At 41.1% G+C, this 288358-nt stretch overlaps 11 protein-coding genes and 2 pseudogenes across 18 annotated transcripts; 5 read left to right on the plus strand and 8 right to left on the minus strand.

Moving 5' to 3' along the window:
* Nucleotides 1-1804: 1804 nt before the first annotated feature.
* LOC119728626 (E3 ubiquitin-protein ligase MIB1-like) lies at nt 1805-44200 on the minus strand. Its single transcript, XM_038200937.1, has 12 exons — nt 43781-44200; nt 40631-40802; nt 39820-40054; nt 36686-36752; nt 34693-34826; nt 33764-33840; nt 33318-33504; nt 30297-30438; nt 28382-28515; nt 23244-23351; nt 21143-21340; nt 1805-1978 (listed from the first exon to the last, which is right to left on the minus strand). The coding sequence occupies exons 1-12, from the start codon at nt 44031-44033 to the stop codon at nt 1823-1825; spliced, it is 1863 nt and encodes a 620-aa protein (XP_038056865.1). The 5' UTR covers nt 44034-44200; the 3' UTR covers nt 1805-1822.
* A 1125-nt stretch (nt 44201-45325) lies between these two features.
* LOC119728627 (poly(U)-specific endoribonuclease-B-like) lies at nt 45326-67592 on the minus strand. 2 transcript variants are annotated; one of them, XM_038200939.1, is made up of 8 exons: nt 67507-67592; nt 57168-57208; nt 55169-55374; nt 53365-53477; nt 52187-52320; nt 50973-51120; nt 50050-50166; nt 45326-49002 (listed from the first exon to the last, which is right to left on the minus strand). In XM_038200939.1, the coding sequence occupies exons 2-8, from the start codon at nt 57179-57181 to the stop codon at nt 48850-48852; spliced, it is 885 nt and encodes a 294-aa protein (XP_038056867.1). In that variant the 5' UTR covers nt 57182-57208; nt 67507-67592; the 3' UTR covers nt 45326-48849. The 2 variants fall into 2 exon arrangements, with proteins under 2 accessions (XP_038056867.1, XP_038056866.1); XM_038200938.1 differs by having other exon boundaries at nt 57168-57215.
* A 4955-nt stretch (nt 67593-72547) lies between these two features.
* Nucleotides 72548-94788, minus strand: LOC119728629 (CDK5 and ABL1 enzyme substrate 1-like). 4 transcript variants are annotated; one of them, XM_038200942.1, is made up of 11 exons: nt 94319-94788; nt 92189-92479; nt 86413-86499; nt 82580-82694; nt 81704-81848; nt 79905-80029; nt 77969-78075; nt 77009-77145; nt 74648-74715; nt 72928-72990; nt 72548-72821 (listed from the first exon to the last, which is right to left on the minus strand). In XM_038200942.1, exons 1-11 carry the CDS (start codon nt 94759-94761, stop codon nt 72744-72746), a joined length of 1659 nt encoding a protein of 552 aa, XP_038056870.1. In that variant the 5' UTR covers nt 94762-94788; the 3' UTR covers nt 72548-72743. The 4 variants fall into 4 exon arrangements, with proteins under 4 accessions (XP_038056870.1, XP_038056872.1, XP_038056868.1 ...); XM_038200941.1 differs by having other exon boundaries at nt 72553-72632; nt 72845-72990; XM_038200940.1 differs by having other exon boundaries at nt 72550-72990.
* A 14257-nt stretch (nt 94789-109045) lies between these two features.
* On the plus strand, nt 109046-111915 carry LOC119728630 (glutathione gamma-glutamylcysteinyltransferase-like). 2 transcript variants are annotated; one of them, XR_005271091.1, is made up of 3 exons: nt 109046-109342; nt 110213-111207; nt 111240-111915. XR_005271091.1 is itself a non-coding variant. In XM_038200945.1 (2 exons), exons 1-2 carry the CDS (start codon nt 109336-109338, stop codon nt 110929-110931), a joined length of 726 nt encoding a protein of 241 aa, XP_038056873.1. In that variant the 5' UTR covers nt 109046-109335; the 3' UTR covers nt 110932-111915. The 2 variants fall into 2 exon arrangements, 1 of the variants encoding a protein (XP_038056873.1); XM_038200945.1 differs by having other exon boundaries at nt 110213-111915.
* A 10205-nt stretch (nt 111916-122120) lies between these two features.
* LOC119728631 (glutathione gamma-glutamylcysteinyltransferase-like) lies at nt 122121-122968 on the minus strand. The gene has a single exon (XM_038200946.1). It carries the CDS (start codon nt 122942-122944, stop codon nt 122255-122257), a length of 690 nt encoding a protein of 229 aa, XP_038056874.1. The 5' UTR covers nt 122945-122968; the 3' UTR covers nt 122121-122254.
* Nucleotides 122969-125028: 2060 nt separating this feature from the next.
* LOC119728632 (glutathione gamma-glutamylcysteinyltransferase-like) lies at nt 125029-129503 on the minus strand. 2 transcript variants are annotated; one of them, XM_038200947.1, is made up of 2 exons: nt 129432-129503; nt 125029-126786 (listed from the first exon to the last, which is right to left on the minus strand). In XM_038200947.1, exon 2 carries the CDS (start codon nt 126770-126772, stop codon nt 126083-126085), a length of 690 nt encoding a protein of 229 aa, XP_038056875.1. In that variant the 5' UTR covers nt 126773-126786; nt 129432-129503; the 3' UTR covers nt 125029-126082. The 2 variants fall into 2 exon arrangements, with proteins under 2 accessions (XP_038056875.1, XP_038056876.1); XM_038200948.1 differs by lacking the exon at nt 129432-129503 and adding an exon at nt 128888-129221.
* A 9279-nt stretch (nt 129504-138782) lies between these two features.
* LOC119728633 (transient receptor potential cation channel subfamily A member 1-like) lies at nt 138783-200607 on the plus strand. 2 transcript variants are annotated; one of them, XM_038200949.1, is made up of 26 exons: nt 138783-139278; nt 141829-141985; nt 150118-150293; nt 153511-153618; nt 154212-154320; nt 168334-168479; nt 169596-169729; nt 170323-170371; nt 170831-171031; nt 171981-172147; nt 173144-173308; nt 174153-174267; nt 175579-175745; nt 176594-176681; nt 177596-177751; nt 180656-180726; nt 181765-181975; nt 183585-183665; nt 184856-185046; nt 186468-186597; nt 188467-188664; nt 189111-189293; nt 190192-190212; nt 190752-190900; nt 193030-193164; nt 198277-200607. In XM_038200949.1, exons 1-26 carry the CDS (start codon nt 139063-139065, stop codon nt 198401-198403), a joined length of 3651 nt encoding a protein of 1216 aa, XP_038056877.1. In that variant the 5' UTR covers nt 138783-139062; the 3' UTR covers nt 198404-200607. The 2 variants fall into 2 exon arrangements, with proteins under 2 accessions (XP_038056877.1, XP_038056878.1); XM_038200950.1 differs by lacking the exon at nt 190192-190212.
* Nucleotides 195923-196782, minus strand: LOC119728634 (perlucin-like protein). The gene has a single exon (XM_038200951.1). The coding sequence runs from the start codon at nt 196703-196705 to the stop codon at nt 195923-195925; it is 783 nt and encodes a 260-aa protein (XP_038056879.1). The 5' UTR covers nt 196706-196782.
* Nucleotides 200608-204142: 3535 nt separating the features above from the next.
* Nucleotides 204143-207243, minus strand: LOC119728034 (monocarboxylate transporter 11-like). Its single transcript, XM_038200114.1, has 4 exons — nt 206783-207243; nt 205958-206101; nt 205112-205847; nt 204143-204194 (listed from the first exon to the last, which is right to left on the minus strand). The coding sequence occupies exons 1-4, from the start codon at nt 207039-207041 to the stop codon at nt 204143-204145; spliced, it is 1191 nt and encodes a 396-aa protein (XP_038056042.1). The 5' UTR covers nt 207042-207243.
* A 5069-nt stretch (nt 207244-212312) lies between these two features.
* On the plus strand, nt 212313-218402 carry LOC119728035 (annotated as a pseudogene).
* Nucleotides 218403-219934: 1532 nt separating this feature from the next.
* On the plus strand, nt 219935-220819 carry LOC119728036. The gene has a single exon (XM_038200116.1). The coding sequence runs from the start codon at nt 219935-219937 to the stop codon at nt 220817-220819; it is 885 nt and encodes a 294-aa protein (XP_038056044.1).
* Nucleotides 220820-232091: 11272 nt separating this feature from the next.
* LOC119729389 (monocarboxylate transporter 12-like) lies at nt 232092-236013 on the minus strand. Its single transcript, XM_038202012.1, has 4 exons — nt 235553-236013; nt 234729-234872; nt 233797-234606; nt 232092-233397 (listed from the first exon to the last, which is right to left on the minus strand). Exons 1-4 carry the CDS (start codon nt 235809-235811, stop codon nt 233282-233284), a joined length of 1329 nt encoding a protein of 442 aa, XP_038057940.1. The 5' UTR covers nt 235812-236013; the 3' UTR covers nt 232092-233281.
* Nucleotides 236014-259138: 23125 nt separating this feature from the next.
* LOC119728037 lies at nt 259139-260238 on the plus strand (annotated as a pseudogene).
* Nucleotides 260239-288358: the final 28120 nt, after the last annotated feature.

Consider the following 288358-nt stretch of genomic DNA (forward strand, 5'->3'; position numbering starts at 1 on the left):
ATAAAAAACATGCTGTGTTCACTCATCCTGTGACATGAATTTCATGAAGCACCCTCTGTGTTTTTAAAAGAGTGCCAAGAATTTACAATTATGGCTTTTGCCTGCTTGTGCCGCCCTACCGGAGATCACTGGAATATATATTGAGATTCTGAGAGTGTCCGACCAATAAAACGTGATATAAAGACCTAGTTTTAGTTTATTTTCAACAATTTATCTTGTAAGCCCAAGATCTGGTAGCTTTATGGGAGTCATTGCCTGAGTCAAATTTCACCTTCAGCCCATGATCCGCAACAGAAATCTCAAGTCCATTCAACAGAATCCCAGGTTTTTTTTCTATTTTCTATGCCACATTGTTCATTTGAAGCTCTTCACTTACATTAATTTTCATCTTATAGACAAATCCGGTGGCAGCCATTTTCTGTGGTGGTGAAAGGCTCGCGCGAGTTGCGCTCAGGTAGTACGCACGCACTCCTGGCTCCTTCGACCAATAGGAATACCAAAATGCGCGTGCGCCTCATCTTTAAGAATGCGTGCAACATGCGCGCGAGCGTGACACCACCGCAGTAAAAGCTTCTAATTCTGGTCCTCAGATTCCACTATACCAAAAGACAAATTCCCATTCCAAAAAGAACTTCTAAGCTAATCAAAGAAGAGAGACTTCTGCTACAGGTGGAACAATCAATTATGACATAACAGGTATACAAATATTGCAGAGACAGGATAAATGGAGCTGAGTTAGAATGAAGCAAGGAGTCGATTGATTCAGGAGTCAGGAATCTCATTCGACACATGACACCTCAAAGTATTCTCCTGCTGGGGTCAACAAAACTGGCAAAATTTTCTTTCGTTTGCACTACCCATGATTCTGTGGTAAAGTTCAAGCTGACCTCTACTCACTCAATCTCCCAATGCAGACCTGGCGTGCGCTCATCCTAAAGAGTAGACTCTAGCAGCTAATGTCACAAAACTTTACTTAATGGTCTAACTTAACTCACATCACGTTTTATTGTGCAACTTGTGCAACATTCCAAATTGCAAAACATGCAACAAGGTGGCATCTCCTAAAATGGCGTGTGACGTCATGTACGTGAAACGTGAGTTTTCAATGTCAAAAGGTCGTTTCTCGCTTAAAATAACCCCGATGTACACACAAAGTCAACGGACGCACCATACCCGAGATACCACATTGTTGCACGGAAGCGTATTTGCTTGAGATACAACTTCGTTGCTGAATCGAGTTCTGGCTGACGCAACGATTTTAGTTAAGACACATTTCATGACAGTTTCACGGTGCGTAAGTCCACAACTTGCACACACAATATGGCGTGACTTATGCAGTCATTAAAGGTGGCATACATATGGCACAATTTGGAAATGGATAACTTTACTAACTAATCGTGATTATCATTTGGTCTGTTATTGCCCAACATATTTATACAAAAAAACCCAGCTTTGTTTGTAAGATAAGTGAAACGCCATGTCATTTACCATGACAGACCTGGAAGAGTTGCCACCTGATTCCGAAGTAAGTCAGAAAAAACAATTTTTGAATGATAAGCGGAGGTGATTTGACGACTGTTTCGACTTATATGAAAACAAACCAACAAATAAACACACACAAAAAGTCGACATAAAAGCTATGGTTATGCTTGTCCAAAAAGTTTGAACTACTCGGACAAGTTTTGTGAAATCTATCATAGGTTTACTGCCAAACTGTGCAACAAATTTGTTGCTTAAATGTTCCCCATGGCATAAGTTACGCGCCGTTTTGAGAAATCAACTGCTGCTTGGACACTCCTTGTGAAAACTACTAAAACATCACTTACCTCGGGTTGCCACGGAGAGCCGCGTGGTGCAAGGCGTTGAAACCATTGTTGTTAGTCACACAGATGTCAGCGTTGTTCTCCAGCAGTAGCGACAGGATGTCATCACGCTTCTTGCTGATCGCGTCGTGCAATGCAGTGTCTCCTTCCGAATCCTGCACAGAAGACAAAAATTATCCTTACTGAAGATGAACACACACAAAAGGTCACGCAGTCATACTTTACATAACTCTCGAGGACAAGGCATTGTAGTGCACGTATACACATTCATACACATTGTTTCGTAGTTGTGGGGACTACACACGAGTTGTCCCATGGTACTATGGAGACCAAAGACGCTGTGTGGACAGCAGAAAGTCCCCATAACTCAGTCCTAATTTGCCTAACAATAACAAACTTCCCCATAACATGGTGATGGCCTGCCCACACATACTTGTTTCGTAGTTGTGGGGACTACACACGAGTTGTCCCATGGTACTATGGGGACTGAAGACTATCCATTTCTTATTAAAATCAAATTGCGGAAAAAAAGTGCGAGGAGAAGCAGGTTTATTCACTTATAAGTGGACATTGTAACTAACATTAAGTGGACGCCGTAACTAACGTAAAACTTGATTGAATTTTCTCCAAAACTGCAGGCAGCTTGATAAAATCAATAACATTACTTGACAAGAACAGTTAATTTAGATGTTTCTATTGCCAAATGCTTGTGCTATATTTTACTCTTTTAAACACTACAGCACACCAGTTCAACGTTACTTGCGGCATCCACTTAACGTGAGTTACGGTTCAAAAATACCATTATAATCTGCCGCATAGTGAAAAATATTTGGTCTATTATCTTTTCAATGTTGATTTCCACTTCAAGGGGTGTTTTTCACAACAATTTAAGAGAAAACTAACAGCACGTAGCTTTCATCTTGCTTCAGATCTCTTATGTCCCACATTTGGTTGCCAGTATTGTGTCCTTACACAAAAGAGGCAAAACATCTCAAGAAACAGGGCGGACAAGCAGCAAGCCACGGTGTAAGGTCCACAATGTTCAACCATGGAATAGCCACCAGAAGCTTGTAACTTTAGGAAGGTTTACAAATGTATAGGCCTACATGTATGTCCACTGCGCAAACTTGATGATTCTTAGGACTCCAAACAGAAACAGTAGAGTGCTCTTTGGACTACTGACTAGAGCTCCAATGTGCGGAACAAACCCCATACAGGCACTGGTTTGCAACTGAATGGCCCAGAATACACATTTAACAATTGTTAACCGCTGGGATGAAGGATGGCATTTTTTCAACTTGAGGGGCACCTGAGGCGAAGCTGAGGTGCTATGCGCACAAAGGGGGTTACATGTCCCACATCACAGAGTCAACAACTGTTTTGTTATATCGTACCAACTAGTCAAAAATATAAAGGTTTTAAACTCAATATTAAAGAACAACTGATCTGCCGATCGCATGGGTCGCCTTTTTCCGCGGTCGATATTAAAAAAATTCTGTGCATTTTTAACAATGACTTCAAATGACCCCCAGATGACCTTTGACCTGACATTTCGGAAGACTTGTGATGAACCCGACCCAAGGATCACTCCATCCAAGTTTCATTAAAATCCATCAAATTCTGTAGACAAAGATACATTTGAAGCATATTTGAACAATGACCGCTGATGACCCCTAGATGACCTTTGACCTCAGTAATCCGATGAAGAATTGTGTCTTCCAACCCAAGGGTCACTGCATCCAAGTTTCATCAAAATCCATGAAAACATGTAGAAGTTATACATTTTTTTTTCAAAATGTTAACATACATATGGGTGTATGGGAGTACGGACATGCCAGCGGATGGGAGTTCTGGGGTAGGAGCATTGTTGTCCTTTTATCCCTTTTGTAAAGATTTCACTTTGTGGGGTACCGTTACCTTTGTTAGAGTACCCCACAAGTAGCTCTAGTGTGTACGGTCATGCGGGTCTAAGGTCATATGGTCATACAGAATTTAGGACTGTAAGCGTCTCCCAAAACTTTGTTTAGGCGACACAAAAATGCATAGCACAAATCGACGGCGCTACACACCACTGACAGGATACTTATGCACGAAGTTTGTAGCATGATCACAGTGGCAGGGCCCTCAACTTTTTAAATTTGATTTCAACCGACCTGGCATTACAATTAATATTTGCTCAAGATGAATGGCACATGTGAAGTTGAAGGTAACACAATCTTTGAGCAGATTCAATCACGGACCATCGGCCGACTAGTTGTTGATTGGTGACATGCATGTAACTTAAACCTGCACGGTAATAGCTTCAAGTTCAAACATCACTAGTTGAAGAGTGGCAGAACAGCTTTAGGAACTTCACGATCCTGGCGCCCTGTCAAAACTACGACATGCAAAGCTATTGGTGACCAGCTATGGCACCAGCTATGGTGACCAGCTCGGCAGACTGGTCCCGAACAGTTGACTAGACTTGTCCAACTACATGAATGGCTGACTAGCTGGCAGACTGGTATGACTCTTGACTCGGACTCGAGTCCCATTTTCCGTGACTCGGACTCCAGTCACGATGACAGATGACTCAGACTCGGACTCAGACTCGACCCTGCGGACTCAGACTTGGACTCGACCTGCCAGACTCGGGACTCGACCAAAATTACCACAAATCACTATTTTTTTTCAACAATATGATTACAAATTATTTTGAAGATGAACCTCTCCTGAGCAAGCGATACAGTCAGTGCGGTGCAGAAGAAACGCAGCTAAGTACTGTACATACACAGTGCACAAATTACCACAAATCACTCAGACTCGACCTTTCTGACTGGTGACTCGGACTCAACCTGCATGACTCGGGACTCGGGAGAGGTGACTTGGACTCGGACCAGGACTCAATGTTTGGTGACTCGAATACAAGTCTGCAGCTGGGGTTCAAGCGAAGCTAGTCAAACCATGGTAACCTATACTTCTCGCTCGACGATTTTTCCTTTTTAGGAAACCCTGGTTTTGTCCCCGGTAAGGCTTCACTGTGTTTGCAGAATCATTTGGAAACTTTTAAGTGGCAATACTCCAAATGTTGACCTCATTTCATGTACATGTATAATCCTGTATCAAACCATGCAATATCGAGAAAGAGTCCACAACGTCATTGAGCATAAAAACGTCCTAAAGAGGCAGAGACGAAATTGGTCCCATAACATTACAAAAAAAAGCAGCAATATAAGAACAAATGATCTTATTTCCTCAGTCAACAGAGGGCGCTTTGATCCAAATGCCTTGATGACACTAAGGCCCGCTTCACACGTCAAACTTCTGTTGTGTCTAATTCAAAAATGGCCTAACATTTGAATTAGACACGGCAGAAAGCAACAGCCGGCTTCCTGCCAAAACTTCGACAGGTCTTGCCGCTCTGAGCGTCAGAAGAGCGACATGGCTTCAAACGGCGAATTTATGCCGCGTCTAATTCAATTGGCACGTCCCAAATCAGAATCGCAGTGGTACCGTTTTAAAATGTGCATGCGCCTGCCAGCTGTGTATGTTTCAGCGTTAAACAAAATGGCGGCGCCCAAGGGCATGACTCAAAGGTTGTCCTGGAAACCCAAAACGTCTTTTTGAATCTCTTCTCCGAAATTGTATTAGGAATCATATCAAGCCAACCGGTTTTCTTCACTGAACACCGACAGGGACGGGAAGTTGTGACACTTTCTCGAGAAAGGAGCAGCAGGAATAATTAACAATGAAAACTCTCCTTTTTAAAGTCACCTCCAATAAAATTTACTGTTGAAGAGCCGCTCTTTCTCGCAAAAAGAATTTGTCGCATTATGTCTCCTGTCTTGGTCCGCCATCTTGAACGACCGAATTATGTTCAACAGAAAATCGACGTTTAAAGCAACTGCTGAGCTTCTACTGCATTTTTGCCTACTACAATGAATAAATAAGATGTTTGAAGCAGGTTGGAGAAGTCAGCAATTTCCTCAAACTCAAAATGCATTATTAGGAAATACATTTTGGGAAAAGAGTTATCCCAATGAAAGTGCATGCCAAATGACAGATGGTCCCATACAGAGACCGACTGCTGGACAAAAACTCTGACGAAGACTTTCGTTCCAAAGTTGAACATGGAAGTGATTCCCAACGAAAGTACAAATGAAAATCTAAGTCTTGAAACATCCTCTCAAGAAAGTAAACATCCGGAGAGGATCTGGCTTCATCTGAAGAAAGAAAAATCAAAGAACAGCTGTCAGCACAATAACACAAGGTTTTCAGCTTATTTCTTTGGATGGACAAACCAGAAAAAGCCTGTCGATTAAGATCCGAGCGTAATCACAAATTCCTGTTGATGATGCAAGACGATGTGATATTCATGGACTAATAAGAGTGATATGAAAATAAGCACAAGCCAAAAGAAATTATCCAATGATGATGTTACCAAACACAGAGCTAATTGGTCTTCAATTTGAAGTTTAAGAATCAAATTACAAACGACAGCTGGCGACGAGGAACGCAGGTTAAGATCATACCTTTCCGCCTACCAAGTCAATCAAACTCCGCCCCTACCCATCTCCCCCTCCCCCCCCCCCCATGACTCCTTGGCCCCAGACCAACCTGGCTACGTGCCTGACGTCAACATCACACCGCCTGCGCCGGTATCCTGACCTTTTCCCAATCCACCTGAGAACTATTCCTGTCTAGGCAAGTCTAGAGGCCCACGGCGAGAAATATCGGCAGGAGACGAGACCGAATTAAAACCCCCGAGGAACACATGACGGGGGCGCTGCAAGGTGAAGCGCGATGTGTTCCGGGCTAAGCAGGAATCCAGGCTCAGCCGTATTAGGTGCAACTTTAACCTGTGAAGCAAGGGCCACTTTTTACAGTTCGGTAAACACAAACAAATTGTGCTTAGACAAAAATAGGCCCGCAGACAAAAATTAAGATGTGTTCATTACTTTTCTGCGGATCTCTTCTAAATCTTACGATAACTGTTTTTTTTTTGTACTGCTGGTCGATGCAGTAACATCACATTCTGGGTAAACTTCATAGGTGGAGGCAGACGTTTACCTGGCAACAACAAACAAACAAACAAACAAACAAGAAACAAAAGAGCCAACTTTCAACTGAGTTCCTTGTCCGATTTTGGATGTTTAAAAGTATGTTACTTCTTAAACCTGAAAAAGAAGTATTTTTGAAAACCTGACGACTGACCAGCTGCCAGGCAAGTTTAATATACTGATTGTCACTTTAAAAAACAGAGGTACTCAAAAATTTGGCACGTTGTGAAGTAATCAGTTTTATTTAGTGAGCGTGCTTGGAATTTAAGCAACATATTTCTTCTTTTGACAGGGTTAGGAAAACAGGACGTTTAGGCTGACCAGAGTTCTTAAGTTGAGCAGAAATGATTAACAGTCGGACTTCATTATGAGTGATTACAACTTGCACTGGTGTCAAACCGACAAGAAAATTGGCGAAGCTACTAAGCAAGTATGTCTGAGCTTATCATCGGCTTTTCAAAAAAGGAACAAAATGAAATTGGCCCAGGCTTGGTGAGTACATCCACAGCTCTAGCCAGGAATATCTGTTATGCTTGGAATTCTCCGATGCCTGTTCGATATCATCATATAGGTTCTGCCATACCAAAGTGTCAGCAGCCCTCCGGGCTAACGAGACATGATGTGCCACGACAAGAGAAGGCAGAGAACAAAATATTTAAAAAACATCTATCGTATTTTTGGCGTACAGTTGCGATGATACCAGCTGATAGTATAACGCGGGGGACTGGGCCCGGTAGGACGGGCCATGACCCAGACGAGTAAAGGTCACACGGGGGCCTCAACGCTCAGGAGAAAACATTGGCTATAAATCTTAAACATCCTGGCTCACCGGGACAGACTGACTGTACATTCCTTGATGGAATAATGTTTAATTTACAGGTCGACTATTTGGTTTGCCAAACAAATTAAGCTAACAATTTTTCAGTTTGTAAAACCTAGATCCGTGGAAGCTTGAGCTCAATGTTAGTGTTACCCTTTTAAAATGTTTTGTTGTGAAGGTGATGAAAAGAACTATTTTGGTAATTTTTTGCTTAAGAACTTAATGTCTTCATTAGTATCTGTGCTGACAAATGAGTCAAATATTTATAGCAACAAAAATATTGCTCTCGATAAACTAACAACAAAATATCTTGAAGAAAGTGAAACGGCACAATTTTATGATGGTTAAAGCTTTCAACTTTGCTTGATAACTGCATTTAACTCATCATATTTTTATTGACACAAGTAGGCCAACGTTGGCCCATCCGTAACCTATTATGCCACCAAGAGTTGAAAAACTCAGACAACCAACACTTGATGGGCAACAACAACAAATACATGTAGGTCAAGCTAAGAATAGAACAGAAACGATGTTTAATGTCCCTCATAAAGTATGTTTCCCTGAACGACAGGCCCGGCTGTGTTCTGGGGGCTGATTTGCCGCATACCGCACCGGGACTCAGCTGAGTTCTACTGCGTTGCGGCTGCCCCGGTTAAAATGTCACGACTTTTATGAAACCAGCTCATATTTCGGCTCAGGCATCCCGTGCAAATCATCCTCTACTTTTCGTTTTCAAGAAATACATGATTTTTATACCTCATTTGGTTGTTTTGATGAGTTGAGTTTGCCATTTGGAAATGCAGTCTCGGCGCACAGTCACTGAGCATAAAGTTCAGAAGCAGAGGAGAACTGAGAAGTCGTTACGCATCGACTGACAAGACATTCTTTGCTTATTGTATTATGTGGAGGAATACCAGCCAAATACAATTGGACCAATGAATTACCTAGATCTTATATTTTCATATTCACCGTACTTTTACTTCGCCTGTGACTGTACTTTTGAAAGTGTTAAAAAAATTTTTTTAGACTATTTCCAACTGTACCCGTAGGCCATGATTAATTTCACGCGGAGCTTTCCCTTCTATCATAATGCACTAGACACAGATTGAACGGCAGGCTTTTTTTCTTCTTTTTTTCAAGTGTTCATTTTGCATGTGAGATACCTCGGGTATCTTAGCTAACATGTCTGGAAGTTTGCGTTTGTTGTATAGAGGAATATGTGAGAGTCCACAACATACAGGGTGAGTAAAAAACAAACAAAACCCAAATGTTGGGACTATTGTTTTAGTGAAGTTCTGCATGTAGCACTTTCAAAATCTAGGATATAAAAGCCCAATTCATAAGCTTTCTTTTAGTACAAGAATCATTCAAATCACTCATGTACTTTTCAAGTTACAGAATTTTGAACACAACCGCTATTTTAAAGTTCTGTCAACGAATCACAAAACGGTAAGTGTTCTTTCAGCAAACGAAAACAAATCACACAGGGATGGGTGTGATTTGTTTTCGTTTTGCTGAAAGAATGCACACTTTTTGTGATCCGCGGACAGAACTTTAAAACGGTGGTTTGTGTTTAAAATTCCGTAACTTGAAAAGTACACAAGTGATTTGAATGATTCTTGTACTAAAAGAAAGCTTATAAATTGGGCTTTCATATCCTAGATTTTCAAAGTGCTACCTGAAGAACTTCACTTAAACAATAGTCCTGACATTTGGGGTTTCTTTTTACTTACCCTGTATAGGCTGTCAAGTCAAAAGTTTAACTTTTCGGAGTTGATTCACATTTAGAAAGAGTACATCATCAGTTTGAAATGATACCAAACACGATAAATTTCTTACTTAGATACATTCCTTGGGTGTCAGGTTGGCGTAGCGGTACTTTCCTTGCCTACCACCGCTGTGACCCGGGTTTGAATCCCGCCTGGGCCAATATGTGCCTGATTCCGTGGGTTTTCCCCAGAATATTCTACAGGGGTTTTCCTCCCACCTCTAAAACTGTAAATTCTTCTCATTGTCTCCTCTCTATATGTTTCTTCAGGCTTGCGGGCTACAGTGCCTAGGGCACTTTTGAGGAATCCTTGGTTTCATTGCCAGAAATAAATAAATATTAATAATACTAAAAATAATAAAAATTATGGTGTGTTTTCTTTCAAGTCAATCAACTTTTTACACAATTTCCATGTAAACAGGCCTTAAAGTTGATCAACTGAAATTAATTTTTTGGTATTGTTAATCATTCCTAATTTTTCAGTGTTCAGAACTGAATAATATGACATTTCCGACTGATTTTAGACCGATTGTTTGAGCTTTTCATGCCAAAATGCAAAGTGAGGACAGTCACCAACAAAAGTTTTGTTTATTTAAAAGATAAGTTAAAAAGTGTGAGTGCACAATAAGCTCTGGCCGTGTTGCAAGAAGTCTTGCATGAAAGTCTTGCATGAAATTGATCAAAATGACCCTGCCAGAGCTGAAAAGTGCGACGCTGATGGCAAATATGGAACACATACTTTGAATTTATACCTAGATTTATCCGTTCGTTAGTGTGACGTCATCTCAACTTAACCATGCGTACTTAACGGAAGATAACGCAACTTGAGTGTTCAGCCAATGGGCGCTTGTAATCAGTGGTGCGTGTGCGTGTATAACAAAGTCACTAACGAACCGGATAGCCATTTGTGATAAATACCACGTGACTATCACATTACTGTACATATTTTACCTCCATTTACAATCTTTTCATAAACATATTTCCGAATTGTTTTATTTTTTTTGAGTATTTAATTTATTTTGTTTGCTTTCTTTGAAAATTTAAATTTGGTAGTTATATTTTATGGGAAACTTCTGGGGCTTATTTTGGTCAATTTTCGGGGACAGACATACGCAAAATAAACGTGCTTGCGCATCGATTGAAACAAAATCGGTGTTCAAAAAACCGTCAGCAAGAGTGTATTTTATGACAACGGCATGGCATTTGGACAATTAGTCAATTATATTTGGTCATTTGTTTTTGGTCAATTTTCAGGGACCGACAGACAAACAAACAGACAGACGGTCCACCGAGTGACATGAAGAAGCTCCTGCTAGTGCTTATAAAACAAAAAGTTAGATGACTTTGAGTTAGATCCAGAGCATATGACAACTAACCAGTAACCAGTTGCCAAGATAGAAGGGGGTGAGGCAGTTTCGATAGCAGTGTTCGATTTAGACACTGATAAAATGCCAGTTATGCAAAAGAAGTGACTTTTTGATCCTTTCCAAATGTGATTCAAACAGTGAAACATGTAAAGCCCACTGTGTAATTGTCTTTCATTTGTGCAATTTCTTTAATATTTTGACATATTTATGAAGCTGAAAGGCTTTAAAATAGAACTAAAAATGATACCTGTTCAGGTGGAAAACAAAAGGTTTTTCCATCAAATTCATTTGTACACTTGTCATATTATGTGCCGTGTTGTTTGTAAGGATTAGGACACAATGCGCTACATTCATTTCAAGCACAAATAGGTACAGTATAAATGTTGTTCTGTAAGTAATGCCATTGGAATGGACCAAAAAGGAGTTGTGTTACAAAGTTGGCATTTTCCCAGCAACCCAATGTGCTGTTTTCATGATTTTTTTCAGTATTTGAAAGAAAAAGCTCTCAGCTTTAATCTGATATCCAAAACATAAAATTCACAGATCAAGTTTTAAAAAAAAGGCAAAATGTTTAAGAGTTGCATTTTTTGGGGGTCACCCTGCATACTAAAATGAACATTTGGAAGTTTCTTAAACCTTTTGGACATTTTCAAGCAGAATTATTTTTTTCAAATGCAGTCCATGCCTCAGCAAGCATTACATCTGGAACAAAGCTACGGAAACCATAAAACCACAGCATTTAAAGTTACATTACAGCCTGGAATATGCCAAATTCAGCTACAAAACGTGTTTAAAACATAATGATTTGAAATGGAAAGAACCTTTAAAAGTAGAATATGAATGTTGGGTTATTCATACGAGAACGAATTACGGAGGTCAAAATTTTGTCCCAAAAAATCGAGCTGTCCAGTGCTAGTTGTGAACCCTGCCGCACAGTGAATGCCTGCTGCGGACGTGTAAGAAACAACATTTGTGCATTGGTGCTGTGTGTAATTTATGTGACACACACAATGTGTATCATACATGTACATTGAATAAAAATGACAGGAATGCGTATCCGTCGTGTCCGATGTATACAACCCTTTTTTTCTTTTCTCAGGAACGGTAAGACAATAGTTTAGTTTCCTTTCAACTAAATCTATAGAGTAGCATTTAAATAAACATCCAAAACATGACATTTTGTGGGATTTCTGGCAGTAAAGCCTCTTTAAAATGAGATTTTGGGACTGATGTGTCCCTCTGGGCAGAAGAAGGCAATTGTTGACATCAGTTGCAGACTGACAGTAACCCATCTCCACCAGCTCTGCCATCATCATTCATAGAGAAGTATCCTCATAGTCAAAGCTCAGACGAGACCATCACGATGGACTGAAGCAAAACTCAAACATGTTGAACTCTTCCCAACAAACTTCAATCACAGCAGACAACTGCAGCTGACGCTCCGGACAAGTCCGTACACGTTTATTTCTGTGTTTCTTTTCTCCAACACTGCTTGGGTCTTGTTCCTGAGCCAAGATTTACCACGCACCTGGCTAGACATACAACCCGGCAAAGTAATGAAAGCTGGAGATCGCGTAAGGTAGGCATTAAAGTAATTAAATAAGCACAACACTCAGCAAGACCTTAGTCCCTGACATCAGCGAAGGGCGAAATCTAACTTGTTACTGCCATCGCGTTGGAATTGCAGGAAATCAATGGGGTTTAACAAGCTGCAAAATAAATTCAAGTGACTTGTTAAAACGTTGCCACACTATACATGTATGTGAATGCTTCATGTATACGCTAAAGGCATATTCACCCTTTAGCACTTGTATTACATGGCAAGTCAAAAAAAGCGGAACCCAAAAACAAAGACATACATTTCATATAAAAAAAACTATGTAGCACCAAAATAAATTATGACTTGGATGCCCATTTATTAAAGTACATTTAAATGAGAAAATTATTTCAATTGCGCTTCACGTTAAAATGTAATCACTATTTATATTAAGCAGCCCTAAAATCAGTTTTGTCCAAAAAAGCAATTTATTGTGTGTTCTGACTGTTTGGAACAACAAAGAAAATGACACAGAATACTTGCTTCGACAACTGTAGTACACAATATCTTTATTAACAACCCTGCTTTGGGTAACAATATGTGTTAGGTAATCCACTTTTTGTTTTAAAACGGGCCTTCAAAAGGACTTTGTTGAATATTTGTAACCTTTAATCTGAGGTTTTATCACTGGTGATGTTTGAAGAAAATTGCAACGACAATTTTTGAAATTGCACTTTTGGACGAAACAGATTTTAGGGTCATTTCGTTTAAATGGCGATATAATTTGAACGAATTGAGAAATTGAATTTTTTTTTTTTTTTTTAACTAAAAGTACTTTATTTAATTGGCTTACCAGTCATAATTATTTTTGGTGCGACATATTTGTTTTACTTGATACAGCTATGTTTTGACTCCGGGTGATTGATAAAACAGCTGTGACCACAACTTGCCTGCTTTGTCTGTTGACCCAGTTTGACTAGTCACAGTGCTTGCTTGACAAATGATCTGACTGCCGGTGACTAGCCTTTGTTAAAAGTATAGCAGGGGAAGTGGAAGTGAATTTTGACTGTCTGTGATCGTTTAAATAGCAGGAAGGTTAAAATAAACTATTCGATCCGATTTTGTATCAAAATTCAGGAGAAACTTTCCTTTAAAAGAAACAGTAAACACTAATTTTCATGTGACAGGCCTTACCTGTCTAGACATGCAAATCATACAGACATTCACCTCCTGAGGCTATTACATTAATTAATGCTGATAAGATTAAGTTCTAGGCAACAAATTAAATTCTCTGTTTCTTTGTTTAATCTTGCCTTGTAAGAATTTGCAAAAGTGACACGCACACCCGCCCACCCACTAGGTCAAGTGATGGAGTTTTAATCAGCAATTGTCTTTAATTGGAAATTAAAATCCGTTAACGAACATTTAGGACAAAGGAAAGTTGGAGAGCGCACATTATGTTTGCCCGTACACCTCCAGGTGAAAATGTCACATGTGACGGACGCAGACCAACTGGCAATGTTTCTGTTTATATCGTAAATGAGTTACAGATAACATGACCTATTTACGACATACACGCTCGCTGCCAATGTGTATGCATGTACTTTCTTTGAACTTGGCAAGAATTGTTTACGGTATTTGACCTGTTTGAAGCAACAAAAGTGCTCAAAATCTAAGAAGGGTGCCGAACTAACCTAATAAAATTTTAAGCTCAGTGCATGCTGTATATTCTGAGAAAACAATATTCTAGAATCTCGACCATGTCGACTTCAAAGCAAAAGTTGCTGAGTCATGTTTGAGTTGGGCCTGAATTCAACGTCCGAGACACATTCTCACTGAGCCGATTGCAACTACGCGATGTCATGCACTGAACCGACGAATTATAGCTTTAAACAAATATCGACCCTCATCCCAAGTGGTGCATATTACTCTGACGTCGTGATGACGTAAGCGGGTGTCAAATTACACGCGATTTTAGCTGAAAAAGAGACAAACTTCTTACACCTATAACTCGTGAATGAAATAATCAATGAAGTTTGTTTTTTGTAATCAGAACATTTATTGATAAACAGTTTTGGTTTTGTACGTGAATTTGCTTGACCTTTACTTCCGGGTCTACCGGAAGGTCAAAGATGGGTGAATTTAAATAGAAGACATAAGCCTGAAATCAAAACGCAGCAAAATTTCTTCCGAACGGTTTACAGAATGATAATGAAAACTAGCACGAACTTGGAACCCAGTACGGAGATGTTAAAAAATTTATGATGTCATCATGTCGTCATCGAGTATAAAACAACAAGTGATTGAAGGGCAAATTATGACAAAATAGTTTGAGCTACATCTTTTGAACTCAAAAGAGTATCGTATTCGGGGTTTTTTTCGTGAGGTTGAATGCCTTCAGAAACATTTTTTGTTCCTCGACACAAAACAGCTTGACCTTTACTTCCGGTGTTACCGAAAGTGCAATAAAAACTGAATATTACTGGAAAGCGGCAGCATTTTACTTCAGACATATAAATTTTGAAAGTGTTTAGTGAGGAATACCGGACACAAAGGGTGCCCCATAGCGGCACATAAAATAGAGTTTGCTTTCTTCAATTTTAAAACCATTTGTTCAAATTTTACCAAATCGCTCCTTGATATTCTTTGATTAACCACAGATAACTTGGCAAGGTTTCAAAATCATGACGTCGTCAGACTGGAAGTAATACTTTAAGGAGAATTGGAATACAATCATATTTTAAATTCAATTTTATCGTTTGATGCCCGTCTTATTTTCATAGCCCAAATAATTATATCCATGTTCAAATTTGGATCTCTAAAGCTGTGATGTCATTAAACCGGAAGTTAGGTGTTATTTATACATACCCTTCTATTTTTCTATTTTCATACTATATTTTAACTTCACAATGAACATTTAGCCTCTCTGAACTAAATCAGTATTCGCTTCCCGTTTTTGACTGATGACGTCATCAAACCAGAAATAACTTGTACATGAATACATAAAATGTTTACTGAAATTTATCACACCATTAAGGTTGCATTTTTTTAAACAGAATGATTGATTGTACAGGAAAGGATTTAATTTCGTGATCCTTTGTTCTAACATAAACATATCCATAACTTAACTGGGCAGTGTTGAATGAAATAGTTGTTTGCCCGACCACTCTGCGTTTGTTACTCAACAAACGCGAACCTCTAGTTAATGGGAATATACATCATTTGTTTTTGCTGTAATTTTCAGAAATGGATGGAGTTGGGGGTTGGTAATATATAGCAAATATTGTTACATTAACTTTTTTGACATTTTGGGTTCATAGATGCTATAAAACCAAGAAAAACAATCATTTTCCTGTAGTCTGGTTCCATGACTCCATTTAAGATGAAACGGAGCAATTCATAGATGTTGGGGAATTATAAGGTCAGGGAACCAGTCAAACTGGCTTGTACCTGTTCATAGGTGTGAAATCGATTGCAAACAAATGTGGACTAACTAAATATGGTCAATTGGGGCCAGTATTTGAAAAAAGCCAGTTTATTCCCAACGCTGGTCGGCCGACCAGCGTTGGAAATTGATACGAAAATACCACTTTTCTTGAAAATGATAGTATACCAAGTGCCATGATTTTACAGGATGATTTAGACTGTTATTCACTAACAGTCCAGCAAGGTATTTCAAAATAATTTGCCACTTTTATTTTGTGATGTTTGCAAATGTTGTATTTTCCCTTTAAATAATTTTCAGTCATTTGTTTAAAAAAAATATATAAGGTTAATGACAAATGGCTACTGATAGAAGAATCTTACACAACTTCGACACTACATGTAAGCTGCAACTTGTCAAATCTTTCCAGACGGTCTCCTACTGGGGAACTATTTCAATCGCGCTAAGATGGTTTTCTTTAATAGCCAATTAGAAGCTTAACCATCTTGGGTGAATCAAAGTCACCATCTTCACACATACGGAGACGTACAGGCGCACACAATGTACTAACCATGCAGTATGGTCATATTTTGGAGACAGGGTTCACTTCAGTCTTCACAAATTAAAGAAATATTGTGTGTGAACTTTAAAGGGAATATACAACATTTGCAAACATCAAAAAACAAAACTACCGAATTATTATGAAATACCTTACTGGACTGTTAGTGAATGGCAGTCTAAAGCATCCTGTACAATCATGGCACCTGGTGTGCTCTCATTTTCAAGAAAAATGTTATTTTTGGATAGGTAGGGTAACCAGAAGCAGAATTATTATTTTTGTTGGCCTTAGCAATGCTGCTAGCCTTAAGACTGTAGAGATAGTCTCTAGCCAATCTGCACGCACAACGCTTGGGATTTATGGCTTCCGACCAATATCCCAAACATAGATGCTGACATTTGGGAGACTGCGAACAATAGAGTCATCCTGAGAACAGAATTAGAAGCCGTTCCGGAGGCGATAGCACGTTTGTGCTCTTGTTGCGTGCATTCTTAAAGTTAAGAGAGCACGGCCTGCTTTTAGCAACCCTACTCTTCACAGGCGCACTGGTGCACATGTACTACTGAGGATACAGCCACCTCACTGAGGCAAAAAAAAAAGTATCCGGTTTTGGTCTGCGCGTGCATCGCCATAGCCATGGGCATCAGCAAAAATAAAAAAAAATAAAAAAACTCACTGGTTTGACTGTTATCCTGCTGCTGCACAATTTTAAAGGGTTTTTAGATGGGTTACGATCGAGTATAAGCTCTATGTGGCCTCTCTTGGCTTCTATGTATTTTGCACTAAATTAAGTCGGGTACCATTTGACGATGTTGTAATTTTGTAATTGTGCGTCTGAAAGCCAGACTGAGGGAGCGATGGTCGTGTATCTGGAACCTGTAAACACTTTTTAATTAGCGCAATATATACGGGAGCAGACTAATGACCAGCCTGGCAGCACATGCACGATGTCGATGTCGCTGTATGGTCCGACGTTAATACCGTTTTCTCTGATTTCTGTCTTGACTATCCAAATTTTCTGAAGAACGTTCGTGTCGGTGGAGATCGTAAGTGGGTGCAGAATTCTCAAGCCTTATGGCCTTACTGAGTTCACCTCAAGCTCCACCCTGAAGGATATTTTTGAGAGTTTTAAGGGTATCGAAGTGTCATCTGCAACATCAGCTGACATTTGAAGAAAAAAAGTAGGGAAAATAAAAACCTGCGTCGCCGCACCACTTTTGGGGCAAGCTCCATACCAGAAACCGGAGACTTTTTTTGTTGGCCTAATAGCTTCTAATGGACCAATTAATTAAGCCCCACCTCCATGACGCTCTGACTAATCACAGCGGTGATCGATGTCCCACATGCATAGAAAAAAGTCCAACATGAGGTCATGTCCCACCCATGTTGGACTTAAGACAAATTCACACATCATTAGAAAATAAGCAAAGCAAATTTCATGACGTCAACAACTGCGGTTTCATTGTGGCATTTGCCATTAACCCTGACAGAACTCAACCCATCAAACCCCAACGGCATGTTTTGTTGGAATCTGTCAGGATGGGTACAGTACCCCTAAACTGACAGTCTTTTACATTGGGTTGGCACACCTCCAGAATCAAAGTCAGAAATATGTGTGTGCAGTTTCCCATATGGTGTTTGAATTTGCCAGGATGGGTATGGTTCCTAGTAAATCCTGCTAGGGAGTTAGGGTTTTAAGGTAACAAATTTGCTTCGCATTGAAATTTGTGTGTACATGTATATAAATATATACCAGCTTTTAATAAATCGACCCACTGAGTCCACCAAGTTTGTCTATGGTCTCCGTGCGCCAACAAAAGAGGGTGCCCTTTTACCGCTTTTTAGAGCCCTGTAGACGAGACACATAGTCGTACATATTGTGTCAATGGGGTACCATTATTGCCCACCTTTAATTGTTCTCCTTTGTTTCTATTGAAATCTCTATTGAAATTCCTAAAGACCAACTAACGGGGTACTATTGACACTATTGTTGCTCTTTGTTCTCAGTACCCGCAGTTCAGTGTTCTTTCAGCAAAACGACAACAAATCACATAGGGATGTGTGTGAACTGTTTTCGTTTTGCTGAAAGAACGCACACCTTTTTTGTGATCCGCGGACTGAACTTTAAAACGGTGGTTGTGTTTAAAACTCCGTAACTTGAAAAGTACATGAGTGATTTGAATGATTCTTGTACTAAAAGAAAGCTTTTGAATTGGGCTTTCATATCCTAGATTTTGAAAGTGCTACATGCAGAACTTCACTAAAACAATGGTCCCCACATTTGGGTTTCGGTATTTTTTACTCACCCTGTATATACCAAAACCTACACAGCACCTCTCCATATTAACAAATTGATAATTAAAATCACACAAAAACATTGACGATATGTTCGGCAAGTGAATTAGTGATAGATCCACTTAGGTGGATTCCTGGGGCCCATAAATAAATTTCAAAAAGTTCAATGACCCTAGATTTCTCAGACCTGGTTGAATGTACATGTACACATGTACATTCCATCAGCTGACTGCAACAGCTAAGCTTGCGGAGCTTAGATCTTACTTGATGAATGATACGTATAAGTACATGTTACTGGATGTTAATTAACATGTAGTCCACTGCATGTCACAGTGTTTGCGACGGCAGGTATTTCACAAGTGCCGACGAGCTGAGATTAAAGATGACAGTCCCACTCAAGGCCTTGGTTTCAACCTTCGCCCGGAGCCCAGTCTCCCACAGGCTAATTAATACAGCCCAGCGACACACTGGGCGAGCACCTGTCTTAGTGTCCCCAGATGAGTTCAGAGTGAAATGCCAAGGTGTTGGGGTTGCTGATGATGACGCAGAGCGATAGGCCACTGATAGCGATCTCAATGTATGGATTGATGATAGTGTTGACAGTGCGCCATAACGGGGGACCGCCCGCAACGTTAGACCATCGCATCGGGCCTTATTAGCCTGGGTGTAAGGCTTGCCCATACCAGCAAAGGTTCACCCTCATGCAACAGCCTCAAGTTTGAAGGGGGGTACTGGGGGATAAGTCCAGCAACAGCCATCTTGGGAATTCTCAGCTGGAATTTGCCATAATTAACCACAACTATCTGTGAGCGTGATGAGCTTGGGACAGAAGACTGAAGCACTCACCCTCTTGCTTAGGCATGCTGAGCCAAGGACAAGCGTTACACAGAGAGAAAAACTATTACAGAACAGCCCAACCATGACCAAGAGAAATACATTATCACATTTTTTTTGGTTTCAAAATGAAAATGAAAAGTTAACTCAGTGAAAAGTTAACCTAAGTCATTTAATCAAGAATAAAAGTTCGTTTCCAGTCCCTTAATCATATCAAGGAAATCAAAGATACCTTTTTAGGACTTGATTTACAGAGCTCGTATCAGGAGCTTGCGACACTATCACGGTGTCATTATCAACTGGTGTTGTTGAGGCCCTCACGTGACCAGTTATGAGTTGGACAGCGGGGCCGCTGTCATATGCCGTTGGATTGGTTAAAGTTCTGCCTTGTTTGGAAAACTCTACGGACTGACATAAAAGGACATTCGACTTAAAGCACACTGCAAACTGTGCAAAAAAGGATGTTTTATAATGTGGTTTAACCCAACCTCCAAAACTCCATCAAAAACTCCCCATTTTGGTGGATTTTGGGGGACTTGGTCCTGCAGGCCTGGCTTGACTAAATATTGATGGAGTATGATGGACTTGGGCCTGGAGGCCTAAAGCAAAGCATGCATTGGAAGCAGTGTGATTGTTGAATTATGGCAGACTTGGTCCAGAACTTAGTAAAAGCGTTATTAGGTTTTTAGCACATGATTTGGCACTAACCCTCCAAGTGGGAAGTCAATATTCAGAGCAATATGTAAAACCCTTTAAAATCCTGCAGGTCAGTTTCCGGTGAAGGGATATGAAGTGTTAAAGTAACTGTGACACTGTCACTGCACACAAAAACCAGCATTGTGATGAGCAGTAAACTGAGGCTGATTCTGTGTACTTGCGCTGAGCTTAACCACACCTTGATTTGGAAACCCCGAATTTGTTTTGAAAAATATTCAATGAGATTTCATTTTTCAGAGTTGTGGAACAAAAAAGTAGGGAAAAGTAAGAACAGTAGGAATTTCATGGGAAAAAGTAGGAAAAGAAGGAATTTCAAGGAAAAAAGTAGGAAAAGTCGGAATTTCAAGGAAAAAAGTAGGAAAAGTAGGAGCAATGTTAAAAAAAAATAGGAAAAAGTAGGAAAAGTAGGAATACTTGAAAGCCTGAGAATCTGACTACCTTACTCCACAGAGTGGACCATGCTTCAGACAGGATTGAACCCTCCAAGAAGTGTAGCCATATATGGGCCAGAAATACCTCATTGCAAGTTTCCTATTTCGCGTCGGATGACATGTTAACACAATCTGGCTGTTTTTATACACAGGCATGGCTTAAAACGTGGTTAAAACGTCAAGATTGCCTATCCTCAAGATGACGTCTAAACACGCTAATCCCCCATTTGTTTTGTACACACACACAAAGTCTGAGAAAGTCTGTGGAGGCAGACCGTGTGTTGTACTTGAACTTGGCCGCTGTGCGCGGCCTGTTGCGATACAATTTACACTCCGTGGGTACACCCCGGAGTGTTGACAAATATGAGGTTGCGGTAAAAAATATATATTACAAATACTGTTGAAATGACTCTTGCGAATCAGTATTTGTGGCGTTTGGCTGTGTATCAAAAGTTGGCTGCTATATCTTGCCTTTTTCGAAAATCAAAAACTTGTCAAAATGATTTGTCGTGCACACGCGTACAGTACCTGCAAACTTGGATGACAGCCAAGTTCCAGTAGCGTCTTGACCACCCCGTAGTGACCTTTGTTGACCCCGATGTGTATGGCGGTCTGGCGTCGTTTGTTGCGGGCATTCAGGTCTGCGTTGTCACGGTGAAGCAGCTCAATCACAGCTGGCTCGTCACCGAATGCGGCGTGGTGAATTGCACGGTCGCCATCTTTGTCCTGTGGAGATTACATTTCCAAAAAAAATTTAAAAATGTGTAGGCAGAATTTCAATGTAATGTCAAGCATAGAAAAAAACCACTAAAAAGTCAAATAAGTTCTGCGCTAAGACTCACAGGAGTCAATTACATTTGCTTTCATTGCTAAATTAAAGGTTTTGATACTTGTTTATATACTTTTCTGAGGTTGGAAGCCTGATTCATTGCTCTATTTCATCCATTGACATTTCATAGTGCACATTAATGGGATTGACTAGGTTCTCTAGTTTCTGGCATGTTTAAACAGTTTTGTTCACATGATGCTTAAACAAACAGCAAGACAATGCTGTTCTTTAAGTCTGGTTCCCTGACCCTAGTTCAGATGAAGCAGAGCAACTTATAGACGTCGGGGCAACCTCGTCCCCAGTGCTTACTTTATTTCCAACCGCGTTTCCAATAGTAAATCCTGGATAGGAAACTTTCTTCCTGTATCCTGATTGGATACCGCAATTGGCTAGTAATGGATTTTTATCGTGTACTTGGTGCTATTATTCACAACGTGCAGTACGTGTTTTCGCGATCATTCGTCCATGCCTTCTCGAACATACTAATTTCCTTTCCAATTTGCTCATATTAATATGAAATATGATACTGCATGTTGTCTCGATAAGATCGTAACAGTTTGATTTCAAAAATCGTGTTTTCGTAACTCACGCCGTGCTCGTGCTGCTACGACTTGACTCTGTTTTTACCCCAGACACCGCATACAAAAACAAACGCTAATGTGTAACGCATATCCAGGCACTAGACTGTTCCTCATTTGCATACGTGTTCAAAAATCTTGCACATGCAAATGATCCAATACCAGGGTGAGAGAGCAGGTAGTGGTGGGCGCGTACTGCTCGACACCCTGGGGATGAGGTTGACGTCGGGGAATCGTCATGTCATGGAACCAGACTAACTGGCTTGCACCCTTCACAGATGTGTAACCGATTGCAAACAAAATGTGGATTTGGTAAATTGGGGGCAGTATTTGTAAAAATTCAGTTTTTTCCCCAACATTTTTGTTCACAATGTGAAAGATTTTACACAGCTTACTCAACGCAGTACCGAAATTGATTAAGGTAAGGAACTTGGTCACAGTGTCCAAAAATGTTGTGATCAAATGACAATTGTGTAGTGATGCGTGACTGAAATTAAATGAAACTCATAGGGGTTGAGGCCAAGGCTTAGGAGTATCTGCACAACCAAGCATTTTCAAAATTGACTTTATGGTTTTGAAGATATTTCAAAATAGTCAGACGGAAACTTTTTTGGGGATATACTGTAGTAAGTACAACTTTTTTGCTAACTGTTAAAGGGAATATACATCATTTGCTTTTGCTGTAATTTTCAGAAATGGATGGAATTGGGGGGTTGGAAATATATAGCAAATATAGTTACACTGACGTTTTTGAGGTTTTGGGTTCAAAAATGCTATAAAAACCAAGAAAAACAATCATTTTCCTGTAGTCTGGTTCCCTGACTCCATTTAAGAAGAAACAGAGCAGTTTACATACATTGGGGAATTGTAAGGTCAGGGAACCAGTCTAGCTGGCTTGTACCCGTTCATAGGTGTGTAATCGATTGCAAACAAGTGTGATGGTCACTTGGGGCCAGTATTTGAAAAAAAAAGCCAGTTTTTTCCAACGCTGATCGGCCGATCGGCGTTGGAAATTGATACAAAAATACCACTTCTCTTGAAAATGACAGTATACCAGGCGCCATGATTTTACAGGATGCTTTACACTGTCATTCACTAACAGTCCAGCAAGGTATTTCAAAATGATTTGGTAGTTTTATTTTTTGATGTTTGCAAATGTTGTATTTTCCCTTTAAGAAGTGCTTTGAAAGTGGGCCCTGCTTGTTTTTTGTTTTCTACTGACCTCCATCTCCACGTCCACGTTGTGTCTGATGAGGACTTTGATGACGTCAACGTGGCCGTTCTGGCTGGCTGCTTGTAGGGCAGTATGACCAGCAAACTGTACATTGACCTGTCGATGGAACCAGACACAGTGCAATGACAGCATTAGGGTTGTTCCTTGGATGGGCGAGGGGTTTTAATTAGGAGGTTATTCTTGGCTGGGACTGCTGACAGCAAACTAACACTCTTCAAATCTGTTGACTTTCTTCTGAAATATGCTGTTCTTGGTTCACAAACACACAAAAGAGTCCCTTGCAATAAAAACTGACAAATGTAAATAATGTGCTATTTTTTTGGCTAATTGGTAGAGACTAAGAAGGAATGAAATTGTGTACAAAAGAACAACACTTATATTCAGCCAAATGGAAAATGTTTTAGAAAGCTAAGAACTTGCTTAATGATTCCCCCCCCCCCAAAAAAAATAAGTGTAGTTCAGAAAGTTGGCACCAGTTAAGTCCAAGAAAAGGTCCCCTTTTTTGCCCCATTCGTAACACCATATTTTGTTAAATTACATAACCATCGCTAAGACTAATACCAAAAATACAGCAACTAAACTTGCTTTATCCCCCTGGCATGGCGAATTTGACCTCTAGACGACCTTTGACCTGAAATGCCACTGGCCATCTCAGGTCCCCCTACCCAAAGATGATTGTCACCAAGTTTGGTTGATACTGAAGTCTGACTTTTCATGTGACAGCACTTCATAGTTTACCTAGCCGAAATTGACAATGACCTCATTTGTCCCCTAGATGACCTTTGACCTCAAATGTCTCAAGCAGTGCGTTCGATTACTTCCCCCGCGCTTACTCGTGCAAACGTGACAGTGTTCGATTTACCTCTCATGTGACTTCTCGCGCTTACTCCAGCCTGGCCCAAATAACCGACTCGCCGAGCCGGTTATTTAGCTCCACTGCGCATGTCTGTTATTACGCGAGGAGCCAGGCGAGAGTAAGCTGGGGGAAATAATCGAACGCACTCAAGGCATCTTAAGTCCCCTAACCAAAGATTACTGTCACCAAGTTTGGTTGAGATTGAAGTCTGACTTTTCATATGACAGCACTAAACAGTTAACCTAACCAAAATGGAACACACGGACGGACGGACAGAAGGAATACGCTATCGCAATATGCCCCTTTCTGGCTCAGAAGCCAGGGGGATAAAAATGCTTGTGGGTATTCTCCTTTATCAGATTCCCAACAGTAGAATTAAACACTCTGAATCTATGGATATCTCGGAGAGTTAAACTTTTGTTACGTATGGGCCATAGCGTGCGCGATTTCTTGCACTTGCCCACTATTCATGTTTTCTTAACACTTAAAAATGACCTCGGCGAACTTCGTGGGCAGAGTATCAAAATAAGTCTGGGTGATAAGGGACTTCATGTGACATGCCTGAATCAAAATGTAGACTAAAGTCAGTTGTTGAAATTTCTTAATTGAAATGTTGCCCCTTATCGTTGCTGATTGGGACAACAATGACTGTTATTTCCCTGATTCAAAACCCCCAAAGCCTCTTGTTTTTGGCAGGGCATGCCACACTTTAGATCATATGTATCAGTGTTTGTTTTAGCCATAAAAAGATATTTAATTGCAGCGGTAAGTTGAATAGTTCAATGGATCAAAGTCAACCAGGATCCAGTTTTGACACCGAACCTAACCCAAACGTTTACTCTGTCTAAATAAACATTCAATAAATTAGGTCAAATCAAATATTGCATATAAGGTTAACAAGACCGCAGCCATTAAAAATAATCACAGCACAGATGCGTCAATTATCACCCACTTGAGATACTTGGAGTCATAATCTGGATCGCTTCACAGATACCACACTGTCAGGCCAACGGAATGCATCCGGTGACCAGTTTGGTCTAATTGGGTTCCCTATTAACAAGCCAACCGGAACCAGACCGGAAATCACAGACAACTTCACCCTTTCCATAAGTGATGTATAGCACCTTGGGGGTCCGTGATGAGACTTGATAACGGATAAGAAATAAATATGGCCGTGTGGCCGAATTACTTGGCCAAAGCTGGCAATAACACACACACCTATGGAAGCCCCTTCCCATAGGCCTGTGTGTTATCTTCAGCCGTAGCCAAATAATTCTGATGCGGCCTAAGATTTCAATAGTCCAATGGCTAGCTCAGTCAAGCCCTATGGAATGCTGGGAAGAGACAAGGGGTCACAAGGGCAAACAGTCATGTGCTGAGTATTAAACTATGATTGATGAGTATTGTACTGGAACATATTTTCAAGTAAATACACATGATGTTCTGTCCTTCTTATTTTTGAGTTTAGCCAGACTTGCATTGCTGAAAGGGAACCCTCGGGTTTGATTCAGGTTCGGTTTGGGTCCAGTTCAGCAATTTTTATCTGAACATTGGTTCGATTTGGGTTCGGCAGAAAATTAGGACGTTGCTGCGGGAGTATACCTACAAATCATTTTCGTGCATAATAAACCTGTTTAGATTCCCTTTATATGATCCAGTTTTGTGCCAGAATAAACGCAGCCATGTTACACTGCTGCTGCTTTACAGCATGAATAAAAAAATCATAAATTTTTAAGTGCTCGAAGTGCAAAATTTGAAATGATAGTTGAGTTTCGTACGTGAAACACACGTCCATATTGTCCATTTTGTCTTACCAAAAAGGCATGTCAACAAAATTTTGACTTCAAAAACTATCAAGTCTGAGTCCGAGACACATGTTGCATTCACACACCACTACACGATTTGAAAGCAGTGCCTGACAAGGTACCAGTGTCTGGAAAGAATTTAACTTTGTAACGACACCATTTTTACTTGAATTTTGAATTATTTGCAGGTTGCCAACCATTCAGATTGGATTGTGTACAAAGGTAACCAATTATGAGAGTCTTTCTAGAAACAAACTTTGCTTTTTTGAATGAAACAATTAACATACAAGTTGAAAATTTATCAATCCTGATAAAAACAATTTAATTTGTTGATGAGCAAGAATGGTTCAGGATTCAAAGGAACTGCTTTTTATAGCCAAATGTGCGGCGTAGTGTTGGTCATTATAGCTGTATTCTACTGTTCTATCAGAAAACTAGGAGCTAGACAATAATTCTCCCTCAAAAAAAAGAAGAAAAAGAAAATAGAAAAAAAGAAATCCAATCATTTCCCATGAAATCAGAAGCTGTTCGGAGTACAAAATGTTTGGATACTTTTAATCAAATTACAGTGTCCGAAATTACATTCAGCACATTCCATTACGCCCCCTGCCCTTACTCGTGCAAGCGCGACTGTGTTCGATTTAACTCTCACATGACTTCTTGCGCTTACCCAAGCCTGGCCCAAGTAACCAACATGCTGAGCCGGTTGGTTGGGTAAGTATCCCACGATACAATGCGATAACATGGCGGCTAAGTCTAACGCTTCGGAGGCGGGGGGATTCAAAAGTGTAGTACTAGACGACGGGAGGAAAGTTAAGTTTTGATTTTAAACATAGGTCTACCCGGCATTTCTTGTTCATTTTGGAAGAGCATGTACACGTACAGTGGCCACCGTGGCGCGCTTTCAATGGCTCAAATCCATTTTGCAAAGGAGATTTAATCGCCACATGACCTCTTGACCCAGTCCGGTTGCTGCGGCTTGAGCTCGAGTAACCCGAGATCGTTCGTTTATTGCTACAGATTGTGCATTGTGTATCTATACCCAAGACGAAGGTACGGGTAAGCAGGAGGGAAGTAAATGAATGCGTTGATTACGGAAGCTGCAGGCCAACAAATTTGTGTCCATGCATGAGTCACGTGATTGTGCCATTCAACCTATTTTGACCGCTGACCCTATAAATGTAGGTCAGACAAAGAGTTCACCATGGACATTTTGTAATGTTTGAACAAGGCCAACATGTTGACAGGGCTACTTTTGTCATTTGATTTTCTTTGAAATTTGACCTTTTTTTACCTTTGACCCCAGTACTGTAGGTCAGATGAAGAGGTCACATGGACATTTTTTAATGTTTGACCAAGGCCAACGTATTGACAGTGCTACGTTTGTCATTTGAGCTTATTTGAAATTTGACGTTATTTTGACCTTGACCCCATGATGACCTTTGACCCCAGTTTGGTCATGTGACATGTTGGGGCTGGGCTACTGATACTTTTGACAAAGTTTGGTTGAAATCGGTCAAAATATGTAGGAGCAATAGACAATGTCACCGTTTGTTACTAACTACTGGGTGAGTAAAAAAAAAGCGGAACCCAAAACTCCAAAAATTATATTTCATATTTAAAAAAATATGTAGCACCAAAAATAATAATGACTGGAAAGCCAATTTCATAAGCTACTTTTAGATGAAAAATTACAGAAATTGCTCAATCCGTTCAAAGAATATCACCATTTAAACACAATGACCCTAAAACCTCTTTTGTCCAAAAATGCAATTTCAAGAATCGTCGTCACAATATTGTCTTCAAACATCACCGGCGATAAAACCTCAGTTTAAAAGTTAAAAACATTCAACAAAGTCCTTTTGAAGGCCCGTCTTTAAAAAAAGTAGATTTTATAAATCATATTGTTTGCCTTACCAGGGATGTTAATAAAGATATTGTGTACTACTGTTGTTGACAGTTGTTGAAACAAGTATTCTGTGTCATTTTCTTTGTTGTTTCAAACAGTCAGAATACACAATACATTTTTTTTGGACGAAACAGGTTTTAGGGTCATTGCGTTTAAATGGTGATATTCTTTGAAAGGATTGAGCAATTTCAGTTATTTTTCATCTAAAATTAGCTTATGAAATTGGCTTTCCATTCATTATTATGTTTGGTGCTACATATTTTTTTAAATATGAAATATAGTTTTGGGGGTTTGGGTTCCGCTTTTTTTGACTCACCCTGTAACTAACAGAGAGACATGGCAATTTGTTGAGCTGCTATCCCGCTTGGATAACCAAACTTCATGTACCAGGCTTTATGTAGGCATAAAATATGTAGGTACAAAACATAGAGGGCAGTAATCACAAAATGCAAACCTCCTCATGAGATTAACGATAGCCGACATTTGATTTCTACACAGGGTTGAGTTGAAAGAGTTAAACAACCAATGGATAATGAAAACCAGACGATATTCTCACGTTAGCATCTGGCCGCACTAGGATCTCTTCGCTCTTGTTGGCATCACCGTTGGCCGCTGCTTTTACCAGTTCCTCATTGACATCTCCAGTGATGTGCGTCTCAAACAGCTTCTTGAGTAGTGCTGATAACCTCTCTGAGAAAAGATGAGATCATGTCTGATTTACAATTAGAGGTATCAAATGTTGACAAGTCAACTGACGATGGTAAGCACATTTCAAATCAACCTTTGACCTCCGGATTGCCATTCCAGTGCTCTACCAACTCAGCTATCCAGTAGTAGTTTAGGAAACTGATGGTGCTATCCCATTTAGTGACACTTCTTTTTTTGGTGACAATTTCGAACTTGTATATTATCAATTAAAGGCTTGATAGCTCAGTTGGTAGTTTCATAAAAACATGGGCCCACTTTCATGGCTCTGTTAACCACAGATTTGGCGTTTAGGGTCCGCCATTCTGCAATAACAGTGCTAGCAAAAATACGGGGCGAGTTAAAAAAAAAATGAAGAAAACCCAAATGGCACCCCCTATTTTTAAAAGAAGTTTAAAATGTAAGGCGTTCAAGATCTAGGATGTAAAAGCCCTATCAACCCTAACCGCCCTAAATCCTTCAAATCCTCTTTGTCAAAGTGGACAAATTTGGAGGATTGAGGCTACATGGCATAAGTGCGTTACTGATTTCTTAGGATGCACTTTGTCAAGGTCTTGGGCCAGACCTTGTGTTGTTTTTGCTCAGTCATGCATAAATATAGGCCTGGATTATTCTTGAAATCCTCCGTACTGCTCCAGGATGTCACTGGCCAAGCCTCAACATATTGACAGTCACTGCCGCAGGATTTTGCAGGATTCAGGCAGTGGTCACCCCTCCACGGACCATATTCAAGAAATAATCAAGGAATTTGCTGGATTGAGGCCACATGTTATTTTTTCATGATGCCAATTGGAGGATTTTGCAGGACTGCGGCTACATTCTAGAAAAAAAGGCCTAGGGAGTTAGGGATTATTAAGCTTTATTTCAGTACAAGAATCATTCATATCGCTCATGTACTTTTCAATTATGGACTTTTAAACACAAACACAGTTTTCTGATTTTGTCCAAGGATCACAATAAAGGTAAGTGACATTTCAGCAAAACGAAAACTATTTACATATCAAAACACACGTCAGAACACTCTCATAACCATGATAACTGGCACTTATCATAACATTTATTTAAAAACCTGCTGCTTCCAATGTTAAAACAACATGCTTTATAATGTCAACTTGTCAAGAGTTTACAGTCTTGCCCTGCCTTCTACTTGGCTACCTCGGAGACTTATATTAGGGGATTATTCTGACATCGTTTCATGATACAACATTTTCATTTTACTGAAATATCACGTATCTTAAATGTGATCCGTGGACAAAATTTTAAAACTGTGTCAACTCAAAAAGTACATGAGTGATTTTAACGATTGTAGGGCACGTGTGGTCTAGCGATAGAGCACAAGCCCCATGATCGTGAGATTGTGGGTTCGAGCCCCGCCATGGCCATGCGTGTTGTGCCCTTGAGTAAGGCGCTTTACCTCAATTACTCCTCTCAACCCAGGTGTTAAATGGGTACCGGCATTATTCAATGCTGGGAAGGTAACAGACTCGCTGTGGAGGAGGTGTGGCGATCCCCCCACAGCAGCATATGAGTCTGGCCCAATCGCTAACGAAAGAGAGATGGGCATTCAGTTCCTGTGAACACAGGTTCGTTCGTCCCCTTTTGAATGATTCTTGTACTAAAAGAAAGCTTATTAATTGGGCTTTCACATCCTAGATCTGGAAAGCGCTACATGCAGAATTTCTTTACAAAATAGGGGGCGCCATTTCGCTGTGACAGCTCAGCCCAATATGAGCCAAGTTGCCCTGACTGATGCCAAAGTCCTGTACCTGATGAGTTGCTTAATCCTCCACTATCTGATGCCACTTTGGTGACAGCCACAGGATTATAGGTCCAGGATGTACCGCAGACCTCCACCTTGAGATCATTGTCATGGTAGATCTGCTGCACACGACCAATCTTACCCAATGTCTACCAGACGACATTTAGAAAAGAAAGAGAGACATTATTAGTGCCCCAGAACAAAAACACTGACTTGCATGTATTGGGAGACTGCCAACAGAGGGCTGGACAATAAGCCAGTGCGGTATTCCGAACGGTTGGAAAATAGACCTTGGCAAGACTTTCATGATCGATTTTGATCGATTTCATTGCAAGACTTTCATGCAAGACTTCTTGCAACACGGCCAGAGCTTATTGTGCACTCGCACTCGTTTATTGGTGCCAAGCCTTCATGTGTTTGTAAACTGATATTTTTCAAAATGTTTTGACAGCAATTAGATAAAAATCAGACACTGCGTTTATGCAATTGTCAAAAATTCAACTCAGGATACTGCAATATCTTTTGTTTTCCATTGACAACGTATAGGAAAAAACACCAACTACACTAGTTTATGGAAGAAGGCTTTAATAAAGTATTACTGACCATAATTACAAAACACTTGCTAGAGCAAAAACTTTGCATAATTACTTAGTATGAATGTCTTTAAAAGTGTATTACACTTTTAAAGATCAGTCTGGCTTTTTAGGGTTAAGAGACAATTTTATTTCTCCTTGGTAAAGGACACTTCCATTCAAAGACTCAAAGAGCAAAATTACCAGTCCAGCATCCGATTTCACGAAGTGCTGCAACGTGTCACAACTCATGTTACGACGCGTAACACGTCGCAACTCGCAATGTGTCGTATGATCCATTTCACAAAATTTACGACGTGTCGAACGCGTCGTAAGTTCCTTGACAACGGCTTAAAACACGCCGCAAGTTACGTGTCTAGTGGTCGTCGCAAAATAAGAAGAGTCCTTTTCTAAGCCAGTTTTATGCCATAAAAATTTTAACTAGCCTTTAATACCAAGACTGTGTGTGCAGTCTAAATAGAAATGCATCGCATTAAATATGAATTAGCCTGGAAAATTGCAGTTGAAATTTCAAAGTAGCTATATAACAGTCCACTGCGAACTTGTTTTCATTTTAAACTGCATCATACGCTCGCCATTTTTTTTTACATTTTAAAAACTTTTCGAGAGGAGATTTGACAACTCTTTGCTGAATATCGAACGACTATTTACTGTGCGTTGAGTGAAAACGTATAACAGTCACCGAGTTGTGCTCTAAATACCCCTACGATGCGTCCACTTACGACGTGTTTTGTGAAATGAATCGCAGGACACATCGCAGCTGCGACGCATCGTAGGGATACGACACGTCACAGCGCTGCGATGCATTGTTAGTTATGACAAGTGTCATGAAATCATGAGATGGACAAGACAGAAATGAGCTTCTTGGTCCCAATGCTTGAGGTCCTATTTGACCAGGGGCTGATATCACGAAACGCTAAGACGCGTTTTAAGAAATGTTACTCGTCTTAACTCGCGACTTGTCCTAGGATCGATTTTACCAAACTTGAGAAGCGTTCAGGATGTTCTTACTTTCTTAGCAACACGGCTTAACTCGTCTTAACTTAAGATTGGCCTGAGGGTCATCTTATCTCATTAAAATCTATATATCGTCTGGAAATCATTGCAACGTCTTCTCGTTAAAAACGAGTGTTGGCATAGAGTTATATTTTCAAGGAACAAATCTGCTGTAGAAACAGATTTGAACAGATTTCTGATATATGGGTAGTCATAATAAAATAGCTTTACAAAATTGTATTATACGCCAACACTTAGTCGACTTCTTTTTTTTAAACAGAGTGATGAAACGGGGAGCAAGAATGACTCTATCGCATCTTGTGTTGACCAACCTTCCGTGTAAAATGTATTGAGTAAACTGGCGAAAGTTTGTGTTCTCTGCACAAAGGAAGTTAGTTTTGCGCATTTCCTTTCAATGACTGTTTTGTCAAGCGGTAAAAACAAACATGAAACAGCCATCAAATTGGTAGTTTTGATGTGGCTTGCTTGAGATGGGTTTGGTGAAATCGGTCTTAGAATGCGTCTTAGCTAAGATCAATCTTAAGCCCCAGTCTCACGTTTATGGTTTGGAGCTATGAATATCCACGGTTTACCAAGAATCAAACGATCACGATGAATAGTCGAGATTCGCGGAGAAATCAACTTTCTAAGAATGCTCTACGGTTTCAGGATGGATAGCCACGACTGTCCTACGGTTTCTCTACGAATACACCACAGTTTGTCAACGGTATTACTAAAAATTATGACGTTAACGCCACGGTTGTCTGCGACTGGGTCACGGATGACCAAGGTTCTCCTACGAATAAAGCATGAATATTTGTAGCACAACCTTTGCAGAACCCTAGCACATCCGGGCATTTCCGTAGGACATTCGTAGCGAATTTGTAGAGATTTCTACCACGAATGAGCTACAAATCTCCAAGAATATGAACAAATAGCCACAAATAACACTACGAATCAGTACAGTTGTCCTACGGATGTCCCACGGTTGCACTATGGATTGATTTTCATGATGATTCACCACAGAAATTTGAACAATTTAAAACTTCCGTAGCCCCTCCATGAATACCCAAGGAAGATGACGGATAACCACGGATGTACTAAGGATGAGCACGCTACTCCCACGGTTTATCACAAGTTTCAAACTGTGGAGATCCGTAGCTCCAAACTGTAAATGTGTGACTGGGGCTTTTAAGCAGAGACTCATCTTAAGTCCGAAGATGAGACGTAAGATAAGAAGAGTTTTGTGAATTTCATGCAGCTTCTAAGCAGAAAATATTAACAAATTTTTGTTCCAAAGCAAAACTCAACTGGGAACCGGGAACCAGCCACCAGCAATACAAATTGCATGACGTTTTGGCTGGTAACCGGTTTGTGCTGAGCAAGCATCTGCTGCGCTTAGCCCATGTGTTTAGTATCTCCGCCTGGTGTTTACCCACCGGTAGCATGGCCTCAGCCCATTCCCCATGCCCTCTCTGCAGGGCTTTGATGCGTTCCAGGTCACTACAAATCTGCACCAGATCTCCTACTTGGAACTGGGAGGCGGTGGGCGTGTCTCCGCTAGCTGACCCTTGCACCGAGGTCGTGGTGTTGACCTTTGTCAAGACAGCTGGATTAAAAGTCCACCTGCGGGCAAAGAAGATTGATGAATGAGTAATCACACAGTGTACAGTTAGTTTCATGGGAACGTATTATGGGACACTGAGCCAATGAATGGGATGATCTATTTAGCCTCGCCCACTGCAGACATGGGTACAGTTTGGGGTTAGTATTTTATAGCTAATATTGTAAAACTCTGACCTGTTTAAAGTTTTATGTTCATAGATGATGGAAAAACCAAGGAAAAAGAATCTGTTCTTGTAGTCTTAGAAGAGTTATCAAATACCTGTTCCCACTTGGGTAGGAGACGACCACGTCATGGTCTTCATCAATCCCTACCACTGTGCCTGTTGCACCAAGAGTCTAGATAAAACAAGAACAAAATAACAAATCATTTCAGAATGAGATAAAGGTGAAAGAACACAATTCTGCACTATAAACCTATGGGCTCCGTGCACAAGTACGCCCTCAATGGTAAGGAAGGGAGAGTTGGGGGAGACCACTTGAATGACATTCGTATGCATTGCTGACGACGCCTAATGCGACTTTGTGCACATTCAGCACACAATTACTCATGCGTACTTCGCACTACGGTAGAATCCAGGGACCAAAATTAGAAGCTTTTACTGTGGTGATGTCATGCTCACGTGCATGCTGCACGCGTTTTTTCTTAAAGATGAGGCGCCTGAGCATTTTGGTACTCCTATTGGTCGAATGAGCCCAGAGTGCGTGCATTAGTTCGGTGAGTGACATCGCATAGCTGCAATCAGCTGAATGAGAACATGTCCCTGATGCCGAGTTTGGGCGCAATTCAAAACATGACTGGGCAACTTTTGAATTGAAATCAAGTCCTAGAATATTGTTTTCTCGGAATATACAGTATTCACTGAGTGACATAAAACTTTGATCCGTGGAATAAACTTTGAAACGGTGTTTGTGTTCAAAATACCGTAACTTGAAAAGTACACGAGTGATCGGAATGATTCTTGTACTAAAAGAAAGCTTTATAATGACTGGGCTTTCATATCCAGATTTTTTAAGTGCAACAGGCAAAACTTCATTCAAAAATTGGTCCTGCCATTTGGGATGCGTTGTTTTTTACTCACCCTATAGAGCCAGTAAGGACCGATTCAGTCTAATTAACTGTTGAGCAGTCACCTACCAATGAAATTTCACAATCTAATACCATGACATAACCAAGTGGAGTTGTATTACCTCAAACATGCCGTCTGTCCAGCCACCGTGCCCATGTTGCAGACTCTGTACTATCTCCAGGTCTAAATCCACATTGACTTGATCGCCCAAGGCATACAGACCATGCACCCCTCGGCTGCCTGGCCCTTGCTCACCTGAAATATACAGACAGAAAATCTATCAAATTTAGGTCATTTTAAGCCTGACCTGGAGGGTTTTTCAGGATTGAGAATGCTAATGTCCATAAGTTACGGTGCTTGACTCATGTACGATGGTGTGTGCGTTTGACCCTGCCAGGAACATGGTGTTGCCTCTCTCCACCCAGGGGTATGAATGGGTACCTGTGAGGTTAGAGGACCAAACGTGCGCTGATATCGACAACACATACCCTTGAAGATGATTATGGCATGGTGAACTGTCCGGGTATTAGTGTGTATTAAACTTTTGTGTCACTGCAGAGCAGTTACAGTGCACCTTTCTCAGGCTACGCCATCTTGAAAATCAAAGCAAGGCATATAACACAAACAAACACGGTGACGTAAATAGTGTGTGTGGTGAACGAGTGACTCTCGCAAAGTTACAGCAGATGGAAAGATTTCCATATACGAAGTTCACTCAACACTCTGTGTACAAACCCTATGAGAGTGGACTGAAAAATTCTAAGTGTTTTCTAAGAAAATGCTTGTATTTTCTCACTGCTCAAATTGACTTTGATGACATGAAATTGCTATCTGGGGGCTTGTTAGTCAATACAGAGGAAAATTAGTGAACTTCGCATATGGTAATCTTGCCCAGCAGATTGACAATCTTATAAATTGACTAATAGCTCAAATTCATTGAAACATCAATCAACATTCTAGGTCACGTCTTATTGTATTTTGAAGGACTTTATAAATATATAGCCCAAAACCAGTGGCCGAACAGAAGTTTCCGTATTAGTTTTCGTGTAGTACAACCGCCATGGGAGTAACATCAATATAAGATTTTCTATTTTCAACTGTTCCATCCGCGACATTTCCGCACAAATTGCACCTGTTTAGGAGGGCACTTACGTGACCTACCTAGAATGTTGATTGATGTTTCGGGGAATTAGAGCTTTCCATTCATGTATTCTTCAATATTGTCAATCTGCTGTCACTTTGCGAGAGTCACTCGTTCACCGCACACACTATGCGTTATAGGACTCGCTTTGTTTTTCAAGATGGCGTACCCTGAGAAAGGTTTATTTTTTGAAAATTGCATGCATAGCCATTCTGCCACATGCTTTAATTGTGAAGAGTCTTGCTCCACTCACGCAAAAATGCAATTGTTATTTAGTGTCATGAATACCGTAATTTCATTGACAAACATCAACTTTTAAAAGCCGTATTCTCTCCGAGTGATCCCCGTTTGCTATTTCCCAGGTCTGTATCGTGACTTTGGGCGTGATCCCTGGTTGCATGGCATACTGGTTTATGGATTCTGACTAGCACCCCTTGAACAAAGATATTGACAAATTGGGGAACTGCCAACATAGGGCTGGATAGCTCATTTGGTAGAGCAACGGTACAGCAATCCGAAGGTCGCAGGTTCAAGCCCCACTCCAGTCTATTTCTTTGTTCAATTTTCGCGCGCGTGAAGGATGCATGTAAAGGGCCCGTGCACCTCGCAACAGAGAACTGCAACCTCTCGATCTCACGTCTAGCAGGAAAGCTCACGTCATCAAAAGCTTATTTCTTGAAGGATGAGTTAAAAACCTTTATCTTTTTGACTTATTGGCAAGATATAACACAACAATTGAGGGCAGTGATATCGTTTTTAACCCCTCAAGGCACTTCGCCTCCAGTGCTATGCACCCCTCTGGTGTTAAAAACGCTATATCACACGTCACAGCAGTCGACAATTGTTAAATATCTATTAAACTGTCTTTCAAGATGCAAGACAGTGTTCTCATTATTTCACAACTCTATGGTGATCCATGGATATTTGTACATGACAGTAGAGTAACACGAAATCCAGAGGCACTATGACTTACCTAAGCACGGCAAGTGATCACGATAGAATGTGCCTCCCTTCGCATCACTGACCACCTTCAGATCGGACTGCAAAGTTAAACAACACAAAAATAAAATCAAACTTGACAAGTGTATTCAATTAATATTCACTCGTTTGGATTTCCTCCTTATGTATGCAAATTATATGCAAGACAAGGAAGATTACCCATAATGCAACTAGGTCTGATCCCGGCCCTGAATACAAAATCACAAAGATAATGGAAGTGCGGAACCAGCCTATTGCAAAATGGCAACAAGGCTACCAATAATGGGCAGTTTGTGGGTTGATGAGTTTCAATTTTCGCTGAATTCGAAAGTGTCTCTGGCAACTATCAATAAAGAGAGGGGCACTGCGTTTCAGTATTTGAAACCTATGCAGTTGAAAACCTTGAAAATTACCTTCGTGGAAACACTAGCGATGTTGCCTACTTGTTATGGTAAGAGTCAGTTTTTTGATAGCCACGTGTTCAACTGTCATCCATTTGCAAAGCTGTAAACATCATTTTCAAAAATTAAAAAATCTTACTGCGCTCGCGCTCAGGCGATCCAATCAATGGCCTTAAATGGGAACTAGCTACCGGTCCCCATATTATGAAAGCGGGAACCAGTCTATCAAAAGTGGTTACCTAGAGTTGAAATTACTTTTGATAAATATCTGATGCTGAGATTATTTTTGATAAATATCTGATGTATAGAGGCCTAGCGGTAAAGAGCACCAAGACTCATGCTCTGGTGTTTCAGAGGCAACAGTGGCGTGGGTTCGAGCCAGTGTTGTAGGTCTCGAGACCGGTCTCGGTCTCGGTCTCGGTCTCGCGACCACTTTTTGCCGGTCTCGGTCTCGGTCTCGGTCTCGGGAGCTGTGGTCTCGGTCTTGGTCTCGGTCTCGGTCCCCTTTGGTCTCGATATTTTGGCCGGTCTCGAGTCGAGACCAGCCAAAAAGTGAGGGGGTGGATTCCGCCTCGGCCCCAGTTTAGGATGAAATAAAGAATAAGTTGAGGGCAAATGTGACTGCAGTGTGATGCTAATGGACATGTCTCTCTTCACTTTCTAGTGAGTGAGGCATAGTCCAACAACCATTGCTCCTCTTCTTATTTCTCGTTTTTATTGTGGGATGATCTGTTGAAACAAGCACTTTATAGCCATCCTCATTGATTCCAAATACAACTGGGATTAAAATCTTATGAATCAAGATTGAAACATTATTCTTACCGTCAGATTTTTTGTTCTTAATATGGGAAACAATTCAACTCTTATTCCCCAGAAATATTGGTGATTTTTTTCTATTTTCCTTTTCAATTTTTCCTTTATTCGTGGAGGTGGGAAACATTTTTTTTTCATTATATTTATTAATGGATATTCATCAATTCGTAGACCGTTAAATTGCTATTAGTGGTGGACAGCTGAATTTTGTGATCTCTTTATTAAAATAGACACGACTTGGGAATAGAGAATGCAAATTACGTGAAATTTTCAGAGTTACTACTCAATAACATGTTCTTTATCCCAATCATATTTTTTTATGAAATGGAGGGTGCCATTTCTTTCTTTTTTTTATCATACTGTCACTTTCTTTTTGACTCGCCATGTATTCATCTTTTCATCTGTGATAAACACAAATTGAGCTACTGCCATAGTCACACAAAAATAGAGTCTATTTGCCTGCCTTGTCTCCTTTCTAAATGTCAATTGCGTTTGCAAGACTTTTGTTCCATTAATCGCTAAATGCTGTTTACGGCCATCACAATAAACGAATGAAATATTGGCAATATGTTGTACATGTACTTGTAAATTACTAAAATATTTCAGTAAATCGCCCGGCATAGTAGCCGATGCGGGCGATACGCTGGTACAAAACACAAAATAGGCGTGCGCACGCAGCCATGAATCCTAAAAGTACATGTACATCTCGCCCACCACATTCAGTTTGTGACAGCGCCCTTCTATTGTGTCGGCCATATTCTCCAATAGGCGATGATGACGGCGGGCAGATTAACAGAAGATAGATCAGGCAAATATGGTTCATCAAACTTCTATAGTGTATGTAATGGTATTGACATTATACACAAATAAAGTGGCATTACATTTCAGCCTAAGCCAGGCCTCTCTGGCTACCACCTCTCAATTTTTGGGTCTACATGTACAAGTCTATATTCCATGACTGAAATTTAAAAAAATAAATCAATATTTTCTTGCTCCAAATTGTTTTCGAATCAGGTTTACAAGGAGGTCCAATGTAAAATTAAAGTTGCATTTAAATATCCGTTAGTGGTCATTGCTGAAACCAAGGGCTGGCTCTGGAGTTTAGGGTCCGAGTTCCCACAACAGATGAAACATCCACCTTTAACTTTTTACTTTTGTCAAGTTTCAACATGTTCAAGTTTTGCAAAAACTAGTACAAATTGTCGTACTCCTAAGTTAGAGTTTCTTCATCAGATTTACACTTTATAGTAGTTAAACAATATTTTTTTAATTGATTGTGACAATAACAAATTCTGTTGCCATGTTGTAATTTATGGCACGAAGCAAACACGAAGAGCACTCGCATGACACAATTAAGCAGGTACAAGTGATTCCTAACTTTCAATCACTTCCTTCACATCCCCATGAACATCAACATCTCAAGGACAGACTGTTCAGCTGTAATTAGTGTCTTGTTTTTTTTATTTAGATTATTGTTATTTATTATCCGCGGTCTCGGTCTCGGTCTCGGACCATTTCGGTCTCGGTCTCGGTCCGCCTTGAAGGGGCTGGTCTCGGTCTCGGTCTCGCAGCTTCAGGTCTCGGTCTTGGTCTCGGTCTCGGACTATCCGGTCTCGACTACAACACTGGTTCGAGCCCGCCGGCGGACACTTGTGCCCTTGAGCAAGGCACTTAACCACTATTGCTTCGTCCTTCAGATGGGACATAAAGCCGTAGGTCCCCTGTGTTGTGTAATGCAATGCACGTAAAAGAACCCAGTAACACTTATCGCTAAGAGAAGGGGTTTGCCCCAGTGTTTCTGGCCTCCTCTTAAACTCCCACGCGGAGTATTTAAGAGAAGAGCTAACCAAGAAACAAAAATTAATAGAATAAGTTGTGCTTGTCTGTCCTCAGGCAGACAATTGACTAAACTCACCATGCCCTCATATCCAACACGGTACAAGTTCTTGGCTCCATTGTCCCACAGGACATAAGCAGCGCTGCGGGGACTAGTAGAGCTCCAGTCTTGTATCTCGGTGACCTTCCCCCGACGACTGCTGCCTCCGTCTTGATCCTCCCACTCCCAGTCTACCCCTCGAACCACACGGGCTCCTGGGAAGATCCCTCGAGCCATGATCTTCTTGCTCTTGCGCCGTGGCTCCAAACCAACTCTTTAAGAGAAAAACAAAATTTGAAAATTATTTATTACAGAATTTGCAGATAACATGTATCATGAAACATTTTGCCAGAGATGAAATAAGATCAATTTCTAGATATTTTCAGAGGGAATACTTGCTGTAATGTCATGAATACATATTTGTGTTCACTTTTACACTGAGCATGAACAAACCTTCATTTGATTGTACTTAGGTCCTTTAAAATGATTATTGTGATGAACGCCTGCTCCAGGATGTCACTGGCCAAGCCTCAACAGATTGACAGTCACTGCCGCAGGATTTTGCAGGATTCAGGCAGTGGTCACCCCTCCATGGACCATGTTCGAGAAAGAATGGAGGAATTTGCAGGATTGAGGCTACATTTTTCCATGAGGCCAATTGGATGATTTTGCAGGATTGAGGCTACATCCTAGCAAAAAGGCCGAGGGAGTTTAAACAGTATTTCAAAGCTTTTAAACCTTTCATATTTCAAAAGATATATGCAGTGCAAAAAAGTTCCATTTGCTGAAGTTGGTGTCATGTGACAACAGCATCCATTTTGTAAACAAAAGTCACATGGTCTATACTGACCTCTCACTGGTCGCCACATTGAAGCGGTAGAAGCGATGTCGGAGATGATGCTTATCACCATGGTAACAGGCAGTGCAGAGATCGTAGTTGGGACATTCAGCACATTTCCAGCGGATGCCGTAGATAGGTTGCATGCGGCAGGTATCACACATGGTGCCATCATGCTTGACTCCTGTAACAAGTTCAGACCAATGTCTAGGTGATAGTGTGAAGACTTGAAGTTTGAGGTATTATGTAGGGACACACTTTTAAAGCCAATTTGTGCAAACCATCGGCGAATCAATATTGAAAGACTGTAATAATGTATCAAAAATGTATAGTGACACAAGTCGTTGCTTTCTTAATAGTTACAGTAAGTTAAAAGCAGTTCATACACAATGGAGTACCGAAGTGAATACATCACACACACAAAATGTGTGTAAAAGACATTAGCGCGTGATTCAGCCCGAGAACCAACATGCGCTCATACTCCATTCGTTCTGGTTCTAAATGACGTCACACTTCAGTACTCCATTGCAGATGTAGTTTTGTCATAGAGCTAGGACCCAAGGAGTCAGAACTCTTGGGCGATTTACATTTTGACCATTAACATTCCAATCCCTCGGGAATGTCCATAGCTAAAGCACTGTGACCGCAAGCCTGGACCATTCATTGCGTGACTGCAAGCAGCCTTTGAACACGATGATCGTCGCCGCCTTTTTAGTTGGTAACCAACAACCTCCCTATATATGCTGCATAATAAGTCATGTCACGTCATTGCTCTTTTTAGAAAAATATATTTTAAAACAAGATAGGTTTTAACAACTGCGCAGTTGTTAGATGTGAGTTATTAATTCAATTTATCGATGTGCAGTTGTTGGTCCTTGAAAGCGCTATCTGTCCTTGTAATTTGAAGATAAATTGGATAAATTGGAAATGTGATTTTTTGGGAAATTTCACAAGTTTTCATACTAAAGGTGTAGAGCATTTTGTTTGTCATGAAATGATTGTTTCAGTGATGTTGACCACATTGATATACAATATTATCCAACTGCGAACAAACAGTTCAAAATCATTCATTTTTGGCGATGTATGACAACTGCGCATGCGTATCTACCATGGTACTGTCTACAAAGCAATGCAAACTCTTTCTTCTAGCATTAGTGAACACAGATCTCTATTGTGTAGAAATTAGTGTAGTGAGCAACTGAGCAAGCTGGCCGCCAGGTGCTTTCTATTGTAGCTTTCGAGCGTGGTGACCATCCTAATACTTTTCAAGTCTTGGGGTTCGAACTCCTTAATAATAATTGTGCTTATATAGCGCTTTCAATCGTATCGTATCAACGATCTCAAAGCACTTTACAATTATTACCCCGTTCATCAGGCAATGGGACCACGCGGCAGCCAATATCGGCACTCAATCGGTCCTCGACCCTCGCAGGTACCCATTCATACTCCTGGGTGGAGAGAGGCAATTGTAGTTAAGTGTCTTGCCCAAGGGCACAAACACCATGTTCCTGGCAGGGTTCGAACCCACGCACCTTCGTACATGAGTCAAACACCGTAACCACTGGACCATGGCGTTCTAGCTCTATGGTTTTGTGAACCTCTGTTTCTTGACATTACAATACAGCTACCGGTAATAACTAACTTGTATTAAAGCTACAGTCCATCATTTGTAATTTGTGCATTTTGTTCGTTTGAAGCAACAAAAGTGTTCAAAATCTAATGAAGGATACTGAGCAACTAACCTGATGAAGTTTCAGCTAAGCTTCAGCTGTACATTCCGAGAAAAACAGCATTCTAAGATCTCAATTTCAAATCCAAAGTTACTGAATCATGTTTTGAATTGTTTTGAATTGCAGCTATACGCGACGTCGCGCAATGATCCGACGAATTATAACAACCGCGCGCGCGTGTGCGTCGTTCCAATACTTGTGCGCGCTGCGCTGAATAACAAAACAAACTACTAATTTAAATTTTCCTACGGTGCTTCTTAAGAATCACCGTTGGAAATGCCTTCTTTCGTTGATTCCTTCAAAATGACAGCTTGCCAGAAAGAATAATTTCACAGGGAGTTTAGTCCCCTTACTATCTTTCAACCAAGTTTGTTTTTCAACTATAATTACGCCAGTTACTTTTCGGATGGCTGCAAATGATGGACTATACCTTTAAAGTGTGATGCAAAACGTCAGTGGGCCATGGCCTATCTTTTTTCGGGCATTTTTTGTTTTATTTTGTCCCTGGATTTATAGCAAGTTCATTTGGTCAACGGACTCCAAACTTGTTGGAGAAATTTGCCACATTATCCAACTCTCTGTCCATGTAAAATATGAGCCTCCACAACCAAGTACTGAATAATAATCTCATCTTTATTCGCATACAGGTTTTGTCACTGAAAATCCAGTGGGTCATGGTCATGATTTATGCATTTTGTTTGACCTGGCTGTAAAAGTGGCACATGCGCACAGCCGTTCTTCGCTTTTCACAACGGCCGAAACAGCGGTGACTAGTGTGACTAGTGGGTGGAGCAATTTCGAAAATCTATTGTGATCACGCGACACTTCATGGGTATTCATGATACATACAGAAGACATGTACGACAGGCGTGTGAGTGGAGGTTTTGTGAAAAATCGCCGTCAAAATCATCCAAAAATGTCATATTTTAGTCTTTCTTGTACTGTTTGAAGTCGATTATTAGCTTCATGAATGTCTGCTGCATGGTATGAGGTACATATTATGGAATCTGGGTTGGGATAACAGAGGGAAAAGGGACCATTTTTGTAATGCACTCAGGATATACGGTCGCGTCATTCGTGATTATTACGATCTAGTTTTTATAACATAGTTGTCGTTCCAGCTCTATAGGCCTATGTCAAATTCCTGATGAGCATTGGAGCTGGAGTTACTCAAGCTAGTTTTTGCAATGCCTTAACGATAAAAGTTGAAAATAGAATCGCCTTATGCCGTCGTAACAATAGCCACTACTACACTACAGCTACCAAAAGTGATCTGGTTAAAACTTAAGTGCAGTTACCGGTTAAATGTGATACAGATTCGCAATGGTGAACGGTCATGATGGTTTTTTGCAATCAGGCAATGTCGTATAACATGTATAACTTAAACCTTGAATTGCCACTACAAAACAAGGCATATATTTTTTTCCCAAACCTGTGGGGGCACTGTCGATAATCCTCAGATCATACGACCCAGCACAGCGGTAGTTAGCTGCCGTCCCGTTGTCCCACACAACCACAACCTCCTCCGGGGATTCGAAGCTTCTGACCGTGCCTACGTGCCCTTCGCCCCCGTCTTGTTTGCCCCATTTCCAGTCGGGTCCACGGACAACTCTCGCTCCGACACCCTCCATCATGTTCACCCTCACATTGGTGTTGCGGCCCGGCCTGATGTCCATTGTTGCCATATGATGTCTAAACTACTGTCAGAGACTCTTAAGATGACTAGCGAAATGTCGAAGTGTCACAAAAATTCCCCCTTTCTGTCCATTTTAAGGGATTTCCGCTAAGAGAAAATGAAACTTTCACTCCGTACAGAAGTGGCCGGTGACATTAACAATTGGTGGTGTAGAAGGTATTGCACGCAGCACTCTATAACTGAACGTTTTTAATGTACTTAACTTGTAGTTCGTGCTATAATTATCTTGGCAACCATTTCGAGAAACTGGGCATTGTTTTAACCGTTTAATTAATTAAAAAAGAAGACTTATTAGACTAGACTTTCATATACTTTCCATCGAATTTACAAAGTAAATAAAAGTGCGCTAATTTCATCGAAACGTATTGTCATCAACTGCGCGTTTGTTAGCTAAAATAAATGGTGATGCATACATTTCACATCCGTGTTCGCCACACTGAAACGTCCGGCCGGAAGTAGGCCCATATGCTTAATACAACTAGCATTACAAAACAAGTTAGCAAACAATTAACAAGCAAACAAACTAGTAAACAAACAAACAAACAAACATCCAAACACCTGCTCTTTAGATATGGTGTCCTTTAAATTGATGCACCCAATGATCAAAAGAGAATACTCTCTCCAGCTGGTTGGTGCCCTTGGATAGAACATTGGTAGCCCTGGCCCTGTACAGACCGCCAAATACTGCTCAAACATTATTGCATACCTAAACCCTCGTATGTAAACATACATTCTAGGTGAAGTTGTCCTTTCAGTCGAAATCAATCAAGTGACTGTTTTTAACAGTTAAGAGCTCCCAGATCGACTAGCTTACAGAAAGCAGGATTGACTGGCTGTGACTGTTTATGTAACTTGATACAGCTATGCTTTGACTGCCGCCGATTGATAAGCCAGCTGTGCCTACCAGTTGCCTGCTTTTGTCTGTTGACTGAATTTGACTTGTCTGATTGCTTACCAGAAATGTGATCTGACTAATGGTGACTATAGCCTGTGTAAAAGCATGAGGAGTGATTTTTTGACTGTCTGTGACTGTTCAGACGGCATGCAGGTTTTTAATTGCCATGCTGTACATGGTTAAGCTTGGATCTAAGGGTCGTGACATATCCTCAATATTTTGGCAAGGCATCCTTCCAACAAGCAGAGAAAACCAAAACAGAAGGTACAACAAGTACATCTAACAACAAACACAACCGAATCACAAAATAGTGAGTTGAAGAAATACCCCATCAGAATGATTCCTAATTATGAAAGAGGCTGAATAAAACAATCAAATGGCAAGAATGATGATAATAACTGCAATTTTATTACCAAAATATTCCCAAACCCACAAGTAAAAGTATTCATATAAAAATTCAAACATTAATGTTTTCCATCACCAGTTAGTACATAGAGTTAAAGGCCATGACCAAACAGGGGGGAGTTGCAAAGTGACTGGAACAGCTTAAAGCAACAATGAATTTGGGTCTATTGTACTGCAAACAACTTTGTTCATAATTTGAACATTATAAAAAAAAAATCACCTTTCTTTAGAGCCAGTGGAATGTCAAGTATTCACAACAGGCTGTCTCGAAGATATTGTTGAAATTGAATTTCTTGTTAACATAATCTTATTTTGTCTTCAGTGACCGCACACCATACAGACGAATTTCTCTAAGTGCTTGATAGAATATTCGCTGGCTAATTGAAATAATTAACGGTTAGATTGTTTCTGAATAGTTTCCAATGTCACTCATAATGTGGTTGCAATTTTTTTTTGTTCAACAAGTGGCATCACATAGATGAATTGTAAATCGAACATGAATACAGGATGTAATGATTATTCAGCTAGTTTTCTTTGACATACATCAGTTTTTGACTGTTTATTTATAACATACCCAATATAATAGGAGATTCAATCTGTATGACCCCATGGCAGAAATGCACACCGTCAGTCACAGGTTTTACGACATTTTGATAATCATTGTTGGGAGAGAAGCCCCCAGGCAGTTAAATATGAAATTTATGTAGAAAAATAAAGTGCACAAAATTCCCCCCCCCCCCCCCCACGGTAACCGGCGATCTGGATCCGCCCGTATAATCATAATACAATGCGCAGCATTCGTGAGAATGACATTTACATGTAAAACACCTGTCCATCAGTTGAAATAACCAATCTAAATTACAAACATTTATTCCGCCTTAAGACAGTAAACACCTCCCAGACATGAAGAGGAATTAAAGTGTTCCAGGTATGAAAATTGAGGTAAAATACAAGTTGGCAAAATTCATTGGCAAGACCCAAATTACGTCATATGGCAGAAGTTCTGTCAAATTGTCATATGACAGAAGTTCAGTCATTTTGTAATATGGTAGTTGTCATATTATGGTAGAAATTCTGCCATATTGTTATCTGACAGAAGTTCTGTCATATTATGGCAAAAGTTCTGTCATATGTCATGTGACAGAAGTTCTATCATATTGTCACGTGACATATGTTGTCATATTGTCATATGACAGAAGTTCTGTCATACTGACATATGGCAAAAGTTCTGTCATATTGTCATATGACAGAAGTTCTGTCATACTGTTATATGACAGAATTCTGTCATATTGTCACAAGTCCCAAACACTGCTAGAGCAAAAGTCTGTACTTGTTTCACACAGTCACTTGACAGACGGTATCACCCTCAGGCTAAGGACAAAATCATTACAAACTGAAGAAATCTAGACTTATCTACCTTACAGCAACTGCATAGGAAATTATGAAACGATGTATATCCTGTTTTTAAACCTCCTGAAATGTTTTGGTCCATTTTTGCTGCCTTTATACTGCAGTAATAAACGTCAACTAAGCTTTCAGCAATTTTTTTTGGCAGGGTTTACCAAAATGAAATCTTTATTACAGATTTTTAAATGGAATCTCATTCCACAAGCAGAAGTAAAATAATCACATAAATGAGTACATTTGTCTTACTTTTTTAAGGAATTGTTTTACCCGGATCCCTCCGAAATGAAAGATTCATTTAACAGTTTAGCATGTGCCTAAAACATTATTATTAATTTGAAATTCCGTCTTAACCAAAATGTTCACTTTACACAAAAAACCCACATACCAAATGGTAGAAATTCATTTTATCTTTAATATTAATAATTACCTCAATTACCTTAAACAGAAAAAAAAAACTTGTTTGGACAATCATGTCATACGCAAAGATTTCATACATATAATTCCTTCTTTCAAACCCAATTCAGGATTCAAATTCAAAAGATCAAGCTACAATCCTGGCCAAATCTCGCTGGGCCTGCAATCCCCCAGCCCCCACTCAATGTTGTCTCTGCGCGGTGTGTGCTCCATCAGCTGGAGAGAACAACATTGACCGGGGGAGCGGGGGAGTGGGTGACCGTGGGAGCCTAAGGTTATTTCCAAGCATCCCAACCATTTTGGCCGGGATTGTAGTTTTCCCAACACATCAGCATACATTGTGCATGATTCACCATTGTTCACAGTAGAGCAAAAATACCCTTGTACAATAGAAAAATACATTGAATTGTTCTCGTTTCACAGTAAAAATGGACTTAATACGTTTTTATCCATATATCATTTTCTGATCAATTACAAAATAGTTTACTTTTCAAAAAGTAATGAATTGTTGAAATATTAAACAGTACACTTTAGTAAACTTACCCTAAAGAATAGGAGTTGAAGGCAACATGTTTGATGTACTTTTCTTGATAGAGTGTTATATTTTTAAATGTACTGAAATGATTCAATTTGTTAATAGCTGATGAAAAACAGCAACTATGCATAACTTAAGTACCTGTGTGGTCAATTGTACATTGTACAATAATGTTACATTTTTTTTAAATTAAGAGCAAGTTTCGACAGGTTCTTGGTCAAAAACCAATCAGGAAACCAATCTGGTTAAGAAATTTGTGTGAAATGTTTTTGGAGAAAATTATGAACATTTTTATATTTTTTGAAATTTTGGGAAAATCCACAGAATGTGAGTAATGTTCACCCCCCCCCCCAAAAAAAAGAGAATTGTGGGGCAAGGTAATTTCTTACAGGGACATTACAGCCTGGAATGCACCCAATTGGGCTACAAAACGCGTTTCAAACGAAACGATGAAAAGATTAACTGGGAAGAGCATTTAAAAGAAGAATATATATATGTCCACAAAACCGTCCTTTAAAAAACTTTTTTTGTGTTATTTTTGCAAGCCATGCGAGATCGAATTTTGGGGGTCACAATTTTGACTCCGAAAAATCGAGCTGTTGAGTGCTAGTTGTGAATCCAGCTGCACGGTATCGCATTCTGCAGACGTGTAAGAAATAACATTTCGTGTGTTGGTACCGAGTGTATTTGATATTCACACAGAACGTGTATGATACATTGAATAGATACGACTTGAAATACGAATGTGTATGCCAACAAAATTCCGTCGCGTCCGATGAAAACAACCAGGTTTTTCGTCTTTTTTTCAGGAAAGACATTAGGTTAGTTTCCTTTCAACCAGACTTTTGCAATAGAGTAAGTAAACAATCCAAAACATGAAATTTTCGGGGATTTCAGGCCGTAAAAAAAAATGCCCCAATAACCTGTTACTCCCTGTACCTGCCAAAACTTCTCCTACAATATATGGTTTTACAGATTTATCATTGTACAAATACAATGTAATACATTGTAATACAAGTGCTAATGGGTTATCCCCTACACCCTGTAACTGAACTTGAGTTAAGTCACAAACATTATTGGATCCAATCGTAACAGTCTTCAGAAGTTCTGTAAAGGAGACTAGCCATCATGGCAGACCAATGTCAATACTTAATCAGTATTAATCATTGTTGGATATGAACTACTTAGAATGTTCATGGGTTTCCTGTCAAATGTATGGACTGTTATCTCCAAGTCGTACTCATCCATCTCAATCATGGAGCTCTTCTTTCCTAGGAAGTACAAGACCGTGTACAGAGCCACCTGTTTGAGAATCACATGGGAAAAGAGCAACAGATCATTAAACCTTTAAATTGAATGGAGAGTTTGGTTGAGACACCAGACTAACATATGCTAGGGTCATTAGTGTCTCTCCAGAGACCTCAAAAGTATCAATATTGGAAAGGACAGGCATGCAACTGTAAATTTCCCCCAAAAAGAGGAAATTCCAAAATTCAGAAGACTTTGTACAGTGTTTTTCAATTTTGAATGGCAGAAATGGTAATTAAAAAAAGAGGAAATCAGCTGATCCGAGGAAAAGTTGCATGTCTGAAAGGATTTGTTTGACGTCGGCCTTCTCTCCAAAAACCACCTTTCAAGTTTGGTTGAGATTGATGACTGAACTTTATAGTGTAATGGAACACATACACACCCACGTACTAGCACGTTTGTTTATGGCGTAATTAGAGGATTTTCTTTTGTTCCTCTTCCTTTTTCCTTTGTTTGTACTTAAACTTTTTTTGCAACAGCTCTCATTGGTTTCGACAATGTTTTCTAATCGAGGATGTCCTCGATTTGGTTCCTGTCCTCGATTCACAGATGATGTTGCACGCGTGTGTCCTCGATTTACACCATAAACAGACGCCCATTTTCGTAAACACCGGCAATCGAGGACCCCCTATTGTCCATAATCCTCATTCCTTTGTTTGTACTCTTTTTAGCAACAGCTCTCACTGGTTTTGTACACGAATTTCAATCGTGGACTATCGGTCAATCGTGGACATATTGTTTGTGCCCTAAGCTTTTTGTCCCTAGCCCAAGATTGCTGGTGATTACATACTCACACACACAAGTGTGTATTTGCCTGTAATTGGGGACCCCCTATTGTCCCTCTTTTGTTTGTACCCTAACTTTTTAGGAAGACCTTCCATATGTATTGTACACGAATCCAAATTGGGGACCTCTCGGGAATTGGGGACCCTATTGTCCTGTATTGTTCAATGTCCCCTATTCACGGACACACCCAGGAATATTCCCCAAAGTCCGAAGGATAAACAAACGAATATGATACTTTGCTTTCAGAAGCATTACCTCAAACTCGGGGCTGGTGCCAATGAAGGAGCTGCCTACAGGTTTGATGTCACCTTTCCATGTGAACTGCAGACTCATCAGGCGTTTGTTCTCTTGAGATTCTCCCCTCTTTACCCTCTGTCAAAGAATTCAAGAAATCAATCACTTTTTTAAGGTTGATCAAAGAAATGAATGGAGCGGGGTCTGAAACTTTGACCTACGGAGGCACTAGTCATAAGGGCTTATGACTAGCGCCCCTTGAACAAACTGTTGGCTAAATGGGGAGCCGCCAACATAGGACTGGAACAAACGGTGCCAGTGTAGTGTGAATTTAGGACTCTATGAAATGCGGATTTAGTATTGTGCATGCCTTAGTGAAGATAATTAGGAGAGTAACTGGTCATGTGAGCGTTCAACCCAAAAAAGATACCAGATTTCATGATAGGAGTCCAAATTTCATGTGACATCTGGAAAAGTGTTTAAAACTAGCCAGTCGGTGTTCTATCAATCGTTTAAAACCACCCACGTGATGGATTCTCGACCAATAAAAAGTAAAGTCTGTCCCGAGCCAATATGGCCCATCAGGCCGATATTTACCTCAGGTTTCCTTGGCATGAAACGACTGAGAATTTTTCTATTCCCCCTGGGATGGGATGCTAGTCCATCGCAGGTTACTCCCAGCTAATACCGGTACCCATTTATACTCCTGGGTGGAGAGAGGCAAGTGGGGATGAAGTGGCTCGCCCAAGGACACAATGTATGGCCAGCAGCTGGATTTGAACCCCTGACCCTCTGATTATGAGTCACGAACCCTAACCGTTAGGCCACACTCCCCCAAACCCCTACACTTCTCGACCAATAGGAATGGATAAACTGTATTTATGAATAGATCTACTAAGTAAGCTTTGCATGGTCTGTCCGTCAACGGCTTGTACTGGACATACCTTTCCTCTTGGGGGTACCCAGCCTTTGTAATCCACGTGTCCAGCCTTCTCCTGGAGATAGAACTGAATCCAGTTATGGAAGCCAGTCACTTCACCATCTTTACTCTCACCGACAAAGACGTGTTCAAAACCAGATGAGTCGCCAGGTCTGGTGATAGATAACAATGTCTAGCTTTTACTCTAACCTTCCCGAATCCTCCAAAATCCTCTTTGCAAAATGGAGGATTTTGCAGGATTGAGGCTATTTATGGCAAAAATGTGTGCTTGATTTAAGAACTTCTTCCAAGTTGAAAAATTCTGATAACACTATTACTAACTTTCCACTCGTACCCAACTAGAAGTTTGTCACCAAATTATTTTCTTCTTTTTGGTCGCATTTTTAAAGTGTTCACTGTGCACTTTGAAATAAAACAGGAAAATAATGCCAAAACAAATTTCTCTGCTAATTTTGTAAACAGGTACAGGTAAACCCAGGAATTATGACCGGGTATATTTGGAGCCTGATGAAATTTTTCAGGTAAAACGTTTGCTCTAACAAAGTGCCACAGGCGAAAAATCAAAGTGCGCCATGTAAGGGGCGGCGCAACGTAGGGGGACATCAACAATACTTGTTACACCTTGAATACTGTATTTTCATTGGCCTAGAACGATCATCTGTTACTTTTTAAAAAGTCATGGTACACTCCCTGTGGGATATCACGTACCACAGGGAGTGTGCTATGAATTTGTATGTACAGTACGTACGTGTAAAATGCTTGTATCGTTGGTACCCACGCTATTTTCACCAGGTTTTCACACATGAGTCTCCCACTCAGCAAACTAGCAGACGATCAGCTGTTTCTAGCACACGACATGCATGCATGCGAGTTGACATTCGATTGTCATTATTGTGTTTACTGCAGTTTTACATCAAAATCCAAAGAATCCAAGACAGATGTATGCTATGCGCCCCTTGGGTGTTCAAAACGTCATATCCCACATCACAGCAGTCAACAATTGTTAAATGTATTTCCAGGTCATTAGATTAGAGACAAGCTGGAAAAACGTTAGACACTTACACTGTGAGGTTTCAGCAGTAACTCAAAATTTATTTCCAATATATATTAAAGGTGACTCGTGACTCGACTCCGGACTCATTTGGCCTGGACTTAGAATTCTACTACAGGTGGAACACAAAGCTATTTCACATGAAATATTTGGCCTGATATACTTACTTGCCCCTCATGCCCTTGGTTCTGGGATACAGATCAAACCACAGTTTGTACAACAGCTTCTTAAACTCCAGATCATCCTTGGGGATTTTGGAAGGAAACTGTTTGACAAGATAGTGATGAGCCTCCTTCATCACCTGAAAAATAAATCACGCAAAATTAGACATCTCAATGTATGTTATTCAATTAAATAATACTCTCAGATTGTTTCGTTGAATTTCATGATTTCAATATTCACACAAAATGTAGGGCTTTTACAAGCAACTACAGTTTCTAATTGTCTTTATAGTTCAAATCGTCCAAAATAACTTTAAGAAAGCAAAGAGAAGACATTTATATATTTACTCTTACTTGGCGAAAAAATCCAAAAATCTAACCACCATGTCAATGTTGAACTAATTTATAGGTAGAGTACATATGTCATTCGTGCATTCAGTATCATTTGTCATTCGTACATTTTTTTTGTTCGTTTGAAGCAATAAAAGTGCTCATAATCTAAAGACGGGTGCTTAACAACTAACCTGATGAAGTTTTAGCTCAGTGAATGCTTAATATTCTGAGAAAACAATAGTCTAGTATCTAGATTTCAATTCAAAAGTTGCAGAGTCATATTTTGAATTGCGCCCGAAATCAGCATCCGGGACACGTTCTCATTCAGCCGATTGCAGCTACGCATTGTCACGCACTGAACTGACAAATTATAGCAACAGCGCATGTGCGTGCATCGTGTCCATGCTTGCGCACACCCATTCACAGCTTCGCCGAATTAAAAACGAACTACTTACGGAAATTTCCAAAAACCCGTCTAATAAACGCATCTTTGGAAATGGCCCTCTTTTATTGTTTTCTTCAAAATGACAGCATGCAAGAAAGAATAATTTCACAGGGATTTAAGTGCCATTAGTATCCTTTTTTATAAACCAAGTAAGCTTTTCAACAATAATTTGTCAGTTACTTTTTGGATAGCTGCAAATGATCTACTCTACCTTTAACTCACTTCTTGTGAAACACCTTGCTAAGAAAACTTAAATTGGAAATTTGTATAAAGATTCTGCCTCAGTGCAGACTAATGCCTGGTGTTATTGTCTGTTGCTGCTAGTGGAGTTAGTCCTCTAAAAAACAAAGTAACACATTTTTTTTACATTGGAAAGGAAAGAGTAAATACTGGCTCTTTATCTTACTTTTGTTTTCATGATCTCATTCAGGAAGCGTTTATTCTCGGCAATCTCTTCAGGGGTCACAACCTCGGATACACCGGTGGCTGTCTCATAGTTGTCAAGAAGAGCTACAAAACCTTTCATATCACACAAAAGAAAGAAATATAAAACAGATGATCGCTGATACTTGTGCTAACCAGAGTTGTAACGAGTTACTGATTTTTCTGACTCGAGTCCAGCCATTTTAATCCCAACCGCCCTGAATCTTTCAAAATCCTCTTTGCCAAAGTGGAGGAATTTGGAGGATTGAAGTTACATGGCAAAACTGCGTTACTGATTTCGTAGGATGCACTTTGTCAAGGTCTTGGGTCGGACCTTTTGTTGTTTTTGCTCAACCATGCAAAAATATAGGCCTGGATTATGCTTGAAATCCTCCGTACTGCTCCAGAATGTCACTGGCCAAGCCTCAACATATTGACAGTCACTGCCGCAGGATTGTTTGCAGGATTCAGGCAGTGGTCACCCCTCCACGAACCATATTCATGAAATAATGGAGAAATTTGCGGGATTGATGAGGCTATTTGATATTTTTCCATGAGGCCAATTGGAGGATTTTGCAGGATTGAGGCTACATCCTAGCAAAAAGGCCTAGGGAGTTAGGGTTACAGAGTCAAGTCGAGTCGAGTTATTAGGTCAAGAAGGTCGAGTCGAGTCAAATGTTTAGCTTGAGTCAATTCGAGTCACGAATATTTGAACATTATATAACAAATAAAGACAAGAGAGAAAGTCATTTGTATCACTAACAGTTAACAAGAAGTGAAACTTCGATCTTGTATAGGCTATGTGGCTTGGCTTCGGGTCTAGAATTTTTTTCGCTGATCGCCGATATCAAAACCAAATTGCATTTTAACAAACTGTTTCTGATTATTTAAAAGTGGGCATGTATCTATTAACATTTTTAACGGGATGTAAACATGTAGCCGGCGTTCGAATCCAAAAGCTTTATAAGAATTCGCCCAAAGCCAATGATGAAACAATGAATTGGACAATGTGTTTAAAATCCAGTTCCTGGATAAGTACTTTGTGCGTTCCAGAACCTTAAAGTGGGAGTCTGCAAAATCCCAGCCTACACATAAAGCAGGATTGACTGGATGTGACTGTTTATGTTACTTGATACAGCTGTGCTTTGACTGTAGGTGACTGTTTAACCAGCTGTGCCTACCACTTGCCTGCTTTTGTCTGTTGGACAAAAGGATGGTTAGTCATGTTAGTAGGAGGGTTAACCCTAACCCACCTCACTCCTCCTGGCGGTTTTGGAGGATTCTACAGGATTGAGGATGAATGGTGATTGAATCAAATGAGGATTCTGGAGGATTGAGGATGAATGGTGATTGAAGCACATGAGGATTTTGGAGGATTGAGGATGAATGGTGAATGAAGCACAAGAGGATTTTGGAGGATTGAGGATGAATTGTGAATGAAGCACAAGAGGATTTTGGAGGATTGAGGATGAATGCATTTTGAGGCAGGACTGTCTGATGATTTTGAAGGATTTGGCGTTGGTTATCCTTCATTTAAACACGAGTGCAAAGTTTTGGGATGAGGAGGATTTTGGAGGATTGAGGATGAATGCATTTTGAGGCAGGACTGTCTGACAATTTTGAAAAATTTAGGCGGAGTTGAACAATTTTGGAGGATTTTGGAGGATTGAGGATGGTTGTAAGCAACAAGGGCCTAGGGGGTTAGGGTTAAATTAATAGATTTATACTGTTCCTTGCTTCCAATTTTAACCCTAGGAAACACAACCCAGAAATAGGGAGCAACCTACTTTTGTAAGTTGGTCTGTCCAGAGCAGCCTCCTCTACCCACTCAAAGAGGGGTCGCTTGGCCCTGTCTTGCTTGCCCTGGTTGCTATAGAAGGTATACCCCTGAGGATCCAGCTTGTAATGTACGCCAGGCATGAGACAATTCTCATCACAATCCCATAGCTTCTGACATATTGCAGATACGTCACGGTCTGGTCGAAAGGCTTGTCTGCACAGTGCAAAGAAATCAAATCACAGTAATATTTATTGTTTAAAAATAAAACACACAAATAAAAAATGGGAAAGAATGTAGTGTATCCAGACACCACTTTTGTGCTTTGCTTGTGTGCAAAGTCTACGGAGAGTTGAGTGACTTTTGTAAGTATTTTCTAACAAAATTGGAAATGTTGCTCAGTCCCAGATTCATGTCTTTTCAACATTTTTGCAATGACTGCCCTTCATTGAGATAATATATGATGGAAAAAAGTGGCATCGGGGTGCAACATTCTTTCCTTAATTCAAAAAATATCAGAGTATCAATTTTGAGTGTCATTTATGATTTAGTCAGCTGTTCTAGTGAGTCTTTTAACCTTATATAGGAACAGGGTCCTAAAGATAACGATTACCCCGTTTGGTTTTATAAGTTTTAACAAAGCCTTTCCCTGCTGTTTTGTTTTGTAGAGAATCACAATAGCCTACAATCAGGATCATCAACAGTTCCGGATCACTTGAATAAAAATAACAATACTTCAAGTGTAACCAAACTTTTTTCTTTGGAGATTTTTTCCACCAAATTGAAGGTCTATCATTTTGCAATTGTCGGGGAAAAGAAATTTGGGAAATCGCTTAACATTACACACAATCTAGTTCGGCGAAATATCTCCTTGTTTTGTAATTGGCCTGAGAAAGGAAGTGCGTAAAGGCAAAAATCTGGTTTCCTGTGGAACGTAGTCAAAATGTATCGTTTTTTTCTTCACTATATTTGGTTTTCTTGTAAGGACATAATCTCAAGTATCACTGAATGATAATGATTTGGGCATTTGAATTAGCTGAATTGCTGTATTCGCCGAAAGATTTGTATCCCCGTGTGCGACAGTTGCGGATCACCCATGCACACGATGCAGTTTTGTGTGCAGTTTACATGATGAAAACGTGACATGCATGCGGCTGAGTGCGCTGTGAATGATGAATTTGTACATGTACCAGGTGGCGTAGCATGCGTGATCCGGAACTGTCGAAAGTGATCCGCAACTGTCGTGTTCAGTCCTTTACAAAAAGACGTGATTTATATTCCTTTTTGTTGAGTTTGTGTGAACATATTTGGTTTTAACTTGAAGAGGAGAAATGTTACTACAAAATGATGTCACTTGGACTAGGAAACTCCAACCATGGACGGATTTACAGCAGTTTGTTTAACAATTGATCCAGAACTGTTGCACTGACTGTACAAAAAACATCTTTGAATAGTCCTCAGTAATTTAGGGTAAGCTGGTTTATCTACTGGGAAAGAATGTTGCAACCTGACACTACTTTGGCGACTGTGTACAAAGTCTATGGAGAGTCAAGAACATTTTCCAAGTATTTCCTAACAACATTGGAAATATTTCTCAGTCACAGATTCAAGTCTTATCATCATTTTTGCAATGACTTATCTTCATTAAGATGATATGAAGAAAAAAGCAGCGTCAGGTTGCACTTCTACTTCTACAGCGGTACTCAGCAATGTCCATAATGTCCATCAATATATATTTTTTATAATGATTCTTTTTTGAACATATTTGTTTTTTTAATATATAGGGCCTATATATATATATATGTTTTAATAATTTTATATTTATTTTTAACCCAGTCCTGTAATTGGCGTTTTTTTTCTGCTGTTGCACGTGGTTAATAAATAAATAAATAAATAATTAAATATATAAGTTTGGATGTAGTGCCGAGGACATTCTTTCCATCTACTGTCTTTACTCTTAAATATTTCATGAAAACAAATCAAGAATAGACCTAGGCCTAGTTATTTACCCTTTTCCTGCCATCTTGATGTGCCCTCTTGTATGGTGATTCTACAAGCTGATAAACAAAAACAATGGTTTATTAAATCAAATTTAGTCACCGTATTTCTCGAAATTCCAATGAGCAACTATAGTGTTTTAAGCCCCACTAGCTACTGCCCAAGAAGCAAGATGGTGCTGGAGGGAGCCACGAAGACGGAATGGGGCTATGTTTTTATTCGACTGACTTCGTTCACCCATCAAGGATTCCTCCATGGTTCACTAGCTGGAGTTACCCAGCCCTGAGTTTTATCATTGGGTTGTCTATTAGGGCTGGAGCGAATTTTTCTCGTAACTTGTAGTATAGGCAAAATTTTTTGGAAAATGTTCAATTTTGTCCCCGTTACACACTAATTGCAACTGCAACTCACCCCAAACTTGCCTGGAATAACCATTACACAGGTCCTTGAAGTAAAAAACGATCCACGATGAAGATTCAGCCTACAATTGCAGTGAAAACAGGAGGAATAACCGCTAACTTGACAACCTTGCTGGATTGGCCAGGACCGCAATTGGTTTGTGCACAAAAAAAATTGTGTACAATAATGGCGGTCGATTAACAGGCACAGAGAGCGATCGCTGTCAACTACTCGTTTTGCCGGCTGCGCTGGCTGTTGGCGCATGACGTCACGCGGAAGCGTAACACCCGATGACTGTTTCATGCACTATTGGTTGCGGTTCCAGGTTATTCCTCCTGTTTTCACTGCAATTGTAGGCTGAATCTTCATCGTGGATCGTTTTTTACTTCAAGGACCTGTGTAATGCACATACGAACTTGGCCTATGCATCGTGCGGGAATTTGCACGCCTGCGCACTTGCAGTCATTTTTAGAAAAATATGTCGGTGACTTGCCTACGTCACAGACAACCCGAACGTTTGCGGGTCAATCCAGGTCAATTCCCGCGCGGACCATCTATTTTTGAACCGATCGATATTGCGGTCGGCCGATATGTAATCTGATACGTTCCCACGCCACGGCCAGGCACTATGCATACATGCTGCATACAAATACGTATACGTGTATGTACATGTATTGGATGATCCAGGGGATCGGCGAGCTTCAAGTCAATTTTTTCAAATCGGAGTTCGACTCGAAGCTTGCTTCATTTTATTTTTGACCAAAATGCAATTTGGCATTACATGTATATTCAAAGTTACATAATAATACAGCAAATATGAAAGACCGTTTAGATCTTTACATCATTTGTTGTGAATTAGCCACTGGAAAACACAGTACAAAATAACTTTATTTAAGTTTAATAACTTTTCAAAATCTGCACCTGTGGTTTTTAGTATTTTACGACGATGGAAAAAAAAACATTTTTAAAGTTCTTTATCCTTTTTTCCCCGGCATATTTTTAAAGTTATATTTCATTGTCATAGTGCTAGCCCATAGGCATCGTGTCTTTTTGCTATCAGTCTTTAAGTTATCATTTTAAAAATTATTGTGTTTTACAGGCATGTTTTATTCATAGGTTAATTTAAATGTAAGTTTTACTATTGTCAGTTCTTGCATGCTGTTTGTACTGTTTTTACTCTTTGATTTACACCAGGACAAGAATGTGTTTGTTTTTAACTTAGATGACTAATACAAGTACGAATATGAATGTTCACCACTTGTCAATAATGTCGAGAAGTTATAACAACAAAGGCATGAAAATAAAAGGAAATACACTTGATGCCAACTTCACGAAAGGATAGATCATGGGGGCAATTCCGAAGAGTCGTCAAAGAACAGACGCAAAACAAACAATCCAGATTATAATCTCCCCCAGGCTAATACATAGTCAAAAACCCGTTCTTTAAAAATCGAATCAGAGTAAGTAAGCAGTAAGCAGTAAGCATGACAAGTCTTTTAAAAAATAGTTTTGAAATTTTTGAATCAAATTGCAAAAGGTTTTCAGCGTTTTTACGGAGGGACTAAATTATCAATCCAAAAATCATACCTTTTTTCAAAATTCTTGTTCCGGCTGAAATTGCACGCAACGAACATTTTTTGGAAAGAAGTCTGGGTCAAAATCAGATAAAATCAACGAAATCATAACAATCAATGTTGAGAAAACTTCACCTGAATGTCTTTTGATTTTTTACGAAGAGACAAATTCGTGCAAAGGGTGGGGAATGGGTATCGGCAATTTGCCAAAACAACAAGTGTGTGGGATTTAGTTTTCACGACCAGACAAACATCTATGGGGATTAGTTACGATACCGGTACCTCGGAATTGTTGTTCCATTATTCTGTAATTGGTACATCTTTGAAGTTTCATCTGTGTTTCAAAAGTTAGTCAGTAGTATGCGAAATGTTTATTCCAAATCGTGACCAACTTAAAACCTCTTTTCTGACAACCACTGCAAGTTCAACGGGTGCATTATGTTATACCTGTTCCCCAAACCTAACCCTAACCGTTAAACCCCGACACCTATTGCGGCAAATTCACCCCTTCGTGAAAACGCTGACAAATTGGAATAAGCGAAATCTGGATAAAGTCAACACTGATAACTCAAAACCTGAAAGTCAAACCACCCCTCCATGGTCAAAGAAAACTGCATAGTACTACGAAATAAAACAATATATATACCCTGATTAACCAAATTTCGAGTTGTTCCGTAGCTGCATGGGAGGCTATACTATCAAGGTTGGGGCCTTAGGCCTATATATCGCAAGTCCGACTCCTCCGATGATAAACCTGGACCCCCGCCACGCCTCGGAAGTCCGAAATTTCCAAATTATTAGGCGTCGGACTGATGAGGTGTCGGACCTAGGCGTCGGAATTTTATAACAGTTATGGGCCTTATATTAGATTTTGCCGGACTTCGGCCTATATGCGTCTGACATAATTATATGAGGCTTAGCGGAGCCCTTAAGATTTCCCTTTAAGTCCAATGTTATTGAAAGGTCAGAAACGATGGAAAATGATGAATACTCCGAATACAAAATACTCTAAATAATTATGGAGAACTAGTGATCAAAGGCATCTTGTGAGCGAATAGTTCGTCAGTACTGATTGTTATTCTCCTCTGATGTCATTGTGTATCGTCTAAACATGAGAATGCAGTTTCTATTTTGTTGGTTTCTGACAAAGGAAGGCATTTCAAATACATGTATTTTGCACCAATTTTTAGAGAAAATATTCTGAACTTGCGGAAAAAGGACCCACCAAGTCAGAACGTCGGCCAAAGAGGCGAAAAAAGATATGGTTTTTTTTTTGCATGCGGGAGGTGTTTGGTACGCCCACGGGGGTACGGACGTGCGGATCCAGATAATCCACCCTAAGAATTTCTGTGTAATAAGCCATGCTAGAGTAAACTTTTAAATAATAAAACATGAATCAATGAAGTTGGAGGCTCACTCGGATGGCAGGTAAGGGAGCCGCTGGTACGTTCAAGTTTGACACCACCGAGGAGAAAGAGAAGGCTGCCGGCCAAGGCTAATGCAGCTAAGGAGAAGGAGAGAATCAAGGCCAAGAAGGAACGGGAAATGAAAGCCAAGATTGCAGAAAAGCCAAGAAAGCCAAAATGGTGAATAAAGTCAAGAAACCCGCGCCGAAGAAGTCACCCAAGAAAGCTGCCAAGAAAACGCCATCCAAGTCAAATATACATCTGTCAAGAAATCCTCCACCAAGCCATGCCAGCCAAGCCAGCCAAGAAGCCAGCCAAGAAGCCAGCCAGCAAGAACACATCGAGCAAGCAGAAGAAAGTGTCGGCCAAGCCTTCGAAGAAATCATCGAATCAACAAACTAAAACCAAAACGGCTCTTTTCAGAGCCACAACATTTTCACAAAATAGATATGAGATATTCGTTTCTGCAATTTGCATTTTTATTAAATTTTATATTTTTCATGATTACTGTTTTTAAGTTTTCGTATAAAGCCCCCCCCCCCCCAAAAAACCCCCAAAAACATCATTGCATGAAAATAAGATATTTTCACCCCATATTCCATTCCGCGCCAGGGGACAGCGCAAAGGGTGAATAAAAAAAACCATGATACAACCTCCTGATTCGGAGTACTCTAAACTCCCCCCCCCCCCCCCACACACACACGCACACCCACGCTTAATTGCACAGGCGTAGAAGTGGGGACGCGGCCCCATCCCCCATTTGCCCCCATCCCCCATTCGCCCCTTCCCCCGTCCCTAACGCCCCCTTCCCCGGGGTCTGGATAATGGTGCACGGAAAAAAGGAAAAATTAGGAACAAAGGAAATTTTATCCCCGCCCCGCCCCAAGGGGTCGGGATAATTGGCAAGGCCAAAAGGGTCAATAAAAAATGTGCATGGAGTGTTCCCGGTGCACCGCCCCCTATCTCCCCACCCTTCCAACCTGCACTCCAACCCGCGGGCCTCCCTCACCCCACCCACTCAACCCCGTCCCGTCGCTTTGGGATAAGGGACGAAAAAAAAGGCCATCAACAAACGGAATCCTTGCTTTGTAACGCTTCTTCCATAGCTCCTGCACGGGTGCATGTCTATGTTCCCCAATTCCGATGTTCCCTAATACCGATGTTCCTCGAAATCCTTACCAATATAACCCTAACCCTAACCCTAACCCTAATCCTATGGATTTGGGGGAACATCGGTATTGGGGAACATCGGGTAGATCCCCTGCTCTGCTGCACGTACGTACGTGTATACTGTATACAGACTAACTGATCATTCGCAATTTTTGGCATTTCCTTCGAAAAATGTCCATGCATATTGCTCGCGACCATCGCACAATCAAACCGACCACCCACATGTGGCACACCATTCGACAGCTAAAATCCTCAACTATTCGAAATAAATTCATTTGAATTTGAACCAAATACTGGAAAGAAGACAAACGGGATTGAAGAGATGGACTCCTACTCCTAGCGAGAGTGGCCGAAATTGATCGACGACGATGTCATGCGCGTATTTTAAAGCAAGAATTTGACGCTTGCGTCATAAAATTCGGCGCTGTTCACCTAATTTGCATACGAAGGTTTCTGTGAATAGTTTGTCGTGGCCCCCACCCTCTGCCCCAAGGATCGGGATTATAATGCAAGGACCAAATCAAAAGAAGATTGAGAAATTCCAGGCCCTCCCAATCTGCGGCTCTCCCGGGGATATTCAACCCTCCTGGTTCGGAGTACTATAACCCCTCCACCTCTCTCTCCCCCTCTCTCTCCCAGGAATGATATGCCATCCTCTTTGTTTTGGGAAATCCAACCCGTCCCCCCCCCCTCCACCCACGGGCAAGCAAGTCTGAATAAAATCACTTGAAGAATATGCAATCCTTTGTTTGGTAAATCCACCAGCCCTGCCCACTCCCACACCCACCCACTGGGCATGCAGATTTGGAACTTAGAATCACTGGAAGAAAATCCCCCGACCCCCAACAACCCCTACCCGGCCTCAACCCCCCCCCCCCCCACCCCAACCCAGTCCCTTCTCGCAGTAAAAAAGAAAGTCTGGTCGGGAACGTAATTGCACCACCACCGTAAAAAGACAAAAATCACTGTTGGAAAAGAAAATAATTTCAGCTTTCTTGGCATGGCTTCAACCGCACACCCCGCCCCCGCCACACCCCGGGGGTCTGAATATGATATCCAGGACAGGGGAAATGAAATGAAAGGGGTAGGCCTACTCCCAATAATGTAATAAAGGTGCATCATTCATCAGAAAACAAAACATCTTGGTTTTTAGATTAATTTGGTTTTTTTTATTAGAACGCAAGCGGTGATGGCGTGATCAATTATTGAAAATCATTTGCAATTTTTGGCTGTTCCATCGAAAAATGCCAATGCATATTGCTCGCGACCATCGCACTATCAAACCGACCACCCACATGTGGCACACCATTCGTCAGCTGAAAACCTCAACTATTCGGAATAAATTCATTTGAATTCGAACCAAATGTTGGAAAGAAGAAAAATAGGATTGAAGAGATGGACTCCCAGTGAGATTGGCCGAAGACGATGTCATGCGCGTAATGAAGCAAGAACTTGACAATGACGTCATCATGAGCGGAGCTGTTCGCCTAGTTGCATACGAAGGTTTCTGTGAATAGTTTGTCGGGGCCCCCACCCTCTGTCTCCAAGGGTCGGGATATAATGCAATGACCAAACTCCGCTGGATCGACGGCCTCACCAGATGGAGCGGTCTCAGCGTGGATAAACTAACTGCGGCGACCCTTCAGCGAAGGAAATCACCCCTTCACCAGTCACACAACCCAGAAGAAGTGGACGGTTGTTGCGTCAACGGGCAGTAGCCTACGACGTCTGATGATGATGATGATGATGATGATGATGATGATGATGATGAAAACAAAAGAAGATTGGGAAATTCCAGGCCCTCCCCTTCTGATGCTCCCCGGGATATTCAACCCTCCTGGTTTGGAGTACCTTAACCCCCCCCCCACCCCCCCCCCCCCCCGACTCATGCGGCCCCACCACCTCTCTCCCCCCAAGAGCAGCACGTCTTAAGATTAATAACTAAAAAGAACATAAAGGACATTCCACCCTCTTTGTTTTGGGAAATCCCCCCCCCACAACCCCTACCCGGCCTCAACGGGGTCCGCTCATAAGTCCGACGCCTCATAAGTCCGACAAAATCACATCCCCTAACCAAATAAAGGCCCATAAGTCCGACGCCTCATAGGTCCGACGCCTAATAAATCCGACGCCTCATAGGTCGACGCCTCATAGCTCCGACGCCTCGTAAGTCCGACACTCGTTTTTCCGTTGTCGGACTTTTGAGGCGTTGGACTTATGAGGCGTCGGATCTATGAGGCGGAATAAATAAAGTCCGACGCCTCATAAGTCCGAAATTTCGGACTTATGAGGCGTCGGACCTATGAGGCGTCGGACTTATGATACGGTCCCGCCTCAACCCCGGCCCGGTCCATGATATCGCAGTAAAAGAAAGTCTGGTCGGGAACGTCATTGCACCAAATTAAAAGACAAACTTCACTTGTTGGAAAAAACAATTTCAGCCCTCTTGGCGTGGTTTGAACACCACGCTCCGCCCCCCCCCCCCCCCCCCCCCCACCGCCCCATCCCCAGGGTCGGAATATGGTATCCAGGGCAGGGGAAAGGAAAAAAAGAAAGTGGTATTCCCAATAATAAAGTCACATCATTTATCAGAAAACAAAACATCTTGATTATTTGGTGACTGCTCTATGTTCCGACACCCCTATGTTCCGACAACCTAGATTGTGTTACTCCCGGTTAGGGTTAGGGTTAGGAATAGGAATATGTGCAGTCGGAACATAGGGGTGTCGGAACATAGAGGTGTAACCGATCATTTTATTAATCTTGGGTTTTTATTAGAACGCGCGCGGTGCCGGCGGGCCGGATATAGCCGGCGTGATCAATAATTGACAATCATTCGCAATTTTTGGCAGTTCCAGTGATAAACTTCCATGCATTTTGCTCGCGACCATCGCACTATTAAACCGACCACCCACTTAGGCCACACCATTCACCAGCTAAAAAACTCAACTACTCGGAATTAATTCATTTGATTTCAAACAAAATGTTGGAAGGAAGAAAAACAGGATTGAAAAGATGGACTCCCTTGGACAATACGAAGTTTGAGTTCCAAAAAGGAAAACGCGAAAACAATATTTTAATCGTCAAAACTCACCCTTTCATTTTGACGCTGTCTTCGGCAAAAGGAAGCGGACATCATTCTGTTGCTTTCAGCATGTAAATTTCTGGCAGGTGCATCCTCCGATGTAGGCCTACAGTGATATTATTCATAAAACTGAAGGAGTCTGGCCGAAAATTGGCCGAAGTAGATGGCATGCGCGTCAGCAAGAATTTCATGATGATGCTATAATGAGCGGCGCTGTTTACCTAATTTGCATATCAAGATTTCTGTGTTGGTGGGGGCCCCCACCACCCACCGGCCACTAGGGTCGGGATATGTTGCAAGGACCGAAAAAAAGAAAAGGAAATGTGAAATTCCACCCTCCTCCTTTTGAGCCCCCCCCCCCCCCCCGGATTGTAAGCTTCCTGGTTTTGAGTACTCTACCCCCGACCCCCCTCTACACTCACGAGGCATCCTCCCCCACGCCCCCCCCCCCTCCACCGGCAACCCCTTATGTGCACTCCCCTTCCATGGGGTCCTGATATGGTGCAGGTGTTAGAAATGAAAGACAGGAAATATTCCATTATCCTGGTTCTCAGTACCCCCCTCCCGTTCCTTTCCCCCCACCCAGGGGACCCCACCCCGCCCCTCAAGGTGTTTGGATATATGCAATGGCCCTTCACCCAAAGAATGTGCATATTCCACCCACTGTGTCTTTGTTCCCCCGCCCCCACCCCATCCCCTCCCCCTCCCCCTCCCCCTCCCCCACCCCACCTGCAGGCCTCCCCCGCCCCACCCGCGGGCCATCCCCACCCCAACCCACCGCCCAACCCCGTCGCATCGGGATACAGGGGAAAAGGGACAGAAAAAAGAGACACACACACATTTCATCAAACGGGATCCCTTTAATCAAACGGGATCCCTTTAATCTTCGTAACCGTCTTCCACTGAGCTATATATATCTCATGCACGTTGCACGTGTTTATATCACGTGATTACTTCACTATCATTCGCAATTTTGGGCAGTTCTAGCGAGCAATTTTTATGCATATTGCTCGCGACCATCGCCGTATCAGACCGACCACCCACATGTGCCACACCACTAAAAAGCTGAAAACCTGTTCTATATGGAACTAATTCAGGTTTTCCCCAACCAAATTCGAGAAGAAAGAAATTTAGGATTAAAAAGATGGACTCCGTCGAAAAATAAGAAGTTTTGGTTCCTAAAAAAAAACACGCTAAAAAATGTTTGAACTGTCAAAACTCAGGCAATAGTTCATCGATTTTGACGCTTTCTTCGGCAAAAGAAAGCAGATATCATGAGCTTTTCTACTGTAAATTTCTGGCATGTTCACTCTCCGATGCATAATGATTTCATTCATAAAACTGAAGTGAGTCGGGCTGAAATTGATGGCATGAGCGTAGCTGGAGTTACCCAGCCCTGAGTTTTATCATTGGGTTGTCTATAAGGGCTGGAGCGAATTTTTCTCGTAACTTGTAGTATTTGCAAAAAAATTTGGAAAATGTTCAATTTTGTCCCCGTTACACACTAATTGCAACTGCAACTCACCCCAAACTTGCCTGGAATAACCATTACACAGGTCCTTGAAGTAAAAAACGATCCACGATGAAGATTCAGCCTACAATTGCAGTGAAAACAGGAGGAATAACCGCTAACCTGACAACCTTTCAGGCATGGCCAGGACTGCTATTGGTTTGTGCACAAAAAAAATTGTGTACAATGAATGGCGGTCGATTAACAGGCACAGAGAGCGATCGCTGTCAACTACTCGTTTTGCCGGCTGCGCTGGCGTTGGCGCGTGACGTCACGCGGAAGCGTAACACCCGATGACTGTTTCATGCACTATTGGTTGCGGTTCCAGTACCAAAGCTGTGATGCGAGTGGTAAACCTTATACTAGTGCATGAAACAGTCATCGGGTGTTACGCTTCCGCGTGACGTCACGCGCCAACGCCAGCGCAGCCGGCAAAAACGAGTAGTTGACAGCGATCGCTCTCTGTGCCTGTTAATCGACCGCCATTCATTGTACACAATTTTTTTTGTGCACAAACCAATAGCAGTCCTGGCCATGCCTGAAAGGTTGTCAGGTTAGCGGTTATTCCTCCTGTTCTCACTGCAATTGTAGGCTGAATCTTCATCGTGGATCGTTTTTTACTTCAAGGACCTGTGTAATGGTTATTCCAGGCAAGTTTGGGGTGAGTTGCAGTTGCAGTTGAACATTTTCCAAATTTTTTTGCAAATACTACAAGTTACGAGAAAAATTCGCTCCAGCCCTTATAGACAACCCAATGATAAAACTCAGGGCTGGGTAACTCCAGCTAGCATGAGCGCAAGCACGAACTCAACGTTGACGTCATAATGAGGGGCGTGTTGACCCCAATTTGCATAGGTGAATTTTCGCGATAAGTTTGTATGTGTAATGGTTATTCCAGGCAAGTTTGGGGTGAGTTGCAGTTGCAATTAGTGTGTAACGGGGACAAAATTGAACATTTTCCAAAAAATTTTGCCTATACTACAAGTTACGAGAAAAATTCGCTCCAGCCCTAATAGACAACCCAATGATAAAACTCAGGGCTGGGTAACTCCAGCTAATGGTTCACCATGAATGATGGAGGTAGTTCACCGCATAATTAGTTGACTTATTCGTCGTAGTGAAACGAAACAAAGAAAAAGAATCTCCCCCCCCCCCCCCCCCCCCCCCCCCCCCCCGTACTCGGACATGAAACCCCTAATATGTTACCTCGTTGGAGTGAAACCTTGGTTCACAAATGATTCATCAGCTGTGGTGCCGAACCGCGCCCACTGTCACATCACAACTAGATACAGTACATATCATGCAGGTTCACGCAAAGCGGCAGTATCAGGGTGACCGTAAGGTCATGGCCATATTCTGCTAAATGCACTTCAAAAATCTGTCAGATTTATCAAAAGTCTGCCAAATTCCCCAGAAAAAAATACCGTCACTATAAACACTTAAAATCACATGCAGATGTTGTAGTATTGTCTTAATTAAGGCTCAAGTTACATTTATAAACAAGCTGTAGTCACATAAAGATGTCATGAAATTGCGTAAATTTCAGGCAAAACGTGATTGCGTCACGACGACGTCCGGTTCCCATTGAACCTCAGCACCTAGACCAGCCAACCTGTCCCATTATGCAAGTTTTGTTTGAAAAGATTTTTAAACAAATGAAATTTTTTAAACAAATGTACCGCTTTTTTTCAAATTTGCTATGTTTTTCTGTCAAATAACCATTTTTACAGAATAATGCCAGAAATCTGCCCAAAAAATGAATTCTGTCAAATTTTGTCAAAACTCGTTTTTTAACCAAAAAAATCTGTCAAAGTTAGCCGAAAATCGGCTAAAATGGTCACATGGGCCATATAGCTAGTACTCGTACACGTGTAGCTGTATCGATAGTACAATAGCGCCCTCTCTAAAGTGAAAAGGGGGAGATCGGGCCCGTTAACACAATCATCTTTGAAGTTTGATATTGCTCATGTCTGTTCCCTGCTCCATGTGTTGTCTTTTCATGCAGATTTTATGACTGAGCAAAACAAGTGCGCAGTGTGATTGGATCATCGTAGGCCAAGTTTTAGTTTCATTTCAAGCGAAATCATCCAAATCCGAAGTTAACTTCCTCCACTTTTACTTCTTCCATTCTTTTTCTAGTCCGTCTTATCAAAAAGTGATAGTGTTTTTAAAAAGTCAAATTTAGCAGGGAAAATATTGAAGTATTTACTGAAAAAACACTTTGAAATTTTCAGACCAGTCTCACATAGGGTTTGTGCACGGGGTGACAAGTGATGGCCAGATTTGGTAATCTTTCCTTTCTCCTAACTATATAATGCTTCTTTGTAATGCTTTTATGTACCAGCACTAAAACTCACAGATCCTAGACACCAGGATAAAATTAGACTGTTCTGAGCTCTAGTACAAAATGCACTGAGCGGACTTGCCTTAATTGGTTAGACGCGTGATAACGGGCATTAATACCCGTTGGCGCGTAATCGCGAATTTTCCAGATGTGCCATTGTGTTGGGTTTTTGCACGACATCTAAAACGGAAATATTCATAAAACTGTAAGTAAAACTACTTCTTATTTAAGATATAATTGTTCCAAATTATTTAAAAAATAAATACTTCAGGATATAACAGATGGTATTGTGCAGTTTTTGTCGTCATAGATGAAGTATTTACCCGGGAAATAAACGTCAAATTTCGAGGAGAACACCGTTTACCTAAATTTCGTTTTTAATTAGGCTTTCATTAAAAAGTTTTAGAGATAGGATGCCGAACCGATGAAACAAAAGCGACATTTCATTGTTCATCTTAAAGCTATAAGATATTGTGCTCGGCATTACCATGGTTATGTAGTTATCACTTATCAGAATTCAATAATAAAGACCAAAAACGTAGACTTATGAATATTCAAAAATATAATTCGCTGGCTTGACAGACTTCGTGGCCAGATCGGGGGAAGAGCCTTGAATTCTGAAAGCCACCGCGCGCAGTGGTCTTTGTTGAAAAGTATTCATGGTATTTGCCACCAGTATACAGGCCGTTATCACGCGTCTAACCAGGAGTTGGGCGAGTCGTTCATCCTTGTGTGTAGGTTCCGTGTGAAACTGCTCTTCGAAGTGTGATACAAAAGAAGTTCTGGAATCAGAAACATGTGTTGGCTTTCAAAGACATTTTTTTTTTGGGGGGGGGGGTGGTGAGATTTAAATCTCTCCGTGGGTACCATTATCGCTAGCCCACACAGGGTCTACCCGATGTTCCCCAATACTTATGTTCCCCAAAATCCATAGGGTTAGGGTTAGGTGGGTTTAGGGTTGGGGAACATAGGTATATGCACCCAGCCCACACCACGTAACACAAGCCACTGAAAAACACAGAACAAATTAGTCTAACAAAGTAAAACTGTTACTGATCATCATGATTTATTTCAATTAATGTGGTCAAAGTAGTGTTCAGATTCATACATGTAGGCCTACTTCATTGTCTAAAGCTACACGCAAGAAAATGTGCTGTAAATAGGGACAAATTTGCAAAACACATGAGGCTATGAAGCAAAGGCTGCAGAACAGCATCATATTTAGCATGTTGGACATGCAGAACGGGTTAATACTTACATGCATACATGGAGAGCAGTTAAACTTCTCTTGATAACGAAGAAGTTATGTATTAAAGGACATTACTTATGATTTTCTAACAATATATCTGGTCACATTTGCCACATTTAGTAAGCATATATTATAGAGCAGTTAATATGTTACAATCTAATGAGTTGTAATACTGTCGATCATGATTATGTACAAATGAACTCTTTTTTTTTTTTACATATTATACAGACTTACAGCATATATAAACTCCGAAATATCTTTGGCAGCAACATTTGTAACATAGGTGTTGAATGGCGCAGACAGGAAGACAATAAGGGGAATGCTTTCAAACAGCGGCTTCTTAATGAAATGCCTAATATTACAAAAAATGTTCGTAAAATGAACACATGTATGTTCCCAAAGAATTAGTGAATCTTAAAATAAAAGAAACTTAAATGTGCATGTGCCCAGTTTGGTAATTTAACAATGGTGAGAAATAGCAACTCAAAATTAAACTATAAAGTTTTATAAAGTTTTTTTTCCTGATTTCTTTTTTTTGAGCCTTTATGTATAGGGTGAGTACAAAAATAAAACGAAACCCAAATGCCAGGACCATTTTTTATTGACGTTCTGCATGTAGCACTTTCAAAATCTAGGATATGAAAGCCCAATTCACAAGCTTTCTTTTAGAACAAGAATCATTCAAATCACTCATGTACTTTTCAAGTTGAACACAAACACCGTTTTAAAGTTCTGTCCACGCATCACAAAAAAGGTAAGTGTTTTTCCGCAAAACGAAAACAATTCATATACATCCCTATGAGAATTGTTTTCGTTTTGCTGAAAGAACACTTACCTTTTTTGTTACCCATGGACAGAACTTCAAAACGGTGTTTGTGTTTAAATTCTGTAACCTGAAAAGTACATGAGTGATTTGAATGATTCTTGTACTAAAAGAAAGCTTATGAATTGGGCTTTCATATCCTAGATTTTGACAGTGCTACATGCAGAACTGCACTGAAAAAAAAAAGTTCCTAACATTTTGGTTGCGTTTTTTGTTACTCATCGTGTATTGCATGAAAACGAAACTTATTATTTCTGTAATGACAAAATGAAGAACAACGATTCCTCTTAAAGAAGCTGAACACAAAATAAGGAAAATTATTATTTGGACCCTGAATCAAAAGTTCACAATGACAATGCCGTATTGTTGACATTGTATAAAATATAAAACAAATATAAAATATGGCAGTTTCTAACAGTTAATATCTATAAACAAAAGCCAACAAATATACAGGGTGACCCCAAAAAAATGCAATCCCAAAACATTAGCCTTAAAAAAAAAAAAAGGGATCGGTGGATTGTTTTGTTTTTGGTATCAGATTAAAGCTGAGAGCTTTTCTTTCGAAAACTGAAAAAAAAATCATGAAAATAGCACTTTGGGTTGCTGAGAAAATGCCAATTATGTAAAAGTAGTCATTTTTCATCCTGTGCACAAAACATTACCACAGTAAGGGATTTCACTGTACCTATTTGTGCATGTCCTATTCCTTACAAACAACATGGCACATAATATGACAAGAGTACAAATGAATTTTATGGAAATACCTTTTATTTTCCACCTGAACAGGTATCTCATCCTTTGCAGTCCTATTTTAAACCCTTTCAACATCATAAATATGTCAAAATACTAAAGAAATTGCACAAATGAAGGATAATTGCACAGTAGGCTTACAGTAAAATGTTTCATGGTTTGAAGTACTTGTGTACAGGATGAAATATGACAACTTGAACATAATTGGCATTTTCTCAGCGACCCAAAGTGCTATTTTCATGATTTTTTTTCTTCAGTATTTGAAAGAAAAACCTCAGTTTTAATCTGCTACCCAAAACATAAAAATACACCATCCCTTTTTTTTTAAGGCAAAGGTTTTAGGGTTGCATTTTTTTTGGGTCACCCTGTATATATATGTATATATAAATACGCCTGATTATATAAACTCTTTGTGTTAAAATACAAATATCCTAATGAAGCAGGTGACGTAGTGGGGGATGAACTGCAACACGGCACAGTATGTGGCCACTATTTTGGTCAAAAGCAAAGTCTTCATTTATTCAAATGTATCACTACATAGCTTTTGTGTCATTCATAGCAGTAGCAGTCAGACCATGGTGTGCAAAGTAGTCCTTCATTTACATTTATCTTCAAGTTAACTTGAATCCTCGATCTTGATTGGTCGAACCATGGCAACAAGCCGTGCTACATATAACTATGTCGCACGGCCACGGTCCATACCGCACTCCGTGTATTGCTCTATTCTAAGATGCGCGCGCCATTCCGTACAATACGTGTTATATAATAGGATAATAGGGAAAGTTTGTGTACAGCGTGCGTGTTTCATCTTTACTATGCGTCAAGTTTGCTTGAAGATTATTTCCGACTATCGAACCTTTGGACTAATGATCCTTCGGACTATTGAACCTTCGGCCTATCCAGCGGTAACTGTTTGGGCACTGTAGGACTTTTCCTGTAGCCATTCCACAAGGATTATGTTACATTTTAAGCACACACTGCTGAAAATATTTGCACAAATAAGTGACATACAAACATATACAGCGTATGCTTTACATGGCTCTCGTGAGGAGGCCACATTGCGCCATGTTACAGCTCCATTTGGAGTCTAAATACACAGGTGGTATGAGATTTAATAAACTGGCAGAATTTGGGCTCTTGCTGGACGTCCACCAGCCATGTGGGGCCTGGGTCATGTCAGCTGGGCGATGCGTCTGTAGTGGGGCAGCACAACACTCTCAGGTAGGTGTAGACTGAACTCTAGCGCCATCAAGATAGGGAACTCTAGGGGGCCTGGGTCATGTCAGTTGGGCGATGTGTCTGTAGTGAGGCAGCACAACACTCTCAGGTAGGTGTAGACTGAACTCTAGCGCCACCAAGATAGGGAACTCTAGGGGGCCTGGGTCATGTCAGCTGGGCGATGCGTCTGTAGTGGGGCAGCACAACACTCTCAGGTAGGTGTAGACTGAACTCTAGCGCCACCAAGATGGGGAACTCTAGCTGCAGGAATTCCTTACGGTTTTCTCGGAATGTGTCCTCAATCTCCTACAGGAAAGAAATCATTGGAGAAAACAATTGCAGTGGATCATACCAACAGAGATTGTTATATAACTGACATACAGATTTTTGTCATTTGATTGGCGGAACTCACATCACGTGACATTCATTATTGCTCCCATTCATGCCGGGGCTCAAAAAGTCCCATTCGCCCATGGGAATGGGATTTACTATTCAACAGTTAGGATCATCCTTGTTCCATGGTGCGGTATTTGTGTGCAAATGCATACTGGTGTGCTCGTTGAGCGTAGCGCGTATTGTTCCCAAGAGCCAGTAGATACAGAGTTGAGTTCAAACATTTTGTGAAAGGGTGGTTTGGAAGAGAGAAATGCATTTCCCACCAATTTTGTGTTAAATTGAAGTTCATTTTAACTGTAAATCAAATGACAAGGATCTATATGTCAGTTGTATTAAATAAATATTGAATGGCTTTAAATTGTGAAATGGGAGGAATATTATCACTTGGTGAAATGTGGACTTTTCCATTTTTCGCCTAGTGAAATAGAAAAGTCCAGATTTTACCTTGTGATAATATTCCTCCCATTCCACTTTGAGCCAGTCAATATTTGTATATTATTCAACACCAAATCTGACAGGATAAAGTCAGGACAGTCACTATAATCAAGAGATATTGATATCAGAAAACAGACTAGAAGAGGGCTTTTTGTTGTGTACTACTCAGTTTGTAAGGGAATAAATATGTGTTTGGCCAGTTTTAAACAACTACTTGGGGCCTGGTCACGCCATTATTCACGACCAGGACCCTAGCCGGGTTTAAACATACTTGTTTAAAAGTAGAGTACGTCATTTGTCAGTTGTGCATCATATTCGTTTGAAGCAACAAAAGTGACCAAAATCTAAAGAAGGGTGCTTAACATCTAACCTGGGAACTTTCAGCTCAGTGAATGCTGTATACTCCGAAAAAACAATATTCTAGGATCTTGATTTCAAATCAAAAGTTGCCGAGTCATGTTTTGAATTTCGCCAGAATTCAGCATCTGGGACTCGTTCTCATTCAGTCGACTGCAGCTTCGCGATGTCGCGCACTGAACCGACAATTATAGCAACTGCGCGCACGTGTGCGTCATGTCAACGCTTGAGCGTACTCATGAAAAACACACTACTAACGGAAATCTCCAAAAATGCTTCTTTAGACCCATCGTTGGAAATGGCCTTCTTTCATTGTTTTCTTCAAAATGACAGCTTGCCAGAGAGAATAATTTTCCTATTACCATCTTTAGTCCAAGTATGATTTTCAACAATATTTTCGTCATAAATAAATAAATAAATAAGAAGGACAATTTCCCTTTCTGTTCTGGTTGAAGCCAATATGACCTACAATAAGCCAGTTCGGTATTGCAACTGAGCATGTGCACAATGATATGGGTCATGGGTCATTCAGGATAATGGAACGTTTCGAAGGTGCACGAACCCGGGCGCACGACACTTGCGTGTAAATTACCAGCAAAATAAGCGTGTGCGTAACATCGCGTAACATCACGTCAACGATGTTATCCCGAATGACCTCAGGTCATTGAAATATCGAACTGGCTTATTGGAATTGATCTCAAATCTTTCCCTGATTTTGATTTGTTCATAATATGTGTCCTAATTTCGGTCAATCAACAACACCACCTTGTCATACCTTGATGAGATTCTGCAAATCGGCACCTTTTGTGTCGCTCAGTTTGGCGGCCAAGGTCAAGCAAGCACCTATCAAAGGAATAGGGACATAACAAAATAAATATTTATCAGAAACACATGAAGATTAAAACCCATAAAATTATGACAAGAGTGACCATACTTGATGGGTGTTTGCAGGTGATATACAGGGTGGATAAAAAAATAACAAAACCGAGATATTATTGCTAATTGGAACAGAAGTAGGGCACATGTGAATCAAAGGGAGATATCCTCTGTTAGGGTTGAATCTCCTCTTTAAAATGACACCCTGATCATGTCATTACATTCACGGTTGACTGAGCAGTGATCAATTTTATAAAAGGGTCTATTTTAACTGCGCCACTTTTCAATTGTGGAATTTGTGGTGTCATTTGTCACAGAGTGAAAGGCTATGGTTGCCAATCAAGGCAGGTGGGGAAAAAAAAAGAGATTTCACCATGAAAAGTGGCGGAATTCTCTAAATAGACCCTTTCATGAAATTGGTCACTGCTCAGTCAACCGTGAATGTAAGGACATGATCAGGGTGTCATTTTAAAGAGGAGATTCAACCCTAACAGAGGATATCTCCCTTTGATTCACATGTGCCCTACGTCTGTTCCAATTAGCAATAATATCTCTGTTTCCTTTTTTTTTTGAATCCATCCTGTACAATACTGGGTGGTCCAAATAAATGGAATGGCATACTTCTACTACCACGAGACTCAAACCACATGTACCAATTGACGGAGAATCCTTATAGAAGAATTATGATACCAGAATATTCAGATTCGGTCCAGTAGTTTTTGCTGCAGATGTTATTTTGTGTAGCACACTTCTTTCGTGTGGGTATTATTACATAACAATCCCTCTATCAATTACAATGCAAGTCAAATTCCCGGGCGCGGTTTAGTAATTCATCAGGTCAAAAATGACCCCCACCTTGCTTCACAAAATAGGCTCTAGAACAAAAACTACTAGACCGAATCGGACCATCTTGGTTTCATTTTTCTTCTAAAAAGATTCTCCATGCATTGGTATATGTGGTTTGAGTCTCAGGGTAGTGAAGTTTGCCATTCCGGTTATTTTTACCACCCTGTTTAGTGGAGTTCCCTAACGTGGTGCACATTAACGTTTCCCTCAACTTTCCTCATGCAGTGTTGCCAAACCTCTGTGTTGACGAACTTCAAATTCATTCAGTTAAATACTGGTACTTTTACCTTATTAATGCTTGCTGTTGAACCCATGTGAACAATTTCAGCGAAATGAAATTTAGTCCGAAATTCAAAATCGGTGGCATCTGGAAATTGGGCACAAAATCAACCGAGTGTTTCCCAACGTGGCGCACTTGAACAAATCTCGGAAAACATCAAGTTAACATAAGAATTTCTTTAAAATTGACAAATTCTGATAAACTATTATTATCTCCACTCACATACACAACTACAAGTTTGGCAGAAAATTATTTTTGTATTTCTGGGTGCATTTTAAAAGGGTTCATTGTGCACTTCAAACTAAAATCGGAAAATCAAGCCATAATAAAATTTCTCTGTTAAGATTGTAACGGGTAGGTAAACTAAGATTTACGAACAGGAATGTTTAGAGCTTGATGAAATTTCACTTTCTGAGAAATTTGAGGGAAAATTTTTTGCTCTAGCAAGGCACGTTAGGGGACACCAACAATATTTTCTTACATGTATATGGTCATATTCAATCAGTGTTGTAGTCGAGTACTTTTTTTGAGAGTACTGAGTACTGCCGAGTACTTAGATTACAGAGTACGAGTACAAGTACGAGTACGAGTACGAGTGAGTACAAGGACAGGTCTCCGAGTACGAGTACTTGTACTTCCGAGTTCGAGTACGAGAACTCGTTTTACCAGTACAAGTACGAGTACTTCTATTTCTGAATTCGGCCATGGTTCGTCATGCGTAATCGACCCATGCCCAGTCGATAGACAGACCCACTCCCGGCTAGCTGTTTAATGTGTTTGTCTGGACATGCACAGGGGAAAAATCAGGAAACTTCAATTTCTCCGCAAGCCGATCAACCATTTTAATGAAAGTATCGATAAAATAAGGTCTTGGTACGGTAAGTCAAGCTATACCATATTTTTGTTGAGTACTGCTTTTCGAGTACGAGAACTTTGATGATCGAGTACAATTTCGACATGTCACGTATGAGTACTTTGCTACCCGAGTACGAGTACCATCATTCGAGAACGAGTACTTTACAAGTACTCTAAAAAAGTACTTAAGTAGTACTCGAGTACGGGTACCGAGTACGAGTACTACAACACTGTATTCAATGCATATGTCCTATCATCATGATTGCTTTTGGTACTCACCTGCACATAACTTTCTGTTCTCCTTATTGATTTTGCCATACAGGACTAGTTTCTCATAGTACACATAGGCATGGGCTAGAGTCAGCATCTCCATAGTGCCTGCATCAACAGCTATCTTCTTCATTTCTCGCTTGATACTGCAAGTACAGCGATATTTAATGAACAAATGTTCAAGAATTCACAAACAGTTAAACCCTGAAACCAAAACTGCAGCATAACCAATGACATAACCAATGACATAACCAATGACATAACCAAGGCCAAAAAAAAATTTGTTCTGTTTCCGATTACATGGCATTCAAAAATAGGGTAGGTAGGTAGGAAATTTTTTTTTGCCAATTTTTTTTGTGTATGATCATATGGAGGGGTCTGCATGTAGTCAAGGTAAAAGGTTGAAATTGATGGTTTTGGGTGTTTTTATCTCATTTTTCCTATAAAAAATTAAGGTAGGGGCTGTCAGAATAGGGTGGGTAGTGCCACTGACATGGCATGCAAGTCTATGCATCCTAAGAGATCATTAGGGCAATTCCATTGTTATGTAATGTCCATGACGGAGCTTTCAAGAGCTCAGTGAATAAACCTGAAAATGCACTTTTCAAATCTTGCACATCCATCATCTAGTAAAGGTCAAGGAGATTACAGACTAGGAGTGTGAATCATTTGTCTGAATCATTAAACCATTTAGAAAGATTACTCCGAAACAAAAGTTGAGAACCAAAAAGCACCTTGACATTGTCATAGCATTGCAAACATCAGAGAAACAATGCAAATGTACAACATGTGGACAACTTTAATGACAATAGTACATGCACGTCTTAAAAAATGTTTATTATGCGAATCATTATGTATATTTTATAATGACCTCAGTACTGTGATACATATTGGTAGTGTTACACCTCTACAGGGTGACTACATGGGACAACAAGGAGCCATTTTGTTCCCCTGGTCATCACAGCTTACCTTCGTAGTTTGCTGAGGGACAAGTCTATGTGTGGAAACTTGTCCTTGAACTTCTGATTGATGTCTTTCTTCAGCTCTGAGGGTTTGGTGTAATCTAAAATGGACACCTTGTCAAAAAAAAAAATAACAAAGATGTAAAGTCTTGACTGCTTTCTCTGATTTACATCACTATAGCTGAGGTACAAGGGCAAACATTTATTTTATTTCAATTATTACATTCATTACACAATTCTTTTTTTAACTGTAATGCTTACACAGCGCTTTCTACATGTTCTATAAACAATCTCAAAGCGTTTTACAATTATTCCCCCTGTTCATAAGGCCACGGGACCATGCGGCAGCCGATATCAGCGCACATTCGGTCCTCTACCCTCACAGGTACCCATTTATACTCCTGGGTGGAGAGAGGCAATTGTAGTTAAGTGTCTTGCCCAAGGGCACAAACACCATGTTCCTGGCAGGGTTCGAACCCATGCACCATCATACATGAGTCAAACACCGTAACCACTTGATATCTAGGGTATGCCCAAAAAGTTAAAAGTGGTTTCCATTGGGGCCTTGCATACATTTAAATATTTTTGTAAATCTGATGTAAAAATAAAACTTTGCTGCAAGAAATTAGTATACAGTGGATTGCCATAGAAATCATGGGATCCATAGAAATTGTTCATAATAGCGATCGGTCGGTATAACGATTTAAAGCTGCCGGTGTTCCGGTACTCACTTTTCAATATTAAAATAGCACCCTTCAGAACTTCACCCTGCATGCCCTGGTAGTTACTGAAAGACGACTTTGAACACGTGCCGACTATTGAATTATGTAATGACAGTGTTTGAGCTTACTACCTTTAGCAATGGGTGGCATTCCCCCTCTATGGGGAAATATTAGCCACTTGTCGCTCTTCTGTTGACATTTTTCAACAACAATGTTCGGTATGTTTCCTACACAAAAATCAGGAGCCAAGGACGATGTTCGGTATAGCCGAATGTTCGGTATAGCGGTGTTCGGTATAGCGCCGTTCCACTGTAGTGCTTATTACCACAAAGAAAATAACAATACCAAAGTTTTACAGGAACAGAAATACACTCAACCAAAAAAGAAAGTTCCCCCTTCCAATACTTGTTTGTCTAACTCAAGATCTACTAGGCACCTCTCGCTCAAATAAGGACTAATCAGTACAAAAACACCTTAGCAATCCAGCCATACTCGTTATCCTGGCCATCATAATTTGGGTTTGTCTTGTTCATGTTTTTATCCTTTTTACATGTTCCACTAGTTTTGTTCTGTAAAGGATCATTGTCATGTTCTCTGTATTGTTTTTTTGTTGTATGAAATCTTGGCCGAATAAATAATAATGATAATAATTTGGCCCAAAACAGTGATAATGTGTAAGAATTTATGCAATTTATGACAAATGATACCGAAAACTGTTGCACTTTTGTATATGTGCAAGTTGTGCTTCATCATGTTCATACTCACCTTGCACGTATACAAAAGTGCAACTTTTTTTTTGGTACCATTTGTCATAAATTGCATAATTTTGTACACATTATCACTGTTTTGGGCCAAACAAAGAGTATGGCTGGATTGCTAAGGAATTTCTGTACTGATCAGCTGAGCAAGATGTGCCCAGTAGTTTTTGAGTAAAACAAAAAGTATTAAGGGGGGACTTTCCTTTTTGGTTGAGTGTAGGACAATTGGTCCTGAAACAACGGTGGCTACATGGACACTAACTCCTAATTCTTGAAAAATGACATTTTTGTTTGTTTGTCCAACACAGCTTTTTATAGCCACTGTGTATGTTCAAGGCATACAGAACAGCATCCTGTATCAAGAATTGATTGGTAAATATCTGTACACTTCAGGCCTCTCAAGATGGCAACCAAGCGACTGCTGTCTATGTTCTCAACAAACTATCTAGAGATCAGTGCTTACCATATATGATGTAAAGGTCATGACCTTGCTGTGCTTCCCAGCATGCAATCCAGGGTCATCTAGCTCCATGGGGTCATAGGGCAAGACGTTTGTGGTGTGTTCTAGAAGTGAGTTATCAGAGTCACCTGGCAAATATAGTCAGCAAAATTGAACATAAATAGCTTAAGAAGGGCTCTTCGACTTTTTACTCCATTTTAAACAATTCACAAACCCTGACAATCGATCAGGCATACAAGTACCAACCATTCCAGCTATTCACACCGAATGAGTACACAGAAGGGTAGGTGCGTGCTGTTAAAAAACCCACCGCACTCACTCTCTGATTTTACCAGTTCATCGGATCATCGGGCCATCGGACGTACAGATCGGAGAGGTGTGCGCTGGAATCGGACCGATCTGACCACACACCGGGCGACCGGATGAAATAAAATGCACCTGATTCTTTTTGCATCCAATTTCACCGGATCCAATGTCAAGTGCACTGAGCCCATAATCTCATTTAGCCTAACCTTCCCAAATCCTCCAAAATCCTCTTTGCAAACTGGAGATTTTGGAGGATTTCTGAAGATGCACTGTGTCAAGGTCTTAAGCCGGACCTTGTGTTGTTTATGCTCAGCTGTGCATGAATTTAGGCCTATATTATAACTGAAATCCTCTGCACTGCTCCAGGATGTCACTGGCTCTGCCTCAACATATTGACAGTGATTGCCGCAGGATTTTGCAGGATTGAGGCAGTGGTCACCCTTCCAAGGACCACATTCAAGAAAGAACAGAGGATTTTGCAGGACTGAGGCTACATCTTAGGAGTTTATACATGTTATAGGGTTAAATCTCCTGCTGTCTGAACAGTCACAGACAGTCAAAAGAATCAATCCTCTCCCCTGCCATGCCTTTATACACAGGCTAGTCACAGGCTAGTCAGATCATACTTCAAGCAAGCACTGTGACTAGTTAAATTCAGTCAACAGACAAAAGCAGGCATGTGGTAAGCACAGCTGGCTTATCAATCAAGCTACATAAACAGTCCCAACCACTCAATCCTGCTTAGTGTTGGCTGGGAGCTCTTAACGGTTAAAAACAGTCACTTGACTCATTTTGACTGAAAGGACATCATTGCACAGAATGTATGTTTGCATACCAAGGTTAACCCTTTCATTACCACATTGTTTATTGACTTGGCTCTCCCCAGGACCAAATTGTTTGCTCAGTCATGCGGAAATCACTAGAGCATGAAAAATGGACCACAAGTTCAAAACTCACTTTTTTCAACCCAGATTTTCTCTGCCAAGGAGTGATTGAAATCAAATATGTTGTGTGTAAAGTTTGTTCCTTGAACTTTACTCTTTTATGTAATGTGAATATCAAGGCCGTATGTGCAAAATTATGAAAGATATGCCAGTTTGTTGATCTGGTCCCAGTTATCAAACTGCAAGCTATTTCACCACATGATCACACATGGCACTCCATACCTCAAATTGTGCGTGGATACTTCTGCCAAGCACGTTTCTTAAATTGTTGTAATGGTAACACTATGAGTAAACTACACCATTAGAACGATCCGAAAACACTCTTTCAGCTGGTATATGGTTGACGTATGGGCAGCCAAACATACCAACATGCCAGCTTGCTGAGAAGCAGTAAATACATCTGTGCTGAGGGTGTTTTGTGTGTGGTTTCCTGGTCGACTAAAGTCCTGGTCCACTAAGTAGCTAGGGTAGTTCCTTGTCGACAAAAGTCACCCGTGGTAAGGAAAGGATTAAATGAGACAACGTCAAGGCTTAGAATCCCCCACTATTTACCTCTGTCCCACTGTATGGATAGTGGGTGGCCTGGAATCTTTCTCACTGCAGGGGAATGTGGGGAGCCAAGGAGCTCTAGATTGAGCTGTCTGCGGTACGCAATCTGGTCCTTAGTTGGAACAAGAAGGTGACGGTACGAAATTTCCTATTAAGAAAAAAAAATGGGAATGGTAAAACAATTAGGCATTTTGAGGTATAGTGGACACAATGCGAGAGCGTTATTTGGTTTGAGAAACTCTTTTGAAGCGCCCAATACAGGTTCACAAATACCGAAACCAAACAGTACAACGATTGTGTGCAAATGGTGATTCCTACATCACAACTTGTTATCTCGCTATTAATTCAAAGAAAAATTTGTTTCTGAGGTAAGCATGGCTTTAACCGTGCTTACGGTCCCTGTGAAATAGACATAAGTTCTGCTAACAGAAAATTGGTCCCAGGTGTTGATAGCCCAAAGCAACAGGGTCTCACAGACATTTACACCTGCTGCACTATTTTGCATCTAGCAGTACAAAAAAATAAAGTCTGTCACGAGCCAATGTGGCCCATCAGGCCGGCGTTTAGCTCCGGTTTCAGTAGCATGAAACGACTGAGAATATTTCTATTCCCCCTGGATGGGATGCTAGTCCATCGCAGGTTACTCCCCAGCTAATGCCGGTACCCATTTATACTCCTGGGTGGAGAGAGGCAAGTGGGGGTGAAGTGGCTTGCCCAAGAACACAACATATGACCAGCAGCTGGATGCAAACCCCTGACCCTCTGATCATAAGTCACGAACCCTAACCACTAGGCCACACTCCCCACTTGCATCTGGCAGGGTTAGGGTTAAAATGACAACCTAAGCAGCTCAGGTTCCAGTGATAGTCAGTATCATACCTTTCCTCCATCACCAAGCTCTATGCCAGTGAGACCGGACATGGTATCGCTCCCCACGCCTCTGGTTCCAGAACTCTTCCTGGTGCGGCCAGAGGCAATAGTATCAGAGTCATTCCTGAAAAATAACCAAAGAAAACAATCACTTAAGGGCATTTTGTAAATGTCAAAAATGAAGTTATCGGTCAGAGTTCTCCTCAGGTTCCAAGTGGTGCTTATATAGCACTTTTTACCAAAGGTTTCAAACTGCGCTTTACAATTATTACCCCTGTTCATCAGGCCACGAGATCAGTTTTTGCAGCAGTTTGAGATCAGTGCCTTCTGGTCTCTACCCTCACAGGTACCCATTTATACTCCTGGGTGGAGAGAGGCAATTGTAGTAAAGTGTCTTGCCAAAGAATACAAGCACCATGTTCCAGTCAGGGTTCGGACCCACGTACCACGGCATGTGAGTCGAACGCCATAACCATTGGACCACAGCGCTCCACAGTAGACTCACGCCAGTTCCAAAAGAAATGTTCACAAATTTGAACAGTCTGTTTTGGGTCTATTTGCCGAGGAAGAACTAGCGCACATGCATTGCACTATAAATGTAAGATACTAAATATTGTTAGAACTATAAAAAAAGATTCATGCTTATTGGGGCCGGGGTTCCAATTTGGCCAATAGCCCTCCCCCTCCCCTTTCGCCTCTATGCCCTGGTTCAAATCCCACCAAGGCCCACATGTGGATTGGGTTTTCAGTCCCAATCTGGGTCTGTGGGTTTCCCCCAAATATTTATCTGGGGTTTCTAAAACTTCTAAAACTGTAACTTCTTATCATGTTCGTCTCTCTACAGGTTTCTTCAAGCTTGCAAGCTACAGCACCTGGGGGGCTTTTGAGAATTCTTTGGTTTCAAAACCATATAAAAAAATATTCAGGGGTGTGAGTGGAGTCCAAAAAAAATAGCTGAAAATAGCTGAACCTGTAAATAACCGAACCTGCGAGCGCGAAGCCCTTACGGCGTGTGGTTCGGGGCCCGCCCAAGGGCCCCGAAATTTTTTTGAAATGTAGATGCTCTGTGGTGCATTTTAAAGCCCCCTGGCAAAAAAAAAAAAAAAGTGGCATGCCTGGGCCAACTATTGGTCGAAAATGTTTTGCAATTTATGCATGTTTTTAAGTTAACTTTTCCTTCATATTGGCTTGAAACTGCCTAAATGGCCAACTTGTATATGAAAACTGGGAAATTCAACCGCCGTTTTCCATATTTTAACTCCTTACTGCAGATGATTGATACACATCGTCATCGCGTGTCCCGGCTTCTGATCGAGTCGCCTAATTTCTGCCCATTAAGTTAACCATGTGTTCCATCCAAATCCATTTCCACGGATTCGTAACCTGAGGATCGGTCTTGTCAATGTCCGAATCAAACTCCGAACCTCTTGGGATAATAACACATTTGTGTTGCACTGACATCTTGCGGAATTAATGTCAAAATACGTTCGAAACATTTGAAACGACACACTAACGTACGTATCAGCATGCAGCGGAATACGCAGCATCTAGCAGGATGCGTGCATGCAATGAAATGCACACATGAACTTTGCCCCGCATGATGCCCTCTACCGGTATACCGGCGCGGCACGTCGGCGACAATTTACTAGTCTTATTTCAAGGCTTTATATTTGCAACAAGACGATGTTTACAGCAAGTTATTGTGGAGATCATCGCGTGTCAACACATGCATAGACACAGGAACGGCCGCAAAGAGTCCCAACGCGCTTCATGGCGCATGTGTGAATATTCATATTTATCTGCAGCCAATCACAGCGCCATGACTGTTGGTTCCCCGGATGCTGTTTACACGTTGTGTACACACGCGGCTTCGAGCTGAAAATGCATGCACATGGCATCGTATAGTACACACGTACGTACGTAAATGTACATGTACATGTACATTGAATACTCGCTTGCACGCACCCCATCTCAGAGCTACGTGTATGTTGTAGAGAGCGGATCGCGTGCGTTCGGCGGCGGCGGAAAATAAAATAAACGGAAATAAAATCAAAGCTTACGCGCGGGGGAAAAAGCGGGGGGAAATCTGGACCATCGGAAGAAAAAAAGCGGAAAACAAAATGTGGCACGCTGAACAAAAAAGCGGAAATCCGCTAAGTAGCGGAGATTTCACACCCCTGAATATTACTAACAATAATTGAGTAGTGGGTTAGGCGGCCATTCAGGCATAAACTAACTTCCGCTAGGGCTGTCTACTTTCGAATAATTTAGTAGAATACTCGAAACTGCGTTTGACCAAATTAGCTGCGTGCTGCGCCAGTAAAAAGTTGTACACAGAGTGTGCCAGTTAAATTTGCGTGCAGCAAGCTATTCGAATATTCAGTTGATGATCGAATATTCGAGTATTCGATACATGTATATATATTCCGGACAGCCCTACCTTCCACTACACTGAGTATCCAATGAGTGGGATTACGTCGTAGTGTGACACGAAAAAGGACGTAAGCAGCCTAGGCACGCAAAAAGCACTTTTGGAGATAATCTAGTTGATTTTTATGCTGAAGACCTTTTACCAGGAACTTCCCAAGCCTTAAACGTACGCTTAAGCGGCATGTAAAATCCATAGGACCTTTTGCCTGGAACAAAATTGGCTTTGTGTACCCACTTGAGTGGGACGTTAGCACTCTTGGGACATTTTTTGTTCCATTAGAATTACACGCTTACGACCTTTTGCCGGACACAAATAATGAAAAAAAACCTTCTGTCTATTGTTTACTGTTAATTACGTCACAATGACGTAGCCCCTTGAGACAATATGCTTAGCTGCCAACATTTCAAAATCCCAATTAGTAATCAACCCGCGCGGTCATTTTCAACTTCTCGTTTTATCAAAAGCTTTACCAACATCGAGTACAGGTACATGGTTTACATGTACACATACATGTGCATACCCTTCTTGTTGTGAATAATAATGTACTGTAGGCCAAAAGATAATTAAAAAAATAAAAAATAAAAAAAAAAATAAAAAAAATGTTTTAAATTAATTTTGTTTTAATGTCTGTATTTGTTTGATGAAGTCAAATAAATAATAACATCAATAACATGTGCGCATATTTTTTTGGAGATGCATGCTATCGATGTTGAGTTTCGAGTTCGTATCATGGTTTTACACACAATGATCTATGGCCACCGTATGCAATAGAAATATCCCGCCAACATACCTTGCAAACGCATGCTGATTTATCTTTTCTGTCCGTTGTGACAAACTCAAACTCTATTACCAATTATTCCAACCATACTCTTATTAAATTCCATGATTAAATTCTCGAACTGATGGGTCTCATCCCGGCAATAAGTGACCAAATGTGCTCACGATCGTCACTGAAAAGTACTCACATACAGTACACACAACCACACATCCATGAGATGCACACAAATGACACACCATTGAAAAACAGTTTTAGTCTGGTCCTCAAGTACTCCACTGCGCACACTGCATTGATGTCTATCAGGTGCTTGACTGCATTCTTATTAGACTTGTCACCAGTCCATCCATTATCGCGACATTTCGCCAGAAGTTTTCGGTCAAAAACGATACTTTCCTTCTTTCTTTTTTTCGTTAGGTAGAAAATTGGAAATTCGTAATGTTTTGGTGGCAAATCGTATTTTCGTAATTTAACAAACAATTCGTAATAATTACGAAAAAATCGTACTAGTTGGCAGCTATGAATATGTATATCAAATGAAAGATATCTCCAAGCTCTATCGATTACCCGAAAAATCTGCTTTTGACCCATGTTTCGCCCTTATGACCTTCTTCCTGGCACCCGACGCCATATTACCTGAGTAATCCATGTTGACTGCGTCGGCTGTACGGCAAGACTGAGTACAGGGAGAATGGAACCTTCCGTGCAGACACCAAGAGAACTCTATAGGAGATGAAAACATACAGATTGATAAGAGGTCAAAACTCAATTCAATGTACCATCTTTGATAGTGGGACAGGTACAAAGCGCACACCCGGGTATAATGAACATGATTATCAATTATGCAGGGTGATTAAAAAAAAACGAAACCCAAATGTCGGGACTATTGTTTTAGTGATGTTCTGCATGTAGCACTTTCAAAATCTAGGATAAGAAAGCCCAATTCATAAGCTTTCTTTTAGTACAAGAATCATTCAAATCACTCATGTACTTTTCAAGTTACGGAATTTTAAACACAACCACCATTTTAAAGTTCTGTCCACAAATCACACAAAAAACTGTGCGTTCTTTCAACAAAACGAAAACAATTCACACATATCCCTATGTGATTTGTTTTCGTTTTGCTGAAAGAACACTTACCTTTTTGTTATCCGTGGACAGAACTTTAAAACAGTGTTTGTGTTGAGAATTGTGTAACTTGAAAATTACATGAGTGATTTGAATGATTCTTGTACTAAAAGAAAGCTTATGAATTGGGCTTTCATATCCTAGATTTTGAAAGTGTAACATGCAGAACTTCACTAAAACAATGGTCCCAACATTTGGGTTTCATTATTTTGGACTCGCCCTGTATTGGCCTACTTCACTTTACCATCTTTGTTAATGACCCTTGTTGAAATCAACACGAGTCCAACATGAATGGATCCAGATCGGCTTGAACACACGTCAGCAAGACATACTAAGTATGTCCCAAAAAAAGTCCGTCTGACTATTTTTGAAATAACTACAAAACCATGAAGTCATTTTGAAATTTGTTAATTTTGCAGATACTCCTTATCCTTGGCCTCAACCCCTATGAGTTTCATTTAGTTTTCCTAACGCCTCACTGCACAATGGTCAATTGATCACAACAACATTTTTGGACACTTTTCAATTTCAGTGCTGTGTTATGTAAGCTGTGTAAAATCCTGCATGTTGAGAAAAGAAGGCTGATGTGGTTTGGGATTGGAATCATTTGCCCTTGAGCATTCAACTGAGGTCTTGCCATGATGACTGATAGCCAGGCAAATGATTCCAATCCCAACCGCAGCCCTTTTCACAACATGAAGGACTTTACACAGCTTTACATAACAGCACTGAAATTGATCAAGGCAAGGAACTTGGTCACAGTGTCAAAAAATGTTGTGATCAATTGACAATTGTGTAGTGATACGTGAATGAAATTAAATGAAACTCATAGGGGTTGAGGCCAAGGCTTAGGAGTATCTGCACAATCAAAAATTTCAAAATTGACTGCATGGTTTTGTAGTTATTTCAAAAATAGTCAGACGGACACTTTTTTAGGGACATACTGCATATTCACTTAAGCTGGTCGGCACACAAGTCAGCCATATTTTTCTATTCTCTTCATGGGTAGAGCTTCTAAACCCTGGCCCCTGGCTGAATGTTACCTATTGAGGGCGCCAGATCCACATTGGATTCTTGCCAGGGTGAAAGGGATTGCCAAAGTTTAGGGATTTCACCCAGATCCAGGGAGAAATTTGGTGTGCGAAAGAGTCTTATTATAATTTAAGCCACATTAAGATCAACAGATTTTCACCAAGCATGCCAAGGCATATAATAAACACGATGTACTTAAGTCATTGGGGTACTGATCACTGCAACTACATTTTTTTTCATGCAAAAAAAAAGAAAAGAAAAGGAAGAGTTGTTCACACTTTATATGTAAAGTTTAAGTAGAACCAGAAGTCCTGTCCCAAACTTAATAGGCCTACCCCCTATTGTTTTGCATGCATGTAGCTGAATGTTAAACCTGATGTGCTGACAACGCTGTGCATATGTACATTCAGTGCAGTTGTATACAATTTGTACTTCTGATGTGGCTTATTTATTAGATCTCCACAATGCAAAATTGCACTGAGATGGTACAAACAAGTTGAAACACCCCCCCCAAAAAAAAAGAAGCCAAAAATACATACAACGTACATACAATAACAATCTAACACCAAACACACAAAACATGGAATAGCGAAAGTCAACGTACAGTGCATGTGCCGTAAATTATAATATACAGTCCTTGTTTAAAAACCCTCCTGTGCAAACATACATGCGAAGTTGTCCTTGCAGTCAAAATCAATCAAGTGACTGTTAAGAGCTCCTAACAGTTAAGAGCTCCTAGCAGGATTGACTGGCTGTGACTGTTTATGTAACTTGATATAGCTATGCTTTGACTGTAGGTGATTAATAAGCCAGCTGTGCCTACCACTTGCCTGTTTTTGTCTGTTGACTCATTCTGACTAGTCACAGTGCTTGCTTGAATTTTGAAATACGACCTGACTGTTGGTGACTAGCTTTTGTAAAAGGCATGGTAGGGGTTTAAAGATAGTAACAGCACTAAACTCCCTGTGAAATTATTCTTTCTGGCATGTTGTCATTTTGAAGAAAACAATAAAAGAAGGTCATTTCCAAAGATGCTTGGACACATCTTTTAAATTATCTGTTAGGCCACACAAAAAAAGTCTCCGGTTTCTGGTATGGAGCTTACCCCAAAAGTGGTGCGGCGACGCAGCTTTTTTTTCTTCAAATGTCGGCTGATGACTGCAAATGGTGCCCAACTAAATTTAGTGCAAAATATATGGGAGTCCAGAGAGGCCACATAAAGCTTATACTCGATCGTAACCTCATCTAAAAACACGTTAAAATTGTGCAGCAGCAGGATTCCAGTCAAACTAGGAGTTTGGCAGTTTTGAGACATCATCTTACATTGAAAAAAAAAACTTTTTCATTTTGCCGACGCACATGGCTACGGCGACGCGCGCGCATACCAGAAACTGGAGACTTTTTTTTTTGGCCCTAGAAGTTGGTTTGTAATTCGGCGAATCTGCGAATCAGTGTGTGCAAGCGTTGACACGACCACATGCATGCGGTTGCTATCATTCGTCGGTTCAGTGCATGACATCGCGTAGGTCTGCAATCGGCTGTTTGAGAACGTGTCCCAGACGCTGATTTCGGGTGCAATTCAAAACATGACTCGGCAGCTTTTGAATTGAAATCCAGATCCTAGAATATTGTTTTCTCGGAACATACAGCATTCAATTCATTGAGATGAAGTTTCATCAGGTTAGTTGTTAAGCACACTTCTTTAGATTTTGACCACTTTTGTTGCTTCAAACAAAAATAATGCACAAAGTACCAATGATGTACGGTACCCTACCTTTGAAGCTAACTTAAAAATCCACCAAAACCTGGTAGATTATGAAAGATCTAGAAGGGTACAAGGGCGGATCCAGAACACAATTTTTTGGGGGCAAACAACAATTTTGGTCCCCCAAAAAGTGGGTCCAAAAAATTACAGCGAGGGATTCGGGGCGTTTGGGTCCCCAAATAGGCCCTATTTTTTGGATTGTAAATGCTCTGTGGTGCGATCTGAGGCAATTTCTGACCATTTTTGTTGTTGAGGAAACGATGGTGGTGTGAGCAGTGCCAGCCTTTACTGTGACGTCACTTCAAAAAAAAAAACAATTGTAGGTTTTTTTTGGGGGGGGCGGGGAGCCATGGCCCCCATGCCCCCCCCCCTGGATCCGCCCTTGAAAGGGTAAGAGTTAATGTGCATTGCTAGCATCACAAGTAAGTGGTTGATTTAGCTTGAAGTGGATCATGTCTTGTTTCGAACTTCTTTTGGCACACTTGCTATGGATTTTGTTAGTTATACTGTTAAATTTTATTGAAACAAATTTCTAACAGAAGTGATGTACATATATATTATCATGTCTTAAACATTTATTTCATTGGTTTTAAACCATGTTGGACTTCAGGCAAGACTACGTTATGAAGTTACATGGACTCCAGGCACAAGTACAGTGGAACTCTTGCACTCACACGTTTTCAAATACGGTACACATTTCGCACGCGCTTTAACCAATGTGTGAAAACAGTGCATCCTGCAGATGGACTGATGGAGGTCTGATCAGAAAGGGCTACATGAACCATTCATGCAAGGTTAGGTGCTCACAAATAACATCAGGTCAACTGCATATACACCCAGGCTGCCAGGCACCAAAAGACACCAAGATCTGAACGATACTCAAGTATACAGGCTGAACAATGCAAGGAGTAGGCTAAACATGCAACAGTGCATGGTATGGAAGTCATATGTATTGACCGATACAAACAAATTGGATGCGGTGAATAAAATCAAAGCTTCATGCTGGTACAGACAAATCACAAACAAGGGCGGATCCAGAACACAATTTTTTTGGGGGGACCAAAAAAAATTGGTCCCCCAAAAAGTGGGTCCGAAAAATTACAGCGTGGGGTTCGGGGCCCGCTCAAGGGGCCCACATTTTTTTTGGATTCTAGAAGCTCTGTGGTGCGATCTGAGGCTATTTCTGACCACTTTAACCAATTTGTTTTGAGGAAAACATGGTGGTGTGAGCAAAAACAACAATTGGTATATTTTTTTGGGGGGGGGGCATGGCCCCCGTTTCCCCCCCCCCATATCCACCTTTGATCACAAACTACATGTAGGACATTTCAGACTATAACAAACCACATGAGGTCAGTGTGCAGATGACTTTCGAAATAAAAAAAATCAGATACATGTTTGCTCTTTTTATGAACAATGCACTTGAATTCATTTAGGCATTTGTACACTCTGAATCCAACTAAATCTTATGACAGGAAATGAACGTTACAACCAAAATGTCAAACAAAATCTATGTTGTCCACTGCTGAAGAGCAACTGTTGGGTTCAGAAAGAATGGCACATTTTGATTGAACACGCTGAATGGGAACAAAGGATTCATGTACACTAAAAGTACTGTGCCATTTGAATTGCATGAATTTATGACAAGGACAAGTAGCATTGATGTTTTATACTTTTCCTTAAGCCCGGTTCATACTTCACGCGAAAAAGCAAGCGCAAAGAAAAATTCACGTCATCAAAAATGGCGGACGCGATTCAACCGTATAAGTCTCGTTCAAATGACGTCATTTCCTACCGACAATCCACGTGCATCGGCATTTTGAGCGTCAACTTGCATAACGCGCATCGGCTGCGTCGTATTTCGAGCAACAAGCGCGCATGTTTAGAACATTGTCAACACTGCATAATGCGTGCTTGATTGCATAAAATACGCAGTTGCAGTCCTACAGCGATGGCTGTCATTGAGCAAGCCCTATTGTTATGTCACAAATTTCGCTGCGCTTTTGCTTTCTCTGCAGTATGAACCAGGCTTTACGCTGCACTTTGACCTCAGAGGTGAACAATCAACAATTTTTCTATCACGAGAAAACTTAAGCCACATTTACTGTGTCAACATGCAGTGCATTCCTTTCATATTCAAAAGGACATTGTGTGGATTGACTTTTGTAAAAGTGCACGTGTCATGCATGTGCCCTCAATCACACTAATAGCTCTAAGAAAGCGTTCCCTACATGAGCACAGTTCCTGAATGCAGCAAAGACAGAAACAGACATAACAGATGCAAAGATGCATGCAAGGTCGCTCTACAACAATGCAACTATCACTACTGATCACTGACGTCTTGGGCCAAGTGTGTGGTTGATTGTGATTAAAACAAACAATGACAGTGCAGTGTAATGATCCAAGCTCAGTCAGGTGCAAGAAGTCAGGTGCAAGAAGTCAGGTGCAGAAGATAAGATGACCAGCTGGAGGAGGGTGTAGCAATACCTGCTTAGTTTGTGCCAATGCTGCGGCAGCGGCTGCGTGGTATGCACCACGCCGGTGCATGTTGGTCTGTCTTTCAAGGCGCTGACAAGCTGTGCGGCATCCGTGTCGGCACTCAGGATCTGAGAGCTCAACACACCATGATGAGGATGATGGTGATGATGATGGTGATGGTGATGGTAGGGCGCTGGCTTGGGAGCAACAGCGCCCTCAACCACAGCGCAATCAATGGCCAGCCCTGGGTGATGAGGGCGGCGTTTAATCTGCTCAGCTGCGGAGATCTGTGTTTGAGCTCTGGGGGGCAAAACAAACTATGTTGTCTGGTTCTCTTTCAGATTGGATATTTGTCATGATCACAACTGTTCTTAAAGGGATAGTGCATCCTGGTATATTCCCAATCGGGCTACAAAACGCATTTCAATCAAAATGATGTTAATCGGAAAGAACATTTAAAAGTAGGATATAAACATCCACACAACTACCCTTTAAAAACTGGGCACTTTTGTACTATTCTTGTGTTATTCTTGCGAGAACAACTTTCAGGGTCCATTTTTGTGACCCTAAAAAGTCGAGCAGTCTGTGCTGGCTGTGATTCCAGCTGTAAGGGTTTGCCTTTTGCGGACGTGTAAGAAATCACATTTTGTGCATTGGTGATTGGTCACCGCTGTTCGTGAGCACAGTGCTATACGTGTGTAATACTAGACACACACAATGTGTATCGTACACTGTATGAAAACGATGTACAATCAGGTTTTTTTGTTGGTCTTTTCTTGGGAACAGTAAGACATTAGGTTGGTTTCCTTTCAACCAGATGTTTGAAATAGGATTTATATTAGTAAACAATCCAAAACGTGACATTTTCAGAGATTTCAGGACGCAGTGACCCTTTAATGAATCTGTTGATGTTGCTTTCATTTTGTATTGGGGTATTTATTAATAAGCAAGAAAATATCTACCAGGCGTTAGTTTGTAAAGCTGCGTATCAAACTATAATTATAAAAAGGGACACATTCCCTTTACTATTCTCAATACTGTTCAGAATATTTTCTATGGCATGTATGGGAATAGAATCTGAAAATCCATCTCCAGAATTCAGATACTTTGTATAAAAAAAAGCTTTTAGTAGGCTCTATAAAATGCACTAACACAGTTTGTTTCTTGACAAGATGCTATAGTTCAAAATTCCTCACTATAACAAGCCCACATAAGAAAACAAACAAGAATACTGAAATACGCAAACTGCAAATGTGCAAAAGACAGATGCCAAAAAATGTATCCATATGCAAAAAGGTGAAATCTATGCAAAAGAGACATCTAGCAGTCCATGCAATTTTTTATAATTTATCTTGTAGTTAAAAGGATCAGCGGAAACAAGTTGTTTTAAAAAAAAATTGTTTTAATATCACACATGTACGCCTTTGTACGGTATGTTTCAAGTTTGTCAGTGTAAATAAAAATTCATTGGACAGGTACATAACATTAACAAAACACATAAATCATAGACTCACTTTTAAACTGAGTATGGTATTTTTTTCCTTTAAGTATACATGTAACCCATACATGTAGCCTAATCAATCTGAAGGGGAAAAGCCGAGACATCATAGAATACAACCAATGAACCAAGTGCAGTTTCGTGCGCCAGAAAATGACACTTTCCTCAGTACTCAGTAGGTTGGGCGGCATGCTGTGTGGCCGACCAAACGTATAGCGCAGCAATACCATGAATACCGAGGCCACAGATACTGTTTGTACTGAGCTAACTATCCCCCAGTAGCTGGTCATGCTGGTCTAGCTTCAAGCTATGACCATCATGACCATGCACGTCATGAACAAAACAATGAAATAGTAGGCTAGATCTACTCCTAGAACTATGAGGCTCCACGTAGTGGAGCCTCATAGTTCTAGGAGTAGGCTAGATCATGTGATTTAATTATAGATGTAGATCCTTGTTATGACTTTTTTTATTAAAATTACTAGGCCAAAATTACTAGTCCTAAATTAGGCCTACCTAGGCCAATATTTCTTTTTTTAGGCCTCACTCGGCAGTGTAGTGTTACTTAAGTTTTGTGTAGTATAATAATCGAAACAGCGATCACTGGCGATATAGAATAGTGATCATGCATGGCGACTTGCCTCGGTCTTGATCCTGGATCGAATTTACTTGGAAGAAGCGGCGACCCTTTATCACTGGAGAACGACTTGACGCGTAAACCTCCATAGGATGCTCCGATAACTGCCTTGGCGGCTGAGCGTGTGCGGCCGCGGGCCTCGCCGGGGGAAAAGCTCTCAGTCGCCCGGGGCTTTAACATTATCTCGCTGGTCGAAGCGTCCGTCTCTGTCGTGTCCCGTACTTTTGGAACGTACAAAGTCGAGTCCGACGTCTGCTTCTCTTGTTGTTCAGCGACAATTCTTGCTGTTCCCTTCTCCCCACGAGATTCATTTTTATCCTCTGCCTTGACTGGACTGTCTTCTGGCTGTGAAAAACTACCGTCAAGCGAAATGTTGGCTAGAAAATTTATTGCATCGGATCTTCTTTTCGCACTTTTTTGGTATCTTCGCCTGCCCACCTCCGCCATCGTTTTAGAATGATAGCGCCACCATGAGTTTCAATTTTAGTCACGTTTACAGATATATGGCATGGCATTGAGGGTCGCAGACCAGTAAATACATTTCCATTGACCCCAATGATGAATGCCCCCACTTGAGAAATTCAAGAAAAATACTCACAACTCTCTGAGGTGTTCAAGACGTACTTCAAATTTAAGCTTATTTCACCATCTTTCATTTTCTGTTCAGTTTTCTGGGGGTTAACCAATGACTTTTGGGGAAAAAATCCATCCAAAGAAGATCACCCCTAAAAGCAGTCATATGAAGCCCATTGCCATTTTGAAAATGGACGCCTACGCTCCATTGCAAAATAGAGCCATTTAAGGGCCTAATCATCATCCGCATTTCACAGAAATACGAGATCGCAGTCCTCTGCACGGCTTCCAACCTTCTTTTTTACAAATCATTAAGTTCACGGCCTTCAAAATGCTCTAATGCATGCAAATCGTGACTTGGCCGGCGTAGCAATTTCGGACCGATTTACTGGCCTGCACCCTTTATGAGCAATTAATGTGCATTTTTTGTCGTCATAGATGAAGTTATTTACCCGGGAAATAAAAGACAAATGTGACACCGTTTACCCGAGTCTCGTTTTTAATTAGGTATCAGTCATCACTTGTTTTAGAGAGATGTGTTCGATCCGATAAAACAAATGCAACATTTCAAAGTTCGTATTATGTGCCAGGCTTCATAACATTATAGTTATGAAGTTATCATAGGCCTATACCTACCAGAGGAGTAGCCTTGGTCAAGGCGCTAGTTGTTATTCATCCGGCCGTAGCGCGGTAAACGATATCTTCGCTAGCGCTATGCATGCAGTCATTATGTCTATGCATGCAGTGCATTAAAAATACAGCGCGAACAGCGACCTCACGCGGCCACTATTTTTATGCAAATCAGTTGGACCCAATCTAGCGCCTTGGTTCAATCGTCCATGTGACCTTAAATGTCGTTTTCTTATTGGTCGATCGTTGCGTGGAAACTTGCATAGTGAAACGTGGCACCGTACATAATCCATACACGTACACGTTGTGTGTCTCTGCACACGGCACCAATGCACAAAAAACTGTGGTTCCTGTCACGTCCTCAAAAGGCGAATAGCTGCAAATAATTTGATGACGTCCGGATTTACCAAGGTGTGATTGGACACTCCACATATTAGCCCCGCCTACACGTACATACGAGGTCGTGCGCTAGAAATCCAGCGCAAAATAAACAAAAACATAAGCTATTGCCGACGATTGAACCAAGGCGCTTGGGTCCAACTGATTTGCATAGAAATGGTGGCCGCGTGAAGTCGCTGTACGCACTGTATTTGTAATACACCGCATGCATAGCGCTAGCGAGGATATCGTTTACCGCGCTACGGCCGGGATGAATATATAAAAACTAGCGCCTTGACCAAGGCTACCAGCTAGAGGGGTCAAAATGGGTTAGGATGTGCTGGGGTGAGATGGAGAATTTGAGTAGCTCCATCTCCACTGAAATGCCCCGTTGTATAGCATGGCGTCTCAACATTTAATACAAATAATAGCCTCTCCTGACCCATCCTACTGTCATGGCTTCTCGTGCCGACCCGGCCTGTTTCTACTGCATGGCAGAGGATGTCAGCGTGTTCCTGATGGCGCTGTAACCAGCTAGGTTGCTCCGGGTCACGGTAAAGCTCGTTGAGGCTTGGTCGCCAGTCCACCTTGGAGAAGGACAACCCTGATCGCAAACCCGGGCAGGTTGAACTCGTTAGCTGTTGGCAGGCTACCTAGTGACGGGTTCGCTCGTACCCCCCGCCCTGCAAACAGGACGCTGGGATACCCTGATGAATTCACGCTCTGATTGGTTGGATTTTGCGTGACCAGTGACCTGTGCGTCATCGAGGTCATGACTCTGCAAGGTTTGAAACGGCCGTTAAGACTGATTCATTACTCTTTTATTCCAGTTTAGAGATGTTTTTTCTCGTTGAACAGCGTAATAATGTAGGAAATTCTGTAAAACTTATCTGTGTTGTTAATTTACAATTCCCGTCACTCGCTCAGGCTCCGTTTCGAATCATGAACGGTCGGATTGCATTTATATCCGACGCTCAAAATTTTGTCCACATGGTCCGCGCTGAAACAGAAATCATATCCGGTATGGAATGTGCGCAATTCTATGGGAAGTTTTCGGATAGCATTTGCGCACATTGTCTAACTGCGGTCTTAAACAGTTGCAGCCAGATGCTTTATACATAGGTCATAGGCCATTTCCTTCACAAGATTCTGTGAAGCTCATCAGAGTATCCCAGCGTCCTGTTTGCAGGGCGGGGGTACGAGCGAAAGTGACGGGCAGCAGCAACACTAGTATCTGGTCTGTGAAACCTTAGAAGAGACATATCCTTGGAATTTGGAAGGACCGTGTGACAAACATTGAGGTCCTTCAACGGTGCCAACATGCCAAGTGATGAGTCTATGCTTCTTACTGCCCAGTTGAGATGGGCTTGGCATCTAGTACGGATGGATGAGTCCAGACTCCCTCGGCCTTTATTCTACCCAGTGGCGTAGCCAGGAATTTTTCAGTGGGGGGGGGGGGGGGGGGGGGGGGGGGGGGGGGGGGGGGGGGGGCTGGAACATTTCATGGGGGGGGGGGCGTCATGTAGATCAATGATAATTTTTTGGGAAACTCAAAATCTCAGTGGGGGGCTGTCATGGGGGGACTGACAAGATCAGACATACATTATGAGAAGCAACGTGCCAGGCGTCATAATCAGAGTTGTAATGACTCGAGTCAATGACTCGAATCGAGTCCCTAAGGGTAAATGACTCGACTTGACTCGAGTCACTGCGAGCAAATGACTCGACTCGACTCGAGTCCCTCATCAGAAGACTCGACTCGACTCGAGCGAAGGCTAATAAGACTCGAGTCCCAAAAATAAAAGCACAACTTTGCGAAAAGTATTTGCAATGACTTACGGTGCAAAACTATGCTCACTTTGCTTTGCGAATAGCAGTCATGTATAAATATACAAATTGTCACAGACTCCCACCTCATATGGTTCTAGAAAGAACAAAATACTATCCAGGAACCAGATTGTTAAACACATTTTCTATTTTATAATAATATACAGTAGTAGGCCTATGGTAAGTTTTGAAGAGCGCCCCCATTTGGAAGATGGGTCTCCCCCCCCCCCCCCACAGCGATCGCTGTTTCATCATTGGCTTTAGGCGATTTCTTATAAAACTCTTGGATTCGAACGCTGGCTAAACTTATAGCCTCCTTTTATAAATTTTGGTATATAGTGTTCAAATAATCGTAACTCGAATTGACTCGAGCTCAATATTTGACTTGACTCGACTCGACTCGACCTTTTGACCTAATGACTCGACTCGACTCGAGTCACTTCTTTAAAATGACTCGACTTGACTCGAGTCACTTCTTTAAAATGACTCTACTTGACTCGAGTCACACTAATCAGTGACTCGTTACAACTCTGGTCATAATCCGCACTCTGTCTTCTGCCACTACGGGCTTTGTCAACAGACTTGGTCCGGCGTCTTCACACACTTGTTCAAAGCACCGTTCTACTATATACATGTACTCCCCACTAAGTCACTTGTCATCAGGGTGACCGTAAAGTCATAACCAAATTCTGCTAAATGCACTTCAAAAATCTGTCAGATTTATCAAAAATCTGCCAAATTCACAGAAATTACTCGAAATACACTATAAACACTTAAAATCATATGCAGATGTTGTAGTATTACCTTAATTAGGGTTCAAATTTCATTATAAACAATCTATAGTCGCATAAAGATGTTATGAGAAGTGCGTAAATTTCAGCCAAAATGCAATTGTATCACAACGAAGTTCGGTTCGCAGTGAACATCAGCACCTAGACCAGCCAACCTGTCCCATTATGCCAGGGTTTCTTTGAAAAAAATTCAAGCATTTATTACGAAATGTACCATTTGTTTTTCAAATTTGCTATGTTTTTTTGTCAAATTAACATTTTGCAGAATTCTGTCAGAAATCTGCCAAAAAAATCCATTCTGTCAAATTTTCTGTCAAACTCGTTTTCCAGCAAAATATCTGTCAAAGTTAGTCGAAAATCGGCTAAAACGGTCACCATGCTTGTCATCGTCGATTCGACGGACAGCCAGAGAAAGAGCTACCAGATTCTTATATAGTCTGGTTCCCCGACCTGACAATTTCCCCCGACGTCTATACGTCTAAATTGTAGGTCAGGCAGCCTCCGTGGCTAAAAATAAACATGACGACATTGACGGCCCTTTTTCAAAGCTCGACTCCGTTTCCGAATTCGCTTTATCACATAAAGCTTTTAATGTTCCGATAATTTTTTAAAAAATAAATCACTTGCTTCATATATCATACAGTTATGATATACAGTTTAATACTTCTGTAAAAAAACATTGACTAATTTTAACCTGGAATCTTCAAAGTTGGACACCCAAACAGCACTGTTAGCAGGCGGAGCCGAATTGAGACCACGCCGCGTTTTGGAAAATGCCGGTAACGGTCGTCAAATTCAAACTAGTGCATGACGCAACAAAAAGTTCGCCCCTCGTATACGATCCGAGTGCAAAATCGTCGTTGAATTTCAAGTTTTCTAAATAAAAGCAATGGATATTAATTATCAACTAGTTTTTTAAAGTTTTTAATAAGCAATTAGCAGTTAATAAAACCTATATTATACTCGGAAATACTCGGACACTATCCAATTGTCGACGAAATGAATTCGGCAAACTTCGGACAGTTTCGGAAAAAGGAGGAATTCCTCCCGTTTTAGTCACGTGATGTAAATTGTAATACATTGTATTACCGGAGGCTACCTGACCTAAGATTCATCAGGAATAGTCGGAATCTTTTGGTCTGGGAACCAGACTAATTCTTATACAGTGTGTAAAAAAAATGCAAACAAAATAACACGGAATGCCAAACGAAGAATAATATGAAGAAGGTAGCCTAATGGGCGGCAGTTTGTAAACATTTTTAGCATGAGGTGATGGCCAGAAGGTGTTTTGATTGTGTTTAATCGCTATAAACACGCGGTAGGCCAGGCAGATATCCTACCTACGCACCTTTGTCCCAATGCCTAATATTGAAAACTTGGTCCCATCTCGGAAAATTACTCATAACTCTCTCAAAGTCAGATTTGGACGTAATTTGATGTGTCATTTTAAAGTGGAAAGGCGTACGTATCTTTCAAATCACACCTATATTATCTATGTTGGTTACACTTTCTACGTCTGGCATTCCGTTGTATTTTGCTTGCAAATTTTTAATTCACACTGTAAAGGCCAAAAACGTAGGATCAAAAACCTCCACACCAGCTGCAGATCGTGACGCGTGCAGAGCGTCGCGCGCAGTGAAGCGGTAAGTCTTTGTAGACACAAGTATTCATGGTATCACGCGTGTAACCTTGACCATATGCCTTTACTACGGAAGTGTATTTAGGACATGACCAAAACATTTTTTCCGGCCCTCTATTTCGCCCGGGCGGATTACTAATTCGCCTGGGCGAATTACTATGTCGCCCGGGCGGATTACTATTCTGCCCGGGCGGATTACTAATTCGCCCGGGCGAATTACTATTTCGCCCGGACGGATTACTAATTCGCCCGGGCGAATTAGTAGTCTGCCCGGCCGGGAGAATAAGTAAGTCCGCCCTGGCGAATTAGTTATCCGCCCGGGTGGAATAGTAATCCGCCCGGGCGAAATGCTAATCTGCCCAGGCGAAATAGTAATCCGCCCGGGCAAAATGCTAATCCGCCCGGGCGAAATAGTAATCCGCCCGGGCGAAATAGTAATCCGCCCGGGCGAAATAGTAATCCGCCCGGGCGAAATAGCGGTCCGGAATTTATTTTTTCGTCATGTCCTAAATACGCTTCCGTACTTTACCGGGTCGTTCATCCATAGATATCCGTGGACCAACTCACCATAAAGAATTGTGTAACAACAATGTGTATAGCTGAGTGAAAATATCTGCCCAGTCGTTCCAACTTAAATTTGAATTGTTGATTTATTTCTCACTTTGCAACCAAGACTTTAGTTTGAACACTTCAGGTAGGTCATTTCTTATGTATTGAATGGAATAAACAACATTTGCTTTTGCTGTAATTTTCAGAAATGGATGGATTTGGGGGATGCATGTTCATGTAGTCTGATTCCCTGACCCCACTTAAATTGAAATAGAGCAATTTACAAGCGTTGATTGTAAGGTCAGGGAACCAGTCTATAGCTGGCCTGCATGTACCCGTTCATAAGTGTAGTCGATTCAGACAACATTCAGACCAACTAAATTTGGTAAATCGGGATCAATGAGTATCTGAAGCCGTTTTTTCCGACGGCGTGCGGCCGACTGGCGTTGGAAATTGACAAAAAATATCACTTTTCTTGAAAATATCAGCACACTAGCCACAGGTGCCATGATTATACAGGGTAACCCTTACCAAAATTTCCAATTCATTCCAATTGGAAATCCAATTGGAACGAATTGGGTTTAATTGGTATTGAGTTGGTTTTAATTGGTTTGAGTTGGAGTGCTCATTTCCAATTGGAAAAAAACGTCATGGACCAACTCAATTTGTCTGAAAACCCAACTGATGTACGATGGTCTTAATTGGTGTTCAATTGGTTTCAATTGGAAACTATTGGAATTGGGTTTTCCCAATTGGAATCCTATCTAATAATGTCATTCCCAATTGGAATCCCATTTAACGTTCCATTCCCAATTGGAATCCCGTCAAATCTCTTCATTCCCAATTGGAATCCAGTCCAATCGTTTCATTTCCAATTGGAATCCTTTCCGATCGTTTCATTTCCAATTGGAATCCCGTCTCTTGTTTCATTCCCAACTGGAATCCCGTCAAATCTTTGCATTTCCAATTGGAATCCAGTCCAATCGTTTCGTTTCCAATTGGAATCCCATCTATCATTTCATTTCCAATTGGAATTCCATTTATAATTTCATTCCCAATTGGAGTCCATGAGTCCCGGAATCATTTCATTCCCAATTGGAATCACGTCCAGTCATTTCATTCGATGAGAGTGTGAATGAAAAATAAACTTCCATCTGCATTTTTATTGCCAAAAAAAATCATTCAAAAGTGACAATACATGTATACATATATCATGTAAACTTTATTTACCTCCATGTCTACACCTGGGCCCTAGCAGTAAATCATTTTCAGAGTATTCCTTTGCCAGGATACCCCTCTACAAGGCCCCATACAGCTAGTGCCAGCATGGGGCACATCACCAAAACACAAGTTAGGAATAAACAGAAGGCCTACAAGTCACATGCACAGAATCAAATTACATGTACATACATACACATAGCACTTGGGCCAGCCGGGCAGTGACCCCCTGCTGTGATGTGCTACACACACACACAGGCTGTCTTAATTGCCATCCGCTGGTAACCAGTCTCACCCAACGTGTGTTATACAAATGTAGCTCAACCTTGCATACCAGTCAGTGCAGAAACTGCCTATGTGGCAAATTTGAATTCTGTCAGTTGGATTACACCATGACTGAGCTAGGATCGTGGTGGGCTTGCAGTTGCAAGTTCAAGAGAACAAAAAACTGTACCTGTTGTAGTAGAACATGAACTTTAAAAGGCTGTATCTTTGCCAAAATCATAAATGTTGGCAGGAAGGTGCATGCTTTGCCGTGGAAACTTCCAGGACTTAATTGCTGTTCATGGAAACACATTTGATGGAGATGGTTACTGCATGTGTACTTGTGCAGATTTTGTTCCTTCAATTTCACACATGTACATGACATGCATGAAGCTGTGCTGTGGCTACATGTATACAATTTAAAAGAATAATGGACATGAAGGCCTTGGAGGATGAAAATAGATGGTGAGTAGAGTTGACTTTATTAAAAACCAAGTGTTTAGATACCAAAGTTAGAACACGCTGTACGCATACAAGATTTATCATCAACATGATCAAGTTGAAAGAGAACATAATTTAAGAGCTACCATGACTACTCGTAACTTATTTTCTCAGCTATAAAACCACTTCTTTTTAAGATTTAGTATCAGTATCATTCACTAACAGTCCAACAACTTGGTATTTCATTTTCATAAAAATTTGGTAGTTTTGTTTTTTGATGTAATTTGTGCAAATGTTGTATATTCCCTTTAACTTAAGCTCTTATGTTATTTTGGGACTCAAAGTCTGTGTATGAGATCGTGCAACACAACAAAATAGACTGGTACATGAAACCAGTCCAACAACCCTTTATCCTTAGCTTCAACTTGAAATCCCTTGGCTTTACTGTCATGTGCAGAAGAAAAGTCTCCTTTGAAAATTGAATTGAGAACTCAAACTTGGCTGGTGAAATACTGAGGACCTTGTCTGGGCCCCATGAAAAAGTTTGAGATTGCTTTGGCTAAATAGTGACTACGTTGGTCTAATCTTGTTTTACATGCTTTTCTGCACTCGATCGAGGTCCCAGTCTACACTAGTACTAGCCAAAGTACTGAGCCAAGTAAATTAACTTGAAATACATGTACTTTATTTTTTAGTTGTAACCAACTTATCTGGGATTTGAGGTTATTTAAAAAAAAACACTAGGTGTCCGAGTCCTTCGTTTATCACTATTCTAACATAATTATGCGCTTTCTCAGAATAATTTGGATACACGACTGTGAGTTAGACCACTGTGTACCTACTCGGTTGAATAAGGGTTTAGCAAGGTGCTGCGGCGCATTGCAGCCACTGCCAGAAACACCGGGGTAAACCCCTTCTCTTCGCGATAAGTGTTTAACGTGCATTACAACACACGGGACCTACGGCTTTACGTCCTATCCGAAGGACAAAGCAATAATGGTAAAGTGCCTTGCTCAAGAGCACAAGCACCATGTTCCCACGGTCAGGATTCGAATTAACCCGTGTACCACACCGCTTCCATCTGCTAGAGGAATTAAGAAGAGGATCCGACAGTGAGGTACGAGCGTTTCGTTGTAGTGAATAATGAGGCAAAGATTGAGGTTCCCCGAAGAAACCGCGAGTTAGGGAGTCCTTGTGGTCACAACACCCCGACGAAGTGAAGGCAAGACGTGCTGTCATTGAATCACGTCAAGCTCTCAACAACGCACCGACTGCGGAGAACACCAATACGTGGAAAGAGGCTCAGCAGGAGCTCTTCTCTGTTATATACGAAACTTTGAATGAGGATGAGCTGAGGGAAAAGGTACAGAGGACTGAGACAAAGCACGGCGGCAAAAGGTATGGCGATACCTGGAAAGTCATCAATGAGATCACAGGGCGTAAAAGGACGAAAGAGGGGCAATTGTCTGGAGCAAGTCCAACAGAGCGGGTAGTAACCTGGTTCACTCTTTTCCGTAACCTGCTTGGTACCACACCTGAAGTGGATGATCCATGCAGATGAGGACATTCCAAGCGTCCTTGAAGACCTGAACATCGATGATGGTCCTTTTACCTCTGCCGAGTATACCAAGGTCAAGTTTTTGTTGAAGCAAGGGACGGTCCAGGCAACATTCCACACACCGGAAGTTCTCAAAAACTGCGACCTGGATGATATCGTGCTCCAAATGTGTAATGATGCTCTCACGAAGAATGAGAAACCGGATCAGTGGTTATGCGCAAGCATCGTCCCCGTACCGAAATCTGGCAACCTGTCCAAGACCGACAATAATTACAGAGGAATCCGCCTTTCTTGTATTGTTGCAAAGATGTACAACCGCATAATTTTGAACCGTTTGAGAGGAGCTATTAAATTATTTTATTTTATTTCTTTCTGGTAATGAAACCAAGGATCTCTCAAAAGTGCCCTAGGCACTGTAGCCCGAAAGCCTGAAGAAACCTGTAGAGAGAAGACAATAGGGAGGTTTCGCAAGCGAACGGATACGCTTACACTTACGTTTAGCTATCCGTATCCGTTTTTTACTTACGTGTAGCGAGCGAGATATGCGTGTCGTCTGCACGTATGACGTCATACGCCACTCACTATCCGCTAAACGTGCAGACGACACGCATATCTCGCTCGCTACACGTAAGTAAAAAACGGATACGGATAGCTAAGCGTAAGTGTAAGCGTATCCGATCGCTTGCGAAACCTCCCTAATGAGAAGAAATTACAGTTTTAGAGGTGGGAGGAAAAGCCCAGAGGAATATTCTGAGGAAAACCCACGGAATCAGGTAGGGACTGAAAACCCAATCCACAAATTGGCCCGGGCGGGATTCGAACCCAGGTCACAGCGGTGGAAGGCGAGGAAAGTACCACTACGCCAGCCTGACTCCCCTTCGGGGACCCTCACCGACCCTCACCTCCGGGACAATCAGAAGGGATTCCGGGCTAATCGCACCACGATCGCCCAGATACTGACACTACGACGAATCATCGAGGAAGTTAAATCGAATAACCTTTCAGCAGTGTTAACATTCATCGACTTTAAAAAGGCTTTCGCCGTCCATCGTGGGAAGATGATCAGGATCCTCAAAGCATATGGAGTGCCCCCAATACTTTATATCCGTGCCATAGAGTCGATGTATATGCGAACACCCGAGCAAAGGTGGTAACTCCGGACAGAGAGACTCGACTGGTTCAGTATCACAGCAGGAGTGCTACAAGGAGATACTCTCGCACCTTTTCTGTTCATCATCGTCCTTGATTTTGCTCTTCACAGAGCTATAGATGGGCGGGAAACTTAATTGGGTTTACCATCACTCCAAGACAGTCAAGGCGCCACCCTGCTGTTACAGAAACTGATCTAGACTTCGTAGATGACATCGCACTGGAGCAAGTGGAGCAAGCACAAGAACTTCTTCTCCTGGTCGAATCAGAGTGTCATAAGGTTGGTCTTTGCTTGAATGCTAAGAAGACTGAGGTGATTTGCATAAATACACCAGAGCACGAACCACTCAAGATACTTGAGGGGAGAGTGCTAAAAATTAGCCAGTCGCTTCAAGTACCTGGGATTCTGGGTCAACTCGATGGAGGGCGACATCAGGATCATGAAAGCCAAAGTTTGGAAGGCCCTGAACGACATGAGAAAGATCTGGAATTCAACGATGTGTAGGGAAGTCAAGATCTTCTTTCTTGCCACCGTCGAATCGGTCCTCCTCTACGGGTCCTCCTCTATGGTCGCTCACCCCTTGAGTGGCTGTTACACCCGCATGCTGCGGTCAGCTTTCGGCATCTCCTGGCCGGAGAAAGTGACCAACGTCGTCCTTTACGGCGACCTCCCGAGGGTGGGTGACAAAATAGCGGCACGCCGGATGCGACTTGCAGGGCATTGTCAGCGCCACCCTGAGCTCAAGGCCCATGCACCAGGTGGTTCTGCAGGAGCCAAAACATGGCAGGAAGAGGCGGGGTAGACAAGCTTTGTCCTACGTGGGGGTGCTGAAGAAAGACATGGAGTGGAGACGGCCGGCGAGCTTGCCACCTTTATGCCGGGCGGACTGGAGGGAGTGGGGCAGTCGAATCGAAGCCCGGCTTGATGATGATGATGATGATTATTAAACGAACTTAAGTTATAGTCTATACCACGGCGAACAGGAGACTTGTTGCGTGGATAACGGGTGATACTCAGACTACCCGTTGGCATGTTAATCGCGAATGTTCCAGGTGTGCCATTTTGCATTCTAAAACGGAAAATTCATAAAACTTTAAGCAAAACCACTCCTTATGAAAAATATACTTATTCCAAAATTGTCAAAAAATATATACTTCAGGATAATTTCAGAACCATAATAGAGCAATGAACAGAGTAGAAGGCATTATGCAGTTTTTGTCGTCATAGATGAAGTATTTACCCGGGAAATAAACGTCAACTTTGACATCTTTTTCGAGGAGAACACCCAAATCTCGTTTTTAATTAGCCTTTCATCAAAAAGTTTTAGAAAGATGTGTTCCCGAACCGATAAAACAAATGCGACATTTCATAGTTCATTTTTAAGCTAAAGATAATGAGTCGTATGATTAAAAACTATCAAATGCTGGGAAGTTTAAGCAAAAAGTTAAAACATACTTTGGATTGAAAACATTCAGGAAAAGCAAATGCTTGATTCCGTATGAATAAAAGTTTTCCTATACTGTTCAGAATTTACTACACTCAACCGAAAAAAGTCCCCCTTTAATACTTTTTTTTGTTTAACTCGAAAAATACTTGCACGTATACAAAAGTGCAACTGTTTTCGGTATCAGTTTGTCATAAATTACATAATTTCGTACACATCATCACTGTTTTGGGCTAAATAGCTGGATTGCTAAGGAATTTGTGTACTGATTCTACCTCACCATTACCTCCATTCCGACTCACGTACTGATTAGTCGTTATTTGAGCGAGAGGTGCTGAATTGTTTTTGAGTTAGACAAAAAAGCATCGAAGGGGGGTGGGGGTGGAGACCTTCTTTTTTGGGTGAGTGTAATGAGTGCGTTCGATTACTTCCCCCAGCTCTCGCGTCTGCTCCGCGCGTGATGACAGACATGCGCAGTGGGGCTAAATAAACGAGCGGTTCGGGTAAAGTTTCGTGCAAGAGCTGGAAAGTTGAACTTTGACATGACACTGAGGCTGCATCCGAATCAAATGTCTAGAGCTAGGTCTAGGCACTGATCTCTATTATAGTGACATTATAATAGAGATCAGTGGGTCTAGGTCTAGAGCTAGGTCTAGGTCCGCACCCATTACGCAGGGACGGGCCGCAATAGACTGCAGCTGTAGCTCTGGAAGCACACGGCCTGAGGCGCCCGCCGGACGTCACGTTGGCAGCCATGTTTATTGCATGGCCTTATGGGATCAACCTCGTCCCCAGGGTGTCGAGCAGTACGCGCCCATCACTACCTGCTCTCTCACCCTGGTATTGGATCATTTGCATGTGCAAGATTTTTGAACACGTATGCAAATGAGGAATAGTCTGGTGCCTGCATGTGCGTTACATTAGCGCTTGTTTTTGTATGCGGTGTCTTGGGTAAAAACAGAGTCAATTCGTCGCAGCGCGAGCATGGCGTGAGTTACGAAAACACGATTTTTTTTAAATTAAACTGTTACGATCTTATCGAGACAACATGCAGTATCACTTTTCATATTAATATGAACAAATTGGGAAGGAAATGAGTATTTTCGAGAAGGCGTGGACGATTGATCGCGAAAACACGTACTGCACCATGTGAATAACAACATCAAGTACACGATATAAATCCATTTCTATCGAATCGGGATACAAGAAGAAAGTTTCCTATCCAGGGATTACTATTGGAAACGTGGTTGGAAATAAAGTAAGCACTGGGGACGAGGCTGTTATGGGATACTTACCCAACTAAAACCGGCTCGGCGAGTCGGTTACTTGGGCCAGGCTCGAGTAAGCGCGAGAAGTCACGTGAGAGGTAAATCGAACGCTGTCGCGCTTGCACGAGTAAGTGCGGGGGAAGTAATCGAACGCACTCGGTGTTGGAATGTTTTCATGGACGTATACCACGGATCCTAGACACCAGGATAAACGACTGTTCTGAGCTCTAGTACAAAATGCACTCAGTGGACTTGCCTTAATTGGTTAAACGCGTGATAACGGGCATTAATACCCGTTGGCGCGTAATCGCGAATTTTCCAGATGTGCCATTGTGTTGGGTTTTTGCACGACATCTAAAACGAAAATATTCATAAAACTGTAAGTAAAACTACTTCTAACTTAAGATATAATTGTTCCAAATTATTTTAAAAATAAATACTTCAGGATATAATAGATGGTATTGTGCACTTTTTGTCGTCAAAGATGAAGTATTTACCCGGGAAATAAACGTCAAATTTCGAGGAGAACACCGTTTACCCAAATTTCGTTTTTAATTAGGCTTTTATTAAAAAGTTTTAGAGAGATAGGATGCCGAACCGATGAAACAAAAGCGACATTTCATTGTTCATCTTAAAGCTAAAGATATTGTGCTCGGCATGGTTATGTAGTTATCACTTATCAGAATTCAATAATAAAGACCAAAAACGTAGACTCATGAATATTCAAAAATATAATTCGCTGGCTTGATAGACTTCGAGGCCAGATCGGGCGAAGAGCCTTGCAAATCTGAAAGCCACCGCGCACAGTGGTCTTTGTTGAAAAGTATTCATGGTTTATATCACGCGTCTAACCAGGAGTTGGGACGAGTCGTTAATCCTTGTGTGTAGGATCCGTGGGTATACGAACTGCCACACACACGTAGGGTTTCAAGTAGGATAATACCTAGTCCAAATCAAGGTGATGCATACAGTACGTGTACAGTACATGTAGTTGGTATCCAGCAGAAATGATGAAGACACTGTTCGCCAGTTGCAGACACAGTAGTTGCCACCTGTACGGGCAGCTATAACGCTGACCAGGAGTTGGCCGAGTCGTTCATCCTTCAGCGTTGGATGCGTGGACCAACTGACCTATAGGCGTGCATCATATCAAAATTACATGTAGGAAGAATTGTGTACAAACTATAATAATATTTTTTAGCCTATAGCCGAGTGAAAATATCTGCCCAATCGTTCCAACTTTGATTTGTTGATTTATTTCTCACTTCGCCACTAGGACTTAAGTTTGAACATGTCAGGTAGGTCATATTGCTGACGTATTATAGCTCCATGGTAATTGGGATTCTCATAGTAGTACTGTGTATGAGAACATGCAACACAAGAAAATAGACTGGCACTGCACATGAAACCAGTCCAACAACCTTTCAGTTGAAATCCCATGGCTTTACTTTCAGGTGCAAAATGTGAAAAAAAAGTCTCCTTTCAAAATTGAATTGAGACCTCAAACTTGGCTGATGAAATACTGAGGACCTAGTCGGCTTTGCCCCATGAACATGGTGGCTCATTGGTCTGATCTTGTTTTACATGCTTTTCTGCACTCAAGGTCCCAGTCTGTATAGCCAAAGTACTGAGCTAAGTAAACTTACTTGAAATACTTGTACTTTTTTTGTAGTCGTATAGGCCCTAACCAAAAATTTTACCAATGTGCAACAGGCTGGCTCGGCGCGCGCAAACATTACCGTTGTGATTTAGATATCACGAGGCGAGGCGGGTTCCAGACCTACATACGTCGTGCATATCACCCGGAATTCCGGGCAGTGGATACCAGTTTCACCACAAGTTACCGGACCCAATTTTTGAAGTCCACTATTAAAGAATGGGGTCAGTGAGCCAGACTAATACCCGCCCCCAATGACTTTGGATCATTCGACTCAGTGCGCAGTGGATGGACCGGGAACCAGTCTAGGTTTCCCAAACTCTCCTTTTCTGGCCGTTACATGCGAACAAGAGAAATACATGCAAACGGAGCCCATAGGGCTGGGTACATGGAATAACCACCTTGGTACTGCAGAAGGGTGTCATATTTTTCATCTAGCTAACACCGGTTAATGCTAAATATTCGATTAACTGAATTTGAGATAATGTGTTTTTTTCCGACTCCACATCAGGTTCTGAGGCAGATATTGGGGAAACCTTTAAAGTAAGTGAACCAATTACTTTGGAATCTGAGGAAGGCCAGCGGCTTCTGGATGAAGCTGAAGTTCGTCAAGACATCTTAATGGACGTGTTTGATTTCCAGCAGCACTATTCGCACTGTGGCATACAGAGTGCAGCGCTTCTTCTTGCATCCTTTGAATGTGGAAAAGCGTGTCGTGAAGCAGGGCATCGCAACTTCAGACACTGTAAGGACATTAAGGAGCAGTACCACGGATTTGCTATGTTCGCCTTCAAGGAGACCGAGGAGATCATTACCCATGATGTCGTCCAGAAAAAAGGCACCTCATTGATGGATGTAGGCCAGTTACTCGTCAGCCACAAACACCAAGCTACGATGTACTTTGGTCAAGAGTCCTCCGTGGATGAATTCCGCTGTCTAGCCGTGGAAGCCCTGCGCCATGAAGATTCCAGCGCTGGAGTTATTCTGAACTTCCAGCGATACCTTTTGGGTCAAATCGGGAAGGCTTCCAAGTTTGGACATCACAGTCCCTTTTGCGCGTATCACAAAGCCTCTGACCGCTTTCTAATGCTTGATACTAATGGTATTGTCATGAATGCTGGCAAACCCAAAGTGTGGTTAAAGACCGAAGATTTGTTTCAGGCAACGCAAGATGTTGATGTAGCTACTGGAAAGTCGCGAGGATTTGTGATCATGGGTGGTGTTATCTGAACATACTTTCAGGCATTTTATTAACTTGGAGCATCTCGTGTTTATTTAGAGTATTGTAGCATGTATAATGGTTCAAAAACAGGCTTAAATTGTTTTTAATGAATTCAAATGTTGCAACAGTGTACCCCTTTAAATTTTAAATCTCAACCATTTGTCAGACTGTTTGAACAGAAAACTAGCAGACTTTATTTGATTTTCTTTGCCTGTCATTTTTATCTGGAAGACTTTCCTTTATTAACTTGGAGCATCTCGTGTTTATTTAGAGTATTGTAGCATGTATAATGGTTCAATTTTATTTAAAAGGATAGACTTAATCTGAGGCCAGTGTTTTCCTAATATAAAATACTTTATTATATACATATATTTTATTACATACATGTTTTTTCAACTATATTTTACTATTTTGTTAAGCTAATGTTCCAGTCTTCCAGATAAAAATGACAGGCAAAGAAAACCAAATAAAGTCTGCTAGTTTTCTGTTTAAACAGTCCGACAAATGGTTGAGATTTAAAATTTAAAGGGGTACACTGTTACAACATTTGAATTCATTAAAAACAATTTTAGCCTGTTTTTATAATAAATATTTATTTCTCATTAATATGTATGCTAATTAGTCTAAGGTCTCGGTCTCGGTCTCGCCCATAAGATATCGGTCTCCGAGTCTCGGCTTTGGACCCTTCGGTCTCGGTGTCGGTCCTAAGGTCTTGGTTTCGGTCTCGGTCTCGAGCTTTCAGGTCTCGACTACAACACGGGTTTTATTATTCATGCTGTGCACTGACATGGTGCCATTTTGAAGAGTATTTTACACACTAGAAGAATGTTGTCTTTATTATCTAATGCAATAACATATGGACAATTCAATGTGAGCAGCATTGATGAATATAGGAATGACTCATAATTGTTTAATTCATTAATAGAAATAAGCAGTTATCTATAACCATCACGTTAATTAAAATGGACAGACTTTGATATTTTGTATTTTTATCCATGTAATATGAGTGTAGTGTTATTGTGTGGATTAATTGATTTTGTTATAGTGGTTGCTGGGCCTGGGCGAGTAGTGGATTTTCCTACTCGAGTACTCGCAGAGAAATTACTCCCCAGTAGTCGAGTACTTGCGAGTAGTTTACTAAATCCCCATCAAAACAAAAAGATGGCATAAACATTACGAAGAAGGAAGTTACTACGAATAAAAAGCGTTGAAGGCACACCGCATTTTTTAGCACTGAGATATGCTTACTATATGCACAATTTTGGCACATTTTACATGAACGTTTATTTATTGAGAGTGAGTAGTGGAATTCCAAGGCAACAGATGGAGGTAGCGATTCCTTTACTGCAGGGGATGCAGTGAGATAAAATACTAGTTTGGCGCAGAAACCGCAAAATGGTTACTTTTTTTTCTAAGTCAGCATTAGTTGTGCAAAACAAAAATGGTACTCGCGAGTACATGTACCTATTTCTACTTGCGACAGGACAAGTACTCGAGTAGCTGATGAAAACCACGAGTAGTACAACGAGTAGCAAATACTACTCGTGAGTACTCGGTATACTCGCCCAGCAATAGTGGTTGCCACCATTAGGACTTGCATATGATCATCGCCTTCTCGAGCATTCATCTCGTGCTTCATGTGTAGCACCAAGATGAACATTGTGAGTAGGGTATGGTTATGTTTGTCTTAATGATTAAAAATCATTGGACAACTAGAACAACCTTAATGCTGGATAAGTGAATGTCGATTTACTAAGTGATCATTTGACAGACTGTTTAGTCTGTTACAAAGTTTTGTGATCATGCGTTTGGTGTAAGTTGTGGAGAATAAGGATCTTTTAGATTTCAGAAATTAGAACCAAGTTTGAACTTCGTGCATGTTAATATGGCAAAGTTGAAGACTCGATCTCTCTTCCTTATTCCAGATGGGATTTTATATCAATATTCGAGTCAAGAAATGTTTTTTTTATTCACTTTAACCCTAAGGGGCCGGGTTATTTTGACCATCTCTCAGCCGGGGGGGGGGGGGGGGGGGCGGCGGATTCCGCCCCCCCCCCTACGATCTCGGCCATCGAGTGACGAAAAATTTTGAAACTCGGCACATGCATAGAGCAACTCTTTCTAAAAATACCCAAGAAATTTCATGACTATAGGTCAAAGGGTTTTGGAATTATGGCTAATTAATTATTCATTGTTCGAATTATTCATGTACGAATGGCAATTCTGCTCTGTGTACACGACGTATATGCGAAAATTCAGTTTTCACGATTTTTATGTTTGTGGTATCAAAAGATGCGCAAAGCTCGAGGCTAAAAAATCATAACAGCTCAGGTCGCGAAAAATTGTTTTTTAGAGGCTATCACGGAAAAAGTTGAGGGGGGGGGGCGGATGTCACATTGGTAAATGTAATTTTATTTCGACCCAGTAGACAATTTGGAATTTGAATTAAATCTATCACTATATATTTGTAAATTGATGCTTCTTTGAATTTCCTTTTTTAGGCTGCAATCCTTGTTTCCTTAAATATTTGGGGTTTAGGTACACTATACCCACTCGGTACCATACCATTTTGAGCACATGTTTGCTAGACTTAGTTGGATGTCATTTTCTGAAATGGTCGAGTATCGGACAATGCCGGCAGAACACATTTTTTTTGTTGGCCGGCGGTGTATTTTTGTTCTCGATTAAACCAAAAATTCCGCCTAAATTTTTACTATGAAAAGCAAGAAGGGTTCCGATGTATTGCTTTTGAGTTTTGTAAGTGGGTGTACGCATTGTAAATATTCAAGAATAAACTCGTTTCGCCCGACCCACAAAGAATGCCGAACTGCCGATAACGTCATTATAACAGCGATTAAACAGCGATATCCGACTGACGCGATTAGAACGACAGAGGACGCAAATAATTCGCGTTTGATTGTGCACAGTGAGACTTTATTAAAAAGCGAGCTCATTAGCATGGAAAGTGCCCCACAACTTTTTTTGTAAAAGGAGACCGTTTGGCTCAAAAAAAGAAGGTGGAATTGTGTATATGGCCGAGGGTCAACTCCCTGGTTTTTGGGCTTCCATCTGAGGTTGAAAAATGGGTCGTATTTGCCCCAGAAATTGAAGGGATGCCATGGCTGCGCGCAGGCTTGGGTCTTGGCCGACCATTACTAACACATTGTCGTAAAGGTTCGTATCTAAAAATTCCTACGCAAAACCCCCTACACCGGGGGTGTGTGTAAAAAAAATCAGACGGTTATTTATTACTCCCCATCACGCTTAATTAACTTCGGCAGCGACCGTAAGCCCTATTTTAAAGAATATGTTAAGACAGGATCAAGGTACCAACTTTTACGACAACGCCGGGTAGTAATGAAAAAGGCTTTTCTTGTTTACAAATGTATAAACAAAATTACTCCTTTGTATATGACAAATCTGTTTACACTATTAATTATTCGGATTCGTAAAACACAAACGAGACAATCCACTGACATAGCACTGAAGATTCCTTTTGCGAAAAAAAATGATGCCTCCAGCTTTTCTGTTACTGGTACAATCGTTGAGTTCATTCAAACTCAATGCATTCATAGCTGACGGACGTGCTTCAGACCGCTCCCCGAAAATTCAGCAAAATTAATCATTGTGCCGCTCATCGAAAATAATTTAATCAACACGCCTTCATCATAATAACTCCCCTAACATGGCCGAATCGTCTGAGCCGAAAAAAACATCCAGAAGCAGCAGGAAAAGAGATACATCCAATAAGGATCAACCGGTACTGCCCGCTTATGACACTGACACAGACCAAGATGGCTGCCATCAATGCACCTGCCAGAAGTCAAACATCGAAATCCACACGAAGCTGGATAAAATCCTCCAGACCCTTACAGCACTGGGTGCGAGAGTCTCTGAGGTAGAGGAGAATTTAAACAAAGTAAGGCAAACAGTGTCAACCCATGATCGTGATTGAAGATCTGAAGGCCAGTCTGGAAATGGTCGACAAGCGTATCCGAGACCACACCGCCCTCATCAACTACCAAATCTACTTGTACAAAGACACACGATCCAAGAATTCTTTGCCCTTGCCTCCAAGCTCTTTATTTCTCCCTGTCGGGCGCCTTAATTGTACATCCAATTAATTTGTCCATAATCATTATCAACTTACATGTACATCCTAAATCATGATCATGTCCATCCAATCAATTTGTTCATAATCATTAGCAACGTACATCCTAAATCATGATCACAAATTAGATAGCATATCTCTCATTATAATGCTTGTCAAGCAAGTAGCTTGTTCTAAACACATATATATATAACTGGTCTCGAACTCAAAAGGAGTAAACTGCAAACTTGTAAATTCAAGCAACAAACAGGTCTTTTCCCCCAATCGGGGGCTTATTATATATGAACCCATGCAAAACTAGTTCCCCGAGAATTACCCTGGTTATTCCCTGGACTGAGAGAGGTTGGGTCAGCCGCCCCATTCGGCGGATGGTTACTCCGCCGAGGCCGAGAGCCCCGTGGTCCCCGGGGTCTCGATGCCTCCCCCGGCGTCCCGGGGCACCCCGTGACAAGGCCTGGCGAAGGTAACTGGTCAACTTTCGTGACCACCTGACCAAACCCTGGCACAGAGGAAAAAAACAACCCCAAAAATTAACTCCAACAATTTTTTTTTTTTGGCCCATTTTTTGATTGTGCGAGGTTACAAGGTACTGAGGTTGCGGCTTCGCTGGACAAGTGCGCCAATTATCTTACAGGAATCCTGCGGACTGCACAGCCAACATGAAATCACCAATGAGTATATCTGAACCGGCATCTGACAGATGGACACCGTCGCACCTGAAGTACCTGTGTTCGTGAGTGGCGAAACTATTGCTGATACAGGATGCATTAGCGATCCGCAGTACTCTTCTTTTGGCGTACTTATTCAACGATTTGTGGACATTCTCTATCTTTACTTGTGACGTGCAACGCTCATATCCATAAAAAAACAACCTGGGTAATATTGCCGACCAAGTGAGATGCGCCTGTGGAAACATCTCCCTTGAGGATTTAATTGCTGTTTCGATCGCTTGGCGGCATTCTTTGGCAGGCCATTTACCCAAGTCGTTCGACCCTATAAGTGAATTATAATCATATCTGGGGACAAACTACGACGCGTTCGTCGTTGGAGCTCGCTCGGAAAGTCCTGGAGAGTTGCTCCGCCTTTTCCCATCCATGTCACTACTGATTGAGACAGTCCCAAATTCTGCTTTCCTGTGGAGCTGGCTCTCTCATTTCGTCGCAGAGCTGACAAACCGACGAATAAGCGAAAACCTTGTTTGGAGTAATTCGCGTTTGAAGTTGGACACTTCTCCGGGCGCCGTATTTTACCCTTAATGTTTCGATAAAAAAACTTTTAGTATATATTCTGAATAAAATATGAAACTAAGTATCCACCAGGTCACTTATTTAATCAGAGAAGTTGTGCGATATGATTTTATTTGATCGTAAACGCATTCGTCAGTTTGTCAAATTACATTAATCTGCAATATCCGGTTGTTCTTCATACTGTTTGTATGCTATTCGTCAGTTTGTCGGATCGCGCGTGCACGCACGCGCAATCCGACAAACTGACGAATAACATTCGTTGGTACTTTGAATGCACACCTTACATAAGCTGGTTACCAGCGAAATGTTTGTATGCTATTCGTCAGTTTGACGAATGACATTCGTTGGTACTTGGAACGCACACCTTACATAAGCTGGTTACCAGCGAAATTTCGTATTCGTCACTATGTAAAATTATGGATTTGTTTTTGTGAGTGATTCGCCACAAGGGGGGCTCTGAATCTCAAAATCCAGACAATTAATATTAAGAATTTTGGCATAAATACTTGAAAGAGCAACCTTCATAAAGCCTAAAAATAACAAAAAATCGAAATCGCCAAAATGGTCGATTCGCCGGTTTGTCAGCTCTGCGACGATTTGCTCTCCGAACGAGACTGTTGCCGACCACCCAGACATTTCCTCTGCAATTAGCTGGAAGGAATACACAGGATTTTTGAGCCAGTTTTGCTATCTTAGTAGTATGCTCTATTTGCGGATGTATAATTTAAAAGCGTCGCTGCGCCACCTACCCATCGTTTGTTTTTCACTGGGGGATAGCCCGTTTAACGCCGCAGTTGTCGCTGCGCCTATTCGGAACGAGTGCGTCCCGTACTGTAGTGGGGGGGGGGGGGGGGGGGGGGGGACTCCAGCGTGGTGTAAGACCCTTCTTAGTACCGCCCCGAATTGGTACTGTGTTAATGGCGCCCCATTTGCGTGGCAGAAGAGGGGGCCCTTGGCAGCTGGTCTGCGTACAAGATATTTCCCCATAGCCTGAACTGGGCACATGTTTTCGATACCATTGCCGTGTATCCGCAGCATGACTGCGGACCCGTATTGATCGTTTATTATTGAAACCCCATTATAGTATTCAAGGAATGATTGCCACATTGTCAAATCCCGGATAGCGCCTTCGCTTAGGGTGATTGGTTGGCCTGTTTCTGAGTTGCTTTTTGTCATGTCCGTGAGTCGGCGTAGAAATGCCCTACCTGGTTTTACTGCCCTACATAGAAAATTTAAGAGTCCTACCATGGACTGTATCTCCTTGCGGCAAAACAACCGTCTCGCGAGCGCCTTACGTATTTTTTTTGCTGTGTCTCTACTAGTTTGTCCTTAGGAATTCGTACTTGCATTAGCTGTGAGTCGATTACTAGGCCCAGAAATGTGAGTTTTATTGTTGGTCCTTCACCTTTCTCGACTGCAAGGGGGACTCCCAGAAACCGGCACACTGCTTTGAACTCCCGAACCAGTGAAAGGCATGTTTTATCTGCCGCTTGCGGTGCTCCGACGCAAAGGAAATCATCCATGTAATGAATTATTCTGTCGGTCTTTAGGTTTGAACGCATGCAGTACTCTATAAACGATGAGAACGCCTCAAAGTACGCCGGTGCGCATCTAACCCCCATAGGCATACATTTATCAATGTAGTATTCTCCTTGGAACTTGATCCCTAGAAGTTCAAGTCCCGAACGCAGATCGGGAGTAATCTAAAAGCAGACTTTATGTCTGCTTGCCATCTCCGCCCCTACCCCCGCGTTTTAGCCACCAGGTCTGTGGCTTTGTCAAATGTGTATATTCAACTCGGCTTACCGAATCTGGAATAAATTCGTTTATTGAGAAACCTGGTGGGTAGGACAGGTGATTTATTTGTCTGTATTCCCCGGGAACTTTCTTTGGTACGAGTCCTAGCGGGTTTGACCGTAACCTCGTAAGGGGCCGTGCGAGAAATGGACCGGCATAGCGACCTAACCGGACTTCTTTTGTTACTTTTTCTAGTGCGATTTTTTCATTGATTTCAACCGACTTCAGGTTAGGTAAGTCTACTGGCATGCGGGGTCCCGCGTATTCGAGACTGAAACCCTTAGTGAATCCTGTTTTCAATAATTGCGCTGCTTCTTTATCGGGGTAACTTTCAAGCATGCTTTTTAGGTTAGGAACTATTATCGGGGTCGGAGCTAAAGTTGACAGAGATATTGTATTTCGTGGGCAGTCAACGACATCTAACAATTTACTGTTTCGTTTTTGGGACGCGGCTACCTGTAGTGGAGTGAAGTTTTGGACATGTGACTTTCCCATGGCCAGTTGCTCCACATGCAATGCATTTGTGGATGAAGCGGCAGTTGGGCCTGGTACATTTCCCGGTGCCAAAGTTGGCTTCATAGCAGATACCGGCACCGGGCTGGTTTCCGCCTGGCTGCCTAGTACTACTTCCACGAAAGGAACCCGTGCGTGGTTTAGCGGATTGAAACGGCCCGTCCGGGCGTTGTCTTCCCTGGAATGTTTGCTGCGTTGAGCTAGTGCCCGTAGATCGCAATGGCCCGCCCCCAACTACATGCATTAACCATAGTTCCCCATCTACATGCTTCGATCTGAATTCAATATCGTACTCTCGCCACCCATATCCGGAGTATCGCGTCGCCGCTGAGCGAATAGTATGTGGCAGTACTTCAATACTTCTTGTGCGCACCCTGGGTTAGTTTGCAGGTAGATAGTTGCATACACGAGAAACGCTTCGGTCCATACTTCTATGGAGTAAATCTTATTTTTCGTCGGTGTGGCGGATTTAAGCTTTAATTGTTGGCCAACTTGGACTAGTGTAAGCTCGTCTAACGCGGGGCTGGGCGCTGTTACCCCTGGGTTTTTTACTAGTGTACTGAGGTTTACATATTCCCCCTTCCCTATTTTTTCCTTGATGCTTTGTGATACCGGTGCCCCAAGTATTTCACCTTGGGGTGATAGGGGAGAGGTCCCCAGCGCAGCCGCCGCTTGAGACTTTAGGGGCTCGATCACGGCAGGTATTGCGCTTAGTAGGGCGGTTGGACTCGGAACGAGGGAGGGAAAGGATGCGGCTGGAGAACCAATTTGGGCTGAGGTAGTTTTATGTATGGGGTTTACTGAAGTCGTTTGGAGCTCACCCGGTCTCTGTGTCGTGGCCACTCCTGTTGCCTGCATGTACTGCACCTCCTGTTGCTGAGCTGCTTGTGGAGCCGATGAGTATACGACCCCCGGTGCAGTAAGACCTCCAGGCTGTATTTGTAGTGGCTGCTGAAGGGTTGGTGCCTGCTGCTGGCACTACTGTCCACCGATGGCGCTTGGCTGGCTTGGTGGCTGTGATCCGTCAGCCAATAGCTGATGAGTTGAGGGTGCTGGAGCGTCAGTCGGTGTGCTCGTGCCTGGGCCAGTTGCCTGTGTGGCCGGTGTCGCTGTCTTATTTCGAGGTCGACCTCTTTTCGCTTTCGGTGCTTCTTTCGGTTTGGCTGCTTTTCGTTTCCCCATCTCTCCCGTTGACGATGCTGGTATCACCGCAATTTGACTTGCCCGGCCCCCGTCAATTCAGTCTCCCATAGGCCGCTGAACGAATTCAAGCAATATTCCTCTTCAGAGCAACTACAGCCTTTATTGCAGCGAATATTTTGCAGAGCGATATCGAGAGCGTACGAACAGGGAGAAACTTCTTGGAACAAGTGGCCGATTGTTTACTAGTGGTTGTTCACCCGCTTGCCACGTGGCAATTGTGGGCTAGCCAGCGCACGTTCCCACGCTGAGCGCCGGAGATCATAAAGAGCGCGCGTTCCAAAATTGCTACATTTCCAGACCAAGGGCGGATCCAGGGGGGGGGGGGGCCAAAGGGGGCCATGGCCCCCCCAAAAACGAAAATATTTTTTTTTATTTTTTATGTGACATCGCAATAAAGGCAGGCAATGAGTACACCACCATCTTTTCCTCAAAAAACATTGGCTAAAGTGGTCAGAAATTGCCTCAGATCGCACCACAGAGCATCTAGAATCCAAATTTTTTTTCGGGGCCCTTAAGCGGGCCCCGAACCCCACGCCGTAATTTTTTTGACCCACTTTTTTGGGCGACCACATTGATACAATTTTGGTTCGATTGTTTTGGTTTTATCGTGGCTTGTACAAATAGGTTTATGCCTTTACTTGCACAAACATCTTTTGCACCAATCAGTTGTGGAGTTCCTCAAGGTTCAATACTTGGCCCTATACTTTTTCTGATTTACATAAATGACATTTGTAACTCTTCCAAAATACTCTCTTCATTTTATTTGCAAACGACACTAATTGTTTTTTTTATAGCAGTAATGACTTACTTAAGGCAGTTGACACTGTTAATCGACAACTATGCAAAACCTCCGATTGGTTTAAATGTAATAAACTGTCCGTTAATTAAAAAAAACCCACAATGTATGTTGTTCTCCAATGGTAAAGTCGACAGGAATATCAGTGTTTACTTAAATGACACACAAATAGAACAAGTTAAAACATGTAATTTTCTAGGTGTAATTATTGATAGTAAACTTTCTTGGAAGCAACATTGCCAAAAAGTACTAATGTCACTTTCTCGGAACCAGGGTATCTTAAGAAAATTAAAACACCAATTACCTTCAGATATCTTATTTTCAATTTATAATACGTTGTCCCTGCCTCACCTTCAATATGGTATTTTAGCATGGGGTAACACCTACCCAACCTTTATCAATAAATTGTATATTATGCAAAAGAAAATACTTAGGATAATTAATAACTCCAGATATACAGAACATTCAGCACCACTGTTTAGTAAATACAAAACCTTATCTATTTTTGACTTGTATAAATACCATCTTGGGGTATTAATGTATAAATTCGAAACAAACAAATTACCCAAAACTATACATTCGCTATTTAACAAAAACTCGGATATCCATTCTCATAATACAAGGTCAGCCTCAAACTTTCATCTCCATAAAGATAGAACATCTCTTTACTTATCGACTGTCGGAAACCAAAGACCTCTATTGTGGAACCACCTCAAACCAATGCCTATCTTTAGATCAATGAAGAACTTCAAAAACTACATGAAAACGTTGCTACTTACAAATTATACTGATAATTAAGTATCCCAATAAATCGTATATTCATGTCATCAAACAGATTGTTGAAAAATATGGTATTGTTTTATAATTCCTTGGCCACTTTTTGCTTCTTCGCCCCTTCCTCCCTAACCTGTTTTGTAATTATTTAATTGATTTATTTCTTGTAATGTATGGACGTAAGAAAGTACTGTGTAGGCCTATGTATATTCATGCGAATGTGAATATTTTTGCTGTTCATTATATTTCTTTTCAATTTTTATTAGTATAAGTGTATTTACCTGATAGAATTCAGCCTATTGTATGTACATATTAATTTACTAGCTTAATTTGTAATTACGGATTCCAGGTCTTGTACAAGCATATGCTTACCGGGATCCCTCATATCATTGTTTGTCATTCTTTATACAGTTTCCTGTTTATTATGTTGTTTGTGCTATGATATGAAAAAAATAAACCGTAGGCCTAACCATAACCATAACCATATGGAATAATTTTTAGAACGACTTCTCTAACCTCATTACAAATCCGGTTGAATACTGTGCCCCAGTCTGGTGTGCAAGCTCGCATATGCCGAAGTTGGACAAGGAACTTGAACGACTCCATGAGACTAGGCAGTGGGGCAGATAAATCGACCGTAAAGTCCGAAAATTTGGGACTCTATATCTCAATACTGTGTATGGGAGCCCCAAAACTTAAGGTATTGAAAATATGCAACACAAGAAAATAGACTGCACCTGAAACAACCAGTCCAAACAACCCATCGGTACTGTATCATTCAACTGTGCCATCTGTCCCTTTAAATAAAATTGAACTCTGTTCACATGCTACAGTGAATATTCTAAATAGACATGGAATATTTTAAGTTAATATACTGCCTGGGAGTATGTTCAGATAACACCACCCATGATCACAAATCCTCGCGACTTTCCAGTAGCTACATCAACATCTTGCATTGCATGAAACAAGTCCTCAGTCTTTAACCACAATTTGGGCTTGCCAACATTAGTATCAAGCATCAGAAAGCGGTCAGTGGCTTTGTGATATGCACAAAGGGGACTGTGATGTCCATACTTTGAAGCCTTCCCGATTTGTCCCAAAAGGTATCGCTGGAAGTTCAGAATAACTCCAGCGCTGGAATCTTCATGGCGCAGGGCTTCCACGGCTAGACAGCGGAATTCATCCACGGAGGACTCCTGACCAAAGTACATCGTAGCTTGGTGTTTGTGGCTGACGAGTAACTGGCCTACATCCACCAACGTGGTGCCTGTTTTCTGGATGACATCATGGGTAATGATCTCCTCGGTCTCCTTGAAGGCGAACATAGCAAATCCGTGGTACTGCTCCTTAATGTCCTCACAGTGTCTGAAGTTGCAGTGGCCTGCTTCACGACACGCTTTTCCACATGCAAAAGATGCAAGTAGGAGCGCTGCACTCTGTATGCCACAGTGCGAATAGTGCTGCTGGAAGTCAAACATGTCCATTAAGATGTCTTGACGAGCTTCAGCTTCATCCAGAAGACGCTTGCCTTCCTCAGATTCCAAAGGAATCGGGTCGCTTACTTTAATGGTTTCCTCCATATCTGTCTCAGATCCTGATGGAGTCAAGAAAACCAAAAGTCAAGTTTGGTAGGCCTATACATGCGTATATCAACATGGTTTAACATTCAGCTAGATGATATTTTTGTAGCCTATACTGGTTGTTACTGTGCCCACCCCTAGTAGTTTCTTGTCTTGCATGCGCTAGAACAGGAGTAGGACCCGTAAACGTGGCGTAAACATTTACACCGTTTCTAACAGGGGCCCAGTCTCTCAGTAACTGGGACGCTAGAGAACTCCATTTCTTTTCGAATTTTGATTTTTGGTCGGTTGGTCTAACCGTCTAACAGTACAACAGAGGCCCAACTATTCGCAGTTCGTATGTCCACTGCAAATTATCCCGAGAAAGAGCCATAGGGGCTATGCCAGTGATACTGCGAAGAACTTGGACAAAAAGAGCTTAAATCTCAGATACACTTTTTGCTTCAACATGTAGGCCTACGATCAAATACATCAGAAATGACCTACCTGATAAAAAATATATAGTCCTATAGTGGTTCTAGTGGCAGAGAGAAAAATAGATCAACAATTCGCAGTTGGAACTATTGTGGGCATTATAGTATCAGCTAGGCTTACAATGTACATGTACATACGAAATTCTTTCTACATGAACACGCAATTTCGATATGATCATGTACGTCATGCATGATACAGCATTTTTATCAGAGTTCAATGTTGCCAGACTTTGACCTACTCGACCTAAAAGATGACAACAAACGTGACTAAAACTCAAACGCATGCTGGCGTGATAGCAACCATTTTTATGATGACGACCTGTTAACGATGTGTGTTGATGGCTCCGCTATAGATAAGGTGAGACCGTCTAGTGTGGTGTCCTGTGTAATCTCTAAAAACAAAATGGTTATGATAACCAATATCATCAGGTTTTTACACAAAACGTATTGGTCAATAATGTGTCCAACTGACTTTTTGGTCAAAATGATTAACGGACCTTTGATTAGCTTTTAACCGGTTTTTTTTTATTGATAACAAATCCAACCAACTTTTAGGTTATGACAGCACGTTTCTAGATGAAACCGTATACAAATACAAAATGGCAACATACGACCAATAGCGGTGGGTCGATCGCAACCAAAGATTTTGTTTTCATCGTAAAGCTAACCTATTCTGATTGGTTGCTGGAATAACATATTTCCCTGGTAAACGTTAACCAATTAGTGGTTGGTTCTATCCCCCGCCCCCCTTTGGATAAATAAATGTAACCATTGCGACTGCCCTATAACCAAGCAGTTGTTTGTCCTTGTCGAAGCGAAAAACAAGAAGACGCGAATGGACTATGAAAACCCATGTACCGGGTGAGTAAATAAAAAGAAACCCAATGTCGGGACTATTGTTTTAGTAAAGTTCTGCATGTACGGTAGCACTTTCAAGATCTAGGATATGCAAGCCCAATTCATAAGCTTTCTTTTAGTACAAGTTTCATTCAAATCACTCATGTACTTTTCAAGTTACGGAATTTTAAACACGTTGTTTCAAAGTTCTGTCCACGGATCACAAGAATGTAAGTGTTCTTTCAGCAAAACGAAAACAAATCACAAAGGATGTGTGAATTGTTTTCGTTTTGGTGAAAAAAACACACACCTTTTTGTGATCAGAACTTTAAAACAGTGGTTGTGTTTCAAATTCCGTAACTTGATAAGGTGTCTTGTCTGAGGAGCCTTCTTGTGATCCCAAAGAGCTGGGAATGCTTCAAGGATAAGGTGTACTAGACTGTATGCAGATCCACACTCTCTTAGAACCCAAAAAGGTCCGCTTTGCTACAGTGTTATCCTGCGAGGCCGACGAAATTAGCTAGTCTAGCTGCGTTAGGTCTTAAAGACTTGGTAAGGTCATCAAGTGACACTAGTTACTCTGGATCTTCTTCAGAGGCAAGAGGCAAATGCCTCTGAAAAGATCTTAAGATCGGAACGTGGGTCACGTTAGGGTCATCTAAAAGTAAATAGCTGTCGTGTTTTTGGAAAAAAAAAAAAAAAAGAACATTTTTCTCTGGGTGAATTCAACAAAAGAACAGGCAGGACGTCATTAACACAAGTGAATTCTAATGGTGCTTTTTAAAACTCTTAAATTGTCTTTCTTCAAATTTATTCACTTTTTTGCGCAGCAATACTTGTTCCAAAGAAGTAATCGATATGTAATATTTAGAACATACATTACACAGACCGTTATCTAGGTTTTTTTTCTAAATTGATATCTTGATACACCATTACGTTACATTCATAAATACCTAAGCCAGTTTACCAATTCAAATGAATTGAGAGCCTGTCACGTGGGTGGATTTAAACCGCTGATAAAACACTGCTGCGTTTTGCGCCACATCGCGCAGTACGTGCCGTGCGCAAGGTGTATACCACAGACATGGTGAGAAGGGTGTTTCACAAAACATGAAGTAATACTGTTGAAGAACATTGCTGGAAATGCTTTAATTTTGACTTTTGACCGAAAAGTTATTTTATGCAAGGGAACAAATATGTGCTTGGCCGGTATTGAACAAGTACGTTTAAAACAAGGACACAGATAATGACCCTCGCCTTTGGCTCGAGCTATTAAGCCCGGTTCATACTTCATGCGAACGCGAAAGCGAATTTAACGTCATGAAACATTCGCTGCTAAATTCGCAAAAATGTGTTCAACTTTTACAAATTCGCATCACGAATAATCTCCATGATGTCACAAATTCGCGTTCGCTTTTGCTCCGAGTATGAATCGGGCTTTACCCACGTCCAGGCCTCTTGCAAGTTTTGAACATACTTGTTTAAAACCGGCGCAGCACATATTCATTCCCTTATTATGACAATGGTACAGATGGTTACATCATTAGGGAAACGGCCAAGGTACATGTAGATGACCATCAATGGTTTTGAGTTGTATGATTTAGTCATGTTAGTGCACAACTAAAGTAGATTGGCTTACAAAGTTAACTGGAACAAAGATTGGCTGACAAAATTAAATGGTACTTTTGGGAGACATTTTGCAGTAAAATATTTAATATTTAGGGAGACACTGGTCATGGCAATGGTCCTTTTAAAATAGAATTGAACCCTGTACACAAGCTAAAAAGACATGGGATACTGCAAGTTAATATACTGCCTGTGAGTATGTTCAGATAACACCACCCATGATCACAAATCCTCGCGACTTTCCAGTAGCTACATCAACATCTTGCATTGCATGAAACAAGTCCTCAGTCTTTAACCACAATTTAGGCTTGCCAACATTAGTATCGAGCATTAGAAAGCGGTCAGTGGCTTTGTGATATGCACAAAGGGGACTGTGATGTCCATACTGGGACGCCTTCCCGATTTGTCCCAAAAGGTATCGCTGGAAGTTTAGAATAACTCCAGCGCTGGAATCTTCTTGACGCAGGGCTTCCACGGCTAGACAGCGGAATTCATCCACGGAGGACTCTTGACCGAAGTACACAGTAGCTTGGTGTTTGTGGCTGACAAGTAACTGGCCTACATCCACCAACGTGGTGCCTGTTTTCTGGATGACATCATGGGTAATGATCTCCTCGGTCTCCTTGAAGGCGAACATAGCAAATCCGTGGTACTGCTCCTTAATGTCCTTACAGTGTCTGAAGTTGCAGTGGCCTGCTTCACGACACGCTTTTCCACATTCAAAGGATGCAAGTAGGAGCGCTGCACTCTGTATGCCACAATGCGATAAGTGCTGCTGGAAGTCAAACATGTCCATTAAGATGTCTTGACGAGCTTCAGCTTCATCCAGAAGCCGCTGGCCTTCCTCAGATTCCAAAGGAATCGGGTCGCTTACTTTAATGGTTCCCTCCATATCCGCCTTGGAACCTGATATTGAGTCAAGAAAAACAAATTTCACGTTCAGTATACATTGTATTGATTATGTATAATATAATATTAACATGGTGTTAGGAAAAATGTTGGCACCCTACCAAAGTAGCATTGTTTCTTTACCCAGCCCTAGTATTTTCTTGTCATAAAGATTGCATTATCCCCACTAGTGTGGCAACGATATCACTGTGCTGTACCAAGACTGGGACCTGGACTACTCTAAAATGTGCAAAACTAAAATCAGGCCAACTTTACTCATTTTTAGCCAGCAAATTTCTCCAAAAATTCAATTTATGACAATTGGGCAAAGAAAAGGTCCTCAGTATTTCACCAACCAAGTTTTGCAGACTCAATTCAATTTTTAAAGTAGACTGTTCTTCAATATTTTGCACATGAGAGAGAAGTCAAGTGATTTCAAAATGAGGCCAAAGACTAGACTGGTATACATGTATGTCCAACCATGGTCCAACTATTTAAAAAGACTTATTTCATATTTCAGGGTCATTAGTCTGGTGGCTGACTATGGAGAAATGTGCAGTAAAAAGAGACTAGTTTCCGGTTCATATATCTGCTACATGTTTCTTTTTGCACAGTTGATTGATGCAGTACTAAAGCGGTGTTGGACTGGTTGTTTCAGGTGCTAGTCTATTTTGTTGCATTGCATGTTTTCAACATTTGGGACTCTCATACACAGTTTTGAGAGTCCCAAATTTTTGGAGTACGCTGGACCTTCTGCTGCACAGCCGCTACTCCAACGGTCTGAAGAAATTGTTAACCTACTCGTGCACAGAACTTTACGTACGGTTGTATTCTATGATGTCACAACTTTTGGGCTCCAGGTTTCATTGGTAATCTTACCTCAAATTTTTTGGAGAAATTTAGGCATCTTTCTAGAGTCTGTATGCACACACACAAATTAATGTCCGTTGATGGCAGCCATTTTGAAAGTCAGAAGCGTTGACCCTAAAGCTGTGATGTCATCAGAGTTGTAACGAGTCACTAATTGTTGTGACTCGAGTCGAGTCATTATAAAGAAGTGACTCGAGTCAAGTCGAGTCATTTTAAAGAAGTGACTCTTGTCGAGTCAAGTCGAGTCATTAGGTCAAGAAGGTTGAGTCGAGTAGAATCGAGTCATGAATATTTGAACACTATTTACCAAAATTTATAAAACTGAGAAGGGCATACATTTTATTAGACGGCGTACGAATCTAAGAGCTTTATAAGAAATCAACCAAAGCCAAAGATGAAACAACGAATTGGCATTTATGTGTTTAAATCTTGTTCCTGGATAGTATTTTGTATGTTCTAGAACCATGAGGTGGGAGTCTGTGACCAATGTTGTAGGTTTGTAAATGAACATAAAATTTGCATCGTAAGTCATTGCAAATACTTTTCGCAAAATTTTGCTTTTATTTTTGGGACTCGAGTCTTATTAACCTTTCCTCGAGTCGAGTCGAGTCTTTTGATAAGGGACTCGAGTCAAGTCCAGTCATTTGCTCGCAGTGGCTCGAGTTGAGTCGAGTCATTTACCCATAGGGAATCGAGTCAAGTCACCAAAAATTATGACTTGAGTCGGACTCGAGTTGAGTCACTGTCTTGAGTCATTACAATTCTGGACGTCGTGTTATGCAATCAATCTTGTTGCTCCAGCTGTGCGAGTTGCGGGATGCGATGGCTGTTTAATGTACATGTACAACAGATTCACCCAGACAGTATGGGCCATTTGCACAATACATTGTTCTATCAGTTGAGAAGTTGTACATGAAACAGCCATCCATCGCCACTCGCACACCCGGAGCAACAAGATTGATTTGCCTTAACACGGCGTCCCAGCTTTGGAGTCATCGCTTCTGACATTCAAAATTGTCCATGGCAGCCATTTTGCTTCCACTATTAAGGACATTTCCTGAAATGTTATCATCTTCAGGAAATTTCATGAAATCTCTGGAAAAAAACATATGCCAATCTGACTATGGACATTCCATTTTGGAGAGTGGAAGCACCACCGCAGAAAGGTTGTAAGTGATGATCGAAGAGCTCACACAAATAAAGTTCAATCCCCAGAAAACAATAGTTGATTACATCAGAAATGACCTACCTGGCAAAAACTAAAGTCTGGTGAGGTATAGTGGCAAAGACTCAAGAGAGAGATAAATTCAAAATTCGCAGTTAGAACGATTGTTGGCAAATGTAATACAAACATCTTCCTACGTACACGGCGCGACGTGACAAAGCATTTTTATCATCAGAGTTCAAATTACCTGTTGCCAGACTTTTAAGCTTAACAGTCTGGCAACATGTAATTTGAACTCGGATGATAAAAATGCTGTGTCACGACGCGCCGTAATTAACCCGGGTAGGAAGATTTTCGTAGGTTTTTCGTATCACACTTTCGCCGCGCAGACAACAAAAAATTGTCTGGCTCCCTGACCCCATCCGGACTCATTGATCTCCATAGACTTTGTAGGCCTACAATGTTCATCACTGCACTTTGAACTTAACTCATGTTATTGTTAAGACCCCATAATGAACTCGTGTCCCAAAGAGTGACGTATGAGAGTCTGTTTATATGGAGATCAATGTTCGGACCATACATGCCATAGAGCTATATTAAATTACGGACTCAACAATGATGCACTTACCGGTCACATCACACTGGACGGAAACAGTCTAAACAACAAAGTGACTAAAATTGAAACGCATGGTGGCGCTATCACTCGAAACATCGTGATGGGTGGGTGCAACCCTGCAATAAAATTCCCATAGACACTAGTGCTAAATGCGCATACTTCAAAATTCTTCAAAATTTCCTGCAACCGTTGGTGTTTCCACTGTTCAAAGACACTTTTAAAATGAAAGACAAGTTGGACAAGAGAACTGAACATATTTACAGTGTCATTTAGAGTTGTATTGGTCTACAATGAACAGTTTTAGATGCCTTTGACTTTTTCGGTGTTTTTTACCGCATTTTTCAAAAATAAAAAATAACAAAAAAATCCAGGCGGCCTCCAAAAAGGAAGCGGGCGGGGACGAGAAACATGTTTTTTTTTTTTTATAGTTTTCACCTCCTTTGTAGCAGTAAAAAGGGAGAAATTTCAACATGTTAGTGTTTATGCCAATGAAATTACCATATTCATTACTAGCACGTTGTCGTAAAAGTTGGTACCTTGATCCGGTCTTAACTTTTTCTTTAAAATGGTGCTTGCGTTCGCTGCCGAAGTTAATTGAATTAACGTGATGGGGAGTTAAAAATAACCGTCTGATATTTTCTACACAAACCCCGATGTAGGGGGTTTTGCATAGAAATTTTCAGATACCAACTTTTAAGACAATGTGTTAGTAATGGAGTCTTGAAAGACGCTATGGCATCGTTTAATTAAGTTCTATTTTTGCCAAACGGTACGTGGGTGTGATGGGTGTTTGGGTTGTTGGGTGAGCACACGACAGCATTAATTTCTATTTTGTTTGCTTGATTTCTATGATTTTTGTTTATTATTTGAATATTTACTTCCTTTTTGTGGCGTGGGCGTGGTTATCTTGAAAAGCAAATATCTCTAAGGGTGGGGAGGGCATGTTTCATTGTCATTAAAGGTTTTATTTAGCAGGCTCATGTCTTCAATGGATACATCCCCTCCCCATATCCACCCACTCACCGCCCCACCACGAAGTTTCAACAGCAACATCCCCCCTTCAACCATTCCAGTTAGGGTTACGTTTCATTAGAGTTACCCTCCGTTAAGGTTACGATATATAGGGTTACCAACCCGTTAGGGTTACAATCCGTTAGGATTCAGTGCTCTCAGTTAGGTTAATACCCTCCGTTAGTATAGGGTTAAGGTAGGCCTGAGGTATCATGCCAGGGTTATGTTACTGTAGCCAGTTTCGTAGTCTGAATATCATGTACATCAATTACCACATGCACTTTGGATGAGGCTATGCCCTGTGTACACATATGTCTTATTCTGTTTACAACCCAGAAGACTGTCTCCCGAAGCTTGTTCTTGTCTCTCTACCGACTGCTAAGACTAACGTAAACAAAAGAAACCATATTTAAATCCCCCGCCCGCATGAGCATTAGTAACTGGCCAATATTTCTTCAAAGTATTTTTTGTGGGTAATTTTGCTTTTTGGTTTCCACAGACGTTATTGAAGCTTTTGTTATATACCAAACGTGTGTACTCGATAGAAAGACCAATTCTAGAAAAAAAAGTCTGTATCGTATTGAATTGAAATGTCTTTACTGCTTACATTTACTGATTTGACTTAGAATATGTATGATTATGGAGACTCATTATTATGAATAATAATTATGAATAATAATTATTACGCGTTTTACGCGTTCCTGATTTCTTGGTTAGCATCACAAAACGCACCGGCAGATTTAGTAGGGGGGTGGGGGGGGGGGGGAGGTGGCTTTGGCTGCCGAACGCTGAATCCCTCCCCAGAGAACCCTTTAGCAGTTATTTCTACTGACGTGGATACTACAATGTGCTCAACATGCACGCGCGCCGGTGGTTTTGTCGGCCATACCGTGCGTCCGATACTGGCCATGATAGCCCGCTTTGAACAGCGCCCCAATACAAGATAGAAGCGATACAACAGCGCCGAGATATAGAAGAGCGCCGAACTTGATATCATTGGCTGAAGTTGTGGTACTCGTAGCCAAAGGAAATACCCCACTAAATAGGCCAAAAATCCGCCCGCCGAGCTCATGAATAAAAGTTGTACACTCGCATTATTCAACATTAGAGGGTTCTGAAAGCCATGGAATTGGGAAATTGAAGACATATGGCACTATACCTCTGGCCTGGACTTGGGGCTTCCAATTCTGAGTATTCTGGATGCAATTGGGTCCGAAAGAGGCGCTATCCTCCCTGTAGCCTCCCAACAATTTTTTCTAGCCCCCCAACAAACAAAATCCATTAAAAAATGGCAGTAGCCAATTGTAGAAGTTGACGTGCGAATTATCTCCCCCCCCCCCAAAAAAAAAATCGTGAGAGGGGGGCATTGCACATATATGGTATCATAGTGTGCATGATTGTAGGATTTATCAGCGCGCGCTTCCATTGAAAATGTGGTACGAGCCCCCCCCCCCTCCCCCTATTGATTTTCGGAGGCCTAAGTGTCCGGAGAAAAAAAAGGTCTACATTTCACCCCTGCTAGCCCCCCCCCCCCCAATGTAGGCTCTAGAACCGCGCCTGCTTTCAAGCTTTGCACTGATATTCTGAATTAAGTCAAACAAAGAAATTGAATTCAAGCGGGGTTTGAACTTGCTCCTCTGGATGGCAGTGCCTTTGCTCTACCAACTGAGCTATCCAGCCCTATATGTTGGTGGTTCCACAATTTGTCAATGTCTTTTTTGTTCAAGGGGCGCTAGTCAGAAGCCTTACCCGTATATGCCATGTAGCCAGGGATCGCACCTAAAGTCATGATGCTATAGCAACATTAGCAATGCTGCAAACCCAGGAAATAGCAAATGGGGATCACTCAGATAGTCATAAGCCATAGACCTGTATATATGCCATGTAGCCAGGGATCAGGCCCAAAGTCACGATGCTAGCAACATTAGCAATGCTGCAAACCTGGGAAATAGCAAACTGGGATCACTCAGATAGTCATAAGCTATAGACCGGTATATGCCCTGCAGCCAGGGATCAGGCCCAAAGTCACGATGCTAGTGTAAGACCAAAATTTAGACTGACCCTGAGCACACATCCCTGATACCAATCTCACAACAGGTGTTCCACATTACACCCAAGGTCTTCACGTCACTCTTTTCCAAGCAATACACCCACAGCATACCAAGACTGTGATTTAACCCTTGTACAGGGGAAAGTGACCTCATAAGGGTACTCCCCAGACTGACCATTACGTCAGTCCATGGTCAGTCTACCTTTACTCAGAAATGATGTCATATAAGTTATGTTTTCCTTATATGACATCATCTCCTATTTTCACTCCAAGTGGTCCCTCTGAAGCTGTATAAAATGTCCACATATTCCCACTTTCATTGAGTTCTTCTTCTTCTCCCTGGGAAACCAGAGGCATAGCCATAATTAAGCTGATTCAGCCCTATGCTCTGGCCAGTCTTCATCTACAAAACTCTTCAGAACCTCTGTCTTCTGTCTCCAACTTCCGTATTCTAGTACCCAGCCATACCCATAAGCTGATGCAGCCGTATGGTCTGAGGTTATAGTTCTGTACATACACATTACCGGTAGAATATTGAGTTCTTGAAAATAAACCAGTTTTCCATATAGCCGAGCTCATAGTCTTTACCTGTGTGTCTTTGTATAGTCTTCGTAGTCATCTGTTCATCCTGCTCTTAGCCACAGCTACCCTATCCTAACATATAGTATAGTCAAACAAACCAAAGACTATAGCCAAATCTATATGTTACACTAGCAACATTAGCAATGCCGCAAACCTGGGAAATAGCAAACTGGGATCACTCAGATAGTCATAAGCTATAGACCCGTATATGCCGTGTAGCCAGGGATCATGCCAGTCACGATGCTAGCAACATTAGCAATGCTGCAAACCTGGGAAATAGCAAACGGGGAGCACTCCGAGAGGATACGGTTTTTTTATTACAAATTATTAAATAAACCATGCACAAAGGGAAACAGACTAAGTGCATTTCCTTGGCGGTTGATTTTGTACGCACACATATAGGTTACATGAAGTCCTAAATAAAAATATATTTGATTGATGGACATTAAAGTACATGTACTTTGAGTCACTATAGAATATTCATCCCCCTACTTTGAAATGCAGCTCCACTCTAAAAGGGGCAACATGCTAGCCACTTTTCAAAGTGTCTTTGCAGTATTTGGTAAACTTAGTTAACAAATGCAGAATTGTATTTTTACCACCAAAACTGACGATTTGGTGTCTCGTTTGAATCAAGCTGCTCTAATTTACCGCATCTCTTACATATTCAGGCCACGCCCACCAAATGGGTGACATTAACAATGTTTTAGTGTTAGAATGTTTTATCTCAAGTGCTAAAGTTATTTCAAAGCATAAAGAACGCAGGGAAATGAATGCTACAGATACAGCTTGTCTTGGTTGTTATGTTTTCACCCCCTTTTAAAATTAAGCTACGCCCCACAGTGGGTAAATACCAAGGTGGATCCATCTCTTAAAAGTATTTTCAGACCTTTTCAACCAGGTCTGCCAATTGTTCATGGTTATATGACCAAAATGCACGACATTTGTCACAATTTGATCAAACCACTCATATACATGCACCACCCCCTTTACACATATAGGCCTCGCCCACAAAATGAGCGCAGAATAACAGGTGTTAGAATGCCAGAATGTTTTATCTCACGTCTGAGTTTACTTCAAAGCTTGAAAAAAAGCAAGGAAAATACATGTTAATACAGTTGTTCAGATTTATTTATTTGTGCACCCTTTTTTCAACCAAGTTCCGCCCCCAAATGGGCGAGATCCATGGTAGGTAGGTCCACCTCTTAAAATGATTCCTAGCCTATTTGAGCCCTGCATGCCTAATTTCATGCTTTTACCACTAAGTGCACAATTTGTGCAAAACATAATGGGCTTAAGCAGCTCCACTATTAGGATATATATACGTGTACATGTGTATATGAAATACATTGTAGTACATACATATAAAATGTTTTTAAGTAACTTGATCAGACTGTTTTTCGTTATAGTAGCATTTTGGTATCGGGGGAGTCAATCTTAACACTTGAATAAAAAAAACGTCACTTGTGCGCATGATAATTAAACTCGACAATTTTGACATTGACCTACTACCCAGACTAACTGAAGAATGGTCATTCTAGCATTACCCCCGGCAAGCCTTTTGTGCTCAAGTCAAATTGATAATAAAACTCCGCCTAGCTCCTAGACTAATCGAAATACACGTCATTACGCTTCTTGTCACTTCCAGCTCCAAATTCACGGCTCCTAATAACCAGAAATTTGCGACCATCTCATCAATTTTGTTCCTTATTTCGTGTAGTTTGTGGTGTTGCGCAAAATAGCATGCAAAAATAAAGGTAGAGTACATCATTTTGTAATTTGTGCATTAGGTTCGTTTCAAGCAACAAAAGTGATCGAAATCTAAAGAAGGGTGCTTAACAACTAACCTGATGAAGTTTTAGCTCAGTGAATGCTGTTTATTCCGAGAAAACAATATTCTAGGATCTCGATTTCAAATCAAAAGTTGCTGAGTGATGTTTTTAAAGCTATAGTCCATCATTTGCAGCTATCCGAAAAGTAGCTGGCGTAATTATTGTTGAAAAACATACTTGGTTGAAATATAGTAAGGGGACTAAACTCCCTGTGAAATTATTCTTTCTGGCAAGCTGTCATTTTGAAGTAATCAACGAAAGAAGGCCTTTCCAACGGTGCTTCTTAAGACGCACCGTAGGAACATTTAAATTAGTAGTTCGTTTTGTTATTCGGCGAAGCGCGCGCAAGCATTGGCACGACGCACACGCGCGCGCGGCTGCTATTATTCGTCGGATCGCTGCGCAACATCGCGTAGCTGCAATCGGCTCAGCGAGAACGTGTCTCGGACGCTGAACTCAGGCGCAATTCGAAACATGATTCAGCAACTTTTGATTTGAAATTAAGATCCTAGAATGCTGTTTTTCTTGGAATATACAGCTGAAGCTGAGCTGAAACTTCATTAGGTTAGTTGTTTTGTATTTTGAGCACTTTTGTTGCTTCAAACGAACAAAATGCACAAATTACAAATGATGGACTATAGCTTTAATAGACCGCTTGCAGATGTGTTCGATAATCGATGCGCGAAGGCGCGCGACGCCATGTTGTGGGACAGGCGTATATCTATCCATGCACATTTTGTCCCATAACATGGCGTCGTGCACCTTCGCGCGTCAATTATCGAACGCGTCTGCAAGCGGCCTATTGTGCCTGAATTCAGCGTCCGGGACACGTTCTAATTCAGCCGATTATAGCTACGCGCTGTCGCGCACTGATCCGACGAATTATAGCAACCGCGCGCGCGTGTGCGTCGTGTCATCGCTTGCGCGCGCTTCGCCGAATAAAAAAACCCCGAACTACTAACAAAAATTTCCGACGCTTCGAAAAGCCTTCTTTCGGTGATTTCTTCAAAATGACAGCTTGCCAGAAAGAATAATTTGACAGGGAGTCTAGTCACCTTACTATCTTTCAACCAAGTATGCTTTTCAACAATAATTACGTCAGTTACTTTTTGGACAGCTACAGGGCTAATGGATACAAATTCAAACATTCAAATTTGAAACTGTCAGAATATCATGAAATATGCTTGATTGTAAGTTATTAACAGGATCAAGCATCATGTTTAATCATTGCGCCTATATGCTATCATTTTCGAGATCATAGGAATTACCGTCATGTCATGGCATGTTACCGTCGCAATGGCATATATAGGACCAAACCATCGCACTTTTAATGGAAAAATGAAGATTCGTTTTCACAGTTTTCGCAAAAAAGTATGATTTTTTTAAATGCAATTTCGACAGCTCAGTTTTATAATAACCTACTATGGATTTATGGTATTGTCGTTCCTTTAATTGGCAAATAACTTTTGCATACGGTGTCCATATACCTTTAAACACACAAAACTGTGTACAATAGTTCTGGAGGTTCTTTTTGACAAATCCAATAAGAAATTTGCGAAGATGTTACTTAAGTATTCTGACAACAATCCGGATGAACTTATTCAAAGATTGTGTACGATACTGTTATAGCGTTTTCACGGTTCGTAAAGGTAGCGTTTCCCTATTTGTAAAATGTGTAGCAAACTTCTCCTTTGGGTAAAATAATGAAGATTTTGGAGCTAAAATTATTTGAAAAAAAACTGAAACAAATTCTCTCAAATCACTTTTATTTAACTGAACATTTTTAAAGAAATATCGTGAATCAGCATTTCTCAATTGTTGACTTCGCTTGTGCATAAGCTTACATTTATACTTAAACTCGTCAAAATGGCATCTTTCCATAGTACTTCCGGCTTGCTACTGTGACTTGCAAAATTATTACAAATCACTTTTAATTAACTGAATATTTTCCAAGAAATATCATGAATCAGCACATCTGAACTGTAGACTTCGTTCGTGCATCAGCTTACATTTGTACTGAAACTCGTCAAAATGGCACTTTCCATATTACTTCCGGCTTGCTACTGTGACTTGCAAAAAATAATAGCAAATCACTTTTAATTAACCGAACATTTTCTAAGACATGCCGTGAATCAGCATTTCTGAAGTGTTGACTTGGGTCGTGCACCAGCTTATTTTATACTTAAACTCGTAAAAATGACATGGTTTAATAAGTCTCCAAACATGCCCTCCCCTTTAACGGGTTTACGTCCGGTCAGTCAATTAGCAAACGAGATGGAAAGACCTAGGTTTTTTTTAATTAGTGTGTGATCAACTGTAATGGAAATCCGGTCTGATTGAAGGTTGCTTAGGATATCCATTAGAGAGAAGACAGGGTAACTACTCAGAGGTGGATGTACGTCACACGTCGTGCACGGTTTATCATTACTTTGTCAATTCATTAAGCCCGCCATTAATGGACAAACAAAATGCGCTACAGGTAGCATCCAAGGCTTTTTGTCACTATACAAACAGCCTCGCCCGCCCAAATCCTCACTCTGAATAGTGATTGGATATTGCTTTGGCTGCACCAAATAAAAAAAATTGTTTGACAGACATCGCTTGAATAACTCTCAGAAGTTCACGTCGATTTTTGTCAATATCGAAGAAAGGTATCGAACTGGAATCTGTATCTCTGTACCCATGTAGGGCTAGAATTGATATACAAAATATGGCGCGCGAATAAGTGACATTTTACGTTCAAGCGGTAGCTTTTGATTATTTCAAGATATCTCTTATTATTTCAAGATGTAAATTTTAAAAGCCTTTGAGTGATTGATTATTATGAGATATCTTGAAATATAATTCAGGAAATATATTTATGTTTTCAAAATATATCTGAATGATATTAAGATATCTCTGAAATGATTTCAAGATATCTCTAAATTCATTTCAAGATATCTCTCAAATCATTTCAAGATCTCTTAATTTACTTCAAGATATCTTTAAATTTATTTCAAGATACATGTATCTAGCACTCATTTTAATATCTAGAAATCCAATTCAAAGATATCTTGAAATTCATTTCAAGATCTTGAAATGAATTTCAAGATATCATTTCAAGATATCTCTAATTCCTTTTCAAGAATCTCGAACATCGTTTTCGCTTCAGTGTCACATCAATATTTTGTGCGTATACAATATGACACTGGCGGAAGTGGAAACGATTCCAAGATATCTTGAAATCATTTCGAGATATCTTTAAATCGATTTCAAAATATTTCTGAAACATTTCGAGATGCCTTGAAATCGCTTTCAAGATATCTCGAAATCGATTTCGAGATATCTCGAAATCGATTTAGAAATATCTTTAAATACATTTCCAAATATCTTAAAACAAATTTCAGATATCTTGAAAATGATATAGAGATATCTTTAAAATTATTTTAGCGATACAGATCTCTAAATAGATTTAATGACATCGATGATGTGAATGAATGTCACTTATGCGCGCCTTGATAAAAAAAAATCTCAGCGTACCTTAAACAGATTTCAAAGGAATCGTCCACCACTTTTAAACATTTTAAAGTTTATCAAGTTAAGAACGGTTCGGGGATGGTAAAAAAGGAAGAAAATCAAACATCGGTAAAAACGAACGGTAGCCACGCAGTCCAGACACAATATTCAACGATAAAGCAACGTCGAAATGTAATCGGACATAATGCTGAAAAACTAATAGGCAAAGTAAACATAGGTAAAAGCTGAAGCAAACATTGCACTGTTTACTTTACCTACCGCAGAAGCACAAGAAAGCAAAAGTGCAATATGAAAGACAACCTAATGAATATGGTAACGATTATTTGAAGCGCTTTGGCCGTATGCATTAAGCATGCGTAACTATGCCTTGTGTAATCATGACTGACAGAACCTCTATATAAAAGGAGCACCAAATCCACCTCGGCATTAGGTTGCCCGGCATAATAAGCATTATCGCTAAAGGAACATTTCAACCGGTTTTTGTGCTGAAGTATAACACTATCATTACACCATCAATACATAGAGACGACTGAACAACATCAGACCGCAGTAACGAGTAACGCTTTTTTTTCGTTCCGAAGCTAATTTCCCGGACAGCGTTTAGTAGTGTTCTAGCCGGTACGGGCCAAAAGCCGACCAGCGATTATAGACAATGAGGAACACGCGTAAATTCACGGAGCGCTGGATCAAGGTTGCGAATATCAGCAAAGATCAGGAGCGCATCTCGCTGGAGGATAGGGGGTCATCCGCAGGGTCTGTCCGCTCAACGAAGACCATGAAGACAGTGGTGAGTGAAGGCGGCCGAAATGGACGCGACATGGGTAGCAGCATGGGTTGGAACAGCCCTGGGGGATCCTCGGGTATCGCGGTAAGTCTCCTGGCAATTTTCATGGAGTTGATGAACAGTACATATTGCAATGCACTTATACAGGGTGGTTAAAAATAAATAAAAAAATCCACTTTTTAAAGCAATGTTCACTTATTTATAAACTTTGTTTTAAAACTTTTGATCACTGGCATTTCAGCCAAAAGTGATGAAAAAATCATTGCAATTGCATATTTTGTCTCTGAGCTATGGTAGTTTGAACCTTTTTATGTGCGAACCTTGTTTCTTTCCGTGGAGGTATACATTTATCCGCTTGATGCGAAACTTCCTTCAAAAATTTACCTGCAAGTGAGCCCAAAATAACGTTTCAAAATAGTCATAGTAAAATGTAAATTTCGATCTCGATTTCAAACTAAGAAAAAGATTGTTATTAAACATTCGCATATTTCGTCGAAGGGTTGTTAAACATCTAACTAACTGTCTTTTCTCCCAAACGAAAAAAAAAGGCTTTAATTTATAAGCAGACTCCATACGCGTTAATTTGCCCATATTGGTTATTATTGTTAACATGGAGAGCAAAACAAATCAGAAGTATCTCATGATGTATCTCCATTCTACAAACAAATCATCAGTCCTATTAAAATATGTACTGTAAGCAATTCAATCTTGTAAAATTTACTGAATTTATTTTGCAACCATGGGTATAAACATCGCGCCAACGACATCGAGTTCACGAACTGACACCCGGTATTGCGCGCACATCGGACACTCATACGAAATAGAATGATTTTCGTTTTCAAGAACTGACACCCAAGCATGATGGGTACGGAGAAAAACGTTTTGAAAGCTTGACATGAATCTAATGCATCCGTATACTTGTTGGCTTACAAATGTAATTAAATAACGTTTTAACTGATAATCAAGATCAATGTCAGTTCGTGAAAACGAAAATGTACCGAGTGCGCGTTTGAAATGGCGCACTGTGCAGGGTGTCAGTTCATGAAAACGAAAATAACCCAGTTCTGCAAAAAGGTGCTTTAAAGTTCCAATCGATAATCTGATTTTTAACTTTTCTCCATACACATTTAGATTTAGATTATACCTTGAAAGGTGCAAGGCCTGATTTCATCAAATACTGTTCCAATTCCATCCAATATATGAAGAACCATCAATAAAATATTCCTTCTACAAGTTTAACAAGGATTGGTGTTGTCATTTTGAATTTAAAAGCATTTTTTAATGAAATACACATGCCTAGGGAGACCTGTACGTCAAGTTTATAGTTTTGGTATATCATGTTTACCATAACTTACTTACACGTTTTTTTATTTTCAAAATATATCCGCACATAACGTATCTCAACGGTATACAAATCAGGCCATGCACCTTTAAAAATTAAAGTGTCGTCAGTGTTTATGTACCCTTGTAACAATGAGGTGGACAAAATGTTCATGAAATCAGTGATTATATTAAAATCATTGATTCAATTAAAAAATTTCAAAGGCATTTTTCAATGTTAAATTTTTGTCTGGAAATTTTCGAAAACTAAATTGAGTTTTGTGGATGATGGGTATTATGGGAACCTGAAAACTCTTCGTTGGTGGGTGTTAGGGTGTGTTGGAAGATTCATACACATGTTTTGTAGACAATGGATATTTTGAAAGCAAAAAATAATAAATAAATAAATAAATAAAAAAATTAAAAAAGGCAATTCAAATTTATCAAAAACAATACGATTTTTTCCTTTAAATAGTAAAAAAATGCAAAACCTTCTTCTTGAAATAGGCACGCTGTAACTGTGAATACTAATCCTAATTTTGGGTTCACAATTTTAACAGAAAACCCCCGAGCCTTAACAGTGTTTTCCTGAAGTGACATTACAGCAGCAGCGCCCTAATTAGTCAAGGAAACCATGGAACATTTTAAAATGCTTAAAGAAGTGCACTTATCAATACGATTAGCCAAAAAGGATGTCAAAATATTTTCATACATTTAAAAGAAATAGAAAGTTGCACAAAATACGTATGTAAAAATGCAAGTCATGGCCCTTTAAAGTCTCGTATGCTCTTTTTCTTTTAAAGTGCTATACTTATATATAAGTTTTCATAACTTTTATTCTTAAAACCCCTCTCCCCCGCTTTTTGATTTTACGGAGGTATCCGGAAAAAATGCCTACATTTCGGGGCGGTTGCCCCCTACATAAAATCTGTATACGCCACTGCTTAGTCTACCTATTGCGAAATTTGTAATTCACAATGTGAGTAATACACGCGGCTTAGCAACGGAATCCCGTTAAGAGGCCCCAAAATTGTGCATTTATGTTTTCTCTGTTTTCTCAAAGTGCATCCATTAAATTGAAACTTCAATGGTTAATGCACCTTACTTAATATTTTGAGCAAATGTTTTTGCCTAAAAAGGAAAAGAAAATCACAAAGAATCCAATATACCTTTAAGGCTGAAAGGGAGGAATTATAAAAAGTATTGGGTTGTTTATTTTTATATATAGATGCCCCACCAAAGTAAAACCAAGGCAACAAGTGAATTAATTTTGATGAGAAACTGATGGTTTGTCATGTCGTACCCACTCTATAGGAAATGGCCAAGTTTTCTTTGGATGATTTCATCGATGCGGTACGAGAGAACTCGGCTTGCCTCCATGAGACCGATAGCAAGGGAGGCACAGTGCTGCACTACGCGGCTTACACGGGCCGTAAAGATCTGATCGAACACGCCATTAACTGCGGTGGAGGTAATGGCCATATCATTATTCTTGTCTTTTTTTCTTGTCTTGCGTTGTGTTTCATCCTGATTCTTTACAATCTGACAGGCACTTATCTTTTAAAGTTGGTGTAGGCCTATACGTGCTTTTTGGTTGTGGCACCTTGGAAAATAGATTTTAATATTGAATTGAAACTTTTCTAGCATTACATTGAGCTTTCCATTCAGACATCGCACGAAAAAAAAATCGGCTCATGACAAGAATCAATCAATAAATTTCAATATTTTGAAGTTTTCAATTTTTTTTTAATTAAGAGCGGGACTCTCCTAATTGGTTCTGAATAGTGTGCGCAATTTTTGAACTGGAGCGCCGTTTAAAACCAATTTTTAAAACTGTATGAAGGCCTGCAAAAATACACAAGCCAATTTATTTGTTGTAGGACATTATATTCCTTTAAATTTCGTTCTGAAAAGAAAATCATAATTTTTAAAAAGCATGTATATTCCAACTTTAAGTATTAAGTCACTGTCTGTTAAATTACAGCTGAGCTGTCTGTTAAATTACAACCCTCTTAATGTGGTCTCTTAATGTGGTCACCTCTGCTGTTCAGCGAGAGCATTCTGAACCTGTTCCCATGAAAGGATTAATAACTATTCACAGTGTTGTAGTCGAGACCGGATAGACCGAGACCGAGACCAAGACCGAGACCTGAAGTTGCGAGACCGAGACCGAGACCGAGACCGCGGATAATAAATAACAATAATCTAAATAAAAAACCAAGACACTAATTACAGCTGAAAAGTCTGTCTTTGAGATGAATGATGTTGATGGGGATGTGAAGGAAGTGATTCAAAGCTAGGAATCACTTGTACCTGCTTAATTGTGTCATGCGAGTGCTCTTCATGTTTGCTTCATACCATAAATTACAACATGGCAACAGAATTTGTTATTGTTACAATCAATTAAAAAAATGGAAACAACCTAATTTAAAGAAGGGGAAAACCTAATTTGATGAACTCCATATATTGTTGCCACTTTTTTAAAAACATATTTTTTTTAAATATAATATTGTTTAACTACTATAAAGTGTCAATCTGATGAAGAAACTCTAACTTAGGAGTACGACAATTTGTACTAGTTTTTTGCAATGTTGAAACTTGACAAAAGTAAAAAGTTAAAGGTGGATGTTTCATCTGTTATAGGAACTAAACTAAACTGTTACAGGACATTAAACTCCACAGCCACCCCTTGGTTTCAGCAATGACTACTAACGGATATTTAAAAGCAGCTTTACTTTTACATTGGACCTCCTTGTAAACCTGATTCAAAAAAAATTTGGAGCAAGAAAATATTGATTTATTTTTTAAAATTTCAGTCATGGAATATAGACTTGTACATGTAGACCCAAAAATTGAGAGGTGGTAGCCAGAGAGGCCTGGCTTAGGCTGAAATGTAATGCCACTTTATTTTGTTTAATGTCAATAACGTTACATATACTATAGAAGATTGATGAATCATATTTGCCTGATCTATCTTCTGTTAATCTGTCCGCCGTCATCATCGTCATTAGCCTATTTGAGAATGAGGCCGACACAATAGAAGGGCGCTGTCACAAACTGAATGTGATGTGCGAGATGCACTTTTAGGATTCATGGCTGCGTGCGCACGCCTATTTGCGTTTTGTACCAGCGTATCGCCCGCATTGGCTACTATGCTGGGCGATTTACTTGAATATTTTAGTAATTTACAAGTACAACATATTGCCAATATTTCAATCGTTTATTGTGATGGCCGTAAACAGCATTTAGCGATTAATGGAACAAAAGTCTTCTCGACTCATGCAAACGCAATTGACATTTATAAAGGAGACAAGGCAGGCAATTAGACTCTATTTTTGTGTGAATATGGCAGTAGCTCAATTTGTGTTTATCACAGATGAAAATATGAATACATGGCAAGTCAAAAATAAAGTGACAGTATGATAAAAAAAAAGAAATGGCACCATCCATTTTGTAAAAAAAATATATAATTGGGATAAAGAACATGTTATTGAGTAGTAACTCTGAAAATTTCACGTAATTTGCATTCTCTATTCCCAAGTCGTGGCTTTTTAATAAAGAGATCACAAAATTCAGCTGTCCACCACTAGCAATTTAACAGTCTACGAATTGATGAATATCCATTAATAAATATAATGAAAAAAAAAACCCCGTTTTCCCGCCTCCACGAATAAAGTAAAAATTGAAAAGAAAAATAGAAAAAAATCATTAGTATTTCTGGGGAAAAAGAGTTGAATTGTTTCCCATATTAAAAAAAAAAAAAAACTGACAGTACATTGTAAAAACAATGTTTCAATCTTGATTCATAAGATTTTAATCTCAGTTGTATTTGGAATCAATGAGGATGGCTATAAAGTGCTTGTTTCAACAAATCATCCCACAATAAAAACAAGAAATAAGAAGAGGAGCAATGGTTGTTGGACTATGCCTCACTCACCAGAAAGTGAAGAGAGACATGTCTATCAGCATCACACTGCAGTCACATTTGCCCTCAACTGATCTTTACTTAATCCTAAACTGGGGCCGGGGCGGAATCCGCCCCCCTCACTTTTTGGCTGGTCTCGACTCGAGACCAGCCAAAATATCGAGACCAAAGGGGACCGAGACCGAGACCAAGACCGAGACCACAGCTCCCGAGACCGAGACCGAGACCGAGACCAGCAAACAGTGGTCTCGAGACCGAGACCGAGACCGAGACCGGTCTCGAGACCTACAACTCTGTCTATTCAAGTACATAATTGATAATCGGAGATTATGTGTGCAAGCTTTCGAGAGTCGGTTTACAACGTATCACTCCGGATATAATTCATCGCACACTATACAGCAGCGTTGTCAATCGTGTTTGATGTAGTTGGTTGTTTCCCCTATCAACCAGGTCGTGGGCGAACCATTAAAGTTATGTAAATAAAGTTGTATGGAAACGCAATTATGAAAATGCTTTCATGCAAATTTCGCCCTTCACTGACGGTATTGATTGCATGCTTGGACTGGACAAAAACTGAAGATTATTTTTTTTCTTGCATGCCTGGTAAAGTTGGATTTTTGGATTTAATTATCCGAAATCTCAAACCGTCCGCAAACTTACGAAGAGTCAGGAATCACATGCTCGGCGAATTGTAATTCTGTTTATAACACCTCACCCACGGATTCTGCATCTTGATTGGCTGAGAGTGAGTCACATGGTATTTGCTATTTTTGCTATCTTGCTGTGCACGGCCAAAAAGACTATACACATAGCAACCAACGTATAAGCATAGCAACCGGTATTGTGTGCAAACGCACACGGCTGTATGCGCGTATTGGTCCCAAGCGCTAGCGCAACAGAGCTGGGTTCGAACATTTTGTGAAGGGGTGGTTTGGAAAAGTTCAAGTAAATTTTCATCTAATTTCGTATTGAACTAAATTGTACATGTATTTTGAAGCAGAATCTGTGGGTTAGGTGAAAAAAAACCCAACTTATTGACCGCTTTAACTCGACAGTCGCAGAATAGTATAAAACTGGCCTCCCTCTGTGATCCATGGAGCATTCTATTTTCAGAAACAGAATGCTTCATGGATCACCTTGGGAGGCTAGTTTCACTACACCACTCGAAGCAGTCAGCATTTGAATAATATACGCATATATTAATGCTGGTATATACGTGCTTTTTTCAAAATTTCGATTGTCTTTTCCGAACGAATTTTAAGGGAATCTAATGTCCTGTACAAATAAATTTGCTTGTTTGTATTTGCAGCCCTTCATACTGTTTTAAAAAGTGGTTTTAAATGGCGCGCTCCAGTTCAAAAAGTTTTGAGCGAAATGCTATAAATATTGATATCTGTTGACGAATCAGCTCATGTATTAACACGCGTTTGATTCATCTGGTCCGATCCTAGCTACGCGATGATCGCGGCCGGTTCGCGACACATGCTTCGCAATCAAAGATTCAAAGATTCAATTCAGTTATTGAAGTGGTAAATACGATATTATTACCGAAAAGATCATATTAATGAAGTCTGCTTTTCCTTTCCTTTGTTATTACAAATCAACATTTGTTTTTGTTGTTATTCACTTTATGATCAGTTGATTGTTGATTGATCACTCATGATCTAGAAAATCCCAAAGAGTGAAACTATAGGGACTAAACCATTTAGAGCTAAAATCACCCCCTTATTTTCGATTGACATACTCTGAAAAAAAGAACCACTTCAGATCAAGCTTGAGTGAAAACTCGATCTTTTCGATTGAATGAATTTCACTCTAAAACGTCTAGTCCCTAATGTCAGTCTGTGAGAGTGAATTTTCGCTCGAATGGAGTGGATTTTCACGCCATGGAATTTCAATTGATCGGAAGTTGACACCTCATCTCACCCCAGAATCAGCTCAACCTGCCAATCAAAAGGGTATAGATTTTGTTCAGAAACCAGAGGTTCTCAATATCCGTGAATGAATAGGTACCCTTAAGTTATTAATTGAAAGCTAATGATCCGACCTGTCTGATGCACCTGTATCAAATGTTGCTATGACAACCCGTTATTTTCGGATAACCCTAGTCGCAGGTCACCAATGTCATCGACTGACTGACTGATTCACCGACTGTCACTTGATAGCCGGCAGTGTTGTAGTCGTGTCACCAACGTCGAGTCGAGTCCGAGTCCCGAGTCACAAGCCTCGAGTCCGAGTCCGAGTCACTTGTCATTTATAAGTTGTTCACCAAACCGATCACTGGACCCTGGTGTTCGTCGTGCAGGCGCGCGCTAGGCGTGTGTGCGCGGCCCCGATTTTCCGTGGCGCCGTGTTTTGTCTATGGAGTAAAAAAAAGATGCTACGTTCGTCGGACAAAATGCGTAACGATATGTTTTTTCTTTTGGTGAAAATACGTGATTTGAGTCACGAGTATAAAAAGCTCGAGTCCGAGTCATCATGGTCGAGTCCGAGTCCGAGTCATTTTCCAATGTGACTCGAGTCGAATCCGAGTCACGAAGAATGTGACTCGAGTCCGACTCGAGTCCGAGTTCTGGACTCGAGTCCTACAATGCTGGCAGCCGGGCAGTGCTATCGCATAGGATTACCCCGTACCGTCCGAACCATTGTGTAGACCAGATACATGAAAAGGCTTCAATTGAATCATAGCTATTTTGAATCAATTGATAAGAATTGTGCATGCTTTGTGACCAGCGTTATAGGCTTGCCTGCTCATGCTCTAGCCTGTATAACGATGTTCGGTGTTCTTCGTTCTTCATTTGCTACTTTGAGACCGTTACAATCGATAATGTACTAACCAACGGATAACGAATCACCAACCGATAATGTAACAACACTTTGTCACCATTTTCAGGAAGAGCCACATTTTAAAGAAAAGGCGTTTTTGAGATAATCGCAAAAGAAGTTTCTCCTATTTTAAAACTGCAAAAAATACTACTTTGCAACAACTTTGTGCAGTAAGGAAACCTTCACATGATTATATGAGAGCTGAATTTTTACGTGAACCCAGTAATTAGAGTTAATACAGAAGCTTATTAGTTAAAATTAATTAGTAAATATATGTTTCTGTTCGTGAAAACGAAAATTCAAGTTTCCTTCATTTTGGCCCTTTCTGTTCAACGTTTTTCCATAGGCGCTCGTGCGTACGCGCGCGCAGCTAAGAATGTAACAGATATGCTCTTCGTGAAAACGACAATTTCAGCTGACCTACTTTTTCGCCTTTCCCTGCAATAGGTTTTGCATGCGTTTAAGGGGTCAACATGTATGTGGCTCTTCGTGAAAACGCAAAATGCAATTATCGAGATTTCTGCCCCTTGCATCATTCATGTAAGTTGGAAATTAATGATGTTTTGCTTACAGAAACATGTAAAAATGGTTAAGTACAATGTTTTAAAGCAAAATGATAAAAATCGAAATCGAAAAAAATGGTAATTTTGGACATTATGTGGCTCTTCGTGAAAACGGTGACGAATAATTGACCGATACTGTTTCACTAGCCGATAATGTAACAGAAATTAACCGATAGTAGTGCAGTACACGTTACTACACAATCAGTCAACTTTTGTTGCATAATCGGTTAGGACTGATAATGTAAAACCTATTGACTGATTGTGTAGTACATTCTACATGTACTACATGTGATAAAGTATCGGTCAATTTTGTTACATTATCGGTTGGTGATACTTTATCCTTTGGTTATCAGTTGTAACGAGGGCATCCCTGATTTTATTATTTGGTTCCGATTACCGACCGAACCTATTTTGTTCTCCCGATCCAAGACTGAATTTCTTTTTTTTAATTACCGTCGAGGCGTCGACCCTGTCTGGGAACCCACATTAACTTAAATTAATGACAAAAAAAAGGAGTATCAAATTCAGGTAAACAGACCAGAAAATAATATCTGATTTCACTTTGAGCACGGAAATTAGCAACCCTTAAGCCATCACAGAAGTGCATGTTGTCAGTCATCATAATTTACCTAAACGCTACGTTATGGCTGCCACTACAACCTAAACGTTATTGAGCTGAACGATAATATAAGTCAACTACATCTTGCTACAGATATACAGGGTGAGTAAAAAAAGCGGAACCCAAACCCCCCCAAATGTATTTCATATTTAAAAAAATATGTATCACCAAAAATAATAATGACTGGAAAGCCAATTTCAGAAACTACTTTTAGATGAGCAAATTACTGAAATTGCTCAATCCGTTCAAAGAGTGTCACAAATTAAAACGTAATGACTCTAAAACCTGTGCGTTCTGACCGTTTGGAACATCAAGGAAAATTACACAGATTACTTGTTAAAACAACTGTAGTACACGATATCTTTATTAACAACCCTGCTTGGGCCAACAACATGATTTATAAAATCGGTGATATCAACCTATAATCATCTCCCAGCAATAAGCAGAACAAGAGACAATATGCATTTGGCATCATTTAATTTAGCCATCTATTTTTTTATCTTAAGATTTTGTTAATTTTTTCCCGACCGACTGACTCTACTCAGAGGCTACAAAAATATGAGAACCGACGAAACACAAAGGGACGCCCTAAGCTAACAACAAGTGTACCAAGTATGGGAATATAAATCAATTAATTATTGATGAATGAGGATAATATGGTAACATGAGTTACCTTGAAAATGTCATTGGCATAACACAGTACGTCAGTAACAAGACACCATTACTAGGGCTTTCTATAACAAGCTGTTGCCAATAAATTGTCAATTAAAAACGACTTAGCTTCAAGTCATTTTGAAGTCAATTAAGGGGTCAAAAAAAAAATTGCGGTGTCATGTCAAAGAGCATAGAGAGACCTGATCTTGAAGCAATAACAAAAATCGAAGTAGGGTTCGTGTGGTCGTTAATCATTATTGATTTATTTATAATGGAAATAGCAATTAGTTGCACGATGAATGAGGAATAATACTTTAAAGCACGCGAGGATTTCAATTACGGCGGCCGTGGTAATTTGAAGAAGGGTTCTTAAGAAAACACGGCAAGAAATGGCATACAATCCGCGGCACACATTTTCTCAGGTTTACACAATTTCTACGCAATTTTTTTCAGGCTTACACACGACCCTGGATCTATGTTAACTTCACATAAAAAAGCTTTAAATTCTGCATGAATGATTTTTAAAAGATTCCTACAAATCCGGCAGATTTTTTTTTAAGTTTTCGAAAATGAGGTTGAAGTTATGATCGTATATCATTCACTCTTCCGGGTCTTCCCCAAAAATGTCCAGCTCAATATTTGGTATCGAGCCATAGAAAGACTCATCGATTTTCTCGGAAAAGAATACCTGGTGAAATCGTTACTTAAAAGACTTGTTTCTCAAAAATGGCCCCTGACTAGTGGAATGCGGTGGCCTATAGTGGTCTGGAGCATTGAATTTGGGGTCTGCAGGTAATTCTGCAGGTTGTTGGTTCGAGTCCTGCCCGGGGTTATGGTGCGTGTGCCCTTGGGCAAGGTGCTTTGTCGCTCATTGCTTCTCTCCACTCATGATTAGTTGGGTGCCTATGAGGGCAGAGTTAGTCCGAAGGTTCAATAGTCCGCAGGTTCGATAAATATCTATCATTAATGAACTGCACAATTATGTTACCTTTTTATATTATTTATTTTCTTACTAGACGTGAATGCTCGAGACATTATGGGGGATACTCCACTACATTATGCTGTGAGAGGCAATTCCCAAGATACAGCCAACAGTCTCATATATGCTGGGGCAGACCTGACTGTGCTCAACGACGCTAAAATGGCTCCACTTCACCTGGTCTGTGACCTGGATATGCCGGATATGATTGAGGTTGGTCTACATGTAGATTATACTACATATACAAGCAACGTGAGGATCACAAAGTAAAAGTGATCTTTGGTGAATTTATATAGTCACGTACCAGCGCTAAAATTGTTGATTTGCCATATATACAATCTTCAACCATGCACTCAAGGGCGATTTCTTTCGCCATTACATAAGCAAATAAACGTGCTGTTTAGAAGCTATCTTTGAAAATCATCATAACAAGGATGACAGGCAATGTATACATGCAGGCGTGGATCGGGGGGGGGGGGACGTACCCCCGGTAAATGTAGTCAAAACCGGAAAGAAAGAGACAGGGGGTGGGGGAGGGTATTCTTCTTAAGCTCGAAATGATCTCGGAAGCTGCGGCCCAACTGTAGACCTTCTGTAGCCTATAAGTCATGTACATGATGTAACAGTCTGTTGTTATAATGCACAACTACGCGCTGGTCGTGACTGTCATTTGAAAAAGATTCCCATTATTTTGTTGAACGTCAATTGGTGCATGGAGCGTTTATAGCATGTGGAACCCCAATTTATGTGCAGTACAGTGCTAGCCCCAATTCGAAATGAGTGACCTCGTGACCGCGTAAACAAAATTTCCAAGACTGCAATAAATTAATAGCTGGTGGAGACCTGAATTTGAAGCACTCGTTGCTGCGAGGGCCTAAGGGACAAGGTGATTGATTCCCGAAAAGGGCATGTGCTGACATTTGTTACAAACCAACCAACCAACGGAGAGACATGAGTCAATCTAGAGCTGCTCAGCCGCAGCTAAAAATGAACAGTGTGGCGCCAATTTTAACTTTTAAAATGGAACGGAAAACATTGAATACAAATATTGTTTTAAGTTTTGTGTATTTCCTATCTCGATTTAATATGGCATTACAATGACCTATAGGCTTAGTGAACGGTCGATCAAAGTACAGGCATATGAATCCAGCTGAAGGCGGGCTGGTTTAATATCACTGTCTCAAAAAATAAAAGTTTTTGGAACAAATTTAATTTTCCTGTTGCACAGAAATAGTAAGTAAAAGTAATAGCAAAGTCTGTCACGAGCCAATGTGGCCCATCAGGCTATCTCCGGTCTCAGTAGCATGAAACGACTGAGAATATTTCTACTCCCCCTGGATGGGATGCCAGTCCATCGCAGGTTACTCCCCAGCTAATGCTAGTACCCATTTATACTCCTGGGTGGAGAGAGGCATGTGGGGTGAAATGGCTTGCCCAAGGACACAACATATGACCAGCAGCTGGATTCGAACTCCTGACCCTCTGATCACGAGTCACGAACCCTAACCACTAGGCCACACTCTCCCACAGAAATAGTAATTTGTCATTTAAATGTTTTTTTTTTTTAAATGACATTAAATCTGTTGTTGGATTTGTGTTTCATCATACAGTAAAATAATATTCTGTTTTATTTTTGAGGTAAGCGTGTTGTTAGAATATGATCTTTTTCTTTTTCGTTCATGATACCTTGTATCTAGTATCGTTATTGGACATGGCAGATTGGTTATAAAAATTAAACACTGATTCATCGTATTAGAACCTGGGGTCATGTGTGTTTATCTGATTAATTGTACCACCAACTTCTAATACTCGGGTCCATTGACATTTTCAAGTGTTTCGAAATGAGGTGGTCATGTTTGCATTGTAATATATTGCTACTGCGCTGACGTATGGTTCTCAATACCAGCAAAAAAAATGTCATTTCGCAAAGTCATCATCAATAATTATTTTTTCTGTATTTGTTTACGTACAAAATGACGAAACCACTTTTAAAATGTGTCGTACCGTGAGGAAATTACAATCGTCGAAAGGCCCGATGACTTATTTTGTTAGTATTAGAGACCAGTCGCATACAGTCAGGTACAAAAACTACGATGATTGGGGTCTACCCGATGTTCCTCAATACCTATGTTCCCCCAAATCCTTAGGGTTAGGGTTAGGGCTTGGGTTAGGGTTGGGGAACGTAGGTATTGGGGAACATACGTATGTACCCCGATGATTGTATATGTATTATGCAATTTGTCTTGCCGCGCCGCCGATCTGCCGATGGTTTTATTACAAATATACATGTAACTCTGAACTAGCCTATAGTAACTAGTTGTATAGGACGACTACGCCCTATTCTTGAAATTGAAACTAGACTGAATTAAAACCAAGAACGTTTCTGTGAAAGTTAGGGAAAAGAACCTGCAAATTACATTATGCAAAAAAGTAGGGAGAAAGTTAGAAGACCGCATTATTACATTTCTGTAGTCTTGAGATAAAACATAGCCGTGAAGTTACAATGTACATGGAGGCCTAATTGCTCCTCTGTTTTTGATAGTTTGATTAAATTACACTAATTTTAATCCTAAATTTATACGTGTATAGTCAAATGAATGTTCAAGCGGTTTTTGTCTGCTCGCACTTAAAAAGGGAATGTACAACATTTGCTTTTGCTGTAATTTTTAGAAATGGATGGATTTGAGGGTTTAGTATTTTATAGCGAATATTGTTACACTGACTTATTTGAAGTTTTCTGTGTTCGAAGAAGCTGGAAAACAAAGAAAAACAATCATGTTTCTGTATCTGGTTTCCTGACCCCACTTAAGATGAACCGGATCAATTTGAAGAGGTCGGGAAATTGTAAGGTCAGGGAATCCGTCTAGCTGGCTTATACCCGTTCATAGGTGTGTAATCGATTGCGAACAAAATGTTGACTAACTAAATATGGTAAATATGGGGCAGTATTTGGAAAAAAAACCCAGTTTTTTCCAACAATGGTCGGCCAGCGTTGGAAATTGTTTTAAAAAAATGCCATCATTCTTGAAAATGACAGCACACCAGGTGCCATGATTTTACAGGATGCTTTAGACTGTCATTCACTAACAGTTCAGTAAGGTATTTCATAATAATTTGGTAGTTTTGTTTTTTGATGTTTTCCAAATGTTGTGATACTAACTAAAAAATTGTGGCCAGGAATCGGCTCAGATTGCACCACAGAGGATGTAGAATCTAAAATGTTGTGTTGTGTAATGACAGCCACCCAGAGTTCCTCAACCACATGTTCGGCAAAAACTGCAGCTGTGATGTAGTAAAAGAAAGGTCTATGTATATAAACACTGTCCCAAAGATAGTTGATACAGTTAGACTGGATCGTCCTAACCGTATTCAACAAAACGTACTGCTTTAGACTTACCCCTTGCAAATATTGTCCGTGTTTTCTGTACAGGCCTTGTGTCAACACGATGGTGTGGATGTCAACATACCAGGGGAATACGGGCAAACACCACTGCATTACTGCGCTATCAAAAACACTTTCGAAACAGCCAAGAAACTGGTAAGTTTTCAAAAGTTATCTGAAAATGTTGCAACCTTCCCCCTGCTCAGCCGCTGACTAATGTTACGAAACTAGTCAACCCGGTCCCAAAATAATGACTATGCTAAAGTTCCTAACTTTATTCTCAAATTGCCTTATACAGTGTGTATCAAAAAATGCAAACAAATACAACGGAATGCCAGACGTAGAATGAGTAACCAACATAAAAAAAATATAGATATGGCTTAATAGATACGCCTTTCCACTTGAGACATCAAATTTCCAAATCTGATAATTTTTGACAGAGTTATGATCAATTTTCCAAGAGAGGTATAAAACTTGACCATGGGACCAAGTTTTCAATTTTAGGCATTGGGACGAAGGTAGCCTGATAGCCTCTGTGTGGATAATTGCCTGGCCTATAAAAAAAATGTGTTTAGCAAGTAAACACAATTCTAAACACTTTTTGTTATCAGTTTGTAAACATGTTTACGTGCTAAACTCATACTACTTTCATACATACTACTCAATTCCTTTTGTAAAGTAATTTTGAATTATGTGCATATTTTATGAGACAAACAATGCTTGTAATAATTGGTTTGTTTTATGGGCAGATGTTTTACAAACCACGTTATTGTCATCGTGACGATAACGGCGTGTATGTTATCCACTGTGCTGCAACTCATGCATCGAGGGATGTGTTGAATATGCTCCTGGAAAAAGGTACGGTCATTTAGGTATATTGCTGACTGCACAGTATAGATTGGAACAACATTATCAGCGACAACCTGATTGCTTCTTTTGTATACCCTCAAAATAATTGAAGGGTTGCGATCTATATTTTGGAGAATTTGTATCCATAATTTCTAGGTTTCTAAAGATGAAGTGACGTAAGCACGTCTATGTAACGGCAACACATTGGTTGCATTATTTATACCAGATGATGCATTGTACAAAAAAGATATTAACCCTAAAATGTATGAGAGAGACTTGAGTCCCAAAGGCTTCACTCTGTCATGAGAAAATTGTTTTAGGACATTTGCTCGTCTCTAAATGAACTCGGTCAAATCTACATGCTTCTTACGGTGACTCCGATCCACCATACAGGTGAACAGTATACAAATATAACATGGTTTGAGGGTGGACAGTCGATATTGGCTCCCCGAGGTATTGGAAGTTGACAAACTAGTTCCCGAGGCGAAGCCGAGGGAACTAGTTTGTCAACTTCCAATACCGAGGGGAGCTAATATCGACTGTCCACCCGAAATAAACCATGTTATATTTGTTTTACTATACCTCATACATATTCAGTTGCCGAATTTTGTTTTATTATTATGCAACTAAAACAAAATTTGGGGAAACTTGTACAGCTCACCAAAAGATTCAACTTCAACTACTAGTTCGGTTGTTTGCAATATAATACAGGTACTACAGTTGTAAATACAGTTGTTTGCAATGTGTAGAACTTTCTTTTGGACAGGAGACATCTTTACACGGTCTATACATTTTCTCCAGTACGGCATCATTGAGCTCTGTAAATTAACATTTACGCGAACCGTGCAACCATGCATCTCTCCTGTGCGATGTTCGCGCGTGCGTACTGCACCCGTGCGACAGTTCCTCGATTGCTCTGTAAAGCGCATGCGTAGTAGACTGTCGCACGGGTAACCCATGCGACAGTCTTCTACGCATGCGTATTTACAATGTGCGTGAATCCTCGCGCGCGTGTTTGGTAAACAGGAAGAATAACATCTGGCACGTGATGGTGAATTGACCAGTGAACGTTCGGCTCTCGATCATGAATATGAATGAGGTATAGTAATACTTTATGATAAAGTAATGATATACGTGCAGCGAAACTGCATCAGATAAATAAATACCTAAACAAATAATTATCTTATACCAATATATCACATTCATGAAGAATTTTATTTCATATTTAGGAATACTGTAATGTCACGGTTACGCGCCATAGGGTGGTGTGACCCTAGGGTGGTGAGTCCGCTTAATAATTAAGTAAGGATCGACCTATTTGGCAATTAAACGAAGGGGACGTTTGCAAACGAGCAAGAATCAACCTTAATATTTACCGTCAATATGGATTTCAATGATTTATTGTTAATTATAAATTTAAATGGGTTGATATACAGAAAAAATGAAGTATTGCTCATGAGTCAGCTACTATACAGGGTGGATAAAAAAACAACTGAAACCGAGATATTATTGCTAATTGGAACAGAAGTAGGGCATGTGTGAATCAAAGGGAGATATCCTCTGTTAGGGTTGAATCTCCTCTTTAAAATGAGACCCTGATCATGTCCTTATATTCACGGTCGACTGAGCAGAGACCAATTTTATGAAAGGGTCTATTGAGTGACTTGCGCCACTTTTCATGGTGATATCTCTTTTTTCCCCACCTGCCTTGGTTGGCAACCATAGTCTTTCACTCTGTGACAAATGACACCACAAAAACCACAATTGAAAAGTGGCGCAAGCCTGTAAATAGACGCTTTCATAAAATTGGTCACTGCTCAGTCAACCGTGAATGTAATGACATGATCAGAGTGTCATTTTAAAGAGGAGATTCAACCCTAACAGAGGATATCTCCCTTTGATTCACAGGTGCCCTACTTCTGTTCCAATTGGCAATAATATCTCGGTTCCGGTTTATTTTTATCCACCCTGTAAACCAAAGGTTTGTACAATTATAAATAGCCTATGACTCAAATGTATGATTTGCAATCCAGACAAATATCGGACAACTGGGTCCAAGACTCGGCTAGTAATAGTGGGTTGTCGCGCGACATAATGGCTAATAATATCTAATAGGACAAGGAACCGACACAACGAAAATGAATTAGATAATGAACCAGTGGCAATGGGGCACCAACGGCAGATAAAGATATGCAACGGTAATATGCTATAATAACGGACCCAAGTAATAATGCGCTGTTGTAATAGGCTAAAAGAATGGGCTATATGAATAATCAGCTATAGTAATGAACTATAGTAGTGGCAATGGGCCATAATTATTACTGGGCACTGCGCTATCCCGCTTGCTCCACATGACAGAACTAACCTGTGTAAGAAATACACGATCGTCGCAACAATAAATGAAACAGCCGTCGAGGCAATACAATACATGAAACAGTGAGCGGGAAAACGTGAATCTCCCGTGATGGAACTTTTCACACATAGTTTCTCGACAGTGCAGCAAGCAAAACTTGCCCAAAATGACAGCTTCTGACTGAAGTTGAGGTCCAAACCTGGTCAATATGCTCTACGAACCTTCAACACCATTGGGACAAAATGGTGTACTTCGGTGGCGAGGATGTGCAAAATACTGAGGATTTCAGGAGAAGAATGACATTTACGTCTGAGCGAAATTAACTCCTGCCGAGAGATTAACTGCTGCGAGAGAGGCGGTTTTTCACGTACGCCACGCACGCCGAATTACATCGCGTAAGCTTACAGTACTGAGCCTACGTTCAGCATATTACAACAATCTACAAACGTTGTCTCATGACATAAATAGTTAGACATAGTGGGCAAGATTACTATTAATCACCAGGATGTATTTCATGATTTGTATGAAGGAAAGTGTTTACATCTCGGAACTATATTTTATGTGAGCAAGGGTTGTGCAAGTACAGTCAGCCTGATATGGTTAAAACAAACATAAGACTAGTTTAGGCTTACTTCAAGTCGGATCGCCACAATGCAAGGTTTCTACTGAATGTGTTCACGGTTGAATGGATCACATCAATAGATCTAAATTAAGCTATTGTGTTTCCGTTATTGCCCATCTTCATTTGTGTACTAATTTTACTTCAATGGAATGGAAATGTTTGCGGAATCTTCGTATCACCTTTGGGCTATCGTTTTGCATGTGTCTAGTAATGTTGGTCCTGGCTCAATGCCAACCCCACAAAGGTCAAGTATGTATTGTTTCACCGTTTCCGCTGGCCAATTTGCAACTCGCATGGATCATGTTGGTAGCAAATTGGATGCGGATATGCCTACAATAAACAAAAAAGTGGTAGACAAAATGTTGCTTTTTGAAAGGGTAAATGCCATATAAAAGCATCCTGACATTGTCTCGTGATGGCACTTTCCAATGTTCCAGCTCTTTAATTACAGCCATGGTAATACTCCATGGTAACAGATAATGAAAAAATTGTCCATTACGCACTCTAAGTCTTTCCTTTCTATGCAGTTAGGTCGTTATGCTATATACATTTTAGGCTAAGTGCAGGATTTAATGCAGTTGAGTAAATGCACTTCCGTTCGTCAAACCAGATTTCGTTGACCCATTAGGCTTATTAGTGAAAGAGATCAGGGTTTTTTTTGAAAACGTGCCGTGGGCCTGTGCTCGCCATGTTGATGGTTTGGTCGGTGGATGGGTAGGTAGGTGTATTTGAGCAATTAAAATCACTAAACGTTTTGAAGGGGTTACAATATGAACATCTGTTTCTTACGAAGATGTGCGGCATATCTCAGAATAGCTAAAACAAACCACAACTTCAAGCGCGAATTATATACGACATGCATGACTTTCTCTTCGTGAAAACGAGGACAATTTTGTCATCGTTCCGGAAACGAGTCTTCTTCATTACTGTACTAAAAGGGAAAAAGTGACTGGCCCTTGAAGTGAAAACAGTTAGATTATCCATAATTTTTTATAACGAAACAAGATTGTTACGTCAGATTCCATCTTTGTATTTTTTAGTAGCACACTAAAAATCAAATCACGCAACCCAATGTTTATGTCGAGTTGTACATACAAAGGACGAGTTGGCAAACGGACGAGATGACTCGAAAGTGAAGTCGAGTTGGTCAACAGACGAGTTGGTTCAGCGGTCGGGTTGGTATACGACGGTCGAGTTGGTAAACGGTCGAGTTGGTTCGAGTCGAGTTGGCAAACGGTCGAGTTGGCAAATGGTCGAGTTGACTGTAGGGGGAGACCGGGGATGGAAGTTACACGGGTAAGTTGTTACAGTTCTCAGTGTGCAAAGCAGGAACAAGAGAGGGCGGGCTAACTACCATCCATATGTTGCCTACAGGTAGCTAGGGTATACTGCTGATCGTGAGCTTTCTCCAATCTTCTACTCAAAAAGTAAGTAAAAAAACCCTTTTTTGTCCTTTCCTAGTAACTTTCTGACAAAACTTGAATTTCGTAATAGCTCTAACAACTGGAGGTGCATAACGCTAACTTGATATTGTAAATATAGTAAATTTAGGTCACTAATATATCCCCAGGTCATGACCGGTAATTCTGCCTGAAGGTTGAGTTACAGTACATTTTATGTGTAAAATACCCTATGGGGTAGGTTGTTACACTGTAACAACCTACCCCGTGTCAATGTAACAACTTACCCCAATTACATTTTACGTATGTTGAACTATATTTTGTGTATATTTTCAGCTGTAAATATTTCATTTGTCTGTTTTGCTTTACCTACAGATTGAGCTACTGTATTAATGATGCCAAGAACCTACAAAAGGAAGACAGGTGTCTGGTATGTGATGACTTGTTTTCCAACTCTGCATCTGGAGAGCAATGGGTCCAGTGCATGGACTGCTCAGGATGGTCCCATACAGAATGTACAAATGGAAGGAAAAGCTACCTGTGTGATGATTGCGAAATGATGGACACAGACAGTGACTAACTTGTTGAAAGTGATCCTTATCGATCACAAAGAGGCATTTTAGCTATATTTCAGGTGTTTCAAATTAAAACAAATGTTCAGTTTATTGCTGGAATGAACAAGTAGTTACTTAATTATACACCTTAAGTGACAAAGCAGTTGCTTTCTTGATAGTAGAATGAGATGGTATTTACTATTGTACGACACAATGAGGGATATAAGTTGTTTACATATTGTAACAACTTACCCCTATGGTGTAACAACTGTGTAACAACTTACCCCGTATGGTGTAACAACTTACCCGGTATGCGGGGTGGGTTGTTACAAAAATTTAAATTCATTAATTAATTAGTAGTTAATTAGTTGTTTAATGTTTTCATGTGTTGTATACTTCAGGTTATAGTAAACATAATGGGCTACCCACATACCCAAGATGGAGTGTTAGAGTTCTTTCATTACAATTATTTGGCGCAAAATGTAAATTTTGTAACGTTCATCCCCGGTCTCCCCTAATCCGACAGTTCACTCGGCCCATTTCATGCCAGAAATACCCGGCCAACCCCTTCTCTTAGCGATAAGTGTTGCTGGGTTCTTGAACGTGCATTACACAACACGCGGCACCTATGGCTTTACGTCCCATAGAAGGGAGCAATAATGGTAAAGTGCCTTGCTCAAGAGCATAAGCACCATGTTCCGATGGTCAGGATTCGAACCCATGTACCATGGCACACGAGTCGAACACCGTAACCATTGGACCACAGCACCCCACATGAAAACAATATCTCTTTTGACTGATCATAGGAAATCACTTAGGCCTACATTCTTGATTTCCTCTAAATAACAGCAAGCCAGACGGAATAATTTCATGAGTGTTTAGTATCATCAGTACGATCTTTAATCCAAGTAAGCGTTTTCATAACAATTCGCTAGGTTACCTTTGGGATAAATGCAAATGATCAGTGCCTTTAACTGGCCCCTGTCAATTGGGCCACATACAGGGCAGGATTAGTGTTTCGTAGGTCCTAGGCACCAGATTTCCGTACCAGCACTAATTTCATGTTGAGGCTAAGCTGTAATATGCAAGCCAGGCCACACTGTGGCATTTTTGTAGGCCCTCAAATTGTTCGTAGGCCCCCAATTTTTTGTAGGCCCTAGGCACAGTGTGCCTATTGGATAATACGGGCCGAGCCACATACTCCCCCAGATTAGTTTGTGAAGTATAGAGACTAAGTTTATCGTTACAAATAAAACAGTGGACCTCTACAAAAATAGGGAAAAAATAGCTCGGGCCCTTTTTCAAACGACAAAAATAATGAAATTACCCGGAAAACCAGAGTTAATTTGATGCTGCTCCTTGTGCTTCTCTGTTGTGTTCTGGGAATCACCAACGGGGTCGGGCAATAATGCGGCCATAAGTCCCTTATTAGGCCGTGACATCCCTGCCATAATCATCACATTTTCAAATCAAATCAATGTATACTGCTTAATGAAATACGCATTACACCTGCTCGTTAGTCGGTCGAGCGACTGCACAGCGCTCATTCGGTCATTAATCAAGACATAGTGCAGGGTTATAAAGGGAGATGATATAAGTTGCTCTGTAAGTGCTTTTTCGTGTTTCATCCCGAAAAAAAATGGATCATGCTTTTAAATTGATATTTTTCTAACAATACATTCACTTTGAAAGAAATTTAATTTCAATTTAATTGAGCTCCGACAATAAGGTAGCCATATCTTTTTTGTGCATTATTGGCGCAAAGCAGCCATGAAAGTAGACTTTCATAAGGGTTAAATCGTCCAAAATAGAAAGGGGGAAAAAGTTAAACTTTTTCGTTTAAATACAACAAACATATTGAAACTTCATTGGGAGAATGTGGGTACCATGGTCCAATGGTTACGGTGTTCGACTCGTGTGCCGTGGTACATGGGTTCGAATCCTTACCATGGGAACATGGTGCTCTTGAGCAAGGCACTTTACCATTATTGTTTCGTCCTTCGAATGGGACGTGAAGCCGTAGATCCCATGTGTTGTGTAATGCATGTAAAATAACCCAGTAACACTTATCGCTAAGGAGAGGGGTTTGCCCCGGTTTTTCTGGCAGTGGCTGAAATATGCGCCGCAGCACCTTGTAAACCGTTACAAAGGTGCTAAATAATGGGTCTCATATTTCTCTAAAACTTCATTTACATGTCTTTAATAATAGGCATAATTTCCAGAGAAATAATTTCCAGAGTACGTAATTATTGGTAGATACGTATATAACGGTATTAGAATCATGAAAATCGAATAGTTGAAGAGCAACGCGGTGGAGAAACTTTGATGTGTCAGGCTGTCGGCTATCAGTCAGTCAGTCAGTCAAAGTGCCTTCCGCTTGCCAGCAGGTGGGCTATCAGAGATCGCCAGCCTTGTCTGTTCTGCGCTGCTCTAACATATCCGTATATGTCTTGCCGCTGCACTCAAAGATGCCTGTTAATTGACCACTTGCGTCTAAGACGTCCTCTCTTCCGCTCTCCTTCCACCTTTCCCTCTATGAGCTGCCTCTGAAGACTGTCGGCTCGGATTTTGTGACCAAAACATTGTAGCTTTCTTTGTTTCATGTCATTCATTAGTGTTCTTTTCCTGTTTACTTTGTCCAGAAACTCTTCATTTGTGATTTTATCCTTGTAGGAGATTTTCAGCATTTTTCTGTACAACCACATTTACCGCTTCCAGTCTTATATATAGCCCTACAGTCCTGAATCTTCCCAATTTTAAAACGATTTTGCATACTCCCTAAGGAGTAGGGGTTAATTAATGGCTTATTGATGTATAGTCCAGTTTCTGCCGCATACATCAGTGTTGAGATGATGTAGCATCTCAACACGCGTAGCCTTAATTTGAGGTTTAACTTTCTAGCTGAAAGTAAAACTTGCATATTCAGAAAGTTTGTTTGGCTATGTCAATTCTCTTCCACATCTCTGTTTCACAACGCCCATCCTGTGTGATTGAATGGCAAAGATAAATGTATTTGCCCACTTTCTCGATGATGCAACCGTTGATTTGCACTCTACAGGGTAAGTCGAAAAAACGGAACCCAAACCCTTAAAAATGTATTTCATATTTAAAAAATTAACTAGCACCAAAAATAATAATGACTGGAAAGCCAATTTCAAAAGCTACTTTTAGATGAAAAAAAATTACTGAAATTGCTCAATCCGTTGAAAGAATACCACCATTTAAACGCAACGACCCCAAAACCTGTCTCGTCCAAAAAATCTATTTATTGTGTGTTTTTGACTGTTTGGAACAACAAAGAAAATGACACAGAATACTTGTTTCAACAACTGTCACCAACTGTAGCACACAATATTTTGATTAACAACCCTGGTTAGGCAAACAATATGATTTATAAAATCTACTTTTTTAAAAGACGGGCCTTCAAAAGGACTTTGTTGCATATTGTTAACGTTTAAACTAAGATTTCATCGCTGGTGATGTTTGAAGACAATTGTGACGACGATTGTTGAAATCGAATTTTTTGGACGAGACAGGTTTTAGGTTTATTGTGTTTAAATGGTGATATTTTTTGAACGGATTGACCAATTTCAGCAATTTTTTCATCCAAAAGTAGCTCATGAAATTGGCTTTCCAGTCATTATTTTTTTTGGTGCTACTTATTTTTTTAAATATGAAATATAATTTTTGGGGTTTGGGTTCCGCTTTTTTTGACTCACCCTGTAGTTTGAGGAGTTTGCGTGTCTCTACTTACTACCATAACTTTCGTCTTTTCCAGGTTCATGTCAAGACCATAGGCTAATAGTCAGCTATACGTGATTAACGACAGTTCCCCCGACACGTTAATGGGAAACTGTATACAGGCGCTGAACTTTAATGTGACTGTGGGAATGTTGTAAGTCAAGGTTGTGTAATGCTCGCCTGTTGTGTAATGCTCGCCTGATGTAACCAAGACAGATTAGTTGGCCTTAGGCTACCATCATCAATTTTGTCAGTATATTAACATGTCCAGCGGAGTCAGATTTAACGATGCGAGTTTATTATTAAGCTCAGCCAGGAACTATATGGATTTCGTAATAAAAAGTGACGCAGAAACATTGTCCATTAACGCGAATCAAATCTGAAATCCAGACATAGGTGATTTCAAAATTTGGATGTCTGTATAACCGATAGGTGGGCACGGACCCCGGGAATTGTTTACGTTGACTCGTCTAGCTCCCAGACTCATGTTCTTGAAACTCAATGGTTCTTGAGTCTGGAGTGCTGAATGTTGTCACATAGCAACCGAGGAAAACTGGTGTGTAAGTGAATAGATAATTTACCGGAGGTATAAGTTTGTCTTTTTTTCATTCATAAATATTAAGAGAGTACGATCATAAAGAAAATACGCGAATAATCTTTGATGATTTCGAATTTCCAAAATGTATTCCTGTCATCGTACCCGATATATTGTGGCACGATACATGCCTGCAGAACATAGCAAACTGAATTTGATCATTGACATCCGAAACATAACCGGAGGAAGAAAAGCATGCATCGTCAAGCATGTCACATACAGGCAAAGTCCTTTCACAAAAGTGAAATTTGAAGAACTGCAAATTTTACGAAACAAACGAACTCTTACACTTTTAATAAATCAACTGAAAAACATGTTGCTTTTTAAAGTGCATTTTTCCACTATTGTTGTGAGATCGCTTTAGACGCTCATATTGCCAGTTAAGGATTTTGCGGGATTCATGACCTAACATGTTGCTCATTGTAACAGTAAAGTTCGTTCTGTCAGCAACAAAAGTAACAAGAATGCTTTGTTGCTTACTCTACGCCGAACGCTTTGCCGCTATAACTACACTTAATGACCACCCCATGATCTGTCTGATTGTGTTCGTGTTGAAAGTAGTCTACCAACGATTATTGTCAGACCTATAACATGGCGGCTAAGGTCATCCGTCTTCTTGACACCTCCAAAGCTACAGAACCTGCTGGAATCCCTACACTCTTCTTAAAAATGTGTTCTCCAGAACTTTCTTATATTTTTTTCTAAACCGTAGGCCTCTTTGGTCCCTGTGTTCAAAGGTTCTGGAGAAAAAATCATTTAAGTCCAACTATCGTCCTGTTAGCCTTTTTCCCATTATGAGCAAGATTTTCGAATGCCTGATCAGCCAGCAACTCCTGGATTATCTATCGAGCACTCTACTGGTGACATTCAGTCTTCGATCACAGAGCGCTTGAACAGAGCATTATATCGTCGTGGTAAAGCTATATGCTTGTTGCGCTTGGCATTTCGAAGTCATTTGATAAGGTCTGGCACAGAAGGCTCATCCATAAACTCAAAGTCATGCGGTATCTCCAAACACTTGCTTGATCTGATTTTGGACTTCCTCGGTGAACGTAAAATCTCTGTACTACATGAGGGTCATGTCATATTCTGTCCGTAGCAGTGGCGTAGCCAGTAATTTTTCAGTGGGGGGGGGGGGGGGGGGGGGGGGGGGGGGGGGGGGGGGGGGGGGCTGGAACATTTCATGGGGGGCGTCATGTAGATCAATGATAATTTTTTTAGAAACTCAAAATCTCAGTGGGGGGGGGGGGGGACAAGGTTTCATGGGGGCTGTCGCCACCCCCACCCCCCCCCCCCCCCCCCCCCCCCCCCCCCGTGGCTACGCCACTGGTCCGTAGTATAAAAACAAGTGTTCCTCAAAGGTTTTGTACTGGGTCCAGCAGTTTTTCTTGCTCTACATCAATTATCTGTCTGACCTCATCTCATCTAAGATATTAGTCATCTATGCAGTTGAAACTACATTGCATACCGCATATTCTGGTCCCTTGTCTGCTTTATCTTGTGCTCAAGCCAGTAACGCGTTCTCAATCAAGATCTAATGAACGTTACTAACTGGGGTAATAACTGGCTTGTCACCTTCAACCAAATTAGCACTAAATTGCTGTCTGTGTGTAGGTCAAGATAGATTAATCAGATTTGTCAACGGATTCTACAGCTCTTCAGGAAGTTACTGACATATGGCTACTGGGACTGGGCATCACCAGTGAACTCTCCTGAGACAAGTACATTTGTGATATTGCCAAAAAGGCCTCCCAGCGCCTTGGTTGCTTAATTGTACCGTGCATGGCAATACCCACCTCATGTCAATTTGTACTTGTTAAAGTCCACTATATGTGACGTGTCCTGTCAATTATCAAACCAGACATATCCGGGAAGACCCTGAAATTTAGAAACAGGCAAAAATTGGACTCGGGACTTAATTTTGGCCATTTTGGTTATTTCTTATTCCTCATAACCTCATGAACATCCTGCTGTGCTGTGCTTTTAGATCGAAATTTCATCAATGAAATATATTTGTGATGATTTTTTTAGGCTTGTCGCTTCAAAGATTTCTCTAGTTTTCCGATTTTGTTGCACAACGAACCACAAAATATACCTACTTTGTCGCTGCTCAAAAAGACAACAAAGGCGCGTCGCCCCTATACAATTTTGCTATCGACGGAATGGCAGGCTTTCATCTTGCTAAAATGTTACTTTAAAATCAAGACTGTATAATTTGTATCTGAAATAAAGCCCCAACTATAAGGCATGATTTCTCATTTTGAACTTTTTCCCAACAAACTTCACAATTATGTACCTTGAGTAAGGAACATCCGATTTCAAAAACTTTAGATATTATTAGAAAGCTTAAGATAAGTAGATTTGAGATATGAAGAAAACTTCAAATTTGATTTTTTTTTGTTCAGTTCTGTCTATTTTCACAGAACACATCACATGTATATGCATACATCCTGTTACGGAATACTGTTGTCATATCTAGGCAGGTGCCCCGGCTTGTCACCTGAGTCTCCTTTATTAAATTCAGCGGCGAGTTCTCAATCTTGTAGTCCATGAGATAGCTGTCTCTTTGACCACTGGAAAATACTCTGACAACATTGTGCTCATGCAGCTAGAAACTCATGCCTCAATGATTCCACCCGAAGACTATTTAAACTTGGCCTACTGCAAATAAAAGTCAATGAGACACACGGGTACCTTGCAATTTTTCTTTGAAAATAATCAATTTTATTGGCCCATAAAATGCATTCTGAAAGTATGCTAGAGGTCACTTATTAGTTACACCCTTTCCATCGGTTCACGTCTCTACAGAACGGATTTCCGCAGAAAAAAACACAGACGTCACTTCAAGCCTTTTTGCCTGAAGGTTGATCGATCGTCCGGAGCAAAAAGGCAATTATTGCAGGGTTCCATGCGGCATGATACCTTAACTGCGGCGCGGGGTAGTTAAAACGCTTTGATGATGTCTCGGTAAAGACAATCGTATGACCGAATGCAGGTTATTAAGGTATTAATGTGTTTACCGAGTTCTAGCCAAAACCTGCCGATCGGATGGTTTAATGATGCAGGGTCAGTGATAGATGGACAGGGCTCGAAGAAAAACAAACAAGACCCGCACGCGATTGCTGATGAAGAGAAAGTCAGCTTCATTACAATATACCTTCTACTGTTATTTTTTTATATACCGAATAACGATCCCTTATGTAAATATTCGAAAAACTCCCGACACGAAGCGGAGGGAGTAATGTTGCACTTCTTCCCTAACTAAACCAAGCTGAATTTGGTTATTAAACCTAATACATATTAGTTTCATTATTAAAAAGTGGAAAAAAAATAGTGCGTGGTGAAGGTTTTAGTATATGGTACCATCAACAAACGCAAATTGCCCAAAGCGCACCAATTGCCATACTGACACGCGTACCATGTACCAGCACGTTTGTTTATGGTGTCAATCAAGGATTTTATTTTGTTCTTCCCTTTTCCTTTGTTTGTACTAACTTTTTCGCAACAGCTCTCATTGGCTTTGTACTCGTTTTCTAATCGAGGTCGTCCTCAGTTTAGTTCCTGTTCTCGATTCACCGATGATGTTGCACGTGTGTGTCCTCGATTTACGCCATACACAAACGCCACTTTAGTATGTACATGTATGGCTTTACGATAGAGGACAGGCACACAAAGGAGAACAAAAGATCCTTTCAGTCCTCGAGTGTCGGGTCTTTTGTTGAAAATGGTCCTCGATTGTACGGTTATGTACTTAGTTTATGTGAGAGTGTTATGTTAAAGGGACAAAGAGAAACACAAAGCATTGTCCTCGGGCGTATAGAAATTCACGACTGTGTGTGTATGCCTACGTATGCTGAGCAGACCAAGTGCAGCACCCAACTTCGGCGGTCTAACTGGAGCGTGAAACAAGCGCAACATACAAAGCTCTTTTTGTTTTTAAAGGAACCATTGTATTTAAATGTTAAAAACAGTTTAATCGTGTCAGGACATCTTATTCTTTGAAAATAAATTGAAATAAATGTATCACTGTTTGTTAATGTATAGTGGACCATACTCACGTCAATTAGGGGGAAGGAAGGAGGAACGTCTTCTAATTATTAAGCGGACGAGTATTCAATCACCATGTATGATAAACATCTATGACGACTATGATCTTCTCAACTTAAATTTATTCCTTAACAGAACAATAGTAAGCAGTTAACGTAGTACCGGACAATAAAATGTCACAGTAAATAGATGTAGATGGCTTTGTACGCACGCTAGAGACTACAGTACAATACAATAATGAATCATGCCTGTCACGAAAATACCACAATTTCTCTCACAACACGATTATAAACCACAGCAATACTCCCTGGGAAGTTTCTAGGCAATTACCCTTCCACATGGTTTACATTTAAGGAGCATGGCTGGGGCCATGCTCCCTACAAATATGAGAGAATTCACAGCGAAAATCAGTATCGGTCTTCTCTTTGGCCGTATAAGGCAACTCTTTGAAGATAAATGTCAAATAGCAAACATATAATGCGTTCAACATTCAAAGGTTCTGGTTCGTGAAACAAAGCAAGTCCTGCGTTCCACTCGGAACAAGAAGACAACTCATTACGTCCCATAGATGAAGACAAAGCGATGAGTTGACGTAGGTACAATGCTGTTTACTCCTACCCAATCCATCTCGTTCATTGAGATGAGAGTAAAACGGACTGACTTGGATGGATTTTAATTAAACTCCGGTTATTTACTTTGATCTCACGTAGCTGAAGAGGCGGGGTACCCAAGGGACTACGTGCTACGACAGAAGGATAAGGAAAACAACACGGCACTTCACTCGGCTGTCAATAGCGGCAGCGAAGAAGCTGTACGTGTCTGCATTGAATTCGGGTCGCCCCTCGACGTGCTTCAGGTAAAGGATTCTTGGGATGTCTTGGGGTAAATATTTGGGAAGTAAAACAGGCCTATTTTGCTGAATGTGTGCAGGGGAGGAAAATAACCAGCTCCTTCATCCTTCATGGACCATTTTCACGCGGAAGACATTTTGATCGTGTCCCCTGAATGTATTTTATAACTTGTGAAATGTTGAATGGGACGGTGCCGGACTATTTATGCATTCTAGCCTCAATTTTTTTTTTTTTTTAAATGTGGCTTAAAATATTAGGGCATGTTCAATCACAAATTTTACATTATTCATCAGAGCAGACTGGTATTAATTTGTGATTAACTTTGTGTCATTGCTTTCATTTCTCTTCGCAAGTTCCAAAAGTGAATATTTTGCCTCGCTTTCAATTGTATATGGCCGACTTGTGAATATAGCTCATAGTGCATATTACCCTTTTTCTGCTGGTTGATCGGAGTGATGCAGAAAAGGAATGGGAAAATCTTGACCCGAAATATCACAAATTGACCACTTCAATATCCACTTTAATAGCTACGGTCACCTACCCCGAAAAACAGGGATTGACAAGTATTACTTCTCCTCAGCATGGACGTCATTGGAGTGGCAGCAAGGGGCAGGGCGCATCCCGTGAAGGGCTCCCCCGGCGCCCTGTAAAATTCTGATCAGAAACTGCCAGAGCAGGGGATATAGTCCAGGCATGCAAGCATAATGCATCGTCCATTTCGTTAGATTGGTTTCACGCTCCGTCCGCTTGTCATTTGCAGCGGTCAGTAAAAGAAATTATTGGTGAGCCCTGCAAAGACATATCTTGCGTGCGCCATTGGCAAAAGGTGGATGGGACTTGTATATTTAAACTGCTGAAAGGGGCCTAAAACGGGGTATTATGCATAGGATGTATTCAGAACACCAAAGAAACTATCGATCTATCCAACGATTAATGGAAACAGTTTAATAGATCCGTAACTCCTCTGAAGAGGTACAAATGCCCGAAAGCTCGGCAAGACAGCTTCATGAGCTACCAAGCTATACATGTTTATTTATATTCCTTCATCCTACGGATGATTGTTCTACGCATAATCTACGCTGCTGTATTGTTAAATAACCCGCTTTTGTGCCTTCCTTTAGGAGGATGATTCCACTCCTCTGCATCTTGCGGCATCTCAAGGCTCTCTTCCCATCGTTAAGCTGCTTCTTAGTCCACCAGGAAGCGAGAAAACGCTGACCATGTGTGATGTCGAGATGATGACGCCACTACATAGGTACGCCCAGCTATAAACATACAATCAAATAGTGCGGAAATTATACTTAAGATTCTTGTTGTGATGTATTCAAGGGCTTCGCTGCATGGGGTCTGAATGACTGTTTTGGTCTTAACAAATTGTATTCGGCAAAGTCGTGTCACTATTTAGCGCCACCTGGTGCTCAATAGTGTTCAATCCAACTTCTCTGAATTCTTATTTTGATACATTCCGTACAGTCAGTGACAGTGAATTAGCACATCCGTAATGCGCGCAATCCACTCACATGAAATGCACGTATAAGCCTTGTGGTACCTACGTACAATGCGATACCTGTGTGTCCTCTGCGAGTTTTTTCGAAAAGGGATTAGAGCACGAGGCATGGATATGGCGGTGGGGACGATTGAGCGGTCCTCGATCGCCTTGAACAGCGCCCCAAGCGTTTTTCAGCCCCTTTTTGTCGAAACTTACAATGCAGCTCTTGGTCCATGATGTAGTCTTCTGCTTACTGCCCAATATATTCCTATTACTTTTTACGTATAATTTGTCTGACTTGAGGGTGAATTATAATACTCTCCCGGCTTAAAGTTTCTACACGACTTTTCATTTTGCAGGGCGGCTATGTTTGATCACGTTGATGTCGTTGACTTCTTGATAGCGCAGGTAAATACAGAATACAATATGTCCCGTTCTAGTTTCAAACTAAATTCATCTTGAGTGGCGTAGCGGGGGGTGGGGGTGTAAGAGGGTATTTAACCACCAACCCCCCCCCCCCCCCCCAATATTTTGTAACGAGTGCCTTTTTTTTTTTTTTTACAAGTGCTCATTTTTGAACGCTTGTAATATTACTGTGCCGCCAGGAAAAGTGGAATTTCCTTTGATGGGGGATGTAAGGGGGTATTAAACCCCCAAATAGTTTGTAACGAGTGCCCTTTTTTCAAAAGTGCCCCTTTTTCACGAGTGCCCTTTTTTTGAACGCCTGTAATTGTGCCGCCATGAAAGTGGAATCTCCTTTGATGAGGTAAACAACAATATTCTGCTCAAACGATTTGAATCCGAAACCATTTCTTAAAAGAGGAAATTGTGGCAGGATAATTCTCCACACCATTTCTCCTCGCGCAGGGTGCTGACATGGACGTTGTTGACAAGCATGGTTGCAGCCCGTTACTCCGCGCAGTGTCTCGGGGAAGTTTCCGCTCAGTTTCGCTTCTTAATGAGCACGGGGCGGACTGTAGTCTGCGTGATTGCCAAAACAGGAACGTCCTTCATCTGGCTGTCTTAAGCGGCAAAAATATCACGACGTACGGACTGACGTGTACGAAGGTAGGTATAGTAAACCGTATTGTTTAACTCATAAACGCTTTTTGGCAACTTGTGTTTGAGTTATAAACGCTTCGTGAACGGTTCTGTTTAGGCACACTAAACATCGTGTTTAACTTATAAACGCTTTATGAACTCTTTTTGGCACAATAAACATCGTTTTTAACTGATAAACGCTTCATGAACAATTCTGTTTAGACACCTCATACATCGTTTAAACACTGAAAAACAAAAATAGCCGTTTATAAACATGTTAAACACGAAGCGTTTGTAATATAATTGGAATGTTTGTAAATTGTAATTAGTTTTTCTGGAAGTCAAATTACAGTTATAAGGCAGCTGTAACACTTGAACCGGCTGTTTGAGGCTTTGTTTTTGATACATGAATACATCATATCTACATAATGAATCCGACTCAAAATTCAGCACATAGGCCTTTTGCTGCGTTTTTCCCCCAAAACGCGCTACAATGTTTACAAAGCGTTACCAAAAAAGCGTTTGTAATATGTTACATTTGGTTTTAAAAGCCAGTTCTTCATTTTGATGTTCTATCCTTGAAGGATACGTGGGTAGAAAAAAATGACTTCTGTGAAACTCAAAAGAAGCCTTGGTGACTTCGTACATTTTGTTAGGTTAAAGAACATTCATTATTCTTCTTGATGATGACAGTTCATGTGAACGCCTTTTAAATTCAATTCTATCATTATACCATTTATGATCTGTTTACGTCATTATACATCTGTTTCATATATCTCCGTAGTGGCCTTTTGTATGATGCAATGGTGTACTTTATACCTACTAGGCGATAATTGCTTTATGTACAGATAGAGAATGCCTTTTTCCAGGTTCACACAGCAATGTATCTTCTTAGCTCATAAAAAGACAAACACCTTTGTTCTCATAATAAAAGGATTAATACCAAAGCGACTGCACGTTTGTTTTCCATGCACAGTCAAATATGCAAGTTCTCTTGAACGATATGGACAATCGTGGCTGTACGCCTATCCACTACGCAACGCGGGACGGTAACATTAAATCCCTGCAGCGTCTGATCGAACTCGGAGCTACGGTTAATCTCAAAGACTGCCAAAAACAGTCACCACTACACTTCGCCGCCAAGTAAGTTGGGTAAATGCCACTCAGTTAGGGGCTGTCTAACCGTACAAGAGGATTGTGTTCGTAAGCAATTTTGAGGTTGCGCAATATCCCGAGCAGGATATTTGTCATAATAGTGTGTATCAACCTTACGGTAACTAATGAAAGCCAGCGTGAGACTACGTTAGAATTGGTATAGAATATGTTCCCCAAATACCTGCGTCTGAAGTTTGAGCGAAGGCTCGTCGATTGTAATCATTGTATAAATTCCGTTCTCTTATGTGAATGGAAACACAGGGAGAGTTAAAAAAAACTGCAATGCTGTAAAGGAGCCATTTTTTTTTTCAAACTACGTGGTTTTAAACTTTTAAAACGTTGTAAGAATGACATATTCATTAGTAAGCTTGTGTGATTGCATTTACCGTTTGCCTTTTGTGAACATTTTTACTGCGGTACCCGATATACATTTTTGTCCACGAGGTTTCAAAAGTTGGCATAAGAGTGGAAACAGAAAATATATTATAGTTAAAACAGATTTAAAACTGACTGAACCTTAGCTCAAGCTTTATTTTTCAGTTTCACTTCTTTATGTTAATGCAAAGTTTCTCTGGGCTATACTATAGTGACTGTGTCGTTGGCAACCCCGCCAGGGAATGTATGTCTCCCCTCTAGACCTCATGGAAAGAACGGCTCTGGGGGGCACATGTTGTGCTTTTTTGCAATTTTAGACGCCTCGTGTATAGACAGAAACGCCAATCGGGCACCGCAGTAAAAAGGTTCACAAAAGACAAATGGTAAATGCGATTAACTGCATTTTTTTCACGCAAGGTTACTAATGAATATGTCATTCTTACAACGTTAAACGTCAACTCGGTTGTGCCCAAAAAAGGGCTCCTTTACATCATTGCATTTTGTTTGACTTTCCCTCATTGCTGTTTCGTTTATCAAACTTCCCTCCAGTCTTGTATAACCAATAGTTTTGCTCTACGTTTCCTCCATATACCATCTGTGACTATCTAGGTATGGTCGATTCAATTCCTGCAAGCGCCTGTTGGATAGTTCCATCGGGCCCAACATCATCAATGACATTGATGGAAAAGGAATGACTGCCCTGCATATCGCTGCACTCAATGGCCACGCTAAAGTTATCCAGCTGCTGCTACTCCGAGGGGCGTTGCTACACAGGTGAAACACTGGTGGCCAGGAAATTGAACAGACTTGACAAGTGAAGTTAGGAACACCCATTGGCGGATCTTGGGGGCTACGGGGGCCATGCCCCTCCCATAACCATGTCCCTGTCATAAAAATACAGTTTTTGTCTTTTTGTCTAAAATTGTCAGGAAACAAATTATAATCAGCTATCGCTACTTCCATCAACTACACATACCTTTTAGTTTTAATATTACAATGGGAAAATAGCACACAATACTATTACACTATATCATAATCAGTTACAAAGCGCTGCATATTAGAGCTTGCTGTCAAATCCAAAAAAATAGTAAACCTAATTAAAAAGATCTCTCTGAATTAACAAAAATATCCAGCTGCTGCTACTCCAATAATAAAAGTGGGTATTTACAAAGCGCTCGTATCCACCAGGACTGGCGCTCAAGGTGCTAAATCATTATTACCCCTGCTCATTGGGCCATGAAACAATCCAAAATACCATCTTAGCTCCCTGGGGAGTATACAGCTCGATGCTGCCTGTTAGGCGCAAGGAAGCTAATTTTATCAAAATAACCATCTCTGCCCTCACAGGTACTCATTTACTCCTGCAGTGGAAAGAAGCAATAAGTAACAAAGTGCCTTGCCAAAGGGCACACCCACCATGACCCCAGGATGGACTTGAACCCACAATCTGCAACTTTACCCCGCAGACCACGAATCCAATACCCTTAACCACGATGCCACAACACTGTTCTATCTGTTATTTGTTCTTTGAGTTATCATTTTATGCAGCTGCCGTTTCACTACTGATTTTTATTAGCTCGGCAGAACGTAACAATTTGAACATTCCTTCCAATTTCAGGGATTACGAAGGACGAACGCCACTTCACCTGGCAGCTATGGCTGGTTATCTAGATTGTATGAAGACTCTGCTCACTACGCATAGTTACCTACTTGATCAAGCCGATGACAATCGAGTATGTACAAGTGTATTCTGAAAGAGGAGGATTTTTGAGAGAGAGTCCAACGCCATTCCAATCTCGTCCCCAGTGCTTACTTTATTTCCAACCTCATTTCCAATAGTAAGCCCTGGATAGAAAACTTTCTTCCTGTATCCTGATTCGATACCGCAATTGGCTAGTAATGGATTTAATCGTGTAGTTGGTGTTGTTTTTTTCAACGTGCGTAACGTGTTTGCACGATCATTGTAATTATATCGTCCACGCCTTCCGGTCAAAAATACTCGTTATTTGCTCATATTAATATGAAATGTGTTACTGCATATTGGCAGGATAAGCTTGTAACATTTTAACTTCGAAAACAATCGTGTTTTCGTAACTCACGACCCGACGAATTGATTCTTTTTTTATCCCAGACGCTGCGTACAAATACAAACGCTTATGTAACTTACAGGCAGGTACCAAACTATTCCTCATTTGCATACGTGTTCAAAAATTGTGCACATACAAATGATCCAATACCAGGGTGAGGGAGCAAGTATAGTTGTGAGCGCGTACTGCTCGAAACCCTGGGGACGAGGTTATCGCCATGCTGTTCTCAAATATAAGCGATTGTTATGAAATTTCGTAAACTAATGAAGACTTTTATGCTTAGCAGATAGGTTTCAGTGTAACAGGACAAAGCGTTTTGTAGTTATGATATTGAATAAAATTATTCAATGGTTTCGTTCGTGAATGAGTTTTCCCGGTACACGGTCAACGGAAAACAAAGATTGTTGGTATACCTCGCATCAGAAATTGGACACATTGTGCGAAAGCTACGTCCGATCGGTGTGAACGTATGGGTGGCGAAATACCCGTAAGATTTGAATCTACGGACTGACAAAGGCGACGTTATACTTGAAAAAATGTATAGGGGTGCGGCGAATTGACAGAAAAACACCTAATAACACTCAGCAGATTTTAAAAATGCACTATTTAATTTCATGTTTTCTAAACGTTTATCGATCGCAACGATTGCATAAAATGATTCCCAGGAACAATGCTACCCCGATCATCTTTTGTATCGGTTGGTTCGTGTTTTCGCATCACAGAGATAAACTTTCAAAGAGGTATTAATCGAATGGTTTAATCTCTTTAATTGAATGCGTGTTCATTTTCCCCAATACTCTTAAATAACGAGCGACATTTTGTATCCAATAACACAGCTGTTTGCCTCATTTTACACATTTATATTTTTACAATCATGTTTTATGCAAAGTTTTTAATGGTCCGGGTCATATACGATTTGGACATGCGTTGACAATGAATTTGATCTTCGATTCCCAGGATACTGCTCTACTCCTGGCTGCAAAGGAGGGTAAGCCGGCTTCGGTGGATTTCCTGCTAACAGCCCATGCATCTCTGCTAAGCAACGGTGACAAACACGGCTTAATGGCGGCTACTCTGGCAGCTAACAAAGTGGAAGTGGCTCAGAAAATCGTGGCTCACGATAGGTGATTACATCAAGTTGATATTAGACCGATCCATTACGCTCCGCCCACTGCGCACTTTGGCATTAGGCTCCGCCCACTGCGCACTTTGGCATTAGGCTCCGCCCACTACGCACTTTGGCATTATGGTCCACCCACTGCACACTTTGGCATTAGGCCACGCCCACTGCGCACTTTGGCATTAGGCCCCGCCCACTACGCACTTTGGCATTAGGCCCCGCCCACTGCGAACTTTGACATTAACACGTGTACCTCTTCAATGTTCCAGTGGGATTTTAGTCGAGGGCGGTGATTGGTCAAACATCTTGAGGCGGTTTAACCCTAAAAGGGCCGGGTAATTTTTACCATCTCTCAGCCGGGGGGGGGGGGGCCGTCGAGTGATGAAAAATTTTGAAACTCAGTACATGCAACTCTTCCTAATCATACCCAAGAAATTTCATGACTATAGGTCAAAGGGTTTTTTGAATTATAGCTAATTAATTATTCATATGTACGAATGGCAATTCTGCTCTGAATACCCGACGTATATTGGAAAATTCAGTTTTCACGGAAAATTGTTCGCTACACGGCAACCCGTGGATTCCGCCCCCGGCCCCTTTAGGGTTAAATCCGGTTCGTTAGTGGCTTCGTTATACACGCACGCGCACCACTGATTACTAGCGCCCATTGGGTAAACACTCAAATTGCGTTAACTTCCGGTTCCAATGGTTCCAGTGGATGCAGGTTGGGTGGTTTAAACTGAAGTGAAGTCACACTAACGAACCGGATTGATGGATCTATACATATCCGACATCTTGTTACTACGCATGTTTTTGACGGTTATTATTATGATTTTTAAAAATTGATTGCAGGTGGCAGGACGTTTTTGATTCATTCTTCACCGAGGCTGGGGACGAGGGTGCTCGAAACCTTATTAGTAAAATGCCGGAAGTGTACCAAGTGAGTGTTTCTCCTTGTCTTGTGAACATCCAGATGGGGGCGTCATCTCGACAAGTTGTTTTGTTAATATATAGCTATAGCAGGATAACATCAAATAGAAAGCATTAGACACTATAGACCATTATCATGTTGCAGCCATTTGATTTTTTTCCCATTCAGATTAATGTAACCAAAGCGAGGCTGGAAGGAAAAATTGTCTGGTCCTTTTGTACAAAACATTATTATTCAGTTCTGTTATTGGGTGCAGGGAACATGACTAAAATGGTGGAAGCATGATAGTTAAAGGTCTATTATGGCGTTGGATGCATGTGTGTCCATTCATTTAAGCACAGGATAATGTTTGGCATAGTATTAATTTTCCAAAATGGTGCGAGTATATTTTAATATCGTCGTGTCTGTGCAACAAGGTCGTATCTCCTACAATACCTGAAACGCGAGTTTTAGGAATAATGTTTAAAGGTCCCATCTCACTTAAAATAACCCGGATCTATACACAAACAAAGTCAATGGACGTCGAGATACGACCTTGTTGCTTGGAGCGTATTCGCGGTGGATGCGACTTATGCAGAATGGAGTTACGTATATCTTCATTTAATAATTGGAGAAATAAATTACTTCTGCGTTTTGTTCTTTTCGTATTGTAACGGGAACTTATTGGGCTCTTGTCCTCCGGAGTCCAGCCAAACTTGTGATGACCCCGGCATCTTGCCAAACCTATAGATCCCATTTCAGGAGTGCGCGCCAGCCAGACCAAAAACCAGGTCAGGTGCGCACCGCCGGAGCCCCGCCGCCGGAGCACTAGTGCAAGAAAGCAATGACAACAAAAGTGCTGCATAAACTATCCGTTACAGTATCATCTGGCAGTTGGTATTTCAAAAGCGATTATTTTCCTGCCTTGTTTTTGAATTCAAAAGAGCGTCCTAGACCGTTGTGTAACGAGATCAGTCCAGCCTTCAGTCAGCTCCGACTTCTGGGTGAAGTATGACTTCAATTACTTGCAGCCAAGTCTGGAAGAACGGATCGAGAAAAGGAATCAGGGTTCGCCCTTCCCACCTCTGCACACGCTCAACGTGAGTATAATCATCAACAACCTGTAAAAACCTATAACTTAAATTTCCATATCATCATATCCCTTAATTAATAAGGGAATAAATGTGTGCTTGGCCGGTGTCACAGTCTCACTTCTCCGGCGTGCTAGCTTCTCTGAAAGGGAAATTTCGCTTCACCACGCATGTACAAAATTGCGCAGTAGTGTACATTTTAGTCATCTTTATTAATGTGTGCTGAGTCATTCGGTGTTGTACTGGTGCACGTAAGATCTTAAGATATTTGCATACCAGTCGAATCCAGAACTTTCGTGGCGCGCACAACTCCCAATAACCAAAAAGACTTGAAATACACATTTATTTTAAGCCTTGGTTGCAAAAATAAAGACAAAATGAACCACGAACGAGAAGGAACTCGACGAAGGAGTTCGTTCTTAATTATTCCTCCATGAACACACATACATGCATGACGCTGGGATCAGAATGCTTGCAAGACCGTGGAATGACTTGATCCACAGGACGTGTTACATAACACAATACATCCCGAGGAAAAGTAAGCACAGCGGACACATGAGCATGTATCGTACTCATATAACGTGCACTGTAACGTGCTCAATTATCAGCCGAATCCTCCCAGAGAAGCTAGCACGCCGGAAAAGTGAGACCGTGACACCGGTTTTAAACACTATGTTAAGACCGGTTTGGACGCTGATAATGACTTGAGCTGAAGCACATATTTATTCCTATTCATAAAACCTTTTCGGTCAAAAAAGTAAAACAAATATATATTAATGTATTAATATATATTAATAATAAAATTAAAATATATTTTAATGTATTAATAAGGGAATAAATGTGTGCTCGAGAGGTTTTAATCACTCCGTTTAAGACCGCTTAGAGTCTGGGTGCTGATAATTACCTGAGCCGGAGGCGAGGGTAATTATCAGCACCCAGACTCTAAGCGGTCTTAAAAGGAGTGATAAATACCGACCGAGCACATATTTATTCCCATTCATAAATACCTTTTCGTTTAAAAAATATCAAATAATTCGTTCAAAAAATCCCAATTTTGTTCAACAAATTCACTTCCTGCTTTTTGAAACATCCCTCTAGCAAAATAATGGAGTGTTGAGCTGGCGAGTAAGATGTAAACAACCCTTTTATGGCGATTGACGCGCGCGTGGCATGTTCTGCGCGATGTCGCGCAGAACGCACCTGGGGCGTTGCGTTTGGAATTTTGAACTATAAAATTATGACTCACTGGTAGTGTTGCGCATGCCTACGTGAGAATTGTGAACGTTCAACCAATGAAACGGTAAGAGGCACTGGATTTTTAGGAGTCCACATTTTATTGTGACACTGGAAATGTGTTTAAGACCAGCTAGCCATGTCTTTATCATCCGTTTAAGACCGGCCACGTGACGGGCTCTCGACCAATAGGAATAGCTAAACTGTCTGAGGTATTTATGAATATATAAATATATTAACAAGTAAAACAAATATAAATTAGTTTCAAACGATTTCGTTCAACAGTTTTCTTTCATGTTTTTTTAAACACCCCTCTAACTGTGTTATGTACGTGCCTCTCGTGAGAAGTAGTAAACAACTCCTTATATGTAGATTGGCGTGCGCGTGACGCGTGTTGCGCGAGTGGCGCAGAACGCAGCTGTCTGGTGTAGTGTAAATTTAGGACTATGAAATACTGACTAATTGGTAGCATTGCGCATGCCTAAGTGAGGAGTGTGAACTGTCGGCCAATAAAAGGGTAAAAGGAACCACATTTCAAAGGAGTCAAAATTTCATGTGACACTGGAAAAGTGTTTAAGACCAGCCGGCCGGTGTTTTATCAACTGTTTAAGACCGGCCAAGAAACGGGCACTCGACCAATACACCGTAAAAAATGTTGGGTAAAACACTGTTGGGCAATGTAATTTTACCCAACATTGGGTTGAAATTACCTCATTGCGGGTTGATTTGGGTAAAAATTGTCCAGTATTGGGAAGAATTTGCCCAAGAGTTTAACCTGTTGATTATGTTGACCAGCACTGGTCTACATTTCAACCCATTCTACCCAACGTTTTTACAGTGTTGGAATGGGTAAACTGTCTGTGAGGTATTTATGAATGATTTTTAAAAAGCGACATGTATTCATACTGTAGCCTACATATTGCAATGTGGACATCAATGTCCTATGAAACTATGTATAGAAACAAGAAACACAAGTTGCATGATGGATCGATGTTGATGATAGTGATTAGCTAGTAGACGAATGTCGTGGGACAGCTAAGCAGGATATTTTGCTTGTGAGTTTGTGTGCTAATCAGGAATGCTGAAGAGAACCAGTCAAATAATCAGGGTGACATTTTGGCCGACTACCTGTTTGTTTTAAGCACAACATGTGTGCTTATAAAATGTATGTGCTTAGCAGATTAATGAAATTGGCCCTTACAGTCAGCAACTTTCCTAAAAACGTGTATTCTGTGTGGAGTGCTGTGGTCTGCGGGTAAAGCTGCAGGTTGTGGATTCGAGTCCAGCCTGGGGTCATGGTGCGTGTGCCCTTGGGCAAGGCACTTTGTCACTCATTGCTTCTCTCCGCCCAGGAGTAAAATGAATACATGTGAGGGCAGAGATTGTTATTGTGATTGAATTAGCTTCCTTGAGTCTAACAGGCTGCATCGAGCTGTATACTCCCCAGGGAGCTGAGATGGTATTTAGATTGTTTAATTTGCCCAATGATCAGAAGTAATAATAATGTAAAGCGCTTTGATCTGAGTTAAAAGCGCTATATAAGAACCCGTTATTATTATTATTATTACGGTCTTCATCGACGCCCTATTGAATACAGTCGTGGACATTTTGCACCATACCTATTATTACATGTTCGGTTTTATTGTAACCATAACGGCTGTTTTATGTGATTATCTACAGCTCATGGTTGAGAATAATCACATGGATCTTTTGTCGCACCCCATCTGTGTGGAGTACCTCAACATGAAATGGTGAGGATCTGGATCGTGTTCATTGATCACGATTAATACAAAAAGCAACTGAACCTCTGGTAAATCGAGGAACTAATTAAGCAGAGACCAATTGTTATTGATTTATTTATTTACTACATTTCTTTACCCAGGGTATGCCGTATTTAAACAAATTAAAACTGGTTACTATTTGGGCCCTGCAAACAATACAAATGACTTCACACATGTACAAATACAATGCATTACAAATACACTACAACACAATGAAATATAACAAAAACAGATGGGATTACTGCATGATTGTAAAGCAACTATTATAATATATTATATTATTGTACAACTATTACAAGGAAACATGTACAGTTTGAAACGACATCGCTGACAGACTTTCCTAAAGGCCTCAGGTGAATTAAGTGAACACGAAGAATTTAAACATTTCTTGTGAGTTGTGACATCGGGAAAATATATTTCTATTCATTCGCTGATTACGTCCGTTCCCTGCAGATTTTGTATTAAGTTTGTGTACTGAGGTACTTGCCTAAACTCTAAACTGTCCCATGTCGGATTTGACCCGGAACTCGGATCCCTGATACAGGTCAGATTTGACCCGGAATTCGGATCCCTAATAAAGGTTGGATTTGACCCGGAATTCGGATCCCTGATACAGGTTGAATTTGACCCGGAATCCGGATCCCTGATACAGGTCGGATTTGACCCGGAATCCGGATCCCTGATACAGTTTGGATTTGACCCGGAATTCGGATCCCTGATACAGGTCAGATTTGATCGTAATTTGGATCTCTGATACATGTCGGACTAGACCTGGAATTCGGATCCCTAAATAAGGTCGGATTTGACGCGGAATGCGGATCTCTGATTTCGGTCAGATTTGACCTGGAATTTGGATCCCTGATACAAGTCGGATTTGACCCGGAATTCGGATCCCTGATATTTAAGAAGCAATATAATTTTAGGCATCGTTATGCAACATAAATACATGTACTGGATCTAATTTGTATTCCTATTTTTGTTTCTGTGTGTGTGTGTGTTTGAAATCAGGCGATCTTACGGCTGTGGGATCCACGTTGTTGCCATGATACTTCACATTTTCTTCGTTGTTTGCATGACGACCGTCATCGTCAACTCTTCAGATTACTACAACAAGCACACCAACAAAAACGCTTCAGCCACGAACCTTTCCGAAGCCAACTCCACCACCGCTCCAAATGGAACGGATTCAGTCCCACAAAAGGAATGGCAGTTGTCTACAGTATGTAGCAAAGTACATTTCTGCCCAAGTTCTTAAAGCCCTACTCACTGTTGGGAATCTCGAAAACCAGAAAAGTTCACCCATTTACACATAAATTACACGGTATAAACATGATGATGGAAAACTTGCATACAAATAGTTTTGCCTGAAATGCTATAGTCGTTGAGAAATGAGTAAAACAATCAGTTAGTGTTTAATAACAGGGACGGCGGAACGCTTCTCTAAACTGGGGGCAACACCAAATAGGGGAACTCATCCAGTAAAAATAGGGCACCTTCCGTCGGTATGGTATGGTGGGTCCACTAGTTTACGGCGTGCGTGGGGTTTTGGGCCCGCTTAAGGGCCCACGGGGAAAAAGGATTCTAGATGCTCTGTGGTGCGATCTAAGGCAAATTCTGACCACTTAAACCATTTAATTTAAAGGAAAATATGGTAGTGTACGTAGTGACTGCCTTTTTGTGACGTGGGGTCCCCGTTGCCCGGGCCCCTTGGACCCGCCCTTGGGCCTCCGGCACACCGCGCACACTCCGCCCCCGGCAGTTACCTCTCTGGGTCCGCCCATGAATTTGACTAGTTACCTAGAGAGACCATTTTTTTTTCTTATCGCGAGAGGGGCACTGTTGCTTTTGATGGCCAATTTTCGGCCATCTCGAGAGGAGCACAATGTATTATTTCGAGAGGGATATTTGTGCTTTCGAGGGGCAGTTTTCCATTACAAGAGAGGAGACAATTGTATTTGAAGCGCGATCATAATGCTTTCATAATTTATGTGCGTTTGAGGGCAGTTTTGTTTTCATCTCGACGGGGCACATTCTAACCGCGAGAGGGGCACATTTGTTGGCCTGTGAAAATCGGGGAGGGGGCAAGTGCGCCGCCCCTGTTTAATAATGAAAATGAGCATGGCGGTAAACTGAGCAAGAACCTCTAACGCAAGGAGTGACATGACGTTGGTTTCGAAATGTGTGCCAGTAAACGTACAAGACATGTATAAGTTTGGGGGTTAATTTGGTATAATTCTATGCAATGTATAATAAAGGTGAGTGCACGTACAGCGTTAGGTCGGTTCATACTCGGTTCAAAAGCAAACTCGACCGCGAATTTGTGACGTCATTTGTGACGTGCTTCGAATTTGCAAAGGGAATGTTTCGTCAAGTATGATTTTTAGCCGGTGTAGCGTGAATTTATGTTTCTATGAAATACAGACTGCGCATGCATGAGTAGGATAATTAGGAGAGTAAGTGGTCACGTGAGAGGGTTTATCAAATAATAGGCTAACCGAGTCCAATTTTCTAACCGGTTCTTCAGTAAAAACGTCATACACGCGCGCGCACAACTGATAACTATCGCCCATTGAATAAACGCTCTAGTTGCGTTAACTTCCGGTTCCATTTGTGCTATACTACACCATGCGACGTAAGCATGGTTGAATTGAGATGACGTCACACTAACGAACCCGATAGGAGTCTGCTTTTGAAATTAAAATGGCTTTCTACACGTGATAATTGTGTTGCTGGGTGTCAATAACAAACAACATGGCAGCTTCCTATATAACGTTTTATACCAAAGCGAGCGATTTCCTTTTTCATTTATAAACCTTTTTTTTTTGCAGTGGCTGCTTACCGTCATATGGACCATTGCTATATACTCTGTTGCGAACATCTTGAAGGAGATTGGACAGATATATCAACAGGTAACATTACCTCCATTAAGGAGGTTATGTTTTCATCGGATTCGGTTCGTTTGTTTGTTGGTTGGTTGGTTTGTCTGTTAACAAGATAACTCAAAAAGTTATGGACGGATTTGCATGAGTATTTTGTAGGGGTGGTCCTTGATACAAGTACAAATCGATTAGATTTTGGAAGTGATCCGGATCTGGGTCTGGATTTAGGATTTTTTTAAAGGATTCTTCACCATTTATGCGAGTATTTTTTTGGGGGGTGTACTGACAATCATGGGGGGATTTTTTTTTTAGCCTTGGCGGAGGTTTGCGCTCGTGGTCGAGTGGTTATAGAAACGTCTGCACTATAAGCACGAAGTCGTTGGTTCGACTCCCATATGAGCAAACTTTTGTTGATTTGTTTTCTTTCACAATTATTGGATAACGCTGAGTGAACAGTGCACTTCTCCGATACGTAGGAACAGTTAGGGCAAGATCCATAATTTTGTTACCAATTATACACGATACTTATGTTTTATCGGGGTTCACCCGATAGTCCGAAGGTTCGATGGTCCGAACTTCAGAAGGTTTTTCAGTTTGAAGGTTCAATAGTCCGAATGCACAAAATTTCCAAAAGAGGGGGTTCGTTAGTCCGAAAATGATACAGAGTTCGTTAATCCAAACATTTGAAGCAATAGTCCGAAGGTTCATTAGTCCGAAGGTTCGGTAGTCCGAATTTAGAATAAGGTTAATTAGTCCGAATCGACAATAAGGTCTGATAGTCCAAATCGACACTTAGGTCCTATAGTCCGAATCGACAATAAGGTCATATCGTCAGTTCGGACTATCGAACCTTATTGTCGATTCGGACTATCGAACACTATCGTCTATTCGGACTATCGAACCTTCGGACTATTTAACCTTCTTCTGTTTTCGGACAAATGGGCACCTTGCGCTATCGAACCTTCGGACTATCGAGCCTTCGGACTATTGAATATTCGGACTAAAGAAACTTTGGACTATCGAACCTGCGGACTATCGGGCTGTAACGTTTTATCAGGGTATAAATTTTGGTACATACGGGACATCTCGGCGTGAATGACAAAAATGGTTAACGTATTTTGTAAGGAATATCGGTTGGGCTAAATATGAGTTAGATGACGTTTAGTTTTAAGCATTAACCTAAGTGCTTTTGATATTCTCTTTTCTTGTCCAACCTGAAGCCTGGCAAGTATTTCAGGGACTACATCAATCTGTTGGAGTGGACCCTTTACGTGTGCACGTTAGTCTTCATTTTGCCCTTCATGCTTGGCTTTCATCAATGCGAAGAGAATGCAATTTGCGATGCCCAGTGGCAGTGTGGTGCTGTGGCAGCGTTCCTATCTTGGTTCCTCTTCCTTATGTATCAGCAAAGGTAATGGTTTGGATATTTCTCTATGGCCTCTAGCATTTGGGTATAGGTGTTTAAAGCGGGAATCGTCGATACATTACCGCGGCTGTGTTAGGTTTTGTCCTCCACCTTCCTGATTTCAAATCTATCAAATTCTGTATAATATCATGTCCAGGGTGGTGTGTGCACGGACGTTTGAGCAATGCGAGATATTAGCCATGAAGTATCAGTCAGATGTTTTTGTAGGAGATGAACCTGTTCGAAGGGATGGCTTTTAACGTTAACATTGCTTTGCGTCGAGAAAAATCATCATGCATTTTCACAGTTTTCTTAAAAAGTATGCTATTGAGTTTGCAAAAATACATTTTGTTTGACAAACGGTGTTTTACCTTCAAATCTCGGAATATAAAACTGGAACTGGAATATAAAACGTTATTAAAACATTTACGTATTTGGCATGTTTTCGTCGTTATTAATGTTTAATTTTTTCTATGTCTGCTTCTGCAAATCTTTACTAAAATATTAATAAACATCTGTGGCACTCTCATATTTTTGTACCCATTTATAAAAACTCATGTTCACGCTCAAATCATGACCAACCATAAAATATTCTTTTTAAGGACAAAAGAAGCTTCGAATTTTTCCTAGTCAAAGCAGTGATAAAGTTGAGCTTTTCGTAAAACAAAGGTATGCACATGTAATAATAATAACAAAGCATGTGTAAGGCGCACAGTATCTGAAAATAATAGTCATTCAAAGTCGCCGGTCAGTGAAAAGTCAGTGTGTGTGAAGGTAGAGGACGTTATGTGTGAGGGAGTACCTCGTGGGTCTTTAGTTGGCGTGTGAAGAGAGATGATTGATGTATTGCCCTCAACTCGTCTGGTAACGAGTTCCACAGGCACGGTGCAGAGCTGGAAAATGCTCGGTCTCCGTAGGTCGCCAAACGAGTCTTCGGGACAAAAAGTATATTGGATGACGACCTGAGACCCGGACTCGGTTGACGATGTTGAACCATTTCCTTCAGATACAGTGGGGCTAAGCCATGAAGAGCTTTGAATGTAAGAAAGAGAACTTTGTATAGCTGTATGCGGTACTGGATTGGAAAGCAGTCATAGTGAAGTTTGTGCAACATGGGTGTTATGTGGCAAGATGATTTCATTCTTGTGAGTGTGCGAGCGGCAGATTTATGGACAAGTTGGAGACGTTTTATCGTATGTTGTGGTAGACCTACAAGTAGGCTATTGCAAAAATCTAATCTGGATGATATGAAAGCATGAATGAGTTGTTCTGCGGCAGAGGATGTAGGTGAGTTTCTTACTGCTGCCATACGTCGTAGATGCATGTATTTTGCAGTTGTGTAAACAAACACAATGCAATGGTTGAAAGAACGGATCTCAAATACGAGAACAATTACTTCATCACATCACTTGTTATTTTTGTAATAGGATCAATGCGGTTGGCATCTACGTGGTGATGTTCCAGGTGATTTTGAAGACGCTGGTTCGCGTGCTGATAATCTTCATTACCCTCATCGTTGCATTCAGTATGTCTTTGTTCATGCTCATGAAGGACGAGGTAGGTGAAACCCAATCACTTGATTTCAGCAGTTAAAGGGAAGATACAACATAAAACGAAATGGTCAAATCATCTCGAAATACCTGACTGGATTGTTAGGGAACGACAGTCTAAAGCATCCTGAAAAATCGTGGCTCCTGGTGTGCTGACGTTTTCCAGCGTTGGAAAAAACTGGGTTTGTTTTCTTCAAAAAAAACTCCAAATATTTCATATTTAGTTATTCCGCATTTTTTTTGCAATTGATTACACACCTGTGAAGGAGTACAAGCCTTCTAGACTGATTCTCTATACCTATCAATTTCCCAAAGTCTATAAATCGCTCCGTTTCATCTTAAGTGGGGTCAGGGAACCGGACTTCAAGAAAATGATTGTTTTTTTTTGTGGTTTTTCCAGCATCTACAAGCCAAAAAAGTGAAACAAGTCAGTTTGACAATATTTGCTATAACATATTAATCCTCCAAATCCATTTATTTCTGAAAATTGCAGCAAAGGCAAATGTTGTACATTCCCTTTAAACCTTCATGACAGAAATTCACCCTTAATTTATACGATCAGACAAAAAAAAATTGAATGCCGACTAAATTGGAATTCTGCAAATTGACAATGGAAAAAAATCAAAGTCAAAGAAACTTTTAGCAAGATAAGAAAACTGACAAACAATGTGTGGTTAGAGTATTTTCAAATTGAAGTGTTTTCTAAAACTTTGCGTTGTACACGTAAACGTCTTTTCAAACGAGTTTCACAACCAACCGGTTCTTTTCAGAACTAAATATCTTCTCAACAGAGATTGTTCCACATGGTGTTACCGCAACCCTAACTAGTAAACGTCTTTGGTATCAAAATTGACTTGTTCTGTGCTATATACCGGTACCTAATTATTATCTTTAGCATGGTATGTCGCCAAAGCATGCATAGGTTTTCGGTTCGCCGTGGTAAAACCGGTCTTTTTATGAATTGTGATCACAATATTTGTAGTTTGTAAATAATGAACGGCTAAAGCGAGAAAGATTTCTAACCACTACCGATTGTCGGTGCTAAAATTTCCTTAAAAGGACGAGTGTCACAAATGACCGGTTTCTCCCAATCGGTGTGCACACCTCTTCACGGCTTCTTGTCTCTGTTAAAAAGGGTCACTCTTTAGGAAGAATGATGGGGATAAGGAATGGGTCACCAACGAGTGAAATACTTTCCCCAAAAGGGAGTGCTATATTCCAAGTTTGATTCTTAATATTCTAACCCTCTGGCTATAAGTGAATTTGAATTACTAAAATACAAAATTAAGATGTCGTGCTTGACTTCCCGCCTGAACTTCATTATCAATTGGGATTCTCTGTGACTCTCTAGTTTACCGTTAGAGTGACATGACAATAATATGTTTCTCACATCGTCAGGTATAGACCTTTATTATGCTCCACCATTTCAGACATGTTCCCTGTATCCAATATCGGTACTGAATGATGATGTTTTTGTTGTGCGAAAAGGAACCAGACAATTTCAGTCATGTTCCCTGTATCCAATATCGGTACTGAATGGTAATTTTTGTTGTGTTAAAAGGAACCAGACTAATGTGCGCTATGCTGACTTAAGAAATGTTTGTGTAATGTATAATTACACAATATTATACTGTACATTGGTTTAGTGGTTTTATGTGATGTCAATGTTCAGAAAAGCCAGTGGAAGGGAAATTTCTTTACTTTTTAGTGCGTGGATAATAAACTTGAATTTGAATTTGAATTTGTATTTTTCCTTCCAGCCTCGCTGTGGTTTTGTGATTTGGATGGGAACAAATCAAGACGGCCGCAACATGATAATGGTCCATTCCTGTGGTATATGTTAGGACTTTCTGTACTAATTGTTTTTATCACCCAGCAAAACAACGCTTTCCAGTCGATCCCGATTGCCATTTTCCGCGTCTACACCATGATGATGGCAGAGATTGATTTCATCAACTCTTTCGTTGCGCCCTCCACTGATGATGAGATAGGAACCATGCCCTTCATGCACCTGTCATTTTCGTTCCTGGCGTTGCTCATCTTGTTCCTGCCCATCATTCTCATGAATCTTTTGGTGAGAATCTTGGTTTTTTATAGGTTGATTAGCCGCGGTTACTGGTTGTCCCACAAAAAAAAAAAACAGTCGAAAACCAATTAATATAGTGCATGTGAGTTTTGGAATATTTTCAAATTACCTCTTAAAGTCAGATAACTAATCTACCAACAAACTTTACTTCACTCAAATCGATGCATTGGAACAAACGCTATGCTTTATCGAACTTAAGGGTTCAAAATAGTCTTGGGCCACTTTCCTTGAAAAGAGCGCAGTTATATCCTTTGTTCAAGAGTAACGTGCGACTTATTCTTATAAGTTGTTAACCAAACGAAAGTCTTCTTTAGAAAGTTTTTAGTGTTATACTGTACACCAAACGTCAAAAGGTAAAAGTGTAATGCCGTTGTTTTCACTGATTTTTGATCAGGTATCGATAACTAATTTGTCGTATCGATCCTCAACCTTAGATCGGTCTGGCCGTCGGCGATATCGCTAAGGTTCAACAAGACGCTAAACTCCAGCGACTGGCCATGCAGGTGGAGATGTACACGGAGATGGAACAGAAGATTCCCGCCAAAATCTTGGAATGGGTCGACATGGATTACGTCATCATCTTTCCCAATAAGAAGTCTTGCCAACGGGAACGCTATGTAGGTCATCTTCTACCCATAGAGGGCGCTTTATACCTTCCCAACATGGGTTGTCGTCATTACAAACAAATCGAATTATCCAAGGCTGCGTTCGAATACACACATAATGGTTGCAGACCAGTAGCTAGCCACCGTAGAGCCCAGTGGTCAATCCCACCTCACTTCCAAACTTCAGGAAAAATAGTCCGAACTCTCCAAGGTGTTTGAGACACACTCCAATTAAAGCTTATTTCATCATCTTTCATTTCTGTTCAATTTTTTTGAGGTTAACCGGTGACTTTTGGGAGAAACTTCCACCCGAAGATGATCACCCTTGAACGTAGCCCTGAATCTCATCGCCATTTTGAATAATGATACACTCTATTGCAAAATAGAGCAATTTTAGGGCCAAATTTCATCCGAATTTCACTCAAACACAGGTTCGCAGTCATGTTCACGCAGCTTCCACCTTTTTTTAAATTTACAAAACCCTTGAGTTCAAAATGCTCTTATAGCAAACATTTTGAGGGCATGCAAATGGTGATTTGGCCGGCGTAGGGAGTTTCGGGCCTAATTACTGGCCTGAATCCTTTACGGGAAAGGGCTTCCGCCCCCTTGCGCGTGTAAATTGCAAAACGAAGCCACGTGATAATGACGCACCCTTGACATAAAACATGAAATGATGAAATAACTGTTTGCAGAACTTGTACCGACCATTCTTGTAACGCTTTTTGCATATGTACTTTTTTATTTTTATTATTTTGAATTTAATTTTTTTAATTTGCGTTTTGAATTTCAATTTCCGCTAGGCTTAATTAAATAGGCCCGCTTTCTTCTCATTTTGTTCAGACATGTTTGTTTTTTCGAAATTTATTCATAAATACATTTTTGTTTACTTTCTGCATTTTGTTCTATCTAGTCTCATAAGAAAGGAGCCTCGGTAAGATTTTAAGAACCCTTCCCCATCTCAGTGTGTCTGCTTTAATATCCATTTCTTGTGTGGTTCACCATATTGTGCTTTTCATCTCTAACAAAGAACTATTTTCCCCGGTTCCATACTAATACATTATTTTTGTATTACAAATCATTGCAAAACAATTTTGTTCGGGGGGGGGGGGAGTAAATTGGTTAGACACTTTAAACAGAAGTATACACTTGGAAAAATGTTTCTCAAATGAAAACTGTTAATATTTTTGGAATATTGCTGCGTGGGGCAGATAAACCTTTCAGGCTTTAAATGACACCATGCTCATTTTCACACAGTTTGCAAATCTAGCCCCTATCTGTCACGCATGAAAGCGCCAAAATGATCATGGGTGTCATTTAAAATCTGACAGGTGTATCTACTTATTATGTATGAAGCGATATTCAAAATATTGAATTTCAATTTTCTGGATTTGTTTTGAGTGTATACTTCTTTTTGATTCACCCTGTATTGCCACTGCTATATTCTATATGCTTTAATTTGATTACATGCAGGGAAACAAACTATGGAGAAAAATTAAAAAGTCGATGTACGGGGAAAGCAACCTAGAGAAGGTGGAGGCAAACATGAAAAGCTGCCAGCTCTTCACAGGCTCTCGGGAAGGCCGGGAGTGTAGCTCAGAGATGAACATCTTCAAGAAAAAGTAGGATTGAATAATTAGTTTATTCATTATCACCAAAGTGCTGAAATGTCACATTAAGTCGGTTCATGATTTGGGCGATTCACAATGCAGTACGCCACCAAGAGTTTGCCACGGAGAGTTCATATCCCAGTGCATTGTGGGAAATGGTCGAAAAATTCGCAGCGCGGGACATTTGAAATTGTTAGTTTTTCGAGTTAATAGTTTCGTAATCGTATGATTCGAGGATTTGCTTGCCCTTTTCTTTTCTTGTTATCAATGTGTGTTTTGTGTGTGAGACGGTAGAACGCTATGCCCCAATCTATAACAACTTGGCTCAAGTTGTCTACTGACGCTCATTTAAATGGGTCATGTTTTGGACTCTCCGTGGCAAACTCTCGGTGGTGCACTACATTGCGAATCACCCGAAATCGGGCAAATTTAACCTTGTGCCAGCGTATAAAGTTGTGTAGGGCTATTAACTTTTTTACGAATTCGCAGCGCCAGTAACTGCTAAATGCCGGTTTATACTCCAGCTGCGAAATCGATAAAAAAAATACTTGAATACATTGTCAATTCCGGTAAATTTCACACCAAATGTTCAGTGACGTCAAATTCGCCTTATGACGTCACAGATTCGAACATGCATTTGCAGTGACATCGATCATGAACCAGTCCTTTAAGCAATATTTGCAATGCATCTTGGGTGTGGATAAAAACATACCAACAAATTGTGCACAAATCTATGGGGCTGTGAACCAGTTTACATTGCCTGTCATGTGATTTCTCATTATAAATCAATAATAATAGTGACCATTGTTTCACACATTGTTTCATTGGTAAATTGAAATGTAATTTAATATCACTCTTCTTTACAGCTTTTCAGATGAATAGTTTTGGGGGAATCCCATTTTAGATACCAGTTTAATGACTCATAGCTATTTTCATGCCCGGAATAATGGCCAATCAGAATCAAGATTTTTAGCGCACGCCTGCAACACTGACCAATCACAATCGTTCCTCTGGGTCTGATGACTGATAAACCTTGAAAGAAATTCGAAGATTCTTTCTTCTTTCATTTCTTAAGTTTAAAAACTGAATTCTATTAGGTGAATTGATCAATTAATTTGGGAAAAATACTGAAAAAAAAAAATTAAATGTTGACTGGTTCACTGCCCCCATAGGTTTGTGCATAAATTGCACTGCTTGTTTGTCATCATACCCATGATGCAATGCGAATGTCAAAAAGGTTTGCCACTCACATTTTTATTTTTTTCATACTAGAAAGTTCCATGTTTATTTATTTTGATGATAATGAAAGCATGCACTATGAGATAATTATATACAAGGTGAGCATGGATGGGGACCAACAATTTTATTGTACACTTGGTCATTTGCTCTTAAGAAGCATACAACTTTTCAAAAATTCGCGGAGCTCAAATTCTGTAGTGTTTTGAATTTTAAATATTTTATTAGTGCTTCAAATTGGATTTGCTGAAAAGAAAATGTCACTAAATTTAAAAAAGGATTTGTGACTAGTGATCGGTTATTGGTTGTCAAATAAATGATGTATTACGTATAAACAGAGGCGTAGCCAGTGGGGGGGGGGGGGTATTTACCCCCACCCCAATGTTTTGTAAAGACTGCCCTTTTCCATTCACGTTCCTTTTTTTCAACAGCGTCCCCCCCCCTCAATATTTGTGAAGAGTGCCCCTTTTTTTCAAACAAGTGCCCTTTTAAAATTGCGCGCGATCGTCGGCAATAGTGTGCCGCCCTGAAAAGCGCCATCTATTGTCCGACAGTGTGCATGATCTTCAGGTTTAAACAGCGCCCCCATCGGAAGATTGTACCTGCCCACCACCCCCACCCCCCCCCCCCAAAAAAAAAAAACCCACACTGTTTGAATTTACGGAGGTCAAGTGTCGGGAGTAAATCCTGTGTACATTTCAGCACAGATGTGCGAATGCCCTTTTTACGAACTTTTACCACCCCCCAATAAAAATAAACTTGCTACGCCTCTGATAAACCTGTTTTTCTCGACAGGTGTCCTCAGATTTCAGCTGTAAAATCCTTGGTTGAATGAGGTATTCCTCGGAGACCTTACCCGAGAAGTGATTTGCTCCAATTATCCTATTGTTTTTTTCTGCTTAAAGGTTGAAATCACTCTCAAGCCAGATGGATAAGCAACACGACCTCTTGCGTCTCATTGTGCAGAAGATGGAGATAAGTACTGAGGCAGATGATCAGGACGAGGGAATATCGCCCCCTGCGGATTGTGGACGCCTCAGGTGAGCTGAGGGGTTCGCTTGTACCTACCGCCCTTAATTATGGGAATGGCTAATTTCTTCAGGATGCATGACGTAATTTTCTTCCAGCCCTGATTGGACAGAATTTGTTTGGACAATAACACAGGTCAACACTTCCGTGAGCGTGTGACACGTACGCGCTGAATCTTTTCGACGTCTGTGCTTCCTTCACATTTTTTTTATGAAAGAGAATAGCCCTTCCCAGCGCCCCGTTTGGGCGATGGATACGAGCTAAGCCGAGGGGCTTAGAAAGTCTCGTTACCAGACCAAAAGATTTTGACTACTTCTGATTTTTTTTTTTTAGGTCAGATAGCCTCCACGGCTACAAGTAGACTCGGCCAAAAACGGGCAATATCCTGCCGGTAACATGCCAACTTACAAATTATACCTGAAATGCATGCTTGTTATCAATGTTGAATTTATATTTTCATTGCTTTCATTCGGACAAGTTCAATGTCAGGGGTATTACCGGGCGTCTGTATGTAACTCTGCGAGGCGTCATCGTTTCATTTTAGTTGTAATCATCTAGAGCTGAACTTTTAAGAAGGAGGGTGCATGGGTGTGACGGTCTAACAAAACCCCTTCAGTAGTGTAACGTCGACCGGATCCTGGGTTGTCACACGCCAGACGAAGGAAACCACAGACACTATTCTTCAGGGTTTCGGGGCTCTACGGACATTTATTCTTTCCACTTTCTTTACACGAGGCTCTCTCTTTGTACAACTCACAACAAAAAGGAACGCTATACAAAAGTCACACTACTGAGTCGGCGCAGTCTGGCAACGGGTCTTCCTGGCCCAGCAGCAGGGGTCCCAACGCTACGGTTGCACCGTGGGTCCGTACTGGCGCCCTCAGCCGGCAGCCCGGCACCTCCGTTACAGTAGCCATGTTGGTGAACATAATCCCTACTCAAAGTGTATAAATAGATGGATAGAGACCCTCTTCGCTCAAGAAAATAATTTCAAGCCAAAACGTGTTTACATGCCCAGATAACTCTGTATTTGTTCAGTACCCGTACAAAAAAAGTTCGAGTTTTATCTCCCTAGTTTTTGCCTGAACACACCCCCAACCATAACAGCCTGAAGCTACATGTATGTAGCTCAATTCAAAAAGGATGGGAATTACCTGTTTACAGGCTTCAAGATTGGGCCTAATGACATGATGATGTGATTATTGATGGCCTTGTGATAACAACAGCTTTACTTCACAAGCCTTATGGTCGGAGCTGGACAATACAGATCCTGTGGGAGTTGGCCTGGGTCTGATCTTTGCCTCAGAAATTTTGGGTAAAAGTTCAATCAGGGTTAAGGGGGCACTCACGATGTTTTTTTTTTTAGCTATGTCTCAATAGGGAACTTGTGGAGTATGACTTTTTTGAGTAATTATGAGTAATTAAACATTATCTCGAAATGTACTGACAATGTCAATACTGTCGCACACAAGCAGTTTCATATTGCCTAATGGTCACATGAGCAAGAAAAATAGTTGTTCAGCCATCACCCAGATTTTGTTTTGGATTGCGTTGTTTGCAACACCTGATACTTGAAAATGGTGAGAAATTAACATGTAGCTTTTTGTTGAGTATTGCAGAGGTATATTAAGTGTGTGAAATTAACAGCAAAATTATAGATTAATTGGGTGACGCAATTAACTTAAAATTTCTCGGGATTCCATCGCCTACTCTCGCTTCAGTACTTGTCAAAAAGTTCATTACAATTTATTGACGCCATCATTGGGAACCAACAGTTCGAAAATTTACCCACCCATGAATAGACTTTGTCTACCGCCCTCCATCGCTAAGAAGAAGCCAGTAAAGGCAGGTTTTTGTCGCCCTCTCTTCCTCTCACTGTATAAAACATTCAAAATCAATGATAGAGGAACTAGGAACCAGTCTAATTCCTCCCCCTAAGATCTTGGTCATCGAGTAACGAACATTTATGAACTCGGTACATGCATACAACAACTAATAATGAACATACTCAGGAAATTGTAGGACTATTGATCACGGTTTTTGGAATTATGGCTCATTAATTATTCATATGCACGAATGGTTATTCTGCTTTGTGTACACTACGATTATGGGGAAATTCAGTTTTCACGGCGTGTAGCGCTGGTCCGAATGTTATGTTTTTGGTATCAACAGATACGCACGACTTGAGGCTAAAAAGTCAGAACAGCTCGGGTCGAGCATTGTTTTTCAAGGCTATCGCGGATTCCGCCCCGGCCCTTTTAGGGTTAAAGCGATGAAATATCTCTATGGCATTTGCAAATGACACGAATAAAACTTGTATCGATACCATGGAAACTCAATCTAAAAAAAAATGCTTTTAAAATACTCGCTCTGCCTTACAGAATGCAATGGTAACATCAATTTATTTGCTAACATTATTTTTTGGTACGGTACAATTTGTTTTGAATTCTTTTCTGAACATAATTGAGAACATAATATTGAGAACATAAAGCATTTACAAGTACCTGTATTGTTGAAAGGATATCTCTTCTTTCTTCTGTGATGTTAAGCGAGTAGTATAGGAGTCATTTAACAGCTATTTTAACGATGTCTACAGTTAGCAGCTTTTGATATGATGGAAACACAAGGTTTGCCGAAGCTGCTGATTTTGTTCAGAAACTAGCATCCAGTCCCAAGTGTTTTGGAATCTTAACAAACTGTCTTTCCACTCAAAGGTAATTGGGTTTGTACACTATATACAGATCTCCATTATTTCCACTGTGAACGCAGTTAGCCGAAGCACACTTCTGAGTACATACAGAAATAATGGGTCTTCTGAAACTTGTCCTTATCTTCGGAGCTTGTGCTGTTGTTCAGTTGGCATACTTTCTTCCCTTCTTCGGTTTTCTTGATGTTGAAGGAGCGGCATCCGGGCTCCTTGGCGCAGGCTGAGCCACAGGCGGCCACGCCCTGGGTGATAAACTCCCGGATGTTGTGGTCGAGGAGGCAGGTTGAGTTGAGAAGGCGGCCGTGAGTGTCGGTAGAGAGGCAGTATTGACGGGGTTGGGTTGGGAGATGAGTGCAAGCTGCCTGACGAACACAAAAAGCCCTCAATTGAGCTTGACAGCGTGCATCATCCATCCTGTCATTATGAAGTGCCGATATGAGAGCACAATCTTGATTGCCTGCATTATCTGGTTGTTGTGTATTCCATGCCAGGAAGGGCTCTCTTCCTTCCTGACCATCACACTTCCAAGTTCCTTCAACCTCCAAATCATTACAAGCAATCCATGCCACGTAATCCCTGTCAACCTTTCGGGCCATTTCCACTATGAACTTCAATTCCTCGATCGAGCGGGGAGCGGCCATCTTGCCTTCCATGTCTTTGCAAGCTTTCTTGGCGTCATCCCAAGAATGCCGTGAAGGAGTCAGGCGATAACACCCGTTCTGCCACAATTGCCACTGAAGTTGGCAAGAACATGTGACAGCGGGTTCAGACAGGCAGATGTGAGATCCTAACACTGTGATGACATAAGTGATGGCCAAAACAGCAAAACATTTCAGCGAATACATGATTCGTTTGCCTCTGTGACAAGCAACAGATCAAATTAATTCAGTAGAAATGAGAGATATCACTTTTTCATCCAGAGCGTGTGCGCACAGAGTGGACTATGATCATCGCAGCGAAAATTTGACGCGAGCAGTACACAACAAAAACCAATTCCCAGTCACCCGAAAAGCTTGTTGGTATGGTAACACTTGTGAATGGTAGATGTTGAATCAGCGTTTATTGTCTGGGTATTTTGTTTTATTAAAAATGCGTAGCCAAATCACCAGAAAGGCAAGTTGCTGTGGTAACAAGGTAAAAAGGTGTTCAGCCATGACCCACATTTTTTTTTTGTATCGCATTGTTTGCAAAATCAACAGCAGCGTGGTGAGTTATTAACGTTCAAACATGACCTTTACGTACGTTTCATTGAGTTTTGCAGAGATATATTAGGTGTGTGAAATTAACCATGAAATTGATGAATTGGCAGACGCTATTCTTCTTGCTAGAAAAATTCTATTATTATAATGGATGCCACATCGGGAACCGACAGCTACAAAATATAACACCCCATGACAAGACTTTGTCTACCGCTCTCTATCGCTAAGCTAAAGAAGAATTCGTTAATGGTGGGTTACCTTCCGCCCTCTCTAGTCTCACTGTGTAAATATTCGAAGTCAGAATAGATGATGTAGGTAATGGGAACCAGTCTAACTCTGTAGCTAAAGGAAAACTTTGTGATTTTCCTTTTTGCAGCAGTAAGTATTCATAATGCAAAAAAAAAAAAATAGATAGAGGTGATCCAATCAATGGCCTTAAAGGGAACTAGCTACCGGTACGGTTCGCGATATTTTTTTTTACACAACTATCTGGGGTACTTTATGCGCTTTCCTATGGAGCATGGTTTTTATAACCAGGCTTGAGTGGAGGCTACTATGTTTTAACTTGGTACGGATTTCGGACTTTATTTCCCTTTTAAAAAAATCCTCCAGAGCCTCGGATCAGAAAAGAACAAGAAAATTGCTGCTATACAAGTAGTATCCGAATGAAAAATAAAGTTTCTAAGATAAAACTTTAAATTGTTAAAAAAAAAGCTAAATCTTAAGAGCGCAGAGTAATCGAACTCGGGACCCCTTATCAATGGCCAGCATGCCTAACCATTAGGCAACGGCGACGGCGATGCTCGGCCAAATCCTGCAATTCATAATTATATACTTTCACACATGTGGAGAGAGTATATGCGCGCGCGTAGGTAATAGGTTACAGGATTAGAGCGCTGCTACGCGGCGCTCTACAATCCTTTAACCTTGATTCAAGTCGCCTGAAAAATGGGTACCCTGTACTATTGTGTAATTCGCGTACGGTTCCCATATTATGGGAGCGGGAACCAGACTACTACCTGGGAGTACATATTTTGTCAGAATGGTTTGAACCCTTTGGTCTGTGAACCAGACGTTAGTTCGAGCGCGCAGTGGTTCGAGCAGTGGTTTCGTGCACTAACCGGTGGAATTTCAGTTTATAATTACGATTGATTTGTATGAATGTATTTTTGGCCTACCCTGGTGATTCATTTTCACTTGTACCTTTATTTCTCCAGAGTGGACTTCGGTCAAGTGGTGACAGCTGCTGCCATGATGCGAGGAGGGGCCAAAGAACGTCTCAAGTTATACCAGCCCCAAGCTGATCGGTCGCCAGGCAACAAACCTCCTGAACCATCTGTGTGAGCCAAGAAACCACGTGCCCAATTCGCCTCCGTGAATAACAGTTGGTAAAACGCGGGAATTTCCCCCCAATGCGGATATTATTGTGCAATATTCTGGATCATGCACGACTGTCTTTAATATTATACACAAAGGTAAACCTTACAAAGTTTTCATGATCTAAATGTAAATAAGAGTTCTATATCTTGTAGTAAACCAGAAACATTTACTGAGTCTGAACAATTATAACAATCATTTTATATACCTTTATTCTTGTATTAATGTGGATAACAAAATAGTCATCGTTATTACGAACTGACACGCACGCGCTGTGTGCGCACTTCGTGAAGTTGCGCGAACGATTTTTTTTCTTTCTATGCGTACGATTATTTTAGTTTTCACGAACTGACACGCCAGCACTGCAATGTGGCGGAAACTCAATTGACACGATTATACTCTATCCTCGTTTTTGTGGGGTTACAGAATCATTTAACGTCAAAACCTGTGAACTGATGAATCGCAATCTCGACTTTAACATATGCTTACTTAATTCTTAGCTAATTGTAATTAACTATTTTTTAAATTCAATAACTAACTTTTAGCTAGTTATTTTAGTTTAGGCAGGCACTGCGTACACCACCATCTTTTCCTCCAAAATATTTGGCTAAAGTGGTCAGAAATAGCCTCAGATCGCACCACAGAGCATCTATAGAATCCAAAAAAATCCCGGGTTCTTAAGCGGGCCCCGTACTCCGCGCCAACATTTTTGGGGCCCACTTTTTGAGGCATTAATCGTTTGATAGAAGTAAGCAGATTTCAGACAAAATGTTTAAAATAATTAAGTCCAGCTTTACTTGCAATTAGGGCCGATGTTTGAAAACGGCAATCCAACGATATAGTCACTGTAGTCTCCAGCCTTGTGGGAGCTCGTCTGTATTCCAGTTTGTGCAGCATTCAAATTAAAGGGAGATTTCGGCCTGGAATGCGCCAAATTGGGCTACAAAATGCATTTTAAACGAAATGAAATGAAATTGAAAGAGTATTTAAAAGTAGAACATAAAGGTCACACAACCGTCCTTTAAAAACTGGGCGTTTTGTGTTATTCTTGCGAGAGTCATGCAAGAACGAATGTGGGGGGTCACAATTTTGTCCCCGAAAAATCGAGCTGTTTAGTGCTAGTTGTGAATCCTGCCGCACAGTTTAAGAAACAACATCCGTGCATTTGTAATGTGTGTATTATGTACCACACTCACAAAGTGTACGCTGCAGTGAATAAACACGACTTGAAATGAGTATGCCACATAATGTCCGTCGCGTCCGATGTAAAAAAAACCGGTGTTTTTCGTCTTTTCTCGGGAACTGTTAGACATTAGGTTTGTTTTCTTTCAACTAGCCGTTTGAAATAGTATAAGTAAACAATCCAAAACATGAAATTCTCGGAGGTTTCAGGCCTTCATGCCCCTTTAATTGAATCCGAGCAAAACAGCGCCCTCAAAGGTCAAAATGCAAAACGTTACTATTAGGGGCCATTGTTGCACACTTTTAGCGTAGTCTTGGGACTGAGAATGGATTAAGACCAATTTAAGCGTCATTCGAGGAACAGTTACATTGTTATTTTTTTTTCAATTGCCGAATCGCTTCAATATTAAAAAGGAGATTTTTAATACAGTATATTTTATGACGGGGACAGGTATTTTTTTTTTTTTTTTAATCTTCGGATCAATTTTGTACAACCATCATCAAAGCTTGCATAAGGGCATTAGGCCTATAAGTGCCGACTTGTTGATTTTGTAAAAACTAATGATTAATTCATAAGTGTGAGTATGGACAGTATAAGTAAAAATCATGTGTATGTCTACATTCTTTTTATTACCATTAAACGATTGGGGTAGATAGTGTTTTGCCAGGCATATATAGCGAATGAATGATGAATGTTTAGTTTGAAATTAACATATGAAAATCATTGAGAATCATGACGAGAATTCTTTGTAAACCCGTTTGTAGTAAATCCATTTTCATATTGGTTATAAGAATGCCCAAGAAGTGTATATATATCTCAGTTCATCCGCATGTCTAATTTTACTGATTTTTTTTGGGTCGCTTTCAATACTTTTAACTTAGACTCGATATCCATGCATTAGATTCATATGTATCTAAACGAAACACAGTTATTTATGTCAGATATATAATCCTGGTATCAAAAATGTAGTGATTAGAAAAGAATAAAATTATTCCATGGAAAGTAGAAAAAAAACATCTCGTTGTCTTCGTATACTTATTTAGTCTATGGATGGAAGCAGGAGTACATTGAAATACAAGTTGAGTAAACAAAAAGGAAACCCAAATGGCGCCCCCAATTTTTTTTTTTTGGGGGGGGGGGAAGAAGTTCTCTAAACAGTACTTATAATTATTAGATCTTGAAAGCACAATTAAAGCTTTATTTTAATAAACAGGGGAGTGTGGCCTAGGGGTTAGGGTTTGTGACTCATGATCAAAGGGGCAGGGGTTCGTATCCAGCTGCTGGACATATATTGTGTCCTTGGGCATGCCACTCCACCCAACTTGCCTCTCTCCACCAAGGAGTATAAATGGGTACCGGTATTAGCTGGGGAGTAACCTGTGATGGACTAGCATCCTAACCAGGGGGAATAGAAATATTTTCAGTCGTCATGCTACTGAAACCGGGGATAAATGCCAGCCTGATGGGCCAAAATGGCTCATGACAGACTTTACTTCTATTTGATTTTTCCTTCATAAAAGAATCATTCAAATCACATGTACTTTTCTAGTTTCTAGTTCCCACTACGCGGGACCAGAGACTTATACCTCAGCGACCGCTTAATTCTTTATGTCATCGTGAATCTCAGCGGGGCAATAACCTCTCGTTCATTCACCTTTGCAGCCACGATTCATTCAACTAAGCAAATATTGCTTTTTGTAACAAAAACATTATTCTCTTGCGGGCATCTATTTGTGCGTGCAGTTATTCAGAACAAAGAAAAACCAGCCGTGGAGGTGAGTGACCGCCGAAAACCCATTTCCTCATTGATTTGTTTTTATAATTAAACATCTATTGCAACAGTTGTAATTTCGGAAAGAAAGGATTTCTATTAATAGCCGAAGGCTTGATTTAGGAAAGGTTTAGCGCCCTCAAACGGCACATTCTCGAGTTTGGCTTACATATCTGACGCTATAACGGACAACAGACATAAGTGAAGGCCAAGGTTGATGAAAGGAATTTTGTCACCCGTGTATTGATTCATGTCATAATGTCGAGGCCAACATTGTATATTCAGAAAGAGGAGGATTCCATCAAGGATTTTTACAAGGAGATTCCACAATGCCATCAACATAATCTTGAATGTTTAAGTCGGGCAAAGAAACTTCAAATCTATGGGGTGCGTTGGGGCCAATTACCACTCCTAGGCACAATGCCGTAGTTCACCTCCGCCCTTATACTCCACAGGTACCTTTTGAGTATGGGGGGGGGGGGGGGGGGGGGGGAGGGGGCGGCACACCCGTGCTGAAACGTCGACACAGTTTTTTTCACCGGACACTTGGCCTCCGTAAAATCAAATAGTTGAAGGGGGGGGGGGGGGCATGGTACCATCTTGCAAAATAGGGGGCGCCATTTAAAACCGGCCATTAACCAGCCATTATGCAAACTACGGTACGCATTATGTGCCCATTTTCCGGCCGCATTGTATGGGTTTTGGGGCTTGGTGTTCATATTCCTCGTTCATATCAGAGCTCTCTATACCGTTAATGACGCCAGGGGCAGGCATCTCGATAATTGCATTTTGCGATTTTACGAAGAGACGCGAACATTGCACGGAGAGGCGTAAAAGTAGGTCAACAGGAGATTTTTGATTTCATGAAGGGACGGGCATCTTTGTTACATTCTCAGCTGCGCGCGCGTAATCGAACACGCGCGCCCTTCCCTTTGCAAAAGCACATAAAACAAGAAGGGCGTAAATGTGAAACAGTGAGATTTTCGATTTCACGAAGGGACGGGCATCTTTACTAATTAATTTTGACTTATTAAACACTTCATTAATTATAATTAATGGGTTCAAATTAAAGTAGTAGTTTTTGAAGTTTTAAAAACGGAGAAACGTCTGTTGCGATTATCTCGAAAACGGCTTTTCTTCAAAATCCACGCCACATGCCCGTCCCTTCGTGAAACCGGTGACGATTATTATTCATACAGATGCGAGTAAATGTTCAAACAAGTAGGAAAACAAATGCTAGTTTTGGCAGCCAAACATTCATTCGATTTGTCTGAAGAAAATAATCCAATAACGAAGGGCTAATATTATTCCCAATTGCTCTCAACTGAAAACTGCGTAATATACTCTTTGTCCTTTCCCATCTACTGACTCCATTATATCAAAGTATTACCGTTTTAATAATACATGCAACGTCATTAATATACTCATAATGTGTAGCTCTTTTAATTTACCGTTTTTGTAATAAACACACATTTCACAACATTTACCGTTGCAAACTTGAAGTGTCCCATACGTCTCCTTACTTGGACTGGAATGAATACAATTCTATTTTAATAATGTTGATAATACCGCACTCTACAACCAGCTAACCCTACTGTACTCTAAATCTATACCATGCCCTCAACACTGCTCAGTATATATATAAAAAATAAGGCTCGGATAGTTTTTCTAGGTTTAACATTACCCTCCAATACACTATTGTAATCTAATAACGTGCCAATCTATGCCAATCATGAGATTAAATAAGATTACGTTCAGACATACATGTAATGAGTGCACACAAACAAATATGCATGACCAATCGGCATGCAAAAGTCTCCTAGCGGTTGCCTGTCAGCATGACATTACATGGCCAACGGTCTATCAAAAATTGTTTTCCATAAACTCAAGAGGCTTTCAAATCCTAACAACCACTTTACATACGTACAATAAGGTTGATGACCATTATCAGTTAGGACGAAAGTATCTTGGAGTATGACAGAAAGTCATACGGAACAGTTGAAGCACTCATTTGACGCATCGGAAGTATTTGAGAGCAACCAGTGGGATCACAGGGGCAAACTGCACACAGCCTAAGAAAACAAATGCAGCGTTGTAACTTCCAGATGTGTCGTAAATCCAACCTGGGAAAGCACAGAACAAATAAATATGAAAAGAAAATGAGTTACTCAGGAACGTCCAGCGTCTATCGAAATGAAAGAGAGTGGATGTGCCTTAAAACCAAATGAAATATCAACACAGAAAAACGCTAAACGGTCACTCAGGTTTTATAAGAAAACTACTTCCTCAAAATGTGCACTGAAGGTTTGTTTTGTCTCCATCTTTTGTACACAAAATTACAACAGCGACCGGAGAGTAAATCTTGATAACTAAATGATTGAGTTAAGTTACCTTGGGAAAGACTCGACATTTTGTAACAGATGGTAAATTCTAAGTATATATAAATGGGGTGGTCCCAACTATATTCTGTGGACAATATTTATTGCTACAGTTGGGATATGACAGACTGTCTTTGAACCTCAAGGTGCAAAGGTTCATCGACACATTTGTTTACTTATTTACCAGGAATGAAGCCTAGGGTGAACCTCATCATAGTAGTTTTAATGTCCATCCATCCATAGGCATCACCCAGTAAGGCCTAAAAAAAAAAAAAGTTATGTTGGCGTAACGGGCCAGAAAAAATAGGGTAGGTAGGTCGGTGTTTTTTTTTTTGTTTTTTGTTTTTTTTTAAATCCCAGCAACGAAAATGACATTAAGCCGGTAGTGGTACAGGATAACCAAAGAAAACAAGGCTCATCATCAACCTTTCCAAAGGTACATATCAAAAAGCGGAATCCAAAATCAGACAAAATGTTAGCCGTTTCATCTGCATCGACATCTTTATATGGACCCGATTCTTCCTTTGAAGTTTGTATTTTTAGCACGGTGTAACCCGCTTTTACACCATCGGCACAGCTCTGGGCGATTACCCCCAGCTCTAGACTCAAATTTATCCGCATTAAACGGTCGAAAATGACCGAAGATCCCCATTTGCCCTTGATGGAAACACTGTACGCTTCGGTACTGGGCGCCATGATGTGACGGCGGCGTACGCGCGTAACCGGACCATGCCGAGGGCCGGCCAGGGCCGGGGAGGGCCGGCCGGGTCGCGTCGGCCGCCGGGGTTATTGAATAGTTTACCATTTTAAGAATAAATATATATCAATTGTTATCGTGTAAAATAGTGGAAAATTAATTAATATAATTTATATTATAATGAATTATTTTTTTAACATGGAATAAATAGCGAAGTATTTTCAATAGTGTATGTAGCAGTTCGCGCCGTGCAACAGTCTAGGACGAGGCTACACGTGTACTGTACATGTACATATGTGCATCTATCATGCATGCATGGTGCATCAATCTCCGCACGCGCACTAGGCTAGGCGCCTAGCCTAGTGCGCGTGCGGAGATTGATGCACCATGCATGCATGATATAGATGAGGCCTGCGCGATCTTGTGTCATGGAGAGGATCAGGAAGGTGCAAAACATTGTGCACTCCAACGTTCCACGCGCGTTATCGTCAACGGTCAGAAATGGTTTCAAAACGTATTTAAAATTCATTTCTATAGATTTTAATTATATTTCTTCCCTTCAAAAAAAAAAAATATCCAGGGTCGGCCGCATCTTTAGGGTCGGTCGGGTTACGCCAACATAACACTTTTTTTTTTTAGACCTAACTCTACTCCAAGTACCTGCTTGGTGAGGATATCATGCAGACAGGACAGGAGACCATCGCAAATGACCACCAGCGATGCCGTCAACATCATTGTCCAATACCCTGCCAGCCAAGGCGTTACAAAGAACGCACACGAGCTAACGATGCTGCATATGACCATTAGGCTCCAGCAGGGTAGTATCCCTGCGTCTATGATGAAGCCCTGCAACAGTTTGGCTAGCAGGTTCCCCACGCCCGCTACGGTGACGAAAACTGCTGCGTCCTCTAAGGAAAACCCCTTTGATTGGGCTTGTGACACAAAATAGATCAGCCACACGTCGTAAGCAAAACTGAAACAAACGCATACGATAGCTATTGACCAATACTGAAAACTTCGAAGCAGGGACAAATCAAAGTTTTTGAAGACTGTCATCCAAAATGAGGCACATGTGGAGGGAGAAGAAATATCTTCCGAGACTGGCTCGTTCTGTGGAAGTTCCCGATAACTGTTGCTCGGTGTTGTTCTAATTTTCCTCATGAGGGCGCCACAAGGGATAAGATGCATTGATATACCGCCTATCAGTAGCATGGTTCCCCTCCACCCGTACTTATCGAGGGATATCTGGATGAGAGGCGCGGCCACGACCAGTCCAATGGAAGTACCCGTCCGCGCTATACCGGTAGCTTTTGCTAGGTTCTTGTCATAGCATCGGCCAATAGCCTCTTTAGCAAGCACTACAGGCACTCGTAGTGACGAACCTATTCAAATAAAAAAAAAATACGGCAGATTGTGAGATTTTTTCAAAATAAAATGTTGTAATTTGATTACCCTTTATTGTATCAAAGCAAAAGTAGTTCTGTTTTTTTACCTGCTAACAGTATTAGAATAAACGACAGTTGAGTCGCTCTTGATGCAAAGGATGCAGCAATGAAAGCAATGCCAATCATCGTACCGCATACCATGATAACGTTTCCTGATCCAAATCGTCTACCAAGTAAACCTGCCAAAGGAGCTGTCAAGAAAGCAGTATGACGTAGGTTTTCATTTAAAGACAGAGTAAGTCATATTTTGAGGAAATGAGGGCGCTGTGACATGGAAAATAGTTTCCGCATCATGACAATAGTTTCAGGTCACAAAAGAAAACAAGGTGACTTTTGTATCTGAAAGTGAGGAAAATACCATTTTAAGGCGGCTATGAGACAAAGACTAATTTTATGGTTTAAAGTCTGGGGAGATATATGGGCAACCGTTACCACGAAAGGAAATAGTCTAGAACGAAAAAGTAACCTCGAAACAAGTATACGATCAGCAAAAGAAAGGTAAAATCAGAAAGGTAAAATCAGAAAAGATCCAGACGTCTTACACTGATTGAGTCGAGTTGTAAGATGGGGTTGAGTGGCCGGTTCGAGTCTGATGAAGCAGTGGGTACTGCAACCAAACATTTTTTATCAGATGCATGGAAGAGATAATAAGTTTTATACTGTGCAAGTAGGTTTTTGCCCTTCGCCGACGTATTTTATAAACGCCTGAAGTTGTTTACAAGGTTCTCTGGGTAAAATAGTTTCCAAGGTAAAAGCACCAAGATTCTACTGAAGACAAATACATTGTAGCAGTAACTGTTTTGAAGCCTAAATCATCAAAGAAACCACTGAAAGCGTCACCCTGATTCCCAAGGAAAAATACATCAAGTTACCAACAAGACCTCCCATGCCGATCATGAGTGACGTCATCCAACCAATGACCCACGTCGTTGTCCCGAATTGATCTTGTAGTGTCGGTAGCATCATTCCTAGTCCCTTGAGTATCGCCATTCGAGTAACACCTCTAGTCCACATTGTCAACAATGAAACCCATCCACCCCGATGACCTGCGTCCGGTTCGGGTGACCTGACTGGTGATGTGTTCTCTTGAATATCGCTCGATTCACTCTGACTAGCTTCAGTATCACTCATGTTTGCTAAAAATAAACCATATGTTTTGCACCTATAAATTCAGAATTAGGGCTGCCCGGGTACTAGCCTTGACCAATGTTGTATACTTCTTCCCGGAATGAGTGAGCGGCCGCTCCCGTACAGCTTAAGTGTCAGGTACCCGGTGTACTTTACTTGCGAATTGCCACGGAAGCGCCGTGCCCACACAGCTACAATATCCCCTTGCTTGCCTAGCCTGTAAATAATATAGTGCCCCACACACATATCCGTAAATAATACGTACAGTTACCTTCAACAAAATATGCAACAATCGTCCTATTATACCTATCGTTTGCATTTTTGACAATGCATGGTCAAACTTGGTCGCAATGCAAGCTGGTTGTAAACAAAATGTACTCAGGTGTAACTAATTAACGTTTGTTGCACACAATATGCCGACACTGTTAAGTATAAATAGACACACTTTTCATACGTTTTAGGTAGTGTATATTTTGAGTATCGCCATTCCAATAACACCTCTAGTCCACTTTGTCAGCAATGCAACCCATCCTTCCTGACCTCCGTCTGGTTCGGGTTAGAATATCACTCGATTCACATTGACTAGCTTCAGTATCACTCGTTTTTGCTCTAAAAAAAAAACCAACTAAACGTTTTGCATCTATACATTCAGGATTAGGCCTGAAATTACAGCCAATGATTGTCCTTTTTCGCCCGGGTATACGTTTGTTCACACCAGCTTGCAAAATCACGAATGAGGTTTGACAGCAAGCCCTATAGTTCAAGTATAAAAAGTCCTCATCACTACAGCACTATTGCACCCATTTGGTTGTATTCTAAAAATATAAAATATTGACCTTCTTTTTTACGTGGCCATCTGCACAATAAGCCATTGCACGGGTACTCTCTTGCCTTTTGTGCCCAAGGTTGTACTTGTGGTATCCATGGCTTTAAACTTTGGTCTCCGCATTGCAAAATGGTTGTGGACAAATGTAACTCGGGTTAAAAAGGACGATTGTTGCATATTATTGAGGGTATCTGCCCCATTTGTAGTCCATACACTCAGGCTTTAAACCGTTTATTCTGCTGCGCCTTGTCGCATAGTAACAGGAGTTGTAGGTTTACTCTGTACTTTTATGTGGTGTTCCCGCGCCTGTATAGGTAACTAGTTCCTGCAACTTTTGTAAGGACAATATACACTTCTGCATTTTTGGGTGGGGATAATTATATAGCATCATTTTACAGATTATATTGAATCTTTTTTTCTATTGATTCGATGACAAACTCACCTTAGTTAAAGTGATGACTATTTGTACGTTTTAACGGGCATTAGTTTGTAATATAGTCTACCGTGTTGTTTGGTTCCACATTGTCTGTCCTTTTTTTGTGGCGAATGAAAATGCGTCGGTGACACACTGTACTTTGCCAGAAATCACACGATTACAGAATTCTGAGGGTTCATCCAGGCCTCATCAGCCAAAGCGAATTGCTATTCACCCCTAGGTGTTCGGGTGAGTCAAATTAGAGTGTAATTTGAGTGTCTTAGTGACTGTGTTTTGTGTATTTCGATGCTACTTTAATGCTAATTATAATTAGTCCTGAAAAAGTGTCTTATTTGACTAATTTCTGAAATGATTAGTAATGCAAGAAAATTAATTAGTAATGCGAGAAAATTAATTAGTAATGCGGGAAAATTAATTAGTAATGCAAGAAATTCAATTAGTAATGCAAGAAATTCAATTAGTAATGCAAGAAATGTAATTAGTAATGCAATAAATGTATTTGGTCATACCAGAATATTAATTTGTCATGCATTAACGGTGCCTCGCAATGTATTAGCTCTATTTTCGTGTTGTGTTTTGTTGTCTTCATCGTCGCTCACCCTAACATTTCCTTAAAATTAACTGCCCTCATAAGTCAAATCTACAACTTTCCGGTTCGTTTAAATATCACTATAGTAGTTGGGCGAGTATAACCTTTTTGGGAACGGTGCACGGTAAATACACAATCGCATTTAGCACAGAATTTACTCCACTGCGTAGCCATAGAATACTGGTGTGACCGTGTATACTTTACATAGCGGTCTGTTTAGGCCTAAACCTTACTTTAGAGCACATTAAATATTCAATCGAGTCTAGGTATAGACTTTTATACTGGCTAGTAAAATCACAGTGATTCAGACGACATTTCTCATCTGCAAATATTAAGTAATATTTTGATTATGCTTACCTATAATCGAAAATCAGCTGCGCACGTACATGTACGTCGAGCGGCGATATAATAACGGCTAGAAAATGGCGTCGGTGCAGCGTCACGTACAAACACACACCGAACGTAAGTAGTCAAACAATTTGTCGGCATATTTTGGCGGGCTCGCTCTGTAATTAGTCGGGTTGTAGAAATTTAGTCATTGAATTTGTCACGTCAAAAAATACTTCGTCTAATCTGATTTACATGAGTATGCAGATTAGTCATTTTGACGTTCGGAGTATTAGTCCGTCAATGAAATTAGTCTTTCACTGATTTTAATTTGTCCAGCAATTGATACGATTCGTATTGCATGGACTTAGATTGGGCATGCCCCTTAAATAATTCATGCCCCCTTAAATTGTCATCAGGCTAATCATTTGCATTACTAATTCTTTTCCCGGTATTTAACGACTTTTTTCACAGCGAGTGCATTATTATTAAGGTATGGGAGAGCAAACGTTTTCGGATTCCTACATTAAAGGGACACTAGGTCCTGGAACAGCCCAATGGACCGATCTAGTAAGCACCGCCCCATGGTAGTCTGACCAATCACAGCCGTGATTTATGTCCGACGTGCGTGCACAAAAGTCCGACATGCGTGCACGCGCGTATGATGCGCGCGGCAGAAAATTGCAGTTTAGCATTGGAGAGGAGCACGTGTTAAAGCTATAGTCCATCATTTGCAGCTATCCGAAAAGTAGCTGGCGTAATTATTGTTGAAAAACATACTTGGTTGAAAGATAGTAAGGGTACTAAGCTCCCTGTGAAATTATTCTTTCTGGCAAGCTGTCATTTTGAAGTAATCAACGAAAGAAGGCCTTTACAACAGTGCTTCTTAAGACGCACCGTAGGAAAATTTAAATAAGTAGTTCGTTTTGTCATTCGGCGATGCGCGCGCATGCGTTGATACGACGCACACGCGCGCGCGGTTGCTATAATTCGTCGGATCAGTGCGCGACATTGCGTAGCTGCAATGGGCTCAGTGAGATCGTGTCCCGGACGCTGAATTCAGGGCCAATTAAAAACATGATTCAGCAACTTTTGATTTGAAATTGAGATCCTATAATGCTGTTTTTCTCGAAATATACACCTGAAGCTGAGCTGAAACTTCATCAGGTCAGTTGTTCAGCACCCTTCTTTAAATTTTGAGCACTTTTGTTGCTTCAAGCGAACAAAATTCAGAAATTACAAATGATGGACTATACCTTTAAACTATAGTCATGCTTTATCCAAACTCAAGTGAATTATCGTTTTCATAAAAAAAAATCATACTTGGCAAAGTTATTTATATGCTTGCCAGGAATTGTACGCACTTTTTCATTCGATCTTACAATAGGGGCATAAGTTCATACCTTTCCCCTAAAGGTTTTTTTTATTTAAAAGTTTCAATGACGTTGCTAGCATTCTGAACTCAACGTTAACACATAGCAAGGTTCATGCCGCGGTTACACACACACACACACACCCACACCCACACCCACCCAGACTTGTTTCACATACCTAGTGTGGACTTTCCTTTCTTTTCGTGTAGTTAAGGAACACCAGTGGAAAAACTCATTTTTCTCAAACTGTGAAAACTCTTACAACCCAATTTTTTTTCAATGATTCCCTTTAGTGTTTCTCTTCATTCTGCTACAGATAAACCTAACCCAAAAATGCCTCTAAACCTGTTTTCCAGAAATGGGGAAACACTGTGTGGACGTGGGCAAGTCCACACTTCGTCGCTGCTACCTACATTATGTGGACGTCTTTTGTTCGGAAGTCCACACTGCGTATGTAAGACAAGCTCACATCCCCAAACTAAAAGGAATGGAACCGGCTTGCATTGAAACTAGTCATGATGCTTTACGCCAATTCCAGTGTATTTTCGTTTTGATATAAGAGCTATTCATGCTTTACCCTCTGCAAGTTTTTCTCATAAAAATAATATTAATAATAACCGGCATTTAAGAACGCTCTTATTAGTAAACTAAATCACAGCGCTAACAGTATTATTATTGACCCTGAACACTGGGCCAATTAAACATTCCAAATACCATCTCAGCTCCCTGGGGAGTATACAGCTCGATGCTGCCTGTTAGGCGCAGAGAAGCTAATTTAATCACAAAAACCATCTCTGCCCTCACAGGTACCCATTTACTCCTGGGTTGGGAGAAGCAATGAGTGACAAAGTGCCTTGTCGAAGGGCACACGCACCATAACCCCGGGCTGGACTCGAACCCACAACCCGCAGAATTACCCGCAGACAGCGAATCCAATGCCCTTAACCGCGAGGCCACGGTAAAATATCCTCGTCTCGCCCCAAACTTGTCATCTACCGATCATAAAGATGCATTTGGTCCTTTAGTCTTTTATATTTGCCATTCCATGTATCAAACAAATAACACTGCAAATATAACTGAAACTACATCGTTTGTTGAGTTAGAACCATTTTATTGGCTAGTTAAGTTCTGAATATTTTATGAACAGAAAAACATCCGTTTCCATTGGAAACATTTGTTTGAGTTGAAAGAAAAGCTCCTTTTGGGTTGTATAAGTTTCAGTATACGTTTCATTTACAATGATGACGTCATCAGTTAAAATGTCAAAACTTAATATTGATTTAGTTCAGACAGGATAAACGTTCGTCATACGGTGCAAACAACTTTTGAAAATATGGAAATTATAATGAATATTTAAGTGTTTGTTTTCATAAGACTTACAAAGAGCATTTATGAATAATTTGGTAAAACTGTGAGGAATGCTTTTTATATCAAAGTTTCCTCTATCTTTGACGTCCTTTCAAGTAATGACGTCATCGTGGCACTTTTGTGCTTGACATTCCTCACTGATCATTTATATAAAAAATGTTTCTTGTTTCAAGTAAAATTCAATTTTCACTTCTGATAAAACCGGAAGTAAAGGTCAAACGACTAGGTGCCTGGCAAGTCAAAATATTGCCATAGACACTGTCTAACTGATCACATAACAGTCAGTTGCCGTGTCACGCGTAGCTGCTCTATTTTCTCGTCGACACAACTGACAGCAACGCGAGGCTAGCGAACGATGGCCGTAAAAAGGGCTTCAAAAAAATCGCAATTTTCATGCCAAACCACAACCAATCCACACCAACAAAGCTGTTTTAGGCAGTTAAAGACCTAACACATACATCTATCAAGGTCTTTTTCCCCCCGAAAAGGATTTCGATGCATTCTGACGGTATTATTACACGGACAAATCGACTAAAAAATTGCGTGATGAAATTTCCGTTTTTTTTCCGACGAAAGTCTCCCAAATGTTGAGGTTATCAAAGGAAAGAATGAACTCTTCATCTACAAAATATCTCGTGAACGTAATGTTTATATCTTAAGAATTCGATGTACACCTAATGTTTCCAACAACTTCCATTTTTCACAAAGCGAAAAGATCGTCGCCATTGTGAAAGCATAGGGGTGCAGACCAGTAAATCGGTCCGAAATTGCCTGCGCCGGCCAAATCACGATTTGCATGCCCTCAAAATCTTCGGTATTTGAGCATGCTGTGGGCCATGAACTTGAGGGTTTGTAAAAAATATGGGTGGAAACCGTGCACAGGACTGGGAGCTTGCAGTTCTGTGTAATTTTGATGTAATTTGGACCCTAAAAGCGCTCTACTTTGCAATGGAGTGTAGGCATCGTTTTTCAAAATGGCGATGGGCTTCAGGACTATTTTCAGGGGAAATCATCTTCAGATGGAAATTTCTCCTAAAAGTCATCAGTTGACCCCCCGAAAATTGAAAAGAAAATGAAAGATGATGAAATAAGCTTTAATTTGATGTGTGTCTCGAACACCTTGGAGAGTTCTGAGTATTTTTCCCGAATTTTTGAAGTGGGAGCATTTACCATTGGGGTCTATGGAAGTTTATTTACTGGTCTGCTACCATAGAGCAAGGAACCCAGACACGGTATGACCTTGTGACCCCATACGCCCACTGATTGGTCGAGCTCCAGATGGCCTACTTAATATTCATAATCAATCACCGCGCGTGCTTTTCACATTTTTTTAGGCCTACGTACGCCCGTACATTTACACGCTGTAAGTTTTGAGTTTTCTTTGACAATTAACATTAAAAACAGAAATTGAACTTTCACAATATGCTCTTTGTTATAGCTTGCTGATTGTCACTCAAAAAGCTCACCATTCGCCCTTCAACAGCACGCCCCGTTGGCGGCGTTGCCCACAATTTCAGTCGCTGCAGCGTCCAGCACGAGGTTAAGACTTAACCGAACTACTCGCTGTCTGATGCTCTCTCCACTGTGCGTCTGACAATGACAATGACAATGACAATGACAATGAATTTTATTTCCCTGTACGGCCTCTGCTGAGGCAAAAGAGAACTTAAAAATTACAATTTAAAAGGATATTTAACAAAATTACAGTACACAGTTACAAAAATAAAAATAGTTTCTGCAGACAAACTAACTGAACATCGGACTAACGCACTATACCCTACGCGCGCGACGTCGGGAAACCAGGCGGGATAAGGTATACTCACACCAGTCCACCGACTATTTTGACATAGTAGTCAAAGATGACGTTGCGAGCTTTAAAATGCCTTTTGCCTTTTTTTCGAGGTAAATCTTTCGTTCCAGATTGGTATGCATGACTTTAAAGACCAACTATTAAGGGGCTTGAATTTCCTTTCGTGGTAACAACTGACAGGGTTACCCACCATCTCCCCAGACTGTAAACCATAAAATACTCGTTGTCTTAGTTCAATGTAGCCACTTTAAAATTGACTTTTATCAACCCTCAGATACAAAATCTCCTTGCTTTCTTTTGTGCTCTGAAACTTTTTTCCATGATGCGGAAACTATTTTCCATGTTACAGCGCCCTCATTTCCTCAATATTATGACCTATAGTTCTTTAAATGTAAATTTCTTCCTGCTTTTCTTGACAGCTCCTTTGGCAGGTTTTCTTGGTAGACGATTTGGATCGGGAAACGTTATCATGGTATGCGGTACGATGATTGGCTTTGCTTTCATTGCTGGATCCTTTGCATCAAGAGCGATTCAACTGTCCTTGATTCTTATACTTTTAGCAGGTAGGAAAACAGAGCTTTTTTTTCCCTTTGATACAACAAAGGGTCATCAAATTTCAACATTTTCATTGTTTAGAAATCTCATAATTTGCCTTAATATTTTTATTTGTAAGGGTTTACCACTTCGAGTGCCTGTAGTGCTTGCTAAAGAGGCTATTGGCCGATGCTATAACAAGAACCTTGCAAAGGCTACCGGTATCGCGCGGACGGGTACTTCCATTGGACTGGTCGTGGCTGCGCCTCTCATCCAGATATCTCTTGACACATACGGGTGGAGGGGAACCATGCTGCTGATAGGCGGCATCTCAATGCAAGTCGTTCCTTGTGGTGCCCTCATGAGGAAAATTAGAACAACACCGAGCAACAGTTATCGGGAACTTCCACAGAACGAGCAAGCCTCGGAAGATATATCTCCTCCCTCTACTTGTACCTCATGTTGGATGAAAGTCTCCAAGAATTTTAATTTGTCCCTGCTTCGAAGTTATCGGTATTGGTCAGTGATTACCGTGTGCATTTGTTTCTGTTTTGCTTACGACATGTGGTTGGTCTATTTTGTGTCACAAGCTCAATCAAAGGGGTTTTCCTTAGAGGACGGAGCAGTTTTCGTCACCGTAGCGGGCGTGGGGAACCTGCTAGCGAACCTGTTGCAGGGCTTCATCATAGACGCAGGGATACTACCCTGCTGGAGCCTAATGGTCATATGCAGCATCGTTAGCTCGTGTGCGTTCTTTGTAACGCCTTGACTGGCCGGGTATTGGACAATGATGTTGACGGCATCGCTGGTGGTCATTTGCGATGGTCTCCTGTCCTGTCTGCATGATATTCTCACCAAGCAGGTACTTGGAGTAGAGTTACTGGCTGATGCCTATGGATGGATGGAAATCAAAGCTACTGTGATAAGGTTTTTGGGGTTTTTGGTTGATTGAATAATGGATTACACACGATGTTGGTCGTACAGCGACTTTATTCTAACAATCGAACAACTAGACTACCGTAATTACAAGAGAGAATTCGGAGACATGTGTCTCGTTTGATGGTTGAAAGAAGAGTGAGCGAAGAAAGTAATAAAGGAGAGTGAGTGAAGAATCTAATAAGTAAGGTGGGGCTGACTATCCAATTTAAAAGCAATAAAAACTAGAGACCAAAGGAATGTACTAATGGACTTTGTGGCTAGGTGATAAAATGTGGTAAGAGGGACAAAGTAATAAAAGTGGGGCTTGGCTCAGTAATAGTAATCAATCAATTAGGGAGATTGATACCATAGGGTCATAACTTTTACTGTTGCTGGACTGTTGCTGGGGGCAATGTACGAGGGGTTAAAAGTTCACAAATTAAGCTATAACTATATGGAAGAAAACGCTACAGGTTCACCTTAGGCTTCATTCCTGGTAAATAAATAAACAAATGCTGTCGATGAACCTTTGCACCTTGAGGTTTAAAGATAGTCTGTCATATCCAAACGATAACAATCAATATTGTCACAAGTATAGTTGGGACCACCCCATTCATAGGATTTAAAATGTGTTCCAAAATATCAAGTCTTTTCCAAGAGTAACTTAACTGAATCATTTAGTTATCAAGATTCCCCAAGATTTACTCTTCGATCGCTGCTTTTATTTTGTGTACAAAAGCCTAGAGACAAAAAACCGTCAGTGCACGTTTTCAGGAAGTAGTTTTCCTATCTATAAAACCTCAGTGACCATTTAACACTTTTCCATTCACTCTCTTTCCTACCGATAGACAGTTACTCATGTTCTTATTTGCTCTGTGTTTTCCCAGGTTGGATTTATGACACATCTGGAAGTTACAACGCTGCATTCGTTTTCTTAGGCTGTGTGCAGTTTGCCCTTGTGATCCCGCTGGTTGCTCTCAAATACTTCCGATGCGTCCAATGAGTGCTTCAACTGTTCTTTTCACTGTCTGTCATACTCCAAGATACTTTCGTCCTTCACTGACATGACCAACAGCCCTATTGTACGTATGTAAACTGGTTGTTAGCCAGGTATTCACCAGCCTTGTAAGGAGTTGAAAGCCTCTTGAGTTTATGGAAAACAATTCTTAATAGACCGTTGGCCATGTAATGTCATCGACAGGCGACCGCTAGGAGAGTTTTGCATGCTGATTGTTCCTGCATCTTTGTTTGTATGCACTCATTACCTGTATTCCAGGGCCCCCAGGGAGAACAGTTCATATGACAACTGATGGGGCTAGCCTGGTAAAATAACACGAAATAAATAATAAATAAATAAATGTCTAAATGTAATCTCATGATTGGCATAGATTGGCACGTTATTAGATTACAATAGAGTATTGGAGGGTAATGTTAAACGTAGAATATTGAGCAGTGGGTGAGGCCATGGTATAGATTTAGAGTTCAATAGGGCTAGCTGGTTGTAGAGTGCGGTATTATCAACATTATTAAAATAGAATTGTATTCATTCCAGTCCAAGAAAGGAGACGTATGGGAAACTTCAAGTTTGCAACAGCAAATGTTGTGAAATGTGTGTTTATTACAAAAGTGGCAAATTGAAAGAGCTGCAGAATATAAGTAGTATGACGCTGCATGAATTATTAAAATTGTAATACTTTGATAAAATGGAGTTAGAATAGATGGGACGGGACAGAGTTTATTACGTTGTTCTCAGTCGAGAGCATCGGGAATAATATTGGCCCTTTGTTATTAAATTATTTCTTCAGACAAATCGAACGAATTTTTGGCTGCCAGACAATAGTTCGTATGAACAAGCATTTGTTTTGCTACTTCAAAAAACATTTACTCGCATCTTTATGAATAAAAATGAAACAAATGCTTTTACTTGAAATTAGTTGCTAAAACTGAAAGGATTTACTTTTTTTTAAGCTTTTGCTACATTAAACGTGTTTGCTTTATTTGAAAAGGAGTAAATGCTTCAGATTTTAAGTATTTACTGGTCATTTTTCAAGGTTGGGTAGGGGCTAACTTGAAAATATAAAGCAAATACTTCTGCGCAACAATTGCTGCATTTATGAGCGTAAAATTAAAAACCCATGTTCGTAAAGTAATAATGATATCATACACTATATTTCCAATAACATTCATCAGAGATTTGTACACTTTATATTATTAATGTCACTACCAGAGGAAACGATAAATTCGCCTTTAAAAGATCTGGGAAGCGTAGAAGGATTATTAGGAGAAATGTTTATTCAACGGCAATCAGGGGACAGAAGGAACTTGAACAAGTTCAAGAAAATACACCCAAAGATGTTTGTGCAAGTAAAGGCATAAACCTATTTGTACAAGCCACGATAAAACCAAAACAACCAAACCAAAATTGTATCAATGTGAGTACGTCTGGAATTGTATACAATGGGAAAGACACAGGTGCGCCTGTCTGGAAATGTAGCAATTTTGGAACGCGCGCTCTTTGTGATCTCTAGCGCTCAGCGTGGGAACGTGCGCTGGCTAGCGCACAATTGCCACGTGACAAGCGGGTGAACAACCGCTAGTAAACAATCTGCCACTTGTTCCAAGAAGTTTCTCTGTTCGTAGGCTCTCGATATCGCTCTGCAAAATATTCGCTGCAATAAAGGCTGTAGTTGCTCTGAAGAGGAATATTGCTTGAATTCGTTCAGCGGCCTATGGGAGACTGAATTGACGGGAACCGGCCAAGTCAAATTGCGCTGATACCAGCATCGTCAACGGGAGAGATGGGGAAACGAAAAGCAGCCAAACCGAAAGAAGCACCGAAAGCGAAAAGAGGTCGACCTCGAAATAAGACAGCGACACCGGCCACACAGGCAACTGGCCCAGGCACGAGCACACCGACTGACGCTCCAGCACCCTCAGCTCATCAGCTATTGGCTGACGGATCACAGCCACCAAGCCAGCCAAGCGCCATCGGTGGACAGTAGTGCCAGCAGCAGGCACCAACCCTTCAGCAGCCACTACAAATACAGCCTGGAGGTCTTACTGCACCGGGGGTCGTATACTCATCGGTTCCACAAGCAGCTCAGCAACAGGAGGTGCAGTACATGCAGGCAACAGGAGTGGCCACGACACAGAGACCGGGTGAGCTCCAAACGACTTCAGTAAACCCCATACATAAAACTACCTCAGCCCAAATTGGTTCTCCAGCCGCATCCTTTCCCTCCCTCGTTCCGAGTCCAACCGCCCTACTAAGCGCAATACCTGCCGTGATCGAGCCCCTAAAGTCTCAAGCGGCGGCTGCGCTGGGGACCTCTCCCCTATCACCCCAAGGTGAAATACTTTGGGGCATCGGTATCACAAAGCATCAAGGAAAAAATAGGGAAGGGGGAATATGTAAACCTCAGTACACTAGTAAAAAAAACCAGGGGCAACAGCGCCCAGCCCCGCGTTAGACGAGCTTAAACTAGTCCAAGTTGGCCAACAATTAAAGCTTAAATCCGCCACACCGACGAAAAATAAGATTTACTCCATAGAAGTATGGACCGATGCGTTTCTCGTGTATGCAGCTATGTACCTGCACACTAACCCAGGGTGCGCACAAGAAATATTAAAGTACTGCCATACTATTTGCTCAGCGGCGACGCGATACTCCGGATATGGGTGGCGAGAGTACGATATTGAATTCAGATCGAAGCAGGTAGGGCAGAGCAAGCCGTGGGCAGCTATCGATGGAGAACTATGGTTAATTCATGTAGTTGGGGGCGGGCCATTGCGATCTACGGGCACTAGCTCAACGCAGCAAACATTCCAGCAAACATTCCCGGTGCCGGTATCTGCTATGAAGCCAACTTTGGCCTCGGGAAATGTACCAGGCCCAACTGCCGCTACATTCACAAATGCATTGCATGTGGAGCAACTGACCATGGGAAAGTCACATGTCCAAAACTTCACTCCACTACAGGTAGCCGCGTCCCAAAAACGAAACAGTAAATTGTTAGATGTCGTTGACTGCCCACGAAATACAATATCCCTGTCAACTTTAGCTCCGACCCCGATAATAGTTCCTAACCTAATAAGCATGCTTGAAAATTACCCCGATAAAGAAGCAGCGCAATTATTGAAAACAGGATTCACTAAGGGTTTCAGTCTCGAATACGCAGGACCCCGCAGCCAGTAGACTTACCTAACCTGAAGTCGGTTGAAATCAATGCAAAAATCGCACTAGAAAAAGTAACAAAAGAAGTCCGGTTAGGTCGCTACAATCTCATGCCTTTCACTGGATCGGGAGTTCAAAGCAGTGTGCCGGTTTCTGCGAGTCCCCCTTGCAGTCGAGAAAGGTGAAGGACCAACAACAAAACTCACATTTCTGGGCCTAGAAATCGACTCACAGCTAAATGCAAGTACGAATTATTAAGGACAAACTAGTAGAGACACAGCACAAAATACGTAAGGTGCTCGCGAGACGGTCGTTTTGCCGCAAGGAGATACAGTCCATGGTAGGACTCTTAAATTTTCTATGTAGGGCAGTAAAACCAAGTAGGGCATTTCTACGCCGAATCACGGACATGACAAAAAGCAACTCAGAAACAGGCCAACCAATCACCCTAAGCGAAGGCGCTATCCTGGATTTGACAATGTGGCAATCATTCCTTGAATACTATAATTGGGTTTCAATAATAAACGATCAATACGCAGTCATGCTGCGGATACACGGCAATGGTATCGAAAACATGTGCCCTGTTCAGGCTATGGAAAAATATCTTGTACGCAGGCCAGCTGCCAAAGGCCCCCTCTTCTGCCACGCAAATGGGGCGCCATTAACACAGTACCAATTCGGGGCGGTACTAAGAAGGGTCTTACACCACGCTGGAGTCCCCCCACTACAGCACGGGACGCACTCATTCCGAATAGGCGCAGCGACAACTGCGGCGTTAATACATCCGCAAATAGAGCATACAACTAAGATAGCAAAACTGGCTCAAAAATCCTGTGTATTCCTTCCAGCTAATTGCAGAGGAAATGTCTGGGTGGTCGGCGACAGTCTCGTTCGGAGAGCAAATGAGAGAGCCAGCTCCACAGGAAAGCAGAATTTGGGACTGTCTCAATCAGTAGTGACATGGATGGGAAAAGGCGGAGCAACTCTCCAGGACTTTCCGAGCGAGCTCCAACGACGAACGCGTCGTAGTTTGCCCCCAGATATGATTATAATTCACTTAGGGTCGAACGACTTGGGTAAATGTCCTGCCAAAGAATGCCGCCAAGCGATCGAAACAGCAATTAGATCCTCAAGGGAGATGTTTCCACAGGCGCATCTCACTTGGTCGGCAATATTACCAAGGTTGTTTTATTATGGATATGAGCGTTGCACGTCACAAGTAAAGATAGAGAATGTCCGCAAATCGTTGAATAAGTACGCCAAAAGAAGAGTACTGCGGATCGCTAATGCATCCTTTATCAGCCATAGTTTCGCCACTCACGAACACAGGTACTTCAGGCGCGACGGTGTCCATCTATCAGATGCCGGTTCAGATATACTCATTGGTGATTTCATGTTGGCTGTGCAGTCCGCAGGATTCCTGTAAGATAATTGGCGCACTTGTCCAGCGAAGCCGCAACCTCAGTACCTTGTAACCTCGCACAATCAAAAAATGGGCCCAAAAAAAAAAAATTGTTGGAGTCAATTTTTGGGGTTGTTTTTTCCTCTGTGCCAGGGCTTGGTCAGGTGGTCACGAAAGTTGACCAGTGACCTTCGCCAGGCCTTGTCACGGGGTGCCCCGGGACGCCGGAGACCCCGGGGACCACGGGGCTCTCGGCCTCGGCGGAGTAACCATCCGCCGAATGGGGCGGCTGACCCAACCTCTCTCAGTCCCGGGAATAACCAGGGTAATACTCGGGGAACTACTTTTGCATGGGTTCATATATAATAAGCCCCCGATCGGGGGAAAAGACCTGTTTGTTGCTTGAATTTACAAGTTTGCAGTTTACTCCTTTGAGTTCGAGACCAGTTATATATATATGTGTTTAGAACAAGCTATTGCTTGACAAGCATTATAATGAGAGACATGCTATCTAATTTGTGATCATGATTTAGGATGTAAGTTGCTAATGATTATGAACAAATTGATTGGATGGACATGATCATGATTTAGGATGTACATGTAAGTTGATAATGATTATGGATAAATTAATTGGATGTACAATTAAGGCGCCCGACAGGGAGAAATAAAGAGCTTGGAGGCAAGGGCAAAAAATTCTTGGATCGTGTGTCTTTGTACAAATAAGAGATTATTGTTGTTTACAATAATTATGTCCACGTCAAAACATTTCTTGCAAATAATTTTGGGAATTTCCTTGAACTTGTTTAAGTTTCGCACGTTAGGCAACCCTTCACCTACTTGTTAGCCCAATTTACGAACGCCTCGTTTTGTTCTAGTTGGGTTTTTTTGGTTTCTGGGCTAAATATCACAATGTTATCATTGTTCACATGATTTAGCATAAGGTTTTAATAAGGTAACTGTACTAGTAAGCAACTTGGTGAATTTGAAGCTCATCAATGCTGAGGTTGGCAACACTACTTGATGATTTTTGGAGACAAGGTAAATACGCGCAACTTTAGGGCATAATGATGGATCGTTACATGACCTCATTATTATTCAGTCAATTATATGCTTTAGAAAATGTTATTCAAGTAAGAATATGCAAGTACAATCCCTAAAATACCCCTTAAAAATATATATATATATATACACTTAAATATTGGAATAAATATATTACACGCAGGTATTAACGATTTATGCAAATAAGGCACCCTTCCCAAAGGACTTTCAGGTGTCATCCCTTCTAAATATCTTCTTCGGTCACATGATGACAAGTCACATGATGAAAAATGGCAGCCGTCAATTTTGAATCATGTGACTTCCTTCGTGAATCTGTTTGATTAACATAAATATTGCGTCCAGTACAATCAGAGCGCAGCCTGCACACCTTTCGGTGTTTGATTTCGTTCGATCGCCCGGAGTCAGATGAGAAGCCAGGGTTCTCATCCTGTGCGGAGGGGGAGGGGGGGGGGGTCTTGATGTGACAGTGGAGGGGCGCCCAAGTTCATCCTTGCTCAAAGGTAGGCACTTTTTTCACCGGACACCCGGCCTCCGTTAATCAAAAAGTTGGGAAGGGGGTGGGGCTGGACAGCATCTTTCGATGGGGGCGTTGTTCTAAACCAAATTTATGGTCATTGTCAGAAAATAGGAATCGCTATACGCGTTCCACGGGACGAACAATTAAACGGCCATTCGCGAAAAAAGGGTTTCGCCAAAACTAAATTTTTTAATGTTGAAAAAAGCACTTTGTGTTAAACCCGCTAATAATGGTTTCGCGATCTTGTCCGATTGCCAAACTTCCGGTGGGGCGACTGAGGGGGGTGACAATTTTTCATGGAGGGGGCGCACGCCCCCCCCCCCCCACGCCTCCTCCAGGCCAGGCCCCCCACGCCCCCCACGCCTCCTCGTGCCCCGTGGGTACGATCTTGCAGCGCCATGTTGTTTCCCATCATGCCTTGCGCGATCGTAACCCCTGGAATTGTGTAATTTAAATGTACCAAAATACGGTACATTATAATTAGGGCTACAGTTTATCCATTTTACGTGCCGACGCCATCTTTAAAATGTTAAAAGTTGTAATTTTGAAGAATCAATCCTTTCAAACACAACGTTTGGACGTTGTGTTAATTAGCAAAGATTTGAATTAAATGTACGTACCCCTTTCGTGCCTTTACAACCACAGATACAGGGGTTTTTTTTAGCGAAAAACGCGGCTGACATAATCCATATCGTACAGGCTTCGCGACTTTTGAATCATAATTTTTTTTCCGTACGTGACGTTAAGTGCAAAGCTAAGCACGCGAGCGCGAGCACGACACATCTGGTCACACAATAGACTTTGTGATCACGCGACAGTTCGACACCCTCGTACAATCTGTTGACACATCGGACTTTGTGTCTGACCATTGTGCTGTCCATTGCCGGTTCGACTTGCGTAAACCAAGATATGTGAGGCACAAAATCACGTATCGGAAGATCACTGCGATAGACCCCACTAAATTTAAGGATGACATTGCCACATCTCCGCTCATCACATGCCCTGCAGATACGCCAGACACCTTAGTCGACCAGTACAACTCTGTACTCTGTAAACTGCTTGACTCTCACGCTCCCCCCAAAACCTGCAAAATTGTAGATAAACCAAAAATTCCTTGGTACAACAATGACATCGCAGAGGCCAAACGCAAGCGTCGTCAACTTGAACGACGCTGGCGAAAATCCAAGTTACAGACACACCGTGAGATGTTCCAATCGCAGAGAGATCTGGTAAATTCCAAATACAGGTATTACCAGACGAATTACTACTCAGAGAAAATCCAAGGCTGTGATGGTGACCAACGTGCCCTTTTCCAGGTCATTAACCATCTTCTGCACAAGAAAACAACACCCATACTCCCATCATTTTCTTCACCCTATGTGATGGCTACCCATTTTTCTGACTTTTTCGACAGCAAGATCTCAAAGATCAGAAATGACTTAGCAGAAATGGATCCCGGCATTAATCCTGCGCAGGCAGATCTTGAATTTTGCCAATCTCCCATCTTATCCTTAGCACCTGCATCAGACACGGAAGTGATGAAAATCGTCAAGAGTGCACCGACGAAGACCTGCCCTCTTGACCCAATACCGACATCGTTGGTAAAGGATCACATCAACGTGTTGATTCACCCTATAACACTGATCATCAACAAGTCACTCGCCACTGGTCACTTCCCGACATGCTTCAAGACAGCTGTCATTACACCCGTCATCAACAAGAAATCACTGGACTCTAATGATCTAAAGAACTATCGTCCAATTTCAAATTTGCCTTTTATGTCGAAGGTTGTTGAGAGAGTAGTTGCAGCCAGGTTGAATGCACATCTCATTCAACATATCCTGCGGGACAACCTCCAATCAGCGTACACTATGTTTCATAGTGTTGAGACAGCACTTGTCAAAGTTTACAACGACATAATGCTCGCTGTTGACAACAAAAGGGTTGTTCTCCTGGTTCTGCTAGATCTCTCAGCAGCCTTCGACACCGTTGACCATAAAATCCTGCTACATAGGTTACAGTATCACTTTGGGGTACAGGGATCTGCACTTTCATGGTTCAGATCATACCTCCAAGATCGATCTCAGGCTGTCAACATATCAGGAGAGTTGTCTGATCGGTCAGTTCTCCGACATGGGGTTCCGCAAGGGTCCGTATTAGGACCTCTGCTGTTCACATTATACATATCTCCTTTAGGGCGCATTGCAAGACGTCATGGCCTACACCCTCATTTTTATGCAGATGACACACAACTCTATGCCACTTTCTGTCCAAGTTCTCCTGGTGATGACACTATTACACACCGTATTCTTGAAACATCCCTGAAAGACATCCAACAGTGGATGACAGCCAATCTCCTCAAATTCAACGCAGCTAAAACACAGTACCTTGTCATATGTTCTCGGCACCTCAGACACAAAGTCAACATCTCTGACATACACATAGGAGATACACATATCGCTCCTTGCTCTGAAGCCCGCAATCTTGGTGTCATTTTTGACAAGTCAATGAACCTTGAACGACATGTCTCTTCTATATGTCAGTCCTCTTACATACATCTACGACGTATAGCAGCAGTAAGAAACTCACTTACATTCTCTGCCGCAGAACAACTCATCCATGCCTTCATATCATCCAGATTAGATTTTTGCAATAGCCTACTTGTAGGTCTACCACAACATACGATAAAACGTCTCCAACTTGTCCAGAACTCTGCCGCTCGCACACTCACAAGAACGAAATCATCTTCCCACATAACACCCATCTTGCGCAAACTTCATTGGCTACCAATCCAGTACCGCATCCATTACAAAGTTCTCCTTCTTACTTTTAAAGCTCTTCATGGCTTAGCCCCACTGTATCTGAAGGAAATGGTTCAACATCGTCAACTGAAATCAGGTCTGAGGTCGTCGTCATCCAATATACTGTTTGTTCCGAAGACTCGTTTGGCGACCTACGGAGACCGTGCATTTTCCAGCTCTGCGCCGCGTCTCTGGAACGCGTTTCCAGACGAGTTAAGGGCAATACACCAATTATCTCTCTTCACACGCCAACTAAAGACCCACCTCTTCAATCAGTTTCTTTCTCACACATAATGACCTCTACCTTCACACACACTGACTTTTCACTGACCGGCGCCTTTGAATGACTATTTTTGTCAGATACTGTGCGCCTTACAAATGCTTTGTTATTATTATTATTATGGGCGCGCCCGGCGTGCAATCTTCGAAATGCCCGCGCAGTACGCTGTGAATAGCCATTCAGTGTCATTTACGTCATCATCACAGCCAGGGGTTAGTGTAAGGAACGAGCACGCGCCCCTGGAGTCGAGGCTGGTCAACAGGAGATTTTCGATTTCACGAAGGGACGGCCATCTTTGTTACATTCTCAGCTGCGCGCGCGTAATCTAACACGCGCGCCCTTCCCTATGCAAAAGCACATAAAACAAGAAGGGCGTAAATGTGAAACAGTGAGATTTTCGATTTCACGAAGGGACGGGCATCTTTACTAATTAATTTTGGCTGATTAAACACTTTATTAATTATAATTAATGGGTTCAAATTAAAGTTTACCTATCGAAGAATAACGTCACGGTTTTCTTATTGCATAAAGTTGTTGCAAAGTAGTAGTTTTTTAAGTTTTAAAAACGGAGAAACGTCTGTTGCGATTATCTCGAAAACGGTTTTTCTTCAAAATCCACGCCACATGCCCGTCCCTTCGTGAAACCGGTGATGATTTTTATTCATACAGATGCGAGTAAATGTTCAAAAAAGTAGGAAAACAAATGCTAGTTTTGGCAGCCAAACATTCATTCGATTTGTCTGAAGAAAATAATCCAATAACGAAGGGCTAATATTTTCCCAATTGCTCTCAACTGAAAACTGCGTTATATACTTTTCGTCCTTTCCCATCTACTAACTCCATTACATCAAAGTACTACCGTTTTAATAATACATGCAACGTCATTAATACTCATAATGTGTAGCTCTTTTAATTTGCCGTTTTTGTAATAAACACACATTTCACAACATTTACCATTGCAAACTTGAAGTGTCCCATTCGTTTCCTTACTTGGACTGGAATGAATACAATTCTATTTTAATAATGTTGCTAATACCGCACTCTACAACCAGCTAACCCTATTGAACTCTAAATCTATACCATGCCCTCAACACTGCTCAGTATATATATAAAAAATAAGGCTCGGATAGTTTTTCTAGGTTTAACATTACCCTCCAATACACTATTGTAATCTAATAACGTGCCAATCTATGCCAATCATGAGATTAAATAAGATTACGTTTAGACATACATGTAATGAGTGCACAACAACAAATATACATGACCAATCGGCATGCAAAAGTCTCCTAGCGGGAGAGTTCGACTGATGACACCGTAGGAGAAGGACGTGTCCACACAGGGCTCCGTAATTCCTATTGTCAAAAATTACCCTACCGTGTGCACAGCTTACAGCATGCCACCGAAGCAACGTGGTTGGAAAAGGACCGGCCATGCGGCGCCCCCGACCCGCTCCCTGCAATATCGAGTGACGAAGAGACCGAGACCGAGACCCGTGGTGACAGAAAGGCAGACCATCATGACGAGTTCGAAGTCTTCGTTCGCTCTACTCTGTCTAAGTTACTGGAGGGCCAGCAACAGCTTGAGGTCAAATTGGCAGCTTATATAGATTTCAACAGTGAAAGGATTGCTGAGCTGGAAAAGGCCAGGGGGGCCTCGAAAAGTCCGTCGGTTCCCCGAAGTCTGAGCTAGTGGCGGTGAAAGAGCAGCTTACTAAGATGCGAGTGGACCTCAACAAGCAGGAGAGATTCGCCAGAAGAAACAACCTTCGAGTAGTTGGAGTACCCAGGTCGGTCAACGAAACGTGTTCCGAGAAGATCGAGAATATTTTCAAGACCAAGTTCGGCTTGGCTACAAATCCCCCGCGAATTGAGCGCGCCCACCGCGACGGGCAAGACCAAAATGGCTGGCCCGCTCACATCTTGGTCAAACTACTATCCTACCAAGACAAAGTGAAAGTTATGAAGGAACGCCGCCGTGCCTTGGAGGGGTCCCAGCTCTTCATCGTTGATGATCTAACTGCTGAAGACTGGCAAGAAAAGAGGCGCTGGAAAACTGAGGTAAAGGCTTTGTACGATCAAGGAACCAAGTTGCGATTCTTTGCTGGTCGGTGGAGATCGGGCAACGGACAAGTCTTCACGTTTCGTGATGAGTAACTGAGCTCAACCCACTTTGTGGGTTCATATTCATGTCATATCTAGCTCTTTTGTTTTGGGGGTAATTCAGCTGTTTTATTTTTTATAATCTTTAAAAGTGAGACCCTGTGTGGAAATGTAAGGTCATTTGTCCTTCCAGAGAGTAACAAATAACTGCGGGTAAACTCGTCGACCTAAAGTAGTGAGTTTTATTTTTCGGATCTGTTTTCTTGTTTGTCGGGTTTGGGATAAAATTAGGTTTGAGGTGGTTAACTCTGGGGGTTTTTTGGTGCAGCAATTATGTGTATTAGGTGGGTTTCCTTTGGGTTTACTAAACTATGCATAAAACTCGGGGTCATGAACTTGTGTAGCCCCATAAATGTGGCCTATTTACTGGACTGCCTCCGTAAACATAGGCCACACGTCCACATGTACAAAAATCGTGTCGACTTTGCCAAATTTTGATTTTCACATTTAGGCTTAGTTTGTAGGATTTTTTTGCTTTAGAAGCATACTCACCCACTTTATAGGCTAGTCAGAAAGTGCTGCCTTTTTCAGATGTCTAATTTTTGTGAAATTTCATGTTGAAATTTTGATACGCAAACGTGTAAAAATGAATCTGGAAATTTCACGAAAAATATACATCTGAAAAAGGCAGCACTTTCTGATTAGCCTATAAAGAGGGTGAGTATGCTTCTAAAGCAAAAAAAACCTACAAACTAAGCCTTAATGTGAAAATCTTAATTTGGCAAAGTCGACACGATTTTTGTACATGTGGATGTGTGGCCTATGTTTACGGAGGCAGTCCAGTAAATAGGCCACATTTATGGGGCTAGAACTTGTGTAATGTACATGTAGTGAAGTTTTACCTTCTCTTGTGTGGAGAGGAATTCATTACCATGGTTCGATTTGTATTATAGTGTTTTTCATTGCTTATTAATGTCCTTTCATTGCGTATCAGTGTCCAGCTTTGTCACTGTGAAATATTATGGTCTTCATTTAAGTCGCCATTTTGTACCGGGTTATACATCGGGCCAACGCCCATCCTTTTGTGTTATTTGAATATGTAAGGAATGTCTAGCTCCCACCGTTCTAACACAGTTCGCTTACGTAACTTGTCCATTGCTTCAATGAATTGTCGTGGCCTAGCCGACCACTCCAAAAGGAGAGATGTCTTGCATTTTTTTTTTTAGGTCTAAGCAGTATTCCATCTATTGTCTGCAAGACATCCATTGTTCAGACTCCATGCAAGACAGGTTAAGGGCTGAGTGGGGGCTGGACTGTTACTTCTCTTCTTATAAAAGTAATGCCAGAGGCGTGGCTATTCTTTTTAACAATACGTTCGAGTTTAAAATTCTTGGTTCCAATATTGATGTAAACGGAAATTTTTTGGCTCTTAGTCTTAGTTTGGAAACACATAATCATAATATTACGCTGATTAATTTATATGGTCCAAACAGGGATGATCCAGATTTCTACGAGAATATTAATAATATTATTTCTGAGTTTGATAACCCTCACACAATTATTTGTTGCGACTGGAATTTAGTTTTAGACGGTAATTTAGACTGTGATAATTATCTTCATGTCAACAATCCTTTAGCAAGAAACAGGGTGTTGGGTCTTTGTAGGGACCTCGACCTTATTGACCCGTGGCGTATTCAAAACCCAAACTGCAGGAGATATACTTGGAGACAGCATTCTACACTGAAACAGTCTAGGCTGGATTTCTTTTTAATATCTTCTGAACTTAGTTCCAATTTTGTTTCATCTGAAATTGAGCCAGGTTATCGGACAGACCATTCCTTGGTTGATATTTGTTTCGATTTCAATCAGATCGAGAGGGGACCAGGTTATTGGAAATTTAACAATTCGCTTCTTGCAGATAAAACTTATGTTGACCAGGTGAAAAAAGTTATTACTGATGTTGTAGAAACTTACGCAGCTTTGCCTTATTTACGCTCGAATTTACACACCATTCACCCCAGAGATATTCATTTTATTATTAATGATCAACTTTTTTTGAAATGCTATTAATGGCGATTAGAACTAAAACAATTTCTTTTGCAGCCTGGAAGAAAAAGAGTGCTTGCAGAGATGAATCTCGTCTCGAAAACGAAATTAAAGATTTGTCTAATAAGGTTGCTCAAGGTGATGATAGTCTGTTGGGTACATTGAAGTCTAAACAAACTAGCCTTGTTAATCTTCGTAAGACTAAATTGGATGGTGTAATGATTAGATCTAGAACAAGGTGGATGGAACACGGTGAAAAACCATCCAAATACTTCCTTAATATGGAGAAACGTAATTGTATTAACAAGACTTTTAATCGTGTTATGAATGATGATGGTACCGAATTAAAATCCTCTAGGGATATTATACAAGAGGCACGTTATTTTTATAAAAAACTGTACTCGTCTTCAGAAGGGGAAACAACAGTTAATTTACAATCTATTTTTGAGAATTCTGACTCTCCAGTTCTTTCAAATATGGTACGTGATAGCATAGAGGGCCCCCTGTCCCATCGAGAAATATTAAATGTTTTGAAGAACACAAAAAATGGCAAGTCCCCTGGCTCAGATGGTTTTAGTTTTGAATTTTACAAGGTTTTTTTCAACGATTTATCGTGGTATTTATTATGGTCCCTCAATTTTGGTTATGAAACCGGTGAACTTTCTGTTACTCAGCAGTACGGTATTATTACTTCGTTGCCTAAAGGGGATAAACCTCGTCAATTTTTAAAGAACTGGAGACCGATCTCACTATTAAACACTTCGTACAAATTAGCTTCTGGATGTATAGCAGAGAGACTTAAAACATGCCTCTCCTCTCTTATTCATGAAAATCAAAAGGGTTTCTTGCAAGGGCGTTATATTGGTGAGAATATTCGTTTAATGTATGATTTGCTTAATTATACAGAAAAACATAAGATTCCTGGTATGTTTTTATTGATTGACTTTGAGAAAGCTTTTGATTCTGTTTCGCATGTTTTTTTACTCAAAATTTTGAACCAGTTTAATTTTGGTCCTTCTATACAGAAATGGTTTCGGGTTTTTTACAGTGGAGCGACAGCTTCGGTGTTAGTAAATGGATTCTTATCGGAATCATTTAAAATAGGGCGTGGCTGTCGACAAGGTGATGGTTTGAGCCCTTATTTGTTTCTTTAGTGCGCCGAAATTATGGGCATGATGGTTCGTTGTGATAAGATTTTAAGGGGAATTCAGGTAGATGGCAGAGAATATAGACTTTCTCAGTATGCTGATGATACAGTATTAATTTTAGACGGTTCAGAGCGTTCTTTTGATAGAGCCTTCAAGATTTTGGGCGATTTTGCCAGCATTTCTGGTCTTAAAGTAAATATGGAAAAAACCAATGCGGTGTGGATTGGTGGAAATAAGGGTCGACAGAAAGGTCTATGCGATCATATTAATGTGAAGTGGGTTGGTCCTCAAGATCATTTTAGGGCACTTGGTATTGATTTTTCCACCAACCTTGATAATATGACGACTGTGAATTATATCAGAGTTTTTGATTCTACTTGATGTAGTTTAATTGATCAGTGGTCTAGAAGAAATTTAATCGTTCTTGGCCGTGTTACCATAGTGAAGTCGCTTATTTTATCCAAATTTACTTTCCTTATTTTGTCACTCCCTGACCCACCATTGTATTTAATTAAGAATCTAAATGTTATGTTGTATAAATTTATCTGGAAAGGTGGCGATAGAGTTGCCAGGAATCAGATATGATTCAGAATTATGGTCACGGGGGAGTTAAGATGATTGATTCGCGATCCTACATCAGTGCTCTTAAGTGTACTTGGATCCGTAGATTATTGAACACTAAGGACTCAGCTTTGCCCAATCTGTTTTATAAGATTACTGAAATTGAGAATGTGCTTTTTGTGGAAGGCGGTCATTCTAGTATTGTTCATTCACTTAAGAGGACAGCTCACCCTAACCAGTTTTGGATTGACGTTCTCAATGCTTGAAGTTCTTTTGTGCAATGCCATGTGCCAGTTAATCAGAATGATCCTCTTAGCAATGTTTTGTGGAAGAACCACAGAATTACGATTGGGAACAATTGCATTTTTTTTACAAACACTGGGCAAACAAAGGGGCAAACTTTGTGTCTGACCTACTTGACGATAAAGGTGTTTTTTTGAGCTTGGAACGCTTTATGTTAAAATTCAGTATTAGGACTAACTTTCTAGAGTATGGTGGAGTTGTCAAGGCCGTCAAAAATTCTTTTCGTGAGTTACTTAAAGGGGTTAAGTCAAATATTTGCTTTCCTTTTATCCCATTTAATTTTGAGATACTTTTGTCAGATAAAAAAGGTTCTACCCGTATTTGTCATATTTTTACTTCAGGGAAAAAGGTTGCGAGTAAGTTCATTGGTAAATGGGAAACAAAATTGAGTATCAATTTCCCTGCCACTAAATGGTCGGTTTTCAGATTGGTCCATAGAATCCTGGGCGTCAATTCTTATTTGGTAAAGATCGGTAAAGGGAGAACGACTTGTGTTCCTTCTGTCATGTAGAAAAGGAAACTCCGATTCACTTATTTTGCACTTGTGAGATTTCTTTATCGTTCTGGACTCAAATTAGTGATTGGATTAAGGAGACTTTGAATATTAATGTGTTTGTAGATAACGAGATGATTTTATTTGGCATACTTAACAAAAACTGGAGCGCCCTTAATTTATGTCTTCTCCTATGCCGTTACCACATTTACAAAATGAAGATGAATGGTAGCAAACCGTCTCTTTTAGTATTTAAGAATGAGCTAAAACGATACTATGTATTAGAAAAAATTATATTTACTACAAATGGTGAACTTGCTAAATTTAATGCGAAATGGGATCCATTCTCTCTTGTATGTAATGATTAATATATTATTTGTTTATACTTATTGTAAAACGCAAGAGAAACGTTTCTTCTGAATAAATAAGTTTCCCCTTAGGGGGAAAAAAAAAATATTTACCCAATTGCTCTCAACTGAAAACTGCGTAATATACTCTTTGTCCTTTCCCATCTACTAACTCCATTACATCAAAGTACTACCGTTTTAATAATACATGCAACGTCATTAATACTCATAATGTGTAGCTCTTTTAATTTGCCGTTTTTGTAATAAACACACATTTCACAACATTTACCATTGCAAACTTGAAGTGTCCCATTCGTCTCCTTACTTGGACTGGAATGAATACAATTCTATTTTAATAATGTTGATAATACCGCACTCTACAACCAGCTAACCCTATTGAACTCTAAATCTATACCATGCCCTCAACACTGCTCAGTATATATATTAAAAAAAAAGCTCGGATTGTTTTTCTAGGTTTAACATTACCCTCCAATACACTATTGTAATCTAATAACGTGCCAATCTATGCCAATCATGAGATTAAATAAGATTACGTTTAGACATACATGTTATGAGTGCACAAGAACAAATATACATGACCAATCGGCATGCAAAAGTCTCCTTGCAGTTGCCTGTCAGCATGACATTACATGGCCAACGGTCTATCAAAAATTGTTTTCCATAAACTCAAGAGGCTTTCAAATCCTTATAAGGCTGGTTAATAACTGGCTAACAACCACTTTACATACGTACAATAAGGTTGATGACCATGTCAGTTAGGACGAAAGTATCTTGGAGTATGACGGAAAGTCATACGGAACAGCTGAAGCACTCATTTGACGCATCGGAAGTATTTGAGAGCAACCAGCGGGATCACAGGGGCAACCTGCACACAGCCTAAGAAAACGAATGCAGCGTTGTAACTTCCAGATGTGTCGTAAATCCAACCTGGGAAAGCACAGAACAAATAAATATGAAAAGAAAATGAGTTACTGAGAAACGTCCAGCATCTATCGAAAGGAAAGAAAGTGGAGGTGCCTTCAAACCAAATGAAATATCAACACAGAAAAACGCTAAACGGTCACTCAGGTTTTATAAGAAAACTACTTCCTCAAAATGTGTACTGAAGGTTTGTTTTGTCTCCATCTTTTGTACCCAAAATAACAACAGCGACCGGAGAGTAAATCTTGATAACTAAATGATTGAGTTAAGCTACTCTTGGAAAAGACTCGACATTTTGTATCAGATGGGGTGGTCCCAACTATATTCTGTGGACAATATTTATTGCTACAGTTGGGATATGGCAGACTACAGTTGGTTCATCGACACATTTGTTTATTTATTTACCAGGAATGAAGCCTAAGGTGAACCTCATCACAGTAGCTTTGATTTCCATCCATCCATAGGCATCAGCCAGTAACTCTACTCCAAGTACCTGCTTGGTGAGGATATCATGCAGACAGGACAGGAGACCATCGCAAATGACCACCAGCGATGCCGTCAACATCATTGTCCAATACCCTGCCAGCCAAGGCGTTACAAAGAACGCAAACGAGGTAACGATACTGCACATGACCATTAGGCTCCAGCAGGGTAGTATCCCTGCGTCTATGATGAAGCCCTGCAACAGTTTGGCTAGCAGGTTCCCCACGCCCGCTACGGTGACGAAAACTGCTGCGTCCTCTAAGGAAAACCCCTTTGATTGGGCTTGTGACACAAAATAGATCAGCCACATGTCGTAAGCAAAACTGAAACAAACGTATACGATAGCTATTGACCAATACTGAAAACTTCGAAGCAGGGACAAATCAAAGTTTTGGGGGACTGTCATCCAAAATGAGGCACATGTGGAGGGAGAAGATATATCTTCCGAGACTGGCTCGTTCTGTGGAAGTTCCCGATAACTGTTGCTCGGTGTTGTTCTAATTTTCCTCATGAGGGCACCACAAGGGATAAGATGCATTGATATACCGCCTATCAGCAGCATGGTTCCCCTCCACCCGTACTTGTCGAGGGATATCTGGATGAGAGGCGCAGCCACGACCAGTCCAATGGAAGTACCCGTCCGCGCGATACCGGTAGCCTTTGCAAGGCTCTTGTTATAGCATCGGCCAATAGCCTCTTTAGCAAGCACTACAGGCACTCGTAGTGACGAACCTATTCAAATTAAAAAAAAAAAAAAAAATACGGCAGATTTTGAGATTTCTTTACAATAAAAATGTTGAAATTTGATTACCCTTTATTGTATCGAAGCAAAAATAGTTCTGTTTTTTTTTTACCTGCTAAAAGTATTAGAATAAACGACAGTTGAGTCGCTCTTGATGCAAAGGATGCAGCAATGAAAGCAATGCCAATCATCGTACCGCATACCATGATAACATTTCCTGATCCAAATCGTCTACCAAGAAAACCTGCCAAAGGAGCTGTCAAGAAAGCAGTATGACGTAGGTATTCATTTAAAGACAGAGTAAGTCATATTTTGAGGAAATGAGGGCGCTGTGACATGGAAAATAGTTTCCGCATCATGACAGTAGTTTCAGGTCACCAAAGAAAACAAGGTGACTTTTGTATCTGAAGGTGAGAAAAATACCATTTTAAGGCGGCTATGAGACAAAGACTAATTTTATGGTTTAAAGTCTGGGGAGATTTAGTGGGCAACCGTTACCACGAAAGGAAATAGTCTTGAACGAAAAAGTAACCTCGAAAAAAGTATACGATTAGCAAAAAAAAGGTAAAATCAGAAAGGTAAAATCAGAAAAGATCCAGACGTCTTACACTGATTGAGTCGAGTGGAAAGATTGGGTTGAGTGGCCGGTTCGAGTCTGATGAAGCAGTGGGTACCGCAACCAAACATTTTATAAGATGCATGGAAGAGATAATAAGTTTTATACTGTGCAAGTAGGTTTTTGCCATTCGCCGACGTATTTTATAAACGCCTGAAGTTGTTTACAAGGTTCTCTTGGTAAAGTAGTTTCGAAGGTAAAAACACCAAGATTCTACTGAAGACAAATACAGTGTAGCAGTAACTGTTTTGAAGCCTAAATCATCAAAGAAACCACTGAAAGCGTCACCCTGATTCCCAAGGAAAAATACATCAAGTTACCAACAAGACCTCCCATGCCGACCATGAGTGACGTCATCCAACCAATGACCCACGTCGTTGTCCCAAACTGATCTTGTAGTGTCGGTAGCATCATTCCTAGTCCCTTGAGTATCGCCATTCGAGTAACACCTCTAGTCCACATTGTCAACAATGAAACCCATCCACCCCGATGACCTGCGTCCGGTTCGGGTGACCTGACTGGTGATGTGTTCTCTTGAATATCGCTCGATTCACTCTGACTAGCTTCAGTATCACTCATGTTTGCTAAAAATAAACCATATGTTTTGCACCTATAAATTCAGAATTAGGGCTGCCCGGGTACTAGCCTTGACCAATGTTGTATACTTCTTCCCGGAATGAGTGAGCGGCCGCTCCCGTACAGCTTAAGTGTCAGGTACCCGGTGTACTTTACTTGCGAATTGCCACGGAAGCGCCGTGCCCACACAGCTACAATATCCCCTTGCTTGCCTAGCCTGTAAATAATATAGTGCCCCACACACATATCCGTAAATAATACGTACAGTTACCTTCAACAAAATATGCAACAATCGTCCTATTATACCTATCGTTTGCATTTTTGACAATGCATGGTCAAACTTGGTCGCAATGCAAGCTGGTTGTAAACAAAATGTACTCAGGTGTAACTAATATGACGTTTGTTGCACACAATATGCCGACACTGTTAAGTATAAATAGACACACTTTTCATACGTTTTAGGTAGTGTATATATTGAGTATCGCCATTCCAATAACACCTCTAGTCCACTTTGTCAGCAATGCAACCCATCCTTCCTGACCTCCGTCTGGTTCGGGTTAGAATATCACTCGATTCACATTGACTAGCTTCAGTATCACTCGTTTTTGCTCTAAAAAAAAAACCAACTAAACGTTTTGCATCTATACATTCAGGATTAGGCCTGAAATTACAGCCAATGACTGTCCTTTTTCGCCCGGGTATACGTTTGTTCACACCAGCTTGCAAAATCACGAATGAGGTTTGACAGCAAGCCCTATAGTTCAAGTATAAAAAGTCCCCATCACTACAGCACTATTGCACCCATTTGGTTGTATTCTAAAAATATAAAATATTGACCTTCTTTTTTACGTGGCCATCTGCACAATAAGCCATTGCACGGGTACTCTCTTGCCTTTTGTGCCCAAGGTTGTACTTGTGGTATCCATGGCTTTAAACTTTGGTCTCCGCATTGCAAAATGGTTGTGGACAAATGTAACTCGGGTTAAAAAGGACGATTGTTGCATATTATTGAGGGTATCTGCCCCATTTGTAGTCCATACACTCAGGCTTTAAACCGTTTATTCTGCTGCGCCTTGTCGCATAGTAACAGGAGTTGTAGGTTTACTCTGTACTTTTATGTGGTGTTCCCGCGCCTGTATAGGTAACTAGTTCCTGCAACTTTTGTAAGGACAATATACACTTCTGCATTTTTGGGTGGGGATAATTATATAGCATCATTTTACAGATTATATTGAATCTTTTTTTCTATTGATTCGATGACAAACTCACCTTAGTTAAAGTGATGACTATTTGTACGTTTTAACGGGCATTAGTTTGTAATATAGTCTACCGTGTTGTTTGGTTCCACATTGTCTGTCCTTTTTTTCCGTTTGTGGCGAATGAAAATGCGTCGGTGACACACTGTACTTTGCCAGAAATCACACGATTACAGAATTCTGAGGGTTCATCCAGGCCTCATCAGCCTAAGCGAATTGCTATTCACCCCTATGTGTTCGGGTGAGTCAAATTAGAGTGTAATTTGAGTGTCTTAGTGACTGTTTTTTTGCGTATTTCGATGCTACTTTGTGTACAGGTATCATTTTCCACATTCACGTATGGGTGTGTGGGTGTGTGTGTGTGTGGCCTCCCTGGTGCCTGTTTATAACACTGAAAATTGTATTTAGTCAATTGACTAAAACAAAATAGTCATGCGCAGTGTCTTATTTGACTAATTGATAGTTTGTCATGTATGGGTCATTTTGACTAATTATAATTAGTCCTGAAAAAGTGTCTTATTTGACCTAATTTCTGAAATGATTAGTAATGCAAGAAAATTAATTAATAATGCGAGAAAATGAATTAGTAATACGGGAAAATTAATTAGTAATGCAAGAAATTCAATTAGTAATGCAAGAAATGTAGTTAGTCATACCAGAATATTAATTTGTCATGCATTAACGGTGCCTCGCAGTGTATTAGCTCTATTTTCGTGTTGTGTTTTGTTGTCTTCATCGTCGTTCACCCTAAAATTTCCTTAAAATTAACTGCCCTCATAAGTCAAATCTACAACATTCCGGTTCGTTTAAATATCACTATAGTAGTTGGGCGAGTATAACCTTTTTGGGAACGGTGCACGGTAAATACACAATCGCATTAAGCACAGAATTTACTCCAGTGCGTAGCCATAGAATACTGGTGTGACCGTGTATACTTTACATAGCGGTCTGTTTAGGCCTAGTCCTAACCTTTCTTTTGAGCACATTAAATATTCAATCGAGTCTAGGTATAGACTGTTATACAAGCTAGTAAAATCACAGTGATTCAGACTACATTTCGCATCTGCAAAATAATATTAAGTAATATTTTGATAATGCTTACCTATAATCGAAAATCAGCTGCGCACGTACATGTACGTCGAGCGGCGATATAATAACGGCTAGAAAATGGCGTCGGTGCAGCGTCACGTACAAACACACACCGAACGTAATTAGTCAAACAATTTGTCGGCATATTTTGGCGGGCTCACTCTGTAATAAGTTGGGTTGTAGAAAGTTAGTCATTGAATTTGTCACGTCAAAAATACTTCGTCAAATCTGATTTACATGACTATGTAGATTAGTCATTTTGACGTTCGGAGTATTAGTCCGTCAATGAAATTAGTCTTTCACTGATTTTAATTTGTCCAGCAATTGATACGATTCGTATTGCATGGACTTAGATTGGTCATGCCCCTTAGGCCAAAAAAAAAGTCTCCGGTTTCTGGTATGGAGCTTGCTCAAAAAGTGGTGCGGCGACGCGGCTTTTTTTTTTTTTTTCAAATGTCGTCTGATGACTGCAAATGGTGCCCGACTAAACTTAGAACAAATAGGCCTATATGGGATTGGGAGTCCAGAGAGGCCACATAAAGCTTATTCTCGACCATAACTCCATCTAAAAACACGTTAAAATTGTGCAGCAGCAGGATTCCAGTCAAACCAGTGAGTTTGGCGGTTTTGAGACATCATCTTTCATTGAAAAAAACACTTTTTTATTTTGCCGACTCGCATGGCTACAGCGACGCGCGCGCATACCAGAAACCGGAGACTTTTTTTTTTGGCCTTAAATAATTCATGCCACTAAAATAAATTGTCATCTGACTAATCACCTGCATTACTAATTCTTTTCCCGGTATTTGACGACTTTTTCACAGCGATTGACTGAATAAAGTTTTCAGTGTATAATTATAACCGACATACAGATCCTTGTCATTTAATTGGTGGAACTCACATCACGTGACATTCGTTATTACTCCCATTCAAAGTCCCATTCGCCCACGGGGAATGGGAAATACTATGGGCTCCGTGCGCGACCAAAAGAGGGCGCGTTTTCACCTCTTTTGAGAGCTCCGTGGACGGGGGACACAACGTGCGCGTACTGTACTGCGTGCGCAAAGTACGCACGACTACCTGAGTGTGTAAAAGCTATAGCAACCGCGTCTTCGCGTGAGCGTCAGGCGTCGTCGGCGCGCGAATACATTCGAATTCAACTTGCAATGGTCTCCGAGACTAATCTCCGCCTCCAATAACTTTGGAGACATTCGAAATACGCAGTGGATGGATCGGGAACCAGTCTAGATCACCCCCAACTCTCCTTTTCTGGCCGTTGATGGGGTACTTGTGCACGGAGCGGATTGAACAGTTAGGATCATTCTTGGCCAAGTTCGCGCAAGGACTATAGTTGACCAATGGTTAACTAACGTTTGCCCGAACTCTGTCTAGTCGACGTTGGTTGACTACGCTAGTCGACTATTTGGAACCAGCCTACTGGGGTTGGTTGCTTCGCTGGTAACCAAGTCGCGCGCATTCATAACGCTAGCAGCAGTGTTGTAGGTCTCGAGACCGGTCTCGGTCTCGAGACCGGTCTCGAGACCACTTTTTGCTGGTCTCGGTCTCGGTCTCGGTCTCGGAAGCTGTGGTCTCGGTCTTGGTCTCGGTCTCGGTCCCCTTTGGTCTCGATATTTTGGCTGGTCTCGGGTCGAGACCGGCAATATGTAGCTTTTACAGCTCGATCGATTACTTTGTGTTCACTTCGTTCAGTACCGTTGTTATTTAAAACATTTGCTAGCCCGTAGATCAAGCTTGTTATATATCGCGGTCGGTTTGGACTCGACTGCACGTTGGAAAGTCCCCAAAGTACATGTAAAACTGCAGCAGTACCAGTCACTGAACGATTTGGAACAAGTTCGGCATTTATCTGTTGAGTCGGCCACATAAAGCAAAGTATAAACTTGTAACAATTTATGCAATAAGGGTCAACCATTTTCGGGGATTGTGTAGTTTAGCCCACCCCTGTGGGCGTAATCACTTTGCATTTTGTATTCTGATAATAAATGAGGTGCTTCAAATTAGTTATATTTTCGACCCCACACAATGTTCTCTTTAATTTGGGACAGTATTTTGAAGAAAAAGTAAATTTTTCTACCTGATTTTTCAGCTTTGAACTCACACACTCTTACCAGTTACCACTCACTGTTGCCATGAGATTGTATGATGAGACCCCATTTTCTGGCTGCTCATTTTAAAGTACCCCATTATTCCTCAAAAATTAAAAATCCCGTTCAGAAAAAAATTAAAAATCCATATCTGGCACATTCTGGCTACCACCTCGCAACTTGCGGGTCTACATGTACAAGGCCACATTCTATGACAAAAATTTAAAAATTAATTCAACATTTTCTAGCTCCCATTTTTTAAAATCAAGTACACAAGTCTTGTTAGAAGTTAAGTCCTAAATTTATTTTAAGAAAAAAAAGGCAATGTAAAATTAAAATTGCATCTTTAAATATCCGTTAGAAGTCATAGCTGAAACCAAGGGGTGACTGTGGAGTTTAGGATCCGAGTTCCTATAACAGATGAAACATCTACCTTTAACTTTTTACTTTTGTCACGATTGGGTGTAGACAACACGTCAAAGCCCATATTTCTTAAGTGTAACTACTTTTTGCTCAAGTAAGGTGTCATGTATCAATTTGTCAACACTGCCATTGGTCAAAATTTTGGTCTGTATTCTTTGTGAATAGAAAGGTTACATTTTTCAACTATAATAACGTGTCTTGTTTTTTTTATTTCGACTATTGTTATTTATTATCAGCGGTATCGGTCTCGGTCTCGGTCTCGGACCATATTGGTCTCGGTCTCGGTCCGCCTTGAAGGGGCTGGTCTCGGTCTCGGTCTCGGTCTCGAATCTTCAGGTCTCGGTCTTGGTCTCGGTCTCGGACTATCCGGTCTCGACTACAACACTGGCTAGCAGAGAGCCAGGATCCAGAGGTTTTGCGATGGCATTTTGACCAGCGTTTGACTAGAGACGTTCGCACGTTGACAGGCGTAAGGTACGTCACAAATCAACCACTAGTCGACTAATGGTCCTTGCCCGAACTTGGCCCTTGTAACAAGACGCGGTATTTGTGTGCAAATGCATGCTGGTGTGCGCGTTCAGCGTTGCGCGTAGCGCGTATTGTTCCAAAGAGCCAGTGCTACAGAGTTGGGTTCAAGCATTTTCGTGAAGGTGTGGTTGGGAAGAGAGAAATAAATTTCCCATCAATTTTGTAGTGAGATAAAAATTCAAATATATCAAATGACAACGATCTATATGTCAGTTATATAAAACAAATATTAAGTGGCTTTAAATTGTGAGACGGGAGGAATATTATCGCTCGGTAAAAATCTGGACTTTTCCTGTTCACTCGGCTTCGCCTCGTGAAATGGAAAAGTCCAGATTTTACCTTGCGATAATATTCCTTTCATTTCACTCTGAGCCATTCAATATTTGTATACTAGCTCGCACCTGGTGCGTGTCATTGCGAGGATTCTCGCAAGGCAGTCGCGTGTGCTCTCGATATTCGAGCACTCGAGAAACACTCGCGCTTCTCTCTGAATACTTTACATGATAGTGATCATTGTAATTATTGTCTTAATCATTGTAGTTATTGTTTTATGATAAAATATTGTATTTTTGTAATTGCTTAGGTCTATTGTACAAAAGTAATAATTGTACTGCTTCAATTGATTTTGCAGGGAATTTCAACTTCAGAAATTACACAAGAACGAGGTGAGTGTAAGTAATGTTTGAAGTACACTTCCGGCACAGCATCCCTTCGTTTCGGTATGACCCGCAAAATATATCCTCCTTTTTTTAAAACTCATTTTTAATTTATGCGCGCATGCGCAAAAAAAGACGAAACATCACGAAGCACAATGAGTGCATTATTATTAAGGTATGGGAGAGCAAACGTTTTCGGATTCCTACATTAAAGGGACACTAGGTCCTGGAACAGCCCAATTGGGCTACAAAACGCGCTTTGAACGAGATGATGTTAATCGGAAATAACATTTAAAAGTAGGATATAAACATCCACACAACTATCCTTTCAAAACTGGGCGTTTTTGTGTTATTCCTGTATTGTGCGTGCGAGAACGAATTTCGGGGTCCACTTTTGCGACCCCATAAATTCGAGCTGTTTGGAGGCTAGTTGTGATTTCATTCGTAATGTGTTCGCCTTTTGCGGTCGTTGAAGAAACCACTTTTTTGCATTGGTGATTGGTCACCGCGCGCTGTTCCCGAGACACACAACGTGTATATCGTAACGCTGTATGAGAACGACACGAAAAACGTATTATTACTCCGTCGCGTCCGATGTAAACAAGCGGGGTTTTTTTTCGTCTTTTCTTGGGAACGGTAAGACATTAGGTGGGTTTCCTTTCAACCAGATGTTTGAAATAGGCTAAGTAAACATTCCAAAACATAACATTTTCGGGGTTTTCAGGACCTAGTGCCCCTTTAATAGCAGCCACACACTGTGCAGTAGTGCTATTGTGAAGATTACTCGGTTTTTATACGAACGTCATGCATTCGTGATTTTGCAAGTTGATGTGCATACACGTACCAGCGTTTGGCGCTAAGGCCTAATCCTGAATTTATAGCTGCAAAACGTTAAGTTTTTAGAGCAAACATGAGTGATACTGGAGCAAGTCAGAGTGAATCGAGTGATATTCAAGAGCAGACATCACCGGCAAGGATTTTCTTATCGGCGATTTCTTTTTTATCGGCGAATCGAAAAGCCCAACGCCTTGGTCAAGGCTATGCAATGTGGAGACCAAAGGTTAAAGCCATTGATACCACAAGTACAACCTTGGGCACAAAAGGCAAGAGAGTACCCGTGCAATGGCTTATTGTGCAGATGGACATGTAACAAAGAAGGTCAATATTTTATATTTTTAGAATACAACCAAATGGGTGCAATATTGCTGTAGTGATGAGGACTTTTATACTTGAACTATAGGGCTTGCTGTCAAACCTCATTCGCGATTTGCAAGCCATTTGGAATATTTCTCCTTATCCCTAATCCGCTGAAGCCAAACTTTTAATCTCTTTGGAGAGCCGTGAGGGAACCTGGAAAGTAAAATTAATAAGCCTCGATTGAATTTTTTTTGTAGTTTTAGCAAAATGCACACATTTTTGTAGGACTTTATCCTTCAAGATAAACAATGAAAAGGAGATGGGAGTTGCCTAGATACACTTTACACTACAGATCAAACAGCATCACATCTTTACCGTAAATCAACACTCCTGAAGTCTACCCGAAATTGCAAATTTTGTGGATTTTTTAATATGTTTTTTGTTCGTGTTGTTTACAACACATATAGTGAGTGAACAGATTTGTGGCAAGTCTTTCTTAACAATGGATTAATTAAAATAAAAAATGACTGATCATCACATAGGCCTACGCCTTGAAATTGTGTTCAAACTAGGAGAATGGTGCATTTTCTTTAATCACCCACATCCCACAACAAAAAGTGACTCACAATCCTTGTTCCCCGCGGACTATTATTGAAAAGCAGGAGAGGGGAGGGGTGACGTTAGGCCAGAAATAATTGTTAGTCGATGTTCAGGATCAGTACCATCTTAACTTTTAAAACAATATACTGTCAATATTTTAAGTAGGCCCTGCGCGGTTATTACAAAATTCGGAGAATCCTTTGGATCACACATGGGTTTTTTTTCTCCACACCCATTCCTGTGATTTATGTCCATTGGCATTGCGTAACGTAGCCTATACAGTCGTTTTCCTAGCTCCGGATAGCAAACATCATTCAGGCTGCTTTCAGCTCAATTACTCCACGAATTCAAGTGACATTGGTTCAGTAGTTCACCTTGAGTGATGGAGATACTACATAATAATTTTCCAAATTTAGGCTCTTTTTATTTTGACTTTATGATGTCAAAAGTACAGTGTCACTTTTTCTAGTTCCGGATCGGTTCAATCAGTTCCGAATCGATCAAAAACTGATTCGCGCAAAAAAATAATCACGCGAGAAAATAATTTTTTTCAGTCAGAACTTACCGAATCAAGCACATTTTCTGATAAAGTATTTTTTAATTTTCCCAAAAAAGTTCATTCAAGAGAATTCAGTTCAAACAAAGAGAAAAATGTAAATGATTTTGAAACGTTCGTCTGCAGCGCAACGGAATACGTCACACAAAATCCATTAATGCGCGTGTAGTTGGGTCGTAAGGGACGAATAAGTACACGCGCTATCCGGAACTAGTCAAAAGCATACGGTCATTCGTTTTCGAATTTTCAAAAATAAGAGACTCTACAACTTATATTGATTCAACAAACATTCGATGGAAGAGTTTATTCGACTGTAGTGTGTAAACAAAATATTCGAAATCACACGGTTCGAATGATGCACCGAGGAGAAAATTGTTCGTCGATTTGCAGCTCCCGCGATTTTCTACAAACCGTCCAAACAAGTCAAAGTGCGAGTCGGAAATCTGGCCGAAATTCCTCTTCTTAACATTTTATCGAAAAGATCTTCATGTATCAAGAAGCTTACATGTTCCTTTTCAAAATGCACTTCGTCAGAAAAAAAAAATTTGAGACTAATCCGAAACAGGTAGGTTTTTATTTGAAGCTATCCGGAACTAGGAAAAATCCTGAACTAGGAAAATGACTGTATTGAGTTAATTTTTATAAAAGCTAGCTGTCTTGTTCGAAATACGGTCACGAGAGATAAATTCTATTAAGTTACTCACACATGATGTTAACTTCTTTAGAGACTGTCCGGCCGACCGGGACCCTTTCTCCGTCTTAGTTGCACTTTGCTGCTCAGTTTGCCAGCATTTTTAAGTCCTTTCCTCCTAGCCTACCACGGCAAGCAACAATGGAGAAGTACAACTACAACTTACAAGTGATCGTCACGCCGAAGAAATGTTTTACCCTATTCACGTGACTAATGGCAGCGTCCTGTCAAAACGCGCGTATTATACGCGCGTCCGATCTAGTTATTTTAAGTTCTATATCTATGAGCTGCAATGGGCTCAGTAAGAACGTGTCTCGGACGCTGAATTCAGGGCCAATTCAAAACATGATTCAGCAACTTTTAATTTGAAATTGAGATCCTAGAATGCTGTTTTTTTCTCGAAATATACAGCTGAAGCTGAGCTGAAACTTCATCAGGTCAGTTGTTCAGCACCCTTCTTTAGATTTTGAGCACTTTTGTTGCTTCAAACGAACAAAATGCAGAAATTACAAATGATGGACTATACCTTTAAACTATAGTCATGCTTTATCCCAACTCAAGTGAATTATCGTTTTCATAAAAAAAACTATTCGTACTTAGCAAAGTTATGTATATGCTTGCCGGGAATTGTACGCACTGTTTCATTCGATCTTTCAATAGGGGCATAAGTTCATACCTTTCCCCTGAAGGTTTTTTTTTTTCATTTAAAAGTTTCAGTGACGTTGCTAGCATTCTGTACTCAACGTTAACACATAGCAAGGTTCATGCCGCGGTTACAAACACACACATCCCCAACCTAAAAGGAATGGAACCGGCTTGCATTGAAACTAGTCATGATGCTTTACGCCAATTCCAGTGTAGTTTCGTTTTGATATAAGAGCTATTCAGGCTTTACCCTCTGCAAGTTTTTCTCATAAAAATAATATTTAAAATAACCGGCATTTAAGAACGCTCTTATTAGTAAACTAAATCACAGCGCTTACAGTATTATTATTGACCCTGAACACTGGGCCAATTAAACATTCCAAATACCATCTCAGCTCCCTGGGGAGTATACAGCTCGATGCTGCCTGTTAGGCGCAGAGAAGCTAATTTAATCACAAAAACCATCTCTGCCCTCACAGGTACCCATTTACTCCTGGGTTGGGAGAAGCAATGAGTGACAAAGTGCCTTGTCGAAGGGCACACGCACCATAACCCCGGGCTGGACTCGAACCCACAACCCGCAGAATTACCCGCAGACAGCGAATCCAATGCCCTTAACCGCGAGGCCACGGTAAAATATCCTCGTCTCGCCCCAAACTTGTCATCTACCGATCATAAAGATGCATTTGGTCCTTTAGTCTTTTATATTTGCCATTCCATGTATCAAACAAATAACACTGCAAATATAACTGAAACTACATCGTTTGTTGAGTTAGAACCATTTTATTGGCTAGTTAAGTTCTGAATATTTTATGAACAGAAAAACATCCGTTTCCATTGGAAACATTTGTTTGAGTTGAAAGAAAAGCTCCTTTTGGGTTGTATAAGTTTCAGTATACGTTTCATTTACAATGATGACGTCATCAGTTAAAATGTCAAAACTTAATATTGATTTAGTTCAGACAGGATAAACGTTCGTCATACGGTGCAAACAACTTTTGAAAATATGGAAATTATAATGAATATTTAAGTGTTTGTTTTCATAAGACTTACAAAGAGCATTTATGAATAATTTGGTAAAACTGTGAGGAATGCTTTTTATATCAAAGTTTCCTCTATCTTTGACGTCCTTTCAAGTATGACGTCATCATGGCACTTTTGTGCTTGACATTCCTCACTGATCATTTATATAAAAAATGCTTCTAGTTTCAAGTAAAATTCAATTTTCACTTCTGATAAAACCGGAAGTAAAGGTCAAACGACTAAGTGCCTGGCAAGTCAAAATATTGCTATAGACACTGTCTAACTGATCAAATAACAGTCAGTTGCCGTGTCACGCGTAGCTGCTCTATTTTCTCGTCCACACAACTGACAGCAACGCGAGGCTAGCGAACGATGGCCGTAAAAAGGGCTTCAAAAAATTCGCAATTTTCATGCCAAACCACAACCAATCCACACCAACAAAGCTATTTTAGGTAGTTAAAGACCTAACACATACATCTATCAAGGTCTTTTTTCCCCCAAAAAAGGATTTCGATGCATTCTGACGATATTATTTCACGGACAAATCGACTAAAAAATTACGTGATGAAATTTCCGGGGTTTTTTTCGACGAAAGTCTCCTAAATGTTGAGGTTATCAAAGGAAAGAATAAACTCTTCATCTACAAAATATCTCGTGAACGTAATGTTTATATCTTAAGAATTTGATGTTCACCTAATGTTTCCAACAACTTCCATTTTTCACAAAGCGAAAAGATCGTCGCCATTGTGAAAGCATAGAGCAAGGAACCCAGACACGGTATGACCTTGTGACCCCATACGCCCACTGATTAGTCGAGCTCCAGATGGCCTACTTAATATTCATAATCAATCACCGCGCGTGCTTTTCACATTTTTTCAGGCCTACGTACGCCCGTACATTTACACGCTGTAAGTTTTGAGTTTTCTTTGACAATTAACATTAAAAACAGTAATTGAACTTTCACATTATGGTCTTTGCTTAGCATATGAAAATTAAGCATTAAGATCAAACACCTTTGTAATGTTGCTCTTTGATATATGAATATGAATAAAACAACAGATTGAAATAAGGTATGTCTATCAAAGAACAACAAGGTCTTCGAACTTAATGCTTAGTGTCCATGTCATAAGTGGATGTTGTGAAATGTCAATTCCTGACTCTAATGTTAATTGTGAAACACATAAATAAAAATTCATACCTTACAGCTAACTACATTTATTTATACATATAAGGAAATATATGTCGAATTATCATTGTTTTAATACGCATAATTCTTCAAATAAGTCTAAATATTGGGCGCATTTTCTAATCGTATACGATTTAAGTCACCGGGACGAAATGTAATGACAACAACATGAAAACGAATGACAAAAAACGAATTTGCTTTGTCAATTCAACGCCGATGCCTTCACGAGGCGAATTTTAAAGATTTTGGACGAGTCGGAATGATAACAATTTGAATTATACTGAACCTTAAATGAAATCTAGTGGTGGCTTTCTGAAATTCAAATTGAGAAGTGAGCTTGGCGATGATCGGGGACGAAATTAAAGTATCGATATAGGGAATTCGTGTGATGCAAGTGTTAAAATAGCCGGGAAAACATATACATGCCCACTTAAATTTCTTTATAGAGTCCGAAACAGTTCTGTATAACACAGTTTGGTTTCGATGCCATCGATCATCCATGCAGCAGAAAAAGAGACCCAAAGCCAAACCAGATAGCGCATGATAGAAGCTTCACTTCTTGTTAACTATATTGATACAAATGACTTTCTAACTTCTTTGTTATATAGTGTACAAATATTCGTGAGTCGAATTGACTCGAGCTAAATATTTGACTCGACTCGACTCGACCTGACCTTCTTGACCTAATGACTCGAGTTACGTCTTTAAAATGACTCGACTGAGTCACTCCTTCAAAATGAGCCGACTCGACTCGAGTCACAAAAAAACAGTGACTCGTTTCAACTCTGCCAATCCCGATCAGGAAATACTGCTGCACAAGCCACACGAGCCTTAGGTCCCCAATCACTCAGCTCAACCCACAATCACCTAGGCTAACAGTCCCTTTACAATAAAAGGTGTAGCTTGCTGACTGTCACTCAAAAAGCTCACCATTCGCCCTTCAACAGCACGCCCCGTTGGCGGCGTTGCCCACAATTTCAGTCGCTGCAGCGTCCAGCACGAGGTTAAGACTTAATCGAACTAATCGCTGTCTGATGCTCTCTCCACTGTGCGTCTGACAATGACAATGACAATGAATTTTATTTCCCTGTACGGCCTCTGCTGAGGCAAAAGAGAACTTAAAAATTACAATTTAAAAGGATATTTAACAAAATTACAGTACACAGTTACAAAAATAAAAGTAGTTTCTGCAGACAAACTAACTGAACATCGGACTAACGCACTATACCCTACGCGCGCGACGTCGGGAAACCAGGCGGGATAAGATATACTCACACCAGTCCACCGACTATTTTGACATAGTAGTCAAAGATGACGTTGCGAGGTTTAAAATGCCTTTTGCCTTTTTTCGAGGTAAATCTTTCGTTCCAGATTGGATATGCATGACTTTAAAGACCAACTAAGGGGCTTGAATTTCCTTTCGTGGTAACAACTGACAGGGTTACCCACCATCTCCCCAGACTGTAAACCATAAAATACTCGTTGTCTTAGTTCAATGTAGCCACCTTAAAATTGACTTTTTCCAACCCTCAGATACAAAATCTCCTTGCTTTCTTTTGTGCTCTGAAACTTTTTTCCATGATGCGGAAACTATTTTCCATGTTACAGCGCCCTCATTTCCTCAATATTATGACCTATAGTTCTTTAAAGGTAGAGTCCATCATTTGCAGCCATCCGAGAAGTAACTGGCGTAATTATTGTTGAAAAACTAACTTGGTTGAAAGATAGTAAGGGGACTAAACTCCCTGTGAAATTATTCTTTCTGGGAAGCTGTCATTTTGAAGTAATCAACGAAAGAAGGCATTTCCAACGGTGATTCTTAAGAAGCACCGTAGGAAAATTTAAATTAGTAGTTCGTTTTGTTATTCAGCGAAGCGCGCACAAGTATTCGAACGACGCACACGCGCGCGCGGTTGTTATAATTTGTCGGATCAGTGCGCGACGTCGCGTATAGTTGCAATTCAAAACAATTCAAAACATGATTCAGCAACTTTTGATTTGAAATTGAGATCTTAGAATGCTGTTTTTCTCGGAATGTACAGCTGAAGCTTAGCTGAAACTTCATCAGGTTAGTTGCTCAGTATCCTTCATTAGATTTTGAACTCTTTTGTTGCTTCAAACGAACAAAATGCACAAATTACAAATGATGGACTATACCTTTAAATGTAAATTTCTTCCTGCTTTTCTTGACAGCTCCTTTGGCAAGTTTTCTTGGTAGACGATTTGGATCGGGAAACGTTATCATGGTATGCAGTACGATGATTGGCTTTGCTTTCATTGCTGGATCCTTTGCATCAAGAGCGAATCAACTGTCCTTGATTCTTATACTTTTAGCAGGTAGGAAAACAGTCTAGAGCTTTTTTTCCCTTTGATACAACTGTAGCGATGTGGGTTTACATAAAGCACACATAATGGGCGATCACATAGCGGGCGACTGGTATTAAGAATAACGAGCCCGTATGCCATGTACAACGTATTCTATTTTTAGGTACTTCTGCCCCGTATTAGTAGGGTCAAAGGTTAGTTTGGCCCGCGCGCTTTTAAGGTACAGAAAATAAACTTCCGTAGACCCCAATGGTAAATGCTCCCACTTCAAAAATTCGGGAAAAATACTCACAACTCTCCAAGGTGTTCGAGACACACATCAAATTAAAGCTTATTTCATCATCTTTCATTTTCTTTGCAATTTTCGGGGGGTCAACTGATGACTTTTAGGAGAAATTTCCATCTGAAGATGATCACCCCTGAAAATAGTCCTGAAGCCCATCGCCATTTTGAAAAACGATGCATACACTCCATTGCAAAATAGAGCGCTTTTAGGGTCCAAATTACATCAAAATTACACAGAACTGCAAGCTCCCAGTCCTGTGCACGACTTCCATCCATATTTTTTACAAACCCTCAAGTTCATGGCCCACAGCATGCTCAAATACCGAAGATTTTGAGGGCATGCAAATTTGGCCGGCGCAGGCAATTTCGGACCGATTTACTGGTCTGCACCCTATAAAGAAGCGAGGTTTTGAAAAATTTCCCCAAACCACTTGTACGGCACGAGGAAGGATGGATGACTCATATTTCATCAAAAAATTGCTAAAAAAAAAATCTCTGACTGCGATTTCTGGCCTGAAAACAAGCCCTCTTTTTGCGGCTACCTTACTGTAGGGCGCCCCCAACGGGCGTTAATTGAGTTTTTGCTCCTTCCGACCCCAAATTACCCCCCCCCCCCCCCTGTTCGCTCAAAATTGCTGTGATCGGACGACGGTCCATCGGCCCTATTCAGATTCTGGGCGCATTTGTTGCGGAACCGCCATTGGTGACCCCTTTTGAAACGCTCCCCCCCCCCCAGGTTCCGCCCCCCTGAAAAAAAACACTCCGCAAACATTTGACAACAAACCGATGGAAGGCGCCATTTTGAAACTATAGGTAGCAGACCAGTAAATAAACTTCCATAGACCCCAATGGTAAATGCTCCCACTTCAAAAATTCGGGGAAAATACTCACAACTCTCCAAGGTGTTCGAGTTACACATCAAATTAAAGCTTATTTCATCATCTTTCATTTTCTTTGCAATTTTCGGGGGGTCAACTGATGACTTTTAGGAGAAATTTCCATCTGAAGATGATCACCCCTGAAAATAGTCCTGAAGCCCATCGCCATTTTGAAAAACGATGCATACACTCCATTGCAAAATAGAGCGCTTTTAGGGTCCAAATTACATCAAAATTACACAGAACTGCAAGCTCCCAGTCCTGTGCACGGCTTCCATCCATATTTTTTACAAACCCTCAAGTTCATGGCCCACAGCATGCTCAAATACCGAAGATTTTGAGGGCATGCAAATCGTGATTTGGCCGGCGCAGGCAATTTCGGACCGATTTACTGGTCTGCACCCTTAAGCCATGAATAAGGTTTGACTTTTGGGGAATTGATACATGGATATGGAGGTGTGCGGGAAAGATAACAGAAAAGAACGGGTTTTTGGTGTACAAAGTTGTGGTGTTTTGAGTGGAGATTCTTGAGCAATAAAACAGAGAGTTGTCCCTCCAGAAGGCTATGTGAATGAAACCAGCGTCTGTACCTCTTATTAAACTGGCGTTTCGCTACAAAGGTAACACGGATGGGGTGCTGGAGGGATAGTTTTGCGTGAGAACTGCTGACCAAAACGGGACGTCGACGGAGATGCTAACTCAACGGTGGTGACACACGCTGACACGTGTACGCGTAGGCGGTGGTTTGTGCATTTCGCCCGGCGAGTGTCAGTGCAGTGCAGGGACGAACGGCCGTTGGTCTGGGCATGGTCTGAGGGCTCCTGCGGAGGATCGAAAGTGGGCTGGGGCTGCTGGCGGCGGTCTTCTGTTTCCCTTCGTCCGTGCTGTGGTAGACTGGGCAGAACGGGCCGACGTCTGGACGGAGTGTGAGTCCAAGGAGTTTTCACCGAACTGGATTGGGCCGCTGTCAACCAACTGGGGGAAAGTGCCTGCGAGCCTGTCGTCGTCCATGAGGGGCCTGACCGTGCTGACCGAAGGAAACCGGATCGGACGGGGACTGTTGGTGAGATAGAGCCCTATTCGCCATAAAAATTTTGATGGACACCTTAATACGGTCAAATGACATGAGATTTTGATTTACAAATTGAGGGCTGTGTTGTAAATAATTGACAGATTTTAAAGTGATGTCAAAGAGTATAAGGGTAGTATAGGGTACATGTATATTTATTGTATTTTTTATTTCATATTTTGTGTCAGTCGTGAGCAATCCCTGTTATTCAGGCTAAAATGGCAACCTCTGAATCTGAAACAGATTTGATTTCAAAACTTGTAGTGGGCCTTACAGAAGCATTAAAGTCTGGCCAGTCTAGCTCTAAGGGAGGAGAGCGTCCTCTAAAACTGTCGAAGTTTCATGGAAAACCAACAAAGTTGGGTGACCCTACAGTAAGGGAATGGCTTGAGGAAGCTGAGGTATATATTAAGCAGTGCAAAATTCCTAGTGGTGAGCAGGCACAGGTTGTGTTCAACCACCTTGCTGGGTCTGCTCGGGAGGAAGTGAAATGTCACTCCGAAGGTGTTCGTTCCGATTTGGCTGGACTTAAGAAATTGCTGCGACAGCATTTTGGGGAGGTTGAAACTGTGCAGGGTTTGCAAAAGACGCTTTATGAAAGGAACCAGCACGAAGAAGAGTCCTTAATGGACTTCTCGAGGGCACTTATAAGAATTCACGACAGAATTTTGGAGGTTGCCACTGAAGCCGAGAGGGGAGCACTTGTTGTTTTACGAGATAGGGTCCTCATAAGGCAATTTGTTGCAGGGGTCCGCGCTCATTCTGTACGGTTGGAATTGAGGCGGCTTGAATTGCACAAGCCAGATCAAACCTTTAATTAAATGAGGGATGCGGCGCGTGAGCTTTTTCGAGACATTGAACGAATTTCGAAGCCAAAGCGCGGTGTGGCAAACACAGTTACGGCCGTGGCGGGTGATGAGGTTTTGGACCCCGGGAAATGCACAGAAACCCCTAATCCTCAGGACACTAGCATTAATACTGCCGGGGCAAACATGAATGGGCAGGGTCTGCCAGAGGGCGTGGTTTCACAATTGCAACAGTTGAGTAAACAACAAGCTCAAATAGCAGAATTGCTGCAACGCTTGATCAAGCGGGAAAACCCAGTTGCGCAGTCTGAAGCTAAGGCAAAAGGGCGTTCGCAATTGCGATGCTTCTACTGCAAACGCCTCGGGCATATTAAGGCTGATTGCTGGAAGCGTAATGCTGACGAACAGGCCACCAGAGTGCCTAAGGTAGACAAAGTACAAACAAATCGACCCGCAGCTGAGCAAGGGAGCGCTAAACCGGTAAACTTTCAGCCTCCTCCACTGTAGGCCGGGTGGAGGAGAGAGATAATAAGCAGGCCTCACCTTAAGAACCAGCACATAAGAAGGGAGAACTGATAAATTTTTCTGCTGATGATGCTTTAAGTTGGTTAGTGGGACAAACTCCCAAGGTAACTGTAAATCTGGCAGGTGTCCACACAACGTGTTTGTTACGGCCGTGGCGGGTGATGAGTTTGGACACTGGGGATGAGGTTTCCCTGATCAGTTCTTCCTTCTATGAGAAACAATTGGCTGGTAAAATGCAGAGCGTTAAGCCAGTTGGTCACCATATCCGTGTAACGGGGGCGGGGAATGCTACCATTCCCATTGAAGGCTATGTGCGGTTACCCATGGCTATTCGAAATCACACGGTTGACGCACATTTTCTGCTTGTTAAGGGCTCTTCTGTGGGTGAGGTCGGCAGCTGGTGTGGTTGCCCAGTTGTCATAGGCTGTAATAACCTTGAGCTGTTGAAAGATTTAGTCATTGGTCCCAAGTGCAGCGATGCACATGCGTTAAGCGCAACATTGAAATGGTATCAGGTGACAAAGGAACCAAAACCGGCAGAAAAGTCAACACGGCGCAGTAACGAGCCCGTAGCTGCCCGTACAGGCCGCTCTGCTGTAATGGTGCTGCCTGGCGAAGTCCGTAGTGTTACTTGTTTCATACGTTCGTCGACGCAGTAAAAGGGTAAATCTGTGGCTGTTGAAGGCCTAGAGGAAAATGCTATCGGCCCTTGTGGGACATGTAGAGTAGTAGATACCTTTCAAGATGTAAGAAACAATACAGTCAATGTCCTGATGGCCAACGCTGGGACGCATGCTGTTAGCATCCCGCCTCACACAAAATTGGCTACTATCGCTGAAGTGGTTCCAAAGGTGGCCCTGGAACCCGATGAGAAACCTGACCTTATACGCGTCTCGATAAACCATGTACTGGTTGGAGGTAATAATCAGGGAGACCCAAATGTCTGTTGTAGTGCTCGGTGTGACGAACAAACTAAACCTCCGGAACCGGAGGTTTACACGTTCAGTGACGGGTCGCAGTACACGCTGCCCCCGGGTTTGGAGCTAGGGTTATCTGGGCTTGGGAGGGAGGATCAAGATAGGATTATTGGGGTTATACGTAAGCATGATTCCGTTTTCTCCAAGTCCTCGTTCGATGTCGGTTCTTGCGACAAACTGGCTCACAAGATACGCTCAACTGATGAGACCCCTATAAGCCAGCCATATAGGCGGATACCTCCACGGTGCATGGACGAGGTTCGCGACCTAGTTCAAAAGTATCTTGAACAAGGGATTATCCAAAAGAGCGCAAGCCCTTACGCGAGCCCAATCGTGTTAGTCCGCAAAAAGGACGGTTCGTTACGCATGTGCGTCGATTACAGGAAACTCAACGCGCACACGGTCCGCGATTCATTCCCATTACCGAGGATTGAGGAATCCCTTGAAGCCCTGCGCGGAGCTCGGTACTTCTCATCGCTTGACTTGGCACACGGTTATCACCAGGTACACATGGAATCAGATTCAGTAGGAAAAACAGCATTCAGGGTGCCCTTTGGCTTATTTGAGTTCTTGCGAATGCCATTCGGATTGGCAAATGCACCCAGCACATTTCAAAGGGTGATGGAGCAATGTTTGGGCGATCTCAATTTGACTGAACTGCTTGTGTACCTGGATGATATCCTGGTGTTTTCAACAACATTGGAGGAGCATGTATCGCGGTTAGACCATGTTTTGACACGGCTGTCGGACTTTGGGTTAAAACTCAAGGGTAGCAAGTGCCAGCTCTTCAAGAGCAAAGTTCGTTATCTTGGCCACATCGTCAATGCAACGGGGGTCGCAGTAGATGGTGACAAGGTACAGCGAATTGAAAAGTGGCCAGAACCTGAGACAGCCGAGCAACTGCGTTCGTTTTTGGGCCTGGCGGGGTATTACCGCCGGTTTGTGTCAGGCTTTGCAAAAATCGCGGCCCCCTTGCATGCCATTCTGCCACCGGTTAACCAAGGTAAGGGGAAGAAGATATGCAATGCAAGGGCTTATGTTTGGAATCAGGAAGCTCAGGTGGCCTTTGATAAACTGAAGCAAGCGCTAACACATGCTCCTATTCTAGCCTATCCTAATTTTACAAAGCCATTTGTCCTTGAAACGGACGCCTCATTGAAGGGATTGGGTGCGTGCTTGTCGCAAGTTGGTGAGGATGGTTGCATACACCCGATAGCGTATGCCAGTCGGGGGTTGCGGGGTGCCGAGGTGAATTATCCCGACTATAGTTCGTTCAAGTTAGAACTCTTAGCTCTTAAATGGGCAGTGGTGGATAAGTTCCGAGATCATTTGCTGGGTGTGCCCTTTACCGTGCTAACGGATAATAATCCGTTAGCGCATTTGAAGACGGCAAAATTAGGCGCCTGTGAAATGAGGTGGGTGGCGCAGTTAGCCTCTTTCAGTTTCGAAGTAAAATTTAGATCAGGCCGAAGCAATCGATGTGCGGATGCACTAAGCAGGTACCCCGGGCATAGTACCTCGGAAGTAGAGAGTGTGCTCCAGCATACAGTCCCCACCAGTACGATTCCACTGCGCGCAAATGTGGCGCAGGCCAATACTGATCAGGTGAATGATAATGAATCATCTTTAGGTTTTGGGCCCCCAGGACTGTTTCCCTCTTGGTCTGCAGAACAGCTCGTCGCACTACAGCGCGCAGACCCGGAGCTCAAGGTTGTGTGGGAATATTGGGAACACAATTTGGTCCCAGGGGAGCTGGTTAATGGGCCGAAGCATCCGCGAGAGGTTAAATTATGGTTATGGCAATGGCCTCGGTTTGTGGTTCATGACGGTGTCCTCCATAGGAGGGTTAACGATCCGCTGCATGGTGAGATATGTCAGGTCCTGCTGCCAAAAATCCTACAACATCGCGCGCTTGAAGGTTGTCATGACAAATGGGGGCATCAGGGCATAGCCCGTACTAGCGCGCTTTTGAGAAGGCGGGTCTATTGGCCGCGCATGACGGCAACAGTACGCCGTCATATCAAGCATTGCAAGCGGTGCATCGTGGCTAAGGAGGCGCAACCCCAACCTAGAACGCCGATGAGGCATCTGATTGCCTTCAGGCCATTAGAAGTTCTGGCCATTGATTTTGTGAAATTTGATTGGGGAAGTGGGGGGTATGAAGATGTGTTGATAATGACGGATGTGTACACCAAATTCTCACAAGCGGTCCCATGTAAAAACCAGCTTGCCGTTACAGTCGCACGTGTCCTCAGAGACCACTGGTTTACAAAGTTCGGGATCCCCAGCCGATTGCACAGCGACCAAGGGCGAAATTTTGAGGGGGAGGTAATTCGAGAATTATGCGCATTGTACGGGATACACAAATCACACACCACCCCTTATCATCCTGAGGGCAACGCCCAAGCCGAGAGATTTAATCGCACGCTGTTTGGTCTTGTCAAGTCTGTTGACGAGCGAACACGGCACAGGTGGCCAGATTTTCTGTCCCACTTAGTGTATGTGTATAACGCCACCCCGCACGCCACCACTGGCGTAGCCCCATATACGCTTATGTTCGGGCGGGAGCCGCTGATACCATTTGACCAAATACTTGGTCGCACGGACTCGGCATGGGATCAGGACTTTGTAGAAACCCAAGCGAAGCTAATTGGTAGGACTGGCGAACTTGTGAAAGGAATGACCAAAAAATCGGCTGAACGCAACAAAGCCTACCGTGATTCTAAGATGAAGCGCTGTGAACAAATTAAACCAGGTGCCAGAGTCCTCTTGAAAAGATGTGCATTCAAGGGTAGGCACAAGCTGCAAAACGCGTACCATGAAGAGACGTATATTGTGACAGGAATGAACAAAGAGGGGGATGTGTATCGAATACGTCCATGTCGAGGGGGGAATGAGCGCACTGTAAATAGAAAACTTCTGAGACTGCATCCTTCGGAAGGGTCGGGATCAGAGAGTTCAGAGGAAACCGACTCTGACAATGACCCTGTACCCTCCCCTGCGGCGGGCCCAAGCGAGAGTAGACCTGTAGATTCCAATGAAAGGGAAGGGGCAAGTGTGGATCAAGTATGGGAGCCATCCACACAACACGGTATGGGGGTTGTGCCACTAAGGAGGTCACAGCGATGCACCCGGGGTGTGCACTCCAACCCTCATCACTTGCCACGTTCTGTATTCAAATGAGTGGGTCATTTGGCAAAATGCCTGGGGAATGACTGCGAGTTTGAGAACCCTCGGTAGGAAAGACTCGGGTTATCCAGTTTTCTCCGAGGTGACTCAGGTTCGTTGTACCCTGGACATTTGGGTTCCATTTGGCATACTCTAGTAAGTTTTTTTTGTTAAATTGCAGGAGTGTTACGGTGGTAAACAACCCAGCTCATCGAGTTGTCAGGTCCTCTCTGCGGGAAGGCTTGGGATATCCAGTTCCCCGAGTGAGAATCTGACGCCTCAAATGATGCCAGTTTCTTTGAGTCACAGTAAAATGTAGAAATGCTATTATAACCTTGGTTGATTGATTGAAATTTACCACTACACTGTATTAAGCACTGAGTACAAGATGTCTTATGTTCTTTTTGGACACAGTTTTGTAAAACGCCTAGGTGGTAGAAAAGAGTTTGAACTCAAGTTTGAGTTCGGTAAGGAATCTGTGTCAGTGAGCTGTTTTGGAGAGGGAGGCCTCTCGTTTTCACGGATTGACGCCAAAATGAGAATTTATGTTAGAAAGCTAAGCAAGCTAAATCCAAAAATTTTGGTAATTGACTTGGGAAGTAATGACCTTTGTGCACAAGAAGCTGTCCCGTCTGTAGTTTATGATAAACTCTGTAATTTTGTTCGGCGATTTAAAAATGAAGGAATAACTCTTGAAGCTATCATATTTCTTCCGGTTCTTCCAAGGACTGGGGGGTTGTTTCATAATCAGGTGGACGTGGAAACATTCAATCTGCGGGCGGTGGAATTCAATGGCCTACTCGAGGCTGGAACGTCTGTAGAAGATCGTTGGTGGTGCTGGTCCCATCGAGGCTTAAAACACCCTCGATACAATCTTGATGGGGTTCATCTCAATGAGCCTGGACGTAGACAATATCAGAGAACCCTCCGCCGCATGATTGCAATTTTTCGTGCACACCTTTGGGAGTAAATAAGTAGGAAGCTTTTCTCGGATAATTATATAATATTGGATAGCTTTGAGGTTTTACCAAGCTGTACTGAGTTTAGCAGTTTTGATAAAAACATAGTTTTAATTGAGAAGTAAATGTTAACCAAAAAAAAAAAGGTTAATTTGTTTGTTTATCTTAAACAAGAATATGTAGGTCATACATTGAAAAAGGGGGTATCAGACCATATTGTTACAGTTAATTCATAATATTATTATCGATCTCCAGGTGTAGATAGGCCAAGTATGGGAGAATGTAGCGATGTGGGTTTACATAAAGCACACATAATGGGCGATCACATAGGGGGCGACTGGTATTAAGAATAACGAGCCCGTATGCCATGAACAACGTATTCTATTTTTAGGTACTTCTGCCCCGTATTAGTAGGGTCAAAGGTTAGTTTGGCCCGCGCGCTTTTAAGCCATGAATAAGGTTTGACAATTGATACATGGATATGGAGGTGTGCGGGAAAGATAACAGAAAAGAACGGGTTTTTGGTGGACAAAGTTGTGGTGTTTTGAGTGGAGATTCTTGAGCAATAAAACGGAGAGTTGTCCCTCCAGAAGGCTATGTGAATGAAACCAGCGTCTGGACCTCTTATTAAACTGGCGTTTCGCTACACAACAAAGGGTCATCAAATTTCAACATTTTTATTGTTAAGAAATCTCACAATTTGCCTTAATATTTTTATTTGTAAAGGTTCACCACTACGAGTGCCTGTAGTGCTTGCTAAAGAGGCTATTGGCCGATGCTATAACAAGAACCTTGCAAAGGCTACCGGTATCGCGCGGACGGGTACTTCCATTGGACTGGTCGTGGCTGCGCCTCTCATCCAGATATCTCTTGACACATACGGGTGGAGGGGAACCATGCTGCTGATAGGCGGCATCTCAATGCAAGTCGTTCCTTGTGGCGCCCTCATGAGGAAATTTAGAACAACACCGAGCAACAGTTATGGGGAACTTCCACAGAACGAGCCAACCTCGGAAGATATATCTCCTCCCTCCACATGTACCTCATGTTGGATGAAAGTCTTCAAGAACCTTGATTTGTCCCTGCTTCGAAGTTTTCAGTATTGGTCAGTGGCTATCGTATACGTTTCTTTCTGTTTTTGCTAGACATGTGGGTGATATATTTTGTGTCACAAGCCCAATCAAAGGGGTTTTCCTTAGAGGACGCAGCAGTTTTCGTCACCGTAGCGGGCGTGGGGGAGCTGCTAGCCAAACTGTTGCAGGGCTTCATCATAGACGCAGGGATACTACCTTGCTGGAGCCTAATGGTAATATGCAGCATCGTTAGCTCGTTTGCGTTCTGTGTAACGCCATGGCTGGCCGGGTATTGGACAATGATGTTGACGGCATCGCTGGTGGTCATTTTCAATGGACTCCTGACCTGTCTGCATGATATCCTCACCAAGCAGGTTCTTGGAGTAGAGTTACTGGCTGATGCCTATGGATGGATGGATATCAAAGCTACTATGACGGAACTCGCCTTAGGCTTCATTCCTGGTAAATAAATCAGCAAATAATGCTGTCGATTAACAATTTGCAGAGTGAGGTTGAGAAACAGTATGTTTTACGGTAATAAATAGTGTCCACACTGAAGTTGAGACCGCCCCAATTGCACGTAGGATGTAACATCTGCACCTGCAGATGTTCCTGTTTGCGTTTCACATTGCATTTCTTTACTTCGATTTGGAACTAGGCTTGAATCATTTAGCTATCAAGATTCCCCAAGATTCACTCTCCGATCGCTGTTGTTATGTTGTGAACAAAAGATAGAGACCACACAAACCTTCAGTGCACATTTTGAGGAACCAGTTTGCATATAAAACCGGAGCGACCGTTTAACACTTTTCTTGTGTTAATTGATTCATCTCTGTCGTATTTCATGTGGTTTTAAGGCACACTCACTCCCTTTTCTTTCGATAGACGACGTTTCTCAGTAACTCATTTTCTTTTCATGTTCATCTATTCTGTGCTTTCCCAGGTTGGATTTACGACACATCTGGAAGTTACAACGCTGCATTTGTTTTCTTAGGCTGTGTGCAGTTTGCCCCTGTGATCCCGCTTGTTGCTCTCAACTACTTCCGATGCGTCAAATGAGTGTTTCAACTGATGCTCCTTTCATTTACTGTCATACTCCAAGAAGTTCGGCAAACGGGAAAAATTCACGCATCCATATACGTATCCGCATGACGTCACACGTATACCCATACGTTTCGGGAATGCAAAATGCAGTTTCGGCATTGCGCAGCCGGCCTACCGTATCTTATAAATTAATTTTTGTTTTATTAATTACCTTCTCTCAGAAGTAGAAAGAGTTTACCACTTCTTATTAGGACCGTCCCGAGAGAACCTCTGAGGACACTCAAACATGTCTACATACTAAAGGCCTGATGATGATCGAGGCACCGTCTAGTATCTGTATCGAACTCCCAAACACAAAAATAGGCCTAGTAGTACAGTACGTTGTACACGTACATAACATCACTGGCCTCAAGTTTCCATTTGATTAACGCACAAACGATATGCATAAACCAGACCACTTTCATGCCTCAAAAATTTACGAAAATCCATACATTTCCCGCAACATTTATCCTCAAAATCACTACCAAAGCAAAGTCAGATGTATTATGCGTCATGTAATTTAAAGTAAGAGGTAATTAGAGACAAGTTGGCACAAGTTTGGTGTAAAATCGAGAAACTTTCATACGTGCCGCTCCCGTATCAGATGGCTTTCACACGTGCTTTTCGTATCACATTTCCCGCATCACGTATATTATGAAAGGGCACAAAGAGTGATGACGTCATACGCACAATCCATACGGGTACGTGATAGGGCTTGACTTTTGAGCTTGAGAAAAGACAAAGATTTATTATGTAGTTTTCAGTTGAGAGCAATTGGGAATAATATTGGCCCTTTGTTATTGAGTTATTGCTTTAGACAAATCGAATGAATGTTTGGCTGCCAGACAACAAGTTAAAAACTACCAGTTGTTTTTCTACTTGTTTAAACATATACTCGCATCTGTATGAATAAATATGAAGCAAATGTTTTACTTGAAATGAGTTGCTACAAATGAAAGTATTTTTTTTATTTTTTTAGCTTTTGCTAGACTACACGCGTTTGCTTCCTTTCGATTGAATGAAAAGGAGTAAATGCTTCAGATTTCAAGTACTTACTGGTCGATTTTCAAGGTTAGGTAGGGGCTACCTTGAACAGATAAGGCAAATACTTCTGCGCAAAAATCGGTACATACACAAACAAGATTACACAGTATGTGTAATTTTTTTACACGTTTGCAATATGCCATACAAACTTGCTAACAGTTAGGTAAAATTGTACACAACAGGTGTTGGGTAAGGTTTTTCACAAATGTTTGGTAAAATTTTACTTTGAAAATAGGAAATGTAATTTACCATATCTTGGTTAATATAATTTGGTAAAATTACAGTTTGGAAATCGGTAAAATATCTTACATAATATCTTGGTAAAAATACTGTCACTGAATACTTGGTAAACATTTCTTTCTTATTTTAACAAATTTATCTTTCAATTAGGTAAAGTTTTAATACATTTTACAGTAAATGTTTTGTTTGCCCTGTAATCTTGTGCTGAACTGTCTTTGATTACATAGTTAAATTTTCTTTGATAGAACATTTAGGGATGCCCGCTCCAAAGATCTCCTCTCTGTGATCTAAAACGGCCGTCATCGAGACTCCCCGTTGAATTACTGTTGGTTCAATAGTTCTCCGGTGAAAAAAGAAAAAAGAAAAGAGAATACTCCATTAAGGCCCTAGTCCGGGAGTCGTATTCCATGTTTATTCGGAAAACATGGCAATAGCTAATTTAATGCCAACCCGGAGTGCACAAATCAACACGACCGGTTTGAATCCACAGCAATGACTCTTCCACATACATGAGTACGTGCATGTAGTAACTCACTTACACTGCAGCATTACGGTCAAATAGCCAACATGATCGTCACTCGTGCATAGTACTCACTTAGACTGCAGCATTACGGTCAAATAACCAATGTGATCGTCACTCGTGCATAGTACTCATCAGGGGTGCAAGGAACCAATTCAAACCCCATTGAAAACAGTGTAAAATCAACAAAGTTCAGGGCCAAATAAAATGTAAGCCGACATCACTGGGGTTTCCCAAACAAAAAATTTAATTATTGTCATGTACTTCATCTTTTCATTTCTTTTCAATTTTGGGTAGATTAGCCGATTACATTTTTAAATATTCACACCAAAACAAAATCACCCCCCGAAAAGTGATAGTTCCCAAGCCTGCATGTAGCCGTTTTACAAGTGGCATCCTTCCATCACTTTCTCAGGCAATTAGGACCCATTTTTCAACCGTAATTTTATCAAGCCTGCCCTCAGATGGAAGCCCAAAAACCAGGGAGTTGATCCTTGGCTACATTTACACAATTCCACCGTTTTTAAAGCCAAACGGTCTCCGTTTTCAAAAGAAACTGTGGGGTCACATTTTATGCCAATCAGCTCGCGTAGAAATTCTCACTTGAATTAGTTCACTGCACCCTCAGGCACACTGCAACATTACGGTCAAATGAGCCAACATGATCGTAGACTTGGCCAAGTCTGGGTTGCGCTTGGTCTGTGCCTGTTATAGTAAATCCACTCACAGCGCATATATAGCATACTAACAGTACATAACGCGCACCCTCGTGCGTCGAATCCGGACCATCATGTTAAAAACGTACATGTACATATTATTTTCAAGTGATGCAGCAACCCACGTACATTGCAGCATGATATACGGTCAAATAGCCAACATGATCGTCACTCGTCACTGGCAATTTGTTCATTAAAGTTCGGTTCACTTTTCCCATCTATTTGCCAAACAAAGTGGTTAGTAAATTATAGGCTTGGGTTACTTTCTTACCTTAACGACTCGATTCCTAGGCCGACGACGTATGAACTCTGTTGCTTTTTATTCATTGTTCGAAAAGTACGAAGAAGCTTCACGCGTTTGTCCTTTGCGGATAGCACACTGCAAACGCATGGCAACCGGTCATGGCGGGCTATCCGCTCCGTTCACAAGTACCCCCTCACCGGCAAAGAGAGTACAGGTGGGCGTGACTGACCGACGCCATCTTGCCTGACTGCAATTCAATTGCTGCGAGGCGCGGCCACTGCGTGTACATATAGTACAAATCCCCTGGTGTACGTGCGTCACACACGAGGAACAGTGCGCGTCAACCAGCGAAATATCCCGCCCATGGGACGTCGTTGCTAGGTAAAAGGGCGCCCTCTTTCGTCGGCGCACGGAGCCCATACCTTCAAATCGGTAATCTTTACACAATGGATGAAAACTTTCACTGCAACTTTGTAAAGTTTACCATTGGAAAAATAAAACATCGGACGTGTTTACGCAACTCGTGTAAACATACATTATAATTCTGAAAATGCTTTCCGTCAATTATTTTTTACTGAAACTGTGTATTTGCTTATACAACTTTTTTTTTACATATTGTTTTTTTACTATTCAGTAACGCAACTTTAGGGTATAATAGTAGCCATTTTGGATCTTTACTATGTCCTCATGATTATCCAGTCACTTATATGCTTTAGAAAATGTTATTCAAGTAAAGCTTTGTCAGTAGGATCCCCCCTCCAACAAAATATATTTAAAAAATAATTGTAACAAAAATATACCCAAAATATGGGACAAATACTACACGGTAGGTATTTACGATTTATGCAAATTAAGCACCCTTCCCAAAAGAATTCTAGGTGTCACCCCTTCTAAACATCTTCTCTATAGGCTAAAAGAATCTATCTGCCAAGTTTGGTGCTTTGGACCAGTCGGTCACGATCTTGTCAAAAACTAGATCCAAGCCACCTGACTAAGGGACGCTAAGTTCTGAAGTCCCTGAAAATTTCATGTTTTGAATTGTTTAATTATTTAAAAGGTCCAGTTGAAAGGAAACTAACCTAATGTCTTACCGTTCCCGAGCAAAAAACGAAAAAACCTCGGTTATTTACATCGGACACGACGGAGCACGCATACGTTTTTCCTGTCGTTTTCATTCAATGTACGATACAATTGTGTGTGTCACATAGATTACACACAGCACCAATGCACAATGTGGTTAACGCAAGCAAAAGGCGAAAATGTTACGGCTGGAATCACAACTAGCATAAACAGCCCGATTTTTGGGGTCGCAAAATTAGTTCTCGCACAAGAATAACACCAAAAAAAACGCCCAGACTTTAAAGGATAGTTGTGTGGATGCTTACTACTATTAAATGTTCTTTCCCATTGATATTATGTTCAGAACGCGTTTTGTAGCCCAATTGGGCATATTCCAGGAGTCGTATAGTATCCCTTTAAGCTGCTGCCTTCTATCGGCGTATCCAAAGCACATGAAATAAAAAAGAAACGTATTTGAATATCCCATTAACATTGGAAATAAATAGTCGGGCTTATTCTAGTGTGATAACCCAAAGGTTGGTATAGCGCCCCCTACGTCCATCCTCATCCCTCACCACTAACAGATCTTTTCTATACAAGCATAACAAGCTAGTTTGCAACCAGTCGAAGCTTTCACGGGCAAAGAAATACAATAAGAATCGTAGTTCAGCTGGACCAACGGGACTGGCTGAACGGGGAATGTTACGTTTTCATCGGATTTGGTTAGTTATGTGGTTGGTTGGTTGGTTTGTCTGTTAAATTGAAGATAAGTCCAAGAGTTATGAAAAATGTTTAAGGGGTGGTCCTTGGTACAAGTACAAATCGATTAGAATCTGGAAGTGATCTGGATCTGGGTCTGGATCCAGGATTTTTTTAAAAGGATTCTTCATCATTTATGCCAGTATTTCTTTTGGGTGTACTGACAATAAGGCGGGGAATTGTTTAGCCTTGGCGGAGGTTGCGCTCTCTGAGTGCTTTCTAGTTTTATACTATGCGTTTTGGTTGTATGTTGGGGGTAACAATACGCCACACTGGCGGAACATCGTGATCATGCCTACTCAATAAACTTATTCGTAAGACGACTTCAATTCCCATTATGTAGCAAGATATAATGTGACAGATCGGGGACCCCTCTTTTGTGTTGGTCATTGTGTTACCAGAATCTCAGGAATTCTTTTGAGATATCGGGGGGGGGGGGGGGGGGGGGTGCTAGGTGACAATAGTCTAGGGTGTGTATTGTAATAACCATAAAATATTATGGGTATAGGGATGGTACCCCTCTGTCGCATATCGTGCTGGACATATCAGTTCCCTTTACGACTTAACAGTTTGGTGCTGCAATTTTGGCACAAGCTATTTCAAACAAAACCAATTTGTGTGTTCTCACGTGTTGAACGCTATTTCTGAGTGGGAAATAGCAGTCAATGACAAAGAACGCCAAACCTTGATTTTTCCCCAAGCTGTTAATGGAATGTACTATTCAGACAGGAGCGTGGAGACCGGGGCTGGGGTTGGGTGGATTGGGTTCGACTGAATAAGCCCCGCAAAAAAACCTCCCTTCGAAAAAAGACGGGAATATTAACATTTAAATTTTAGTAATAGTGTTCATCTGACTGCTGTGATGTGGGATATGACATTTTTAACACCCAAGGGGCGCGTGGCACCCGTGGCGAAGGTGAAGGTTTTGATGTCCTGCTGGACATGAGACTGAGCGTTTGACGATGCAGTTCTCATTGCGCAAAGCTAGGGCGCCGGCAGGTTCCACACGCGCGCACTAATGTCCAGACACGTGGCCGTCCTAGACCAATAAAATTACAGTATCCAAGTACACGATAACATGTTAACATGTATACTTGTTCTAAAACTCGCCCCAAGCATCGCCGATGATGCCACCTGCCACCACCTACCTAGTCCAGATTCTGGACTTTTTTGTCACAGGCCCAGTAGGGCGCCCTCTCGTAGCTAGCCCGGATCGGGAGCATGGGGGCGCGCGCTCGATTGATCGCACGAAAACAGTCCAGGCAGTGGACTACCACCTACCCCGCTTGTCGAGGTTTCCAAGCCAGGTCGGATGGTTTTTGCATAAGATGTTTGTGCATTGTCAATAACAATATTAACCTTGACTTGCGCTTCCTTCAAAGAAATTGTGAAACGGATATAAGCCCCCACCCGTCCGCGCCATCGAATATGGGTGCAGACCGGCAAATCGACTTCGACCTCGGTGATAATTACGCGTACTTCCGAAAATTATTAAAATACTCACAACTCTCCAATGTGTTTGACACACCCATCAAATTAAAGCTTATTTCATCATTTTTCATTTTCTGTTCAAATTTCGGTCAATTATTTGATGACTTTTGGAGAAAATTCAATCCAAAGATGATTACCCCGAAAAGTAGTCATGTGGCCCATCGCCATTTTGAAATGATGTCTGTGCTCCATTGCAAAAAAGAGCAATTTCAGGGCCCAATCCCCGTGTACAGCTTCTACTTTTTTTGTAATAATCCTTCAAGTTCATGGCCCACAAAATGCTCTAATAGCAAAGATTTTTTTTTGGGGGGGGGGTGGGTTGGCGTCAAACATGACCTGCCAGTTTCATGATGAGCTTCAAAGGATATTATGGCCATGAATGAACCCAAGTGGGCTACAAAACGCGTTTGAAACGAAATGACAGTGATTGGAAAAAACAATTTAAAAGTAGAATATAAACATCCACGTCAAGCATTCTTAAAAAAAACTTGGCGTTTGTGTGCTATTTCTTTGGAGAACTATGCGAGAACGAATTTCGGGGGTCACATAAAATTTTGTCTCAGAAAAATCGAGATGTTGAGTGTTAGTTGTGATTCAAGCCGCACAGTTTCGCCTTCTGCGGAAGTGTAAGAAACTGCATTTGTGTATTGGTGCCGTGCATGGGCGTCGATCGCGAGGCGGAGGGGGAGGAGGACCGCTTGTCCTTTCCCCCCGGACAAGCAGAAAAAAGAGGAGAAAAAAGGGGAAAAATATGCGCGGAGTCATATTGTTGTTAATTTAATGAGTTGGGGGGGGGGCAAATGTCCCTGCCCACCCTCGAAAAAATGATAAAGCGAAAAAATGCTGGAAATTATAGGGAATTGTTTTTTTTTTTTTTGGGGGGGGGGGGGATATGCTTTGGCCCCTCTACCCCCTTTGGCCCCCCTTGGCCCCCTCCATGGTACTGTGTGTAATTTATGTGACACACACAACGTGTTCTTACATTGCTTAAAAACGAAAAAAAATACGTACGCGCGGCCTATGCGTACTCCGTGGCGTTCGATGTAAACAACTGGGTTTTTTTCCACGTCTTTTCTCGGGAACGGTAAGACTTTAGGTTAGTTTCTTTTCAAAAAGACCTTTGAAATAGTATAAGTAAACAATCCAAAACATGATATTTTTGGGGATTTCAGGCCAGAATGATCCTTTAACAGCACAAAAGTTGTGCTGACCTTTTGTACTACATGTATCTTTCACTCCGACTAATAGTCGGAGGGTAGTCCCAGCATCAGTGTTATGTTGGTCTTTCATGGCCAGAAACCAAAGTTCCCTATACTTTATCGATTATAAATGGGGATGGGAATCAGTCTGTCCAAGAACTCAATTATTTTTGGCCACAAATATTTTCCAAATTTGTAACGAAATTATTCCATAACTTTACGTGTGAGCCGTTTTATGCCGTTCGAAGTCTCTCTTTCAAAGGTGAATAAGTATCAGAAAAATAACAGTTCAAAATACATCTGTCTTCTGGCGAATCTCGAAAAGTACAGACAGTACATCAGGAAATTCAGTGAGTGTGCATGGGCACAATAACCAACCCCGCTAATCAAATCTTGGCAATTATGTGAAGCAAACTCCAAAAGAAAGTGCCGTTGGTTTACTTTGCAATCAAAATGTTGACGCTAAATAGCTCGCGAAACTGCCGTCGTAATCACTCAGCGTAGAAAGGTAAAAGTAGTAACAGAATTCCCGAAAAGAAAAAAATACAGCATGTTAATATCTATATTTAATCTTTTCTCTTTTTCAATTAATATTATTATTATTTTTTTTTTTTTTTTAAAGAAGTGATTTATCTTAACAGTATAGACAAATTGAGACCTATTTGGAGACGTCATGCTTAGCTAACATTACGTCTCCAAATAGGTCTCAATTTGTCTATACTGTTAAAATAAATCACATCTTAAAAAAAAAAATTTTTTAAATAATATTAATTGAAAAAGAGAAAAGATTAAATATAGATATTAACAAAACGCTCCTGTAACCATACCCACAGGGAAATAAGTTCAGTTTAGATTTGAATAAAACAATAAGAACATTAAGCATGCTATAATCCGTATTAATAACGATGCAATTTTCATTGATGCAAAATACGAGTGTACAAAGTATTGTTTTTATTTATAAATTGGATGCCTGTGACTGATTACCGACCTAGTGGCGATGAGACACCCCTTACTGTAAAAATAATTAACCTTTATTGAAATGAACAGAACATTATGTCGTATTTTTTTTTGTCAGCCGTAGTTTTTCTTTACATTATAAGTAATTTATCAACTTCAAATACGGAACGATCTTTGCCACACCAGCCATTCCTTATCACTCAGTTTGGCCCTGCCGTGGCGGCTGCGGACTCTAAATTATAGCGGTACTCTCTCATCACCGCTAATTGACTTGTATTTGATTTCCAAATCACTTAGGTGGCAAAGTGCTAGGAGGGGGTGGTGCGGCTAACCACAACGTATATGCTGTTACTTGATGACTGACATTTCATTCATGGCCGATACAAGGCAACAGTGTCGATAGCAAGCTTTCCATATTAGCATCGGTGATTGGAGACGCTGGCCTTAACATTCGGACAAGGCTACCTCTGAAATAATGTTAAAAACCGCTACCCTGCTTGGAGACGTATGTCCGACCGCAACCGATCCTTGTTGTAATTAATGTTCTCTATTCTCTAATTTCCAGTTACTAAATATGTTTACAATAAAATAATATAGGTTTTCCATAATATTTACAATAATTAATGCGTTTTGTGGTCACGTGAAACTTGGGCGAAAGCAAAACAATCAATAGTTTATCAATTTAAACATCGGTCTTGTTAGACAGATGAAACGACTGCGTACAATACAGAGAAGAAAACACGAGAAAGGTCTCGGTGACTGTGTGGCCTGTCAGGAACAACACAATTTCTGTACCTTTCTTATATTGTTTTCAGTTCATTCGTAGTGATTGTTTAAATTCTAATAAATTGGTTTCGGCTACTTTTGTCCTTATAAAAAGACACATATGTTAACGTATAGCGGGAAAGGAAAAGAAAGTCTGTTACGAGCCAATGTGGCCCATCAGGCCGGTGTTGATCTCCGGTTTCAGTGGCATGAAACGACTGCCAATATTTCTACTCCCCCTGGATGGGATGCTAGTCCATCGCAGGTTACTCCCCAGCTAATAAATGCCCGTACTTATTTATACTCCTGGGTGGAGAGAGGCAAGTGGGGGTGCAGTGGCTTGCCCAAGGACACAACATATGGCAAGCAGCTGGATTCGAACCTCTGACCATCGGATCATGAGTCACGAACCCTAACCACTAGGTCACACTCCATACCGAGTAGCGGGAAACAAAAAGAAAGAAAACACAGATTCTCTCAAAAGCAACATTATGCTAAAAAGGAAAGGAGGGGGACAGAGAGACAGACGGACAGACAGACCATCCGACCGACCGATCAAGCGCCCAGTGTGATATTGTACACATTTTGACGAAAATTAACCACCAGAGCAGGCAGGATTCAGGAGCAACAGACTGCTCTTCAATCGACCATCTATATACAAGCAATGAACCAAAAAAATAGGTAAATCCAGAGAATACCAGCTTCCTTTGTGCTTAGCAGTTGTTTACTATGCGAGGAAGCCTTAGACACTACACAACTGTTGTGAGTTATGCCTAATACAAAACCAGGACACAGATTCTCCATTCATCAGAATCATCAAGGAAATTTACACTATGACAAAAGCCAAATAGTAGCTTCACCAAGACAATGAACCATCATAATAAGAAGAGGAGTTCGACAAGGAGAAATATCCCCAAAGCAATCTGTAGCAGCCCACGAAGAAATATTCAAGAAGACAATGTGGGAAGGAACTTGGGGATTAACGTCGATAAAAAAAGCCAACAACTTGAGATTCTCCGACGAAGTGTAACCATACAGGACTAGGGCGTAACTGAGGTGAAACATCTGGGGGCACCTGGAGCGCACACATTTTTTTCAAATTGAACTGCGACTTGCCTTTTTCCTTTTTGGACTTATAAAGGCATGTAAATGGACATAAATGCTATAGGCGTTATACTTCTTGAAACACAGACCACAAAGATTTAAGCTCCCGTTGTTAACAAATCTTTCAAATAAAAATTAGTTGCATTTTTCTGTTGTTGTGCTTTCCGGCAAAGGTTTTTGTGGAGTCCATTTTTTGTTAGGAGTTACGGACTCCGCCATTTTGAACCTACGGATACAACATAGTTTGCACTCCAGCGTTAGAATTGTCGAATTCCCGATGAGATATGCGATGGAGCTACTCAAGTTATCTCTAGCTAACGTTAGTAACTACATCAAATAGCACACTCCCAAGAATTAATGTATAAATGAAAGTTTGAACAGCTTCGAAACTCAGTTTATAAACTTATGAAGAACATACTCACGGGGCAGGAATTTCTTGCAAATACCCGCTCAGTAGTACGGCATTCACTGTTTCAAAACTTACAACACATCAACTCAGGCCTTCCTACTCAGCGAAATCAATGTGTTCGTGAAATTCACAGTGCATGCACTCGACATTATGCAACCATGCGTAAATATTGCGGACGTAGTTTGGCCAACAGTTTTCGGCATGACAAAAGTGTAAATACATTGACGTACGCGTACGTAATAATACAGGTTGATATATTAATTGCCTTTAGATATGAACACCAGTCCAAGCGCTCATTTCGACAGCGCTGTGCATAATTTTTTTTCATTTCAAGATTTCAAATGGGGAGGGGGAGGAGGGGGGCACCTGGGGGCACGGACATCCGCTGGGGGACACGTGCCCCACTTGCCCCCCCCCCTCAAATAACGCCACTGTAGCCATATCCGCAAAAGCAACAGTAGGTCTGACATGAACATGTCAGAAACAAAGTTTGGGGCCCTGACAACAAATATGCAGAAAAGAGAGAAAACAAAGTAGATGATGAATTTCTATATATAGAAGTAACTTACTACATTGATCTTGGACAACAGATTTTCCAGGATGGGAATTAAGTAGGCACTGTACGGAAAACCGAGAGAAGAACTAGCGGGATAAGTAACTTTTAGTAGGTATATATAGAGACATTTTGAAAGAAAAATCCATCCCAAACCAGGCGCAGTTCTACAGCCAATATTTGGGGGGGAGGGGGGGAGGGGGCTAGCAGGGTGGATCCAGATTTTTTTTCAGGTAGGCGTGCTGAAATGTAGACCGGTTATTTTCTCTGGACACTTAGGCCTCCGAAAATCAACAGGTGGGCGGGGGATGATAAAAGCGCTGATAAAATCCTACAATCAGGCACACTATATTAACTAAAAGTGTACAAATGCACCCTTCTCACGACTTTTTATCTAGGGGGAGACCGTTCGCATGTGTGTCACATTCCTACATTTTGCTAGTGCAATTTTTTTTATATGAATTTTTTTTGAGGGGGGCTAGACAAAATTACCCCCCCCCCCCCCCTAGGCCCCCCCCCCCCCAGAACCGGCACTGTCCCAAACTACTTAAAAAAGGAATTCTTCAACTAGTGCATATTGCCAGCAATGGAAGCGACACTTGGACTTTGAGCAAAGAACTGGAGAGGAAACTTCAAACTCCTTACAGATGTGGAGAGGATGATGACTGGTTACAGGGATCGGCAAACACATGGGTGGATCAGAGACCTGACAAAAGTAAATGATGTGATTGTAACAGCAAGAAGAAATGAAGGGAGATGGGCAGGACCTTGACGCCTGGCAAGAAAAGAGGATGAACGATGGAGCCGACTTGCAACAGAATAGCAACCACTATGGCACAAGGAAGAGAGGGAGACTCCGTCTAGACAGAGAGATGAGCAGGTGGTGGAAACAGTGACAACAGCCTGGAATTAAGAGACTTACCATGGACATAGAGAAATGGTGTGATAATGAGAGAGGCCTTTGCCAAGCAGTGGGACGAAACAAGCTAATGATGATGATGATGATGACGGAAAAGTACAGCAAATACTTCATCATTGTAGCCTGTCATGCGATAGTATAAGTATCTATAACGTTTGAGCAGATTGGCTGATTAATTATGCAAGACCACCGCATCTTGACCTCTAGATTTTGACCAATCATCCGTGCCTCATAGACACGGATAACAAAAAATACCCTAGACACAGCATCGAAGGCTGTGGTCACGCGCTCTGTGTTATGTTACGTGATACGCGCCTGGCTGTTGTTTTATTACAAAACACTGCACTGGAATTCACCAATCACACGTTTAGTCCTGATTTGGGAATGAAATGACGTCATGATTTAGTAAAGTCGACTCCGATTGGCTGAGGTGCGAGATCGCATAAATCTGCATGTGTTGACAAGTCAGACGCTATACAGGAGACTTGGCTCCGTGGATAACGGGTGATACTCAGACTAGTCATGCGAGGGCGCACTATATGAAAATCGGCCGTGCAGCAGCAGCCATTATCATCATTAATTGCTTGGATCAAGACTAATGAGGATACCTTTGTCTGCAGCTTTTGTTAAGGTGCACAGTGATCTTTTGTCAAAGATCACTAAGATCAAGAAAGGAAAGCATCAAACTCAAACAGTTGAACAATAACATGGCGAGTGTAATTATCAACCATTCAGACAATGTGTCAACATTGGGTTTCTTTGTAAAGACGTTCGACGCCATGGACACGCGTCTATAGGCCTATGGGTTCATTTCGATAATTGTCGTTTTACGCAAGAACTGATAGTTCAGCTTTGAATTAGCAGAATTGAAGTTGAAAGCCTGCAGTAGTGGCGTTGCCAGGATTTTTTCAGTGGGGGTTGGGGGAGGTTGGGGAGGTGGCACCAGCATGTTATGAGGGGGTACCAAGGGCGAACCCAACAATAACATTATCCCCAAATTTTCAGGTCACTGACTGGCCAGGCAAGTGCTGTAAATTCGAACATTGTGTGGGAGGCACCAGGGAGGGGGGGGGGTGGACACCCGTAATGTGTGGGGGGGGGGGGAGGGCACGTACCCACTGTTTGAAAGCCAGGGAAGGAGCATGATGCCTATAGACATCATATCTCAAACGGGACAAACAATGATATTGTAACACACTGACTATACAGTGTTTAAACGTCGGTAAAGGGCAAAAGCTAATTTGATTGAAAAAAATTCCATCTTATGATATTGTCTTGTCTCAAAGTATGTGACAGCACAGGAATTATGGTATTCAAGGATATTCAATGCCGTTATGTTTATACCTTGAAAAGTGTTTCCCTCAATTATCGTGTTCAGATTTCGTTTAATAGAAGGGGCCCGGTAAAACAGTTTCAGTAAGCGTATATGGACTGGCAAATTTGTGTCCAATAGGTTCGATTGCTAAGCTGTGGATTAACACTGGGTATAAAAACCTGTTATATATTTTGCGAATTTGCAAATGCTAGCTATGTCAACTTAACACTGACATCTTGAGTCGAGTTTCGTGTTTAGGGAATGAGTTTTTGAAAAGGGAACATTAAACAACACCTTAGCGATATAGTGGCGGTTTGGGATATACATTTCTCGCAAAGATACGCGGCCCACGGGCGTCGTTAGACCATGTTGAAGGGGGGGGGGGGGGGTGGCATCATGAAATTTGCCATTTTGAATCAACGGATACATAGTTTGCACGAGTTCAGCGTTATAATTGTTGAATTCCCGATGAGCCGCGCTGGAGTTACTCAAGCTATCTCTTACTAACGTTATATGTTACTTTTGTATGACTGAAAGTCTGAAACATAGGTTTTTGTTCTCAATATACTTTACTTGGAACAGGGCCAGTAACTAATATAGTGACCTCAAACAGCACACTCCCAAGAATGAATGTATAAATGAAAGTATGAACAGCTGTAAGATGAAGAACATACTCACGGGGAAGAAATTTCTTGCGAATATCCGCTCAGTAGTTCGGCATTCACTGTTTCAAAACTTAACAACAACACATCCGATGCCTACTTACTATCCTAACAGCGAAATCAATGTGTTCGTGAAATTCACAGTGCATGCACTCGACATTATACAACCATACGTAATTATTTCGGACGTAGTTTGCCCAACAGCTTTGGCATGACAAAAGTGCAAATACATCGGCGTACGCGTACGTAATAATACAAGTTGATACATTAATTGCCTTTATTGGATATGAACACAAGTCCAAGCACTCATTTCGATAGCGCGGTGTATATTTTTTTTCATTGCAAGATTTCAAATGGGGGCACCCGGGGGGGGGGGGGGGAGAGGGCACGGACATCCGCTGGGGGTGGACGTCCCCCTTGCCCCCTCCCCCCCCCCGTAGTTACGCTACTGGGTGTGACACCCCCACACCCCCTGTAGCGACGCCCGTGGATACGCCACATCGTTCTGACTTGCAAAAGTTGCGAGTCTATCTAAATCGTAAGATGTATGCCTAAACGCAAACGAATTTCAGAGATTTGGGGTAGACTGAGATTACTATACAGTTTACTAATAGTTTAATTAAGAGAATAGTCTGAGAACTAATTGCCCGTGCTTCCGTGCATGAAGAGACTGAATGTGCCTTTAGCACGAATCTAGAGTTCTACTTACAGTGTTCATTGGGCTTCGACCTCGGTCCGCTCTCTCGCATAAATGACGCACACCTTGGGCATTATCCTTTGCCGAAATTGGGCAAAATACATGTTTACATCCTCGATTCAAGAACCCCAGTAAACAAAGCAAGGTAAGAGCCGTTCTATGAACGGCAGGGGCAGTTGCGCATCCACAGGGTTTCATCTGAAGACTTGACTTCAACCTAATTTGAACCTCCACCCCACCCACGCACAAGGGGGGGGGGGGGCAAAAGGGAAAATTAAAACACGAGGCCCTTAGCCACTGTACCAACATAGGGGTGTCTGAACAAAGGGGTGTCGGAACATAGAGCAGTCACCATAATATTATTATTATTATTATTTTATTTCTGGTAACGAAACGAAGGAATCCTCAAGAGCGCCCTAGGCACTGTACCTCGCAAGCCTGCAGAAACCTGTAGAGAGAAGACGATAAGAAGCAATAACAGTTTTTAGAGGTGGGAGGAGAACCCCAGAGGGGTATTCTGGGGAAAACCCACGGAATCAGACAGGGACTGAAAACCCAATCCACATGTTGGCCCAGGCGGGATTCGAACCCGGGTCACAGCAGTGGAAGGCGAGGAAAGTACCGCTACGCCAACCTGACTCCTATTGTATGACATATGAAATACTAAAACTGAGCACCACTTCCAACTCTTTTCGAATCTGCCATTGGTGTTCGAAATATAATGGTGAGCCCTCTCCTCTCCCAATATGACAAACAAATCCCGGATGGCGTGGGTGCGTGCGCTCATGAGTAGTACAGTGGGAAAACCTGGCAAACTTATGAATAGCATTTTTCAACATAGTGCATCTACAGAAATATTTGTGACAATCTTCGCAACATGCTCACCCCGTTTCTGAATATGCTGCACCTGTGTGACACTCTGGTCTGACTTCCAACCAATCTTCACGTATTGAAACAGTCCAAAAAGGGCATGTAGAATCATCCTGGACCATGATAATTTCACCAACAATCATACACTGTCTAAATTTAATGTTTAAAGATCATGGCTCACAGGAGAGAAGACCTATGTTTAGAATTTGCCATATCTTGTGTTGTCTCCGAGCGTTTTAAGAGCTGGATTTCCAAAAATTATTATAATCACTAGGAACCTATGGAACTGCGGCTAAAACGGCATTTTATTGAGCCTGTAAAGCCAGGGTTGAAAGGTATGGCAAAAGTACATGTACTATCCCCCATATCTTACTAAATGACCTAACATACTAATAATAGGCTACTTGATCTTTGACAATGTTTGGGGTTAGTAATCCAGACAAACATGGTTGTCTAACTTATCTCCATGTGTATATGATTTTTTTTTTTATTTGTTAAAAGCTTTTAGTATGACATACTTATAATTACCTCCGCGTTGGTTGTCTGCGAACAAGATAACTCAAAAAGTTATGGACGGATTTTCATGAAACTTTTTAGGGTGGTCCTTGGTACAAGTACAAATCCATTTGGTTTTGGAAGTGATCCGGATCTGCGTCTGGATGCAGGATTTTTAAAGAACTTTTTCACCTATTATTATGGAAAACTTTCACCCTGTGTGACCAGCTTCGTGTGCGTGGCACAGACCCGGTGTCCCTGTTTACCTTATCACCCACCTAATCTAACCACACAGGTCAACGGACTAGACCATTTTATACAACGGGGGAGTAGAAAGGTAGACCAACACAGGCATATACATGTAAACTACAACATGATTGTGTTTAAGGATTTGTTTTAGAAACCACATTTCTGCGGAGGTGTGCGCTCTCCGAATGCTTTCTAGTTTCACCTGTTACATTTTTATGGAGGAGTAGGGCTTGGCTAGATGGTCCAGGGGTTGGTCTTACCGCTGTATATCATTGTTGCTTTTCAACTATTAGTGTAATTCTTATATGTAATACATTTAATAAATTTTATTTTTTGGTGACTGAAGTGAAATGGCTTTTAACTTTTTTAAATTAATGAATTGTACATTGAACCACAATACGGCCTTTTGGCGGTGAGAGTTTGATAATAAAAAATTATGCTAAAACATAAATAAGAAAACAAAATATGGCATCGTGTATAGGTAATAGTTGTCAAAAGTATAGGGGAAAAATAAGACCATGATTCCAAGACTAAGCCCCGTCACAACCACGGAAGAACAACGTGACTTGGCCAAAAGCAAATTATTCACAATTGACTATGTTGGGACGCTAGTTTTCGGGAACTCACGCCTCTCATTCGTTCTCAAAATGTCCCAAGGTTTTGCTTTTGTGAACTGAAGGCAACCTGAGATTTATCACTTAGACCGTGTGCCAAGGACGGATGCCAGAACACAATTTTTTGGGGGGCCAAAAAAATGTGTGGTCCCGCAAAAATTGGGTCCGAAAAATTACGGCGTTGGGTTTGGGGCCCGCTCAAGTGCCCCAATTTTTCTCCTTTTTTGGATTGTAGATGCTGTGGTACGATGATCTGAGGCAATTTCTAACCACTTTAACTATTTTTTAAGGAGATGATGGCGGTGTACACATTGCCTGCCTTTATTGCGACGTCACTTGAAAACAAAAACAAATTGGGTTCGTTGGGGGGGGGGGGTATGGCCCCAGTTGAACCCCCCCCCCCGGATCCGCCCTAGCCGTGTGCATCCCTACCCCTGGCGTGTAGCTTCACTTAGTTAATTCTCACAGTTTTCGTATACACGCAATATGGGGGTATTGGTTTTTACATTGATAATTGAAACTTGTGTTATACTGAAGTTGTTCACCATGGAGCGTTTGGAGTAATGTTCCAGATAAAAGGGGAATATCACTTTACGCATGCAAATAAATCCTTACTTTGCCCTGGGTAAATTTTCATTTTGTCCCGAATGCCACTTCACACAGTTTATTATCTTGGTATTGGTTCTGACAATATATTCCATTGGGTTTCACTTCACGATTCTCAAAAAGTACACATAGTGACGGGGTGACCCCAGATGTACTTTTGGGGTCCCGTGGCGCGTGTGCCAGGCGGGCAGGCTACACCGGTGGATGGAGACAGTTAACAGCACTACACACGGCGCCGACCTACACAGGTGAGTCCGCCCAGAACTAATTGGTCGCTCACAGTGAATAGACTCCGCCAAAAATCCTCTTGTGATCAAGGACAATTGATATAACATGGTTACACTTCTTTTCAGCGAAATAATTTGTGACGCAAGAAGCGTTAAACTTTGTTGTAACTCTAAGGTGGATATTGAAATGCACCTTTATATCACCTGTATACCAAGGCAGACAATTATATTCTTTGAACAACTCTGAGTTGGTGACACGGTACAATAATACCATTACTATGCAGATTCTGATTTAAATTCATTGGCGCCTAAAACGGTGTGCTGATGTACCATATAGTCGGTACAGAGACATAGCTCATGAACTTTGAAGACACAAGATGATAGTACATGTACCTCTGACGTTGCGTGGGTTGAAAATGAGTTGAGTTGAAGAAGTTGAAGAATTATCTTCTTACGAATTTTACTAATACGTCAGATGCTTATTATTTCCAGTATTTTTAAGGTCTAATAGGGAAACTATAGTAAAATAGTCAACTTTGTATCGTTTCACAAATGTAAGAATCCGATGTAAAAACGTTTTACCAATGTTCTGACTGTTATGTTGCCTTTAAGTTTAAACAACTGCTCTGTAACAAGAAAATATAGGTCACTAGTCTCATTCAGCTTTTAAGTACAGACGCTCAAGGCGAAAATAAAACTTGTTTTTGTTTAGAGGTACTGGAAAGTTCATGAAATTGTGCCGGCGTGTGAGGTCACGTAAAGCTGAGCCCAATACGAGACGGAATAATCTACATGAGAATCCGAGTATTCTTATTATCGCTAAGCTATCAAAGTACAGTGACTCCGGTATGGTTCCGGTATGTCGAACCCCTTGGAGGGCCCAGAACGCATGACAGAAAACAAGCTGCACTATCTCATCTACAATGTTTGTACCGTGAAGGGTGCAGGTTGGTGATAATAACTGCCCTTAAGAAGAGGAGACGTGTAGGGCCTCCAAAAGTGCAACCTGGGTTCACTGTACTTTATTTGGGTTTGATGGGAGTCGGTTTGCATTGGGTTAGTATGTAGGACGGACGGGCTGCTAGCGCGTGGTTGGACCAGCTTGAGGAAAATTAACTCAGACATGTACACCAATTTACGCGCATTATGGGTCATAAACCACTGCGTGATGCCCCGACATTGTGCCCCCTTCTATAAACTGTGATCATACAATAACCTCTTCAAGACGGTTTGGTTAACATCTTAAAAACGGACAATTTTAAATGAATTATGTCAATCAAACTAAGTGTGCAGGTGGTGACAGAGGCTCAATGGAACAGTTGCGTTTGGAATGAATTGGAAATACAGTGAATATACAGTTAGTTACGAGTAAAATCAACAAAAATGAGTTTTTGACTTTGTTTTGCTTTCATACAAAGATGTCCGAGAGTGATTCCAACCCTTTTAAGTTGACCGTATAGTCAGCTTTTTGGAGGTGATTCATGTTCTCATCTGGAGGGTAGATGTTTCTTGGATCAGTTACTGCCTACCTGTGCAACGGGCAAGATAAGCTGATACTTGTACAGGAAATGTCCTATACTGTAAAGGGATTCAGTAAATTGACGTCGTTGTAATAGCATCTCAGGCATTCAGAAATAGCAAGGATAATTTAAACCGGAGCAGAGAACAAAATACAGAACCCCTGACCCAGATTTTTTTTTTTGGGGGGGGGGGTGGGGTGGGGGTGGGGGGAGGGGGGAGGGGTGGGGGGGGGGGGGGTTTTGGATTGGACACGGTACCGCACCTAGGATTTATCGTTAGATAGGATAGGGATGGCTATTAATGCAAGGGCATTGCGAGGGAGGCAAGGTGGGGGTAAGGGGGGGGGACAACAGCCCCCCTGTTGCCCCCCCCCCCCCCCCCGGGAAAAGTACCCAAAAAAAAAAGAGAAAAAAAGAAAAAAAGGAGACGAGGTGCGAAGTCATACCGCTGTTAATTTAATGCACATTTAACAATATGAGCGTCCGCAGGGGTGTCAGTGGGGGAGGGGTGGGCAAATATCCCCCGCCCCGTGACCCTCGAAAAATGATAAATTGAGAACATGCTAGAGAAAATAGGATTTTGAGAGCTTTGCTCCCCCCCCAACCCTCTGGATAATAATCCAGACGACGCCCATGGCCAAGAGGCCATCTTTTAATACTTCAAGAATCCTTGGGGGAGGGGATGAGTATACAGCATCGATTTAAAAACTGTCATCTACACTAAATTCAACCAAATATATCATACATTTGTATTCGTTTACTTCAGCCTTCTGTTTAAAAAGTCAGAGCTATAGGCAAAACTGCCGACAACTGAATGCATCTCTCATTTATTTTTCTGCAAATAAAGTGTGAACATAGTCCCCTCAAACCACACTTGTATTTGACTGTTTTAAAAAATCTTGTCATGTTTGACCGTGTTTCAATATGGTATTACACGAAACAATGAAAATGTTTCCATAATGCAATATGATACTATAATTTGTTTATTGTGCGGTTACAACATATTGATCGTCACTGAATCATTGATTGAGTATCTGTAATAATAATGTGGAATTACTCAAGGCCAACATGGACCCACGCTGACGCAGCGTGCATGTGATTAATTAACACAAAAGTACAGGAGGCACTTGATCATTGGGCAATAATTTGTGACATCGAATGACAAAATAAAACACGATACGACTATGAGTTATGATTCTGTGAACCAACAATCTCTGGATCGGTGGGTTTCATTGTATTTAAACACATTGCTAACTTTCTTCTTCAAAATGACTATACTCTCTCATTTGTAGCACAATCATTAACATCATTGACAACATACGAAGCCAACAGAGTGGGAAAAAGAAGAAAAAGACATTCCTTTTTCGTTGCAGATGAAAAACAAAATCGCCCTTATGAAAACAAAATCATATTTGAAAAGACTTTGAAAGTACTGTGATCAACATGGGCTCTGATGTTTAATTTTTTTTTTTGCATGTGTGTTTGATTTTATATTTTATGTTAATTTCACTTCATATATAATAATCACAAAAAGGAACTTTTTGGCTCAAATGTTTGACGTTGCAAAGCTTCACGTGTGCACTGCACAACGTGTTGGTCATATTTTCAAAACTTAATATTTATGACATTGCTCATATTAAAAACCCTCTTGCGTTATATCAGGTGTAATAAGTGAGTGTAGAATAGCTTACTACCGAGGAAGTTGATTAACAGGGCGGTCCTGATACCCATACGTCAAGCCAGCCGGAGGTTGATAGAGGAACGTCCACAGGATCTGTGGCGTTCGTCGCGGTATGATCACCCGGCCTGCCCTGCTGCGCTACCACGGGCATGAATACTCCGACCATCCGATCTTTGACAATGTCTGTCATTAATAATGCCAATGGGGTTCTTCGATTGATTTCATTTTTTTTTTAAATAAGAATTACTAATTTTCATTCTGTTGCTCTAAGTAAGCCCTATTAAGAGTGACAGATCAGAGAAGAATATTTCCTGAGATTTCGAGACGACATATTATTAACCCTTTTTTAAAAAGTTACCCAAAGGTGCATTTGCATTTCATATACATGCTAGCATTGCGTCTGCTAGGCACGTAGCCAATCTCTGTGTTTCCTCTTCAGAACATCCGCCTGTTGGCAAGATTTGTTAAATGAATGTAGTGTTGAAACAGAGAAACTACCTGGTACTGAAGCATAAAATGTTTAGTCTATCAAAGACCGCCCTGAAAATGGCTGGGACCAAACTCCGTATAACAATGAAACATTCGGCCAGGCCCGTAAATTCGAAAAATACAAAATGTGTTAATATTCTAGGAGCCGCTCGCTAAAATTGGGGCTACGTACACCGAACTCAGAAAACGTGAATTAAATCTTCACAGGGCATTGTAAACTTTAAGGACTAAAGCTCATAACATGAAGTAGCTTTATGAGATTTTTTGTGTGAAATGCTTTCATACTTGACTAATAAGTTTACTTGATACCGACACACCCCAACCTATTCCTGACAGTTAGTTAGATAGAACTTTGATATTTGATATTTCTAATATTGATGGAGACATTAGGGCCAGCCCTGCTGCTGATTGTTCGTGACATACATGAGGCGTTTAATAACCACTCCTTTTTGTAGGTCAAGAATTCGAAGGGGAACATTTCATTCCGGGTATTAACGGCGAGAAATCACCTGCCGTGAATAAGCACTTCCAATAATTCCTTGGCAGAAACATGTTCATAATTACTGCAACTTCCTCAGCCTAGGGCCCCTTCCGAACTTCTTGCTAATGCCGTACCGTTGAATTCAGCGCATTCATTCCGCACAGCTAAAGCACCAGAGTGGTTCCAAACGCATGACCTAAAATTACTGCTTCTATGTAGCTGAAATCAACTGTGTAGTTGACTATCGGACTGCACAGTACAGCGAAAAAGTGACAGTCTTTCGACCTTTTTAGTGCAGAAAGAGTAGGCTTGCGACTTTTGCTGCAAGATTTTATGTGACTTTATTTGTCATGTCATTTTTCTTTTGTTTTATGAACGGGCAGAACCACAACGAACCATGTAAAGCGCAATATGGCCGCCAGTCAATGCAAGGCGGCTGCTCGGCAGGTTCACACCGGCCTACGCCGGACTCGATCGAGCGGCAAAGCTGCACATTTTGGGGGCTTCGTTTTAGGCTTCTTCGACCCAGGTTTGCTGGTTAGTTATGATACATCGTGAGCAGGAAATAATGATGACAAAACACATATATATATATATATTATACCATGGAGATACCTTGATGATTCAAATTTAATTTGAAAAGTCAAATGCTTACAAGCATTGTTCTTTTTTCTTTCTTTTTAAATCCACGACAAATTTAAAATTTGACAATTTGAAAAGAGCAGATCAGAACACTCTCAGTATTTCGGCACAAATCGATCACCCCGACTTGCTCTCTTTGCTGTAATCTTTTAAAACGAATTCAGCTGTTTCATTGTTGGTTGCGCATCTTTTACAGGTTTGATCCCCTATCTCCTTGACAAGTGATTTATCTGCAGTTTTACGAGCTCAGGTCGGTTTGGTTTTACTCAGAGTACTTCTTGCAAGTCATTGATTGTCATTAAGGGGATAATTTAATCCTTCTCCTTTGAGGAAACTGAATTGACGTCAGATTAAACCAGACACACCTTTTTGACACTTTCTTTATATGTTAAAACTGTCAATTGAGGACTATAATAACACCGAAGCAATCCTGTTTTTACATTACATGTAATTGCACTCTCGGTAAAAGTCCCCATTATAAATGAGCAGGTGTAATTGTGATTGCATTCCCGGCATATATTCCTGTGCGGCCTGCCAGTTTCTCTAGAATACCATTGGATTTGGCATTGGATTTCTTGAATACTATTCTCAGGAGAAAGCGGCCAAGTACAGAATGCATCAAGCTATCATGTTGGAAGTTGTTTTTTCCCAGCTGCCGATCGTTATATATTTGTTTCGCTTGAATCATCCGCCCATGAAACAATTGCCCCTGAAAAGACTGCGTCGTCTGCTATATTGGCTCACAATGAAAAACAAATAACCAACACAATGAGAACAGGCTGCTGTCTAAGCAAGGGGAAAATCTATAATTTGCATGTCATTCAGAGTTCATTTTCACAGATGAGCTCGTCATAATTTCGTGTGATTTCATTATTTGGATATGACGACAGATCGGTTCTCGCTGTGTACTAGCGTGTGTTGTAACCAGAGTGGCGTGAGTTCATTGTCAAGCACGGTGCATTCCAGCCGTGTTGGCGCCTTACTATTGACTTTCCTATTGCTCAACTCAGGTCCATCGTACTATCGTCTAGAAATTTACCCACAGAACTTTCTAAGCGATCGTGAACTTCAAAAGAACTAGGAATAAAAACTGTGTCTGACCGAAGCCATCAGATCTGACCCGTCTTCTGTACACATCCGGACCTTCACTTTATACTGAATACAAACATGTTTGTTTGATGTACCAGGACAAATATTTAACTGTTTCACAAACGCTTTTTGTTGAAGAAATATTTGAGAAAACAGAGTTCCTTTGAAATATGATTTCGACGTGCTCTTGCATACTTCGGGTACAAACACAGCTGTTTTCGAAGGTGAGGTTTCGGTTGTTGATCAAACTCTGTTTTTCCACATACAATGAAAATTCATCCAACACTGTAAATATGAATACACCCTTCACATTTCTGGAGACAAATGGAATAGTTTACTTTACCCCTTTTGGACGAGACGTCAAAGAAATTCCCTGTTGTGCCAGGGATGAGCGAACTTCCAAGTGGGGCCTGCTGAAGTTGTTTTGGAGGGCGTGGTGTCGATGGACTGACGAATGAACAACAAAAGACCTTCACAGTAAGGATATGTCACGCCATATAGTACACATAAACCTCACTGCATTTATCCTTGAATATGGAATACAGCGTTTGCAAAAGCAAATGCCTTTAACAAGGCATGTCTTAAAATAGTAATGGCCCTCGCCATGGCAAATATCTTGGCTATCTTGAAAAAAAATTCTCTCACTTTATTTTGGCAGCAATCCAGTCTAGAAAACATTTTTCTCAGCTGTATCCTGACAAATAATCCCATTTCCTTACATTTTAATATGTTATTTAATTAGGGTGTCTCTTATTTGAAAATGATTACATGATGCCCAGCATCACGGAAAGAAGAAGCCAATAGCCCCCGCCACGCCTCATGCCTCCCCCTCCCACGCCCATGCGCCCCAAGCTAAACATGTATAAGAAAAAATGGTAATGATAAAATTTTGAACAAAACAAATGACCATTAATAACAGCAGATCAGACCAAACGCAATTAAATAACACAGGTAGCATCATTTATCAGGTTGAGTTTGAATTTTTCTGTAAATGTGTGCGGCATACCAACAACATTATGCAAGAACATGATGTTTAAGGTAGACCTACATCTTAGAAACCAAAGATTCAATTATTAGTTACTTTTTGAAGAACCTCTGGTTGGATAGGACTGAACATCAAAATATGACATCATGAAGAAACAACATGTAAATCATAATGTTTAAACATTCATTTCCCAAAATTTGAGATTCTCGAAAGTTCTCGTGAAACATGTTAATCAACAGCGGTTTCGGATTTAAAGCAAACAGATTGCTTCCTATTACAAGACAAAAACATTTAAACTACTCAAAGCAATTCCACGAATGACATGGTGTACATAATATTTCTGAAAAAGACAGTTTAACTGTATCTAAAGCTTTTTAACAAGTTTTTTTGGTTTTCCCGCGTCCAGTATTTTACTTACTCCACGCTATACTCTAAAAACGTCAAAAATGGCACTTCTCTGGTCAAAATGACACTTTTCCGGGTCAAAAATGACATTTTTCTATTATCATTTTGATCCAGAAAAGTGTCATTTTTGACCCGGAAAAGGACTGTACAGATATAGACTCAGATCGGGGACAATGTGGCCTCGGGTTTTATACAGCCATCTCTGTAGACCTATTGTGTAAAACTCAAATTGACAATCTAAGAAGATCAACGATCTGCGAGTGCCACTATAACCACATTATACCCAGGCGCGGTTCTACGGGGGGGGGGGGGGGGGGGGGGCTAGGGGGGGGGCTGTAGCCCCCCAAAATTTTGTCTAGCCCCCCAAAATAAATTCCGTAAAAAAAAATTGCATTAGCAAAAAGAAGGATTGTGATGTACATGCGAACGGTCTCCCCCTTAAAGAAGAAATAGCCGTGACAAGGGTGCATTAGTTAATATAGTGTGAATGATTTTAGGATTTTATTGGCGCTCCCCATTAAAAATATGGCATGCCCCCCCCCCCCCTACACCTATTGATTTTCGGAGGCCTAAGTGTCTGGAAAAAATAACCGGTCAACATTTCAGCACGCCTCCCTGAAAAAATTCTGGATCCACCGTGCTAGCCCCCCCCCCCCCCCCCCAATATTGGTTCTAGAACCGCGCCTGATTATACCATGGCATTGGGGCAGTAAGCATATAAGCAAGGTGATACAACGATGCATGGTGCGCTAAAAAATTGCGTCTATAGCACGTTCTATATATTACTGTGCGGAACTGCCCAGCCAACCTGACATATTTGTTTGAAACTGTGATGTAGTGTTCTGAAGGGGACCTGTCTTCTTTTAGTGATATTTCAGAGAACTGACGATTTAAGTTGATTGTCTAGAAGAATTAGAAATGCGGGAAGTAAATGGGTGTGCATCTGTTAATTCACGTGAGTAACTCTACCACCGACTTTATTGATCTAGGAAGTAATAGCAGTATCATCCATTTTGAGGTATAAATATCACTAGACTGTATAATCGATTGTGTTGCGTGCGGTACGGTACCAACATTTAATAGTTGGTTGGGTTTCTGAGCATAACATGCCTGAAGCGTTCGACCTCGTTCGTTTGTTGACATTGTTTATTTATGTATTTTGTACCGTGTTTGTTTCTGTATACTGTAAATGAAGCTGCACGTTCGCCAATCCACTGTCCAAGGACCAACTCAGTTTCTTTAACACCCACCTCGGTTGCTGTACTATAGGCAGGGAGTTGGAACAGTTTCGTAATTTCGGTTCAGGCCTCCTGGTGCACGCCCTAAAACGTTGTTTCCTCCAGTTCCCCGTGAGGTTTCAGAAGTCTGTGTGCCCGCAGTGGGCGCGTGTGTCATGTCCGTTCATGTACACCTTGTACTTTTTGCGTGTTATTGGCCCCCTTCTTCAGTCGCCATAACAAAAGGTGTGTCTAAATAAGAATCGTTATTTCTGCGGGGGCTTTTATTTTCTTGTAAGGATATATCTTTCTTCTTCAGAAATGCAAGGTCATACAGAATTAATGGAATGAGGAAATTGATAAGAGAAGTGGAGGAGGAAAGAGAGAAAGGTAGAGGAAACGAGATAAGACCCCAACGATATCTTTCAAGTATTTGTAATTACTGGAGAAATGTCACACACAAAAACAAGAAAGGGAAGAATAAGAAAACTTAGAATGATATGAACCACAAAAATCCATCAAGCAGGACTATTGTTGAAGTGCATTGGTAGTTTGTGTTCTTTCTCGAAGTTACTTCAACACAATCTAATATCTGTACGTTATGCCGCCCCCATGCGAGCCAAACTGAAATAATTTGACATAACTTTTTTGCTCTCGAGATTGTGTCCCAAAATCTAGATGAGCATTAAGTCAGTTTGTTCCTTTAATGATGTCATTTGAAATTTGACATTTTTTTTTCTCCAGACTCTAATGAACTTGTGTCTGCTGTTATTTTATACCTGACAGCAACTCAAAGAGTGGTGACATAAGAAGTGTTATTACTCATAAGCCATGGTGATGAAGAACACGCCCAAAAACTCCGGGCAGATCTTTGAAGGTGATCTCGCCAAGTTGTAGCCACAAATTACGACGCAGACAGCCAGCCTGGTTTATTACTAGAACCCTGACCAGAAGTCAGACATGTCTAACTTAGCTCAGTTAATTAACCAAATGATTATGGACTCGCGTGGCAGTTTGAACCTGCACCGCCTTGTAGGTCAACTGATTACAGAGGGAATGTAGCTGTACTTTGAAGTCATTGCAGAGAGGTCTGGATGTGATTTTAATTGGCGGGCAACAGCTCCTTAAAGCGTGCTCCGGGGACCTAGGCCAGATTTCCTGTCTCTCCTTGGAGAAACACGGGGTCCTTGCTATAACCGTCTGAATTCCATTCTTGTGGCAAGATTCAATGGAACAGTAACTGGGTAACAGCATAAAAAGGCCAGTGTCTGCTGTATGTAGTTT

Source organism: Patiria miniata, unplaced genomic scaffold (assembly GCF_015706575.1).
Source record: "Patiria miniata isolate m_02_andy unplaced genomic scaffold, ASM1570657v1 HiC_scaffold_20, whole genome shotgun sequence".
NCBI lineage: Eukaryota > Metazoa > Echinodermata > Asteroidea > Valvatida > Asterinidae > Patiria > Patiria miniata.

Coding starts and splice junctions, on each gene's coding strand:
- LOC119728634 (XM_038200951.1), bottom strand. CDS start 196,705: ATGTATTCGCTGAAATGTTTTGCTGTTTTGGCCATCACTTATGTCATC.
- LOC119728036 (XM_038200116.1), top strand. CDS start 219,935: ATGCTGCGGATACACGGCAATGGTATCGAAAACATGTGCCCTGTTCAG.
- LOC119728632 (XM_038200947.1), bottom strand. CDS start 126,772: ATGGAGGGAACCATTAAAGTAAGCGACCCGATTCCTTTGGAATCTGAG.
- LOC119728626 (XM_038200937.1), bottom strand. CDS start 44,033: ATGGCAACAATGGACATCAGGCCGGGCCGCAACACCAATGTGAGGGTG. Junction 28,516..30,296: donor AGGATTAAGCAACTCATCAG/GTACAGGACTTT, acceptor ATCTTTTCTCAG/AGAGGTTATCAGCACTACTC. Junction 23,352..28,381: donor TAGTGCGGCCAGATGCTAAC/GTGAGAATATCG, acceptor TTCCATCGACAG/GTCAATGTACAGTTTGCTGG.
- LOC119728631 (XM_038200946.1), bottom strand. CDS start 122,944: ATGGAGGAAACCATTAAAGTAAGCGACCCGATTCCTTTGGAATCTGAG.
- LOC119728034 (XM_038200114.1), bottom strand. CDS start 207,041: ATGAGTGATACTGAAGCTAGTCAGAGTGAATCGAGCGATATTCAAGAG. Junction 206,102..206,782: donor CGGCATGGGAGGTCTTGTTG/GTAACTTGATGT, acceptor CTTTCTTGACAG/CTCCTTTGGCAGGTTTACTT. Junction 204,195..205,111: donor AAGCAGGTACTTGGAGTAGA/GTTAGGTCTAAA, acceptor ACCTTTGGAAAG/GTTGATGATGAGCCTTGTTT.
- LOC119728629 (XM_038200942.1), bottom strand. CDS start 94,761: ATGGCGGAGGTGGGCAGGCGAAGATACCAAAAAAGTGCGAAAAGAAGA. Junction 82,695..86,412: donor AGTCAACATGGATTACTCAG/GTAATATGGCGT, acceptor GTTATTTTTCAG/GAATGACTCTGATACTATTG. Junction 74,716..77,008: donor GAACAGAAAGTTATGTGCAG/GTGAGTACCAAA, acceptor TTCCTTTGATAG/GTGCTTGCTTGACCTTGGCC.
- LOC119729389 (XM_038202012.1), bottom strand. CDS start 235,811: ATGAGTGATACTGAAGCTAGTCAGAGTGAATCGAGCGATATTCAAGAG. Junction 234,873..235,552: donor CGGCATGGGAGGTCTTGTTG/GTAACTTGATGT, acceptor CTTTCTTGACAG/CTCCTTTGGCAGGTTTTCTT. Junction 233,398..233,796: donor CACCTTAGGCTTCATTCCTG/GTAAATAAATAA, acceptor GTGCTTTCCCAG/GTTGGATTTACGACACATCT.
- LOC119728627 (XM_038200939.1), bottom strand. Junction 52,321..53,364: donor ATGAGATCATGAAAACAAAA/GTAAGATAAAGA, acceptor TTTATTTTTCAG/GTGATGAAGGAGGCTCATCA. Junction 50,167..50,972: donor GGGTACCCCCAAGAGGAAAG/GTATGTCCAGTA, acceptor ATTCTTTGACAG/AGGGTAAAGAGGGGAGAATC.
- LOC119728633 (XM_038200949.1), top strand. CDS start 139,063: ATGAGGAACACGCGTAAATTCACGGAGCGCTGGATCAAGGTTGCGAAT. Junction 188,665..189,110: donor TCATTCTCATGAATCTTTTG/GTGAGAATCTTG, acceptor CCTCAACCTTAG/ATCGGTCTGGCCGTCGGCGA. Junction 190,901..193,029: donor ATGAACATCTTCAAGAAAAA/GTAGGATTGAAT, acceptor TTCTGCTTAAAG/GTTGAAATCACTCTCAAGCC.